Raw genomic sequence first — 261,255 nt, 5'->3', positions numbered from 1 at the left:
GGACTGCAAGGAGATCCAACCAGTCCATTCTAAAGGAGATCAGTCCTGGATGCTCTTTGGAAGGAGTGATGCTAAAGCTGAAACTCCAGTAATTTAGCCACCTCATGCGAAGAGTTGACTCATTGGAAAAGACCCTGATGCTGGGAGGGACTGGGGGCAGGAGGAGAAGGGGATGACAGAGGATGAGATGGCTGGATAGCATCACCGACTCGAAGGACGTGAGTTTGAATGCACTCTGGGAGTTCGTGATAGACAGGGAGGCCTGGCATGCTGTGATTCATGGGGTCGCAAAGAGTCGGACACGACTGAGCAACTGAACTGAACTGAACTGAGAGGGTGGATGCTAAGAACGTCTGCCAGTACCTGCGGTGCATGGGCACCCTCATCCTTCTGCCTCATCTGCCCACAGATCCCAAGCCTTGCATGACCAGAGGGCATCCTCTCACACCCCAGGCTCTGGTGCTGGAGGATATCACTCAGACCAAACATGGCCCAACTCCTGGTTTTGGTTCCAATAAGCTCTTAAGTCTGTGTGTGTGTGTGCTCAGTTGCTTAGTCGTGTCCGACTCTTTGGGACCCTATGGACTGTAGCCTGCCAGGCTCCTCTGTCTGCGGAATTTTCTAGGCGAGACTACTAGAGTGGGTTGCCATTTCCTTCTCCAGGAAATCTTCTCGGCCCAGAGATTGAACCTGAGTCTCTTGCATCTCCTGCATTGTCAAGCGCACTTCAGTTCTTTGACCAAAGGAGATGTGATTCCCAGGGTGATAGTGGCTTCCGTGTCCTGGGGTAGCCAGAAAACCTTCAAGGATGTCAAGGGGCTGTACTGAGAAGCCCTTCTGTTGGGCAAGGACAGGGTGAGCATCAGAAAGATATAATCAGGCTAACTTGAGATAAACCAGGTGTGAGACACAGCAAGGCACCGCAGACAGGATGCCTTGTGGGTCAAAACGTGCTTATGGCACTGGACAGGTCAGTGCAGGAGAAATGGCCCTCCTTGTGCCCAAGCCGGGCAGAAAATGAAGTTAAAAAAATGAGCACGGACATAAGATGCCTCTACATGCTGGCTGTAAGTTCCCTCTTTTCATTTTGTACTTAAAAAACAGAGTTTAGGGACTTCCCTGGTAATCCAGTGGTTAGGTTAGGACCTTGCACTTTTACTTCAGGGACCCGGGTTCGATTCCTGGTCAGGGAACTAAAATCCTGCAAGCCACATGGCACAGCCCCCAAACCCCACAAAACACAGAGTTTAGATCATCAGGAAATGACCATTCCAAACAGAACCCTCAATTTGCCTGATAACCAGACATAATACTTTTCGAAATAATCATTTTGTGTATGTTTTGCGAATCGTTTAAGTGTTCAGAGAAGTCAGCCATGTTTTCATTATAGTATGTAGTTGTATTAATAGTAACATCTCTATAGCTCAAGTGACTGAGTACAAATCTAACACTTACCAACTCTGTGACCTTGGGCAAGTGACTTCACCTCTCTGGGCTTCAGTCACCTCAGCTGCAAAATGGAACGAGTTAATTGCTCAGTCGTATCTGACTCTTTGCTACCCTGTGGACTGTAGTCCATCAGGCTCCTCTGTCCATGGAATTCTCCACGCAAGAATACTGGAGTGGGTAGACATTCCCTTCTCCAGGGGATCTTCCCGACTCAGGGATCGAACCCGGGTCTCCTGCATGGCAGGCAGATTCTTTACCATCTGAGCCACCATACTTACCTTCCTTGAAGGGCTGTTGTGAGGATTAATGAAGTAATATATGTAAGGCACGTCAAACAGTGCTTCAGGCATAATAAAGACAATATTCAGTGTTACCAATTTTTATCATCATTGTATTGGTAATTCATGTTTAAAATGTTAGGAGAAATTTAATTTGTCAAATTCCTAAATGTTAATTTGTGCTTGAGTGACTATCAGAGAGGTTGGTTGTTTATTTTTATTTGCCTTATTCATTTATTTTTTGACTACACTGTGTGGCTTGTGGGGTCTTAGTTCCCTGACCAGGGACTGAACCCAGGGCCACAGCAGTGAAAGTGCCAAGTCCTAACCATTGGCCCACCAGGGAATTCCCTTTTTTATTTTATTTATTCTATTTTTTGATTGTTTAAAGTGATGTCAATTATTTAGTAGATACAGAAGGTTAATAAACTGGACGCAAAACAAAGTTCAGGTAATAGTGAGGATTTCTCTCCATCAGTAAAGATTCTTAAAGGTTGAAGTTTCTAATAAACAACCTCTCCTCCCTGGAGGATCCCAGGGACAAGAGCCTGGTGGGCTGCCGTCTATGGGGTCGCACAGAGTCGGACACGACTGGAGTGACTTAGCATGAGCAGCCTCCCACAAGGCCTGTAAACTTGTCTGCAGTGACACCACCGATCCTCTAGGGGGCTCAGGCTGTTCCACGGGACACTCAACTTCTCAGGATCACTCCACTCCCACCCTGAGGCACAGGCCACTCTGGACTTCCTCCCTACTCTCCTTCCCCAACTTATTCCTTCCCCATAGCCCTGAAGGAGCTCAAGTCTATCCATGGAAATAACCAGACAAGCTTCTCTTGACCCTAGAGAGGTTGCTCTGTTGCTCTCCACGCCTTCAAACGCATAGTACTCTCCTCAATTCTCTCACCTCTCATTCTCTCCTCTGCCCAAGACAGCTCAGCTTCTCCTCTATCTCCCCTTTCCACTAATAACCTGCAAGCTGTCAAGTCTCATGAACACTGCCCAGCTTCCCAGCTGGGTTTCTTCATAGCATTTGACATGTGCAGCGTCTCCCTTCTTAGAGGTATCTGCTCTCACTTCCTCTCCTGTCTGTTGGATGGTTTCTGCTCTATCTTCTTGGCTGGCTCATCTTCCTCCTATCACCTCCCCCCATGTTGATGCTCCCCCAAGTTCATCTTTCTTGGGCTATCTTCTCGCTCCACTCTGCATGCTCTTGCAACTTGGCCCTCATCCAAGGTGAACTAGCTCAGCCAGTGACAACCCAGTCTACCCAGTGCTCAAGCTAGAAACCTGGAAATGACTGCAAAGCCTCCACCTTATTTGGCCAGTTACCAAGGAACTGCCCATTGACTTGTCTATAACTAATGACCTTTTAAAAACCCAACCTGGAGCCTGTCACTCCTTGCTAATGTTCAGAACTCATAGTTGGGGGTGGGGGAGAGAGGAGAGGGGATAGTTAGGGAATTGGGGATTGACATGTACACACTACTGTGTTTAAAATGGATAACCAACAAGGACTTACTCTATAGCAGAGGGAACTCTGCTCAATATTATGTAATAACCTAAATGGGGAAAGAATTTTTAAAAAGAGATATATGTATATGTAAAATGGAATCACTTTTCTGTACACTTGAGACTGTCACAACGTTGTTGACTAACTATACTTCAATAGAAAATAAAAAGTTTAAAAAAATCCCACTAATGTTCAGTAACTTCCCTAGTGGTCCAGAGGTTAAGACTCTGGGCTTTAGCTCCTGGGTTGGGAAACTAAGATCCTATATACCCTGTGGCTCAGCCAAAAAATATTTTTTTAAAATGCTAATGTTCAAATCCTGTAGCTCTGTATAACCTTGAGTTTCATTCTTCCTCTTCATTCTCTCCACTTATATACTAAACTACACGTAGATTCTATATGATTAGCACAGGCCATGGCACACAGTAGGTACTCAATAAATGTTTGTTGAATGTGCATGCTGAAAGGTGAAGATAAGAACATGGGAAATACATATACCATGCAGTTTCCAGTGGCCAAAGCTAGAATAATTTGAACAAAATAGAACAAATATCCATGAGTCCATATTGATATATTTAAGTAATTGCATAAATTAATAAGTGGAGCAGGAGACAAATTTCCCATGTGGAAGAATTACAAATAATGTATCAATATATTGATGATACTCCTCTCTCAAGGATGGGGAGCTTGACTCCCCTCACCCCACTTTTAAACCATTTTTAAAAGTTTTTATTGAACTGTTATTAATATGATACTGCTTCTGATTTGGTTTTTTGGCCCCTGAGGTGTGTGGGTCTTAGCTTCCTGACCAGGGATTGAACCTGCAGCCCTTGCACTGGAAGGTATATTCTTAATCACTGGACCAGGAAAGTCACATGACTCCCCCTGCTTTAAGTGTGGGCTGCACATAATGATTACTTAAAAAAAAAACAAAAAACCCTGCAAATTACAGTGGAATAACTTGACAAACACTAGCTCAGCCAGCAACAGAGTCAACATCATCAATCATAAATTATGTTGATATTATGTACACTTGAGATGATGGGATGAAAAAGGGACTCTGTGATCTTCCTCCTCAAAATTCATAACTGAGTCTAATCATGAGAGAAGTATCAGACAGACAACAGCATGATGGTTAATTCCATGTGTCAACTTGGTTAGTCCACAGTACTCAGTTATTCCATCAAACCACTAATCTAAACATCACTATGAAGGTATGGGATTAATATCTACAATGTGTTGGCTTTAAGGATATTCTGGATGGTTCTCATCCAATCAGCTGAAAGCCCATAAGAGAAAAACTACGGGTTCCTTGAGGAAGGAGAAATTCTGTGAACTGCAATGTCAGTGCCTGCCCTACAGATTTCAGACTTGTCTAACCAGCCCTCACAATTGACTAAGTCAATTCCTTGGCAATAAAACAGTAAATCAATCAATCAATCTTCTCTCTTTCTCTGTAAGTATTTATCTATAAATACATCTAGAAATACACAAATATATCTATGCTGCTGCTGCTAAGTCGCTTCAGTCGTGTCCAACTCTGTGCGACCCCATAGACGGCGGCCCACCAGGCTCCCCCGTCCCTGGGATTCTCCAGGCAAGAACACTGGAGTGGGTTGCCATTTCCTTCTCCAATGCATGAACGGGAAAAGTGAAAGTGAAGTCACTCAGTCGTGTCCGACTCTTCGCGAGCCCATGGTCTGCAGCCTACCAGGCTCCTCTGTCCATGGGATTTTCCAGGCAAGAGTACTGGAGTGGAGTGCATACAAATATCTATCTATATTTACATATATATGTCTGTCTATATATATATAGAGAGAGAAATGTTTATATATCTATATATGTCCACCTATTTGATCTACTGGTTCTCACAGGTTAAAGAAGAAACCATAAGGAAATTATACAATGTTTTGAAATGAATGAAAAAAAATTGTGGGATATGGCTAAAGCAATATTCACAGAAAAATTTATAGCCTTAATTGTATATATTAGAAAATAAGTATATAATGGACAATCTAAATTACCCATTTCTTTTTTAAAAATTACTTTAGATATTTATTGGGAATTAATCCTTGAGAGGAACCAGACTTACTCTTTCTTGTATCCTCAGCCTACTTCTTGGGGCTTTCTTTCCTTTTTTTTCTTTGCAGGATCTTAGTTCCCTGACAAGGAATCAAACCTGTGTCCCCTACAATGGGGATGCAGAGTCCTAATGACTGGACCAAGGAATTCCCTAAATTACCCATTTCTATAATTTAGCAGGAGCTTCCAAGTGGCACTAGTGGTAAAGAACCCACCTGCCATTGCAGGTTAGACATAACGGACATGCATTTGATCCCTGGATTGGGAAGATCCTCTGGTGGAGGGCATGGCAACCCACTCCAGTATTCTTGCCTGGAGAATTCCATTAACAGAGGAGCCTGGCAGGCTGCAGTCCATGTAGATGCACAGAGTCGTACACGGGGGAAGTGACTTAGCATGCACACATAACTCAGCAGAAAAACAAAATGAGTCCCTTAAAAGTAGAAAGAAGAAAAATAATAATAAAAATATATAAAATATAGAATGAAATATCAATAAAGGGAATCAATGAAGACAAATGTAGTTCTTTAAGTAGATTAATAAAATGTAGAAATCTCTAGTGTGATTTATCATGAAAGAAAAAGATCACATACTGCAAATATCAGAATGAAAAGAGTTTCATTACCAAATTTAGGGACATTTGAAAAAATGAGGATATCACAGATACATTTATCTTATACCAAAGAATTTAAAAGTTTCAATAAAACGAACAAAGTCCTAGAAAGTTATAATATCACAAACCAACTCAAGAAGAAATAAGGGAATTATATCTCATCATGATGGAATTATAGGGACTTGCTGTCTTGCAAGTGGAAACAGTGGCAGACTTTATTTATTTGGGCTCCAAAAATCATTGCAGATGGTGACTGTAGCCATGAAAGTAAAAGATGCTTACTCCTTGGAAGGAAAGTTATGACCAACCTAGACAGCATATTAAAAAGCAGAGACATTACTTTGCCAACAAAGGTCCATCTAGTCAAGGCTATGGTTTTTCCAGTGGTTATGTATGGATGTGAGAGTTGGACAGTGAAGAAAGCTGAGTGCCGAAGAATTGATACTTTTGAACTGTGGTGTTGGAGAAGACTCTTGAGAGTCCCTTGGACTGCAAGGAGATCCAACCAGTCCATCCTAAAGGAGATCAGTCCTGGGTGTTCACTGGAAGGACAGATGTTGAAGATGAAACTCCAATACTTTGGCCACCTGATGCGAAGAGCTGACTCATTTGAAAAGACCCTGATGCTGGGAAGGATTGAGGGCAGGAGGAGAAGGGGACAACAGAGGATGAGATGGTTGGATGGCATCACCGACTCAATGGACATGAGTTTGGGTAAACTCCAGGAGTTGGTGATGGACAAGGAGGCCTGGCGTGCTGCAGTCCATGGGGTCGCAAAGAGTTGGACACGACTGAACTGAACTGCCATTTTGCTTAAACAAGAAAACTAGATAAAATATTTGAAACAACTGTTGTAGACATTGGATGATAGGCAGTACAGGGCTGAGATATCTAAAAGAAAGGGAACAAGCAAAGTGAGCCCAATGATTGCCTCAAGTTCTGCCTGAAGGCACTCTCTAAACCACTGTGTCAGGAAGGGGTCCCAATGTCGGGAAGGGGTCCCAGTGTCAGGAAGGGGTCCCAAAGCAGTAGGTTTGCTGGATTGGGATGAGAGATCACAGCTTAAGGAGGCTGTAACACTTGGAATTTACAAAGTAGAATATTAAAGAAAAGGAAGCTGTGTAGAGAGAGAGCTCCAGTGACATGCATGAGTGTTCTTGAGAGAGTCTGAGTTAACTAAACCACTCATGTGAGGGTCAAACACTGCACATCTCAGAGAGTCGGACAAGCTGTGAGCTACAGGATTCCTGGAGCTTACACAAGGCTAGGATATAATCAAGTTTTGATCACCCAGAATGGAGAATATTCCTTAAAATATCCAGGTCATTCAGCAGAGACCCCAGAAAGTTAACACTTTAGTAGTTAATGAGAGCTGTTTCAGCTTTATTAAGTTTGGATTGTATATTGTCACCCTGTTTATTTAACTTATATGCAGAGTACATCATGAGAAATGCCAGGCTGGATGAATCACAAACTGAAATCAAGATTGCTGGGAGAAATATCAACAACCTCAGATATGCAGATGATACCACTCTAAAGGCAGAAAGTGAAGAGGAACTAAAGAGCCTCTTGATGAGGGTTAAAGTGAAGAGTGAAAAAGCTGGCTTGAAATTCAACATTTTAAAAACTAAGATCATGGTATTTGGTCCCATCACTTCATGGCAAATGGAAGGAGAAAAAGTGGAAGCAGTGACAGATTTTATTTTCTTGGGCTCCAAAATCACTGTGGACAGGGACTGCAGCCATGAAATTAAAAGATGCTTGCTCCTTGGAAGGAAAGCTACCAGGCATAAACCCAGGCATCTTGTTAAAAAACAGAGAGCTCACTTCTCTGACAAAGGTCTGTCTAGTCAAAGCTATGGTTTCACCAGTAGTCATGCATGGATGTGAGAGTTGTACCATAAAGAAAGCTGAGTGCCGAAGAATTGATGTTTTTGAATGGTGGTGCTGGAGAAGACTCTTGAGAGTCCTTGGACTGCAAGGAGATCAAACCAGTTAAACCTAAAGGAAATCAACCTTGAATATTCATTGGTTGGAAGGACTGAACTGAAGCTGAAACTCCAATAATTTGGCCGCCTGATGCAAAGAGCTGACTGATAGGCAAACACTCTGATGCTGAGAAAAATTGAAGGTAAAAGGAGAAGAGGGCAGCAGAGGATGAGATGGTTGGGTGGCATCACTGACTCAATGGGCATGAATTTGAGCAAACTCTGGGAGCTAGAGGAGGATAGAGAAGCCTGGCGTGCTGTAGTCCATGGGATCGCAGAGTCAGACATGACTTAGCGACTAAACAACAACAACAGCAAGTTTAGATCTTCCCTAACACCTTAAAAATAAACTTCAAATGAATTAAGTTGATCATGGATAATTTCGAGACTAGCCTATTAGAACAAAGTTCAGTATCTTGGAAAACAACAAAATGCAACACCTCAGTCCTTACAACAAATCATGGTCTGGGTAAAAATGTTTGCAATGCTTTTATCTGACAAAAGATCTGCATCTAGAATACATAAAGAACCCCTGCAATTCAATTATAAGAAGAGGCAAATTGGTCAATTAAAATGTTAATGAAAGACCTGGACACTTTGCAAAAGAAAATGCACAATGGGCTAATAAGCTCATGAAAAAAACATCTAATGATGGCTAATGCTGATATCTTTAGTCATCAGAGAATGCAAATTAAGTCCACAATGAGATACTACTACAGACCCACTTAATGGCTAAAAGTCAAAAAGACTGGTGGTCCAGTGGTTAGAGCTCAGCACTTTTACTGCTGTGGGTCCAGGTTCAATCATTTGTTGGGGAACTAAGATCTTACAACCCACATGGCATGGCCCCCCCCAAAAGATTGAGAACACAGAGCGTCAGAAAAGAGAGGGAACAATCTTACACATGTGTACATTGTACAAATGGAAAAATCACTTTGAAAAACAGTTTGGCGGTTTCTTAAAAATTAATCACGTCAATCATATACTTATCCTGTGATTTATTCACATGCTTTTGGTATTTATCTAAGAGAAATAAAATATATGTCTACAAAAATCTTTAATGAGAATTTTCATGGAAGTTTTTTCACAGTAGCCAAAAAGCTAGAAACAGCTCAAATATCTATCAATAAGGGACTGAATGGACAAACTGTGGTACATTTCTCATTGATAAAAATAAACAAATTACTTATACATACTACAGCATTAATGAATCTCAAAAAGTTTATACTTAAGGAAAAAAGCCAGTGCCAAAGAGTATTTATTATATGATTCCATCTGTAGAAAGTTCTAGAATAAGGAAAACAAGTCTATGGTCCTAGAAATCAAAGCAATGGTTGCTTCTGGTGATGGTGGGGATTGACTGGGAAGAGGCAGAGGAGAACTTCCTGGGAGCGATGGAAATGTTTTGTCTCCTAATTGGTGTGTGGGATACATGAGCACATGTATTTATTAAATCATTAAATGACAGTGATTAAAACTGAAACATTTTGCTGTATGTAAATTGCACTTCAATAAAGAAGAACCACACTGACATACTGAAATGACTAAAATTAAAAAGAATAATAAATAGAATGGATAAACAACAAAGTCCTACTGTATAGCACAGGGAGCTGTATTCAATTGCCTATGATAAACCATAATGGAAAAATGTATATATGTGTACAATTGAATCACTTGGCTGTACAGCAGAAATTAATACAACATTATAAATCAAATAGACTTCAATAAAATAAATTTTAAAAAGAGACTAAAAATACTGGATATTGGGGAGTGTGTGAAATAACTAGACCTCCCCTACATTGATGATGAGTATGTAAAATGGTACAACCACTTTGCAAGTCTGGGAGTTTCTTACAAATGTAAATATGTACTTCTCATGTGACCCGGTGTTTCCACTTCTAGGTATTTACCCAACTGGAATGAAAACACCTCATTACACAATACTTTATACAACACCATTTTTAGCAACTTATACTAGTAAGAAGAACTGAAAAAATCCTAAAGTCCAGCAACAAGTGAATGGACAACTAAATTGCAGTACATTTATATAATAGACTATCACATAGCACTAGGCGCTAGTGATAAAGAACCCACCAATACAGGAGACGTAAGAGATGCAGGTTCAATCCCTGGGTGGGGAAGATCCCCTGGAAGAGAGCATGGCATCCCACTCCAGTTTTCTTGCCTGGAGAATCCCATAGACAGAGGAGCCTCGTGGGCTAATGTCCATAGGGTCGCAAAGAGTCAGACGTGACTGAAGCAACTTAGCACACAAGTAATGAATTAACAACATAAATGACTTTCCAAAATGTTGTGCTGAGTATGAGAAGCCACACACAATGTAGCAAATCCATGATTCCTTTTAGATGAAATTCTAAAAAAGCCTAGTCTGCAGCAACAGGGAGTAGATAAATAGTTGCCTGGGGTCGGGGTTAGGCAGAGTGTTGACTAGGAAGAAGCACTGAAGAGACTTTCCCAGTGATGGAAATATTCCCTGCCTTAATGGTGGGTATATGTGTTGCTCAGAACTCATTGACTGGTCCAGTTAACCTAGGTCCATTTATTGTGTGTAAATTATACTTCAGTAATGCTGATTTTATAATGGAGAAATTAACTGACAAAAACCTTCTAGGATTGAAAAAGAATAGAATACCTACATAGTCTACAATCATAAAATAAATTGAATATGCAGTCAAAAATATTCCCACAAAGCAAATTCCATGATCAGAGAACTTCATCACTTAATTTAATCATATAATCAAGAAGGAAATACTTCCAAACAGTCACAAATGGCTCCAGATTATAGAAAATGTATCATTTAACATATTCTTAGTACCAAAGCCTGGCATGGAAGGTACAAGAAAGAAAAATAACAGGTCAGTCTTACTCATGAACATAAATTCAAAAGTCCTAAATGAATAAAGCATTAACAAACCAGTAATAAAAGAAAAAGGTAATACATCATGACCAAATGGGTTATCCCAGATATAGAGTTTAGTAACATTAGAAAAATCAATTAATCTAATCCTCCACATGAACAGGAATGAAGAATCAAAACCATATATTCATCTCAGAAACAAAGAAAGTATTTGATAATATTGCCACCCATTAATGATAAACATTTTGAGCAAATTAAGAATAGAAGGGAACTTCTATAACTTGATTAGAAATATTTATAAAAAGCCTATAGCAAACATCATATCTAAGATTGAAATCTTTCCCTCTGAGGTCAGAAACTGGACAAGGATGCTTGTTATTTGGTGAGAAAGAAAATACCTATTATTTGCAAAAAATCTGATCATGTAGCAAGAAAAATTGTTACAAATAAATTATTTCAATTTATAAAAATGCTCAATAAATTAAAAGAATAAACTTCAAAATTAATTGCACAAACAACCCAATTTAAAAATGGTCAAGGTACACGGATAGATATTTCTCCAAAGAAGATATACAAGTGGCCAATAAATATGAAAAGATCCTCAACATCATTAGGTATTAAGAAAACAGAAATCTGAACTACAATGAGATACCACTTCACACCTTCTAGGAGGCCTATTACGAAAATTGAAAGATAGTAAGTATTGGTGAGGCTGTAGAGAAATTGGAACCCTTGTATGTTACTGGGAATGCAAAATGGTTCAGCCACCGTGGAAACAGTTTGGCTGCTCCTCAAAAAGTTAAACATAGAATTACCATATGACACAGCAGTTCAAAAGAATTGAAAACAGGGACTCAAACAGATACTTGTACCCAAATGTTCATAGCAGCCTGATGAAGGGTGATGGAAATATTTTGGAAATAGATAGTGGCGATGGTTTGCATAACATTGTGAGTGTCATTAATGCCACTGAATTGTACACTGAAAAATAGTTAAAATGCAACTTTTATGTTATATATATATTTTAGCACAATAAAAAAACCCATCAACTGCTCATCTACCCCAGCAAGAATTCGAAAATGAAATTTTAACAAAGTACCTTTCAAAATAGCATAAAACTTATGAATAACCTAGAATAAACCTAACAAAGTATGTAGAAGACTTCTTTGAATAAAATGAGAAAATTTTATTGATAAATTTTTAAGGTGAACTAAGTAAAAAGAGAAATATACTATATCCAATGATTGGAAGACTCAGAATTATACAGATGTAAGTTTTATGCAAATTAAGCTATAGATTCAATATAATCACAATTCCAATATATATCCTATTAAGTTTAGTTTTTAATCCATAATTTTAAATTTGTCAGTCATACCTCAATAAAGCTTGTTTTTGTTGCACCAAAACACGAGGGAAACACAAGTGGCCAAGAAAAAAACAAGACACACTTAAAGAAGAATAAATAAGATGGCAGGACTCGCCCTACCATTCCTCAAGACTCATTATAAAGTTTTAATAAGTAAGACATTATAATTTGGTGCAAGGATAGACAAAGAGACCACTAAAGCAGAACACAGCCGAGAAACAGACCCACATATGCACAGATACTTGATTAGAGACAGAAAAGCAGTGGGGAAAGTACTTTAAAAAAAAATCATGAATGGAGCTGGATCAAACTGAAATTGGATCCCCACCTCACACCATACACAAAATGTACTCCAGGTAAATTACAGACTTTGAAGTAAAACAACACTACAAAACTCTTGTAAGATGATTTAAGAAAAAAATATCATAACCTCAAAATAAGAAAGACTTTTTAAAAAAAAAATTTATTTATTTGGTTGCATAGGGTTGCTGCAAGAGAGATTTTACTGCATCATGCAGGATCTTTCACTGTGGCCAGTGCCCCAGCTTAGCTGCATCCTTCGTGGCTGACTATAATCATTGTCATTCCACCTGGGATGTGGTAGTGCTTCTGATTTAATATCTTGGCAGGGGTAGGGGGTACTTTCTACTTGGTCTTTTCTACTTTGGTGGTTCTTGTTTCAGGAAACCAATACGGGAGTTCTGCTTTCTGCCAAGTACATCTATTTCAATTATATATTCAGGGACCAGGAAACTAACCACCAGGTAAGTCTGTGGGCCTATTGGACCCACTGTGGGAATGACTTTGCCAGGTCTCCTTTCATCACTTGGCCTCTGGATGCCCCTACTCTAATACATGTCCATGATGTCATTTTGATCCCCGTTATATCTGTCAGCTCAGATCCTGTACCCAAAAGCCTTGAAAGAGCTGAATCTTTTGCTAGTGTACAATTGCTCTGAGAAATGGCTTTGGAGGAGGAGTGAGATAATTACTATGAGATAAGCTTGTTGTGGAATTCCAAGGTTCTTCCTGAAGGGCACCGTCCTCCCCTTTGATTAACGGATTCTGTAGCCGAAAAAACGGCTAGGGTCTGGAAACTGGGTTATGGATTGTGATTTTTTCCTTCACAGTGGCTGACATCAGCCTTCTGTTTACACATTCTTGCTTTTTATATAAAAAAAAAATATTTATTTGGCTGCGCCAGGTCTCAGTTGAGGCACACGGGATCTGCAATCTTCACTGAGGCATGTGGAATCTTTAGTTAACGCATGCAAACTCTAAATTACGGCATGTGGAATTTAGTTGTTTGACCAGGGACTGAACCCAGGGCCCCTGCATTGGGAGCAAGGAGTCTTACCCACTGGACCACCATAGAAATCTCAACTTGTTTTTGGTTATATAAATCCAGAAATACCTTCATTGGCTGCCCACCTACCTAGGAAGACCATGGTCTTCCTTGTGAAGACCATTAGCGATCACAGTAGATTGCAGTTTTCCATTTTGGTCTTTTTGCACATATAATTACATCCACCTTGACTCAGATAACTGAGTGCCATCACCTGGCCTCTGTTCTGGGTTCCAGTCATACCCATTGACTTTATGAAGCCCTGTTCCATAGCCATGTCCGCTACTATCAACTTTGGCCTGCAGAGAATAGCCCCTACTGAGTGGCAAATGATGCCGGTGTCTTTCCAACAACTGGCACGTTTCTTTTGTTTTTTTGGTTAAATTTTATTATTGACTGCCCTGGGTCTTTGATGTGGCACACAGGCCCTTCATTACGGTGTGTGGGCTTTCTCTGGTTGCGGTGAGCAGGGGCTACTGTCTAGCTGCGGGGCGTGGGCTTCTCCTTGCAGTGGCTTTCCTTGTTTCGGAGCATGGGCTCTAGGCTCTTGGGCTTCAGTAGTTGCAGCACAAAGACTCAGTAGTTGTGGCGCGTGGGCTTAATTGCCCCACTGCATGTGGAATCTTCCTGGACCAGGGATTGAACCAGTGTACCCTGCATTGACAGGCAGATTCTTAACCACTGGACTGCTAGCAAAGTCCCAATAAAGCACGTGTCTTCTCACTTTATTTAAGGGAGTATCTTTGGGTCCTCATGAGGAACACAGGAAGCTGGAGGGTTCTCTGGTCTTATATAATGATAATAATTTCATTCTGGTGAGCTCATCTTTCTGAACCTTTTGACCTTTCCCCGGTGCTCTGTCAAGGAAATGCTAGCATCTCCACCTCATTTGCTGTAACACATGGTTTCCTCCAAACTTTGATGCTCTATCCCAGTAGCATATTGCAACTGGCTTCAAATGTCCTTTCTAGGGCTTTAAAATATTAAATGCTTAGTCATGGCAGAGTATCCCAGATCAATATAAACTCTCCACTCTCCAGCCTTTTATTCCACTCCCTGACTGTAGGCCAACACCCTCAAGAACTGTTCTCAAGCATGTTCTCCCAATTTGTGCTGCTACCTTAGCCAGAGCCTGCAGCACTTTTTGGTGAATAATCCCTCTCCCCCCTTAGTTAGGATAGTACTTCCCCACTTGTTCCACGTTGAGACTTGCCCACTAGGTCATGTCTCTAGAATCCTGGAGTGGGGTCAGGGCCAGAGCTTGAAGAGAACAAGTATCATCTTGTGAGGCATCTGCCTCAGGTAAGGACCTGGCATCTTATCTGGCAAGGAGACACTGCTCTCTTCCATCAAGGGAGAGAGGCCATGTCTACTGGCCCTATTGGTTCAGGATAATATGGGGGTTCTAGAACAGATGTTTCCATACCAGGCCTCAGCATCCCACTCCTTCCCTCCCTCCTGCTACTTCCGCAGCATTATGGGATTGATTTTCAGCGCACAGCAGCCACACGGGCTACAGATGAGCACTTCCTTGAGTGCTGCCGTAGGAGACTCCTGGGTTTTACACCGTATCCTGAGTTAATAGCCATTGTGAGTCTGTTGTGTTTTTTTCTTTTAGCAATTCGATGGCATTTACCAAAGAATGACTCCACAATCCTAATTCCCATCTCCCTCCCATATCACAATTACTAGAGATATGCACAGGTGGTGTGTCCCTGTATTCACCAGGGTGAGAGTTTTAGTAATCGTGCTGGTGCTCTGGGTATCAGCACCCTACTTACCCCAGCCACGGAATTCTTATTGTCATTTGGATGGTGAGTGATCCAATTCCAGAATCCCATGCAGGAGATCTGCTTCCTAGGATCACTTTAGATACCAACTAGGTTTGGCAGGGGAGGGAGGTCCCCCTAGGAATAAAACCTCAGTTGAAGATTTGAAGGCATGTACATTTTTTGAGATTTTTTTGGTTTTGTTTTGGCCACACCATGAGGCATGTAAAAAATTTAGTTAACCGATGAGGGATAGAACCCAAGCTCCCTGCAGTGGAAGTTCAGAGTCCTAACCACTAGACTATCAGGGAATTCCCATATTTGAGAACTGATGCTAGTGGTAAAGAACCCACCTGCCAATGCAGGAGAGGTAATATCCCTGGTTTGGGAAGATCTCCTGGAAGAGGGCATGGTAATCCACCCCAGTATTCTTGCCTGGAGAATCCCATGGACGGAGGAGCTTGGCGGGCTATGGTCCAGAAGGTTGCAAAGAGTCAGACACGACTAAAGTAACTTAGCATGCACACACATGAGGAACCACCTCCAAGTGAGAAAGTGACACAGAAAAGAGAAGAAGATTGATAAAGGCTGCACTGCTGCTGCTGCTGCTAAGTCGCTTCAGTCGTGTCCGACTCTGTGCGACCCCTTAGACGGCAGCCCGTGAGGCTCCCCCGTCCCTGGGATTCTCCAGGCAAGAACACTGGAGTGGGTTGCCATTTCCTTCTCCAATGCATGAAAGTGAAAAGTGAAAACGAAGTTGCTCAGTCGTGTCCAACTCTTTGCGACCCCATGGACTGCAGCCTACCAGGCTCCTCCGTCCATGGGATTTTCCAGGCAAGAGTACTGGAGCGGGGTGCCATTGCCTTCTCCGAAAGGCTGCACTATCAAGGAAATTAAGCTTGTGGGCTGGAAATGAGTCCTGCTGGGGACTCAGGAAGTCAGTAATGATGAAGCCTCAGGACTATCCCACCAGATGGCTGAGAGAACTGGGGTATTTATCCACCAGTCACCATCAGTTATTGCCTGAGGGTTGTTGAAGATTGGAGTAGAATTCCTCAGAATGTTCTGCCTGCATAGCGTCTGAGTAGTTCAGCTTCAGTGGCCAGAGAGAAGAGCCCTCGGGTAGCGTTGTAGTTTTCTGGCAGCTGGAAGTTTGCCCACTGTACCCCAGTGCTTAGGGAGTGTGGGAGGGATGCTGATAACATCTGCTATACCAAGGGGAGGAATCCTTTCACTAGATACAGCAATGGTTCTACTCAACTGACAGCAATCCAATTCTGAGGATCTTGATTCTTCACAAATGAAGTGGTCACCTGACATGGTTTAAAAAACAACAGCCGACTGAAGTGCCGGCTAAGGGTAAAGTGAAGATGAAATGAGCAGTAGAACAGGAAATTAAAGATATCAACTTCTAACCAGTTACAGAAATAAGGACTGTAGAAGCTATGGGTATTTTCTTGCTTGTTTGTTTTATATTATATACTCTATGTGCATATGTATATATGTATGTATATAATTTTTTTCCTTCCTTCCTTTGCTTTATCATCTTATAAAAAGATTGTTGTTGGTAGTGAGCTTTATTATTTAGTCTTTAGGTTCCTTTAGAGAAAAATGTAAGTTTCCCTGGTGGCTCAGTGGTAAAGAATCTACCTGCCGATGCAGGAGACGTGGGCTTGGTCCCTGGCCAGGAAGAGTCCCCTGGAGAAGGAATTGGCAACCCACTCCAGTATTCTTGCCTGGGAAATCCCATGGATATCGAAGCCTGGTAGGCTATAGTCCATGGGGTCTCAAAGGGGTCAGATGTAACAGCAACTGCTGCTGCTGCTGCTGCTAAGTCGCTTCAGTCGCGTCCGACTCTGTGCAACCCCACAGACGGCAGCCCACCAGGCTCCCCTGTCCCTGGGATTCTCCAGGCAAGAACACTGGAGTGGGTTGCCATTTCCTTCTCCAATGCATGAAAGTGAAAAGTGAAAGTGAAGAGGCTCAGTCGTGTCCAACTCTTAGCAACCCCATGGACTGCAGCCCACCAGGCTCCTCCATCCATGGGATTTGCCAGACAAGAGTACTGGAGTGGGGTGCCATTGCCTTCTCCGTAACAGCAACTAAACAACAACAAAAGAGAAAATGTGGCTGAACTCAGAAAGGTGTTACCATCACCCAGAGATGGATATTGTTACTGCAGAGACTTTGCAACTCCGCTTTGTGGGAGTTGAGGACAGACTCCCTGTGTTCGCTAGAGCACAGACTCCCTGTGCTCATTAGAGCACAGACCTTTGTACCAATGACAATTACATCTTTTTTTTTTTTTTTTTTTTGGACAATTACATCTTAATGGGCAAAGGCATGAAGTTGTTATTGTTCAAATATGTATAGAAAAGATGTGTGCACATGCTGAGCAGAAGGCTCCTGCTTTTTCTGTGCAGGTTATTTAGTTCTTGCTTTCCCTGGTGGCTCAGACAGTAAAGAGTCTGCCTGCAATGTGGGAGACCAGGGTTGCATCCCTGGGTTGGGAAGATCAAATTCCAGTAGATGTTCTTTCACGCATCTGATATATCTTGCAATTGAAAAGCAAAAGAACAAACATCATGATTGCCCCTGGCAATGAATCTGGAGGAAAGAAGACAAAGGTGAGGCGAGAGGGAAAAAGCAGAGAGGAAGGGCTGAAATGACTAAGTCTGAGCCCCCAGAAGCCAAGAATTGAGGCTGAGGTTGAGTGAACAGGAGATCTGTGCTGGAGTCAGGACCTTCTCCCCAGTCCCCAGGGAGTCAGACCAAGATTGGGAATTTCTACAGGTCTTCCATCTCTTCCTCCTCTCTTTGTGCTAATGGAGAGTCCCTGCCTGCTGGTCATTTTCAGATGTGGGTACCCATCTGGATCAATATGGAGACACTGACCAGCCACTATTGAGCAGCGTCAACCCAGAGAGTGGGCAGAGTTGGAGAATGGACATTCCTGAGGCCAGATGGAGAAACTGGGTGAAGCTCTTGTGATCAACACAGAAAGCCTTTCTGTGGGAGCTGGGGATTTCAGTGGTTGAAAGAGAACAGGCTAAATAGAGGAATAGAGGAATGCAGCATGTGGGAGCAGTGATGTGAGAGAGCAACGGGTAGTATGGAAGCCAGATTGTCCCTCTGTTTGTTTGCCCCACCTTCCCTAAAAGATGCAACCAGCACTGTAAATCAACTATATTTCAATTAAAAAAAACATGGAAAATGGATGCAACCAGCTTTTCTGGCCTTGAAGAGAGGGTTGATGGCACCTCGCAGCGGTTCTAGCAGCCAAGGGGTTAATCCTCAAACCAGCTGCCTCTGGGGTGGTGTGAGGAGGTAGGACTCAGAAGCAGTTCCTTGGCACCACTATGGGCATCAGCTCTACTGCTGGAAACCTCCACAGAGCCCAGGCCTTTAGCTGCCAGTCTACTCTCCACTCTGTCCCGAGGGGTTCCAGGCGCAGGGCTCCTACGGCTTATTCTGGATTCCCATCCCCCACCCTACAGCGGTGGACTCTGCCGGCTGGCGCAGACGAACCAAGCCCGGGGGCAGACAGATACGCAGTTTCCGACTGCTCCTTGGTCTCCAGGGTCTCTGAACGCAGACCCGGCCTGGCCTCGCTGGGAATGCCGATAGTCAGCGGGTGGGCGGAGGGGGCCGGGATAAAGGTGCGGAGAAACGAGAAGACATCTGAGATAGACACCACTAATCAGAGGTCAGAAACAAGGGAGTAGAGGCGTCGGGACGCAGAGACGCGAGACGTGGGGTCCTGGGCTCTGAGCCTGGAGGTGGAGGGCAAGCCAGAAGCCCCCTTTCTTCCTTCCCATCGCTGCCTCTTCCTGGGACCCTCTCGGCGCTCCCTGAGGCCCCTTCCTCCTCCCCTACCCGCCCCCCCCAAATCCTGCACCCTCTGCGGATTGGTCCCCGGCCTGCCGGGGGGCGGGGCTCGAGGGCTTTGACGTCACCGGCGGAGGGGGGCGGGCAGCTAGGGGAGGGGGTGACGGGCCCCGGCTCAGCACCTCGGAGAGTTCCCTCCCCGGCCTTGTTTTGCTTCGGAATCGCCGCCGGGGGAGGGAGCCAGGGGGCCGGGCAACACGCGCAGAGGCTGGAGGATGGCCGTGGAGGGGTCGATGTGCCCCGGCGGGCAGAGGGCCCAGCGGTGATCCGGCGGTGGGGGGGCCGGGGCGCCGGGCAGGGTGAGGGGCAGCTGGCGGCGGCAGCAGTGGCCACACATCTGGATGGAAGCGAGCTTTGTCCAGACCACCATGGCTCTGGGGTTGTCCTCCAAGAAAGCGTCTTCCCGCAATGTGGCCGTGGAGCGCAGGAACCTGATCACCGTGTGCAGGTGGGCACCGCCGGCGGGCGGGGGTGGGGTGGTCAAGGAGAGGCGATGGGGCCTGCTGGATGCGAGGATGCACAGCAGACGCGAAGAAAAGGGAAGCAGCACAGGGTTAAGAGGAGCACGCATCCGCTATCCTCAGACCCAGGCTTGGAGAGGGTCTGGAGGTCTGGTCCCTACCCTTCTAGGCCAGGCCAGGCCAGGCCCGTGCCCAGCCTGGGGCCTGGAGGGTGAGGGGTATTTAATTGGCACTGCAGCTTCCTGTGAGAACCAGGAAGTGACATTGTCTGTGAGGGGGAGGGGTGGGGAGGGCTGGCTCCCTTGTTGGGGGCGGGAGCTGGGTGGGCAGAGGAGAACTGATGGGAGAGGGGAATGAACGCCCTCCAAGCATGTCCTCACTCCCACCCCTTCCAACCTGGCCTCTGTGGGGTAGGGCTTTTCTGGGAGATTTCCCAATGCTCAAATCCTGGAGCAGAAGTGGTGCCCTCTTCAATCTCTGGGCAGTTGCAGCCCATGGCAGGGTCAACCGGGCATGTAGGTGAAGTCCCGGCATCCATCCAGTGAAGACACAGCACTGCCCCTGTGGTGGGAAGGAGTGAGGGCCTGATCACAGAAGCTAGGTTCTCCCGGGTTCAAGGGGAAGAGATTGGGAGGGCCGAGCCCTTGGTTCCCAAGGGTGGGGTTGTCGCAGTGTTAGGAAGACTTGCCCTCTTTCTTGGGTCCCAGAAAGTGAACCTTCCCACTCCCCAGCCCTGCAGTGGCTCACTCTCCCCGCCCTGAAGCCAGGAATGACCAGTCCTCACCCCCTACCTGCACGCATCTCCCCCTTGGAGCCCCCTGCCAGCTGCCTTCTCCACCTGCAATCTCTCCTCTGCCCCACGCCACCTCTGAGGGCTCAGCTGTCTTCCCTTGCCAGACCCACCTGCCTGCATACCAACCTTGGTCCTGCTCCTTCCCCCAGGGATCAGTGCCCACCTGATGCCCTGGGTCAGTCTCCTATAACTCTTCCAGGTTCCTGGGTGCACACTCAGCTCTACTACATCTGTCTCATACCATTATATCCCCAGTGCCTAGCATGGTGCTGTGCACACATGACCTCTGTAAAAATGCCTGGAACGTTAGAGAAGGAATGAGTGTGGCAGTGGCCCAGCCCAAATGCAGGCCTCTGCCTCCATGCTCACCTCCCAGGCCCTGCCAGTGTAAAACACAGACAGTCCTGGGTTCAGGCTCTTCTTCAGTTATTAGCTGTACCACCTTGCGGAAGTCTCCTAACCACTCTGAGCCTTGGGTGTCTCACCATCTCCATGGTAGATGTAACAGCCACACCAAGGAATGGTCATGACACGATGCATGTTGGAGCCTAGTACAGTTCCTGGCACATGAAAACAGCCTGTCCCGATGCCATCCTTCCTGTCCCTCTCATCTCTCTTTACCTCCGAGGTTCTTCTTCCTTCTCTTGCCTGCCAGGACAGCTGGGACTGTTGAAAGTGTAGGGAAGGGACAAACGCCCCTGGGCCTCAGCTGTAGAAGCAGATGTTCTGGGGGACTGGAAGTGGGGTTAGAGCTGGAATGTAAGAGACAGAGTTGGCAGGGGGGATTGGGAGCATGACAGAGGCTCAGAAAGCCCTCCGGCCCCTGCCGCCTCATCACAGTCACATGGTTTGCCTCCAGCTCCGGGAACAGTTCCCTTTAGCAGGCCGAGGGCTCCCCTGGGCCCTGGTTGCCCTGTCTCCATGGTAACCTGCAGCAGCCACTGCACCTCTGAGCAGGGAACACACCATGGGGCTCCCGGGGGCGATGACCAGCACCACAGCACCCCTGAGGACAGATGGCAGAGGGCTGCCATGCTGAAACCAGCCACAGGCCCCCACTGAGGTCTGACCCAAATGACCAGAAGACATCACAGGAGCAGGGCTGTATAATAAAGTCCAGATAATGCCCTAAACACAGACTCCTCTGGCTATGCCATTAATGGCCCAGTTCCTTACCACCCCTGCCCCATGGCTTGCTCACTCACCTTCTCCCAGACTTTTCCCAGAATTTGAACCAAAATTTGATGAGACAGGTACTATTATTCTTGTTTACACCTGGGGAATATGGGCTTGGAGAGGTTGAGTGACTTGTCCAAGGCCACAAAGGTACCACCAGGACACAGGATTTGAGCCCATCCAGGCTGCCTCCCTTGGTACAACCCCAGCACTGACCTGACTCTTATCTCAGGCCAGACCAACTCAAAGGAAGGGAGTGAGGTCTGTGGGCTTAGTTGTGCCATTGGCCTAGAGCCATGGAGGCCGGTGTTTGAGGGCTGGAGCACGGAGTGGAGGACAGAGTGTGGAGGAGGCAGGGGCTGCTTGGGGCCTCACTGATCCTGACATCCACCAGGAGGCCCCAGAAAGAGCAAGGGCATTGGGATCAGACATACCTGTTGACGCCTCACAAGCGGTGTGACTTTGAACAGATCAAGCAATCTCTTAGACCGTTCAGTTATCTTATCTGTAAAATCGGGGTGATGGTGATACTAAGAGGACCTTCCTCCCAAGGCTGTCAGGATAGATGAGATGACGCATACAGAGTATAGCGCTGGCACATTACAGGACTGGATGAGCTTAGAGAAAGAAGGATGGTTCCAAGCAGCCCCCATGTCCCTGGATACATCCCCCCTGCTGTACCACCCACAGAGGGGCCATGATGGGATGCTGGGAACCACGTCCTTATCCCTGCCCCACCCCGCTGCAGCGATGGCAGGTGGAGACTGCAGGCGTAGGGACTGCAGAGGGAGCCCAGGCTCTGGGTGGATTGGAGGGAGGGTGGGGGCTGCTGGGCTCCAGTCTCTCAGCCCCATTGGCTTCCCTTGGCTTCTTTCCTCTCTGAGAGGCCAGGTGTCCAGGCCCTCAAGCCCCCTTCTAGAGATGCTGCCAGTAACCCCTCCCACCCACTGTGATTGTCAGACCCGCACCCTGCACCTCCCCCGGCCCAGCTCTGCACTGCCTGGTTCTGGGCAGCTGGTGTGTGGGTGGCCGAGCTAGGAAGGAAAAGGGGGAAGGGGGGCATCCGTGTGCTGGGGGTCCACCTGGCCACCCATGCATGCCCACGCTCCATGTGCTTGGTGCAACTCACATGCTCTGGCACAGGTGACCCCACCCCCACCCCAGAAGGGACTGGAGACTGTTCTAGCAATGGCAGAAGGCAGCTCAGGACAGGGGCACAAAGCAGCTCCCACCTCCGAGCCAACCCCCACCCTTCTCTGACAGAGAGAATACAACTCCAAAGGGTGGGTGATCAGGAAGAGGCTCTGGGCTGGCCCCCTGGCTCTAGGTGCCTCATCCTTCTACCTGTTGTTTCATCCCCTCTCATACCTTGTTCCTGAAGCTTCCCTTCTCTGCCTGTCACCTCTCCCATCTGCCACCCTACTCACTCACATCACAGCCCCTCTCTGGTCACTACAGCCTCACTTGTCCCCCACCCTCTTTCCATCTGCCTCCCTACCACATCCATGCTCCTGGTGATCTCTTCTTATCCTGCCTTTTACCCCCATTACCCTGTCTTCTCACCTGACACCCCACTGCCCCTTCTCCCTCCCTCTCACCCAGGTTCTCCGTGAAAACCCTGCTGGAGAAGTACACAACGGAGCCCATCGATGACTCATCCGAGGAGTTTGTGAATTTTGCAGCCATCTTAGAGCAGATCCTCAGCCACCGTTTCAAAGGTGGGTCCAGGTTCCTGTTCCCTATTGCTCCCAGATACCCCCTTCTGATCTACTCTGTGGCTGTCTGAACCCCATCATTGACCCTGGTCCCAATTCTAGATCATGCACAGAAGCTCAAGCACAGAGCTGGGAAGGGGGGGCACAATACAAGGGGTACCCACAAGCCCCAGCAGTGAGCCTTGCATGTACATGCATGTGTGGGTATGTCTGTTTGGGGTAGGCGCGATGCACGTGCATGGCTGCTTTTATTTATGCATGTGGATGCCCCATTACATGAACCCTCTCCAAACTCCCTGGTCTTGCTGAGCCCACTCCCTGCCCTGGCTCAGCCTGTGCCCCAGCAGGTCCGGTGAGCTGGTTCAGCTCAGATGGGCAGCGAGGCTTTTGGGACTACATCCGCCTGGCCTGCAGCAAAGTGCCCAACAACTGTGTGAGCAGCATTGAGAACATGGAAAACATCAGTACTGCCCGGGCCAAGGTGAGGGGCCTGCAGCGGGCAGGAGGGCAGCTGCCCCCTCCTCTGGATATAGAGGGGCTGCTTGCTCCTTGGTCCTCGCCCCAGCCCACAGGCACTGGGGAGAAGGGCCACAGGAGGTCCAGACCCAGGGGCACACACATGGGTCCCTCTGGGGCAGCCAGTAAAAGTGAATGTGCTTTCCAGGGCCGGGCATGGATCCGGGTGGCCCTGATGGAGAAACGCATGTCGGAATACATCACCACAGCCCTGCGGGACACTCGGACCACCAGGTCAGACCCCCTCAATCAGTGTGGACCACAAATCTCAGGGTGTACATTCATTGCCTAAACACACTTGATCCTTAAGTTGCCACAGCAACCTTCAGTATCTGGACTACAACTACCAGCATGCACTGCTAGTTTCCCTCTCCCAGACCATCCACCCGTCAGCTGGGCCAGCCCTTCCCAGAACACACTTTCAGCACCACCTTCATCTCTTCCAAGTCAAATTCATTATCCCCCATGACCCCAGTGCTGGTCTCACACACACAGCTCTGGACAAGCCTCAACTATGTATTATTTTACTTGTTGGCCTCATTCCATGACCTACAGCACACAGCTCTACCTGCTCTGCAAACAGCAGCAGTACTGTACTTGCTACCCATGGACTACAGAGTTTCGGTCCATGCACTGTGGGTCTGCAGAGACATTGGGTCTGGGAGGCAGGGTCACAGGCAAGATGTGCCAAAGGGGAAAATGGGTACAGTGGGGACATGTGCTTTGCTACCCCCCCACGTGGTCACACCCAACCTGATGTTTTTAGCTGCACTGTATCTCTGGTGTGTCCTCACATTTCAGGATTCACATTATTTTTAAAAATCGACTGTATGCCAGAATACTTCCCTGGCAGCTCAGATTGTAGAGAATCTGCTTACAATGCAGGAAACCTGGGTTCTATTCCTGGGTCGCGAAGATCCCCTGGAGAAGGGAATGGCAACCCACTCCAGTATTCTTGCCTGGAAAATCCCATGGCCAGAGGAGCCTGGTAGGCTACAGTCCATGGGGTTGTAAAGAGTGGGACACGACTGAGAGACTAACACATCACTATATGCCAAGCGCTGTTTAGGAATTGTTTCCTGATTTTAAGGATCTGGATGACTCTGTACTTGGTGGAGAAGGGGTAGTTCAGAGGGATGGAGGTCGAATCTCCAGGGACACGCGTTTTAATAGGTGGGAGACACAGGCGCTATACCCAGTGGGCCCCAGCCTGAGGAGGAGACACAGTGAGGGGTGAGCAGGAAAAAAGACACCTCCTTCCTCCAGGCAAGGTTTGTGATAAACCAACAGGAGAAGCCCTGAGGTGTGGGGTTCCCTGGGAAGACTACATTGCGGGTACCTCCCTCCTCCCCACAGACGCTTCTACGACTCAGGAGCCATCATGATGCGGGAGGAAGCCACGGTTCTCACTGGGATGCTGATCGGACTGAGCGCCATAGACTTCAGGTGGGGTCTGGGTGGCGGTGGCGGTCGCCGTGACGGTGGGATTGGGGTTGTTTCTCTGCGAAAGTCCACACTCCCATCCTCTCATACCTGCCCCCTACCCTGTGGCTGCTCTGCCCCCAGCTTCTGCTTAAAGGGCGAAGTGCTGGACGGGAAGACCCCCGTGGTCATCGACTACACGCCCTACCTAAAGTTCACTCAGAGGTGAGCAGCCCGATTGTTACGGAGGTGGGTGGGTGCGGACAGACAACCGCCCTGAGGGGTGGGGATGGCGGCCAGGAGGCAAGCGGTCTTGGCATCATGCCGCCCCCCTCCCCGCCCCCCGCCCCCGGCCCAGGAGGCTTGTCGGTGTAACTGTGTAACCTTGGCTGTGTAACTGCTCCCTCCCTCAAGCTACGACTACTTGACGGACGAGGAGGAGCGGCACAGCGCCGAGAGCAGCACGAGCGAGGACAACTCGCCCGAGCACCCGTACCTGCCGCTCGTCACCGACGAGGACAGCTGGTACAGCAAGTGGCACAAGATGGAACAGAAGTTCCGCATTGTCTACGCGCAGAAGGTGCGCGGCGCGCGGTGTGGGCGGGGCGTGGGCGGGGCGAGCCCGGCAGAAGGCGGGGCGGGCGGCCGCGGGGACCCCCTTCTTTCGCCGCCCGGGCTGAGCCGGCGCCCCGCAGGGCTACCTGGAGGAGCTGGTGCGTCTGCGCGAGTCGCAGCTGAAGGACCTGGAGGCGGAGAACCGGCGGCTGCAACTGCAGCTGGAGGAGGCGGCGGCGCAGAACCAGCGGGAGAAGCGGGAGCTGGAAGGCGTGATCCTGGAGCTCCAGGAGCAGCTGTGAGTGCCGCCGTCGCGGCCCTGACTCCGGTTCCCCGCCACCCCGACCACATCGCCCCCGCTGACTCTAACATCACCTTTCCTGATACCATCCACCAACATCAGACCACTGAGCCCGATACCACCACCCTGAGATCCCCCTCCCCGGGCAACCTAGCTTTTTTCTCAACATTAAGACCCGCCCCACCCCCTCCCCCACCCCCGCCCCAAGCCGGCTCCCCACTTCCTCCTCAGCTACGCGACACCAGCTAGAATGGCCACTCAGCAGTACTCCTGGGATTCCGGCACTACAGGAGCCCCAGTATTACTCACAAGCATCTCTAATTAATAGTATTCAACGCCCTTCAACATGATTGCATCATTCCTTCTGTTCAACACATCTGAACAGCAGTGTAGGCCCACTGAGCATCATCAGGCACAGTGACCCCCAACCTCACTTCTACCCATCCTTCTAACAGTTCCTCTTTAAACGTTTTCATCAACCGGGGGCCTCCCAGCCTGATCTCCTGACACCCCATTACTCTTCATGATCCCTGCCCTGCTCTGCACCCACCTGCCCACCACCCTGACTCCACATCTCATTATTCCGCTAAACCTCAACATAAGTGCACTAATTCCTATCACCCCTGTGACCCCCCAGTACACTCCACTGACTCCCAGGATCTGCCCCACTGACTCTCAACATTCGCAATGTTTCTGCCACCCAGGTTTCAATCCTAGCCCCTTCCCGCACCTCTCTCTGAGCCCCTCTTCCCCACTTCTGCTCCCTCTTCCAGCCAGGCCTGACCCCCCCTCCCCATCCCAGGACAGGTCTGATCCCTGGTGACCACGCTCCCCTGGCCCAGGGTTCCAAGGACCTCACCACACGCCTGGTCAACCAATGGCCATCACTGGGCACACTCAGTGGGGCCGAGGGTGCCAACAACCCCAAGCTCTACCGGAGGTAAGCCCCAGCCAGACTCAGCCTGGGCTCAGTGCTGGTCCCGCCTCTCCTACAGAAGAGGGGCGCTAGGGGCTGTGGGCCTCTGTCCGCCCACCAGCTCTCTCTCTGCTTTGCCACAGACACAGTTTCATGAGCACGGAGCCCCTATCTGCTGAAGCCAGTCTAAGCTCGGACTCTCAGCGCCTGGGAGAGGGCAAGCGGGACGAGGAGCCCTGGGGCCCCATCGGTGAGCCCCCCAATTCAGCACCCAGTACCCACTCCAGAAGGGCTGAGGCCAGGCCTTGGGGCTTGTAGTCAGGCCCTAGCCATTTCCCTCATTCACTCCACCCTGCCTGGGAGCTTAGCACAGCAACTGAGAGCTTGGTTTGGGGTATCAGGCAGACCCTGGCACAAATCCCAGCCGTGCCTTCTCTGGTCATGGGAGCTTGGTCATTGAGTCCACCTTGCTGAGCCTTTCTTATCTGTAAAATGGGGGTGCTGATTAGAACAGTAACCAGTGTTGGCAAATGGTGAGGGCTCCATTACATCCTCAAAGGCCCCACAAAGGCCCTACAGATCCTTCGGGAGTTCTCTGCCTAACTATTTTGCTCTTATTTCCTGCGCTCTATGAACCAGTTGCCTGACCATTGTTTCCCCCTTCTCTTTGGCTGCCAGGAAGCTCAGAACCAAATTAGTGGCTCCCTTCAAGCGAATGTCCAGGACTTCAACGCATGCATTTTGTGTTGCCCTCCCTCCTTGGCTTCACCTGGCTTTCCCACCCTAGTTTCCCTGGTGCCTGGACCGCCTGTCTTTTCTTTCTAAAATCCACACTGCACTGGATGACCCTAGAACTTCTTTGAGACGAGGCAGGCTATGGACCGTGGAACCCCGCCACACTGTGTCTGTGATTGTCTGTGTGTCTGTCTCCCCACCAGACTGTGAGCTCCGTGAGGGCAGGGACCGTGTCTCGTCCGCTCTCTGTATCCCCCGCACTTGGAACCGAACAAGTGCTCACCACGTGTTTAATAAACGGACAAAGAGACGATGAACCCTCAGGGGGAGACAGAGACAGAAATTGACGATTACAATACAGTGTCTGTCCCCAGCTCTGTGCATGACAGCGCCAGGTGCTGTTCCCGGGCTTCACTGCAAAAGGCCAGCGCTCCAGGAATGAGGGTCTCCTGGCGGGTGACCCGAGGGCTGTCCCTTCGCTGCCTGCACCCGAGCACCGCCCACCACTCACTCGCGGAGGCCTCACCCGCCCTCTCTCCCCAGGGAAGGACCCCACGCCCTCCATGCTGGGCCTCTGCGGCTCCCTGGCCTCCATCCCCAGCTGCAAGTCCCTGGCGAGCTTCAAATCCAACGAGTGCCTGGTGAGCGACAGTCCCGAGGGCAGCCCGGCACTGAGCCCCAGCTGAGGAGCGGCGTGGGCAGCGCCAGCCCCACCTGCTGCCCTTCCTCAGAGCCTCCCCAACCCAGGCCACCCTCCAGAGAACGCTGCCCACTCAGCCAGGAGTCTCTCTGGAGACACCCTTTGCTTCTAGCCCAGTTCAGCTTCTTGCCCACGGAGGCCGGAGCTGCAGAGGGAGGCTGCTGGGGCCGAGAGGCAGGGGAACCAAGGCCACGGGGAGCCCTCAGGAAGCTGCTTCTTCCGGTGACCCCGATGCCTGGTTAGCTCCCAGCTGGACTCTCCTTCGCTCATCACCCAACCCTCCTCGGGCTGGCGACCCAGCCTCAGCAGCCCCATCTCCCATGCCTCTTCCGTCTGCCCCTGTGTATGCCCTGGAGTCACTCCTTTCTCAGCCCCCTGGCTGGGGGCGGGGGGCAGCTATGAGGGTATCAGGCAAATAAAAACCAGAGGACTGAGGGCGGCCTTGTCTGTGGAGGGGCTGGGACAGGGGGCCTGCTCCTGAGGTTGGCAGAATGTGGTGGAGTTAGTGCTGGGCCCACAACCAGGTGATGCTGGACCCGCTAAACCCTAGGAACAGACTGGTTGGAATGATTCAGGGAGCGGGTGGCTTTTGTTATGAAGTGTCTGAAATAGTAGGCCAGCCCAGGGAAACACCAAAATGTGTTAAGGGTCCCTTGGATAACTCATCTACCCCAGGCAGAGAAGATGTTGGACATCCTGGGCAGGGAGTTGGAGGTGGGGCAGAGATGGAGAAGGCAAGCCCTGGCAGGGCCCCATTTCCCATCCATAACCCTGAGCAATTCAGCTTTGGCCTACAGGTCCAGACTCTTCCATTAGGCCAAAGCCTGGCATTGAAGCCATCTTCCTTCCTGGGTTATCACTTAAGTGTGCCCTTGGGTAAAGGTCTCACCCCCACCAGTTCTCATAACATCGCAGGAGGGCTCCTCTACAGGGATGCCACCTGGTCAGCCAAAGCCAACGTCAAGGTCCCTTCCAGGCCTCTTCTGTGCAAATCGCTCACCAAGCCCTGTTTTCCCACCCACTCCAGACACCTCCTGCAGTCACAAGCACTGGAAATAAGTTTATCATCTTTAGACTCAACAAATTAACAGGGGTGGATGTAGACTACACCAGGCCCAGGGTTTTGTGGCTCCTAGAGACAAGCTTACTTACAGCAGACCCACAGGGAAATGAGGGGAGAAGTGAGCAGATTTGGTCTTGAACTTGAGGGGACAGAGTGATGATTCTCAGGGCCGGGGAATGGGGAACAGCAGGAAGCAGTTGGGGTTGGGGGGGTGCTCTGGGTGGGTGCAGAGGGGCATTCCCCTACCCCTGGGGCTGAGTGGGGAGGAAAGAGAAATGAGCCCCTCCCCTCAGTGCCAAAGGAAAAGGCACTTGGCTCAGTCTCCTCCTGCCCCACCCTGTCCATGGAAGAGGTAGGGTCCTTGTCCCCTCACTCCTTTCAAGGGCTCAGAAGCTGTTCCCTGTTGAGCCTCTGGAAGAAGTTTTTGCCGAACTCATAAGTGCTGATCATGATGGCGCAGGAAGGGGCGGCCTTGATGATCCTCGGGAGGAAGCCTGTGGGGGGAGGGGGGGGCTAGGGTCAGAGGTCGAGTCCCAGGGAGCACCAACTTCACCAGGGTGTGGACATATACACAAAGACGCCCACCTGCAAAGAGGCCCCTGGTGCCTGACTCGGCCAGGATCCTCCGTAGCAGCAGCCAAGTGGAGTCGGTGTGCGGGGGGATCACTGCAAATCCAGGCCCAGTAAGACCCCGCTGGGCACCCCCAACCCCGCCTGCCCTGCCCCACACTAGCCAGGGCTCCTCACCTCTCAGAGCCTCCACTGCTCCTAGCGCAACCTGGCGTTGAGTCTTCACCACGTCGAAGGGTAGAGTCAGGGTGGCCGCCACCTGGTGGGGTGGGGACAGGCTTGTCTCCATTCCCAGAACCCCCATCCCTTGCATCCAACCAGGGCCTCCTGGCCTTAGCTAGAATATCACTAGGGGAATGGAGTGAGCGTACCCCTGGACAGGCACGCAAAGATTCTTTTCCAGAACATCTCCAACAACCCTTTGGTCACTTCAAGGACACATCAATGGCCTCACTCCCAGCATGATCGACTCACCATCCCTGAGATGCCGCCAGCGACAAAGCTGATGCCCACGGAGGTCTGGTCCTTTGGCCTGAGCCTGCTCAGCCAGCTCTTCACCAGCTCATAGTTGAACCAGTACAGAGCTTGGGGGCATGGGGGTGCACTCGTTAGACACTGGGAGGGCAGTGGGGTAGGCGCAGACCTCCCATCTCCCACGGATCTACATCACAACTACTCCCTCTCAATTATGAAGCCTGCATGCTATGTGCCACTGGATTTCACAGGCCCTGGGCAGGAAGCGTCTCATGAAAACGTGGGGCCCACTTAACACGTGAGATGGATACTCATGGCTCAGAGAAGTTACATGACTTATAGATTAGTAGCAGCAAAACTGGGCTTTAGCTGTAGTCCTTCTAGGGCCCCTCCTCAACCCCTGCACTCCAGGTGCCTACCTGAGAAGGGCACATCCCGAAGGGCAGTGGGACCCCAGCCCAGCCAGAGTGAGCGCCAGCCACCCTGAGCCACAGCCGCTCGGACACAGGTGCCCAGCTCCCGGTATGATAGATGCTGAGCCTGCAGCTTTGTCCGCACCAGCTCTAGGGGGCTGATCACAGTCACGGTGCCCACTGCGGGGAATGGGAGGATGGGTCAGCTCACAGGTCCCAGTGGCAGCCCTCCCAGAGTCTGGGGGCCTTGAACATCCCCCCACCCCAAGGCTGGCATAGGTTGGGAGTTTGGACTGGGCTCCTGCACAGGGGGGTGGTCAAAGGGAGATGGCGGGCCCAGGGCTGTGCTCACGGCGGGCCAGTGCGCCAGCCACCATGGGAGCGTAGAGGTCAGAGGTCAGGGCTCGACCACACAGGAAGGCCTTGAGTTGGTCATAGGCGGTGAAGTAGACGGCAGTGGCTGGCACAGTCATCACCCTGGGGGTGTGTGTAGGTTAGCCAAGACTCTCCAAAGCTCCCAAACCTCCCAAGGTTCCCTGGCCCCACTCAGCCAGCCAACATTGGGAGTAAGAGGTCGGAATGGGGGGATCGGGGGAGGCAAGCTGCAGAACTGGGGTGCTCACAGGGTGGCTGGGAGGCCGCTCCACAGGGTCCTGGTACCCTCATGTCGCACAATCTTCACAAAAGCATCCTGGTCATGCAGACACCAGCCCAAAAGGAGGAAGGATGAAATGAACAAGGCTCGTGGCAGGGGTGGCCCAGGCTGGGCCCTCCCCTGACGCCCTCGCTTCTACCCAGGAGCCCTTCAGGCCTCCACACATGTAACTCCCTATTTGACTCCAAACAGACTCCTACTCGGGCTTCCCAGGTAGTGCTACTGGTAAGAATATGCCTGCCAATGAGGGAGACATAAGAGACATGGGTTCAAGCCCTGGGTTGGAAAGATAACCTCTTTCCTGGGCCAGGAAAGAGCAACCCACTCCAGTACTGGTGCCTGGAATATTCCATGGGCAGAGCAGCCTGGTGGGCTACAGTCGATGGGGTCTCAAAGAGTCAGACACGACTGAGCATGGAACAGGAGAGACTCCTAATCACCTTTCAAACCTCGTGAAGGCCCTGCCCCCTCAGGGGAGCGCGTCCCAAAATGAACTAGCCATCTCTACGTGCTTTAGGCTACCCACTGTTTTCTGGGTCTGCTGCCCTACCAATCTGTATCCCTCCGAATGCCCACAGACCCATCCAGGGGCACAGCTGCTCCTCACCATGGTACCAGTGAAGCGAGTGGGGTCCTGAAACCAGGTGGCACAGCGGGCACCATTTGGGCACAGGTAGAGGGGCTCTAGGACACCATTGCAGTACAGGAGGCACTTCCCTGTGGATCGGAGAGAGGAGGGTACTGGGGAAGGGGTGGGGGCGTCAGAAATACAGGGGCCTGGGACCTCACAGGGAGGTGGTGAGCTCCCATCCCTGGAGGAAGCCTGGGGTCCCTGGGTGGACATTCTAGTGTAGGACAGAGGGCTGGCTGATAAGATCTAGAAGTGTGTGCCAGTCCACAGCTGTGGGGCCCCCATGTGCCCTGAGAGACCGGGACACTCCCTTCCCTGAACCCTTACAGGCTCCCCATGGTGCGGGCACTCACATTTGGCATAGGAGAGGCTCCATAGTCTGGAGGGAGGCATTAGCTCTAAAACACAAGACGGTACCTCAAGTCAGAAGTGTCCCCCACCTGCCCCCAGGCACCCCATCCCTGGGGAACCCTGCACCCCCATTGGCTCCAAAGTCAGACACTCACCACTGGCCACTGAGGGGCGCTGAGACTGCAAGCGTACCTTCACCACATCCAGGGGGGTCACTAAGGGAGGAAGGCAGGACTGGAAGCTCCTTCAGGACCCCTCCCTGAGCCCTCATCCAGAGCCAAGTCACTTGTCAACGTCTGGTTGGCCCAAGCCCCCAGCTGCTCCCACCCCACCTTCCCAGGTCTTACTGAAGAGGGAGGTGACCACAGCCCCCGCGCCGGATGCCACCATTTGTTGGAGGGGGCTGATGCCCCCTGGGTCCTGGTCAGCCATCTTGTAGCTTCAGTTCTGAAAAGCAAGTGTCAACTGGAGCAAAAACCAGAGTCAGGAAGGGGAAGAAAGGAAGCAGGAGTGCCTGGGGACACTACAGGGACTCTCACCCCATTCACTCACTGAGTATGAGTTTCTCACAACCACTTTCTAAAGCAGTTATTCTCAGCTTCACTTTGTTCGGGGCGTGGGGGTGGGGAACATACTCAGAGAGGTGAGTTGACCGGGCCAAGGTCACACTGGGAGTAGTCAGCAAGGAAACTGGGAGAGTCACCCATCAGTTAATAGACAATAACGGCCCACCGCCATTCCCTCTCCCTCGCCACACCGGCATACTGTGATCCAGTTCAGTGCAGGTGCCCTGGCAGGCCTGGGGACCAACGATCAAAGCGCCTGAGCTGCCCCCAACTCCAGCGCCCAGGCCCGAGATGGGTGCATGCGAGCCTCGAGTCACACACACAGCGTGGAGAGGTGAGGCCGGGCGGCGAGGGAAAGGTAACAAATCTGAGGGCGGCGAAGGGTCCATCCCCTTTCCTGGGACTGAAGGTGAGGACTCCCAGACCTCCCCCACACCCGTCCTCTCGAGGCCCGAAGGGCTAGGCCCCGGGTCCGAAGGGTAAAGACAAAATTCTCTGCTTTCTCTTGCGAGCGGTGGCGGTGGCCTGGGGGTGGGGGTAGGCTAGGCCGAAAGTGCTTGAGGTAGGAATAGGACGACAAGATCGCTCTTCACGCCTCAGAGACATTCTGTTTCGACTCCTCGCGCAGGGAGCGCCGGGTGGGGCCGACTAGGTCGGCCCGCGACTCCCAGCCCCCCAGACCAGGCCCGCCCGGCTCAGGCTCCCTCGGACCCCTAGGAACCCAACTCCCGCCTCTGCCTCCCGCTTGGCCCTCAGCCTTGGTCCAGTCCCGCCCACCTGGCTCTAGGCCGGTGCTCGAGCGGCGCGGTGCCCGGGGCCGGGCGGACCCATAGCGGCTCCGCCGCCGGTGCAGGCTCCGCGCGCGCTCACTCGGCACCGAGGCCGACTCGGAAAGCGGCCGAGCTCGCCCCGCCCCCGGTTGGCCCTGTGAGGCCCCGCCCCCGGGCCGACCGACCGTTTGCCCGGAGTGGCCGTCCCGCCCACTCGCGGCCTCCTCCTAGTCCCGCGCTAACCTGAACCCGCGCGGCTGATGCCCAGTCCCGCCCGCGCGCCAAGGTCGAATGTCTCCACGCCGCGCTCGACCTGGCGGCAGGGCTGTACTCGACAACTTATTGTCCCAAACACCACCCCACCATTACCCCGGCAGAGCGCTGCTCCCGCAAACTTTCCAGACGAGCATGGGTAAAGCACTCCCCCCGTTTTCTTCATTCGCGGGCCGGAAGAGATTTGAATCAATTCTTCCACGATCGCTAGGGCGATCAGATAGTGATGGCAAACATCAACCCACCCGGCTCTTTTTTGAGGTTTTTACAACTTCATGACGACCGTATCAAACAGGGTCGTCCCCGTTTAACAGACAATCCACCGAGGTTGCAACGCCAAAACCACTTGGCAAACTGCGGGGTACCATGCGGGTGTGGGCGATGGAGTTAACGAGTAAGCAACTGAAGCCAGACAGGCTGGCCCGAGGAACGGCTGGCCCGGGAGCCCCTGGGAGATCTGGGTTTAACCTGGGCTTCGTCCCACCTCCTTGTGACCCTGGGCAAGTTACAACGCCGCTCCGGGCCTCGGATTTCTTCTTTGCACTGAGATAGGATCGAGTAGGGGGAAAGGGGACCGACATTTCTGTGTTGGTTACTCTCACAAAACCTATTTCTACGTCTCAACACTTTTAGAAATAGATTATTATTCGCCTTCCCCATTTTACGGAAGACGAAACTGAGGGTCAAAGTTAAGAACCCGGAATTCGAAGTGGACAAATACCAAACCCCTCCCCTCAAGTTGTCTCTCCGGGGTGACGTGAATTCACGGGTTGGAGTGAATCCTGTAACGACGTCTCCGATCCTGCTTCTCAGGAGACTCAGTTTTTCTCCCAGGCCAGCCCCGTTAGCCGAGACTCCACCAACTGCTTCGCCTTTAAAACTTTTCTTTCGCTTACTGATTATTTGTTTTAACAGAAAAACGAACACGGGCTATGAGCCTGCGCCTTTAAGAAGGGTAGGCCGTGACTCTGACGTCACTTGCTTCTCCGCCCCTCACCCCCAGAACGGTTTCTTCCCTGCCGAGAGTAACCCAGCCAGCCGGTGCACGCCGGATTAGCACGTGGATTCCGTGGGGCCAACCATGCGCTTTCCCTGAGAAAAGTCTTTGGTGCTCTCCGAGGCTAGGAAACCCGAAGTGGGGGCGGGGAGTGACCCACCGGTGAAGTGCTGTTGGTCTAAAGGGCCCCGAGGGAAGGCGCCATTCACATTCCCTTCTTATACCAAGTGAATTTTGAAACAACACAAAATTATTTTATCAGCTGTCAGGGAGAGAGCCCAGCCTCAGTTAAGGTCCTTTACCGCCTTAAAGACATGGCTTACAAACAGTTTCAAGCCATCAGCCAAGAGATATCTCTTCCCATTTTACAGAGGAGGAAACTGAAGTCCTTGTGTGTAATGACTCCTAGTGTGGAGTAGAATCCAGACTTCTCCCATGCACTCTTCCCATTTTACGGTGAGAAAATGAGGACCCTAGAGGTCAAGTTGCATCAAAATCACATGAATGTAAGAGCTTGAGTTCAAACTCCCACCTTCCTCTGTCCAGAGGACCTCCCACCGCAGCCCATTCTAGACCAGGGCTCTCTGCTCCCGGCAAAGGTTTACTCAGGCCTTAGGTCCCAAGAACTCTAAGATACAGCATGTGCAGGCCCGCACCACTTACCTGCCTCAAGATCAGAGTTCTGGGACGCCAGGACCTGGTTCCAGTCTGAGCTGCCTCCTGCAGCAGCTGTGGGACATCTAGCAAATATCTAGGGGTCTTTAAGCCATTTATAAAATGAGCTGATGGGGATAAAAATACCTGCACCTCCCAGGAATTTTGTATTTTATGAGTTAATAGCTCTAAAGTACATAGAGCCCTGTCTGGCACTTGGCAAGCAGTCAGTGACTGTTACTATTACTGTTGTTGTTTAGTTGCTAAGTCCTGTCTGACTCTTTGTAACCCCATGGATTGTAGCCTGCCAGGCTCCTCTGTCCATGGGATTTCCCAGGCAAGAATACTGGAGTGGGTTGCGATGTCCTTCTCCAAGGGATCTTCCCAACACAGGAATCAAACCTGGGTCTCCTGCATTAGCAGGTGAATTCTTTACCACTGAGCCAGCTGGGGAAAGCACTGTTATTATTCATTGTCCCCTCCCCCTTGGCACAGAAATTTCTGGAAAGGGTCTTTAGAGCAACCAGGGATTCTGATCCTACTTCTGCCTCTAAATGCAGACGCAGATAGTGATGACTCCTCACATGCCTTCTTCCCCAGAGCAACCAGGAATCAAACCTGGTGATCTCTGAGCCTCAGTTTCCTTCACAGTAGAAGGAGGGGCTTGCACTCCTTGCATTTCTGAGTTTCTTCTTACAAAAGGATGCCTTTGAGGTTTGTCACTACACTTCAGTTTCCTTGACTGAAAATAAAGATGAGGTCACCTGCCTGCTGATTTACAGACTCTTAGCTGAAGACAGGACTGTAAAAAGCTAAGTAAAGAGTTGACAAATAGTTCTGTGGCCCCACCCAGAGCTGAGCAGATCACAGCCCCTGCCATACCCTACAAGTAAATGCTTTGAGGCTGGGAAAACCTTGGGCACAGAAGGTCAGCACACTGGCAGCAGTGTGGGTAGCTGGGAGACGTTATCTACCACTGGAGCTGATGGAGGTGCCATCCAAGGGCAATCAGAGCAACTTCAAGGGTGGAGCCACAACTTGAGATGCTCATAACTGTGGGACCCTGGCTAGACTGGCCTGTCCTGAGAAGCAAGCCTAGAGTCCTGAGGAGGAGACGGCCACTGTCCTGGCTGACTCAGCCATGGTTCACACTGACCAGGCACCCAAAAGTCCTAGAGGCAGCATGTGGCCATCACCAGCCTCCTTGCCAGATGGAAAAAACAGATACTCCTTTCAACTGTAAAAGGGGAGAAAACAGTACCAGCGCCAGGGGTTATCTCAGGGACTGATGGGCAAGTCCTTGCCTGGCACTGGGGAAGGGATATAAACAGAAGATAGTTTATTGTGAGGCTCAGTTCTTCCAGGGCAAGCCCCAGCTTGCACCCCTAGGGCCTAGGAAGACATTTAGGGCCCTGAAGTAGGGCTCAGGTCCCTCCCATGGACTCTACCAGCACCTCTGAGTTTAGAGCCAGAACTGTTCCCACCAGAAGTACCTTGCTGGAGGCCAGTCCCCAGGCTGCTGGATCACAGAACCAGAGAAAAGAGATCCAAATTCTGGTGGTGGTGGCTTAGCTGCTAAGTTGTGTCTGACTCTTGTGACCCCATGGACTGTAGCCTGCCTGGCTCCTCTGCCGAATTCTAGGCCCCCAGCTAAATGCCAAGTCAGAGCTTTGATTGAGCCCAGTGGGCAGGGAGGGGTGGGGAAGTTAGTGTTGTATTGTGTGTTGTTTAGTCAAGCCCGACTCTTGCAACCCCGCAGACTGTAGCCCACCAGGCTCCTCTGTCCTTGGGATTTCCCAGGCAAGAATACTGGAGTGTGTTGACATTTCCTCCTCCAGGGACTCTTCCCGACCCAGGGATTGAACCCATGTCTCCTACATTGGCAGGAGGATTCTTTACTACTGAGCCACCAGGGAAGCCCGGGGGAGTTAGAGAGGACTTTATTATGACAACTGGAGAAAACTGAAGAAGGCCTGTATGGTCAATATTATTTTATCAACATTGAATTTCTTGAATGTGATAATCATACAGCAGGTTTGTAGGAGCATGCCCTTGTTCTCAGGAAATGTTCTTAGGAGTGCTGAGGGGTGAATATCTGCAACTTAGTCTCAAATGATTCAGCAAAAAGAAAGAAATAAGGCCAATGTAGCAGAGTGTGAGGAGAAGCCAATGGCACCCCACTCCAGTACTCTTGCCTGGAAAATCCCATGGACGGAGGAGCCTGGTAGGCTGCAGTCCATGGGGTCGCGAAGAGTCTGACACGACTGAAGTGACTTAGCAGCAGCAGCAACAAAATGTGAACAACTGTGGATCAAAGCAAAGGGTATATGCTGCTCACTGTACCGTTCTCAAAATTTTTCTGAAGTTTTAAAAGATTTCAAAATTAAAAGCTGGTGGGGAAAAGGATTTCTCCCTCTGAAATATATATGTATGGTATATGTGTATATGTATGTGTGTATATATATATATATATATATATATATATATATATATATATAGTGCTAGTGGTAAAGAACCCACCTGCCAATGCAGGTAAACATAAGAGACCTGGGTTCAATCCTGGGTTGGGAAGATCCGCTGGAGAAGGAAATGGCTTGCCTGAAGAATCCCATGGACAGAGGAGCCTGGCAGGCTGCAGTCCATAGCGTCGCAAAGAGTCAGATGTGACTGAAGGGACTTAGCACACATGTACAGAATCAGAAGGCAACGAAGCTGGAAATTCCCTGGAGGTCCAGAGGTTAGGACTCCGCTTTCACAGTGGAGGGCTTGGGTTCAATCCCTGTTCGTGGAACTGTGCATAAGAAAAAACAAAAAACATACAACAAAACTGTCTTTCATTTTTTGAAGGTTAAAAAAAAATAAGAAATAAATGTAATAGCTAGAATCAGCCCACCTGCAGAGAGGCCTCTATCTGACCCCCACCCCAGACCTCCCTGGCCTGAATAGGGGGACCTGGGTGTGGTCTGAGGGGGTGGCCTCTAGAGGGGAATAGTCCTGGCTAAGACTCTGTAGAATTGCCTTCCCCCATCCTGCCGGGAACTCGGACAGGCTCTCTGTACTCTGCTGGAGGAATGTGGATTAATCTACCTTGGAGGAGGGCAGTTTTGAGCCATAACTATCAAAATTCCACATACCCAAGCCTGGTGCTAAAGTCAAGAATCCGCCTGCCAATACAGGTTAGAAGATGAGGAAGATCCTCTGGAGAGCGGAATGGCAATCCACTCAAGTATTCTTGCCTGGAGAATCCCATGGACTCAGCCAGGCCACTTGTGAGCATTCCTCTGCTGATTGGCTTGCTGCTGTTCCCAGCAGGTTTCCTTGATCGTAGCCCTGTGTGTAACGGCAGAAAGCCGTGGAAGGGGACTGCCTGACAATATCTCCGTATAACAAACACCACCCTGAAAGGGATGCTGATATTCACCTCCGAGTGTAAAACAACCTCAAAGGTGTTAAATTGAAAAGCGGGCAGTTGTTCTCGATCGGAGCTCTACCGCCCCCTAGGGGAAGTTTGGGGAATTTAAGGGGCCGTCTCTGGTTTTCACAAGTTCCCGAAGCCCTGGCATTTTGATAGAGCGCGGGGCAGGGATGCTCAATGTCCTGTAAAGAATAGGCAGACTGACATAACAAGAATTTATCCCCATACACCTCTCAGCTTTCCTCGGTCTTTCTGGACAACCGCATACATTCTTCCCTCGGTGTTCATGGAGGACTGGTCCTAAGAGCCCCTGTAGATACTAAAATCCAGGGATGGTCGAATTCCTTATATAAAATGGCCTAGGAGAGTGAATACAGCCGGCCCTTTGTATCCGCGGGTTTCACCTCTGTGGATTCAAAAAATCTGTTGGTAATTATCTGACCTGGAAGCCAGCTCTATTTCACCCGTGCCATGAAGTGCTAAGTTGCTTCAGTTGTGTCCAACTCCATGCAACCTTATGAACTGTAGCCCACCAGGCTCCTCTGTCCATGAGATTCTCTAGGCAAGAATACTGGAGTTGATTGCCATTCCCTTCTCCAGGGGACCCTCCAGACCCAGGGATCGAATTGGTGTGTCTTACATCTAACCTTCATTGGCAGGCGGGTTCTTTACCATTAGCGCCACCTCACCCACATCTTCTTAAATGATTTTATAATATGTTGAATTTCCCAGGAATAAAACAATCATGCAGTCTTCAGGAAGACACGTCTTTGTCTCCGTTAGAACTTTACCGACGATCACTGACCATTCAGAATTTCTGGTCTGTTGGCCACCTGGCCGGTGTGAGCTGAGAAGCTGACACAATACTCCAGCCCAGTCTCCATTTCTGGTTCTCCATCACCAGAGATTCATGGGCATCTACAAATTTCTTTTCTTACATGGAGTCAAGCCTGAGCTTTCACGCACAGAAGATACATAATATTTTATTCTAAATTACTTTCTTTTATTTTTCCTCTCTATTACAGTTTGCATTTCATACAGATTTTTTAAATGTGAATAGGAAATATACTATCTGTACATTTCACTTCTGAAAATGTATTGCAGGAGATATAAAACTATATCACCAGAAGAAGACTTCGGATCTGACTCTGCTGAGAACCTCAGAAAGGACCAGGAGCTAACCAAGCGCCAGTAGTCCCGTGTAGTGTCATTGTCTCCTGGGAGCTGCAGGCTCTGCTTCTCACCGTGACCGAATCTGCCGGGAAAATGTCAGCCTTCAGAACAGGGTGGCCATGGTGCATGCAGGGCTGAGCCCATGTCTCATCAACCCAAACAGAGGAAGTGCTGTCCCAGCTGGGCCCAGACCAAAGGCCTGACCTGTGTTCCTCTCTCTCCCCTTGTCTCTCTTTGATTTTTTTTAGTGTTTGTCTTTTTCTCTCTTTAAAAATATTTGGGACTTCCCAGTGTTTAACATTCCACACTTCCAAGGCAGGGAGTGTTGGTTTGATTCCTGATTGGGGAACCAAGATCCCATATAGCTCAGAGTGCCACGAAAAAAAAAAAGAAAGTTTGAGTGTACTGTTGTAAGCCCTGGGATATAGCAGGGAACAAGGCATTTGGGGTCCCTGCTAATACTTCTAATACAGGAGACACACACAAACAAGTAAATAAGACAACTGCAGACCTGGAGGACATCTGCAATTTAGTGAAAGCACTGAAACACGTCATGTGATGGAGAGGCCCTGAGTTAGCCTAGAAAAAGGGAGAAGTAGGGGTCAGGGAACATGGAGATTAACCCATGGTGAAGGCCAAGGGAGAGCAGGGCAGGCTGGGTTGAAGGGGAGTGCTCAGATGACGGCTCAGATGTCATAGTGACTTACACTGAAAGAACAACTATGATGGTTACAAACATAGGCTCCGGACCAGACCTGGGTCCAGTTTCTGATTTCACCCCTTCCCAACTACAGAGCCCCAGGAAAGTTGCTTAACCTCTCTGAGTCTTTCTCCTTTCATCGTAAGATGAGAATGATAATTGTACCTCCCTCACAAGGCTGTGTTAAAGATTAAAGGAGAGCTTAGTATGGAACCTTACACAACCTGAGTCTCCATAAACATTAGCCAGAACTACTTTTTAAAAACAGGAAATCCAGTATACCAGTGACCATCCTAACATAAGAAATTGAATTATCATGTCCTCTGATGTGTATGTGAGCACAGATTTCTCTGCTAACTTGTTGGGGAAATTTGTCTCTTTTCTGGGCTTCGTTTTTGTCATTTTTGAAATGGAAACAATAATTCTCTCAGCCCTACTTCCCTTTCAGGACTGCTGAGAGGTTTAAGATGACAGATGAGGCGTGTGAAGGAGGTTTGTGACCCAGAAAGGGTGACCTGGGTTGAGGAGGGGGGAGTTCCCTCCTGTCCTGCCTCCTCTCTCTGTTCCTCCTCGGGCTCCTGGACATGACACTGACCTGACTTCTCTGAGTTTTCTGGGGAAGGCAGTTTTCCTTACTGAAGCCCTGGCCCTCTGCTTCAGAGGCAGATCATTAGATTAACAAGAGGAACCTCTTTGATGTCCTAAAAAGAATTCCTCCTCCCATTTAATGCGCCACTTTACAAGGTTTCTTTACATCTGTCATCCCATGTGAACCTCTCATGACTGTGTAAGAGAGCATGTGGGGGTTACTGTGCACCCATCTTACAGATGAGGAAACAATCTCAGAGGAGTGAAGTGGCCTGTCCAAGTGACTCAGAGCGGGTGTCTCCTGATGCCTAGGGGGACTGCCTGGAGAAGGGACAGAGAACTCAGGTGGGCTGGAAGGGCTTGGGGTGGGGGGAAGGACCTGGTTGAATTGGCGTCAGCATCCAGGAGAGCCTGGAGATGCGGGCAAGAGCTCTGAGGTCTGATCAGCTTGAACTCGGATACTGCCACCACTGTCCAGCAGCTGGCTGACCCTGGACAAGACCCCAGTGTCTCATACATCCGTGAGATGGAGCTAACACTCTGCGGTGTTGTTAGAAGGACTCAGTGAAGTGGCAGAGATGAGCCAGGCAAAACGTGGTCTTGATTCTTCCCTCCACTCCCCCCACCCAAGTTCATGAACATCCCAGCCCTAATTGTCAATGAGTCAGCTGTGCCCACAAGTTGTCCTTTCACTTCCGTGACCCAACCTGTCCACCTGCCCCCCTTGACAACAGCTAGGCGCCAAGTCTGGGAGTCCACAGGCAGTGAAGCAACCACTCAGGGCCACAGCTGCCCCTAGGGCATTCTCAAGTTCAGAAAAAGGCACCAGGTGGGGAAAGTTTCTCCCTGTACCCACAGGGAGGCATAACTCTGGCCAGACCACCATTGTGGCCCAGCCTTTCCCAAGCCTTCCAGGGGAGGGGTGGGGTGTCCTTAGATGTGGGTGCAGGGCAGTCACCCTGAAGGAGCTTCGGAAGGGTTTGGTGGAACCTTAGCCTCTGTCTTGGGTTTGGCTGGATGTTTTCTTTTTCACTTGAGTGGCGTCAGATTTTTACATTGTTGATTTTGTAATTTTTGTTTGTTTCTTGTTTGGGTCATGCTGAGCAGCTGATGGGATCATAGTTCCCTGACCAGGGATCGAACCTGGGCCCTCAGCAGTAAAAGCATGGAGTCCTAACCACTGGACCGCCAGGGAGTTCTGTGATTTTGTACATTTTATTTGGAAAACGAATTTTAGTGCTGAATAAATGTGCTTTAGTCAGAATTCTCTCAAGCATAGGAGTTGTGGAGAAGGAGATGACAGCTTATAAAGGACGACTGTGTGCTTGGCAATTTTCATACGTCTGTGAGCACGTTCCATTCTCCCGAAGCCCTGGCAGGTAATTATGATTACTCCATTTGATAGATGAAGGCATTTGGGGTCAAAGAAATAAGCCAAAGTCACCCAGCTGGCAAGAGGCTGAGCTGGAACTTGAGATCAACAGGCAAAGATGAGGTCCTGCTGCCCCAACCCCAGGCCACCGCCCATGTTTCCCGAAAAAGCTAATTCCCATCTCTGGCCCCGGGCACCTGCCTCTCCCGGACACCACTCTGGCTTCCTGGAGAGTCGCAGAGGTCAGTCCTTTCCTCAACCAGGAAGTTCTTCTCCAGGTCACCCCCCTGCTCTCAGCACATTAGAAACAAACTTTACCTGGGAAGGTGCCCTCCTCTCCCTCAGAAGCTGGGTGCTGACCCCACATCCTGATGGGAGAAGTCAGCCCAGCTCACCCTACCCCGTGTCTCTCTGTCTGGACCCTGTCCCTGAGGGGCTGATACTTCCTCTGCCCCCTCCATCCTGGTCTGGCTGAGAGATCCTGATGGTTTCAGCCTGAGGGATGCCCTTCTCAGGAGTCTGAAATGGACAAGGTGCAAAGAGCCCCTACTGGACAGGGTCCTGGACCCTGGGCCAAGAGGATGCCATGGGGTGCAGCCAGGCATGTGGGGGATCCAGGTGAATTTCTGGGAAGAAAGATACGTGGAAGGAGAGGGTGAGGTGGGCTGCAGGATGGCTGGGCAGCTGCCCATGCTAAAGTGTGTGTGTGTGGTGGGGGGGCGGGGCCTGAGAGGGTCCAAGGGGAAGTATCCCCGTTACAGTGGCAGCTTCGTGAACTGAGCATATTCATGGCTCAGGCCCCACGCTGAGGGCTCCTCGGACAATACCTCATCGGGAGGGAAGTGGTCGATGTCCTCAATGTACAGACCATGACGCTGAGGCAGAGAGGTTAAGCCAAGTCACACAGCTTATAAGAGGAAACGGGACTAGAAGAGAATGTCCTCGCTGGTTCTTCATTGCATCAAAAGGGGGTCTGGCGAGATGAGGGGCTCTTAGACCTGCACCTCAGCCCTCTGCTGCTGCTGAAGCTCCTTGAGTGACAGGCGCTCGAGCTGTGAACCCTGGGCCAGAGGATCCCTGACGCTCCCTCCATCCAGGGCCTCTGCAAAGCCAAGTAATTGACTTCCCATAGCTGCCTTCCTTTCCTGCTTCCTTCCCTTCTCTCCCTCTGTATCCCTACCCTGCATCCTGTGCCCCGAGAGCTGGATTTAAAGGTACCGTCCAGTATCAGCCTGCCTGCACAGAGGGGTGGTCCTACCCCTCCACCCCACCCCGGGGCCAGGTGGGGCAGCCACCACCCTGTGTAGACTCTGAATCTCCTACCTGACAGAGGGCAGGGCAATGCTTACTCACTGCCCAGATGAACACATTGAGGCCAAAGAAAAATTAAGAACTCATATACAAGCACACAGGGGAAAGTCACAGAAGCAACTGTTAGAGGATTTGAAAGTGGAAGTCTGGGGTGGGAAAAGAAAGGATAGCAATGCTGTTTCGTGTGGGGCCTTCCCTGGTGGTCTAGTGGTTAGGACTCCGAGCTTCCACTGCAGGGAGCCTGGGTCGGGGAACTAAGATCCTGCAGGTGTGTGGCACAGCCAAAAAAGAAAAAAGAGTGCTGCTTTGTGTTATAACTTGACTATAATTTATTTGCATGTTATACTTTGTTAAAAAATAGTCATGGATTAAAAAACAGCAAGGGAAGTGCCCTGCCCACTGGCACTGGGCAAGTTCAGGGCCTCTGCTCGGGCAGGAGTCCAGATCTGGCGCCTCTATTGCTAACTATCCCGCCACAGACTTGGGCCTGGGTGCTGGCCAGTTCCTGCCTCCCCTCCCCCACACCTACCCAGCTAGGCTGGAGGGCCAAGCTAAGCCCCACAGACACCAGTCAGGTGCCCCATGATGAGGGCTGGCGCCACAGGAACTGGGCAACAATTGCTCACCCTAAGGTGACTCAGGCAGGAAAGGGAAGGAAGGAGTAGGTGTGTGTGAGGCAGAGGCCATTTCTATGCCCTCACCCAGGCCTCACTGTTCAGGGCTGCCAGACTTAGGAAATAAAAACATAAGACTCCCAGTCAAATCTGTATTTCAGAAACACAAGGGATAAAATGATTTTTAGCCACAGCCCCACACAACTTGTGGGATCTCAGCTACCTGACCAAGGACTGAACCCAGAGAACTCCAAAGGAATAATTTTTAAGTGTAAGTATGTGTCAAATAAGGCTTCCCTGATGGCTCAGATGGTAAAGAATCTGCCAGTAATGTGGGAGACCTGGGTTCAATCCCTGGGTCAGGAAGATCCCCTGCAGAAGGGAATGGCAACCCATTCCAGTATTCTTGCCTGGAGAATCCCATGGGTAGAGGAGCCTGGTGAGCTACAGTCTGTGGTCTTGCAAAGAGTCAGACATGACTGAGCAGCTAACACACACACACGTGTCAAATATTGCATGGGACATACTTATGCTTAAAAAGTGTGTCTTTAATCTGAAATTCAAATTTAACAAGGCATCTGATGTTTTATTGCACAACTCAAGATCTTGGTGGGGGGCTTCCCTGGTGGCTCAGTGGTAAAGAACCTGCTTGCTAACGCAGGAGACGCAGGTTTGATCCCTGATCTGGGAATATCCCATATGGCTTGAGCAATTACAACAGTGCACCACAGATATGCAGCCTGTGCCCTGGAGCCCTGGAGCCGTAACTACTCAAGCCTGCATGCCCTAGAGCCCATATTCTGCAATAAGAGAAGCCACTGTAATGAGGAACCTACAGATGACAACTAAAGACTAGCCCCGGCTACCACAACTAGAGAAACGTCTGAGAAGTAACAAAGACTCAGCACAGCCAAAGATTAATAAATTAAATAAAAAAACAATCTTGCGGGGAAAGGCCCCTGCTCTGGGGCAGCTGTGAGGCAGAACTGGAAGTCTGAATGAAGAAAATCCTGAAGGGGTGATGGGCAGAATTGGAGAGAGGCTGAGAGTAGCAAAAGGAGGAAGAGAAAGGGATGCTGTCCGACCCTGTATCCAGACCACCACCTCTGAAAGCAGCCTTGGGGCTGAGCCAGAGGGACTTCTTAGCCAGAGTCGCATCCAGGCTTCTCTTTGTGTCTGATCACAGGGATCTCCTGTCCCTGTGGTGCCTCAGTCAAGGGCAGTGCTGGCATTCAAGGTGGGACTACAGCAGGAAGAACATATTTCTAACTTCTTAAGCAAGTAGGGGGTGGTGGGGAGGGAGAAGCCACAAAGGAAAAGATCGATTGCTAGATTTCAGATGACATAACAACACGACTTCTGACCACAAAAGACACCAAAAACAAAGATAAAAGACAAATGACAGACTGGGAAGAGATGTGTGCAACGCATATAACATCCAGATTATAAACGAAACTCCCGCAGTTCAGTGAGGAAAAGAGAAACACGGGAGAAAAACGAACAAAGCATAATGTGATGGTTAGTTTATTTATCTATTATTGAACTACAGTTGATGTACAATATCATGTAAGTTACAGATATCAGTTCAGTTCAGTCGCTCAGTTATGTCCGACTCTTTGCGACCCCATGAATCGCAGCACGCCGGACCTCCCTGTCCGTCACCAACTCCCGGAGTTCACTCAAACTCACGTCCATTGAGTCGGTGATGCCATCCAGTCATCTCATCCTCTGTTGTCCCCTTCTCCTCCTGCCCCCAGTCCCTCCCAGAATCAGGGTCTTTTCCAATGAGTCAACTCTTCGCATCAGGTGGCCAAAGTATTGGAGTTTCAGCCTCAGCATCAGTCCTTCCAATGAACACCCAGGACTGGTCTCAGACCCATGTTCAGAAATATTCGTTGTATAATTATTTGTAACCGCAAAAATTGGAAACACATAAAAGTCCACAGTGACACTGTTTAAGGGAATTCCTTGGTAGTCCAGTGGTTAAGACTCTGTGTTTCCATTGCAGGGAGTATGGGTTTGATCCCTGATTGGGAAACTAAGTTCCCATAAGCCACATGGCGTGGCCAAAAAAATAAAAAAGAGAAAGACTAGTTAAATAAACATGTAATGCCTATAGTGTGGAATACTTGGCAATTGTCAGAAAGAAACTGATAAATAAGTCAAAAGACATCTCATGTTCATGGGCAGGAAGACTTAATAACTTAATATTGTTAAGATGGTAATATACCCCAAATACAGTGCATTCTCTGTCAAAATCTCAGCTGTCTTTGTAGAAACAAATTCTAAAATCCACATAGAAATTCAGGAGGCTTAGAATAGCCAAGATAATCTTGAGAAAGAAGTTAGAGGACTCCTACTTCTCCTCATTTCAAAATTTGCTACAAAGCTATAGCAATTAAGACAGTGTAATACTGACCTTAAGGATGGACATATACCTCAATACAATAGAACTGATTGTCTAGAGTCCATTCCTCATATTTACAGCCAGTTTATTCTATCAAAATAAAAAATCAAAAGGCCTGACCAAAGGAGCCTGGGAGGAGTCAGGGAATAGGGCAAAAAGGGATGGACCTTTTGATATCAAATCTTTCTGTGACCCTGGAAATTTTTGCTTCTTCTCAGTCTACCCTATTCACAAAATAATGCTTCCTCCTTAAAAGCAAAAAGCAGAGGGAGAGAGATTCCTGACTTGGGAGGTTTAAGGACATGCGTGTTTGTTGAGGAATGTGGGAGAGATTTTTTTTTTCAGTCTTTGGGGGAACTACCCTCTCCACTGAAGTGGAGGTTCGCTGCATCCATTTTGACAAGACCTTTAGTAAAGATACTTTAAGTAAATATCTTATGTTTCTTTGCCACAGTAATCAAAGTAACTGCATATGATTAAAATTTTCCTAACTGCTCAGGCTCGTACCTTAACTATTAATTACCATTCTTTAAGACGGCAATAAGATCCATTGAGTTGACCAGGACTGTTTGTCCCTAAACTCAATGTCCCCAGGACATTTGGCTTCTAAGTTCTTCAGTCTGCTTTTTGTACTTTTTCCTATTGAATGCTTTTAATCCTTGCTAAACTGCAAGTGACTGCTTCTAAAAAACTTCAACGCATAAATCCCCTGATCTTTGGGTAATCCACCGATGCTGGGAAGTCAGGTGACAGCATTTATTAAAAGTATATAAAATAAAGGAGGCGCTGCATGAGGGACACTAGTGCTTTCATGGAGAACATTTGTGATCCTTCAGAGAGGGTTTCTTAGCCTCAGCACACCTGACATTTTGGGCAGAATAATCTTTGTTGTTCTTCCCTGGTGGCTTAGATGGTAAAGAATCTGCCTGCAATGCAGGAGATCTGGGTTCGATCCCTGGGTCGGGAAGATCTGCTGGAGAAGGGCATGGCAACCCACTCCAGTATTCTTGCCTGGAAAATCCCATGGACAGAGGAGCCTGGGGGGCTACAGTCCATGGGGTCACAAAGAGTCGGACACAACTGAGCAACTAACACTTTCAGTCCTTGTTGTGGGGGCCATCCTGTGCATTGTAGGCTGTTCAGAACATCCCTGTGTCCTGCCCACTAGATGCCAGTAGCATCTCCCCACAACTGTGACAATTTAGAATGTCTCCAAACACTGCCTAATGTCCCCAGTGGGCAAATCACTCTATTATGGATTTTGTGATATTTATTTCAGTCATTCTAGGTGTTTTTTTTTTTTCCTCTTTGTGTATTTTTTTTCTGGTTCCGTGTAGTCATGATTATAGGTTCATGTATTGATTTGCCAAACATTGCATGGTATTTGTGTATCTGTGCTTGCTGTGTCCATAGAAGCATATGGATACATGAGAATAAGCATAGAGTCACCAGTATACAGAACAGTCCTGATTCTCAGCAGGAGCCTTATCCGCCTTTTGGACCCTCTGCGGGCCCAGGCTGAGCACCGCTGTCACACCGTCCTTCAACTCCACCACTTCTTCCCTACACAGACTCCCACCACCCCTGAGTCTGCCTGTTTGTCCCCAACCCCAGCCTCACCCGCACCCCAAGCTCTCTGCTTAACCTACAGTGCTTCCCATCCACTTGGCAACCAAACACTGCCCTTCCTCCAAGTTACGGCATCAGGCTTCCTCTAGTATCTCCTGGTACATCTCCCATCACCCATCTCTGCCTGGGCCAGGCCCCCTAAAGGGCACCGAGCACTCTAGCTCCTGCTACTGGTGAATTTGTTCTGTGTAGTTTATTTTCTCTCCCTCACTGGCTTCCCTGGTGGCTAAGATGGTAAAGAATCTGCCTGCAATGTGCAAGACATGGGTTTGATCCCTGAGTTGAGAAGATCCCCTAGAGAAGGATCCCCTACCCACTCCAGTATTTTTTCCTGGAGAATTACATGGACAGAAGAGCCTAGAAAGCTACAGTCCATGGGGTCGCAAAAAGTCGGACACAACTGAGCGACTAACACTTTCACTTTGGGGCTTCCCTGGTGGCTCAGTGGTAAAGAATCTGCTTGCAGTGCAGGAGATGCAGGAGACTGCGGTTTCATCCCTGGAGAAGGGAATGGCAATCCACTCCTATATTCTTGCCTGGAAAATTCCATGGACAGAGGAGACTTGTGGGCTATATAGTTCATGGGGTCGCAGAGTCGGATACGACTGAGTACACACGCGCGCGCGCGCGCACATCAACAAGTCAGTTCCTGAAAGGTAGGGCTTGGCTGAAACTAAGGAGCTACTTCCGGTATGCACCCACACCCACAGTCAGCCCAGGCTGGTGCCACACACCCAGCAACTCCACAAGTCCACTCCACTGAACCTGGCATTCAATCCCTGCCCAAGGCTGCCCTTCCATCTGGTTTTCTAATGCTTTTCCCAATACCCGCTGGTCTAGCCCCTTCTCCAACCCCTCTCCACTTGCCACTTATAATCCTCCCAGACTCAGCTTCAAAAAGTGCCCTCAAGGTGGCACTTTTTTCCTGCTCAGATCTAACCTACTACCTCTTCTCTACACACACCTGAAGCACCTGGAACACGATTCTCCAACCCCCTCCCCATCCCCTGCTGTGAGCACCTTGAGGAAAGGGCCTGAGGTCTGTTTATCCTTGCCCTCACAACTCTCCTTCAGTCCCCTTTGGGGCCCGGCTGCCGAGCATTAAATCTGCATGGGATGAACAGAATAGAGACAGGATGCACAAATGTTCTAAATCCAAGAGACACCCCTTAAACGCTCTTGAACGCACCCATTAAGGGACAGATCTCTTGGCTCTCAATGTCCCCGAAAAGGAGCTGACCCTCGGGATGGGTTAACAGAAGGCAGCGGGCACCCGCAAGCAGGCTGAGCCGGCCCAGGGCGTCACATGATTCTCCAATCACATGATCCCTAGAAATGGGGGGTTGGGGAGAGAGAGGAAGGAGGGAGGGGAGTGAATTGAGTAGGAAAAGAAACACAGGATTCCAGGTTGGCCCCGCCTTTACGTCGACGAGTAGCCAATGGGAGCGCGACATTCCGGACACCTGACCAATGGAAATTGAGGTGGGTGGGCCATCGAGCCGAGTGGCCCAAGTGGATGAGCTGCCTGACTGCTGCTACCCAGCGATCGCGGACCCCGACGCAGGTAAGGAGGGTGGACTTCGCTTGCTCCTTCCCAGGGGCCCAGCCTGGGGGACGTGGGAGATGGGGCTCCTCTGGAGTTTCAGCGGGGATACAAAAAAAGATTCCCTTATAGAAACTCCGATGCATCGGAGGGAGTTTTATGGGTGATGGGAGTAAACAGTAATTGCAGTGACCCCCATTAGAAGGTGCTCTCTCTCTCCAGCACCCCTGGAAGCTGCAGCCCCTTCTCCCAAAGCTGAGATCACTCTGTTCTTGAGTCGACTCCGCCCCCGTCGGCAGGTGCTGGTAGTGGTGCTGGTGGGCAGTCCCCGCTGCGGCTGGCAGCAAGCGAGGCGCCCGCCCCGGCCCCGGAGCTCAGAGGGCTGGGAGTGGGGCTTGAGACCCTGGCCTCCTCAAAGACAGCAGGGACTCGGGAGTGGTGATTGAACCCCTGGGTCGTGTCTGACTCTCTCTAACTTCCTCTCGTGGGGCTAACTTCCGCCTCCCCCGGCCACTTTTTCCTGCTCTCTCCGCTCTTGGGTTGGCTCACCTTTTGGGAAATCTTTCTCCTGGCACTCGAAGTGGGGGGCTGCCACCTAGTGGAAGATGACGGAGCTGGGGGCTTGAAGAGGCTCCTCTCCTCCCTCTCTGTAGTGGCAGTGTCGGGTGGGGGTGAGAGGTCACCACTTGGAACCCTACTGAGATGAATTGGGTTCCCTCTTCCCCATTCTAGTCCGGAGTGTGTGTTTTTGCGCGTGTGCATACATGTGTATTCAGTAGAAGCGTACACTATTCCGAACCTCAGGATACCCAGGAAGAAGGATGTACCTAAATGAATCACTAGGGTGCTGAGTAGTCAGAGATGTGTGCAGACAGGCATTCCTTCTGGCCAGGGCAGCCCAGCGAGCCTACAGAGGGTTATGGTTGGACTCCTAAAAAGCAGGACGGCCAGCTCCCTTTCCAGGGAGCTGTGGGCATTGGGGAAGAGAGTGAAAGGGGCCAAGGTCCAGGACCAGTCTTCTTCAGCCTCACCTGTACAGGAGATAGGCTCCTGGGGATGGTCTTTGAGTTGGAGAGAGGGCAGTGAGGAAAGCCAGGTGAGGGAGAGAGGATGTGAGTGACCCTGTGTGTGCTATTCCCTGCCACACAAAGTGTGCAGTGTCCACACTGAGAACTGAGGCCTAAAAACATGAAGCAACTTCTGAGGCCTTCCTTCTAGCACTCATGTGCAGTATCCAGACAGCCCCTGTACCCCACATTTCTGTCTGGGTCCAGTCCACTTGCCCAGAGAAACATTTCTATCCCTCTTCTCTGCTTGGACACCAGGCCTCTATCCTCCTTGGGTTTGGGGTGTGGGGGGGGTCCATTCCCAGGCACTGTCCATGGTACCACTTGTGAACCCAGGTCCAATATACTCTGGAGCCATCAGAGCCTGTCATCTCTATGTCTTGATATATGACATGGGTGGGTTACTTCCTATCTCTGAGCCTCACTTTGGATGGTTGTTACAGAAAAAGAAAAGAAAATACATAGAATGTTGTCACTGGCTTCTAAAAGGTTCAGCACACATGACTGTTTTGGCCCCTCTAGACAGGGTAAGATCTCCTGGGCCTGCCCCATTGAACTAGCAGGGCTGGCTGAGCTTGGGGGAAGAGTTGTTCAGGAAGTGAAAGGCCACTCCCCTTCAGAGAATGAGGCTTGCTTCCTTCTGCTGATGCAGATGGCAGCCTGGTGGGCACACATTGGGCTCTCTACATGCAGCTGAGTTTCTGCTCCAGGATAGAGAGAGGTAGAGGGGAAGGGTGGTGGGTATGTTTGAAGATCCTGAAAGGGCCTGGTGTGGGGCTTCCCCGGCAGTCTGGTGGTTAAGACTCCGAGCTCCCAATGTAGGGGGCATGGGTTCAGTCCCTGATCAGGGAACTAAGAACCAACATGCTGCATGGGCATGGCCCCACAATTTTTTTAATTAAAAAAATTTTTAAAAAGAAAGGGCCTGGTGGTATTGGGGGCCCATGGAACACAGGTGCCCCAAAGGTTGACCAAGCCTGTGTGTCTCCTTTGGATGGGGAGGGGACAGTCAGCGGGCACGTGGTGGCTGGCCTTTGGGGAAGGCAGCCCAGACTCCGTCAACATCATACTTCCTTTTTCACAACTTTCTCAACCCCGTGGTTGATCATGTCATCATGTGACCTCCCCTCCCCTGCCAACAGGCCTTAGCAGAGGGCAGGTGTGAACACAGCACTGGGTAAGAAGGCAACTGGAGGGGCTGGCTCGGGAAGTGAAACCCTGGCTTTCCTTCAAGGGGAGACCTCATTTCTGTCTTCCTAGGGCAACTAATGTCTTTCCCACCCCCATGGAGGTGGCTTACGTCCCCACAGCTCAGGCCCACAAAACCCACAGGTCTTCCGGACTCTCACATACCCACATCTGCACACACTCAGCCACAGAGATTCAACTGTTAGGCCATGTATTGGGGACACAGATTCACACACGTACTCACGCCAGCATTCATGCTCATGGATATACACTCGCTGGTGCATGTGTGACCCCCGCACAGGACACACGTAGGAAGCTGAGCCTCAAGCCCTGCATCTTTCTTCCTGCCCGGACAGGCTGTTGTTATGGAGGCTCAGATGGTCCTGGGCCTTCGGCAGGGGGGAGTGACTGGTCCCAGAATCAAGGGTGACGTTGGCTTAAGCCAGTTGCCAAATGCCTCTTGGCACTTTGCAGGTGGACCATGTGGACTTTGGTGAGCTGGGTGGCCTTAGTGACAGGGCTGGTGGTTGGAACACAGTGCCCAGATGGTCAGCTCTGCCCTGTGGCCTGCTGCCTGGACCCAAATGGAGCCACCTACAGCTGCTGCAATCCCGTTCAGGTGAGTGCCCTATGGCCCAGGCAAAGAGCTGGCAGCCTGTGATCCGGCCTCTTGGATTGGCCATAGGAGCGGGCCGAGCTCAGGTCCTTCGATTTATCTCCTCGTCTCGCTTCCCAGGACCAGCGGCCGTCTGTGCTGAGCCAGCGTCTGGGCCGACCCTGCCAGGCTGATGGCCACTGTGCTCCTGGCTACTCCTGCATCCTCACTGTCTCGGGGACCTCCAGCTGCTGCCCGTTCCCAGAGGTGAGGGTGCCATTAGGTCTATGGAGAAGCTTGGGTCTGCATTTACACTTTTCCTGCACTCTCCCACCCTCCCAGGGAAATGGGCCTCGGTAACCAAGGCACTTCTGTGTCCCATAGGCTGTGTCATGTGGGGATGGCCGCCACTGTTGCCCCCGGGGCTTCCACTGCAACGCTGACGGGCGGTCCTGCTTCCAAAGATCAGGTGCGGCAGAGGTGGAGGTGGAGGGCAGGGAGGTGGGAGCAGAAGAATCTGGAGCATCCAGGAGCCCAGCCAGCAGAGTGACCTTGATTCCTGCCTTTGTGCCCTCATTTGTATGACATCTGTACTAAGCAACACCCCCCCACACACCCTGCTCTGGACAGAGGGGCGCGTAGGGGTCAGAAGAGAATGCAAGAACCCAGGCCCAGGACCAAGCACTGTGGGGGTGAGGACAGGCCAAGTTGAACTGTTTTTTGTTTTTTTTTTAAGATTTTTTTTGACATGGACCATTTTTAAAATCTTTATTTAATTTGTTATAATATTGTTTCTGATTTATATTATTTTGGTTTTGCTTGGTTTGAGGCATGTGGGATCTTAGCCCCCTGACCAGGGATCAACCCACACCCCCTGCATTGCAAGGTGAAGTCTTAACCACTGGACTCCAGGGAAGTCCCAAAAGCTGCACTGGTTTAATGCCTACCCAGTCAGTGGATGCCCTTGCCCTGAGGCATGTTGCTGGCACGAGGACTGGCTTGGGGGAGAGTGAGTTAAGAGAGCCGGGGGAGCCCTGAGCCCTAGTGCCAGCCCCTGAATCCTCCTGTAGCTGGGCTGGAAGGCACTGGCGCCAGCAGCTCCTTGAGTGATGGGGGGAATGACAGTCACTGACTGGGCGGAGTCCTGGGTCATCCCGTCTACAGATACCAAGCTCCTGGATGCCGTCCAGTGCCCCGACAAACAGTTCCAGTGCCCCAACTCCTCCACGTGCTGCACCATGCCTGATGGCTCCTGGGGATGCTGCCCCATGCCCCAGGTACAACTTTGGGAAGATGGAGGGTGGCGGGGGAAGGCAGTGTGGGCAGAGGAAGGGGTGGAGGGAGCAAAGACAGAGTCAGGGCCATCTCTTCTCAGGCTTCTTGCTGTGAAGACAAGATACACTGCTGCCCCCATGGCACATCCTGTGACCTGGCTCGTGGCCGCTGTCTCTCTGCCACAGGCACCCACCCCCTGGCTAAGAAGATGCCTGCACACAAGACTAAAAGTTCAGGTAAGGAGGTATGAGTCTGGGGTGAAGAGAGACCTTTTCTAACTCCTAGCTGGAGAGAGCTGGAGAGACTGTCCCCTCCACTCTGGCTGCCCCTCACCTTTCTTTCCCCTTCCAGTGATCTTATGCCCAGATGGACAGTCCCAGTGCCCCGATGGCTCTACCTGCTGCGAGCTGCCCACTGGAAAGTATGGCTGCTGCCCGATGCCCAATGTAAGTGAGGGGCTATAGTCAGCTGGACTGTGTGCCCGCAGTCACCTGGCCTGGACACCCACCTACCTACCCAGCAGTGACTCCAGGGGGTGGGGCTGGCTGGCTGGCAGCTGGGAGCCTGACTGCTCAGGACTCATGCCACCCCCTAGTGGTAGACTTGGGGAACTGCCTGCTGTCAGCCTGGCTGCTCCCTGCACCAGGGAGACTGGAAATCCCAAAGACCCTGCCCTCACCCAGGCCATTTGCTGCTCCGACCACCTGCACTGCTGCCCCCAGAACACTGTGTGTGACCTGACCCAGAGTAAGTGCCTCTCCAAGGAGAACACTACGGACCTCCTCACCAAGCTGCCCGCACACACAGGTACCAGGGGAGACCGCAGACCCCATTCTACCTACACCATGAGGAGTGAACAGATATGGGGGTGGGGACTGACTGCCACATGCATGGAGGGGCTGAAGCAGGGACAGTCCCCTTCCATCCACACTGGGCCTCGCCTTAGGATCACTTCCAGGGGTGGCCTGAGCCGTACCCTCCGTCCTCCGCATCTGGTTCTCACTGTGGAGCTGGCAGAGGGAGGGCACTCCCGAGGGTCCCCAGTGCCACTGCTGACCTGCCGCCTCACCTGTCTCACAGTGCAGGATGTCAAGTGCGACATGGAGGTGAGCTGCCCAGACGACTACACCTGCTGCCGCCTACAGTCCGGGGCCTGGGGCTGCTGCCCTTTTGTGCAGGTACCGAGGAGTTGGGAGTGGCCCGGGCTGAGCAGAGGGCGGCCACCAGCCAGTCCCCCCAGGCCCACCGTCCCCTCTCCCGCCACCTTAGGCCGTGTGCTGTGAGGACCATGTGCACTGCTGCCCGTCCGGGTTTAGGTGTGACACAGAGAAGGGTGTGTGTGAGCAGGGGACCCGCCGGGTGCCGTGGATGAAGAAAGCCCCAGCCCGCCTCAGCCTGCCGGACCCCGGAGCCGTGGAGGGGGATGTCGCCTGTGATAACGTCACCAGCTGTCCTTCTTCCACTACCTGCTGTCGACTCACGTCTGGGGAGTGGGGCTGCTGTCCTGCCCCAGAGGTGCCTGGGGAGGGGGCTGATTTGGGGGAGGGGGGCAGTGTCCTGGCCTGGGCACATGGCCAGGCTCCTGTTGCCTTGCTCTTCTACCTTCTGCCCAGCCCATGGGGGACCCCAGCTCAGTCACAGTCATGCCCAGCTGGAGGAGCCGAGCAGGAGAGGCAGGGTGGGAGCTGCAGGGGCTCAGGGCCCAGAGTAGCTGCCTAGACCACCCTTTTCTGCCATCTCCGCAGGCTGTCTGCTGCTCGGACCAGCAGCACTGCTGCCCGAAGGGCTACACGTGTGTGGCCAGAGGGCACTGTCAGAGGGGGAGACAGGTGGTGACCGGACTGGACAAAGTGCCTGCCCACAGGGCCTCCCCGTCCCACCCCAGAGACACGGGCTGTGACCAGCACACCAGCTGCCCGGTGGGGCAGACCTGCTGCCCGAGCCTGAGGGGGGCCTGGGCCTGCTGCCAGTTGCCGCATGTGAGTGCCCACCTGCCCACTCCTGGTCAGAATGGGGGCCCCGTCTCAGGTGGGAGGGAACATTGGGGGGGTGAGTGTGCGAGGCCCCTTTGTCCCCCGCAGGCCGTGTGCTGTGAGGACCGCCAGCACTGCTGCCCGGCTGGCTACACCTGCAACGTGAAGGCCCGATCCTGTGAGAAGGAGCTGGACCCTGCGCACCCTGCCCTCCGCCTGGCCAGCGGCCCTCCTGTGGGCGTGGGGAACGTGGAGTGTGGGGCGAGGCACTTCTGCCACGATAACCAGACCTGCTGCCCGGACAGCCAAGGGGGCTGGGCCTGCTGCCCCTACCGCCAGGTCAGTGCCACCCCCCACCCAGGGGCTGGGTAAGGGCCTGGGCCGGGTCCTGCCACATCCAACTCTCGCCCCCTACTCTGACCATCAAGGGCACCTGTTGTGGGGACAAGCGTCACTGCTGTCCCAGTGGCTTCCGCTGTGGAGCCAGGGGGACCAAGTGCTTACGTCGGGAGGCCCTGCGCTGGGACGCTCCTTGGAGGGACCCGACACCGAGACAGCTGCTGTGAGGAGGGCCTGAGGACTGAAGACACTTGGCAGCCCTCAGGACCCTGCTCAGAGGGTCCCCACTGCTCAGGCCTCCCCAGCACCTCTCCCCCACCACATTCTCCCAGACCCCCTTCTGAGTCCCCCATCACCCTGGGAGGTGGGGCCTCAATCTAAGGCCTCCCCTATGCCAAGGTGGTGGTGGGGGGGCTGTGGCAAAAGCCACGTTTCAAGCTGCCATCCCCTCCCCCAATTTCTGTCAACTCTGTGGCCAGGTGCTCTTCCTATCCACGGGTGTGCGTGCGTGCGTATGTGTGCGTGTGAGTGCGTGCTGCAATAAAGTTTGTACACTTTCTTAACAGTGTCTGATTTGGCCACTCTGCCTGCCCTCCCCCAGGAGGCCCCTGAGCCAGGGTCCCCATCCAGTGGCCACATTCCCCAACCCCAGACCACAGAAAGACACAGAGCAGTTCATCTCACGTTTTATATTTGCTGTTGCCCACAGTGATCCCATCACATTACTCCCTAGTCCCCGGAGCCGCCCCAGCCTCCAGTCCTGTGACATCGCAGCCCAGAGGTGGGCCAGTCAGCAAGCAGCACCCCCTCCCCTCCCAGGGGTCCGCTAGAACGCCCCCTCCCTTCCCGGCCCTCAGGCTAGCAGCTGAGGCCTCGTTGCCCCTCCTGCTTTCCCACGATAGAGCTTTCTATGTACAGCCACGTTTATACAGGCACTGCTTCCCCCCACCCAGCCCTCCTCCCCAGTACCTCCCATCGGGGGTCTGGTCCCCCCTCCCTCACCTCCCTCTCGGAGGCAGACACGGGTCCCTCCCAAAACATTACCCAGCACATACCACCGGACAGCTCCGCAGGGCCCCGGGCCCCTTTCCAGCCGGGCTGGGGGCTAAGGGCGAGGGCCCCCGCGGCCCCCCGGAGCGCGCACCCTGGGGGCGGGCCCGGGCGGAGGGGGCGGGGGCCGGCCCAGAGGCGGCGCCAGGCCGGGCGCTACTTGACGTTGAACACCATGAGCGGCCGCTCCTCCCGCCGCTGCCACGGGCTCTTCTTGTCGCCCGCTTCGTCGCCCACCTCCGCCCCCAGCTCGTCCTCCGGGCTGGTGAGCGAATCGCGCCGCAATTCGCTGGCGCTGCTGCGAGAACTGTCCCCGCGGCTGCGGCCCCTCCCCCGGGGTACCGTGGCCGCCCGGCCCTCGGGCGCAGCCACCTCGTCCAGCAGCGGCGTCAGCGAGTTGTCCTCCGGGGAGCAGAGGCCCGTGCGGCTCTCGCTGCTGCTCGGCTCCGTGTCCTCGCTGAGCGCCAGGCGCGGGGGCGCCGGCGGGGGCGGCGGGGGCGGCGGCGGGGCTGCGGCCGGGGCGCGTTCCCGCTCCTCCCGCAGGGGCCGCCGGCGCGCCGGCCGCGCCTCGTGCACGTCGACGCCCGAGTCCAGGCTGGCGTCCGTGCTGCGTCCGCCGCCGCCCGCCTGCAGGTCGATGTACGAGTGGCGCACTTGCGAGTTGGAGCGCCCGTCGAGGGACACGAACCAGGCGCGCGGGTGAGGCTTCACGCCCAGTTCCAGCAGCTTCTTCTCGGTCAGGGCCTGCAGCTCTCCGTTGAGCTGCGCCATCGTCGACTCGTTGAACAGCACCGGGATGGTGACCGAGCCGCTGACCGGCGCCGAGCGCCCACTCCCCCAGCCCTCGCCGCCACCACCCCCGCCGCCCTCGCCCCCCGCGCCCGAGTGGCCCGGCATCAGAGGGCGCTGGGGGTCGGGCTGGGGAAAAGGACGTGCGGGGCCGGGGGCCGCGCCCTCGGGCGGGGCCGACTCCTCGCCTGCCCCCGTTGCGCCCGCCTCGCTGCCTAGGCGCACGTAGTGCGCGGGGATCACCAGGGTGGGCATGACGTTGCGGTAGACGCTGTCCTTAAGGTGGTCGATGGAGCCACAGAAGATGAGCTGCCCAGCCTGGCTGAGCGACGGCGGCCGCGCCAGCTGGTCCACCGACTGCGACAGCAGGAAGTCGGGGGTCTTGCTCTCGGCCGCCCCCTTGTGGCCCAGGTAGTGCTCGAAGGGCGGCGGCGGCGAGGGCGGCTCCTGCAGAAAGGCCGGGGTCCCCGGGGGCCCCCGCCGGTACTCCTCCAGGCCTGGCTCCAGCCCGGCGGGACCGTCGACGGAGCGGGCGCCCTTGAGCCCGGCGCCCTCGCCCCCGCGGGCACCCGTAGGCTCGGCGGCCGGGCGACTGGCGGAGCGCGGCTTGGCACGGAAGAAGTCGTCCCGGGAGCCGGTCAAGTCCCGTGAGCTGGAGAAGGCGGAGTGGAGGGGCCCTGGAGGTGGAGCCTCGGGGTCTCCCGACGGCGCGGGCTCCAGGGATCCCCCACAGATGAGGTGGAGTTGGGACATCGAGGTGGCCTGGTCTCGTTTGTTACCGTCAGAGGGGCCGGAGAGCTGCAGCTTGCGATGCTGTTGCCTCGGCTTCAGGCAGCGCCTCCTGGAGACACGGGGGGCAGATCGGGGTGTCAGGAAAGGGTGCGGGTCCCTGACCCTGAAGTTGGAAGATGGGTTTGGGTATAGTTGGAGGGGTCCTAACAATGCCTGGGACTCAGGAGAGGATGGGGAGCCCAGGTGGGTCCTGGGAGAGGTTTGTGGACAGAGTTGGGAGTGTCTGCGGGAGGTCCAGCAGGCAGCGGTATCCATCTGGGTCCCACCTCGGGGTAAACCGCACTCCGTGGTTCATGGCAGGTGCAGTGAAAGCCAGAGAGGAACTTAGGCCAACCAGGGGCATGTGTGGCCTCAGGTCCCCTGGAAGTGGGGACTGGGGTGGTAGAAGCAGCTGTGGATGGTCTCTGGAGGGGCCTGGCCTGCAGCTCCTGCCTCCTTTCCCCCCAACTTCTCTGCAGCTCCTGCCTCCTCACCCCAACTTCTCTGAAGTCACCAGTCTTTCTGTCTTTACATATGCATGTGCATATGCATTGCCTTCTTGGCAGCACCTTAAGAATCCCAGTGGTGTTTTATGCATCTCTAGGGCCCCAACACCTAGCTCAAGACCAGGCATGGAGCAGGCCTCAGGCCATGGCTGGAATGAGGGGGCTTGGGCATCAGGAGGCAGTGGGAGGGGATCGGGGCACTCACCGACAGTAGTAGACAAGCAGACACAGCAGAATGAGTACGAGCAGGGCCAGGGCTGCCAGGATGGTGAGCAGGAAGATAGTGTGGTAGGTGCCGATGTCCTGGATGCCCGACGTGATGGTGACCAGCCCTATGCCAGGCGAGGGCTTAGCATTCCCAGGGGTGGCTGTCCCTCCTGCCGTTCAGAAGGAGTCCATTCTCCCCGCCTCCCCTTCTAACACCGCCCCCGGTCCCTGCTGCCCCCTCAACTCTTACCAGCCGTGGGGGAGGCCATGGCGGCTGCCCAGTACCCCAGCTGAGGGGAGACGAAGGTCCAGTAGAGCTGCTGGCCTTCCTTTCGGATCACACCTGTGCCGTTGCGTACCCACAGCCCTGGGAGAGGCAGGGCTTTCAGCATACTCAGTGTCCCCAACTTGAGTCCCACTTTTTTCCCCAAACTCCAGGCCCTGCACACACATCCCCCGCCAGGCACTCACCACTCTTGGGGTCGAACCTCCAGGCTGGAATGCTGGTGCCCACAGCGAGGGCACGAGGTTCCGAGGGCACTGGCAGGGATAGGTGAATGGGGCCTGAGAGCGGCACTTCTGTCCCGTTACCTGCCAGCAGGTGCACGCTCACAGCGGCCACGGGCATCAGCTCCAGCCAGGAGCCGTTGCCTGCAGGAAGGGGACACAAGGGCTGAGGGCTAAGTCCTGGTGGTGGTGGGGCATGGCAGGGGGAATCCCTTCCGTGGCTGGCACCCAGCATACCTGAGCTGGAGGCCTCCGTGCCCAGGAAGGCAGGGAAAGCCCGCATTTCCTGCTGGGTGCTGGCAGGTGTGAGTGAAGCCCAGAGCTGGCTGTAGGTAGAAGTAACGGGCAGGCGGGCAGCCCGGCGCTGGAACTGCACCCAGGGCTGGGAGCGGGCACCTGGAATGGAGAGAAGGGCTGCAGTGGCCTGGCCAGGGACAAGCTGCTCCAGAGACCAGAACAGAAAGCAAGTATCTGAGGCAGGGGTCCCCAACCTCCGGACCACGGACAGTACCTCCTTGTCAGATCAGCAGTGGTGTTAGATTAGGAAGAAAGTGCACAATAAAGGTATGCATTTGAATTATCCTGAAGTCACCCCCAAGCCTGGTCTGTGGAAAAGCTGACTCCCACAAACCATTCCTTGGTGCCAGAAACGTTGTGAACCACTGATCTAAGGAGAAGGGGAGCCAATGGGTCAGAACACGTGGGAAGGCCAGGGAGGGTGGTAACTTGGGGAGAGAACTGGGCAGGCTTAGAATGGTAACTTTGAAGGGGCAGGAACCTGAAATCTGCTCCAGTAACTACTAGACACACAGGGCTGTTAAGCACTTGACATGTAGCTAGTGGGACTGGGGAACTGCATTGATTTCTAACTCTAAGAAGTTTAATGAATTTTTAATTTATTCAAATTTAAATAGCTACATGTGGCTCCTGCATTTGACAACTTAGGTTTTGGGTGTGTGTCTGTCTGTCTGTCTTGAAGCAGAGGGAATGTATAAATAATATTCCAATATAATATGGTAATGGCTAACATTTACTAAGCTTTAAGATATGCTGGGCACTGTTCTAAGCAGGTTACTTACATTAACCCCTATAATTAGCACAACAGCCCCTGAGGTAGGCGCCTTTTATTATCAGCCCCATTTTAAAGATGCAGAATTAGAGGCAGGAAAGGTTCAGTAACTTCCCCAAGGTCACTGAAGCCTGATCGAAGCCCAGGCAGTTGGGTACCAGGGCCCCTCCCCTCACTCACCATTACATCCTGCCTCCCTCTTGAAATAGCAGGGTGCAAGGGGAGCTTGCCCTGCCCATCTTGGAAATAGTCTGTGGAGCCCTGCAGGGTGAGTAAGACTCAGGCAGGAAAAAAGTGGGAAGGAACTTCTCAGAGGACTGACAGGAGGAAGGCCTGGGGCATGAGGCGACTGGCTGGTTGGGGGAAGACAGGTGACTCGAGTGGGAGGCTAGCAAGGCAGCCAGCAGTGCACAGGCTCCTGGAGGGCGCTGCCAGCTTTGTGAAAGAGTCTAGGCTTTCTACGGAAAGCAGTGGGAGCCGTGGGAGGGCTTTCAGCTAGGGGGCAATGAAGGGTTCCTCTGGCATTTTAGAAACCTCCAAAGACATTTTAGAAGCCTCTGGTTCAGGATCAGAGAGGAGATGAGCAACCAAGAAGAGTAATGTAGGGACAAGGATTCAAGCTAAGAATATAAATTGGGGAAGGGAGGCACCCTGTTCAGAACCCACGTTGGCTCCCCAGTACTAGCCAGATGGAAGCTACCCTCTGCCTGGCTGCATCAACCAGTCTACACCAGGCACCCCTCCTGTACAGCCAGACCAGAGCACCCTTACAGTCCCTTTCTGCCCCTGCATCTATTTTTTGGGGGGAGGGGGCAGGGGGCGCTGTGCTGGGTCTTCTTGTGGCTCATGGGTTCTTCGTTTCAGCGTGTGGACTTTCTCTAGTTGCAGTATACAGGCTCTAGAGCACATGGGCTTAGTTGCCCCATGGCATGTGGAATCTTAGTTCCCAGACCAGGGATCGAACCCACATCCCCCGCATTGGAAGGTAGATTCCCAACCACTGGACCACCAGGGCAGTCCTTGCCCCTGAATCTCGATTCTGCTCCAGTGAAGGTGCCTTTGCTCCCTCTTCATGAGCCCACTTGCCCCACAGCTCCCTTCGCCAGATCCTCTCACCCTGCTGTTGTCCCACGTGGAGGTCCTCTCAGTATTGAACACAGCTGCCCTCCACTCCACGGCCCTGCCTGCTCTGTAGTTATTTCAGGGTTTGCAGCGTTCTGTCTTTCTGTTTGTCAGTGAACTCCACAAGGCGAGGAGCCAGTTAGCTCTTCCTCACCATTGTCCCCCAGCATGACACAGTACCTGGCACAGCACAGGGGCTGCAGCAAGTATCAACTGGGTGAGACCAAAAGTCTAGGGGTGGACAAGGTCCACTGCAGGATTGCTCCAGGCCTCGCACTTGATAGGTGTTCTGTGTCTGTGGATTGACCCTAGTATCGAACATAGTCGGGCACCCAGTAGGTGCACAAGAAGTGCTTGTAGATCCACTGAAGACAAGGTGGCAGGAAGTAGGAATTCTAATGGTAGAAGAGGGAGAACAGAAACCACGAGAAGCCCCCCAAACAGCAAGCATTTATTGACCACCTTCTGTGCCATTTTTTGCCTGCCTGATACCATTTAATCCTTAGCTCAATTTGACAACATAGATCCTATCAATATTCACATCTTACTGAGGAACTAACTGAGGTTCAGAGAGGTTAAGTGACTTGCCCAAGGGCACCCAGCCAAACTGTGGCAGAAGGGAGCACTCTGTACCCAGGTCAGGGAGTGGGTGGAGGGGAGGGGACTGGAGCAGGGAGAGTCTTACCAGGAGAGCCCAGCAGGATGTGCACCAGGTCCTCATAGAGGATGAGGGTGGCCGGCCGCTCAGGGAGCAGGTAGAGGCTGACTGACGCATACACTGCAGGAGGGGTGGCCTGTCAGCTTCAGAGAAAGCCCCCCTTCCCCAGGCCGGGCACTCCCACCATCTGAATCCCAGTGACTTCACCCTCTCTCAGCCCCTTCTGCGTACCCCAGCCCAGGCAGCAACTGCCAGAAAGCCTGCCCCTCCGCCCCCAAGAGCTATTTTGGGAAGGGGCTGATGGGGTCAGCTGCTCCCCCCGCCCCACTCCAGCTGCCCCTGCACTCACAGGGCAGCTTGTCAACACGCCAGGGCACAGAGTTGGTGAGGAAGCCAGGGCGGGCAGCAGTAACCAGCACCCAGGTGCCCAGGCGGTAGCTGAGGGGCAGTGTGGCCACGCCCTCTGAGTCCGTGGTGCCGGCCGCCAGCAGCATCCGGTTTCCAAACACATCCACTGAGGCCCGGGCCAGGGGCACCAGCTCCCCGCTCACATACACCTGCACCTTGATCAGGATCTCTGTGGGCAAGATCGGGTGAGGGGAGTAAGGAGGAGGGAGGGGGGATGAGAAGCCCAGGGGGGGAGCCTCAAGATCAGAAGAGGGAGCTGTGGTTGGGAGTGGCTTTGGGACCCAGGCTAGACAAGGTATTATGAGCCAACATATATAGAGCCCTCATGTAAACCTCACATTAGCCTGTGAGGTAGGCGGTACTATTAACATATTTCATCAAGTCTAACACATGCACATTTTGACATTTTAACATTCTGAACTCAGGCTGTGCCTAAGATTGATGATGTCATAATTCTAATCAGCATTTTTTTTTTTGCTGGCACATGAAATAATGGTGTATCTTACAGTCAGTGATTCATTAGACCCAATAAAATATGCTTGTAGCCCATTTTATAGCTAAGGAAACTGAGGCTCAAAGGGTTTAGATTCTTGCCCTACAGTTAAGTGGGAGATCTGGGATCCAAACCTGGGAGTCTGTCTCTAGACCCAGATCCTTAACCACTGGACTCTATGGGAGTGGTGTCAGGGAGAGGAGAGGGAAGGAGAGCTGAGAAAGGATGAATAACCGGCAAACCAGGGATCTGCAAGTGGAGCAGAGAGGAGAGTGGTCAAGAGTCAGTCATTTGGAAGGAAGGAAGAGGAGTTGGGGCAGAGTTTGGGTTCTCAAGAAAAAAATCAAGAAAGGGACACCAGCAGGCTAGCCATTCCCATCATTCAGCCTCTTCCCAGAATCCTGTGCATGAGCCTGTCTCCCTTCAGATTTAGGGACTCACACAACCCCTGAGCTCCAACAAGTACCCCCTGACCCCTCCCCCTCACAGGGACTGCCAGCCCCCTCCCAGCTGGTCAGCTACAGCCAGTCACCATGACAACGCCCTCATTCTTCCCAGGCGATGGGCAGTGAGCTGGGGCCCTGGCAAGGGGAAGGAGATCTGGGGGGCTGACACAGGCCCAAGGGTAACCAGTGTGGAGGGGGCTGGGAAGCGAAGTCTAAGTCTTTCTTTCCAGCCACTTGGCCCCTGGCCCCAGGATGGTCTGGCCAGGATGGGCCTGCAGGTGTCCTGAGCTCAGAGGAGCTGACAGAGGAGGGACCAGGCCAGAGTTGTTCTCATGGATTTGCAGCATCCTCTCTGACCCATAGCGCTAACTCCCCTTTCTACTCAGCGCAGTTCTTCCTCAAGAGCATCCTCACCCCTCTCTTGTTGCTAAGAATGGGAGTAGGTATCTTGCCTGAAAAGGTACAGAGGCCTCAGTGTGGCAGCCCCGGGGGAGTGGGCGAGGTGCTAGACACAAACCTACGAGAGTCCAGGTGCAGAAGGACGAGCCCGGAACTGCGGGCAGCAGGGCACGAGGAGGCCATGGGGCCTCCTGGTGGAGCCTGACACGCAACAGCGACAGGTGTCTCGTCTCAGGCTTTCAACCAACCCCAGGGCCAGCGCCACGCCTGCCCTTGGCATCCCGTCCAGCTGTTCGCCTGAGCCCACCTCCCTCTCGCCTCCCAGGCCAGAGCCCAACTCAGAGGGTGGGTGTGCATGCACTCGACCCTTTCCTGCTTTCTGGTTCTCCTGGGTACTGACAGCCTGTCCACACTCCCCCTCTCCCCACCACCACCCAGCAGGAATTCTGAGAAGCCAGAGGGGCCTGCAGGCTCCCCACCCCTGCCCCGGGCTAGGAGCAGCTGGATGGAGCAGCTGGGAAGAAGGGACCTGGGAGTCTGGAATATGGTCATTTGAAGGAATGCCTTGGGTTCAAGGGCCAGAGCCTCAGAAAAGGGGAGGGGTCCCAGGGAATAAGACAGGGGTGGGCAGGTAAGGCCTGAGGAGGCATCAGTGCCAAGCTGGGGAGGGGGTGGGCAGGTGCCTAGTAGAGTCCCCCTTTCTTCTCAACCTGGGCCCCAACCAGCAACCTGGGAGAACCCCCTCTTCTGGCTCATTTCCAGCCAATTCCCTGGGCTCCCTCCCTAGGCGTGCAGCTCTTGAGGAAGAGGCTTCCTGAAAAAACAGGGCCCCTTCCTACCTATCAAAGCCTCCACCCCTGCAGAGCGGAGGGGAGACTGAGGCCAGGGAGATCCTTCCCCATTCCTCCAAGCTTGACATTCCACCCAGGATCCGCCTGTCCAGGCTTCAGCCCTGCCCCATTCCAGGAGGAAATCCGACCCCCTCCCTTCATCCGGACCTTACTTCCCTCATCCAGACACCACCCACCCCCCTGCTTTTCCTGCCAGCTCCTTGATGGAAAGGCAGAGAGTAGAGAGCACCATGTCAGGCCGGGATGGGGCTCAGAGGCAGGAGTGGGGAGAACAGTGCCTGGGGTGGTGGGGTCAGGGGCTAGGAGGCAGGCGCAGGGCTGGGGTGGGGTGGACGCCCCTGAGAACCCTGGCATCGGTAGGGAGTCATGGTCTAGCCCTCCCGCCCTCTCCCGTGGCAGGAGCCAGCCCCGCCCCCACCTCACACTCCCACCTGGGCCCGTGAGACGCTGGGAGGGTCTCCTCCACTGCGATGGAGAGGTAAGAGGAGGAGGGGGTGAGCTGGGGGCGGGCTGGGACAGGAGTGGCTGGAGACTTGCTGAACGGGGACCCAGGCACCTGCCCTTCCAGCCGACACTGCCCACAGCCAGTTAGCCAGCTCAGCATGGCTCCTCCACCAACCACAGCCCTGCCATGCGCCTTGAGCTGGGAATCAACGTACCCCTTTTTCCAGACAGCCCCCCAACTGCAGCCCCTCCTCCATCACGGGCCAATCGGTGTTTCTTTGGTGCACCCCAAATTCTGAACCTGGGGGCCGGCGGGGGGCTGTCAGGCTCCAGGGCGAAGAACCCCATTCGAGCAGCCAATCCGCCCACCGTCTCACCCACTCCCCCTTCTCCCCTCCCCCCTTCAAACCCAGCTCCAGGCGCCCAACCCCCGTCCGGGCCCAGGGTGGCAGCCGCTGCCTGCGCCCCCAACCCAGCGGGGTTCGGGAGCGAGGAACCCGCTGGGGGCTGCGGAGCGGGCGCCCGCCCCAGCCCGCCCCTGGGCGGGTGTCTCCGATAGACAATGGCTCAGGCAGCAGCGCCTCGCGGACCAGGAGGGAGAAAAACAAGGCGGGAGGGGGCGGTGGCGCGGAGCCTGGGGACCCCGGCCCTCCCCATTGTGCCTCCCCGAGACCCCCGTCCGGCGGTCTCCCTCTCTCTCCCTCCTCTCCCCTGTAAGCGACGACCCCAGGTCGCCTAGCTCCCCCCACCCAAATCCAGGGAATAGAATACCCCTCAATTCACAAGCGCCGCGAAGAAGGGGCTGGCGGGCGGGTCCCGATCGGGGGTAGTGGGGGTACGCAGGCCCAGGATCAGTGCCCCTCCCGGCCAAGACTCACCCTGCGGGCTGGGGGGCTCCGGCGGCGACTTGCCGGGAGCCCGGGAGGCGCCGCCGAGCAGCAGCCCCAGGAGCGGCAGCAGCCGCGCGAGGACGCTGGGGCCACTCGGCGGCGGCATCGCGGGGCTCGGCCCGGCCCTAGCGGCCCATGGCTCCCGCCCGGCCCCGCTCGGCCGGCCCCGCTCAGCCCCAGCTCAGCGCCGCGCCGCGCGGCTCGGGCTCCCGCTCTGGCTGCGGTGGCAGCTCAGCGCGATTGTCTCCGCCCGGAGTCGCCGCCAGCGCCCCCTGCAGGCGGCGCCCCACCCCCGCGGGCCTCCGGGCGCCGCCCCCTCGATGCCCGCAGCCCACTCCGCAGCCCCCGCTGCGCGCCCAGATCCCTGGCTGCAAGGGAGTGTAGCGAATAGGGTCCGACCACTGGGGTTCTCGGAGTTCCAGAGCCCTCAAAATTGGGTGCAAAATTTGGGTAGGGAGAATTGCTGTTGCTTACAACAAAGAGTTGCTCATGAGTGTCTCCAAAAACTGTCAAGAACTGCGCAGTCCTCTCCGCACAAACAACCTGCGCGGTGCTGGGAAGGTAGGGCGCAGTCCCATGGGGGAATAACCCCGGTCCGGGGGTTCTTGTCTAGCTTCTTCCTCCTCTTGAGTTCTAAGCAAGTTCCTTAGCCTTCTGCTCCACAGCCTTCCTTTAAGATGAGAGTTGTGGTAATCTCTGCCTTGTAGGATTATTGTAAGGATTAAAAGAGATAATGATGTAAAGGGTGCTTTACTGGAGCGCAACAGATGTTGCTGTTGGCTCAGGGTGAGGTTCACCCTCGGGGTGAGGCTCACCACTGCCCAGTAGTATATCCATCCCTGGGCAAACCGAATGATTAGAACCGCACGTTTGAATCCCGCACTGGAAGCTTGCCCTGGCACCCACCAATCTCTCCTTCTTTCCAGTTTCTGGTCATCTTTATCATTCAACTTGGTCAAATCCTCATCTAATCTGCATCTCTCTTCTGGTTTTCTTTTGCTTGTCACCTTCTCTTTCTCACAATATGGTGCCCTGAAAGGGCCTGGACACTTAGGGTAAGGAACTCCCTGTCTCTCCAGAGGTCAAGCTTTTTTCCTGGTTAGGGGCCTCTTTTGGGTCTCCTGTCAAGGACACATAATTATGAGCTTGTGAACAAAACCACCTGATTGATTCTTTGTTTCCCTCCCTCTCTCTCTCATTCTCCCTTCCTTCCTCCCTCTATCCCTTTTTCTTTCTTTTTCACAAATTTCCATCTATTCATATTTCCCCCGTCTAATTCTTATGTAACCAATTTTTTTTTTCACAACCTCAACACAGGATTTAGCACTCATTCCTGGTGAATTTCATCTTGTTGGTTTCAACCCAACTTTACAATCTGTCAAGGCTGCCTTGAATCTGCTTCATCACCCATTGTATTGGAGCTGCCTCTCAGCCAGCAGCCATCTGCAGGGTGAAAGCAGCTTTGCTGCCTCCATTCACGGGACTCATGACAATACCAGGCATCCCGAGGATGGAGCTTTGGGATGCCCCCACAGAGATTGCCTCTGCTTTATCAAAATTGTTCAATTTTAAATCCGCATCTCTATCATCCAGGTCACATTTCTGTCTTGTTTATAAGGACAAATGCCAAATGCTTTGCTGGATCAAGATAAATTGTCTGGGGCCATCCAATTACAATGGCCACGGGAAGAGAGGGTTTGGCTGCTATTTAAGGATCACAGCTTAATATTTTCCTAAATGGTCACAGTCACCCATGAAGAAACCTGTTCTGGAACCTGCCATGCATGGATGTCAAATTGTTCTCTTTACATAATTTACCTTTTACCCCTTTGGGTAAAATCAAATGCCAGCAGCTCTTGTGTGGTAAGTCTGTTCATCAGTGGCTTCCCTCAACACTCAGCATCAAGTCCAAAGTTCTTCCCCATGGCTGCAAAGTGCTGCATGCCTGCCCCCACCCCTGACTTCATCTGGATTCCTCGCCTGCCTTCAGCCCAAGGGTCTCCTTTCTTTTGCTTGAATACATCAAGCCTGTTCCCACTTCAGTTCAGTCGCTCAGTTGTGTCTGACTCTTTGTGACCCCATGGACTGCAGCATTCCAGGCTTCCCTGTCCATCACCAACTCCCGGACCTTATGCAAACTCATGTCCATTGAATCGGTGATGCCATCTAACCATCTCATTCTCTGTTGTCTCCTTCTTCTGCCTTCAATCTTTCCCAGCATCAGGGTCTTTTCCAATGAATCAGTTCTTCACATCAGGTGGCCAAAGTATTGGGATTTCAGCTTCAGCATCAGTTCTTCCAATGAATATTCAGGATTGATTTCCTTAAAACTGACAGGTTTGATCTCCTTGCAGTCCCAGGGACTCTCAAGAGTCTTCTCCAACATCACAGTTCAAAAGCATCAATTCTTCCGTTCTAAGCTCTCTTTATGTTCCAACTCTCACATCCTTACATGACTACTGGAAAAACAACAGCTTTGACTAGACAGACCTTTGTTGACAAAGTAATGTCTCTGCTTTTTAATATGCTGTCTAGGTTGGTCATAGCTTTTCTTCCAAGGAGCAAGCGTCTTTTAATTTCATGGCTGCAATCACCATCTGCAGTGATTTTGGAGCCCCCGAAAATAAAGTCTCTCACTGTTTCCATTGTTTCCCCATCTATTCGCCATGAAGTGATGGGACCAGATGCCATGATCTTAGTTTTCTGAATGTTGAGTTTTAAGCCAACTTTTTCCCTCTCCTCTTTTACTTTCATCAAGAGGCTGTTTAGTTCTTCGCTTTCTGCCATAAGGGTAGTGTCATCCGCATATCTGAGGTTATTGATATTTCTCCCAGCCATCTTGACTCCAGCTTGTGCTTCATCCAGTCAGGTATTTTGCATAATGTATTCTGCATATAAGTAAAATAAGCAGAGTGACAATATACAGCCCTGACATGCTCCTTTCCCAATTTGGAACCAGTCTGTTGTTCGATGTCCAGTTCTAACTGTTGCTTCTTGACCTGCATACAGATTTCTCTGTATTACGGTAGACTGGTATTCCCATCTCTTTAAGAATTTTCTGCAGTTTGTTGTGATCCACACAGTCAAAGGCTTTGGCATAGTCAATAAGGCAGAAATAGATGTTTTTCTGGAACTCTCTTGCTTTTTTGATGATCCAGTGGATGTTGGCAATTTGATCTGTGGTTCCTCTGCCTTTTCTAAATCCAACTTGAACATCTGGAAGTTCATGGTTCATGTACTGTTGAAGCCTGGCTTGGAGAATTTTGAGCATCACTTTACTAGCATGTGAGATGAGTGCAATTGTGCGGTAGTTTCAGCATTCTTTGGCATTGCCTTTCTTTGGGATTGGGATGAAAACTGACCTTTTCCAGTCCTGTGGCCACTGCTGAGTTTTCCAAATTTGTAATATATTGAGTGCAGCACTTTTATAGCATCATCTTTTAGGATTTGAAATAGCTCAACTGGAATTTTATCACCTCCACTAGCTTTGTTCATAGTGATGCTTCCTAAAGCCCACTTGACTTCACATTCCAGGATGTCTGGCTCTAGGTGAGTGATCACACCATTGTGGTTATCTGGTTCATGAAGATTTTTTTGGTACAGTTCTGTGTATTCTTGCCACTTCTGCTTAAAATCTTCTGCTTCTGTTAGGTCCATACCATTTCTGTCCTTTATTGTACCCATTTTTGCATGATATGTTCCCTTGGTATCTCTAATTTTCTTGAAGAGATCTCTAGTCTTTCCCATTCTGTTGTTTTCCTCTATTTCTTTGCATTGATAACTGAGGATGGCTTTCTTATCTCTCTTTGCTATTCTTTGGAACTCTGAATTCAAATGGGTATATATTTCCTTTTCTCCTTTGCCTTTAGCTGCTCTTCTTTTTTCAGCTATTTGTGAGGCCTCCTCAGACAACCATTCTGCCTTTTTGCATTTCTTTTTCTTGGGAATGGTCTTGATCACTGCCTCCTGTACAATGTCACGAACCTCCGTCCATCATTCTTCAGGCACTCTATCAGATCTAATCCCTGAATCTTTTCATTCCTCTCTCTGCTTATCTCATCACAAGGGCTTTCCCTGACCACTTTCCCTAAAATGTCAGCCCTCTCCCAGCACCAATTATTCGATCACTGTCTCCTTATCTTTATTTTGACCTCCACTGATCATACATTAGTTTGTCCGTTCTTTCCTCCTGGTTGAATGTAAGTTCCATGAGCTTAGGGACTTTGTTTCATCCCTTGCTCCATCCTAGCACTGGAACAGGACTAGGCACATGGTAGCTGCTCCGTAAATATTTACTGAACTCATGAACCAACACATCTCTCAGCACTCCAGGAGGACCCCCCCACCACTACTCACTGGCTCCAGCCTCCACCGTGGGACAGCTGTGTTCCACTCCCAGCTCTCCTGCGAGCTCCCTGCCTGTGCCCTCATTCCAAACTGAAGACCCCTCCCCTTAGTGGGGAAGAAGGAACAGCAAGCAGCAGGGTAGCCAGAGAGCAATGCCTGCTCTTCTGTCCCTGCTGAAACTCTGCCTTCCTCAGACTGAGGGCTTACTCAGCCTCCCTCTGCCCCTTCTCACTCTGAACATCTTTTTTTTTTTTTTAAGATTTTTTTGGGGTATGGCTTCCCTGGTGGTCTAGTGATTAAGAATACCTCTGCCAGTGCAGGGGACATGGATTCCATCCCTGGTCAAGGAAGATCCCACATGTCTGGAAGCAACTAAGCCTGTGTGCCACAACTACTGAAGCCCAGCTCACTGCAAGGAAAAGCAGTCCCGGCTCCCGGCAACTAGAGAAAGCCCAGGTGTAGCAAGGAAGACCCAGAGCAGCCAAAAATAAAAAATAATAATAAATAAATCTTACAAAACATTTTTATATGGACCATTTTTTTTCTCTTTATAGAATGTTACAACATTGTTTCTGTTTTATGTTTTGATTTTTTGATCCCATCAGAAATCGAACCCACACGCCCTGCATTGGAAGGTGAGTCTTAACCACTGACCACCAAGGAAATCCCTGAATACAGCTTTAAGGACCTTTTTTTATGAGAGTGGAGACAGTGTATTACTTCCCCAACCCTCAACTCATCTTGGGGTTTATTTCCTCCAAAATCATGGAAAAAAAATATTTAAATTCACCCACCAGGGACTCAGCCTCCCTTTTCTGATGCGCCCAACCCCCCTCTCACCCAACCACCCTGAGACACCCCATCCTCCTCCAGTCTCACTTGGAGGCTCTGCCATCCCTTTTCCCTTGTTCCACTCTTTTGCTCCTGATACTCCCCAAAGACAGTAATTTGCACCCTAACCCTGGCAGAGACCTCTCTGCTCACACTTCTTCCAGTCCTAGATTCCTCAGCCCAAACATCACCTCAGGCCCCTCTCCTCTTCTGACCCCCAAGAAGAGGCAGCATGCTGTGGAGCTGGGTTCCAAGTTCTTTATTAGGCAGCAGAAGAGGGGGTGACTCAGCTCTGAAGGGAGGGAGAGGACATCAGGAGGCAGAGAGATGCTGGCCTAAGTAGATGACTCAGGGTCCATCTGATCTCCATCTCCACTATTAGAATGTCATCCTCCCAGCCTTGGGCAACCAGAGACGGGGCGGGGGCGGGGTGGGGGCACTCATTGGAGAAGGGACACAACATCACACCCAGCCTTGCTGCCAGGACAGAGATGTGTGGGCTCATCACTCCTCTTCATCATCTTCTTCTAAGGGTGGACGATTCCGCTTGAAGAAGCCAACCTAGGAGGTGCACAGGGGCCAGGAATGAGGTGTAAAGGTGAATTTTTCAGCCCCAGAGCAGCAATGGAGAATGTATGCTAGAAACCAGTCAGCCACAAGGTCCTCACCCTGGACCAACACAATCCCCACTATATGATCAAGTGGAGGCATTTCCCATTTAGAGATAATGCATGAAACAAAAAAAATTTTTAAATTTTGCTTTTCATTTCCTGAATTTTTCTTAAGTACTGATGATTATGTCTCTATATGACTCCAGCGTGTGATGGTATATATTTGATTATTATAAGTCTAATGTATGTTTTCCCTAAAAGCACTGTGGCTTTTTAGGGTTTGGACACTTGAGTGAGTTTGAGAACAGTGCAGGTGTTCTCCAGGGGTAGAGGAGGGAATGACCCACCAGGGACACATTGGAGCAGGAAGACCTGGGTCCTTCTAGGGGAGGGACAGAGCAGGGAGGAGGTGAAAATTCTCAGGGGTCAATGGATTCCAGAAGGCAAGACTCAGTCCCTGGGACTCCTGCTCTCAGGGGGAACGGGTCTAAAGGACTTAGGATTTCAGGTGCCACCTCTCCCAGGGACCTGTGCCCTGGAAGAGATCCTCTGGAAGGTGACATTCTAATAGTGGAAATAGAAATCAGATGGACCCTGGGTCATCTACTTGGGCCACCATCTCTCTCTGCCTCCCTGTGGGATTGCCTGCCCTCCTCACCTCCGACCCCCACCACCTCAGTTCTACCCTCCCCACACCACCACCACCGCCCCCCGCCCCCGCCCCGCCCACCACCACCTCAACCTTGCTTCATGCCTCACCTTCCACATGGCCAGGATCAGGAATGTGAGCAGCAGCAGGCCGCCCAGCACGCCTACCAGCACCCACCATATTGGAATCTCTCTCTCCTCCGAGACCCGAAGCAGCTGCGTCTGCACCTGAGGGGAGACCCGCGGGTCTCCTCAGTCAACGGGACACTTGCCTTTCCCAGAGACTCAGACTTGCGAGCCGGTGACCTGCGGCCAAGCCACCTCCTTGTCCCACCTCTCAGATCCAGGCAGTCCCGGCTGGGCAGGGACTCAGGGGAAGACCAATGGGAGACCCGCGGGACCCTTTCTGCCACCACCATTCCACACCCACCAGAGCTTCCCCGCTGGGCAGGCTGAGGGCAGGCACGGAGTAGGGAAAGGAGGAGACGTTGAACCAAGCGTGCGACTGCAGCACAAACTGATCCAGGGGCCTCTGTATGGGGTGGAGGTGAAAGGCGTTTACCCGAGGCCTGTTGGTTGCAGGAGTCCCGGCCTCGGACTCGGCTGTACGGGAGATCCGTCCGGGCCTAATTCTATCCACTCCAAATTAAATCCAGCCCTCACTCTCTCCCCGCCCTAAAGCCCCGCCTCCTCCCAAGCTCCGCCCCAAGTACATCAGGCCCCGCCTCTAGAAGGCCCCGCCCACCCGCATCCGGGTTCACCTCTTGGAGGATGGGCAGTGACAGCAAGGCCAGCACCGTGACCATGACCCGCTGCCCGCGTGCCATCTCCTGCAGCTCACACTGCACCACAGTACAGGGCGCCGAGTCGCAGCTCTGAGGGGACGAGTCGCAGCTCTGAGGGTCCCCAGCCCCTACTGATCCATTATCACCCCCATCATAGGACCCAAGTCAGAGGGGGATAGGGGGTCGAAGAGCTTGGGCCAGGCCTCCCTGTCGCGAAGGGCCTCAGATTCAAGCTTGGGACGTTATCTTTGAATGGGATTGCTTACACTGTCCCAGAGATACGGGGAAAGGGCAGGAAGAAGTGGGTCAATCGTATAGCGTTCAGTACTAAGCCTTATTGTAACCCTGCTTTGGCATTTATTCATTTTCTTTAATGTACTGGATACCTTGAAATATACAAGTGCTCCCCCCCACCCCCACCCCAGACACAAGGCGAGCACAATCCTTCATATTCACCTGGAGGTCCCTGTGAGACCAAGGTGACCCACACGAGGTCCCCACCACACCCTTCTCTCTCCTCTGCCTCCCATCCCCTCTGCCTCTGGGCCCCAGGGTGGCCCCAGCTGGAGACCACAGAGCCTGCTCACCACCAAGATTGGATCTTGGAGCCTTGAGGGCTGCTTCTCCTCCAGCAGGACGGCCTGTCTGCGATCCCGCTTGTGGTGGGCTGGGGAAGGGCTGGGGGTGGGCAGCCTCCATTCCAGCTGAGGAGGCAAAGAGGCCCTCAGGTCTCACGCTCTGCCCATCTGCCAGCCCTCCCACAGGGGCCCTAGTTGATGGCTAGGGATTCACGCAGGCTCTCACCTGGAGGGGGTTGGGAGAGGGCTCTGAGGCGCACTGAAGGCCTCCCTGTGGATGAATATCCAGGATGTAGAGCAGGTCTGAGGGCTGTGACTGGCTGGGGAGGTAGAGGTTGAGGCGGAGACCACTTACAGCACCAGGGCCATTGTTGTGGAGCTGGCAGGGTGGTGGCGGCAGGATGTTAGGAGGCTCAGCACCAAAACCAGCTCCTGGGACCCTCCTACCCCAGCCTGGGGCCCAGAGCCTCCTTCCTACCTCGTAGGTGTGCTCCACTTTGGGGCCCCAGCTGTCAGAGCTGTTCTGCCCATTGCCTTCTTCTGCAGCCACCACCAGGGAGGCTGGAAAGGAATTCCTGCAGAGGCCCGAGACCCCCAGAGTGAGCCTGGCCCCCTGACTTGCCTGTGGGGGTTTGCCCAGGACCTCCTGAGCCTCAGGGCTGTGCCTGCCAACTCCCTTTTGTTTCCCTGGCCTCTCACCCTCTCAACTCCACATGGGCCACTGCCCGGACTGGCACATCCAGCTCCACCATCTCACTATTTGGATTCTGGCTGTTCTTGCTGTAGGAAGGGGGCCGAGGAGAAACAGATCAGGGATACCAGCCCAGTGAACATTAGGACTCTCAGGGCGGGGGGCAGGGGAGGGAGGGCAGAATATCAGAGGGCTCAGGAAGAGCTAACTCCATAAACAGCACACCACTCTAAAGTTAGTTCCTCTAGGGCTCCAAAACTCAAGTCTCTGAGGAAGAAAGGAAACAGGGAAGTCTGAAGAACATGCCTCCTAGAGAACACTTCTGTGTGGCGGGCATCTGAGGGTCTCTGTGTGGGGATCAGACAGGGGGAGGGAGTGCCCCCCAGTCTAGTATACCTCCTGATCTGCAGCAGGAAGGACACCTGCTCCCCAGCCTCTTCCAGCTTCTCCACGCTCACCCACATTATGACTTCTATCTGAGACACGGGGAGGGCCAGAGTCACTGTCCAGATGCCCACTCTGAATGTGGCCTCCAGTCCTCGTCCTGAAGACCACTCAGAGAGGGAGTCACTCACCCAAGACCACACAGCCAGGGAGTGAGAGGACAAGGATTCCAGTCTGGAGCCATCTGACTTCAAACCCAGCCCCCGAAACCCAGCTGTCTATGAACCCCTGGTAGAGGAGACCCAGCACCCAGGCCTGAGTGGCCTCACCTGGGCGTTACTCTTCATGGGGTTGCCCAGCTCACACAGCACCACCTTGGTCTCATTCTCCTTCTTCTGGTTACAGATGAGTCTCTCAAACCCCTTCGGAGAAGCAGTTCCAAGAAAGAAGATGGTTACACAGCATCCCTTATATATTTAAGGTCCCTTGGAAAGTCAGGGTGGGGAGGATTCCAGGGTGGGATGGAGGGTTTCAAGGGGAGGTGGAATTCAAGGACTGTCACATTCCTGTTTATGTATTACTGTGTATTACTGTATGTATTACTATTCTTTTTAATGATTAAAAAAAATGAAAACCACAAAACATCACATGGAGGGTAACTGCATTGTTATAAACTGCATCAGTAAAATAAAAAATAAATACACACCTATGTAAGTATCCATTTCGAGAAAAAAGAACGCAAGGAAATCCAAATTTAACAGCACAGAAATTTAAGGGAAATCCAAAACCAAATCTAAACGGTGGCTCCTGTTAACAGTTATTTCCTGATTTTATAATCGAGTTCTTGAATTGTATGCCATTAGCAAATATTCCTCTTTCAAATTAGAGGGGTAAAAAAAATCGGAGCTCTTGAAGGAAAGCATAGACAAACGGGAGCTATCAGGTGGGAGATGAGAATCAAGGCTCCCACACTTCCCAGGTCCCCATGGACGCCCGGGTTGGGGCTCACCTCCATGTTGCTGACAGCCCGCATGTAGTGGGCGCCTGGGGGCAGGTACACAGCCAGCTCAGCCTCGTAGGCTCCCTCACCCTCATTGGCCGCATCCATTCGCAGCTCCAGCACGTTGTCGGCTCCAATTAGGAGTGGGGAGCCCTTCCTGTGGCGGTTGAGAAGGGAGTAAAGCCAAGGAGGCTGGGTCCAAGCCCAGGGGCTGGGATGAGGAGACAGAGTATCAGGATCCAGGTGAGGAGGGGCTGTCTCAGGGTAGACAGGGAGGGTTGGGGGGGCAGTGGGAGGTGTTGGGGGGCGGTGGGCGGTGTGGGGGGGCAGTGGGTGTTGGGGGGGCAGTGGGTGGTGTTGGGGGGCAGTGGGTGGTGTGGGGGGGCAGTGGGCGGTGTGGGGGGCAGTGGGCGGTGTTAGGGGGCAGTGGGCGGTGTGGGGGGCAGTGGGCGGTGTGGGGGGCAGGGGGCGGTCTTCTCACACGCGGGCGGTGAGCTGCAGCTGCGGCACACACAGGTCATCGTCCCCACAGTCCAGAATGATGCGGGTCTAGAGGGGACATCTCATGTGGGTGGGTAGGTTTGGGGGTCACAGTGGGTTTGGGGAGTTAGAAGGTTTGAGAAGAAAAGGTTGATGATGGTATCAGAGCTTTGGGGTTTGCCTCAGGGTTTGGGATGATGTCAGGGCTTTGATGATGCAAGGAAATCCATCAAACGTTAACAATGTTTCCTGTTAACATGTATTTCCAGATTTTATAACTCAGTTCTTGAATTGGATACCATCAGCAAATATCCCTCTTCCAAATTAAGGGAAAAAAAAAAAAACCACAGCTCTTAAAGGAAAGCACGGAGAAGTGCAAGCTCTCAGGTGGGAGATGAGCAGGTAGACATCAGGGTTTAAATGAGAGTTTAGAGGTGATGTCAACATCTGAGGTTTATATGAGGCTTTGGGGGTATTGAGATTTGGCAGTTTTCATTAGGGTTTAGAGTAACACCAGAGATTAGAGGTGACATCCAGGTTTGGATGTCTATTTGGATGTCAGTATGGACACCAACCCAAACCTTGACAATCTTGCAGGGGTCCTCCCCCTCCCCTGCCTGCACCTGCCCACCTCTACCTGTTCCTGGACGTGGGTGTCTCCGTGCAGCACGAGAGCAGGGGCTCCTCCATCCTTCTCCGGCGGCAGGGACACACTAAAGCTGAGCACGATAGGGCTTAGCTTGTCCCGGAAGTCGGCCTCATCCTAAGGAAGGGGGCAAGAGATGGGCTGTCTTGCTACCACGTACCCCACCTACCCTGTGTGTCCTGCTGACCACCCCTGCAGTGCCTGGCCCCATGCCCCGGGGCTGGATTAACAGGCTCTGCACACCCAGCCCTGCCCACCCCCAGCCTGGGCATACTCGGAGGAAGGCCGTGGCGGTGGAGCAGTTGGGGTTGTGTCTGCCTCTCAGATCCAGGTCCAGGATGGTGCCTGCCTGCTGAGAGTCCAGCAGTAGGACCCGCCGGCCCTGGCGGGGCTTCTGCCGGTCCAGCTGCAGCTCGGCATTCAGGTCTGGCCCAGGCAAGTGGGGCACGTCAGAGTCTCCCAGGCCAGCCTCCAGCGGAGCCCAGGCCCACCTGCCTCCTGTCCCCAGGGTGCCACTCACGCAGCTTCTCGGGAATGTTGTGCCCAGTGGCTCCCACACACATCTGGATGTTAAAGCTGCAGAGAGATGAATGGGGCTCAGGGACTAGGGTCACCCAGCTGAAGTCCTAGATCCTGCTTGGCCCACACCCTCCATTTCCTCACCAGCTCACTGGGGTCTTGGTCTGGGACAGGACACAAGTCTTCACAGCAGGGTTCAGTGAATCTTGCACCATCAGCTGGACAGTGACCATCACCACCGGCTGAGCCCTGGTGGGAATTGGGAGGCTTGACTTGGTGGCCCCTCCTGACCTAGTCTCTGATGGGGTGGGTTCTTCCCCATCCCACCCCTGGAGCCAGCGCTCACCTGTATACCGCGACCTTGCTAGCCCCGTAAGCTCCCACAAGCAGGTCTATAGACATTGTGGGAAGGAGGGGAGGTGTCAGAATGGTTAATTAGAGAGTTATGGGGTCTTCATCTAATTTTCTCAGGGGTTTCCCACACTACCTACCCCCATAGGAGGTTTGATCTTGCCCCCCAACCCACAGAGTTCTCAGTGGGGCACCAGGTCAGGTTCAAGCCCCTTGCTGTGTCTCTCAGTATCTCCAGCTAATGCCCAAGGGCCCTTCCTGTCTAGTTGGAGGCAGTCCAGGGGCACCTGGGTATCCGTTGTCATCGATATCTGTGGCACCTCGAAGGGAGAAACCAAAGCCAGAGCCTGTGGAGAAGGGGCTGTCTAGGACCTGGGAGGGGGATGGGTTAAGCCCCTCACTCTGACCCAGGTACACCAACACTTGGCCTTGACCGCTGGGACCCCCGTAGGGGGCGGCTACTGCAACATCTGGAAAGAACAACAGAAAGGGAGTAGCTATCTGTTATCCAGTCTCTCTAGGCCCTGTAACATTTTCCTGAGCTCTTTCTCTAGGCAGACCCCAGGGAACCAGGAGAGGAATGTGGGGGTCAAGGAGGCATCTGCCCCACTCTCCAGGAGTTTACACTGGGTGGGAGGAAGACCCATCAAGTCAGATCATTGTAAAAACAGTCTAACAGCCCTCACTATCTATTGAGGACAATATATTGTCATGATTTCTTTTCATCCTGAAAACTAGGCATTATTATTCCCATTTTAAAGGAGAAAATAGAGTCCCAGAAGATTAAGTAACCAACACCTGCTAAATATTTGCCCCCTCTTCAGCTGGGGCATGCCACTCCCACCATGTAAACCCAGGGTCACACCATGGGGTTGTCATCACTAATAACTTTAATGACAACTCTTGAAAATGTAATCATCATTAATAACAATCATTAATAATCTTATTAATCTATAAGAATTCTTTGCATGTGATGGCAATTAAGATCTTTGATATATATATATATATATAGTAACTGTCTTTCCCTTGCCTTCTGACTTCATGGTATGTTTCCTGTGCAGTTTTTTTCTTTTAAAGATCTACTGACTTTTCTGATAGACTCAACACAGTCTCGTCCAGTCACCTGATCTTTGGCTTCCCTATCTCTCCACCTATTTTCTAAACATTCAGTTACCCTTGCCATATCCTCAGCCATCCCGCCCCATTGCCAGTCCTGGCCAGATCCCACCACACTGGCCACCATGAATTCCTGACCTCCAGCCATCACTAGGGGCCTCCGTGTATGCCTAGCAGTCCCTCAGGGTTTTCTGCTCAGCACCTATTTCAAACCTTTTCTACTCAATCAAGCTCCCTGCCTCTCACTTCCTTCCCAAACAGAAGCAACCAAACTGTTGTGCTTTTTGCTCTTCTCCCCTCTTGACCCTAGAATAGTGTCCCTCCTACCCCTGCCACTAGGCTGAGCATCCCAGCCCTGCATCTCTCAGGCATTGCAGGGACCCACCTCCAGCTCACTCCCCGCCCCTATTTCCCCACAAGATCATTTTCCTCCACATTCCACCTACTCCATAGTCTTTACAATTAAAATAGCCTTCCTTTGATCCTCATCTCCTTTCAGTAATCACCTTTCTCTTTCTCCTTTCACAAACTGGTAGAAAGAGCAGTCTACTCTGGCTGTCATCAGATCTTCACGTTCATTCATACCTTGCACCATGCTAGTCCTGAATTGGTTCTTGTCACTGTCACCAATGACTTCCTTCTTGCTAAAGCCCAGGAATACTTCTCCAGCCCCATCTAATTGTATCTTTCAGCAGCATCTGGAGCCACTGACCCAGCTTCCTTCTGCTTCCAGCACTCTTCCTTTGAGTTCTGGGCCATCAGATCTCCTAGTTTCCCTCCTATCCCTCTGAACATCCCTCTGTCTCCTTTCTAGATCTACTTTCTCTGGGAGTCCCCTAAGTGCTCTTGCTCCCCAGGGCTCTCTCCTGGGCCTCTTCCCACACTGCAAGCTCCCAGGGCCCCATCGACCTTCCCCAATCCCCTATCTCCCATTCAGACCTCTGTGCTGGAAATGGAGGAAGTCACACCCAACTGTTCTCTGGATATGTCTGCCTAAGGCTCCCAAGCCTTTCATGATCAAAAAAGTCCAGGGAATTCCCTGGCGGTCCACTGGTTAGGACTCCATACTTTCACTGCCAGGGGTATGGGGTTCGATCCCTGATTGGGGAACTAAGATCCTGCAAGTTGTATAGCATGGCCAAAAAAAAAAAAAGAAAAAGACCAAACGAGAGCAGAGCTGAACTGCTGATCTCTCTCCAGGCCTGTGGCAAGACTTGAGTTTCAGGCAGTGAAGGGCACCACCACCCACCCAACTCCTCTCTCTTAGCCCCACCTGCAGTCACCCATCAAGTTCTAATAATCTAAGTAATAACTATCTAGAACTCACCCTCATCTCTAACTCTGCTGCCAAAGCCCACATCCCAGTGGTCACCATCTTTTGCCTGGACTAATGCAAACAAATCCCGACTGGTCTCCTTTAACTCTCTCCTGCTCAAAGCCCTTCTTGGCTCCCTCTGCCCTCAGGTCAAATTCACGATCTTTGCCATGGCATAAACCCCTTCTCTCTTCCCTTACCGTTGTACCCATCCCGGTTGAGGTCTCCCAGAGGTGCAATGGCTGAGCCAAATCGCCCATAGAGCTGTGTGCCAGTCAGCAGTAGGTTGGGGGCCCCCAGCATTCGGGCGCCTCGAGCCTGCAGGAACAAGTACACACGCCCCACCTCGGCCAGCTTGCGGTCAGCACGGCTCTCCATGTACAGTGGTGCACCCACCAAGAGGTCATGCCTCCTGCAGGCCCAATGGGTGGTTATGTGGGGATGGGCTACAGGGATGCTGTGGGCCTGAGCTCAGGCTTATCCATCCTTGTCCTCCCGCTCCCCTCAGTGGTCATGTGTGAGTGAGGGCTGGGAAAGGAAGAGACGGGAGACTGAGGGTAGTCAACACCTCTGGTAATTTGGGACCCAAGTGGGTAGGGGTGGGGGCGCCTGGCTTCTCACCCATCCCCATTGACGTCAGTGACGGCCACTGAGTGCCCAAAATATGAAGCCATCTGCAGGAAATGGGGCACTCCTTAATTTCTGTCCTCATACTCACACTTCGATCCCACCATGTCTCGTGGAATATTCCAGGGTCTCAATTCCCTTGCCTTGGCCACCCCCACCTGATCCTCACCTGCTCTCCATGCAGCTGGTGCAGCATCTGGTGGTACGAGTCCAAAATTTCCACCTGCTCAGAAAACATACAGGAGCATGTCACAGTTGACCTCACCACAGAAGGGCAGGAAGTTGGGGGGGCGGGGGGCGCGGTTCAGGCTGAAGAGTGAAATCAGTGAGGGGTGGACAGAGGGCACTCACCGCTCCCAGAGTCCAACTCCAGGTGGGGGCACCGAAGACATACTCTGGGGAGAGTCGGGCCCAGAAAGTGAGGTCTCTGGAACCCCCACCTGCCTCCCGCCTGCCCTTCCGAATCCCAGGGAGATTTCGATGCCGTCTTGGAAGTGCTCCTTTCCGGGCGGGACTCCCCAAACCCCACCCCTAAGTGAATTTCTTGCCTGTAGTGTTGGGATTTCCGTCGAAGTTGCCCACGGCCACGGAGTACCCTGAAGGCACAGTGCGAATTAGTCCTTCCGGGAGGGTGAAGCAGGGAAGGGGCCCGAGTGGGAAGGGAGGGGACTCAGAGACCACCCAGTTCAAACTCTGCATTGCGGAGACGGGGAAATCGAGGCCATCGAGAGGTCAAGACCTGCCCGAGGCCGCGAAGCGAATTCAGTGCGAGAAGTCGACGTGCTCGCCATTGGGAGCTGGGCGGTCTGCAGAGGGTAGGGAGAGGGAGCTGCCTGAGCAGAGTGGGGGCGCCTTAGTCCTGGAGCTGGCCAGCCAAAGTTGACAATGGGGCATTCCTGCAGGGGTAGGACCGGGCCGGCGGTGACACTTGAGTGCTAGGAAGCCTCGAAGGGAGGTGCCACGTTACCCCGGTAGCCATCGTAGTATTGTAAGTGACTCTGGTCGTAGGTGAACTGGGTGCGCACGTGCCACAAAAGGGTGCCTGGGCGGTAACTTGAGATGATATCGGCGATTGGAGCCCGCGCCAGGAGACCTAGGGCGCGTGGGACAGTTGGTATGGGCGCCCAGGAGTCTGGGGTCTGCCCGGGTCGAGAGAAGGGAGGGAGGTGTACGGATGGGCACGTACCTACGAAATAGTACCCGCCAGGAGCCCCAAGCACCAGCTCCCCAGCCTGAAATAGAAGTTCTGAAGGTGAGAGAGGGTCCTGTTTGGGGGGACACCCCCACGCCGTTAATGCTCCCTACTCGCCTGAGTGACTACCGAGCTGAAGCCGGCTTCGCAGTAACGCCTGTCGTCTCCTAGAGAAGGCAAAAAGGAAGGGTCAGCGAAGCCTGCTCTGGAGGGTGGCGCGGGGCCGGGAGGCGGGGTCAAACGAGGCCGGGGCCACAGGGTAATAAGGGGCGTGATTTACTATCGACACCCAGTGGGCAGAGCATGGGGGTGGAGTCAGGAACTGGGGCCTCTGGGCGACCCCAGACTGCAAGCAGGATTTGGGAGAGTTGGAGGACAGGAAAGATCGGGTGAAGGGGGCGGGGGTGGGGGGTGGGGAGCTAATGGATAACCGCCGCGAGTGGGCGGAGCCGAAACGGAGAGCGGAGCTCACTGAAATAATTTCTCTCGTAAAACTGGCTCATTTTGTTGGCCCGGCAGGGCGAGTACTCTGTGCGGTCGCCGTTTTGGAGCTGAGCCACGAAGCAGCCACCTACGGGCGTCTTCTGAGCCTCCTCCTCGTTCCTATCTAGGACGTTCCAGTGCTGCCAGGGGGCGCAGGCCTGAAGCAGAGCCAGAGGGGAGTGGGGAAGGGGCGGGACTCGGGTTCCTCCCTCCACGTGTCCCCACCCTCCGTCTGCTCCCTGATCCCGGTCCGGTAGCGCCCACCACAATGCTGTCTCTCCAACTAACGACCGACGCCCCGAGTCCTTGCCCAGCCTTGAAGGTTTGGAAAGTTTGGGTGCCTATGCTTCGCGTTTCATCATCTGGAGGGCACAAGAAGGGGGTAGGGTGCTGAAGCCCGGCTGTCCGCGCTCCTTGTAGCCCCTCCCTTTCTCTTGTGCGAGACTCACAGAGGTCGAAGGGCAGCGAGATGCACTGGCCGCCCTCGGCCTTCCAGGGGCACAGGAAAACGCCGCCGGTCTCCTCCTCTCTGCGGCCCAGGGTCCGTGGGGCGCCCACCACGACGGACACACTGTATAAGAAAGCTGGGTGAGCGCTCCGTGGATTCTGGGGTACCCCGTGCCCCAGTGCCTGTGCCGGGAGCACTCCTCGGAAGGGCGGTGTGCCTTGAGGGTCACTGGATCTTTTCTCAGTGAGACGACACAGACCATAGAAGCAAATCTTTTCATTTTACGGCCAGTGAAACTGACGCCCAGCGAGGAAAGTCACATACCCATCAGTAACCGCGGAAATTAAGGATAAAACTGAGAATATAACTTAGTAGATCTAGGTTCAAATGACAGCTCTACTGTATATAAAAGGTGGACAATACCAATCAATGCTGTCAGGAGAAGTAAATGAAATAAACGCATGAAAAACATTTATGCCAGTGCCAGCCAAATAATACATAACGAGGGCTCCAAAAATGCTGTAATTTTTTTTTCTTTTTAGTTTGCAGGATGTTTACTAAGAAGTGCCCATGAGACCAGTATCTGTGAAAAGGAGGAGAAAGAAGCAGGAGCAGGCAGGGGGCATTGAGTTGAGATTCAGACCGAATAATAGCCATGGGTCAATGTCCTGGGAACTTTGGAGCTAGAAAGATCCTCAGAACTGTCTGGAGTTGAGATGAGAGAGTCAGACCCTTAACCTCTCCCCTCCCTCCACATTCCTCATTGACTGCTTCCTGGGGCACATTTGGAAGTGGGGGAGATTTGAGGGAGGTGGCTCTCTTCAGCAGAGGCAACTCCCCAAGGTGCTGATACTTAAAGTTCATCTGCTATTGCTATGCTCTGAAGCTGGACCTTAGTGTCCATCGCAATAAGGAACTAGCTCAGGGTTGTTCCTATAGCGAGAAAGAGCCAGGACTCTAATTTTAGCAGTCTGAATTTGCAGCCTGATCAATCCCAACCAATAATGCTCTATTGCTTCTTTTCAAATATCAATCGTTTTGCTGGGTTGAGGGGATTGGAATAGAAAAACAAAGTGGGAGTAGACAGACAGTTTCACAATTCTGCAGGTCAACTTAAGACATGTGCTCCTTTCTGTATTTCAAGGGGATGAGGGTGGAGTGGGTCATAAAACTGACCCTTGAGGAAAAAATAAGGCATCAACATGGGTCTCCCCTTTGTCTTTGCTCTGCTCAGCTCCCCACTTGTGCCTCTCACTGACACCCCAGTATTCCTAACAAGAACTCAGCCCAAATAGACCCTGGAAATCACTTTGCTCAACCTCTATCACAAATGGGGAACTCAAGACCCACAGAAGCAGTGATGGTGGGGAAGTTTCCCAGGGCTCACCTCCCATTGCTGTTCTTGTAGAAGTCCAGTGAAAACCCAAAGTGGCTGCCATTAGGGCCTGTGTAGACGGTGAACTGCACTGAATCCAGGTTCAAGGCCCAGGTTGGAGGCACAGCACCAGGTCCCAAAAGCAGCTGCACCCACTCCAGAAGCCAGAGGGCACGAAGTAGACACAGAGCTCTGGCCATCTTCCTTCTCCCACAGCCTCCTAGGCAGTACTGGGTTAGTGGCTTCCTCTTTCAGTTCCACCACAGGAAGTCTTTCCTTATCAACCTGAAACCTACTTGCTGAGTAGTAGGCAGAGTCCTGGGCCATATGGTTTCTAGGGTTGCTGGGAAGAGAGTAAGTCCACCCTGGGGGTGGATGCTTATGGTTGAAAGCCAATTCTTCCCTTTTCTTGAACGTATTTTATCATCAAGTCCTGCTGGTTCTGCTCAACAATGTCTCTCAAATCTTCATTCCATTTCTGCTACCACCACGCTAGCCTAAACCACCACTGCTTCCTGCTTGGGATAGTGCAACATGCCTCCACTCTAGCCCAGTTCTACAGGTCCTCCTCCCCGTCCCCCACAGTTCCCTGCGCTGCCAAGGCACACTGTGACTTGGTCAGAAGTGGGGGAAGGAGTGAGGAAGCTCCTGGCCCCTGATAAGACCTGAGGCTGCTGTATCCTTAAAAGAATAAGGCACTTATCCACTTCCTCCTTCTGGGACCTTTGGCAGCTTCACTCAGTCATATTGGCACAACAGCTTCCTCACTCACCCTCCATCTGGGGCCAAGTCTTAATGTGGCCACAGCAATGTAGCCAGTGCTGGGGGAGGGGTGGTGAATGGATCCTGGCTGAAGGGAGGAGATGGGGATAAAGTGGAGTCATCCCAGGGTGTTCTGGCTCACAGGCTCTAAGATTTGCACCAGCTGTTCAGTTGAAGGCAGGTCAAACTCCTTCTTGGGTGACAGAGCTCTTGTCCAATCACTAAGACTTGATTTTAGTGGGGTCATTGCCTAGGGGATGCCTCCTCAATTCCTCGGGCTGGCACTCTGGGGTTAACACACAGGGGTGCGGCACTGATCACTCTGCTTAGTCACGGTCTGTTCACTGGATTTTGTCCACGGGCCCCTTGAGAATGAGGTTTCTTTCTGGTGCCCCAGGACCTAGCCAAGAGCCCATCACACTGTAGGCATTGCCGACAGACTGAACAGCAGCAGGCACTGAGGACTGGAAGATGCAAATGCAGGCTCACTCAGTGGAAAGAAAAGGAATAGTTTTGAGCAGAAAGGGCATTTTTTAACGGATGTTCAGAGGAAGAGGAGTGCCAAGCAAGTCTTACTGGCACACTGCATTGTCTTCCCAAAAAAGCAGGTTGTCAGGAAGGAAAATTTAAGAGATCTGCTGGGGTAAAGAACATAGTCACATTGCTTTTGCTCATATTTTCTTTTTAAATATTTTATTTATCTGGCTGCGTTGGGTCTTAGTTGCGTCATCTGGGATCTTTTCTTGCAGTGCACGGATTCTGTAGTTGCGGTGTGGGAACTGTTGCTCCTTGGCGTGTGGGATCTTAAGTTTCCCAACCAGGGATCGAACCCAAGTTCTCTGCATTGCAAGGTGGATTCCACTGGACTACCAGGGCTGTTACATTTTCTGATCAAACTTAACCATCATCTTATCCCACTCAACTCCCCAGGCCATTCTGGAATCCCTGCAGCACCGCCTTTGTCCTCATAATTCACCTCCTTTGAGCACACAGCTCAAAATCCTATCCCGTTCTAGGTTAGAAGCACCTTGAACTTTAGTCTGGGCCTCCTCCACTGCTGAATTCCCAGTGCCAAGCTCACAGCAGGCACGTAATACTTACCTTCCACCCTCCCAGTCCTCAGCTGAGTGGAACTGTATTACTGGTGTACCGTGTGTAGCCCCAAATTAACTCACACTTCACCAAGGTTTTTAATACATTCTCATTCTGTTGAAGACATTCAGTGGTAAGAGATACAAAGACAGTTGTCAAGGATCCTTAAAAAACTTAGTCCAGAGAGAGTTAAGACATGACATGAACACATATAACTGCAGCAGAATAGTAAATGCCTTGAAAAAGGTAGGGGTGATACCTAGCTGAAGTCATTTATATTATCAGCTTCTTCATAACAACCCTATGAATTAGCTACTATTATGTCCACTTTAGAAATGCTAAAACTGTGGCACGGGGTTTTAGGTAAATAGTCCAAGTGTACACAGAGTGGCGAAAACTGTGTGTCAAACACATTTGTGCTTGAACTCATGTTCTTAACCATTGTACTATATTGCCTTTTGTCAGAGAATGAAGGGGTTTTTCAACACAGGAAGTAACAGCAGAACAGAGGTCAGTTATAGAGAAAGGTAAGTAGTCAACACAGGAGAGGACTGGGGCATGAGGGTGGAATGAAGGCTGGAATCTCATCACTGCAGGTCCCTGAATGTCTGAGAAATCCGAACTTTAATCCACAGGAGATGGAGAATCAGATTTTTTAATTAATAAATCAGAGAATAAGATACATGATAAGTGGTGCTCCAATCAGAATTATACTAGCTGCCTATGGATAGAAGGGATTAGAAAAGGCAGGACTTAGTGGGAAGATCAGATGGATGGTGCCTACCATCCTCTCAGTTAAAGGTGATGAGGCCTGAACCAGGGTACTGGTGGCAGGAGCAAAGGAGGGCAGAGATTACACAATCAGCAACTGCCATGTGGTAGGGAGGTGTCAAAAGTAATTCAGAGCTATGCTGGCTGGCTGGCAGGATGGGTACTATCATTAACTCAAACAGGATCAGATTCGGGAAGGGACAGTTTTGGTATTCAATAAAGATTCTATTCCTTGTGGGAGTTCTGTTGGGGACACAGCTGGGTTGACAGTAGGCAGAGGAGGGCTGACACATTGCTCTCACTTTTCCATCCCATCAGCCTAAGTCTTTGAATCTCTCAATGAATGTTAAGCCTTCATGAAGTCAACAATTGCTGAACTACCATGGGTCTGGCAGTGAGCTAGGCAATGTGGAGGATATAGAGAAAAATCTTCATCTTTGATGTTTCCTTGCTAAATCCTGATGCATAATCCTGTTATTAATAGTATTTTGCTTTGCTTTTATCTTTCTTGAACACATAATCAAAATGTTACTGAAAGTGTTCAACTCCCTATATAAAACACTAGTCTAAGGGATTAAGAAAAAAAAAAAAAAAGTACAAGAATTGGTCCCTGCACTCTCAAGAGTTTACTATTTTACTGGGAAGCAGCGAGTACTAAATGAACCACAATTCTGAAAATCCAGTATATCCGAGTCAGGGAGGCCAGCCAGGAAAAGGGTGCAATAATTCAGACACGGGATAAGGTGATGGTACCCCTGGCAAACAAGAATGGAAAGGGTTGACACAAGGCCTGAATTAGTCACTGAGGGTGTAGAGGAGGAAGAACTTCCATGTTGTAGCCCAGGCGGCTGAGGTAGGTAGCAGAACCCTTGCTGTAATCAGGCAGACGCACAGACCTTCACATGGAGGATCTCTACAGGTCAGTCTGCCTCTTTGCTGACACCTTGCCTGCTCAGAACACCACTTTTTTTTGGCTGTGCCACAAGACTTGGGGGATCTTAGTTCCCTGACTAGGGACTGAACCCAAGCCATGGTGGTGAAAATGCAGAGTCCTAACCACCAGACCGCCAGGGAATTTCCACTTTTCATTTTCTAACATCCTTTACTTGGGGGCGGGGATTTTGCTATTTTAGAGAAATAGGCAGATCTGAGTTGAGCATCCAACTCAAGGTTCAAGTTGAATAGCTTCTCTTTTCAAGGGGAGAATACAACTGTGTAAGAGTAGGAAAATAGAAATAGACATTGTACTGTTCCTTCTTGAAAGGCTGAAGAAGAGAGGAAACTAATTCATCACTACAGGACTATGGTAAGCATTTGATGCACAATCTCCCCTGCCTTTTGCATACAGAAGAGTAGAGAATTTTATCTGTTCAGTAACAATTAGCACACCCTTCCTTTTACCAGGTAGCTCTCTAGCACTGTACTCATAGTCAAGGGTTGAGAATAATTCAGGACTGGTACTGGAGGACTCAGGACTCTGGCAGGGAAGGCCAGGCAGGTGACTCATTTCAATTGCCCTGAAGTCCACTCAAAAGCCCCCAAATCGGGATTTCCCTGGTAGTCGAGATTAAGATTCCATGCTTCCACTGTAGGGTGCACTGGTTCAATCCCTGGTCAGGAAAAGATCCTGCATGCCACCCAGTGCAGCCAAAAAGAAAAACAAATCTGGGAGTTGGTGGAAAGGAGATATACATTCCAAGACATCTACGTAAGACTGACAGAAACTTAACCATCACTTCCTCCCACAATATAACGTTTCACCTCTACTTGCACAGACTGAGCTTTGAGAAGCACAATCTAAACATCATAAACAGCTGGTTCATAAGAATCTATCCTTTGACCACTTCATACAAGATGTTATTTGTGACCCATAACTCCATCCCTTCCCCACTCAGTGGATGGGGCAACAATCACGACAGACTCTAAAGTTTCCACAAATCATTGGTTTATTAGAAAGTTCCTTTCCCTAATTTTACAGCGTATGTATCTCTATCATATGTGATAAAGTTAAATACAATCTGTTATGCTTGTAAGTAAGGATAGATTATTTTGTTTCTCCTTTTAGTTTTAAAATCACTACTGTGGAAATTAAAGGAAACTGCCCCCAGGAAGGTAGAGAGGCAGCCAGAGTATGGCTCAATCTACAAGCTAATAGGAAGCAGCACAAAAATGTTAATACTGTATTATTTAAATATTTACATGGGCTGAAAGCAAAGAAAAATGAGTCCCTTCACTTCAAACAGATGATTTCATTTTCCAGTGCTATTTATCAAAAAAGTGATGCTTCTGAATCAGATGAGGAGCATTAAACAGGTAGAAGGCTCAACAGAATCTGTTTGCCCAGCACTTGCTTGACATGAACTCAAAGCCTTTCTGTCTTGGAAATTGAAGAAGAAAGGCAGAACACGGAGCGCTGGCCCATGTACGTAGGGTTTTGTTTTTCCTGTCAGGTGACCACCCAACCAATTCTAGCCACAGGAGTAGGTAAGGAAATTCCCAACAGGGAAGTTCTAACTACATCAAAGACGAGATCTACAAGATGAACACCTTTGGGTCATTGTATTAATCAGTACTGAGAGCCAGGTGAAAGATAAGAAGAGGAGGAAGAGGAATTCAGGTGGTACTTCCTCTGCTAAGTGTCATGGGAGAAAAGAAAAAAGGAATCTTTACTGCCTAAACTAAGCTGGGTAGAGGCATGGAAACTATGAAGCAAAAAAATCTGCAGAATCTAAAAATGTGCTCACCTCAATAAGAGGAGGAAGACCGTCCCAACTCTACCACGCTCCAGTCTACTTCTACTTCAGTTTCTAGCCAACCCAAAAGGCACATTAAAAATTTTTGTCAGAGGGGGCTAAGTACTAGGAAGGCAAATGGACTGCCTGGGACAGGCACCCTGGAAACCCAGGAATCCCCAAGGACAAACACTTTGAATCTCACTGCTTCCAGAGAATAAAGCTCTTGAATCTCTCTGCTCCTCCGTGGGGCCCACCAGTTTCTCTGTATGAAACGGCAAACCACATAAGGGAGACTGTCAAAACTATTCCTCAACACCCCTAGCTGACTGCAGCCCGTTAGTTCGAAACTCCCAGTACTGGCGGCACCACTTACTGCAAATTAGGTCTCAGCAAAAAAAAAGTTAAGCAATATTCCTCTTTTTAACATTTTTATGGTTCATAACTTCAAAAAATACATGAACTTGATAAAATATACATGCTTAGTCATTTTTGCATCTAGCAGAAAACAAATACTTTATTTTTTGTTTTGTTTTCATTTGATAACCTTTTAAGTTTCTTAATTCAACTAGGGCAAACATATTTACACAAAGCCACCAGAACAAGGATCACTTAAAGAGCCGGATGTAAAAAATATTATTGCAGTATACTACAAATATGGAACCTTTTTTATATGAGCTACAAAAAGCAGCATTTACGTTTATAGAGTTCAGTGCAATTTTTTACATTAAAAAAAATCCTATAAATTAAGAAGGAAACATCAACATGACAGAAGAAAATACACCCTTCGGACACATGAGCTCCTCTCTGTTCCGCAGCTTCTATTCATGATACGATCTTCTTTTCTGGGATATGCAGATGTCTCTTCTGCGATGAAGGACACAAGGACAACAGTGCCAAACGTGTGGCTCTGTTTGTGTGGGAAGTGGATCAAATGACAGCCTGAGTGGCATCTGGTTCCAGGTCAGACTCCCTTTCCACCTCACTCGGGATAAATAAGGTCACCAAGGTCAAAGACACTGAGAAGGCAGGACCGGATGGACAACCCACCAACCAGAGAGGAGGAAAATGTTTTAAAATTTATACACAGAAGTGCAGAGGATAAAAAGTAGAGGGAGGAGGGGAGTATCTAAACTCGACAGTTTGGGGATGTTGCCAAAGAGGGGTGGGTAGCACTTACTGGTGTTCCCTAGCCTAGAAACACAGGAGAGGGAGGGACAAACAGAAAAGGAAAAAGGGAAAAAAAATCCCTGATAGTAAACCCAAAGCAAACCTCAAATCTAAAACCACCCCTGCAAGCCAAAACTCACTTCTTTGGCTGTCAGACACTGCCCATTCCAGCTTCTACTTGCTGGTATTAATGGCTCGACACATCAAAGGAAGATGCATGGGTCACCTTCCCTGGCCCTGTCTGGGCTCCTATCCCCTAACTCATGTGCCATGGCTGGGGGGGTGCTGCAGGTCCTGACCTGAGAAGATGGGGTGAAGTAGTGGGTGAAGGTGGAGGGCAGTGGCAGCTGCTGCAGCAGGCCGGGGAGCCAGCAGGGTAGGGTAGAGGGCAGCGTGTGGAACAGGGTGGAAGGTGAAGGGCCCGGGATGGATGGCTGAGGCAGGAATGATGTGGATGGGGTGGCTAGCCAGAAAGGTGGCGGGATGACCAGGGATGATGGAGTGAGTGAGGTGGGACAAGGAGATGGGGGTCAGGTGGGGCTGGGGGATATGATGCACTTGGGCTAGTGGCTGGGGGTGAGGGTGGGGGTGAATGCCAATGGCAGCGGCAGCTGCTGCGGCATGATGCTGTAGGATGGCATGCTGCACAGTTGTGATGGAGGTGGCAGAGGCCGTGGCCGGCTGCTGAATGTGGATAGGCTGCAAGGCTGGAGTGGCTGGGGCCAGGGCGGCCGAAGCGGGGAAGGCCTTCACCTGCTTGGCCAGAAGCTGCTGCTGGATGTGCTGCTGTGCGGCCTGCTGGAGCTTGCTGTACTTCTCCATCTCCTCGGGAGTGAAGGTGATGGGCTGGCTCTCCAGGGGGGCGAGGGATGCATCCTCCGCTCCATCAGCTGACTCAATACTGGGTTCCCCACTGGGCGGTGCGTAACCGGGGAAGGGCTCGAGGTCTGATGCTATAGGCAGCAAGCTGGGCTCCACGGGGCCTGGCTGACTGCCGCTATCCAGGGACTCAAGGGTATCCCCGTCGCTGGGGTCAGGGAGGTAGTTATGGGAGATGGATGGGTCCCCAGGATAGCAGTCAGAGTGCACTGGGGTGCCTAGCGGAGCCACAGGGTGATCAGCAGTAGCTTCTTCAGACTTTGGCTCTTCTGGGGGTGGGTCTGATAAGGGGCCAGCTGTTTCCTCTGAGGGGAACTGATGTCCAAATGGAGCATCACTATTCCCTGGAGGCCCTTCTTCTGTCTCTGACTGTTCTTGCTCTTCTCCCCTTTCTAAGCCAGACTCTTCACATTTCTTGGCATTGGGCTTTCGGGTAGCTGGGAGCTTCCCTATCAGAGGAAGGACAGGCTTGTTGCCAAGAGAAGGGGGGAGCTTGGGTCCAAAATAACCTTGTGGGGGGTCCTTGAGCTTGAGACCGGCTTTATTAGGGGTGGCCAGCACCTCCTCACTCACACTGGGTTTCCTCTCCACTTTCCTTGACTGAATCTTTTCCAGTAGCAGCTTGGCAGTGACAGAGTTCTTGTCTTCAGGGCTGCAGTCACCTTCCGACGCTCTTCCTGGGCCAACGCTACTGTTCTGGGAGGGTGGGCCTATTCCCTTACCATCATCTCCTCTGCCGTCTTCTTTCTTCTTCTCCCCAGGACCTTCTCCCCGGCCTGATCGGAAGTAATGGGGAGACTGGGAGCGGTAGATTTTAGAGCGAATGAAGTCTCGACGACCAGAACGCCTCTCTTCAGGGCTCTCGTGCCCCCACGATCCCTTCCTGGAGCCTGATCTCTGTGAAGGGCTGCGGGTGCTGCGGCTGCGGTCCCGGCTATAGCTCCGACTCCGCTGCCAGCTGTGGGCTGTGGTGCTGCGGCTTCTCCTTTTGCTCCGGCTGCGACTACAGCTGCTGCTGCGGCTACGGCCCCTGGATCTTGAGCGCTCTCTGGTATGACTCCGAGATCGGCTTCTGGACTGGCTGCCACTGAGGCTATAGTCATCATCAGAAGATGAGTATTTGTGCCGCTTGGACCGGTGCTTGGAGCTGGCGTAGTCTGAGTCATCAGAGTCATGGGAGCGCTTGGAGTGCCTTCGTGACCGGTCACTATAGTCACTATAGCTGTCATCAGAGTAACTGTGTTGTCTACTATAGCAGCTCTGGTCTGAAGAAGCATCTGAGCTACTGGAGTAAGAGCGCCGGGAGGAATGGCGAGAGGAATGGTGCCGGCCAGACCGTGAGCGGCTTCGGGAATGCTCACTGCCCGACTCTTCCTCTTCCTCCTCCTCCTCCTCCTCCTCCTCCTCACTGTACTGGGATGGAGACTTCTGGTGCAGCCGGCGTGATGATGCATCATCACTGTCCTCATCTCCACTACTGGGTCGACTTCGATGGCTGGATCGGCTGCTCCGCTTGGTGCCAGCTCTTCGCTGGCAGGATGACGCAGGAGGTTCACCCCTGTGTTTCCTCCCACCATGATCTTGGGCGCTCCCACTGCCTCCGCCTTCATCCTTCTTGCCGCTGCTCCCTTCTTCAGCTGGAAGGGATCTCCGCTGCGAATCATCCTGGGCTCGCCGCCGTCTTCTTGGTGGTGCAGGGCTACCACTACCAGGGGGTTCTGGTTTGGGCCCCCGTTCAGAATCTGCTGGGGCTGATGATTTATTCTTTTTTCGTTTTCGCTTCTTGCGCTTCTTAGACTTCTCCCCAGATTCTGCCTTAGAGCTTTTCTCTTCTGGGTCAGCCCTGTGTTTCCGTTTATGTTTGCTGGATTTTTTGTGCTTCTTTTTCTTTTTGTGTCGGTGGGACTTTCCAGATCGTTCTTTCTTGCTAGGAAGGCTTCTCCCTGTGTCTTCTGTCTCTGATCCATGGCTACCCCCAGGCTCCTGCTTATTTAGGCTGCTACAGGCAGCCCCTGAAGCAGGTGCATCGATTCTGCCTCCTGAAGAATGTTGAACACTCTCTTCCTCCTCCTGGCTTTTATGTAGCTCACTAGGATCAAGGCCTTGGAGATGGTCCTTTGAGGAGCCTCCTATGTCCTTTGGCTTTTCTGTCCCTTTTGCTCTGGCATCTTTGTTCCTTGAAAGCTTGAAGTCAAAATACAAAGGGTTACAACTGTACGAAATGGAGGGTTCTGCCTTCGTGAAAATTAACAGTTCTGATGGCCACTGGAGGGCAGTGCTTTCATCTTTGCTTAAAACCGGAAAGAAAGGACCGGTTGGATGTTTGGGTCCCTCCCGGCTTTCTCTCCCTGCTGGAGTAGCCTGAGAAGTTTCTTTAGGAGGGTCAGACTCACACATTTGGATCTCTGAATCCTTCTGACTCTGAATCTCTAAACTATGTTCACTTACATCCCCTCCTGAGGGCTTCTTTGTCTCAGCTTTGCTTCCAGGCTCTGAGGGCTCAGCCACACTGGTTTCCATCTGCTGTTCGGAGACTTCACTGACTGTCTTTTCTGGTCCTTGGCTTGCTGTCACCTTGATGCAGCCTTTAGGCTTGGGAGAACTACTTTTTTTGCTGTCTAGGGCATTCTTTGGGTGTGTACTATTATCACCTTCCATTTGTTCACTGGCTCTCATAAAGAGCAGAAAAGGAAAATTAGGTTTTACTTTGCAGTGTGCTGGGGGGATGTAGTGGTAATACTCTGGCTCTGTAGCCCCAGCTCCTTCTTCTCGCTTCATTCTTTTTAACTTAGATAACGTTGAGGCAAGGGACCCTCCGTCCTGAGGGTCTTCATCCTCTTTTTTACCATCGAGATTACTGCTACCATCAGAATCTCCCACCTTCTGCAGTCCTTGGTCTGCACCCTTTTCATCAGCTTTTGTTCCATCATCAGAGGTCCCTTCCTCTGCGTGGTCCTTGAAAACTGATGCTATTGATTCGAGTTTGACAGGAGCCTTCTTAGCAAAGGAAAATGACACTCCCAATTTTTGTAGTGGGGTCCCCAGATTATTCTTAATGCCAAAGCTGATACCTTGAGAAGCTGACCCAGGAGCCTGTGCCAGCCCAGTGGTATTAGTGATTTGTACTGCAGTGAATGGGCCTCCTTTATCTGTGGAGAATTCAGATCCCAGGCCACAAGTGGCAGTGGTACTTGTGCCACTGTTGGTTGCTGATTCATCCTTCTCATCATCTCCACCTTCTTCATCTACAGCCACTGTGGTTGGTCTGAACATGGGACCACTTCCAGGTGCACTATACAATGGTTTAAAAAAATGAAAAACAAACAAAAAAACAGGTTTAGGGGTACATTTCATACTATGTTATTTTTTTGGCCATGCCACAAAGCATGCAGGATCTTAGTTCCCTGAGGAGGGATCAAACCCATGCTCCCTGCAGTGGAGGCACAGAGTCTTAACCGTTGGACCACCAGGGAAGTCCCTCATACTTCTAAAACACTTCTCTCTTATGTTTGACCATTCATCACAGGCAGATCTTAAAGACACTGAATGGCGGTCCTTCCTCAGCCCTATGCTAACGAAAGGAACTTGCTCAGTAAGGTAAGGCAAAGTCTCATATTGCTAATCTACCAAGCTACATTCATAGGGATAGCCAGTTACTGCTGTTTCTTCCTAAGCTGTCTAAATACTGAGGTTTACCTCACAATTTGAATACACTATCATTACCATCTGGCACAGCCCACCTGTCTTGTATCTGCTCTCAATTTTTACTGTACCATCCTACCCATCATTACGCTACCAAACATATGGCTGAAAATTTATTCCCAAAGGTTGCATAGTTCACCCTTGAATGATATGGGTTTGCAGGTTTGAAATACAAGGGCCCACTTATACAGATTTTTTTTTAGTATATACATGTCACACAATTTGCAGCTGACTGAATCTTTGGATGTGGAACTGCAAATACAGAAGACTGACTATAAAGTTATACACAATTTCTGACTGTGTAGGTGTATGCGTTTGTGTGGGGACTGGAGTCATCAGCACCCCTCACCTCCACATTGTTCAAGGATCAATTGTACTTTGTACAGCTAAAAAACAAAACAAAACAAAAACACAACCCTCGATTTCCTCTCGCTTTCAAATTTCAGTTTTTTAAAATGTGCCTATTCCCTGAGTTGAACACAGTCAGAGACCTCCACTGTGCTGCTACTCTCTGATGGTCTGTGGTTAGGTTAGCATGTCTGTTACAGAAACGAAGAGTCTGTGTCTATCTCCTGGCACCATGTCCAAACATTTACTTTGGTTTTATGACATCTTCTGGGCACTCCATACAATGATCATGATTCTACCAAGTACTTTCTCAGCTTTGAAAACAGAAACACCAAGGAGCCTCAGAGCCAGTGTTTTAAACTCCTGTCACATCTGAAATTTTTACAGTGTGGGTTATACAGGTATCTCTTAAGCCAAACTCAAGACCTGAAGACAATTATTTGGATGAAATTCTCTTAATCTAAACCCTAACGACTAGTTGTCCTAAACTCAGGGACCAAATATATTCACAGATAATATGGTAACCCCTTTGCTATCTGAACTCTTGTTATTGGAAGATGGAACCCACCAGACTAGGGTAGCAAGAGATACTCTCACTGTGTCACAATATCCACCCCATGGCAAAGAAACCTTCAAACTGAAATAAAAAAGAATTTATTGTGACCTTTTGCTTACTCTTTGCCATGTAACTCCAATATACTATGGGGTCATGCATTACTCCTAGGATGATGAAATATACCTGATGATGGATCAAAACCTTCTTCTATCTTCCCAAGAGATTACTTGGTCATCTTTTAATTGTTTATTTCTTAAACAGTACTAATGCTGCACAGTTTGATAGAATAAATAAATAAAAAAGAACTAGAAGTCACCAATGAAGAAAAACATGTATTAAAATATGTCTGGAACTAAAAAGTGGTCTGGTATATATTTTTTAAGAAAGTATCCTTACAACAAGTCCAAGAGGAATGTATTTATTACATAAAGAACTGCTAAGAAGGAATCAGAATCAGTTTACAGGCATTGTAACTCATTATTAGAGGTCATGGGTTAATTCTGTTTCAAAACTTACACTATATGTGTTCTCTTCCTTCCTCCTTTTTCCAAAACACAAGAGAAGTTAATAAGTAAACAAGTACCCTAAAATCTAGAGAGGTCACGATCTTGAAAACTCTGGCCTCAACATTACTGTAAACTTTTAAAAGTCACATAGTTTTTCTTTCCACTGTAACCAGCTCCTCTTGTTCCTGGCCAGCCTTTAAAAATAAACAGAGGGACCTAAATCCTTCAGATTGAGGCACATACCTCATGAATTCTCAGATGCTAAAAGACTAGGTCCATCAAAGACTAGCTGCTTGGGAATGCAGCCCTAGGTGGGGCTAACGGGGGCTAATTCCACCTAAGGCTAAATACCAGCCCCATACTTATCATCAAGAACCATGAAGGAACATTAAAAACAATACTCAAGAAGGCAGGAATCTGTAGAGAAATAAATAGAATTTCCTAGGCTTTATTGCTTATTACTAACTAACAGAAGCAGAAGGTATTAAGAGGTGGCAAGAATACACAGAAGAACCGTACAAAAAAGATCTTTATGACCAAGATAATCACGATGGTATGATCACTCACCTAGAGCCAGACATCCTGGAATGTGAAGTCAAGTGGGCCTTAGAAAACATCACTATGAACAAAGCTAGTGGAGATGATGGAATTCCAGTTGAGCTATTTCAAATCCTGAAAGATGATGCTGTGAAAGTGCTGCACTCAATATGCCAGCAAATTTGGAAAACTCAGCAGTGGCCACAGGACTGGAAAAGGTCTGTTTTCATTCCAATCCCAAAGAAAGGCAATGCCAAAGAATGCTCAGACTACTACACAATTGCACTCATCTCACACGCTAGTAAAGTAATGCTCAAAATTCTCCAAGCCAGGCTTCAGCAATACGTGAACCATGAACTTCCAGATGTTCAAGCTGGTTTTAGAAAAGGCAGAGGAACCAGAGATCAAATTGCCAACATCCGCTGGATCATGGAAAAAGCAAGAGAGGTCCAGAAAAACATCTATTTCTGCCTTATTGACTATGCCAAAGCCTTTGACTGTGTGGATCACAATAAACTGTGGAAAATTCTGAATGAGATGGGAATACCAGACCACCTGACCTGCCTCTTGAGAAACCTATATGCAGGTCAGGAAGCAACAGTTAGAACTGGACATGGAACAACAGACTGGTTCCAAACAGGAAAAGGAGTGCATCAAGACTGTATACTGTCACCCTGCTTATTTAACTTATATGCAGAGTACATTATGAGAAATGCTGGGCTGGAAGAAGCACAAGCTGGAATCAAGATTGCCAGGAAAAATATCAATAACCTCAGATATGCAGATGACACCACCCTTATGGCAGAAAGTGAAGAGGAACGAAAAAGCCTCTTGATGAAAGTGAAAGAGGAGAGTGAAAAGGTTGGCTTAAAGCTCAACATTCAGAAAACGAAGATCATGGCATCTGGTCCCATCACTTCATGGAAAATAGATGGAGAAACAGTGGAAACAGTGTCAGACTTTATTTTTTGGGGGCTCCAAAATCACTGCAGATGGTGACTGCAGCCATGAAATTAAAAGACGCTTACTCCTTGGAAGGAAAGTTATGACCAACCTAGATAGCATATTGAAAAGCAGAGACATTACTTTGCCAACAAAGGTCCGTCTAGTCAAGGCTATGGTTTTTCCAGTGGTCATGTATGGATGTGAGAGTTGGACTGTGAAGAAAGCTGAGCGCCGAAAAATTGATGCTTTTGAACTGTGGTGTTGGAGAAGACTCTTGAGAGTCCCTTGGACTGCAGGGAGATCCAAACAGTCCATTCTGAAGGAGATCAGCCCTGGGATTTCTTTGGAAGGAATGATGCTAAAGCTGAAACTCCAGTACTTTGGCCACCTCATGTGAAGAGTTGACTCATTGGAAAAGACTCTGATGCTGGGAGGGGTTGGGGGCAGGAGGAAAAGGGGACGACAGAGGATGAGATGGCTGGATGGCATCACCAACTCGATGGACCTAAGTTTGAGTGAACTCCGGGAGTTGGTGATGGACAGGGAGGCCTGGCGTGCTGCGCGATTCATGGGGTTTCAAGGAGTCGGACACGACTGAGCGACTGAACTGAAGTGAACTGACTGAACTCTACACAGTTAAAACACTGAAATCTGCTCCAGTAGAATACTGTAAGGTATGTGCTTTTCTACATAAGAATAATATGGGAGGGGAATTCCCTGGTGCGGTTAGGACTTGGCGATTTCACTGCCGTGGCCCGGGGTTCAATCCCTGGTTGGGCACTGAGATCCTTCAAGCAGAGAGGCAAGGAAAGATGGAGAATGGGAATAATATTTGCATAATTTACTGATTTACTGAGGATCTTCTATGTGCTAGAATTCTTTTGTAAGCACTTTGATATAACAACTTAATGACTTCTCACAAGAACTGTAAGAATTAAGTTATTATCATTTCCATCTTACAGATAAGGAAACTGAGGCATAGAGCTTAGATAATTAAGGTCACACAGATCATAGGTTATGGCCTCAGGAGCATATATTCTTCTTCTTTTTTTTTAATTTGGCTGTGTTGGGTCTTAGTTGCAGCATGCAGGCTCAACTGCTCTGATCCATGTGGGATTTTAGTTCCCCTATTAGGGATCGAACCCACATCCCCTGCATTGCAAGGCAGATGGTCCCTTAACCACTGGACCATCAGGGAAGTTCCAGGAGTGCATATTCTTAATCAGTATATTATACTCCAAGTATAGATATTCTTTTAGCTTGAAAGAAGGATCTATTTAAAATTTAAGGATTATATGTCAATTATACCTTAATTTTTTAAGAAAAGGATTATTAAATTCTTAAATCTTAAAAATTATTAATTATTTGTAAGCCCTCAAGAGAGACAATGTCCTCACCATTCAGCTTGTTTTCTTTGCTCTGCCAACTCGTGGAGCCGCCGTAGGGCTTTCTCCTGTTTCTTCTCATCCTTGCGGGATCTTGAGGAGACATTTCGAGCAAACTCTCTCTGCTTGAGATCTTTCAATCTCTGAGGTAACAAAAGAAAGGAACAGGGAGTGGGTGATTTAGAATAACTTGGGGATCCTGAAAGCAAGGCCTTCAGAATTTTTATCCATAATCAATGGTTTTAGCATAGTGTAGAATATACATTGTTGTACTCTCTTACGGTAATTGAAAACACAATGGCTGATTACTCTGGGTAAAGCACCTGGAGTATCTGCATTCCTAATTAGGACAGCATACCATTTGCTTTATTGGCCAAAATTAAATAATTTCAGAAGCAACAAACAAATTTTAGAACACTAGGAGAAAAGAAAAGGGACTATTTAATCACCTGCTCTTTCAGGATGCAAAACTAGACAAATAGAATATGAGTTAAACTGTAATAACACAAGCCAAAGAGAACAGAAAGGGGTTAAGCCAGTACAGAAAATTACCCAGGTGTAAGATCTTAAAAAGCAATGTACAGCTTACATGGGAAGGTTATCTGAATCAGACTAACAAATAGAAAGCCTACTTTGCTTTCACCATTAAAAGGTGCTATTCTTTTCATCATGAACAGTTTTCCTGTGAATTAATCAAACCGTCTTTCTAATGCTTGCATGTTCAGAGCTCACCAGTCTGACCACTTTCATCTGGTCAGTCTGCTGAAATTAGAAAGTAATAGGTGTGGCTTTTCATTCCTTCATGGCCCCAAGAGGAACCACCAGGGAATGAGATGGGAGAATAGATAAGCCAAAGAATTTATTACTTAAAATCCTGATGAAAGAATGGGTCTTTTATTCTCAGAAGATACTATACATAATTATCCTTAAAACAAAAACAACAACCAGAAAATAACAACAGTGTTATGACACACTGATGACAAGAATCCAGACATGTCTATCTGCAGTGAAGACAGGACTAAAATTAGTTTCAACACACTAGATAATATAAAAGCAAACAAACCAAAACAAAACACATACATTAACCTATGCTTTTTACAACAGCATTGAGAAAAGGAATTTGACCCAATATAAAGTGGACATTGCTTTGTGGAAAGGCATGATGCTGAACAGACAGAGGAATTTTCTTATCTAATATTTATGAAATGTGTTTTGAGTATTTTTGAACTGGGAGAGGGAAAGGGTGGAAAGACACACACAGAAAAAGATATACAGCTAAAGACACTAGTAGAAAAACTCACTCTTGTGATCTGGGCTCCCAAATTAGAAGGATTTGCTTTCAATACATCAGCTGAAAATGTCACATCACAAAGAAAAAAAAAGTAAAAAATAAAACAAGAGTGGAAGAGAAAAAAAATAAAGCAAGCATTACTACACAAGCTCTCTTAGTGACTCTGCAAACTATTATACTGAACAATCAGGGTCAAAGCCATCAACTCTAAAACGTTTGAGGAGAGGGAAGCACCTGCACAAAACATGTATGTGTACATACACACAGACTGACACAGTAATAATCCCTTCTAGATACATGGAACTGTCTCCATTCCTTTAGGAAAAATGGTTACAGAACTTCAGGAGAGACCACTGCGGTCTACAAGTAGTTAAGTCTTATTTACCTTTATTTGGGGGATGTTCAAGTAACCGACGGCTGGCAAAATTGTTTTACTGAGGCTGGCTACTCAGAATTAAGCTTTTTATAAAAAACACTTCAAGATGAAGGAGCAACTATTTTAAATAAACATGAATTCCAAATTCCTCCTTCCAAGGAGAATGGGGCACGGAGAGTCTATCAGGTCTACTGAATGATTATTTTAGACCACAAACCTAGTTTTTTTCCTGACCCAAACACTTAACAGACTCTCTGGCCAAGATAAATAAAATGTCATATTTCTTCTCATTTCTACTGTTTTTTCTCCAGCCACCTCATAGGCCTGGAAAAATCTCCCCACACCCAGTCATTCCTTTCCCTCTTACACTTTTAGGAGTTATTTCCCAAACTAAAGGACCCTGTCTAAAAGAATGAGCATTTTATCAAAGTCTTGAGTCTCCAGGCCAAGTCAATGATTTCCAGTCATTCAGCAGCCACTTGGTACAAACTTGAAATTCAAGGGACAGACTATTTCCACATCATCCTGAACACATCCCATCTCAAATTCCCACCCACCACAATAATTAGAAGTAGGGAAGGAAGAAAATAGGATGATATCAATAAAACAAGTGCAAATCCCAATCCTATACAAGGTATAGGCAACACTCCTATATCACCTCTATAAACTCTATGTTCAAGTCTGCGGTTTTAAAAAGACAATTTGGAACCCTAGAATTTTAACTCAAATCTTAAAGACAAGACTTGGCAACTTTCCCAAACCCAAAATGTCTATTTGAGGTGTCTCTTAGATAAGGGTGTTCCGATGGTAAAAAATGGATTCCTAAACCCAAGTCTCTTCTTTCTATTCAAGGTCAAACTGAATTCCCCTCACAAAGTTTCTATTGATCTCTACGTAAGACGGGATTCTTTTTCTTTCTGAACTGTCTTACTAGCACTTTGTTACAGTGCTCACCTAGCAACCATCATTTTGTCTGGCTACTTATTCCTGTCTTTCAGAAGGGCAGTATGTATAAAATTTCAGTTTCACCTCTCTGAACTCAAAATCCCTCATTAGAAAAACAGGGCTATATAGCAATAGACTAACAAGATTAAGTGTCAAAATAAATACATGTAAAGCATTTTTTATGTCTAAACTGTTCAATTCTGCCCCTTCCCCTGTATTTGGGGCAGGAACTTTGGCTTATCTTTATAATCAACCCTGCATTGTTAAGGAGCAGCACTAAACCCACAGACTGCATCTGGTAAGTGGCTGGTGAATAATTTGGCTTAAAACACTGGATCCTTGATTTTCAACAATTTCTTTTTGTTATCATCCGTAGGAAAGTTTGATAAGAAATATTTTCCTATATTTACTAGAGACATATGCTAAGTCCCTTCAGTCGTGTTCAACTCTGTGCGACCCCATAGACGGCAGCCCAGCAGGCTTCCCTGTCCCTGGGATTCTCCAGGCAAGAACACTGGAGTGGGTTGCCATTTCCTTCTCCAGTGCATGAAAGTGAAAAGTTAAAGTGAAGTTGCTCAGTCGTGTCTGACCCTCAGCGACCCCATGGACTGCTGGCCTCCAGGCTCCTCCATCCACGGGATTTTCCAGGCAAGAGTACTGGAGTGGGGTGCCATTGCCTTCTCTGGCTAGAGACATAGTCAAGTTAAATAACATAATTTTCCTAGGTATTACTATTATATAGTAAGGAAGTCTTACTCTTTTTTTTGTCTGGACAAACTGCTTGGCATGTAGAAGGTTAAGTTCCCCAGTCAGGGTTTGAATCCAGGCACTGGCAGTGAAAGTGCCAAGTCCTAACCACTGCATTGCCAGGGAATTCTCATAAATCTCATTCTTTAGAGAACCAAAAGGTCAGAATTTTAAGCCCCTTAACTTCTGAACAGAATTGGACCAATGGCAAAAAAAGGTATTGACCAGAAACTTCTCAATTTTCAATCTAAAAAGTAATTTTTTATAAAGGTATAAGACCCTAATTCAGAGTCAGTTTTCCGAAGTTGCCTATTTTATTTCAAAAGGCTACCAAGCTTAGCTCATTTGTCACTGAATACCCACATGAAATTCTCCCTGTGACCTGTACTTTTACTTTCCACTTGAATTCTGAGGGGAACTCAACTTTAGATAACTTTTTCTAAACAAGAATAAAGGAGCAACATACCTGTCTGTCAAAGAAGACAGAGTTCCAGTAAGGAAACCAAAAAGTACAGATGTGTCATCAATCCAAAACTATTTTCAAAGGCTGAGCAAATTCCATACTGTACACACAAAGTCAAGTTAAAACCTTCAAACTAGCACACAGTCTAATGTGAATGGATCTAATTAATCATTTAGGTGACTCCAAAGCTACTATGTCCTATATATTATCTCTGAAAATTATAAAGTATAATTTCTGAAGAAAATTGCTAATAAATTTATGTATTTATTGAACTATTAATGTTTATTAATATAAATTTAAGCCATATAACACAATTTTAGCTGGAAAATATCTGATTCAAAGGAAAGGAGACCAAATCCCATTCATAATGAAAGGGTTTGAAGATCCTGTTTTTCTAAAAAATCAACAACAAATGTCCAAAAAAGTATATACACTTGCGGCAGGAAACATAATTTCTCATTGATTTCAATCACATGGTAGCTGGCATTTCCATTAAATTTCCCAAAAGACCAGTAGAGGGACGAACTTAACAAATAACCCAGCACTTAAAATATCCATCCACAGTTGGGCTAAAGACCACTTCAAATGTAAATGACATTTCCAGTTCTTAAAACCAGCTAAACCACAGTGTACTGGCAGAAAAATATCTGCTCCAGACACAAAATCCTGCTCTATCTTTCAACTCTGAACAATTAAACCAAGGAACTGAGAATCTGGTATATCTTACCAGGTTTTTAGTGCAGGTGATAAACTTGCCCTCGTTATTAATAATGTGGAGTGTCAACAGTAAGGAGTGGTGATGTATGTGAGCCAGGAATGAATGAGCCACAGACTTCTGCACACTGTTTTCCCTACCAACAAAAGATAGTAACGACCTCAATCTAATAAAATACTTTTTATATCTTTTGATGCTACACTTCTCTCTTGAACCACAACAAAATTTGATGCTAGAAGCTTATATTTGATTGAGTATACTTCACTAGGAATAAATCTATTATCTTTCTCAAGTATTTAAAATCTATTATTGCACTTTAAATAATAAAACCGTTATTTCCATGTGAAGAGAATTTCAGGCATTAGAAAATAGGCAGAGAGTATTTTCTATTGCCACTAAACATCCTATGTTCCAATATACATGCAATTCTAAAGAGAAACTGAATTCTATCTCTTTGGGGTCAGAAGATTATCTGTGATTTCTTTCTCTCACCAGACAGCAATCCCTCTCTCCAAGGAGACAGACTGCTCTTAGTCTTCCTTCATAACTAACCCTCCAACACACACACCTTATCTATGGTACAGGAGACTTCATGAACATAGATGGAAAATAGTGAGCAAAGCAGCAGTGGTTGTTTGTAACTCAATCTGTTTTTCTGCCCAAACATAATCCAGCCTTTTTTGAGCTTCAACTACTCCCTTTCCATTATGTCAACGATCCCACATACCCCTAAATCCATGGCTCTTCTCCCCACTGTTCCCAGCCTCTCTCCAATGACAAAACATTAATGAGGAATGTCTCTCCTCTCCCAAACCGGAGCAGTCATGCTGCAGTTACTTGGCCAATTCAAGATTCAGTGTGTGTGATGCCTCTGGATGAGCCAGTCCAGGAAATCACTGTGCAGTGAGGGAGGGAAAAGACCAGCAGAGAACACAGAGAGCCTCAGCAGTAAACCACTCAGGGAAAAAAGATTCAAGTTGAAGGGTTAAGGAAATCCAAGTTACTGGGCATTAGGTGTAAATTCCTCTTTTAGCACGTGCATATCAGTAAGTGATGAAAATGAGTTTTATTCAGTAACATAGAAACCCAAATGTTTTGTAACAGAAAACTAAAACTAATGCTGATTACAGATACTGAAAAAAGTCAGAGGGGAAAGAGATAAGTATACATTTTTTGGGGGCTAAGTAACTGTAATTCTAATTAGTCATTTATGGCAATACTTAATTTGTGCACAATTACTCTGAAACACAGTAACTTAATATCATTTGGTGAATGTCAAATTAATCTGTCATAAAATCACGGCATTATATTTATGTTCTGAAATTCAGCAAAAGCCTTAAAAGTATGGTATTAACAGCATCATGTATATACTACTTTAAGGTATTTTCCACACATCCATACCTAAACACACACACACATATCTATGTACATGAAGTCACCATCATCACTACTAAAAGTTAACTTTGATAATGAAGTTTTAAAAAATAATTCTATTAATATGTATTTCATATATCATAAAATTAATCCATTTAAAGTGTAAAATTTAGTGGGTTTATTAGTATATTTTCAGAGTTGTACCACCAGCAGCACTAATTTTAGAATATTTCCATTATCCCCAAAGGAAAACCCAACCACTAGCATTCATTCCTCACTGTCCCTTGCTACCCGATGTGTGGAAACCTAAACTGTATTACCCATAGATTTGCTTATTCTAAACTTCTCATATAAACAAAATCATACAATGTAAGGTTTTTTTGTGACTGGCTTCTTCCACTTAGCATAATATTTTCAAGATTCATGCATGCTGTATTTATCAGTAAGTCATTCTATTTTATTGCTGAATAACATTTCATTGTATGACTGCCACATCTTGTATATCCATCACTTAATGGATATTTCAGTTGTTTCCACTTTTTGGTCATGATGAATAGTGTTGCTGTAAACAAACCTGTACAAGTTTTCGTGTGGACGTATTTTTATTTCTCTTGAGTACATATTGGTCATATGGTAGCTTTATATTTAACATTCTGAGGAACTATCAACTGTTTTCCACAGTGGCTGCACCATTTTATTACCCCTCTAGCAGTGTAGAAAAGTTCTAATTTCTTCATATCTTTTCTAGCGCTTACTGTATTTCTTTCATTTTGGCAACCTAAGTAGGTGTGAAATGGTATACCATTGTGGTTTTGCAGATAACAAGTTTTAAGAATATCTATGTAATTCTCGAGATCATATCTGAAAACAAAGATTTGCCCTCTATGTAACATTTGAAGGAGCATAATTCAGAAGAGCTGCTTAGGCCCAAAGCAAATGAAACAGCAACATCCTAGTTCAGAGTTCTCTTTTCAGTAATATTGTTCATAAACTTATCATTCCTGAAGTTGCTTTAACTTTTCAGATTACAACAGAACATATAGCCTCATATGCCAGAATCTCCCATGGTGCATCACTGTGAAGAATGTATGTGTACAGGAGCAGAAAACCAGCTGAAAGCTACAGAATGTAAATAAGGCAGAATCACTTTTATTCACTTTGGAACTGAGTGCCAAAAGGAAGAACAGAGTTAGAAATACATACTAACAGTATTAAAATACAGGGTTTACCAGCAACCTTAGCGCCGAAAACGTCTGCTTAGGGTTACCCCTGATCACAAAAGCAGACAGCTTCCCTGAACAGACACAGAGTTTTCCAAGATTAACTATGCTGTGATAGCAGGGTTTAAGGAGTCTATTTTCAACAAAAGCAGAGGTGGTGGGTAAGATTTAACAGGTGAAAAGGCTCAAATCATGCTCAATTTTTGGGAGACTGGCCAAATGAAGTCACTCTTTTATTAACTAGAACAGTCCCAAAGAAAAGAGCATCCACAGCAATACAAAACACAACCAAACCTAAAATTTTCACCTCTCTGCTGTAGGTTATTAAATTACAACTACAATATGCTTAAGTTCTGAGATACATTCCTCTCTCATCACATTTGCTTTTGCTTCTCAGAGAAAAATCTCTTCAGAAGTGAACTGTGCTCTTTAAGTCAATATTTATAAAGCTTTGGCATTCATAAATACTTTATGATTTTCTTAACCTTTTTCACATTTTTACAATAATCAATTTATTATTTTTCTAATTTATAATTTTCTATCAACACTTCAAATATACAGCAGCTATGAAATATCTTCATGGTAGCTAATCTTAGTGGTTTCACTTAGAATGATCTTTTTCATTTTACTTTAGTCCAAGAATTATCTTTTCTCATCTTGCCTTTTTAGTTTTGTTTTTATTGATACTTTTCTGTGTCCCATCCACCGTGACCCCTGCACTAAATATAAGTTGCACTGAAAAAGGAATACAGTTACATTTCATATCTGCAGTGGTCTTGCCAGAGGTTCAACTGGCTTTGGTATGCTTACTGTCCTGATGTAGGAAGTGCCAAGCATAGAGGATTGAATGTATCTTGGCAAAAACTGGACCAGTAAGTAGTGAAATTTCAAGTGGAGAGTACACCAAACTTGAATGAAGCCCATGTGAAGTCCAAAAATGATCATTCCTTCCATCACCAATTTCTCAGAAAATACTTCAATTCAGAACCTATTTTATTTTTGAGAGATGAGGAAAACTCTGAACATTTCTGTTTTTTGGTACACATTACCAGGTGCTATAGTTAACTAAGAGCAAGCAATGCTGTCAGAAAGTCAACAGCTTAGACAAAGTTAATTTAAATCATGTAGTAGTTACAGATTCTACTCTGTATAGTTCAGAATACAGAAGTCACTAATACCTGTTACAGGCTTAAATGGTTTAGTAATTTAATTTAGTTCAGTCATTTACAAAGTCCAGGAAACCATTATTTTTACAGCTAAAACAGACCTTGGTATTTCTTTTTTTTTTTTTTTAAAGTAGAACAGTACAGGGGTTTTCGTACTGAAGCTATTTTAGCAGGAAGAAGAGGCAGGCTGAAAGCATTCTTTACTCTGATGGAGATATTGATTCTATGAACAAGTTCAAGCAATTTCTCAAGGTTGCTTTACAGTACCAGATTTTGATAACTGGATCGTACTACCACATGGTTTTGAAACTGCAAGGAAGTTACACAAACACTAACTAAGCAGGAACAAGCAGGCGTCTTTTCAATGTGCTACTTTCCTAGCATCAACTACAACCTGTGGAAGCTTGTGTGGAGGTGAGGGAAAGGTATAGTCCTGGGTCACAAACTCAAAAATGTTTATAGCGGGATTTGGCAGGTATCACAGGTTGATGTAAGAGAGAAGATGAAGTGGAAATCATATATATATAATTGGAGAAGGAGCACATGCGTTTCTAAAGAGAAGGTAAGCTTTCAGCTTTAGCCAACTGTTACGTTGATTATGTAGGCCCAATGTTCTCAGAAGCTTCAATTTTTCAAGATAAGTCAAAACCTGAATTATGTAACATCTCATTTAAAAATGTTGGGAATCAACTGAAATTAAAGGAGAAAAAACTACCACCACAAATACCAGACAAACACAGTTGATCCTTGAATAACATGGGTTTGAATTGTGCAGATCCACTGATATGTGGACTTTTTTCAATAGTAAATACTACAGTACTATAGGACAGGATTTTCTTCAATAGTAAATACTACAGTACAATAATAAATATTACAGTACTACAGATCTGGGGTTGGGTGAATCCACAGATATGGAACCATCCAAAGGGAGAGAAATTTCAGATATGAAGGGCCAACAACAAATCATACTCAGATTTTCGACTGAATGGAGGGTTGGCACCGCTAACCCTATGTTGTTCAAGGGTCAATTGTGCATGCATCTGGGGGAATTTGTGATCTCTAGTTTACGTACTGGAAGCTAGTGAGGAGGGCCCCTTAGTGGCACAAATAAAAGAGTAAGACTGGAAGAATCCTGAATGAGTAACAAGGCACTAAGAAAGCAAAACTAAAACATATCAGTGTTAAAATAATGCACCGACCACTGTGCTGCTACAAATTTACCTCTGGGAAAGAGACGATTCTTTGGAGTTTGGAATTTAAATCTTGCAAGGCTAAAGAAAATGGTTTCTACTGTATATCCATTAGCAGATATGTGTTTCTAAAACCTATGCAAAATAAAAAGGCACAGAGGTAGAGATGGAAAAATGTTTTGCTTCACAGTCAACTTTAACTTTTATAACTAAGCCAACAAAGGTAGAAGATGAATACTAACGTTTATTGAACACTCATGCATATGAAACTTATATAAAAATGAACCACAGATTGGATTACCTCTTAAGAAAAGGAAGGCTTACCCTTGGAGATCTCAAAATGTACAAAATTATCACTATTAAAGAGTGTTAAACTGCTAAAAACAGCCAAAATGTCTAATTAGGATTTTCATCTCTGAAAATCAAGCTGGGTCTTAATACTTGCGTATTAATGACTCTCTTCACAAGATATCTTAGAAAACTGAGAAAAACTAGTGCATAGTGAGATGTACATAGCACCAAGGAGGTGGGGAGGATTACAAAAATCACCACAAATGAAGGTGACCAAATAGATCCTTTTTGAGACATTGTGTGTGTGTGCACGCAAAATTGCTTCAGTCGTCTCTAACTCTTCACGACCCTATGGACTATAGCCCACAAGGCTCCTCTGCTCATGGGATTCTCCAGGCAAGAATACTGGAGTGGATAGCCATTCTTCTACAGAGGATCTTCCCAACCCAAGGATCAAACCCGTGTCTCTTATGTCTCCTGCATTGGCAGGCAGGTTCTTAACCGCTAGCGATTATTTGTGCTTAATAAAGATAAGGGCGTGTTCAGGATCCTACCTATACTAGGAAGTTTACCACTAACATATAGATTATTTCTCTGGAAAGTTTTAATGGTGTAACTTTGACAGAAGATGCAAACTAGGGATTACTAATATAGGGTTGAAAGTACTTACCTATTATCTCAGATTCATAATAATCCTGTGTGCCTGCCTGGAAGACAAGACAGGGTGTCTATGATTTTAGAGCATAAATTTGGAAAATGGTAGGTCCATTTGTATGGTAAGTTCATGTCCATCAAAGAGGAATGAAAAATAGGACCTATCTCCTCCTCTTAGGAGTTATTTAGCTGTTTTGTACCAAGATCAATTAAAGTCTCCTTCGAAATCCTAAAGGCAGGAAAAAGAACTATAATAACAAACTTAGACTGCATCTGTTCTTTGTTTTATACCTAAGATGGGTTTTTGATTAAGATGAAGAAATCAACTTACATACATTCATTAATCATACCAGCTAGATTTTTTTGCCAGACCAGGAATCACAGATATATTCTATATTAATGGATAAGGTAATTCAATATAAGACATCCTTAATTTTTTACTTTCATTTTGATGATACTCTAAAACAGAGTAATACATGAATATATCTGAGATCACTGAGATGAAAACAGTATAAATGTTTACAACATAACTAGGGGCTTAAAATGACAGAAACTGGTCTGTATCAAACAAAGGTCACACAGTATCATGGGTACTTGAAAGTTTTTCAATAGTTCTAAGAGAACAGAGTTTCTCAACCTCAGCACTACTGATCAATATTCTGGGCCAGATTCTTTGTTACAAGGAGCTTTTCTGTGAACTGTAGGATGTTTAGCAGCACCCTTAGACTCTACTCACTAGGTGCCATTAACACCATCTCTCTTGTTGTGATAATCAAAGATGTCTCCAGACATTGCCAAGTGTCCCCCGGGAGACAAAATCTCCCCAGGTGAAGAATCACAAAAGAAGAGAAAAGTGGTGAGAGAACTGAGTCCACACAAGGTGCACAAGAGAATAAATATGTGAAATTCAAATGAACCAGAGCTATAATAATTTTACTATTCTCAAACTGAGAGCACATCACTAAAAATCATCATCACTTTAACTGTTGTCAATGCGAATTTTATTAGTTTTGTAGTTATCTCAGATTTAATCTGCCAAACTGTTTTGCTCTGACAGAATTTTTTCCCGTTATATAAAGCAAGTCAACACATGATTCAAGTTTGAATCATACTTCCTCATTCATTTTTTTCTAAGAAAGGGAAGTCGAGAAACTTCTTATCAACTACAAATGTAATCTTTCTTAATGTTCTTTTGGTGTCTAAAGTTTCTTCTGGAGTCTTAATTTTTTAAAAAAAATTTATTTTATATTGGCGTATAGTTAATTTGTAATGCATTAGTTTTAAGTAAACAGCAAAATGATTTAGTTATACATATACATGTAACTATTCATTTATCAAATACAATTCTTAAAGAAATTTCTTAAAGAAATTCTCATGAGCCCAAAATAGTAGACATATATTTAGATGCTAAATGTCTTTGTTAACTCCAGAAAACAAAACAAAAACAAAAAACTCCCAAATTTGACTTACACACACACCGAAAAGCTGAGAAAAATTATTGGATACAATAATTTGGATGCAATAAATCGGATGCAACAGTCACTGTTACATTTGTCTTTCTTGATTCTTTGAAATAGTAAGGTAACTGCTAATATATCTTGTCCATATATATGCTCTCTAGTTTTCTCTTCCTTAGATCAAGCAGAGCTGACAATATATTAAAACAATGTCTAAAGTTGCATATAAAGTTGAAAAGTTGTCTTCCATACAACTCTATTAATGAAAGATTCTTAAATCTTAAACTGGTTAGGTGTGGTTAACTATGGAAAAGATTGCTGCAAAAAAGTGGAAGACCACAACTAGCTTATAAAGTATTCCTATGCTAGTAAAAGAAAACTTGGTCAAAGCTTGCCTTTTACGTGCACTGAAATGGTTGGTTGGAAGATGAAGCAAAGATTAGAAAAACGGTTCAAAATGTCTAGCTTATAAGAGCATTTCAGCAATGCTCATACATCTTACAAATTTATCAAATACAACCACTGTGCCCCCAAAGACCTGGCAAGTTTTGCTAAAGTCACCTACGATCAAATGTCTCAAAATTGTCCTACAGGTTTAAGGACTCATTTCCTTCTTCTAAAATTTCCCAAGGGAATTAATGCCACCTTCTTTATGCTGGTAACTAGTTAGGAATAATTTACTTTTCTAAATCAATGAATGGAAGAGAGAAAAAAGGCCATAAAGAAGGTGTAATTTGTTTTTCAGCAAGCTCTTCAACATGCAGCATCAGAATTTTTTGTTAAAGTTAAAATAGCATCTAACTTTATTTCTCTTTTCAAGATTTATCTATCTTCCAAGGTATACCAAGTAACAAAATGACTTACTGATAGGAAATACCCAACACAGCATGAATTCTTAGATAACAGAAGATGAAATGACCAAAGCCTGAGATAACTGTTCAAAGTTTAACAAGTTCAGGAACAGGGAGAACTGGAAAAAAGCTCCCAATGATCCTTAGCTGAATTATCAAACTAAATACAAATTTAGAAACCATTCAAAGCCAAAAATTTTATGCATGAAGCTCACAATTCTTCACTCTACAATCTTAGAAGGATGAGGTCTATGTCAGGACTTCTGTCACTGAAAAAAAATCAAGTCAGTCAGATGACCTCAGATAAAGACAGGCAGATAAAAGAAACCCCAGTCAACAAGTTTGGGGGAGTATTCTCATAGAGTTTAAAATTTATAACAACAAATAACGTATCTTTTTCTTTTTTAGAAATTAACTATTCCTCACCTGCTTGTGTGCATGATCATAGGAGTTGATATGGTTGTCAAATTCCTGGTGTTTCTGATACTGCTTATCACAGAGTTCACAGTAAAAGTTGGCTCTAAGGTCTTCCAGTGCTTTGGCAATGGCCTTCTCTTTGTCAACATAATCCTACAGGAACCACAAAATAAAACAAAAAAAATGAACTTGGCGAATGTTATTAAAAAGTAGTCTTATTGGAAGAGAGAAAAAGGGCTTTTCATAATATTTAATGGTACCAGTTAAAGTCAGATAGAACACAAGTAGCAATTTGGTAGGGTAACTAGTGTGTGGTTACACTAAGAGCTGTCTTCAAATAAACAAAAGTCCAAAGAACTTAATTTCACCTTCGCTTTTGGCAGCCTGGTGGACTAGATACTGTGGCATCCCCTACTCCTATTCCTGGCTAAAAGCCCCTTAACCAACCAGACGACATAAAACACAATTTTCACTGTATTGCAGGAACCATAGAAAGAAAAGTAAATCCCAAAAGGGGCAATCAAAGAAGAAAAAAAAAAACAAAACAAAATTTAAATCAGCTATGATCTGAAACTGAAATTAGGGCTGTGATAGGCAAGGGCTCGCCTTAGGACATATGGGTGACAACGGTGCTTGAGTTTTGAGCAAGGTGGTGCAGCTAAACCTGAGAAGCCTCACTAACAAGGAAAAGAGCCTGGAAGTGGGCTGGAAATTTCAGCATCTCTGGGTCTTGGCAGAAGGGATAAAAAATGTTCTCAGAACGCATCCTCAATTTTGGTCCCAAATTTTCCCCTAGATTAGGAACAGCAAAATAGGAGTTATAATCAAAGATTAGTACACACATAAGAGGAAATAAATCTATCAAAAGCAAGAGTCACAAAAAATAAGCAACAGATTTAAGCCTCCAAGAACTCAGATTTTGGAATATTCTATTATAGAATATAAAGTAATTATAAAATGTTTAAAATATAAAATGGAGTTACAAATATGAGCAAACAAAACACTATTATAAAAAACAACAAAACCAAAAAACTATGCAAATTGCAGAAAGAACCAAATGAGATTTTTACAACTGAAAAACCTAATTGCAAAAAAATTTTAAATGCATTAACTATTTAGGGGATAGGTTTAAAGACAGTCAAGAAACAGCTCAAAATAGATAAAGCAGGGGTGGTGAAAATGTTCTGGAATTAGACTGCAGCAATAGCTGCATGACCTTGTGGAATATACTAAAAAGCACTGAACTGTACAATTTAAAAGGATGAGTTTCATGGTAGGTTGCACTGACATAAAAGCTGAAAAATTTGCAGAAGTGATAAGACAGGATTTCACAGGTACACAAAGCACAAGGTAAACCACACAGGTTAAATAAAAAATAAGCACCTAATACATGCTAGTGAAACTGAAAGTTATGGGATTAAAGACAACGAAATCATAAAACTACCCAGAAAAAAATTAAGGATCACCCATAATCATACTGATAGCAGATTCAAAAGCAATTAAAAGATAGAAAATAGTATGCTTCAGTGTGAGAGAAAACATTTTCAACTGTATACCAAAAGAAAATTTTTTTAGAAATGATCAAGGCATTTCTAGATAAAAAGAGAATTTACCAAGAGATTCATTAAAAAGGACCTTCTTAAAGCAGAATTTTTGAAATCATAGATTGTGACCCACTAGTGGGTCATGACATTGATTTAGCAGACTGTTACAAATACAAATATGATGCTGTGGAAGTGCTGCACTCAATATGCTAAAAAATCTGGAAAACCAGCAGTGGCCACAGGACTGGAAAAGGTCAGTTTCCATCCTAATCCCAAGGAAAGGCAATGCCAAAGAATGTTCAAACTATCGCACAATTGCACTCATCTCACACACACCACTGAAGCAACTTAGCAGCAGCAGCACACACTAATAAAGTAATGGTCAAAATTCCCCAAGCCAGGCTTCAACAGTACGTGAACCATGAACTTCCAGATGTTCAAGCTGGATTCAGAAAAGGCAGAGGAACCAGAGATCAAATTGCCAACATCCACTGGATCATCGAAAAAGCAAGAGAGTTCCAGAAAAACATCTACTTCTGCTTTATTGACTATGCCAAAGCCTTTGACTGTGTGGATCACTTGGAACCAACTGTGGAAAATTCTGAAAGAGATGGGAATACCAGACCACCTGACCTGCCTCTTGAGAAATCTGAATGCAGGTCAGTAAGCAAGTTAGAACTGGACATGGAACAACAGACTGATCCCAAATTGGGAAAGGAGTACTTTAAGGCTGTACAGTGCCACCCTGCTTATTTAACTTATATGTAGAGTACATCATGAGAAATGCTGGGCTGGATGAAGCACAAGCTGGAATCAAGATTCCAAGAGAAATATCAATAACCTCAGATATGCAGATGACCCCACCCTTCTGGCAGAAAGTGAAGAAGAACTAAAGAGCCTCTTGATGAAAGTGAAAGAGGAGAGTGAAAAAGTTGGCTTAAAACTCAAAATTCAGAAAAGTAAGATTATGGCATCTGGTCCCATCAGTTTGTGGCAAACAGATGGGGAGACAATGGAAACAGTGACAGACTTCATTTTCCTGGGCTCAAAATCACTACAGATGTTGACTGCAGCCATGAAATTAAAAGACGCTTGCTCCTTGGAGGAAAAGCTATGACCAACCTAGACAGCATATTAAAAAGCAGAGACATTACTTTGCCAACAAAGGCCCATCTAGTCAAAGCAAAGGTTTTTCCAGTAGTCATGTATGGATGTGAGAGTTGGACTATAAAGAAAGCTGAGCGCCGAAGAATTGATGCTTTTGAGCTGTGGTGTTGGAGAAGACTCTTGAGAGTCCCTTGGACTGCAAGGAGATCCAACCAGTCCATCCGAAAGGAAATCAGCCCTGAATGTTCTTTGGAAGGACTGATGTTGAAGCTGAAACTCCAATACTTTGGCCACCTGATGCAAAGAACTGGCTCACTGGAAAACACCCTGATGCTGGGAAAGACTGAAAGTGGGAGGAAAAGGGGACGACAGAGGATGAAATGGTTGGATGGCATCACTGACTTGATGGACATGAGTTTGAGCAAGCTCCAGGAGTTGCTGATGGACAGGGAAGCCTGGTGTGCTGCAGTCCATGGGGTCACAAACAGTTGGACACAACTGAGTGACTGAACTGAACTTTAGACTTTGTTAAATTAAGCATTATTTGTATTAAAATTTCAAAGATCATTATTAGAAAGAGAGAAAGGAGAGTAAAAAAGTTGGCTTAAAGCTCAACATTCAGAAAACAAAGATCATGGCATCCAGTCCCCATCACTTCATGGCAAATAGATGGAGAAACAGTGGAAACAGTGGCAGACTTTATTTTCTTGGGCTCCAAAATCACTGCAGATGGTGACTGCAGCCATGAAATTAAAAGACGTTTACTCCTTGGAAGAAAAGTTATGACCAACCTAGACAGAGGATGAGATGGTTGGATGGCATCACCGACTCAATGGACATGAGTCTGAATAAACTCCGGGAGTTGGTGATGGACAGGGAGGCCTGGCGTGCTGCAGTCCATGGGGTCACAAAGAGTTGGACACGACTGAGTGACTGAACTGAACTGAGGAATACTAAAGGGGGGAAGATTAAGAAAACTTCAGTTTTATAAAGGTAATACAGGCCAACAAAACACAGAAAAATTAGGAATATAGAAAGTAAAAAGATCTAAGAAACAGACTTACAAGTAATCACAAGAAATGTAAATGCACTAAAATAAACTGTCAGAAAAATTTAACTACATGCTGATTAGAAGAGATATCCCTATGAGGACTTTGAAAGTTAAAGGACAGAAAAAGATATGCCAGGCAAATTACTAACCAAAAGAAGTTGGAATGACTATTAATGTTCAAGTTTTTAGACTTTATAGTAGAAAACTTTACTTGAGTTTGTGGCCAGCTATGGACTTAAACATAACAAGATTATTCTCCAAATAAGTGGCACTGGTAAGTTTGAAAAGCCAACACAGATATGCTGGTTTTACATTAGTCTTAATGAGGTTTTGGCTGAAAACTGTGGGGACTGGCAAAAAGAGGTGGTCTGGTTTGACTCAGCAGTTCCACTTAAAAAGAGATCAAAGCAAGTGGCTTAATTCATTTGCTATAAGGTAATACAGAAGAGTGAGAAGGGGAAAGGAATGGTAACATGATTGCTTTGCTAGCCTTTTATAGCAGAGTAGGTGCCATTACTCTCATGAGCAGCTCCTTCTAGTTAACAGACCTAAAGATAAATCTCATTGCAAAGGTTCTACAATCAGTTTTTTATTCAGTTTAGTATCTTTTGGACACTTTCAAAACATCTCTATCATCTAACATCTCTCTACAACTATTCAAGTTGAGCTACTTAATTAGTAAGCAAGAAAAGGTTGCTATGTTTTGTGTAAGGCCAGTACTAAACTAGTTTGAACAGACTAGTTAAGACTGAAACATGAATAATGTGGCACATTATGATTTTTTCCCCTCTTCAGTCCTTCTCACTAGTTTTCTCTAAGCTTCCTGGACTACTTCATGTTGTCTGGCTAAAAGCAATTTGTGGATATTCTTCCTTATCAGTGCTGGTTTCCCAGAAAGAAGTCAGAAAGGTCACTTGCCCAATTTTCCTTAAAATTAAGGTGAAGACATATGATCTACCATCTCTTCCTATGAAATGTATTTTACATAAGACTTTGATTCAAAAGTGAGCAGTACAAAGAAGTGCCAAGTGGAATCCATCTTCTAGCAATGGTGGCTGCAAAAGCATATTGATTACAAGAGATTATTGTATCTCAAGTCTTTCAATGGGAACCACATTCCTTCTTTCCTAAGTACTTTCTCTGAAATTTCTTTTAGATAGTCTTTTGCTAGCAAATGGATTTTTTTAATCTGAAAATTTATTTTTAATCTTTATTCTTAAAGATATTTTTGCTGGGTATACAATTATAGGTTGATGGTTGTTTGTTCTGAGCATATTCAACATTCCATTAGATTGCATCAATAACAGGACACTGTATTCTGATTTCCTTGTTACTGTAACAGTTCTTCAAAGACTGTCTTTTGTTTGATATTGTACAGTTTTATCAGGATGTATCTATGTGTACACTTTCTTTTTTATCTTGCTCCAGAGATTCATTAGGCTTCCCGAATATGTGAGTTGTGTCTTTCATCAAATTCTGGGATCTCTTCTTTGAACACTGCCTCTGCCATTTTTCTTTCATTCTGGAACTCTATCTAAACACATTAGTTTTACATTCTTTATCATATAACTCAATTTTTTTCATGTATTTTCCATTTCTCCTTTTCTTGCCCTCCCTCTCTCCACTTTTGCCACATTCTTCAGATGTGTTACAATTCAAAATTCAACTTTGTGTAAAATGCTATTAAATCTTCCCCTTAAGTCTCAGGCCCTTCCTTACTCATAATCTGAATTCCTTTTTAAAAAATTTTTTTAAACAAATCCACTTTATTTATTTTTCAATAAGTTTAAATCCTCAAAGGGTAACAGCATCACACAGATTCCGGATCCAATGGCCTTAGCAGGAAAGATGGTTTTGGAACTGGTATGAACCATGTCACTGTTTCCATGAGTGTAAATTATCCTTCCCCAGATTACTCTGGTTTTGTTAGGTTTTCCACCAGGAGTTAGTGAGTTGTTCTTTGCTTTGCACACATAAGCACATCTCTTGCCTAGATAGAATTCAGTTTCATCTCAAGCATATACACCTTCCATTTTTAGGAGAGTTGTGTGGTTCCCTCTGGTTCCATAGACCTTGCTTATAGACAGCAAAAATGGCCTCAGACCACAACCTTCCAGACATATTTGTTGTTTTAGAAGTCCTATTTCCAGCAAGCCTCCAGAGTCCAAGATGGTTGAAAGAGCCCGATTTATTCTTAAACATACTAAATATGCTTGTCTTACATGCTTTAATCTGTGCTTACAATTTTAGTATCTTAAATCTTAAAGAGGTCTGACCCGTCTCTTTTTTTCTTCATTCATTCTAGTCCATAGTGTCTAGTTTCTCAGTTGGATTTATGATCTGACTATGATCTCTTATTTGGGGGAGCTTTATTTAGGAGTTCTTTTTTTCATGTGTGTGACTAGCAAGATTTTAGTTCCCCATTCAGGGACTGAATCTGCGCTATAGCAGTGAAAGCGCCACTGCACCATCAGGTAAATTCCCTTTATAGGAGTTCTTTGAGGCCTAAGTTGTTCCAGAGAAGTTTGAATTTTCTTCTTCCCAAGGGCCTGAGATCATTTTATCATGTACTTCATTTGTTTTTAAAATGTCCCACTTTTTATTTTATGTCCCACTAAAAAAGAAAAAACTTCTCAGTCATTATCTCTACTTTTTCCTAATAGGATTTTAAAAATACTGCATTAAACTATTACCCCACTGATTTTAGATATTCTGTTCTGTTTGTTTGGGTTTTTTTTTTTTTTTTTAGTGTTTTCTTTCAATTTCAGTTTAGATGATTTCTATTGACTTGCCTTCAAATATATAGATTCTATCCTCTTCTGTGTTTAGTCTGCTGCTAAGTTCAATCTTCATCTCTGATACTGTATTTTCCCTTTCTCCCTGGGTGATTTAATCCATTTTCATGACAATAACATCATCGATATGCTACAAATCTCCCAGTCCAATATTTCTTGCTGAGACCAACAAAAGAATGCAGCTTTAAAGAAGAAAAGAAGTAGGGGAAGGGAAGGTGGGAAAACAGGGAAGACAAAATAAGATGGCAGATTTAAATCCAAATATACTTGAAATGACTTTATTACTAAATATTCCAATTAAGAAAGACTAGGAGGAAATAAGAAATTAGAAGATAAACAGACTAGATAAAACACCTCTAAATAATCCAATTAAATATTGATCACAAAAGTTAACAGAAAAAGGGTGAAAAAAGATGCATTCTCTATGAATTGAAGGGAACTTCCTCAATCTGATAAAGCCATCTATGAAAAACGTCAGCTAACATCACACTTAAAAGACTAAAAGCTTGCCCCTAAAATCAGAAGTGAGATATCTGTTCCCTTCTAAGACAGTTATCTGCTTTTGCCATTTCACTGCTAAATGAATTTAGCAAAGTTGTAGGATACAAGATAGGATACAAGATTAACATAAAAAATAACAATATCATAAAAAACTAGTGTGTGTGTGTGCCTAGTCACTCAGTCATGTCCACTCTTTGCGACCACATGGACTGTAGCCTGCCAGGCTCCTCTGTCCATGGGGATTCTCTAGGCAAGAACACTGGAGTAGGTTGCCATCCCCTCCTTCAGGGGATCTTCTCAACCCAGGAGCTGAACCCAGGTTTCCCACACTGCAGGCAGATTCTTTACCATCTTAGCCACCAGGGAAGCCCAAGAATACTGGAGTGGGTAGCCTATCCCTTCTCCAGGGGAACTTCCCAACCAAGGAATCAAACCAGGGTCTCCTGCATTGCAGGCAGATTCTTTACTAGCTGAGCATCTGGGAAGCCCAAAAAACCACAATACATAGGATTAAATTAACAAGAGAAATATAGAACTTAAACATTGAATTTGTATGGAAGCACAAAAGACCCCAAACAGCCAAAGCAATCTCTAGAAAGAAAAACAGCTGGAGGAATCAGAGTCCCTGAGTTCAGACTATACTACAAACTAGAGTAATCAAGACACTGTGGTACTGGCATAAAAACAGAAATATAGATCAATGATACAAGATAGAAAGCCCATAGATAAACCCAAGCACCTATAGTCACCTAATCTATGACAGAGGAGGCAAGATTATACAAGGGAGAAAAGACAGCCTCTTCAATAAGTGGTGCTGGGAAAACTGGATGACTCTAGGTAAAAGAATGAAATAAGAACACTATTTAACACCCTACACAAAATAAACTCAAAATGGATTAAAGACCTAAATGTAAGATCAGACACTATAAAACTCTTAGAGGAAAATACAAGCAAAACGTTATTTGACATAAACCACAGCAAGACCTTTTTGACTCACCTTCTAAAGCAATGAAATTTAAAATAAACAAATGGGATCTATTTAAACTTAAAAGTTTTTGCACGACAAAGGAAATCATAAACAAGACAAAAAGACAACCCACAGAACAGGAGAAAATATCTGCAAACGAAACAATGGACAAAGGATTGATTAATCTCCAAAATATACAAACAGCTCACGGAGCTCAATATCAATAAAACGAACAAACAATCCAATCAAAAAAATGGGTCAGTCAAAAACTTAAACAGATATCTCTCCAGGGGAGACACAGATGGCCAAAAGGCACATGAAAAGATGCTCAACATCATTAATTATTAGACAAATACAAATAAAAATTACAATGAAGTATCATCTCACACAGGTCAGAACGACCATCATCAAAAAATCTACAAACAATAAATGCTGGAGAGTGGAGAAAAGGGAACCCTATTACAGGTTGGTGGGAATGTAAATTGATATAGCCTCTGTGGAGAACGGTATGGAGGTTCCTTAAAAGACTAAAAACAGAACTACCATAGGACCCAGCAATTCCACTACTAGGCATATACCCTAAGAAAACCAAAATTCAAAGTGACACATGTTCACTGCAACCCTATTTACAAAAACCAGGAAACAACCTAAATGTCCAATGATGGATGAATGGATAAAGAGGTGGTACATATATACAACTGAATATTGCTCAGCCATAAAAAAGAACAAAATTTGGTCATTTGTAGAGATGTGGATGGACCTACAGTCTGTCATACTGAGTGAAGCTAGTCAGAAAGAGAAAAACATCATATTTTAGTGCATACATGTGGAATGTAAAGCAATTATACTTCAATTTAAAACACCCCAAACCAATCTATAGAATCAACATAATCTTATCAAGAGTCCCAGGTGGGGGATTTCCCTGGCAGTCGAGTGGTTAAGACTGTGCTTCCGGACTTCCCTGATGGTCCAGCAGTTAAGAATCCGCCTGCCAATGCAGGGGGTGTGGGTTCAATCCCTGGTCCAGGAAGATCCCACATGCTACGGAGCAACTGGGCCCATGAGCCAGTGCTACAACTATTGGAGCCACTGGGTCCCAGAGCCCGTGCTCTGAAACGGAGAAGCCACCACAATGAGAAGCCCACACACTGCAACCAGGGAAAGCCTGTGCACATCAATGAAGACCCAGCACAGCCATAAATAAACACATAATAAAAATTTTTTTTAATTAAAAAAAAAAAAGAAAAAAAGACTTTGTGCTTCCAATGCAGGGGGCACGGGTTCAATCCACGGTCAGGGAACTAAGATGCCAGATGCTGCAAGGTACAGCCAAAAACAGAATAAGTAAAAAGATTTAATAAACAAATAATGAAAGAACTGCAACTGCCTTCTTTGTAGAAATTGACAAGCTCATTCTAAAATGCACACAGAACTGTAAGGGACCAAGAACAGCCAAAACAATCCTAAAAATGAGTAAATTAGAAAGGCTCACACTTCTCAACTGCAAAACTTGCTACAAAGCAACAGTAATAAAGACAGTGTGTTTCTCCAAAGGCATGTAGATTAATGGAATATAATTGAGAGGAAAAAACCCACACATTTATGGTCAACTGATTTTTGATGAGGTGCCAAGGCCATTCAATGGGGAAAAAATAGTCTTTTCAACAAATAATGCTGGGACAACTGTGTAGGCACAGGCAAAAGACTGAATTTGGACCCCTTTCTGTTAATTTTGACATGCAAAAATTATTTTAAAATATACCAAAGACCCAAAGCTGTAAGAGCTAAAACTATAAAACTCTTAGAAGGAAACATAGGTGTAACTTTTCATGGTCTTGGATTAAGCAATGGGTTCTTAAATATGATATCAAAAACGCAAGCAACCAAAGAAACAAAGATAAAATGGACTTCACCAAAATTTAAAACTATGAGCAACAAAGGACATTATCAAGTGAAACGACAATAAAAAAAAAAAGGAAGAAAATACCTGCAAATCATACATCTGACAAAGGTTCTTACAACACAATAAAATGAAAATTAATAAAACACAGTCAAAAGACAGACCTCCCTGTAGTCCAATGGTTAATAATCCTCCTGCCAAAGCAGGCAACACAGATTTGATCCGTGGTCTGGGCAGATTCCACATACCATGGGGCAACTAAGCCTGTGTGGCACAACTACTGAAGCCCACACACCCTAGAGCTGCTGCTCCACAACAAGAGAAGCCACCACAATGAGAAGCCCTTTCATCACAACTACAGAGTAGCCCCCACTCATACCCAGCACAGCCAAAAATAAAACAAATTAAAATTTTTTTAATTTTAAGAAATACAGTATTATTTTTTAAAAATGCTCAAAAGATCTGAATAGACATTTCTCAAAAAAACATCATTTAAAGGTCAATAAGCACATGAAAAGGTGCTCAACCAAAACCACAAGAAGATACTGCTACTTCATACCTACTACAGTAACTATAATAAAAAAGAAAATTAGTGTTAAGAATGTGGAGAAATTCTAACTCTCACAAAGTACTGGTGGGAATGCAAAATGGTACAACCATTTGTGGAAAAGAGTGGTGGTTCCTTCAAAAGTTAAACACTGACTGACCATTTAACCAGCAATTTCATTCCTAGGTATACACAAAAGAGAATTGAAAAATACATTCACACAAAAACTTGCACAAGATGTTCAGAGCAGGATTATCACAATAGCCAAAAATTGGAAACAACTCATATGGCCATTAATTGATGAATAAACAAACTGTAGTATACTCATACAATGCAATATTATTCAGTCCTAAAAACGGATGAAGTTTTGATACATACTATTTACATGGATGAACTTGGGAAACATTATGCTAAGTAAAAGAAGTCAGATACAAAAAGCCACATATTGAATGATTTATTAATAATTTACATGAAATGATCAGAATAGGCAGATCTATAGTGACAAACAGTGGCTGCCAGGGGAGGGAGACGCGGTGGGGTGGGGGAAGGAGGAGGAGTGACTGCTGACAAGTACACGGTTTCTTCTGGGAGTAAAGTAAATGTTCTAGAATTAATGGTGATGGTTGTACAACACTGTGAATATGCTGAGTTACTAAACTATATATTACATATGGGTGAACAGCAGCAAAAAAAAAAATCTACCTGAAAAAACATAACTGAATGATAAACACGAAATTCAGAATAGTGCTTACCTCAGGAAGAGGAAGGAAATGGGACGGGATCATAAAGTTATTGATAACGTTCTTTTTCTTAAATAGAGCAGAGTGTTAAACACAAGTGTCTATAGTTGCTTTTTATATCTTTTACATATTTGCTAAATATCTTATCAATATTGATGCTAAGGGTATCAAAATAGGACAGCATTTTTCCCCCCCATTAAAAGTGTGGTAGAGCTATTTGGCTTTAAAACTATGTACAACTTTCACACACACACACAAAGAATAGAAGGCATTGAGTGTAGACTATTTTTTCAAAAATAGTAGCTGCAGTGACTAAGAGTCAATAGAGTGAAGTTTACTTTGGTTTTAGTGGTTCCTTTCCCCTAAGAATGTGTGAGTATGTTTACTGGTGATAGGAAATGTATGAGTGAGTTTGCCAGCACAAGAAAAAAGATGCAAACTTCTTGATAAGACAGAGAGGATTAGGATCCAGAATTCAGATGTAGGTAGGAAGTTCATTTGACAAACCATGAAACCAGGGAAAAACATTTAAGGATGGGAACAGATAGACCAAAGTTTGATGGCAGATTTATAGATAGAAGAAGGCACTCTCATTTGATAGTCTAAATGGTCTCTACGCTTCCTACTACGAGTAAGAAAAGATGCAAGAAGGACAAGGGTAGCTGAGGGAAGGTAAGAGCTTGAGGATCAATGTTTGAGAATGACAGCTGGACAGACTAAGAGGAAGATAACACATGAAAGGATTCCTTGACAGTTCTGAGAGTCCACTGAGTTGGCACCAGTCCCAGACTACACTACTGCAATGATGTAGAAATGAAGGATGCAAGTATTTGTACTGAGTGGAGATAGGTTCTTGGTAAGCAGGCATGACAAAAAGGACTGGGAAGAAAGGAAGTTGGAATTGAAGTGTTGAGAGAAGGAAAAAGCTCAATCTGTGGTGTTCAAGACCTATAAATTAAGGAGTGGCTAAGTTAGTAAAGTCAAGGTTCCAAGGTCATGTGAAGGTGAAGAACAAATATGAAATAAAGGAGTGAAACATCAAGAAATGGAGAGGATTTTAGGAGCTGTATAATTCACAGTTGATAAGATTTCTGAGTAAAAAAAAAATCTGATCAATAAAATGAGAATAAGTAATTCCTGTTCTATCTCCACAAAGAGTTCAAAAGTGAAATAATTTCTTAGTCAGGAGAGAAAGGGTCTCAAAATATAATATATAATTTAATGAGGTTGTGTACTACTCAGATATTTCATGTATTCGTTACTTGATAACTTTTACTTGAAAAACAATAAAAATGCATTCTCTAAAATGTTTATATTCCTGACAGTGTATCAAATGAGATGACAATCAAAACTGCAAACTACACAAGGAAACAAATCACTGTGAGAAAGTCAGAAGCAGCAAATTACAAAAACATTTATGAAGTACTATAGATAATAGAGACTTGAAAGAAATTATAAAATAAGAAAATTTAGAATGTTTTAAGAAAAAAAAGACAGAAATAGTAACCAAAAGGCCGTTTTGCTTTCCAAAAAATTGGCAATTTTGGGGGAAAAGAATCAAAAAGATATTTTAAGAGGCACTGATTTTCAATACAGTTGTTTTTAAATAAGTCATTGAAATATAATAAAACTATAAATATTAATTTTAGAATATACATGGTAGGTATATAAGTACTAAGTATACAGATCTTTCAATTTTCCTGTATGCTCAACAATTTTCATTATAAAGTATCACTGAAATAAAAGTAAGTAAATGATAAATTAGGTACAACTAGAAGAGAAAATCCTCTATACTATCTTCTAAACTCTATGTTTTTCCCTTTTAGATTTAAATCTTTAATCCACCTGTAGTTGATTACTGTACAGTATGAGAGTACAGTCTCCTCCAACAATACAAGAGAAGACTCTACACATGGACATCATCAGATGGCCAAAACCAAAATCAGACTGATTATATTCTTTGCAGCCAAAGATGGAGAAGCTTTATACAGTCAACAAAAACAAGACTGGGAGCTAACTGTGGCTCAGATCATGAATTCCTTATTGCCAAATTCAGACTTAAATTGACCATTCAGGTATGACCTGAATCACATCCCTTGATTATACAGTGGAAGTGAGAAATAGATTCAAGGGATTAGATCTGATAGAGTGCCTCAAGAACTATGGACAAAGGTTCGTGACACTGTACAGGAGACAGTGAGCAAGACCATCCCCAAGAAAAAGAAATGCAAAAAAGCAAAATGGCTGTCTGGGGAGGCCTTACAAATAGCTGAGAAAAGAAGTGAAGCAAAAAACAAAGGAGAAAAGCAAAGATATACCCATCTGAATGCAGAGTTCCAAAGAATAGCAAGGAGAGATAGGAAAGCCTTCCTCAGTGATCAGTGCAAAGAAATAGAGGAAAACAATAGAATGGGAAAGACTAGAGATCTCTTCAAGAAAATTAAAGATACCAAGGGAACACTTCATGCAAAGATGGACACAATAAAGGACAGAAATGGTATGGACCTAACAGAAGCAGAAGATATTAAGAAGTGGCAAAAATGTACAGAAGAACTATACAACAAAGATCTTCATGACCCAGATAATCACAATAGTATGATTACTCACCTAGAGCCAGACATCCTGGAACACAAAGTCAAGTAGGCCTTAGGAAGCATTACTACGAACAAAGCTAACGGAGGTGATGGAATTCCAGTTGAGCTATTTCAAATCCTGAAAGATGATGCTGTGAAAGTGCTGCACTCAATATGCCAGCAAATTTGGAAAACTCAGCAGTGGCCATACTGGAAAAGGTCAGTTTTCATCCTAATCCCAAAGAAAGGCAATGCCAAAGAATGTTCAAACTATTGCACAATTGCATTCATCTCACATGCTAGTAAAGTAATGCTCAAAATTCTCCAAGCCAGGCTTCAACAGTACGTGAACCATGAACTTCCAGATGTTCAAGCTGGATTCAGAAAAGGCAGAGGAACCAGAGATCAAATTGCCAACATCCGCTAGATCATCGAAAAAGCAAGAGAGTTCCAGAAAAACACCTACTTCTGCTTTATTGACTATGCCAAAGCCTTTGACTGTGTGGATCACTTGGAACCAACTGTGGAAAATTCTGAATGAGATGGGAATACCAGACCACCTGACCTGCCTCTTGAGAAATCTGAATGCAGGTCAGTAAGCAAGTTAGAACTGGACATGGAACAACAGACTGATCCCAAATTGGGAAAGGAGTACTTTAAGGCTGTACAGTGCCACCCTGCTTATTTAACTTATATGTAGAGTACATCATGAGAAATGCTGGGCTGGATGAAGCACAAGCTGGAATCAAGATTCCAAGAGAAATATCAATAACCTCAGATATGCAGATGACCCCACCCTTCTGGCAGAAAGTGAAGAAGAACTAAAGAGCCTCTTGATGAAAGTGAAAGAGGAGAGTGAAAAAGTTGGCTTAAAACTCAAAATTCAGAAAAGTAAGATTATGGCATCTGGTCCCATCAGTTTGTGGCAAACAGATGGGGAGACAATGGAAACAGTGACAGACTTCATTTTCCTGGGCTCAAAATCACTACAGATGTTGACTGCAGCCATGAAATTAAAAGACGCTTGCTCCTTGGAGGAAAAGCTATGACCAACCTAGACAGCATATTAAAAAGCAGAGACATTACTTTGCCAACAAAGGCCCATCTAGTCAAAGCAAAGGTTTTTCCAGTAGTCATGTATGGATGTGAGAGTTGGACTATAAAGAAAGCTGAGCGCCGAAGAATTGATGCTTTTGAGCTGTGGTGTTGGAGAAGACTCTTGAGAGTCCCTTGGACTGCAAGGAGATCCAACCAGTCCATCCGAAAGGAAATCAGCCCTGAATGTTCTTTGGAAGGACTGATGTTGAAGCTGAAACTCCAATACTTTGGCCACCTGATGCAAAGAACTGATTCACTGGAGAAGACCCTGATGCTGGGAAGGATTGAGGGCGGGAGTGGAAGAGGACAGAGGATGATATGGTTGGATGGCATCATCAACTCAATGGATATGAGTTTGAGTAAACCCCAGGAGTTGGTGATGGACAGGGAGGCCTGGCATGCTGCTGTCCATGGGGTCACAAAGAGTCGAACACGACTGAGCAACTGAACTGAACTGAACTGATGGGGGTAGAAGTTCAAAGTCACTATTTCCCATATGGATAGCCAACTGTCTCAGAATCATTTACTAAAAAATTCATTCTTTTCCCCACTTATTTGCAATATCACCTTTCTCTTATCAAGTGGTCAAATATGTAAGGGTCTGCATCTGGGCTCTCTTTTCTGTTCCATTGGCCTATTCCTGTGCCAATAACATACCTTAATTACTGTAGCTTTCTATCTTATACTTTTAAGAATGCTTTGACTATTCTTGGGCCTTTGCACTTCCATATAAATTTTGGAATCAGCTATCAAATTCCATACAAAATTTTGTTGGGATTTCTATCTGACTGATTTGAATATATAGGAAGATTGAAGGAAAACAAATGCCCTTACGATATTGGATCTTTTAATTCATGACCATAATAAAAAAAATCTCATTTTTAAAATTTATTGTTCTTTAATGCCTCATTGAAAATAATGCTTCACAATTTTTCTCTTAAGTCTCCCACATCTCATTAGATCTATACTCAAATGCTTCATACACTTGTTTGCTATTACAATTGATGTCATTTTGTTATCTCCAGCTTCTAATTCTCTGTTGTTGATATACAGATGCCACCCCTTGGTGGCTCAGATGGTAAAGAATCTGCTTTCAATGCAGGAGACCCAGGTTCAATCCCTGGGTCGGAAAGATCCCCTGGAGAAGGAAATGGCTACCCACTCCAGTACTCTTGCCTGGAGAACCCCATGGACAGAGGAGCCTGGCAGGCTACAGTCTGTATGCAAATTTAAATTAGATTTTGTATCAAGCATCCCGCTAAACTCTGTTATTTGTAACTCTTCTGTAAATTCTCTTGGATATCTCTGAACAAAATCATAGCTACAAATAAAAGACCGTTGTCTCTCCCTTTCATCTTATATCTTTGTTTCTACCTGTCTGCCTTACTGCCTTGCTACTTAAGACTTCGAACACAATATTTAATAAAAACAATAACTCAGGCATCCTTGTCATGTTTCCCTATCTCAAAAGGAAACTTTTCAACTTTTCAATATTAAGTATGATGTCTCCTGTACAGTTTTTATAGGCATTTCATCTGGTTAAAAAAGGTCCTTTTTTGGTCAGGTGGACAAGATCATGAATGAATGATCTATTAAGATGATCACATAATTTTTTCTCTTTAGTCATGTAACATGGTTGACTATATAAACTGATTTTAACATTAAATCAATCTTGCATTCCTGGGATAACTTAGTTATGGTATATCCTAAATTAGTTCTCGTATTTTAAGATTTGCATCTGTAACCTATGTGCAGGGCAGGGAGAGAAACTCAAACACAGAGAACAGACTTATGGACACAGTGGAGGAAGGAGAGGGTGGGACGAGTTGAGAGTAACACTGAAATATATACATTCAGTCCAGTTCAGTTTAGCTGCTCAGTCGTGTCCGACTCTTTGTGACCCCACGGACTGCAGCACGCCAGGCTTCCCTGTCCATCACCAACTCCCAGAGTTTGCTCAAATTCATGTCCATTGAGTCGGTGACGCCATCCAACCATCTCACCCTCTGTCGTCCCCTTCTCTTCCTGCCTTCAATCCTTCCCGGCATCAGGGTCTTTTCAAATCAGTCAGCTCTTCACATCAGGTGGCCAAAGTATTGGAGTTTAAGCTTCAACATCAGTCCTTCCAATGAACAGTCAGGACTGATTTCCTTTAGGATATACATTACCATGTGTAAAACAGATAGCTAATGGGAAGCTGCTGTATAGCACAGGGAGCTTAGTCTAGGGCTTTGTGACAAACCAGAGGGGTGTCAGATGGGGTGAGAGGTAGGATGGAGGTTCAAGAGGGAGGGGACATATGTATACCTATGGCTGATTCATGCTGATGTATGGTAGAAACCAATCAACACTGTAAAGCAATTATCCTCCGATTAAAAAATAAGTTTAAAAAAAGAAAAAATTTTTAAAAAATCTGCATTTGTGTTATATGTCATTATAATTAACTGTCCTTGTCAGGATTTATCTTCAAGACGGTACTTTCTGTTGTTTTTTATAGCCACTAAGTCATGTCTGACTCTTTTGTAATCCCCATGGGCTACAGCCTGTTAGGCTCCTTCTGTCCATGGGATTGCCCAAGCAAGAATACTGGAGTAAGTTGCCATTTCTTTCTCCAGGGGATCTATGGTACTAGTCTCTTTCATTAAATGAGCTAGGATTTTTTCTTCATTTTCAATTCCCTGAAGATCAGGAATAGCTGCTGTGCAAGGCTGAAGTTATTTCTTCTATGATTTTTGATAGAACTCAGTAGTGAAGTTATTTGGGCTGTATGGAAAGATTTTTCACTACATATTTAACTTATATAATTTATACACATTATAAGATTACTGAGGTTTTCCATTTCTATTCAAGTCTATTTTAGGAAGTTATATATTTTAAGAATTTGTCTACTTAAAACTATCTTTACATTCAAAGCATAGTTATCCATACTATTTTTATCTTTTACTGCCTGCCACATCTACAATGATATCCTCTCTTTTCATTATTGATACTGGTTTTCTATGATCTTTTCTTTCTTAATATCACAAGTATGTCAAAGAACAAACTTTTGGATCTGTTGTATATTTGTTTTCTATTTCATTCTTTTTTTGTTCTTATCATTATCTTCATTACTTTTTTTTTTTTTAACATTCTTTGTGTTTATTTTGCTATTCTTTTGCTAACTTCCCAAGAGAAACGTTTACTTCATTTATTTCTTGCCTTTCTTTTTTTCTAAGGTAAGCATTTAAGGACATGTATTTGCTATAAAATATAATATTGCTTTAGCTTACCTTACAAATTTTGATGTGTAACATTTCTATCTTTCAGTCCAAAATATTTTTCAATTACTATTGTGATTTCTGCTTCTACTGGCAGGTTAAATAAAAATGTGTATCTTAATTTTGAAAGGTTTTAAAAAACTTTTAAAAAAGCTAATTGTTTTGTGGCTTGATAACTTGATTTTCCAGGTGGCACTAGTGGTAAAGAATCCGCCTGCCAACGCAAGAGACACAAGAGAGGCTGGTTTGATCCCTGGGTCTGGAAGATCACCTAGAGGAGGAAATGGCACCCCACTCCAGTATTCCTGACTGCAAAATTCCATGAAAGGAGCCTGGAGGGCTACAGTCTGTGGGGCCGCAAAGTGTTGGACATGACGGAGAAACTAAGCACACACACACACAAAATTTGATTTCAGTTCTCTGAAATTTGTTTGTACTTTATGACACACCAAACATGGTAGAAAAAAATTTTTTGTTTAAATAAATGTTTTATATACATTTTAAAATTGCTATTTTCAAAGTGATTGGATACACAGCTCTATAAAAGCATTAGGTGAAATTTGTTAAATGTGTTGTTCCAAGCTTCCAAACATCCTTGCAGATATTTCTTTCCTCTACTTTTATCAATTACTGAGAGATATATATTAAAATCTCCCATTACTGTGGTAGATTTAACAATTCTACTTGCAGTTCTGTCAGTTTTCGCTTTATACATTTTTTTTTAATGGTAGAACAGGTTTTTAAAAATGAATCCCTTTACTTTCTGCTCACCTTAAATACCAAGACCAAAATCAGTTTCTTTATGATAGTTTTCACTAAATCTGTTTCTTATCTTCAAATTTACCTATTTCATAGTAGAGATTGAACTTACTGAAACGTCTTAAAAAGCAAGTACGTTGGTCTTTTTTTTCCCAAGAGAAAAACAATCAGAAATTTATTGTTAAGAAAAAAAAAAAAAAGAAATTTATTACCAGGGCATCATGCATACACATCCGAGTAGTCAGTGATGGCTAACTCAAAAGGGGTGGTTAAAACTTGAGCTTATATGCATCTTAACAAAATAACAATAACTTTTTAGAGAAGTGACAAGACAAAGGAAAAGGACTTTAAGTTTCTAGAGCAGCAAATGGGGGAACTAATGGAAGATAAGAGTTAGTTAGTAAAGGTTTGCTTCCCTGTTGGTGCTAAGTCGTAAAGAACCTGCCTGCTAATGCAGGAGACATGAGATGCAGGTTCAATCCCTGGGTCGGGAAGATCCCCTGGAAGAAGAAGTGGCAACATACTCCAGTATCTTTGCCTGGAGAATGCCAAAGACGGAGGAGTCTAGCAGGTTACAGTCCACGGGGTTGCACAGAGTAGGACATGACTGAAGCGACTGAGCACAAAGCACGATAAAGGTTTGCTATGTAGACCTCTCTGGTGCCCATCTCTGGGCTAATCTTAGGGTCTAGAGTTGTCTCTGGTGATTAATTTCTGTCCTCCTGGTAGAGAAGGGAAGGGGGATGCCCCTGGTGAGTCATTTTGAAAGCTAACTTATATTCTACGCTACAGTTTTCTATTACTCTCAGCTTAAAAAGGAAGCTACTAAAGTTCTCCATTGTTATTCTTTAAACACCTCATCCATTGTAAAAAAGGAAAAAATGGCTTATCAATAGTATCAAGCTCTCAAAGGACTCATCAGTTCTTACTATTATTACCTAATGTATTCCAGACACTAATGTAATCTCCACAACAGACATACAAAGTGGTTGTTATTATTATCTCTAAAGTTTAACAGAAGCAATAAATAACAGAAACCTGAGGACTAAGACTAATCAATACCAAATGGCAAACAAATATTGTTGTCCAAGGATTGTTTTCACCAAAATGAATATCTCAATGTGAAAGCCCCACATGCAAGAATGGTTTCATTTAAGTACCTTGTACTTCTGCCTCAGTTCTTCCGTGTCTTCTTTTTCTACTTCTAGGACACGGCGCCGTTCGGTAGCATCTTCAGCATAATCAAGCTTAACAAAAATAGATACAATTAGACTTAATTGCCCTAGTACTCCCATCAAGCCATAAAAAAGTCATTTACACAACTACAGTACTATATGAAAATATGTAATTTGCTCAACTACCTCTTGCTTTACTGTCACACTACAGAGAAAAAAAAACATGCAAAATAGTTCATTAATCCTTTCATGCTGGTGGTTCCCAACAGGCATAGTTGATAACAGATTTTACTTCAATGTTCAATGACAAAGAATTAGCAGTAAATGGAGCATAATATTTCAAGCAATGAAAAGAAGGTATCACAGATGAGAGCAGTACACAGCTCTATCGTTGTTCAGTCACTAAGTACTGTCCAACTCTTTGCAACCCCAAGAATTGCAGCAAGCCAGGCCTCCTTATCCTTCACTATCTCCCGGAGTTTGCTCAAACTCATGTCCATTGAGTTGATGATGTCATCCAACCATTTCATCCTCTGTCACCCCCTTCTCCCTTTGCCCTCAATCTTTCTCAGCATTAGGATCTTTTCCAATGAGTTGGCTCTTCACATTAGGTAGCCAAAGTATTGGAGCTTCAGCATCAGTCCTTCCAATGAATATTCAGGGTTGATATCCTTTAGGATTGGCTGGTTTGATCTCCGTGCTGTTCAAGGGACTCTCAAGAGTCCAGTACCACAGTTGGAAAGCATCGATTCTTCAGCGTGCAGCCTTCTTCATGGTCCAACTCTCACATCTGTACGTGACTACAGGAAAAACTATAGCTTTGACTACATGAACCTTTGTTGGCAAAGTGATGTCTCTTCTTTTTAATATGCTGTTTAGGTTTGTCATAGCTTTCCTTTCAAGGAGCAAGCATCTCTTAACTTCATGGCTGCAGTCACCGTCCGATGAAAATAAAATCTGCTGCTGTTTCCATTTTTACCCCGTCTATTTGCCATGAAGTGATAGGACTGGATGCCATGATCTTAGTTTTTTGAACGTGAGTTTTAAGCCAGCTTTTTCACTCTCCTCTTTCACCTTCATCAAAAGGCTCTTTAGTTCCTCTTCGCTTTCTGCCCTTAGAGTGGTATCATCTGCATATCTGAGGTTGTTGACACAGCTCTGTAGGGGCAAAGCTTCTACCACAACAAATATTTTAAGATTTGAGCTACAGAGCCTACTGAAATGAGCATAAGGGCCTGGGTTTAAGTCTGATCTTATCTTGTGGCATAATGTTGGGGCAATCACTCAACTTCTTTGTAAAAGGGGCATTATTTGCCACCTACCTACCTCAAAGAGAGCACTAAATGAGAATATAAAATAAGTTTTTTAATTTTCCCTCAAAAATATTAATATTACACCTGAATTTTGGAATTAGTATCCATTTTAAATACCCCATAAAACAAGTCAACCAATGAGATCAATTTACCTCCATTTCCATGCGACCCATGCCCATGACATCATATTTGACGACGATTGGAATGGGATCTGTTCTCCCTGTAACAGGAACATATAATCAAGGTGAGATGTAAGGCTAAGCCAACAGCTCGCTTTACACATTGGGTTTGGGTGGTTAGAGATCTTGCCTTGGAGTGCAGAGACCAGAAAGCTACAGTGAACCAAACACAAGCCATTCTCACAGCTTACAACCAAACCTACCTCTCCAGTTTAAGCCCAACTAACCACCTTGGCTGACCTTCCAGTTGGGGATGATTCCAGATTACTAAAGCAAAATTAAATAAGTAATGCAAAGCATTCCTAAGCAATGGCACCAGCAAGTTTAAAATCAAGAACACTAGAAATTCCTTTTTAAAAAGGCTCCCAAATAACTTTCCATCAAGAATCACTTCACTCTTACTGTTCACTGACATTTTCCCACACACACTTTTAAAACTGGTAATAAATATGTCAACTGACAGGTTTAAATCGGAAGAGCACAGTTTCAAACATGACACAGGAAAATTCAATAACTGCAACTCAGCGTGTTTAATATTTCTTTGTATTCAAAACATGCTTTACAATTAAATGAAGGGGTGAAAATAATTAAAAGGAACGCAACAGTTAGTTGCCCTGAGGAAAGAATAGTTTTACTTTTAAACTGGTGCTCTAAGGTCCCATTTTTCCAGAGTGGATTTAACACTGACTATGGCAATCAGTAAGCTGTGAAAAGGACTAGTTGCGAAGAAAATTGACTTTAAACTAATTGATCTATGCTGGAGATTTTTTAAAATGTATATTTAATCCACTCATAACCAGCCAAACAAAGCAAAATGGGGCAGACAAGCACTTTACTACCACAGCTGTTTTACATCACAACTTGCGCTGTTTATTGTGATGTAAGCCCACTGAAAAGAGGACTTACCTTATCCGTTGTATACCTTTAGTGAAAAAACACAATGTTTACTTCCCTCATCATTTCACTCAGGCTGGTGTAAACAATTGTTTTTTAAATTAATTTATTTTTTTGTTGTTGTTATACACACATATATATTATACCTTTGGGCTAAAAGTTGAGTTTTGTCAGGCTAAATCTGAGATATGACCAAAACTGAATTTGGGGGGTTAAAAAAAAGGCAAAAAATGCCATGCCCATGACTAGGATTTGTCTCGGAGGGGAAAAAAGCTGTTTCCAAAGTGACCAGCAACCACTTGAATCTAGTTGCTCTGTATTTGTGGGATTGATTTTTGTTTCAAAAAGAAATGAAAAACAAATTCAGAAGTTTAATTACTTATCACCAATCTCCCATTATTGCTTTTAAACAATAAGAAGCTAATCAAGAATAATTATCACATGAAAAAAAAATTTAAGTAAATAAAGAACATCTCACACCAGAAAAAGAGAACAAAGTTGTAAAACAGCCTTATTTTAGATACTATCAAAAACTGCCAGTTAAACAAAATAAAAATGTGTTACTACCTTCTGCCCAATGGTATAATAAATAAGCAGTGACTGCAATCTTTAGCAAAAGGACCAAATTAAGACAGGTTATAAAAATGACTTCCTAGGTGCAATATCACTTTCATAACGTCTCAATCAGGGATTTACTGGTTAAAAACAAATGGTCCAATGAAAGAATTGGAAAGAAATGTCAAAGTTATTTTTTTGTTTTGATATCTTTTTTGATCTGTCAGAATTTGCTTTGTTAAGAATCAAGAAAATTTTGGTAGAAATTCATTACCTCTGTAAACCCCTGTTATAAACTCTGCATTAGTACTTTTGCCTTCTAGGGCAGTCAAAGTTTGTTTTAATTCATTTATAAATTGCAGTAGCAAGTGCTAGTGCCCATTATATTGTGGGGAAATCAAGTTTTTACAGTATTAGAATTTAATGTTTTAACTGATTTTTTTTTTTTGGCAATTCTAACACAAACAGATACATCCCTTCTTAACGTTACCCTTTCATGAACAAGGATCAGACAAGTTGCATAAGGAAAGGAAAGGAAAATGAAAAAGACCAAGCAGAAGGATGAAGGCTACAACAGAGAAAGTAAGCCTAACATATTGGTGCACTGATGACAAAGGAGTAATTCAGTCTGAAAATAAAAAATTACCACTGCTAAGTTTACCATCACCACAACAAGTCCAGGATCATAATGCTGTAAAAAAGAAACACCATTTGTTAGGCAGAAACCATTAGGGTAGGAAACAGGCCTTCTAGCAGGCAGACAGGCTGGGGTAAAGTAACAAATTGGGCTTTGTCCCTCCCCCAATTTCAGCTGGGGACGCAGGAAGGTCACTATGTGCTACCGCAGTTGTTTTCATACCGGTTGGATCAGGGTGTAAGATTTTTGTACTGCTACTTGAGAACAAACATGAACAACCTCTTCTACAAAAATGCAGGGGTTGGGGGGAAGGTGGGAGAAAGTGCGAGAACTATCTCTCGCTTCCAGTCTCTCATTTAACTACTCATTCTGTTCAAATCGGTACTCAAGGCCCGAGGTGGGACTTGTTCCTTAAGGAAATAACATCAAAGACAGATCATCAAGTGATTATCAAGTCATTGGCTGCACTAAAAGAACTCTAAGAGGACTGTCTCATAGAGGGGATCATCAAGACCTCACTATAATAAATAAAAGGTCTGGAAAATAACCTTAGATTGTCAGTGCTTGGAAAACATGCACATTTGAGTTCTGTCATGAATGAATACAACTTTTGTGGTAGACTTCCTCAGAACTTTGTTTCCTTTTAATCAAGTCTTCCCAAGTCCACCAACAGCTTTCTTTCTGCATATAATAAAGCCAAACTTTGAAGAACACCAGGAACTCCAGAGAAATTGGCATCAAAAGACCTGTCACATTTACAATTAGTCCACTCAGAGAAAACAGTCTGGCTTTAAAAACAATCTGAAGGTAAAATTGCTGCCTCCGCTAAGTGGTAATTTTTTTCCATTATTAGAAGTTCCAGACCAAGGAAAAATCCCACTGGGAAAAGACACTGAAGAATACATACATGAAGAGGCTGCAGTATTTAAAAACAAAAAAACAAAAAAAACCCCTCATTTATTCATTTGTGATCAATGACAAATCCTATCATAAAGGAATACCTGAGTAACAACCCATAGTGATGACTTTTCAATGGTAAATAGCAAAAGAATGTTTGCTAATATAATAATCCCCTAGAAAACTCAACTTCTTTTTAATACAAATTGAACTAAATCCAGTTTCTCTTATTTCTTGGCTTCTCTTAACAGGGACAAGTATTTCTTAAAATTCATTAAAATAAGAACATTTTGTTGTTTATTTCATTTCAAAGGAGGCAACTTCAACCAGAAAATAAATACTTTCCTTAAGAAGAAACTGTCCTCTTCAGCCAAAGATCTATATATAGATACTCTGACTGTGATCTAGCTGACTGGACAAGGGTGGGAAAAAAACATACTACTTATAGAAAATTCTACTATCAATGTATTCATGTGAGGAGAAAAAATTGATATTCATATTTTCTAAATAAAAACTAAATATATATATATATATAGACACACACACAAGTATTAAATCATTATGCTGTATACCTGAAACCAAAATAATATTCTATATCAACTGTACCTCAATAAAAATTTTTTTAAAGAGATGGAAAAAACTTTTAATGAGGTTTCACTGACCAACTGGTACTGTATACTCTATATTTTAGAAGATAGGCTTACTTCTACAATGACACATGTGCTAAAATACTCATGTACACATCTCTTGCTAAAATGTAAAGGTATTATAACTTATCTTAACTCAAGAGAGAATAAGGTCAAATATGAAAACTCACTGATTGCTTATAGCCACAGTTTCTGAGAATGAGCCTTTCCATTAACCAGTTTCGATTTTGAAACACTTTAGGATACTCCAATCTACAAAACTGGCCCAAAGAACTGGACTGTAGAGAAATTATTTTTTTTTTAAACAAACACTATTTTTAAACAAATCCCAGGAAAAGAACAACTGGGGAGAAAATATCGAAGAACCATAACCTGGTAAACAGCACATTTCAGAAACAGAAGACACATGACTTCTCCATAGAAACAAATTAGAAATGAAGAAGCTTCCAAAGTGATTAAAACAGTTTTTGGATAGTCAGCAGATTAAGATAACACTACAATTTACCTCTGCTGTCTGTTCCTTTGCTGAGATTCATCCAACAACAAATAATTATTGAGTTGCTTCTACATACCAAGCACTACTGGAAGGCTTTGGGCATATTTTTGTGATAGTAATTAAAACAAAGTCCTATAGCCCATGAATTATCTATAATTAGGCAAAATAATCTTACCAATATAAACTTCTGGCATGAGGAGTAGAAAATAACATTTATGGACCCAATGCATGTATGGTTCAAAAAGCTTTAATGTCTAACATCTTTCAAAGAAGTCTAAAACTGTTTTTAAAGACTGACCCTAATAAGGCAGAAGTAAATATAAAAGCCATCACAAAAGTCACAAATTTTACTTCCAAAAGGCCACTAAGTTGATAAAAGTCAAGAATCTGACCTGACATCTTAAATTTATTTAGTTTAAGCAACTCATATATGTGAAAATCAAGAATAATACAAAATTAGGATGGTGACTATTCTCTGATTTGTAAAATTACTCAAAATAAGGCTCTATAGTAAGCTATAGTGAAGTCGCTCAGTCGTGTCCAACTCTTTGCAACCCCATGGACTATAGCCTACCAGGCTCCTCTGTCCATGGGATTTTCCAGGCAATAGTACTGGAGTGGATTGCCATTTCCTTCTCCAAGGGATCTTCCCAACCCAGGGATCGAACCCAGGTCTCCCACGATGTAGACAGACGCTTTACCATCTGAGCCACCAGTGAAGTCATTATGTTAGTGTGTTTAAATATAATTTCATTCATTTAAAAAAACAGTGATTACATACAACTTTCAGAAATACTTCCTGGGTAAAAAGTGGTATATATATTTCCAAACCAAAGCTTTACTTCTACAAATTTCTCCTTAAAATAACAGTCTTCAGTAGCATAAAAATAATGATTATTTTCAGCATCGTTTAGATATCTTTTTCTTAGTAAACATCAAGTATATTAATTATACCCTATGGCTTTTAAGTTTTGTGTTTGTGTTTTGTTTTTTTTTTTTAAAGAATTCCTACTCAAAATAGAATCCAAAGTCTCTAGTGCTACAAAAACTAACTATATTCTTGCCACAGACTGTTTAATGATCTATACAACAACCAGGTTATTCTGATTTTCAGGCACAGGTTTTTTTTTTTTTTTTTTTTAAGGGCACAGAAGTTTAAAAAACTATGACCTAAAAATCCTTCCATCTTCCCAAAGAATCAGAGCTACTTTCTAGAACAAAATAGTTCAATTTTAATCATGTAATCTAATATATTAAGAAAAGGTTAGTTTTGTTTTGTTTCTCTTGGTTAAGCATACATATATTTATTTCATTGTCAGCTGACAGGGCCTCAAAACAACCCCCTGGTGGCTCAGTGGTAAAGAATCTGCCTGCCAATGCAGGAGATGTAAGTTTGATCCCTGGGTCAGGAAGATCCTCTGGAGAAGGAAATGGCAACCCACTCCAGTATTCTTGCCTGGAAAATCCCATGGACAGAGAAGCTTGGTGGGCTACAGTCCATGGGGTCACAAAAGAGACACCACTTAGTGGCTAAACGTACACAGTATAGAGTAGCTAGTCCTATGGTATTGTAATATCCAACGATCCAATGTTTTCTTAGAGTTGTATTCACTTACTATTAAGTTATTCCATAACTACACTGAGAATTCCTTAATATTCCAAGATCATTCTTAAACCCCAAAATGTTTTCCAGCTCCATTTAAACTGCTCTTCCTTAATCCTACACCTCAAACCCTCAACTCACCTTTATTTTCTTTCTTTATTTTTCTAGGTAGTCCCTAAAAAGGTGGCTACAAAATCTCAGTTCTCTAGTAAAAGGTAACTTCTAAACACTTGTGTCACTCTGGACAACTAGTGCACCAGTCTCTGCAGCCTCTCCAGCAAAATGGAGACATTATCTCCACTTTCGGGACTGGCATGTAGATCAAAACAGACAATAGAAGATGCTTTGTAAACCCTAACATTTCACCATGATGCTGCTAAACACTGTTGTCTTAAGGCCTCAGAAAATTAAAAAATCAATTTGTTCATTTCCAAAACTGGCATTTTAAAATACCTTAAAATTAAAAATACTCTAAGAAGCTGTGATAGATTCTAATGTTCTACCAACAACCTGGGGATAATGAAACAGTCCTATTTACTGAAGGAGAAAATTATCATCTACCCCCAAATCCTTCCCATATTATCATTCCATTAACAAGAGTGACTACTGAGTTTGAAAAGGTTACACAAATATTAAATCTAAGCCAAATGAATGAAGTATACTTTAGCAAGACTTTCTCCAAATTAAAACAGATCACCTAAGAAATTTATCAGGTACATGTATCAGGTACAAACAATTTTCTTAGGTAAATTATACCTAAACAAAACAGAAAAACTTAAACACTGTCAAAATGCTTACTATTTTACTGTCACCTGAGAAATACACTAACACCTATGTATGTGTACTGAACAGTAAGTTATTAATCCACTGTATGCCAAATTTGTAATAGATGAAGTCTACAAGGAATGTAGAAGTAAATTGAGAAAGTAAAAAAAATTGAAATTACTGAAAAATCTCCCTTATTTCCTCTGGCGTCTCTTCTAAAAAGCCCAGAGATCCTAGGTTATCCATAGAAATTTTCTTTTCCAGTTCTAAAGTCTATGATTCCATACAACTTTGAAGGCATTTCTGTCTCCTCTTAGTTTCAACTTTTCAAATATTGGCTAACCAGTGAAATTTTATATTTTCAACTGTTTCCACCTGATTGGAAACGCTACTCTAATTACAATAAAATCATGATGATTATATACTAATATTATATATTGGTATATTTTATATACTAATTTTATATATTGCTAATTTTAAGTTTCTTGGACATGCCACTCTCGTAAGAAGTACGAGAAACCAGTTTCCATGCAAACCAGTTTCATTTTAATCATGCAAACTAATCTAGGGCACGAAGTCCATAAATAATAATGTAGGAAACAGTATAAATCAGGATAAAGATAAGATTATAAGAAAAATAAATAGCATTATACTAAATCAGACTAAAAATCACTAATCTATTTTGGATGAGCAAAAGAACCAACTGTCTACCCCGACTTGCCACAGTGAAGGTAACATTCTCAGAAGCTTATTTTATTCATATGATCTAAAGCAAATTACTTGGGGAGCTTATTTAAAATGTAATTTCCTGAACCCCACTGCAGACCTGCTGAGTTGTACTGGTTGGGAATCTACATTTTTAACAAGCACCCAAAGTGATTCTGCTGCTCACTAAAGCTTGAGAATCACCAATCTAATGGTAAAAGTACTAGAGTAGAGGTCAGAAGATTTGTTATAAACACAGCTACTATCCTCAGCAGTTTGACTATGGATAAACACTTAGGTTTCTCAATCTGTTTGTTTTTTTTTTCCTCAATCTGTTTAAAGTGGCATTATCTCCCAACCTACTATTGGGAGAGGAAAATGAGATAAGATACAGGTATAAAGCTTATATGCCATCATGTTTAATTCCCCAAACAGTTCTGAAATCTTTTAAAGATTTGAGCATACTGAGGAAAGGTCACACCACTAACTGATTGCAGAGCTTGAATTTAAACCCAGGTCAAATTTCAAGTGAGATCATAAAGTAGTAGTAACCTGTGAATCAAATATAGGCCTTGCATATGTTTGTTTATCTCAGATTACTTTAAACTTTGAGCCAACATTTTTCAATTACTAAGTTTCACCAGAATATCTGGATTTCTGGTTTTGTTTTTTAAATTCAGGTCTGGCAACACATGAGACTATATTCCTACACAGTAACAATGAGCAGGAGCTAGCTGAATGGCAGTTACTCCTCTCCAGACATGGCACAACTCACACTACTTCCTACTTACTGTCTCAAGTTCAGTGGGCTTCAACTGTGTATGTTACCACCTGGCCCCAACAGGCATCGGAGCTTCCAAGTCCTACTTTTGAGACTGTCCTCTGCTCTTTCCTTCTAAGCTCCAGCTAGATTTTCTCTGTAACTCATTTGGTTACAGAATTATCTACGTCACAGATTTCAAAAGACTTAGTAAGACAGAAAAGGCTGAATTTAGAACTAATAAACCACATTTATACATGTAAGATGATATTATTTTGTCCCCTTTTCTAAATGTACAATCCATTACTTCAAATTTTGGTAGCCATTTTTAATAAATATTTTCATTTTTAGCTTTTTTCTTTATCAAAATATATATCTCACAAATCATACTTATAAACTTTGTGTTCTTATCATGTTTATATCTGGTCCTCCTTTTAAATACCAGTGGTTCTTATGGATGAATGATTCCATGCATCAACTAACTAACAAGTATAGTTGGGCAGATGCTAATATAGTTGTTTGCTTCCTTATTCTCACAATGAGATCTTTCACTTATTAAATCCTTCAAGAAATAAGTTAAAATTCTAAGTTATGTTTTTCAATTCTCTATTAAGCCCCCACTGTACCTTTAACTTCACAATTACAGTATTATATTGCACTAGATTTATTTGTTACAGTTGTGTCTATATTAGACATAAGCCTCAGGAGACAAGAGCTATATCTTATTCATTCCTTAACTCTTAAGACTTAGTACAGATCTGGCACATTCTACAGATTCAGTAACTATATGCAGAATAAAAAAACATATTGAAAAGCAACAACAGAAAACACATAAATGCCTGTAATTGTTATCACTTAGGAGTTTACAGTCTAACAAGAGTTAAGTAAGTAAGTGAAGTAGCTCAGTAGTGTCCGACTCTTTGCGACCCCATGGATTGTAGCCTACCAGGCTTCTCCGTCCATGGGATTCTCCAGGCAAGAATACTGGAGTGGGTTACCATTTCCTTCTCCAGGGGATCTTCCTGACCCAGGGATCGAACCCAGGTCTCCCACATTGGAGGCAGACGCTTTAACCTCTGAGCCACCAGGGAAGATGGCTCACGAGAGTTAAGAGACACATAAATACAAATTATTCAAGGTAGAATGTTAAAAACACCACAAGAGAAATACAAAGTGTAAGAAAAAATAAAGGAGGAAATTATAGTACGAGACAAGAAATTACAGTATTCTCTTTACCTTTGGAGATCAATTATCTATCACTCCTAAAAATGTGGCCAAGGTTCTTAATACTCAATCTAGCCTACAGTTTCCAGTGAATTTACAGAAATTTATATTCATCATCAAGAACATAAATGACCACTTCACGTGCTCTAAGAAAAAATACCACATTCAAAGCTACCTACATTTTTTTCAACCAGAGTAATTATTGTACATTTCAATTATGCAGTACTTTATTTCTCACCACCATCACATTTCTCCAGAAGACAGAAGTTAAGCCACCACACAGCATTTAAGTACATTATAGATAGCATACTGATTAAAAGCATAGGTTTTTGGCAACATGATTCTACTACCTATCTGCTGTAAGATTTTGGGCAAAGAAGTGCTTAAAATGTCAATCTCCTCATCTGTAAAAAAAAGAGTAACTACCCCAGAGAGGACTTAAATTAGACTATACATGTGCAAGCACTTTGTAAACACTTAAAACACTAGCTATTATTAAGGATTAACACTAAACCCAGTGAACAAAGGCTTGCTAGCCAGACACATGCATGAATCAACTGTATATTATGCTTCATAGTTGATTTATCATCCTTCATAACTACACTTTCCTTTCCAGTTCCACTGCTATCATTTTATTCTATGCCCTTATCAACTCATACCTAGACAACTTTCTAAATGGTTTTACATCTTCAGTCATACTTTGGCAATATTCGTACTTAACTTCTACCACCAATGTGCTAATTGGTATAATGGAAAGAAATAGATCACAAATCAAGAGAACTAGGGGCTGCCTTTCAACATTCTGGAACCCTAAACCTACATTTCTTCATTTGTAAAATGAATTTCTGATTAAATTAGCTTTAATATTTCTATCTGCTAGATAAGTCTATACCTCTCTTCTAATAAAAAACTGCCTTTGTTTACAAAATAAAGTTTCAAATTGGAGCAGCCTTCTACACTCAGTGTGGTAGTTAGTTAGCAGCATGGGTTTTGGAGTCAGAAAGACCAAGGTTTGAATTTTGATATTGTCATTTACTGACGGTTTATTCTTAAGCAACTTGCTCAACTTCTTTAAGCCTCAGTTTTTCCTCTGCAAAGCTGGAATAACATAGTCTTGCTTTAAGAATTGTATGTGTTAAATAGACAGACAACGGAAGAAGCTGCTATATGGGGACAGAGAACTCAACCCGGTGCTCTGTGACAAACTAGAGGGGTGGGATGAGGTAGGGAGTGGGAGGAGATTCAGGAGGGAGGGGACATACATGGACTTGCGGCTGATTTATGTTGTTGTATGGCAGAAGCCAACATAACACTGTAAAGCAATTATCTTCCAATTAAAAATTAAAAAAAAAATAATTAGATGAGGTTTTAGTTAAGATAATACTAGATTTGTGCCTATCTGAACCAAATTCCCATTACTGCTTTCTAGTTATGGTTTCTCAACTGCTCTTGGACACCCAGAACCCTGCTTCAACCAAATAATTATGGTTTTTTCCATCCTTTTATATGTCAAAGTTCATTTTAAAAATATATATTTTGATAAGTTCTTCTGCTTTTAAAGTGTGACATTCACTGCCGAATGGACACTTTCTGCTCTAGCCAGCTACACCTTCTCTTCACCAACTGTAATCACCTTGTATACATCAGTGTCTCTTTCTTTGGTAATACCTATTCCTCCCTCCTTAAGACTTCATTGTGAGGTCTTCCCTAGTCATTTATCCTTAAAGAGTTTACTGTTAAGGTTTCTTCCACTTATCTCCTAAAATAAATGGCAAACTTATGAGAGTAAGGGTAGTATCTCACAATGTCATGTATACTGTTGATTATGGTCTCTTGAAAACAAGTATTTAATAGAAGTGCAACTATTTTAATGTAATTCTTCACCAGTGAGTGCTTCATTTAAAGTAATCTGCCTTGAGGATGTCCAAACTGCTTCTATAACCGGTCTACTCTTTTCTTAGTAAAAAAGTATCTGATCTAAATTTAGAAAAATTTGCTACTTCCTTTCTAATTATTTTGCATGAACTTGGTATATATTTAATGTCTTCTGATTAAATAACACTTTAACATATATTTAATGTCTGTCTATAAATGCAACAATCTCTATACTGAGAAACAAGTAGTCTATACAGCATCTAAGTTCACTATTTCCCCTTCTCATCTCCCCCAATCCCTTTTCATTTCTCAGTTCAGTTCAGTCACTCAGTCGTGTCCGACTCTTTGCGACCCCATGAATCTCAGCACGCCAGGCCTCCCTGTCTGTCTATCACCAACTCCCGGAGTTCACTCAAACTCATGTCCATCAAGTCAGTGATGCCATCCAGCCATCTCATCCTCTCTCGTCCCCTTCTCCTCCTGCCCCCAATCCCTCCCAGCATCAGGGTCTTTTCCAGTGAGTCAACTCTTCGCATGAGGTGGCCAAAGTATTGGAGTTTCAGCTTTAGCATCAGTCCTTTCAATGAACACCCAGGAGTGATCTCCCTTAGGATGGACTGGTTGGATGTCCTTGCAGTCCAAGGGACTCTCAAGAGTCTTCTCCAACACCACAGTTGAAAAGCATCAATTCTTCTGCACTCAGCTTTCTTCACAGTTCAACTCTCACATCCATACATGACCACTGGAAAAACCACAGCCTTGACTAGATGGACCTTTGTTGGCAAAGTAATATCTCTGCTTTTTAATATGCTATCTAGGTTGGTAATCGAGAAGGCAATGGCACCCACTCCAGTACTCTTGCCTGGAAAATCCCATGGATGGAGGAGCCGGTAGGCTGCAGTCCATGGGGTCGCTAAGAGTCAGGCACGACTGAGCGACTTCACTTTCACTTTTCACTTTCATGCAATGGAGAAGGAAATGGCAGCCCACTCCAATGTTCTTGCCTGGAGAATTCCAGGGACGGCAGAGCCTGGTGTGTTGCCATCTATGGGGTTGCACAGAGTTGGACACGACTGAAGTGACTTAGCAGCAGCAGCAGCAGGTTGGTAAGAACTCTAGCTCTAAAATCTAGACTTTTTAACTACAGACTGTCAATTCTAAATTTTGTTTACTAACTGGATTCAACTGGATTCATTTGTTTATATTAACTAAATCCCATTAAGATAGTCAGGGGTTATATATAATCTGTTATCTTACTAAATTTGATACCTGAATTACTAAAATTATGCTTACCTTTGGAAACGCATAAAGACCGCACAGCTCATTTAATTACCTAGGAACAAAGATCATTATAGCTACCAGGCTCCTTCAGCTAGACCAGCAACAAGTATAAATAAGCCTTTCTGACAATCCATACTGACATGCAGAATGTTTAGATTCTAGATGTGGCACATAATCCATGAAAACAAATTTCAAAGGGAAACTAAGGAAGAAGGACAACTCCTCAGCTTTTTACAAATATCCTATCCAGAACATTTATCTGTGTCATCATAGTATTAAAGAAAACCTATTTTTCCCCAACCAAAGAATGATTTTTCTTAGAAGTTAGTGTGGTTTTAAAAATCAATATTCTAACTTAACAATAAAGTCCAAATTTTAACACTACATATTTCTACTGTATGGGATTCAAATCTAGTTTTTCTTTAATCATAAAATGTATTAATATAAGCACTGTTGGGGCTTAGCTAATGCAGGGTTTATCCAACTATATTTACCATTTGTTTGCTAACTGAAACTAGAGTGGGAGGAGGGATACATACATAAAACCAAAGAAACACTAAAGAAACCAACTCTACTCTGCTTGGATTCTGTCTACTCTGAGTCTTTTTCAAAACAATTTTCTTTCTACATTTTTTAGTAGTAATAGTATATCATATCAAATTTTAAAAGGATACAGTAAAAAGCAACTCACTTTCCCTTCACAGTCTGCCTTAACAATGACTTTTCTCTGCTGCCGCTCGCTTCAGTCGTGTCTGACTCTGTGCAACCCCATAGATGGCCTCCCATCAGGCTCTCCCGTCCCTGGGATTCCCCAGGCAAGAACACTGGAGTGGGTTACCATTTCCTTCTCCAATGCATGAAAGTGAAAGTGAAGTCGCTCAGTTGCAACCCCATGGACTGCAGCCCACCAGGCTCTTCCGTCCATGGATTTTCCAGGCAAGACTTTTCTCTGCACAGTCAAGCAAATAAGAAACAAATATACGCACAAACCCTACAGAATGTACCCTTTTAATGTTTCACAGTGAAATGCTTCAGTTCATCTCTCTTGACATATTTTCCAGCCAACAATTTCATACAATAAAATTTTTATGCTTCAATCTCAAAAATCTAATTCAACATTTTTAAGAAAAAGATATGTGAGAAACCTAGAGATATAATACATTTCATATACAACTTGTAGGACTTTGGGAAAGCTGCTTAAGTATCAACAAAAGCTATGGACATGTTACAACAGAGAAAGCAACTGTTAAGAACCACAGAAATTATTTGGTAATCAGGAAAAAATGTATACTTTATATCTTAATTTTTTTTTTTAATCAATAAACAGGCAGCTATGTTTTAAAAGCTGGTTAGCTGCTGGGTTGATGTGTATTCCATTTAAAATAATGGAAAATAGAAACACACTGTTTTATGTGCCACTAAGAAATTTTAAAAGCTGCCATTATAATTTTAATGCCATTAATAAGGTACATCTAATTTTACCTTTATTAAAATATGAAAAAATGACTTAGGATCAAGGAAATATGGTAGACTATTTCCAATCTTTTATCACAGTGATATAATGAATAACTTCAATCATACATTATTTTGCGCATTTCATGAATAAGTTAAAGATAGAAACCGAACTGTTGGATCTAAAAGGATACATGCATTTTAATCTTTAAGTAATTCAAATTGTTCTCTATCGTGGTTTTATCCGTTTACAGTCTCACTGGCTATAATGTAAGAACCTATTTTCCCCAAATCTGACCAGGCTAGTCTTTTTTAAAGCCTTTTCCAAGCCAACAAGTAAAAAATCATACCTCATAGTTTAATATGCATTATCTCTGAGAAGAAATGAGAATATTTTCATATGCCTAAAGGTCATCTGCAATACTTTTCTGTAAACAGTATTCATAGCATTTCCCCCTTTCTATTTAGATTACAAGTATTTCACATACCAATAAATACATAAAGAAATCTGTCCTTGGTCTACAATGAGATATTACAGATATTTCCCCCAGTTTGTTTAGCTGTTGTTCTTTTACTTTACTATGATGAAATATAGTCAAATTTATCCTTCTTTTAAGGATTTCTGGGTTTGGAGTTGAACTTAAAGTTCTCCTTATTATAAGATTATCTTTAATAATTATCCTATTGTTCATTTTAACAATTTTATTTTTTACATTTAATTATTTTAGTCATCTGTAATATGTTTTGGGGTAAGGTGGGGATCCAACTTCTTTTTTTAGGTTACTATACAGTTTGTCCCAACCCCACTGCTTAGTGACTGAGGCTTTTTTAGATGTAACTAAGAGCTCAGAATTACTGAAACAAAGAGCAAAATTAGGGACTTGTGACCCTAAAACATACACAGCATTAAAAGCACAGAACTGGGAATCAAATATCTAGCACATATTCAGTTCAGTTCAGTTGCTCAGTCATGTCCGATTCTTTGCAACCCCATTGACTAACACACCAAGCTTCCCTGTCCATCACCAACTCCTGGAGCTTGCTCAAACTCATGTCCACAGAGTTGGTGATGCCATCCAAACAGTAATAGCACATATTAGTATCTTAGCGGAGAAGGCAATGGCACCCCACTCCAGTACTCTTGCCTGGAAAATCCCATGGACAGAGGAGCCTGGTAGGCTGCAGTCCATGGGGTCACGAAGAGTCAGACACGACTGAGTGACTTCCCTTTCACTTTTCACTTTCATGCACTGGAGAAGGAAACGGCAACCCACTCCAGTGTTCTTGCCTGGAGAATCCCAAGGACGGAGGAGCCTGGTGGGCTGCAGTCCATGGGGTCGCGAAGAGTCGGACATGACTGAGCGACTTCTCTTTCACTTTTCACTTTCCTGCACTGGAGAAGGAAATGGCAACCCACTCCAGTGTTCTTGCCTGGAGAATCCCAGGGACAGCAGAGCCTGGTAGGCTGCCGTCTATGAGGTCGCACAGAGTCGAACACGACTGAAGCGACTTAGCAGCAGCAGCAGCAGTATCTTAGCTGCTGCTGCTACTGCTACTACTGTTACAAAATCTGGGAAATAGAGAGTAGCAAGATAGAGGCTTCTCTGTGATTTTTATGATACTTAGGTTTTTGATGAATACCTAAAGATTAACTCAAATTCAGTTAAAATACTTAAACATACACCATACAATTGAGGTGTTAATAACAATTAGCATTTACATAGTGTTTTGCAGTTTGCATAAAGTAACTTCACTTAATTACTTTACCCTCATAATCACTGCGAGAATATAGGCAGAGATTTTAATCCTCATTTATTGCTGAAACAAATAATTCAACTTGTCCCTTTACTTAAAGTAAGTGGCAGAGCCAAATTCAAACCTAAATCCTAAGTTTCCAAATGCTGCTCACATTGCTTCATACCCTAAACCAAGTGCTTCTAAACAAAAATAAAAGAGAATCCCTACTCTCAAGGAACTTAAAGCAATTTGTCAATTAAGTATTCAATTGATCACATACTAAAAAATATAAAACACGGTCCCTGGCCTCAAAAAACCTTCAAAAGCGTACCGTAAGTTTAAAAAGCAAGACTTAGAGGACTGGAAAATAAACCTGAAGAGCAGGAACAATCTTATTTACTTTGCCCATGACTTACATTATTTACAGCTGGTATAACTAGAATACATTATTATCTCATAGCTGAGCTAATGCTGATTGACTGTCACTGAGTGAACCCTCTAAATATGGAATATGAAATATATCATACCTCTTCATTTGTCTTTGTGACCAAAAAAATCAGCCACATCATCAAACAGCTCTTAGACAATATAACAAAGAAAGTTTAGGAACCACCTCTGGGCTACATCTACTTACCTATTTCATAGCAAAATAAAGATTTTGAGCTACATTCCATTCCATTTCAAAGCTGCCAGAAGGTCATAAAACAATTTCAAGAACCAAATCCAATTCAACAGCCACAAAATACAACTATCATTTGCTGTTGTTTATTCCAAATTAAACATACCCTCTGCCTCCATTAAAAAACACACACACAATCGTTCATAATATTTCTCATCAGCAGGCCTTTCTTTATTGTTGTTTCCTTCAGGTATCTTGCCAACAACCTTTTCTACAAGTCTTTGATTTTTTTAATACTAACAATCACTTATCTGCCACATATAAATTTTAACTTTTGAATATTTTAATAAACACTGTGATGTGTGCTACATCGCTTCAGTCGTGTCCAACTGTGCGACCCCATGGACTGAAGCCCTCCAGGCTCCTCTGTCCATGGGATTCTCCAGGCAAGAATACCGGTGTGGGATGCCATTCCCTTCTCTAGGGGATCTTCCCGAAAGGGATGAAACTGGTGTGTCTTATGTCTAACCTGCATTGGCAGGCGGGTTCGTTTACCACTAGCACTACTGCTGCTGCTGCTGCTGCTAAGTCGCTTCAGTCGTGTCCGACTCTGTGCGACCCCAGAGACGGCAGCCCACCAGGCTCTGCTGTCCCTGGGATTCTCCAGGCAAGAACACTGCAGTCGGTTGCCATTTCCTTCTCCAATGCATAAAAATGAAAAGTGAAAGTGAAGTAGTATCCGACTCTTCGCGACTCCATGGACTGCAGCCTACCAGGATTCTCCGTCCACGGGATTTTCCAGGCAAGAGTACTGGAGTGGGTTGCCATTGCCTTCTCCGAGCACCACTAGGGAAGCCCTAATAAATATTAGGGGAGAACAAAAGGTAAATAAGGGAAATTCAAGTAAAAATTAAACCCACCTAACAAAGTTGAATTTTCTATCGTGCCACAAAGAATTCTGTTTCAGAGTTAGCATGCCCTATTCTCCAACCTATCCAGTGACAAGTTATATACATACACTGCAGCCCCAAAGACTAGCACTCTGTAAAGTCTCACAGGGCTTTCAATAAATTTTAAATGTTAACAAAATCTCTAAAAGATCAGGCTTAAATTCAGTGGATGACTGCATGTTAAAAAATGTTAGAGCCTAAAATCAAACAAAAGCAACTAAAAGTGGACAATAAACAAGTAAATGCAAAGAACTTACAAAGCCATGAATCTAGAAATTATTTGCAGTGATTAGTCTATGCAGTAGTAAGAAGGCATTATGATTTTCTGCAGAGCAACAGGGCTTTCTTTATTCAGTGGTTATTTGTAGCAAAGGTTTGGTACAATGAAAAAAATTTGTCATGAATTATCTAAATATGTCATAAATGTGGCTATATTCTAGTCAAACGATGTGGGCATTACACAAAGAGCTATGTAAGAGAAATCAATTCAATGCCTGGACAATGTTGAATGTGACACTAAAAAAATAAAAGAGCCATTTCCAAGACAATTAAAGTGAAAGTGAAAGTGAAGTTGTCAGTCGTGTCCGACTCTTTGTGACCCCATGGACTGTAGCCTACCAGTTTCTTCCATCCATGGGATTTTCCAGGCAAGAGTACTAGATTGGGTTGCCATTTCCTTCTCCAGAGGATCTTCCTGACCCAGGGATAGAACCTGGGTCTCCCGCATTGTAGGCAGACACTTTATGTCTGAGCCATCAGGGAAATCCATTTTGTTGGCAGGAGAATAAGGTCTCATTCTTTTTGAAGGGTAGAGACCGTACTAGCCATTCAAGACACATGGGCTTTGAACAACAATGTGAATTTAGTAAACACTACTGAAATGTACACTTAAAAATGGTTAAGATGGCAATTTTATGTTATGTGGGCTTTGCCACAATTAAAAGAAAAAAAGGAAGGGCTTCAAATTTCTCTTTTATTTTAAATAAATAATGGATTGATGAGTTATTGAGTGCTTATTACATGCCAATCACCACAGAGATGAAATGTGAAATATGGATAAAATCTGATTTCTCTTTTCAAGGAGTTCAAAGTTTAAAGACACCCAAATTTGAAAGTATTCTTAAAATGAAACAATAATTTTCCATCACCCAAAAATAGTTAAGTACCCGTTTACCTAATCTTTTTTTAAATTTTACTTTATTTTTAACTGGAGGATAATTACTCTACAATATTGTGATGGTTTCTGCCATACATCAACATGAATCAGCCATAGGTATATATACGTCCCTCCCCTCCTAAACCGCCCTCCTACTTCCCTCCCCATCCCACCTCTTTAGACCATCACAGAGCACCTTTCTAAACTCGCTTGCTATACGTCTCTCTCACTCTTTTTCTCTGCCAGTTTTAGTTGTACTTTGAAGTCTCCGATGCTTACAATGGAAAACTCTGGGATTCAAACAGATTCGCTAGCCCCCTACGTAATGTCCCCAAATTCTACTCCCCTCTGTACCTGAACAAAAACAGTAACAATCAACAATGCTCCTGGGAATCTCTGAATAGGAAGAGAGGTTTCAAATAGTAGGGGAAAAGATCAAATAAAATCTTCAGACCTTATTCTGAACTATCACCTCCATTCAACCCAACCCAACATTTAACTGTGCAAACCACTGGGACTAAACCTACCAAGAAGTCATTTCTACTTTAGTCCTGATGACCCTTTCTCTTTTCTGGTCTCTTAGAAAATCTATGGTCTATGCCATACAAATTGCTCTCAGTTGTTGAGTATTCTTTATACTGTGTACAATGAGTTCTTGCACCACTGGAAAACAAGTTTAGTGGTGATCAAATCTTTCTACCTCCCCCAAAGGATAGGTTAATGCTTAGTAATAAATATTCATTTGAAATATATTTTTGAGCATTTCTCATGTTCACCACTGAATAGAATTTGTGGATGTATACTTTTAAAAGCAAAGGCTTTAAAGACTGAAACATCCTGTTTCATGCCCCGTCCTATTATGGCCCTTAACACAGACATTTGAACTGATTAGACTGCCCACTCATATTATGGAAATTCATTTCCCAAATTCAAAAAATTAGTCAACAGTAGTGCACCTCTCCCCAAATATCCCTTTATACAATGAGACCCTTCATGACCAAATGTAGAAGTACAATGATTTCCATCATTTCTGAGGTACTGTTCACATCTGCAGAGAACAGCAGCCCTTGAATACGACAGAGCTAATAAGTAAATGGAGTTGGTTGACTGGTTTTCAACTAGTAAGAACTCAGAAGCAGAAATGTTAGCAGTGTTTGTTATCCAAATGATTAGTACAGTTAAAAGAAAAAATTACATACAATGTAAACTTTAAACCATACATTTCCCAGAGACTGACCTGAACTTAAGAAATGGCCTCTCAGAGAACCCTAGGAAATCTGTTTCAATTTTATGTTTCATATAGGTTAATTATTCTACTATTGCATGGATTCTGATTAGAGACAAAGAACCAGGGCAATCACCAGCTTCAGGAAGAATTCAGGAGGGCAAAAATTAAACTCTGCTGTTGAAATTAATCCTCTTAAAAATACAGCAGCCATAATACATCACTAAGTGATACAAAGAAAGTACATTCTGATACTACGTATTTCATTTACTTTACCCAACCATCACTTCCACCAAAAGAAATTTAAAACAGACTGAGCCATACATAGAATGTTTCCTGAAAGTATTCACGACACAGCAGCTTACTCTTGCAAATTATTAGCTTAATAGTGATTTCAAATACAGTTATAGGAAAAACAGACTACTCTACGGGATAAAAGGCAGTGGGAGAAAGCCCAAAAACTTTTTCAAGAAAGACAAAAAATATATTCAGGCATAAGATCTGCATCAGAAACATTTTTTCTTTCTTTTTTCTTGGTATATTTAAAAAACTTACCCTGAAGAGATTTTCCCAATCCCTGGCCCAGCTTCCACCCATGTTTCTGGAGTAAGCGATGTCCAATATTATCCTGACAGACAGAACAGAGAGACAAACCAAAAATATTCCAATAATATATTCTTCCCTTCCTAGTGATATTTAACAGGTGATGAACAAGAGATAATTCTACATATATGCATGCAAAATAGGTGCTAATAGGGGAAATGTGCCCAATAAAGGGGGCATTAATGTAAAAAGAAATACTGGCTAGTATTTTATACAGGAAGACCAAAGAGGGTAAGGGTCCTTTCTGATGGTGTGTTGGGCAATTTTTATATACAACACTTTTAAAAAGAGAAAAAAGGGAAGGGGAAAGGGGGAAGAATACACTTATGAAGTTTAAAACTAACATTAAAAAGCATAAAATCAAAGTACTTATACAATCATATCCACCACCTAGACAGCACCACTTTAAGAGCTTTTTTTTTAATAAAGAAAATCTACATTGTATTTAGTTATTTTGCTTATGTGTCAGGCTTTCATGATACAAAGTAAGTTGTAAGTGTAAGACTGCCCCACCACTAGAAATGAAAACACAATCAGAGCAAAATCCAGGCTAGACTTGATTGGTTTTTTAATACATATATATAAAATATAAATATTTAACTAGCATGCAGCCAATATTAAACTGAAAAAACAGTGAGGTTAGTAAAACGAGAAATTAAATTGATTAAACAGAAAAATAAAATGAGCTCAAGCACAGACTGAGTGATGCATTTCAACATGTAATCTAACAAAAATGCTAAAATGTTAGAATGAAACAGGCCTAGCAATAAGTTAACAGTAAAGAACCATTAGTGCATGTAGGGGAAAAAAACCAATATACATAATGTCTCATCTTCCTAGGAGCACAGTGGAAAAGATCCTTCAATGTAAATCACATGTAAAGACACTAGAAACAACAATTAAATGTCAGCTTTTGCGTAAGGTTTCAAGATCTTAGAAACCTCTGCAGACCTTTGTCCAATTCTTTGCTTTTTACAAATATAGAGAGAACACTAAAATACTCATTTAACTGTATCTGATAAAATGTTACTTATCAAAAGGAAAACATTTAAAAATTGTAAACAGAAAGTGTTCTGTATGCATTAAAATGTAATTTATAATATTAATTGGGTATCACCACTTGAAAATAATCTCGTATTTCCTAAAATCAAATTATGAAGTCAACTAAACCATAAATCTCTGAATTAAAAACAAACATCTCCTATTAAATTGACTTTTATCTTCCAGCTACATATTCAATGGTAAAATGCTCTGGAATTACAGGAAAAAATATGCTACTATTATCTGATAGTAAGTTACAAGAAGAAGATTAGGTCTCTTCAATGCTCTGTTTAAAAAAAAAAAAAGGTCAACTTCCTTCTATGAGTTTATGACAGGATGCCAACTAGAAAACTGGACTGAGCAGCTTATTACTTTATTGATTAGAGGAACAAAGATCAGGATACTTGAAAAAATGGGGCAAATGATAATGAAAACTATTTCTATAACAAAACATGCAATTACTTTAAACATACATATACACAGTCATTACTGTACACAAAAGGTCACTAGACATTATTTTTTGCTAGAAATTGAGAGAATGAATAAATACTATGGTTATATGTAATCCCAGTACTGAATGCCTATATATAAATAACTTTATTGTTAAAAAAAAAAACAAAAAACTTTTGTAAGTCTTAACACAACTAATTTTAGCAGAAAATGAAGATAAAGAGAGAGGCCTTTATAGTACTACTGTGGAAATACACTTACCTGCACATAAAATCCTTGTTTTATACCATAATTCCTACAACTAAATTAACTACAGAAAGGACAAGGATAGCAGAATGACTCTAAGATAATGTAGCTGAATAAAGTATTGTTTAATCTCTTAATAGGCTAATTTTATAACTAGGCACAGATTTAGGGTATTAAAACCATGCTGACAAAAACTGTTGTCCCTTTTTTTAAATTAAGAAAACTCTATCTTTTGGCTAAGTGGAGATGAGACATTATGCTGACCGTGTTATATTATGAATGCACTAAAATAAACAGACAGATGAAGCAGTATGCTATTTCCAAAAGCAGTGCAAGTGGAGTGAAAGCATTTCCATACGAACCTGGCTTTAAAAACTGGGCTGTCAAAAGAACAGTTAAATGTAACACAAAGTAAGAAACTGTCCAATCACTAATGGTCGTTTTTTTTTTTTTTTTTTTTTGTCTTGTTTTCAATTCACTGCTTGCAATTAATGTATTTATTAAAGAAGAGTGAAAGCATAAGTAAATTCACGAGTCAAGACCAGCTGAGAGATTCAAGAGCAGCGTGTTGTGACTGACAACAGTGAAAGGAAAAGCAAATGTTAAAGGGAGAGGGAGAAAAAAGAAAAATTTAGGGTTATACACATTAGCATCACTTTTACAAAACCACTCAAGATGGCTGTCACCTTCTCAAAAAAAGCTATTGATACAAAATGGCAGTGATACTTCTCTTCTAAATCTTTAAACGAAAACTGTTCTTTAATTAAATCTACTTCCCTGGTGGCCCAGACAGTAAAGCATCTGCCTACAATGCGGGAGGCCCGGGTTTAATCCCTGGGTTGGGAAGATCTCCTGGAGAAGGAAATGGCAACTCACTCCAGTATTCTTGCCTGGAAAATCCCATGGACGGAGGAAACTGGTAGGCTGTAGTCCATGGGGTCGCAGAGAGTCGGACACGACCAAGTGACTTCATTTTCTTTCACTTTCCCCAAGTATGAACAGGGAATGAAATGTCAGGGGTTATGTATTAATATTATTAATATGCCACTCTATGACCTTGCAATTATAACAAAAAGCAACAAAAATAATAGGCATATCTCCCAGAAAGTCTTCTACTCAGCAACCTCTGAGATTAAGTGAATGACTATTACGGAAAATCTGAGCCTTTCCTATCATTTCAGACTATCTGTTTTTGGAGAAAAAAATGGCAGTTCTGCAACTCTGCAGAAAGGACTAGTATTCACTATGGTCCCTTTTCCTACCAAAAGAAAAAAGTTTTATAAAGACTAGTGAAAAATCCAGTAGGCTTAAGGATGATGGGTAACACAAGAAAGGCATGTCAAAATATCTCATAACAAAGTACTAATAGAACAAAGCAGACTTGTCTAATTTGAAGTGATCAAACTGTTCACTGAACTTTCACTGTGAAAGAGCAAGGAATTCAGTGGCCAACTGGTGATAATCATTACTCTCTCTGGTTAGAGTGTCAATCATTTCTATGAACGTCATTTATAACAGTAAACTGCAGTAATCTGTAGCCTCAACTGGTAATCTAGACATAACAAGGGCATTGAGCACTATTTAACTTCTGAAATAACAGTTTATTATTTTGGTTACTACAAAAGTGACTAAAAAAGCTTCATTTTTTATTTTTAAGCAAAATAAATAATTTGAAGTTTAGTTATAATCTTACAGAACTGAAAATAAATTTTTTTAACACAGCCTGGTTTGTGACTGACAAAGGGGCATGTATAGTGATAGGCTGTTTATAATTTAAATACACATGGAAGAAATGCAGGGAAATACTAATTTTAAACAATTAATAAAGCAACTAACTTTGCCCAAGGGAGGTACGCAAAAGGGTGGTTTTCCAGATCATTCATAAAGAGTTCCCACAACCTATTTGTTGTTGTTTGGCTGTCCCACACAGCCTGTGGGGTGTCAGTACCCTGATGAGGGATTGAACCTGGGTTCTTGGCAGTTAAAGTGCAGAGGTCCTAACCACTGGACTGCCAGGGAATTCCTCCCATGACCTATTCATTACTCTCTGTCCTTAAGACTCCAAAAATGGTGGCAATGTGGCATTTTATTTGGTTAGGAATGAAGTTCTTAATTCTGGTTAAACTATGAAGCTGAGCTAAAAACTCAAAACTTTTTTCATCTAGATTACCTAAACAGGCCTTTATGGTTTTTCTATTTCTAAACTCAAATGTAAATTAAAGTGCTATATTTTAATCCTCTGTACTAAATGTGCAAGAAAGGAGGATATAATTTTTAAATGGGAACATCAATAATAGCAAGAAATGTGTATTAGAAACAACTACCAATATGCTAAAAACACAATACCAGCCAAAACACAAAAACAAAAAACCATCTCATTATTGTTTCAGCCATTCCTCAACAATTTTATTAATTAAATACCAAGTAGAAAACTTTCTCAGGAACTTCTCTCTGCTCCCTGAAGCTGTATACCATCAAAGAAACAATAACCATTTGGGAAACAGCCCCACCAATCTGTATAATGGGAGTCTGCCAAACCCCACCAATCTGTATAATAGGAGTCTGCCAAAATATAGACTAAAGTTCACTTCATTGTGTGGGGCTGATTTCTAAGTTTTTTAATAATAGGAAATAGAATACCAAGTCTCAAGAGAAAACTATACTATAATTATGGCAGTGACTAGATGAATACTAATTCCACACTGAATTTTCTTTTAGTTGACAGCCACATTCAATTTACACCATTTAGCTCAGTTTCAACAGTGACAAAAATGGCAAATCTCTTGAGTGGATTGTAAGCTTTGCTGATTGTGTATTAAAGACTCTATAAGCAAAAACCAAGTGCTACTAGGTGAACCCATGCAAACAACAAGTTGTAAAAATTCCCCAACAAAAAAATCTATAGCTCACTACAGATGACACAATGAAGACTAGAGAGAAAAGCCATATAGTAATGCTACACCATTCAGCTCCAAGAAGCACATTATTTATAGTGCAGTCCACATATGGTCACTGCTAAATATCAAATCAGCAGTCTTATAGAGTTACAGTTTGGAACTAGTGGAGTCCACAGATCTAAACAGATATGCAACATGACAAAACCCACTTATACATATACTTCTAAATCCTTAGATATGCAAAGTAAACATCAGCAACTGGAATTTGAAAACTTAATTTTTTTAAACCTGCTCAGTCAACCTGACAACTATAAAGACAGAATTTTAATCAGTCAGGTAGAACAAAGACCAAGTACTGGCTGACGGGCAGTTTCACTTCCAACTGCAACAATGACAACATATTTTAAGTCTATGGCGCAGGGATTTGCCTTTTGTACAGCTTAGAATCACTCTCCCATCTGATTTCTCATCTTCTTTCTATGGTAAAGATCACAACGAACCATATACCTTAAGTCAGATCAACCAATTTTTGGATCTATGGTGGAATCCTAGACTGGGTTATGGTTTTAAGATTTTGGTTTTTAAACGCTTTATTTTTCAGTATAAAGTGAAAATCATAATCATAGGTGGGACCTAAAAATCTCATAAAGTAGCTACATTAAAACATAAATTTTAAAAAGTTTTTTGTAATAAGAGCAAAATGTTAATACTTCCCACCTTCTCCTTAATTCAGATAAACAAGTTATCTGGCAATTCTTTAATAATTTTCTTGGAACAGTGTTTTATTATTGACCAGAAACTTCACTGAAAGATATCTGGTTGGTTGAAATAAACCAGGGAAAATAAAAATTTATACCAAAGATAATGAACTATTTCATTAATGCTGGATTTTGATGTATTTTCAACATTTCCAGATTGAAACTGAAATACCTGTATCATCTCAGGAACAAATCTAAGCTTCAGGAGTTTATCAAAATCATAATGTATTATTACATCTTTGTATCTCATTTCCTATCTTGCTGGTTTGCAACACATTTACCCTATTACAAAACAAAAAGACCTTAATCCTATACTCACAATAACCCCTCACACGGGCATATTCTTGGCACAAACCTGTGCAGAGACTTCCTCGGTTACCAGCTGCTGCAGATTACCTTCGTTTAAAAAAAAAAAATGACTAGACCTTTAGCTCCTGCAATGATCTGTAGACTCCCAAAGCTGCATATTTCCAGCCACTTTTGAGTTGCATGCTGTAGCAAAACAGTCAGCACCTCTCAATAGATATTGCTGCAGAGAAAGATTTTAATTCAGCAGAGACTCTTTCTGTGTGTTAGAAGCAACCTCTATTTCCCCCTAAGAAGAAGATAGCTCAATAGCTCAACAAGATAGCCAGCCAGCCAGACATGTAACTAATATACACTTACTTGGTGGGCATTCCTAAGGTGATAGGGCTCTTGGAGGTTACTACACTATCTATTTTTATGCCAATCGTTTTAGGACTTTCTTTTAAAACTTTAAATTTACCCCCAAATGACTGGGGAACAGAAATAAAATCCTTCTCTTTTTGCCCCACTTCTATCTAACACCACGTTGGCTATGAAGCACCTTACTATTACTACCTAAACTACTACATCACAAATAATCCATGTTTTAATGTGTTTCAGGAGTAAATTTTCATTAGAAGTACAATTTACTACTATACATCTCTGAACATATACTTATTCATAAAAAATTAAACATCTGGTCCAAGGATACTTGCTATTTTTAGTGGAGAAGATAATACTATTTAATAAATAAGGCATATATCAATTCCACTCCTACTCACTGAGATTACTCAGTCAGACTGCCTTATGATAGTGTTCTTTCTATGATATATGCTGGGAAAATTCCTGGACATCGTGAGAGGAAAAAGAGCACTAGTCCCACATGCCGAAGGAATGAACTTTCCAAAAACCTTTAAATGCAGTCCTAAAAGAAGGCTTTTAAAATGTTAAATATCATTTAATTTCATGCTTTTATTAAAACTTTCTTGAGTAAAGTAATAATGAATACTAGGCCGCAAATTTAGTCCAGCTAAATTTCCTGCTACTGTTGAGTCAGAGTACCCACTGAATTATAGCTTGTATAATATTAATCAACTTTGTACCTTGCAGAATATGGCACCTGGGCCTTTCTTTTGACAACTATCTATTCTTAAACTTTGACCCAAAGAAACATTTAAATGATATGGAAAAGTTATTTTCCAAGTATAAAATACTGACCTAGCTAGCCCATATATTTCACTGTAAAACTCCACCTTGTGATAATTCCCAAGACGATAGTAAAATAAGACAAAACTTCAAATATTTTTTAACTCATCAAAGTGGGCCTGGCATTTCATCCTTAAGTCAAAACACAAGACTGGGCTTTCAGCACAACATCAGATGTGAATTCTCCCTCTGCAGCATTATCACATGCGTCATCAATTACTGCCATGCCTAAGTCTAGCATCATGCCAGCACATTAAGACAGAAGGTACTATATGCAGTGTTCACTGGACCAGAAGAACAGAAATAAGAAGGGGAGGTGGGGAGAAAGAAACCCTAGAGAAGAAATTAAAAAAAGGCAGACCGTGCAATACAAACCAGATCATGGCTGCTTAGCTAATATGGGCCAACTGCTGTGGAAGAAAAATGTCGAACACCCCAAGTTGTGTAAATTTCTGTAAACATCTAAACACACACACAAACACACACAACACCAACCTAGTTAGGAACATAAATATATGTTGATCCTTTACTATGCTACAGCTATGAAAATAAAAGCTAAAGTTAAAATATCTGTATTCTCTAAATTGCCTTATTTTCCTGAGGGAGGAGGAGAAGCTAGTATTTCTTAAAGGGAGAAGGGGGAACGTCTTGACTGTTATAGAGACTCTCTCTCTGGTGACTTTCCATTCTAGTTAATCAATAACTCTGAAACCCTTACTAAATACATACACTTAAGAACAAATATTAAATACTGACAATACTGACAAATTTAGACATTTTAACAATGGACTGTGTAATCTGAAAATAAAGGGCTTTTCAAAAAAAAAATAATGTTCAAAAATTAAAGAGTCAGGAAAATAAATCTACTTGTTCTGTTGCATTGTATCAATATTTAAAATTAAGTCATGTGAATAGATACAATCAACTTTCGACAAAAACCAGACATCTCTTAAACCACAGAAACCAAAGTGACCATGTCTCACAAGAGTCTGGTAAATAAAAATATTAGCCCCTAACCATTCCTAATGGAACATTTCACACATGATTGTGTTGCCAGGAAAGGTGAAGTTTTTTAAAGGATCAAAATACATTTTACTCCTTTATTCAATTTACAAAAACTTCAACTAAACTTAAACTTATTATCTTTAACAGAGTATGGGCCAAAAATGATATTTTTCCATCAAAATTCTAAAGTGTTTCTAGATTTTTTTCACTGATTTCCTAACATATTAAATATTAGATTACAACTCAAACTCTACTTGATTACTGTAGGGCATGCAAGAAAACAGCTCTAAACTGTACTCTAAGTTAATTAATAAGTTTAACTTCATTCACATCAAGTGTCACACGAACACTACCTAACTAACTATCTATGACCCCAAATTAAGCACTGATCTTACCGATTCTATAGGCTTGTCAAGGGATGCTTGTTCAATTTCCAAATGTCCTTCTTCATATTGATCAAAGTGATTACCCTGAAAAAACAAGACTACAGTTATTTTTCTAAAAGCAAATGCCAAAATTATTAGTAAAACTAATCAAACTAGGGGTTATCTTTAATTTTTCATTCTTTTTGAATAAACAACCAAAACTGTCACAAATTCAGGCTTTCTTAAATCTGTAAACACAATTTATGAGAAGTCTAGATCTAGTAATATGAACTTTTCTTATGATAAACATTGAAATTGCTAACTAAAACATTAACCATCATTTGGGATAGCAGCTCTTTCTTAGACTGACTATATTAGGAAGACGGCAGAATCTTAAAAACAAAGGGCTGTATTGTGTTTTACTTTTCCAAAACAATCTTGTGCTATAGCAAACAAACCCTGACAGCAGAATGCAAATAAAATCTGTATTACAACACTATTCAATGTTGCTAACACTGCCTTTCACTAAAACTGCTAAAATAGACAACTTTAAATCATCAACTTCCAACTCCAAAGCTTCAAGGAGTTCAGAAACACAATCTCTTGACACAGTATCCTAAATACAGCTATTCCTCAAATGATCTGCCAAAAGACACAAGCATGCCCGCATAACGCTATATTTGACCATAATCAAGGAAGCTGTCACTACAACTAGAATAAGTCAAAACAGCTCAACTGAGGTGGGAACAGACAACTAGGAAGTTCTCTGTTTTTTTCTTCTGCTCCATGAGAAAAGGAAGAGTTCATAATTTAGCTTTAAATCAGAATATCAATTTTTCAGTTTCTTTCTTGTTATAAAGTTACAAGTATCAAATCTGGGTCTCCTGCACTACAGGCAGATTATTTTACCATCCCAAATACAGCTATTCTCAAATGATCTTACAAAGTAAGAGCATGAGGAGTTGTGAGCCCTAAATTTATTTAAGCCAAGAAGACTAAAGATTTCGGTCTAGCCTAAATTTAATTCCGGTATGGAGTGGTAGGACAACCTGGATGTTAACCTAACCAAAAATTACTTTGCTCTCTCAAAGTAAAATTTTAGTTGAACGAATACAGCTTAATTATAGCAAGCTCTGACATGTAATTTGCCACACTATATGGTAAACATTAAGTTACTTATTTTCGCAACCAGACTGTGAAGTCCTTAAGGACAAGAATGGGGTCTTGTAGTGACGAAAAAGTTCTGGAACTAGACAATGGTAACAATGGTTGTATAACACTGGTAATGTATTTAACGTCACTGGACTATGCACTTTAATTAAAATGAAAAATGCTATGTTATTTGTTTTTACCAGGTTAAAGATAATAAAACTGTATGGTAGAGTCTATCCAAAAGAAGAAAGGAGCAATAGGATAGGAGTGGGGTTTCCAAAGATAAAAGCTAATCTCAAAAATAGAACAGGATTTAAGAGCAGAGGGGCTCAGACAGTAAAAGGATCTGCCTGCAGTGAAGGAGACTTGGTTTCCACTCCTGGGTTGGAAAGATCCCCTGGAGAAGGAAATGGTAACCCACTCCATTATTCTTGACTGGCGAATCCCATGGACAGAGGAGCCTGGCAGGCTACATACAGTCCATGGGCTCACAAAGAGTCGGACATGACTAAGCAACTAACACTACAACTCTCCCTTCCCAGAATAATGAAAAAACAACCATCAACAAATAATATTAAAAAAATAGCCATTAATCCTGAAAGTCTGTCTTAATCTCCAATATTTCATCCAATGATCTCTTTAAAGTAACACCTGCCTCTTGGCATTTAACTTCTATTCTAGCATTTAAAAGTTTAATAGTTGGGGTTTCCCTGGTGGTTCAGTGGTAAAGAATCCACCTGCCAATGCAGAAGACATGGGTCTGATCCCTCATCTGGGAAGATCTCACATGCTGCAGAGCAACTAAGCCTAGGAAACACAACCACTGAGCCCACTGCTACAACTACTAAAGCCCACACACAGCAACTAGAGAAAACCTTGTGCAGCAACAAAGACCCAGCACAGCCAAAAATAAATAAATTTATGTTTTAAGTTTAACAGTTACTTAAAAGTTGTTAACTGCAAAGTACATCTAAATTCCTAAATAATAAATACTCGGATAAATTAGATTAACCCAAATCTCACAGTATAGGACACCAAAGTGAAAGTGATAGTCACTCAGTCATGTCAGACTCTTTGCAACCCGATGGACTATACAGTCCATGGAATTCTCCAGGCCAGAATACTGGAGTGGGTAGCCTTTCCCTTCTCCAGGTGATCTTCCCAACCCAGGGATTGAACCCAGGTCTCCCACATTGCAGGCAGATTCTTTACCAGTTTAGCCACAAGGCAAGCCCACAGGACACCAATGTCTGGCCAAATTTCATTATTCTCTTTTACTCTATCAGTCAGTCAGTTCAGTCGCTCATCTGTGTCCGACTCTTCGTAACCCCATAGACTGCAGCACGCCAGGCCTCCCTGTCCATCACCAACTCCCAGAATTCACTCAAACTCATGTTCGCGTCAGTTCTTTTACTCTATAGCTTGATATAATTTAATTATAAAAGAATAATTTCAAACTACCAACAATAATTGGCTACTATTTTTTAAAGCAGCTAAACCTTTATTTAACTTAGGACAATTGATTAATTGATCTTCAACAAAGGTTCAAAAACAATTAGAGAAATAAGTATTTTCCATATATGGTGCTAGAACTAGGTACTCATATGTAAAAAAGTCTCAATCTACACTGCACACCATAATAAAAATATAACTCAGAAAATGTATCACAGACCTAATAGCAGACCTTGAGTGAGACAAGGATTTAAGATACAATCCCAAAAGCACAACTTATGAAAGAAAAAATTGAAAAATTGAATTGAGAGAAAATATTCACAAACCTTAAAAGATTTGTATCCAGAATATATAAAGAAGTCACAAAACACAATATTAAGAAAACCTAGCTCTAAAGTAGGCAAAAGTTGGCTGGCAGGAATGTAAAATGGTACAGCCACTTAAGAAAATAGTTTGGCAGTTTCTTATACACTTATACACACATTTATCCAAATAACCCATCAATATTGTCACTAGGTATTCACACAAGTAAAACGAAAAACCTATGTTCACACAAAACCTGCCTGTGAATGTTTGGAAATTACTCAAATGTCCCTCAACTGGGAAAGGAATGTAAAAACTATAGTACACCCATACATGGACAAATATTCAGCAATAAAAGGAACAAACTACTCATATAAGCAACATCTGTATGAATTTCAAACACATTATGCTAAGTAAAAGAGGTCATGCTGAAGAAGCTACCCAATTCTATTTATATAGCATTCTGAAAAAAGCAAAACTAGAGGAAAACACCAACTAGTGGTTTTTTCAGCCCCCTAAAAACTGCTTGATTCTAGAAGTTAACTCAGAAACCTGTTTAAGAGACAAGAGATGAGACAGAGGCCATTTTTAACTGCACATGTTTTTTTCTTTTGAATTTTATACTTAACTACCCAAAACTCAAATATCCTAATAGAAATCACAATCACTTTGTATTTTATCTCTGAATATTTAAAATGAAAGCTGTATGTATTTTTGAATCAGTATCACTTTAAAATAAATTTTAAAATATTTCCCCAGAAATTTTAAATGGTGTTGATTCAAAAATACAGTTATGTATTATGCTGTGTTACTTTGGGAGTTTTTCCCCAGAAGTAAAAGGTACTAGGGGGGAACACTGAGAGAAGAGTATCACATTTTCCACAGCTATTACATATTTAAAATGCAGATGATACTGTAGCATTTCTCTTTCGTTTTAAAAAGTAGAGACCTATGTCCAAGAAGGGAAGAGTTTAATTCTATTTTATTAATGCAACAATTAGGGAGTCATTTAAAAGTTTTAAAACTATGTGGAAGTATGTTAATTTGAAGTTAAATGGAAGGGGAAAACTCAGAAAGGTTGTGTGAGACTATGTGGACAAAAATAAAACAAGCAATGTTATGTAAATATGACAGGAGCTGGTAAGTATTTCTGGGGAAAAAAAACAAAACTAACCAACATCTAAAGTTTAGTTTTTTAAGTATCTGCTGACTTTAATGATAGAACTTGAATTTAAACAGCCTGAAAAGAAATATCCTACAAATTATCATAACTAACTTAGGGAATTGAGAGAGATCACTTTTCAATATTTTGAGTATCTGATTTGCCATAATAAACCAAACAATTAGTGTCCTGTTTTTATTACTATCTTGTATTTGGCCTCATACAAATCATGTTATAGTTTTCATCCATTCTGTACTCATCTGCAAAATGAACTTGAACTAGACACTCATGTCATTTCTTGGCCTAAAATTCTATGAATTTGCAGATTTAAAGTGAATTAAAAGTATCCTACAAGGGAAAAAAACCCCTGACATTTAAAATTTGCCACTACAAAAACCTAATTACTATCAAAAGTAAAATGTTAACCAAAAAGCTAATAATCCCTAGTGGTGAAGCATAGAACATTTTTCATCTACACCGAAATAAACATAATGACATGAAAATCAAGTAAAAGCAAGCAATAAATAAGCTACGTGACCCTGGGCTTGCTGTTGACTTTTCAGATACAATACCAAAAGGCACAGGACTTCCCAGGTGGCACTAGTGGTAAGGAGCCCGCCTGCCAATGCAGGAGACGCGGGTTTGATCCCTGGGTCGGGAAGAGTCTCTGGAGGAGGAAATGGCAACCCACTCCAGTATTCCTGGAGAATCAATCCCATAGACAGAGGAGCCTGGCACGCTATGGTCCACAGGGTCACAAAGAGTCAGACACGAAGGAAGTGACTTAGCACAGCACAGCACACAAAAGGCATGATGCATAAAAAAAAATAACTGCTAAGGACTTTAATAAAATGTAAAACGTCTGCTCTGTGAAAGTCACTGTCAAGAGGATAAGAGGACAAGCCACAAATCAGGAGAAAATATTGCAAAAAAGCACATCGGACAAAGAGCTGTTATCTAAAATATACAAAGAACTCAAACAATAAGAAAAAAACAACTAAAAAATGGGCAAAAGATCTAAACTGACACTTCACCAAAGAAAATATACATGTAACAAATACTATATGGAAAGATGCTCAACAACTTATTTCATTAGAGAACTGCAAGTTAAAATGAAATGCCACTACATATGAGAATGGCTAACATCCAAGATACTGACAACATCAAATGCTAGCAAGGATGTGGGAGCAACAGGAATTCTCACTCACTGCTGGTGGGAAAACAAAATACAAAAGACAGTTTGGCAGTTTCTTACAATACTAAACATACTCTTACCATACCATCCAGCAATTGCATTCCTTGGTATTTATCCAGATGAGTTTAAAATTTACATCAAACAAAACCCTGTACATGACAGTTACCGTAGTTTTTATTCACAACTGCTAGAATTTGGAAACAACCAAGATGTTGAAGAGATGAACAGATTAACTGACCATGATACATCTATGCAACAAAGTATTTTTCACCACTAAAAAGATGAGCTATCAAGTCAGAGAAAGACACAGAGGAGTCCTGAAAACATATTACTAAGTGAGAGATGCCAATCTGAAAAGATAACATATTTTGACTCCAAGTAAGTAACACTCTGGAAGAAGCAATACAATGGAAACAGTTACGGGTACACACACATACAGTGTGTGGCTGTCAGGGGCTTAAAGGGAAAAAAGGGATAAACAGATGGAACACAGATTTTTAGGACAGTGAAACTACTCTATATGATACTGTAATGGTGGATACATGTCATTATACTACATACATCAACACTACAGAACTACATCAACAGTGAACCCTAAGATATACTAGGACCTTGGGTGATAATTAGGTGTCAATGCTGGTTCACCTCTTGTAACAAATGTACCACTCTGGTGGGAATTGTTGATTACAGCTGATGTGAAGGAGGGAATGGATATATGGAAACTGAATGTTGAGCCTAATTTAAAACTGACTTAAAAAATAAAATCTATGTATTTTTTAAAAAGTAAACAACAAAAAAGTTAATAATCTGAGTAAACCCATAGTCAAAATTTCCAAGGCATTTCTTCAAAATAGTATGTTCATTTTAAAACTTGACTACAAAATTGTAAAATTGATAACAATGATTATCTCAAAGAAATGAAATAAAGTAGCACTTTCTTTCACTTTTTCCTATTACAATGTAGCCTGAACTTTTAACAATATCTACTTTTACATTTGTATTACTTGCTCTGTTTTAGTGGAGGTTTTTTCCCTGATTTTTGCTTTTTAATTGCTTTATTAACTTAACATTTTTCCACGCAAATGGGTGAAACTATACTGTTGACAGAAACTTAGATTGGGTACCAAGGCAATGTCCAATTAGAAGCTGGTAACATCTGACACATGGGAAATTACAAAAGGTTTACAGCAAATGGATCAGTAAAGGCATATCAGGAAAATGCAAGGGAAAAGAATAATAGTATTAATCTCATGGAAAATGGCAGGAGTCAAGGCATAAGGCAAAATTCATCATGATGGTCATGGTGATTAGAGACATTAATACAGAAATAAATGTCCCGTACTAATGAAAGATGTTAATAAGGGGGAAACAGGCACAGAGTATATGAGAGGTGTGGTGTATAAAAAAACTCTGTGCTACCTTAGCAAACTTTCTGTAAATCTAAAACTGTTCTAAAATAAAAGGTTTATTTTTATAAGTTTTGGGAAGGATCAATACCATTCCACAGACACAGACATGTATAGCTTTCTTTAGCTTTATAAAATCCTTTAGAAACCTTACCCACTAAGCTCATGATATACTCAATACAGGATCTGGGAAACAGTTGAATTTAGGGGATTTTTTTTTTAATCATTTCTATTTTACAAACAAGAGAACTGATATATGAACTGATACAGAGATTGTCACAAATTCACAAAGGCTTCTGATTCTTAGTCCCATATTCCTACCACTGTATTCTACTATACAAAACCCAAAGATTAAAAAAACAATAACCTTGCCTCCATAATTCTGAAATAATATTCTCTATAGAAAGCAGAATAGTCAAAACTTAGTTAGCGATATGTAAAACAGATAATAACCTGCTGTACAGATGGATGGATATACAGCATAGGGAACTCTATTCAATACTTTGTAATGGCCTATATGGGAAAAGAATCTTAAAAAAAAAAAAACGGTGGAGATATATATATATAGATATAGATATATAGATATATAACTGGCTCACTTTACTGTACATTTGAAACCAGCAACACTGTAAATCAACTATCAGTTCACTTCAGTTGCTCAGTCGTGTCCGACTCTTTGTGACCCCATGAATCGCAGCACACCAGGCCTCCCTGTCCATCACCAACTGCCGGAGTTCACTCCGACTCATGTCCATTGAGTCAGTGACGCCATCCAGCCATTTCATCCTCTGTCATCCCCTTCTCCTCCTGCCCCCAATCCCTCCCAGCATCAGATCCTTTTCCAATGAGTCAACTCTTTGCATGAGGTGGCCAAAGTACTGGAGTTTCAGCTTTAGCATCATTCCTTCCAAAGAAATCCCAGGGCTGATCTTCAGAATGGACTGGTTGGATCTCCTTGCGGTCCAAGAGACTCTCAAGAGTCTTCTCCAACACCATAGTTCAAAGGCATCAATTCTTCAGCGCTCAGCCTTCTTCACAGTCCAACTCTCACATCCATACATGACCACAGGGAAAACCATAGCCTTGACTAGACGGACCTTTGTTGGCAAAGTAATGTCTCTGCTTTTGAATATGCTATCTAGGTTGGTCGTAACTTTCCTTCCAAGGAGTAAGCATCTTTTAATTTCATGGCCACAGTCACCATCTGCAGTGATTTTGGAGCCCCCCAAAATAAAAGTCTGACCCTGTTTCCACTGTTTCCCCATCTATTTCCCATGAAGTCATGGGACCAGATGCCATGATCTTCGTTTTCTGAATGTTGAGCTTTAAGCCAACATTTTCACTCTCCACTTTCACTTTCATCAAGAGGCTTTTTAGTTCCTCTTCATTTTCTGCCATAAGGGTGGTGTCATCTGCATATCTGAGGTTATTGATATTTTTCCTGGCAATCTTGATTCCAGCTTGTGCTTCTTCCAGCTTAGCGTTTCTCATGATATACTCTGCATATAAGTTAAATAAACAGGGTAACAATATACAGCCTTGACATACTCCTTTTCCTATTTGGAACCAGTCTGTTGTTCCACGTCCAGTTCTAACTGTTGCTTCCTGACCTGCATACAGGTTTCTCAAGAGGTAGGTCAGGTGGTCTGGTATTCCCATCTCTTTCAGAATTTTCCACAGTTTACTGTGATGCACATAGTCAAAGGCTTTGGCATAGTCAATAAAGCAGAAATAGATGTTTTTCTGGAACTCTCTTCTCCAATAAATTTTTTAAAATTTAGTTATCATAGAATACATGGAAAGACTGAAGATGTATTACAAATGAGAGAAGACAACCAAGAAACAGCTAAATGTAAACAATGTGGAAACCTGGATGGGATCCTGGAACAGAAAAAGGACATCAGTGGAAAAACTGGTAAAATTCAAATAAGGTCTATGATTTAGTTAATATTATCTTACCAATGATAATTTCTTAGTCTTGATAATTATGTTATGGCTATTATACAAATATTGTAGCAGAAGAACTTGAGTGAGTAGTATACCAAAACCCTCTACACTATTTTGGGGACTACTCTGTAAGTCTAAAATTAGTTAAAAATAAAAACAAAAAGCAAAAACCTTTCAGTTATTATTATTATTGAAAGCATATTATGAGAAAAAAATCAAAGAGCTAAAAACTGTACTTTTGGAAAGGTAGAATAGAAACTGCTTGTATATATTAAGTAACTCTGAAAGAATCCACGTATAATTAAACAGTGGTTGTCTTTGAGAAGAAGTGATTTAACTTTTCACTCTGAATCCTTCTGTCTCTTCTGAATGTTGTACTAGAAAAGCAAAATGAAGGATGGAATATAAGAAGTGATTTCAAACTCCCAGGGCACAAACTATAGTAGCAGTAGCAGTGATGATGATGATAATATTTCTTGGCTTTCTCCCCCACAAAAGTTTTTTCCAAGTCATTCTGATAAATTTAGTAAGATTGTTCTTTCCAAAAATAATCAGCAAGGCATCTGATTATCTGCTGGCCTCAACAGGGATTTGAAGAGAAGTAATTTTTTCTGCTTTACCCTGTTTCCAAAACCACATTTAGATCTCTGAAATCCCATTAGAGCTAGGATGACTGTATCATACAAACCAGGGCATAGACAGAGGAAGAGGGTGTGCTAATCCTAATTACCCCTGGACAAGAGGTATAAACAGTCATCCTGGTGAAAATTCACAGATCCTGTGATTATTAAGGCATTCTTAAAATTTGATTTCAATGATCACTGTTTTGAACAGTTATTTCATTGTCCAAATCAATTCTTCCTTTTCAAATATTACCTGCTTTTAGAGTGAAATATAGCTTTTCATTTATGCTGATCAGAAATATAAGTTCAAAAAGATTAGACATACACATAATGTGTCTAAGATTTTTAAATGCACACCCACATATACATACTGCCAGCTGACTTTCTTTTAACTGCCTCTTCTTTCAAAAAAGGATCAACTTGGGGTAGGTCTTAACTACAAATGAATAGAACCTGACCGACCTGCATATTACTGAAGTACACGGTAGCTTTAGTTCCTTACAGGTCAAGGATTCTGCTCCCAAGCACAGGACAAATGTGGAAATTTTCTATTACAAATTTAGCTGCAGTGATCATTTCAATATAAATAGAGACTAAGGTTGCCCTAAATTTATCCATATAAATGAATCTTGTTATTTGCTAACCAGTGCTGATTTTGAAATCTACATGATCCCACAGCTTTTCCAGTAATTAACTATATGGTAATTAATACAGAAAATGAGAAATAAAGAAAAGTGTGGAACCATTCTTTAAGGATCACAACCAACAACCCATAATTTCAAATAGCAAAACAAAGTATTTAAGACCTCGAAGAGGTGAGCCTCTTCCATCTTCTTATAGTTATTAAAATTCCATACCATTTCTAAAAAAAATTTTTTTGATGAAAAGTATTACTCATAGTAAAAGTTGGCAGATCCAAAGTTTCCAATTTGAATCAAATCCATTATTAACAGGAGGATTATACAGACCGAAAATTTAAATCCTGTCTGGCTTTCCTATCTAGACTAGGTATGAGCCAAGTTTAAAGTTTTATCTTTGTCAGCTTTATTGTACCACTCATGCAAACCCATCTTAGCCCCTGTCTCTAGCTATTAAGCTACCTGTTATACATGTTCCTGTCTCGGCTCCAAATCTCTGCAATCAAAATTTATTTTTTCTACTGTATTTACCATTATCCCCTTAGAGACTGTCTAAAGTCACAAAGTAGATATATTAATCGTAACCCTACATCACAACTCAAATAATATATTTGTTTATAATTTGGAGTTTCTAAATTCAAAACATATAATGATGCTGATTTCACCTGCCATGGATTAAAAATGGTTTTGTTTAGTGTATAAAGCCATACAGAACAGCTTCATATTTCACCTATGAACAAAACTTGTTCTCCTCTGACAACAAATAATGAGAATTCATCTCTGTCTCCCTCTCCCTTACCCCTGCCAAATAAACTAATTCTAGTATGGTCTCAAATCAGAAAGAAAACATCTCAGGATGAAAAACATATCCAAAAAGTAATGGACATTTGGGGAATCCCTTACTGATCCAGTGGTCAGGACTCTGAGCTTCCACTGCTGAGGGCCCAGGTTCAATCACTGGTCGGGGAACTAAGATCCCACAAGCTACATGGCTTGGCCATAAAAATAAAGAAATGAACATCCTGGGGGATTACTGATATCATTTTACTAGTATAATAAAAATATATTTAAATTTAGAAACACCACTGTGGTCAATTCCTCAAAAACCCAAGTTCTTCACTATTGTTTTCATCATCATACAGTCTGATTTCCAATGACTTTCAGTACATTACTGTAAAGCCAAAGATTTCTGAAGTCAGACACCAGAAATCAAAGCAGTCTGCTGGGGGTGGGGGTGGGGGTGGGGGTGTGTGTCTGCTAGGGGTGTGTGTGTGTCTGCTAGGGGGGTGTGTGTGTGTGTGTGTGTCTGCTAGGGTGTGTGTGTGTGTGTGTGTGCGTGCACGTGTGCTTACTCACTCAGTTTTGTCCAATTATGGGTGTATGTGTGTTTTTGCCCACATGCGCACTTACTCACTCAGTTGGGACCCTGGGCTGTAGCCCGCCTGGCTCCTCTATTCATGGGCTTTTTCAGGCAAGAATATACTGGACAGAGTTGCCATTTTCCTCCTCCAGGGGATCTTCCCAACCCAGGGATTGAACTTGTGTCTCTTCTGTCTCCTGCACTGCAGGCAGATTCTTTACCCGCTGAGCCATCTATAACCTTAGGCAGATTACCAAACCACTCGCTGGGCTTAGGCCTGTTTCCCCAGCTATCAAGTCCAGATGATGACACTACTGTATTACTGCACAGGCTTTGAGATTTAAAGAGTTAAAAAAAAGTAATAAATTATTATTTTAAGACATTGTTGAGGCCAGTCAGTAACCCAGAAATATAAATCCACTTACTAAATTTAATTCTATGTAATTTGGTAGGAGAGATAATTGGCTAAGCAATCTCAGTAAGTATCTAAGAATTTGAAAACACACTACACTGAGTCAAGGGTATGAGCATATCACACCCTTGTCTAAAAATACATGTACATCTGTTTGACATATCAAATTTTCTGGATAATTGGACTTCAGACCAAGAAAGGACTGGTTTCCAAAAACTCACTACACTGAAAAATTAGTATCTTTTAAAAACCCCACAGGAGAAATACACCTTTTTCAGAAATGCAGGCAAAATCAGCAAACAATTTCTGAGGTGTTCAAAAAGATATGGAGACAGTAGTTAAGAAGTCCTATGGGATCCACATCAATGCTTATTATTTCTTTCACCACTCGCTGGTACGATAAATGTCTATTTAGACATGTGACAAAAATTCTGCACTATTCCACAGAATAACAATGTGTATATACAATATGTCACACAAAAGAAAACTCACAACTAAGATTGCTATCATTAATATATACAATATAAAGTGAGATTACAACTCTCCATAAGACAACCTCCATTCCTGAAATATCGTTCAGTTGGCTTTATAGGATATCACAGAACTAACAGTTCAACTTAGATAATCCACAACACAGCAGAAGTTGATCCCCCAAGTTGGACATAATCCTCAGACTCTACATAGTCTTTCCTTCCTACATATGTGCCTCTGCTGCTAAGTCACTTCAGTCGTGTCCAACTCTGTGCGACCCCATAGACAACAGCCCACCAGGCTCTCCCGTCCCTGGGATTCTCCAGGCAAGAACACTGGAGTGGGTTGCCATTTCTTTCTCCAATGCATGAAAGTGAAAAGTGAAAGTGAAAAGTGAGAGTGAAGTTGCTCAGTTGTGCCAGACTCTTAGTGACCCCATGGACTGCAGCCCACCAGGCTCCTCTGTCCATGGAATTTTCCAGGCAAAAGAGTACTGGAGTGGGGTGCCATTGCCTTCTCTGTATGTGCCTCTACTTAACCATTAATTCAAATATCTGAGCAACTTGTAGGTGCCAGACCCTGAACCAATTCTAGAAAAATGAACAAGAAAGAATCTGCATTCAAGGAGTTCTACATCCAGGGAGATGAGGTAATTATAAGCATTATAATATAATAAAATAATAAGTATCATAAAGTATACACTAGGAGAGATAAAAACAATACAGTGGTTAAAGGCTGAGACTAGTCCAAACTACTTGAAAGCTATCTCTTCGACTCACTAGCTGTGTGAAGTGGGTAAGTTTTTCATTTGTAAAACGGAGATAAAAATAGAATCCACCTAACTGGGAGATTGTACGAGATAATAAGCATAACATAGTGCCCAACAGAGAGCACTCTGTACTGTTAGCTGCTACTATTACTAATAAAAGTGCTGTTACTGAAATATGACCAAAGAAAATAAGCAACTAACTGCCTAGGGAAGATGTCAGAGACACAACAAATTGAGTCTTGAAGAATGAGTGGTAAGAATTTCAGACAGGTAGGAGGACATGCAAAAACAAAACAACAAAAAAGCCTAGCAGGTCCAGATAAAAACAGAAACTACAGGATGGCAAGACAATGACAGGGCAAGAAAAGAAACACATCTGTTACAATGGCACCAGATGCTTAACAGTCTCAAAAGCCAAATTAGTGCATTTGGATTTTATTCTTGAAACGATCAGGAACGACAGGAAAAGTCATATTTTAGGAGAGAACAAGGTTCAAATCTGAGTTTACTGTGTGGCCTCAATTTCTGTTTTCTCTTCTGTAAAGTGAAGGATACTACCACCTCGCTTGGATGGTTACTTAGATAAATATCTCCAAAATGCCTTGGCACAAAGCCTGTCATTTAATACTATTCAACAAACAGTAGCTGATAGTTTCATCACTAGATTCCACAGCAGTCAACTTCTGATGCTATAATGGTCATGGATACATTTTGACACCTTATTTTGACAGTATCCAGTAGAAGTACCACTCTTCTCTGCCATCTACTCTTCTACTGGAATAAATGAAAAAAAATAGACTGATTTTTAAAAACCTTTTCTTATCCTTTTTTATATTTTATGATGCTGTGCCAACAAACAGGAACTCAATAAATGACTGGGAAATGGAATGGAATTTTTGGTAAACCTATATAACAGCAAAAAGGCAGGCAAGAAGTCATAAACGACCAATTAAGCTTATAAAGGTAAGATACTCCGGGGGGGGGGGGGGGGGCATTAATGATAAGCATACCAACTATTTCCAACCAGTTAGTTAACTGGTAGAAAATGCTGTGAAGTATTAAAGAGAAACAATGCTTTGTATAATGTAGACCATACCAACACTCATCACCTCAAAGGGGCTATAAGTCACAGCATAAAGAATGCTATAAAAGAAATGAGAAGATTAAAGTTCAAAACTCAGGTCTGTACTAGACAAGTTTCCTCATCTATAATAGACTTACTACCTACTCTATTTACCTTGTTGAGTTACTGGGAGAATTAGACAAGACTGTATACAAGGGCACTTATTAAACTGTCATGACAGTATGCAACTACACAATATTACCATTCTAATATCCAGGTTAGAAGAGTTTACAACATCCTGGTGCCTCAGTTTCCAAACTTCCTTTCCTAAAATGATCCTGACGTCCATTCTACTGTAGCCATTTCACTCTCATGGTCATTACAATTTCAACTCCTCCATTATCTCTATTTCAAACACTGTGCTCTCCAGCCACAACCTTCTGTCTTTCCAACTCCTCTAGAACCTCCACTCCAAGAATCCTTCAACCTCATCAGAACCTACGACCCAATGATCCAACTTTCTCTACCCTTAACCCTCGAAGTCCTCACTTGTCTCTCTGTCAAGCTTAAAATCACATAGCCCACTACTGTAATCATTCCCTTGTATACACCTTCTACTCTACTCCCTTGCCCCCATTCACATTAATTCCGGTTAATGGAGACCGGTCATCACAGCTTTAACAGTATGTGTAGCACATCTAACACAACTCTATCTAAATCAGTCTTCCTACGTCTTTTCCTCTGCTTAACACCTTAAATAGCTAGTGCATGCCTGCTTACAGCATTAAAACTTTTGTAGCCCTAGCTTTTCCTTTTCCCGTTCCCAATGGTTTATTCATTGTCCTTAAAAAAAAAAAAAAAACACCCCACAACCAACTCTGCTAGTTTTACCTCTACATTTTTACCCTGGCTATTTTCTCCAGCTGAATGCCTCCCAATCTTTTCCTTTGCAAGGATGCAAACCCATCTTTCAAGACTCAGTTTAAATGTTTCATAAAGGCACACTTAATCATCCCACTTTAAGGGTTCTCTTTCTCCCTTAGGGTTTTGCATTTATTTACTGTAATACTATTTATCTGATAATCATGTTAGTCTTGTGTATAATACATACTGTTTTTACTTTTGGTATCTCTCCAGCTATAACAATAGCTCCCTGAAAAACACCACTTCTTAATCAACTCCCCCAAAGACATAATCATATATACTATTCCTAAAACAAACACTTCAAATATTGTTTTAACAACTTATCAAAAAATTAACTTATATTCTAAAAAATATTTCTGAAGTAAATATACCTTTTTGTATCTCTTGCGCAGATGAATCCCTAAAGTAGTATTAATTAGATTTTCAACTACTTTTGTCCCTTTTATACTCCATAATTTTACTCATAGGAACAAGATAAGTTATTGACACTACAGCAACCACAAGCATCAACTTTAGTTTCTTCTATAGTCAAGACCTAAAGTATCAAATTAATTTATTGATTTTATCAGTACTGCCTATAAAGGGTGAAAAATTAAGCCCCTCTCTCTCATCAACTCTGGAAAAATAATATTAAATGAATCATGAGATATGAATACTGACTTTTCCAACATTCATTATTTAAAATGTCAGATACAGAACATGATCAATCACTTTTCTCTATAACAACTTTAAACCTGGAGAGCTATTTTCTATTCCAGTTTTAATAAACAGAGACATAAACTGAAATCCCCCCTTGAAATCAACATATTTACTTTAGCAAGGATCACAAAAATAATTGGAAACTCATGAGAGAAGAGTAAATGTAATATTACAAAGGTAACTTTCTGGCCACTTGAGTGACACAAAATACAAGATTTACCTTACTCTAACATTGTTGGTAAAAAGAAGAATTCAGGCAAATAACAGGAAACTCTGTTTGGGGCCCAAATGTTAATTTTTTACTCACTATAGCACATACTAAAACATTATGTGCTATTAACTTGTGTACAATGCCAAAGTAACTTTAGCTATATTTTTTTCTCCCAAACATTCCTAAATTAGATATAAAATACTAAGTGTATGTTAAATCTCAAAGAAATCATTTTGTATAGGCATAACAATACAGTATATTCAGCTTGGGCATATTTAATTTTTTGCACTGATTAATACAACATGTATTAAGCACATTTGGTTAGACTTCCACAGTTAAATGGACAATTCACTTTTTATAACTGGAAAATCATTACAACATCTTCTGGTATTCACTGCAATATCAAATCAATGATTCACTGCAATATCAAATCAATGCCTTCTTTCAGTATTTGTGGTGGTCATTTGTAATGCCTTTGGTAACTGCCATGAGTCAGCTTTCACTTAATACTAAATGGCAATGTTAATATGAAGAGAGAATGCCAGACATATAAGTATCAAGTAGTTTCAAGGAAGGAATTTTAACAGAATTCAAGAACTGGATGTCTACCTCAAGCTGGAATTCATTTTCATTAATAAAACATTAGAAACTTATTAAGTCACAAGAGCAAAGACGAAACCTCTACATGGAGGGGTTCAAGATTTCATGAACTTTTGCTTTTTTTCCGAAAATGGTAATCTTGACCACATCAAGAAAACAAACCGTCCTTTATTCATTTTATCATGTTATCCAAATAGATTGAATTGATATGGAAATTATCCCAGAGATGAAGCAGCACAATCGAGGTAACCAGTTATATATGCTTTTAAAATTTTTTTAAGTCACAAATGTTAGTTCTGGTTATTTAACTTATAAATAGACCTGAGAAAATGTAATAAAAATATCTCTCGCAGTACTTTAATGAGAAGTTTGTGACACATACAAAATAAACGGAAGGACTACAACAGAACATTTATTTTTCCATAACTTTATTGGCACTCAGCCTAATGATATATTTATCTAGATATTTTTCTTCTTGGTCTTCCATACCTACTTTAAAATGAAATAAGTAAGGCTGCCATCAAATGAAGCCCTATGATCACAGTTCTTGCCAACCCCATCCTCCCTTCAAGGAAGGTTGTAATAAATGTCTTTCTCTCTGATGTTATTTCTTAATATGTCTCATGTTTTTAAATGCCTTTTGCCTTAAATATATACCCTGTACCCTTGAAATCACAACCAGGGAGACTTCCTTTATGTTGCCCTTACTTTGGTCACTCTTAATCCCTTGAGAATATACTAACCAGTAATGGTGCATTTGCTAATAACCATACCAATGCATGGTGAGTATATTGAAGTTTGTACAGCCTTGATTCCAGGCCTTTCCACCTATCATCATGTGTACGGGAATTGAAACAGTAATGATTTTGCGTAAGTTTCAATATCCTAAGCAAAGTTGACAATGATTTTCACAGCAGTGGTATCTTTCAGATGATAGGAAACAGAGGTTAGAACATTTGCCCATGGGTGATCTCTGGCATGTCTGCATTAGAATGCCAACTGTATTACACAGTCCCACATAGAAAATATATTAATATACTTCTATGACCTAAATATTTTAAAACTGTAAACCTCCTGACAATGGTCTCACTTAAGAATTATCTGAAGGTCACATCTTGGTGTCACATATGAAACACAAAAAACATACTACATAAAAGTAATATAGCTTATTGCTGTGTACCACTATGATTACTATATACGTTACAGAAAGTTCTTGGGTAATTTCTACACTTTTATTATGACCTTTAAGATAGTTGTTTTTTTCATTACTTTATCACCTACTGATCTATTACTGTAGCTCCTTTTCATTAGAAATCTCAAGCAGAATGCATTCAGAACAAGAGGAAATGAGAAGCTACTTGAAATCACCAGTCCTCTGCAAGCACACAAGCTGAGGAGCATTTCCTCACTAACATTCAGCTGCATCATCATTAATAGCTGCGCAACCACTAAATGCTAAGCAGTGTGTATATATACCTCATTGCTGTACATCACAGTACAAAAAATACTTTATTTAGTGAACTTGGAATTCAAAGTGTTGAAAATATATCTACATTTGTAAATTATACCATGCTATTTTCCACTAGTTTCTGTAACGTTTCAATCTGTGAACAAATATGCCTTAATCTGGTAAATGTAGGCAGAAGTCATGTCTCATTCAGAAATTGAGGTCAGATTCTTAAAAAAGTAGTTAAAACTCTTAAAACATTTAGAAAATAAATACATCAGCCCAAACCACAAAGATTTCCAAAGATAAAACACCACTTAAAGGGGGTATTTTTAAATAATGTCAGAACTAAGACAAGAGTTAACAATATATCCTCTATGACAAAGGGTAACATCACTGTCAGAAGCCTTCCTAGAAGCCCTTGGGAGACCAACAAGAAACAGATCTGGACAAAATGCAACAGAGTAGAAACTGTAATTGTATCACCTCTCTGAAAGCTCATTTATTCTTTGTGACCTATAAGTTTATCCTCCATATTTGATGACTCAGTTACAGTTATAGAAAATATACAATTGCCAGTAAAGTTATTGGTCATGAGCACAGGTTCAAAGTCAAAAGCAGGAGTCTAAATCCTGGTTCTGCCATTACCAGCTGCGGATACTTGGCCAAGTTATTTAACTATCTGTACCTGAGCTGCCTCATTTGACAGTAAGAGTAACACTATGCACCTCATAGAGTTATTGGAAGATTAAGAGACAACATATGTAAAATCCACAGAACAGTACCTGTTTATTATTAAAATGAAGTTATCAAATGCTTTCAAACATATCCCTGATAATAATGATTACTCTTTATATTCATTAAGTGCTTCAAGTAATATGCCAATTAGGCTCCTCTCTATATTATATAAAACACCTTTGAAACTTTAAGTGTTCACAAAATCTAATAGTGAAAAAAAAAAAAATCTAATAGTGAAGCCTCCTCTGACTCCATACTAAATTCAAGAGACAACCCTTAAACTCGCCAAAATTTGCACCTAATGGTAAACTGGTAAAGAGTGAAATTCTACAATTCTAAATTCCCTTGCCAAATTAAAGGCAAAGAAAATGATAGTCATCTTGAACTTACCAGAGAAGGTGCACAGAAAAATTTCCACTGCTAGAAGATCTGTTTAAAGAAACAGGATCATGTACTGTATCTGGAAACCTACTTTGGATTTGTTTTCAAGTGTACTCAGTAGCTTCACCTCATTTATCACTTAAAGCCTTAAAAGGCCAAGTTAATTTTGAATAACCTGACCTTGAACAATGTTTCAGATAAGCTATATGCAGGAGCTTTCTAGGGCATTTTCTCTCCAATAACTTTAAATCAAATGACATAAAAAATAAATAAATAAATCAAATGACATCATTAATAAAAATTCACCTACATTTTCCCCTTTATTGAAACACTCAGAAAAAATAGTACTTAAAATATTTTAAAATGAATGATTAAAAAAAATGTTAGCACAATAATTTACAGAAGTTCTAACATCCTGTAATTGTCTAATAGGTTTTCATTACTAATATCCTATTTACCCCTAATGCTGGGACATCTGAATCTTAAAAACCAACATTTACCTGGCTGACACAATACAGCAGAAATTGGCTATACCAATATAGAAGCAGTAGGTAAAACATATGTAGTTATCTTCAAAGGCCTACCAAGCAACCAAAAGCATATCGTATATACACAACTAAAGCATGAGAAGAGAAAGTCATTTAACTTGAAAAAGAAGCTTTCCTCAATTTATTCAGGTGACTGCATTCATTTTCTGTTCTCCAGTTTTCAAATCTTTTAAGGTCCTAAAAATCCTGCCTGTTCAACACTGCTGAAATCCTGTGGTTAATTAACATTTTCCCACAAAACTTATTTGGCCGTATTATCTATTTTCAATTTTAAGTGACCTTCAAATTCTCTCTGAAAAGCACTAGAAGATTTTAATTATCAACATGTCTCCTTAAAAACTACCAATAAAACCCCCACATCTTGCAGCCTACTCTTATTTTATGGTGCTCCCTAAAAAACAAACAAAAAACCTCACCTTTCCCAAGGATCAAATAGCTAATAAGAACTGCTTTAAACTTCCCAGGACCTGCATTCCAGCCTTAAACACCTTGAGATCCTGTATTGTGCTGCAGCTATTCAGCAGGCACATGATCACAAGATTTTTCAGCAGCCTTAGGTCTTCCACTGTTGCAAAACTTCTCTTCAGCGTTCTAGCTGCTAGATTGTTACATTGTTGCCTTCACTGCTTTACCTGTTTAGTTACCAACCCAAACATCCGGCGGAATTCAAACCCTTCAAACTACCTTCCTAAACCTACCTAGAGTATTCCCATGTAACTTGGAGAAAGAGCTGCAGCGGGATAATAACTTGAGTTCGGACGTTCACCCCTTGAACCAAACTGCTGTTGCCAGGGTCTGCGGCAGTAATGCAGGGGTTTGTTTGAGACTAATGACGTCTTTTACCCTAGAAATAGCCCATCTCTACTAAATCCCTTTTAGTCGCTGAGATTTCTGCGTTAACAATGCTCAACAGGAAGGTACTCGAAACAGTCGAAGGACGTGTTGTTCTAATTTGGTCTTAATATTTTCCTCAATCATGCTGGCCACGGCAAGGACATTTTTCCATACAACGTTTGCAACTGAAGAAAAGAAAAATCAAGCTGTTGGTAGCAGTCACCACCCGGATGTAAAGTCCATTATCAAGAAGCTTTCTACAAATCTCTTAAGGTAGCATTTGGGGCTAAGCTTACATCGACCATCCTCCTGTAACTTACTGTTTTGCAAGCCCATTTAACAACGTAATGACAACAGCAACATTTACGCTCTGGGAAATCTCAATGTTTGACTAACCATGGAGGTGTCTGATAACTAAAGCCCCCTTTTTCCGGGTGAGGAAATGGAAAAATAGACAATGAAAGTGATTTGTTACAGTGAGCAAGGAGGGAGAAGGATCCCATGAAGAGCCGTGCGAGCAAAATCCAGGGGTTTAGGAGCCCCAGTCTCAGCAACACTCGCCCCAAAACCTCCCACCCCACCCCACCCCCGCTTTCTCCTGGGAGCCAACCCAGCGCCCGCACACGCTGGGCACACCCGAGGGCAGCACAGCCACCCCACCCAGCAGCCAGGCTGGGGCTCCCAAACCCGCAGACCAAACAGGACGAGGCCGCAAACCCAGCGGCCCGAGTTAAAGACCTAAGATACAGAGTGAGAGAAGATGCGGCCTCGCCTCAAACCCGGAGGCCCCTAGAGGAATCGGAGGCGGGAGAAAAGGGAGCAGGTTCGGAAGCCACAGCAGAGCCCCGAGCTAAAGAAAACTGGGAGTGGGGGATGTGGAGGCTCTGGTTCGGCCAGCGCCTTCCCCGGACCTCGGCGACGCCCGTGTTTACCTGAAAGTCTCGGTCCTCGTTGAAGCGGGAGAAGCGGTCCGCCATTTTGCCGCCTTCACTCCTCTCAGGACGACGCTCTCCGGTTCGCTCCTTCCCTCCCGCGACACCCGCCCCCTCGCTCTCCTTCTGTGTTCCCCGCCTCCTCCCACGCCCACCCGCGCGCGCAGGCGAGGGAGGGAGGAAGCGAGAATGCGTATCCCGACCACTGCCCCGATGGCGCAGGCGCCTTTCCGTCCTGGAGGCGGAACCTTCCCTGGCGTCTCGGTTTCGCGCGCGACCCAAAGCGACCCCGGCGCCGCGCGTGCGTACTCGCGCTAGAGGGCCGCAAGCGCTTCCGGAGAGAAAGGTCACGAGGGGGCGCTGAGCGCCTGGATCCGGATGTTTTTCTTCAGCTCGTTTCTGTTAGTGGGTTCTCTTTTTGTCCGCTTGTTTGCCTGAATACACAGAAGCCCACCTTCTGCTTTCTTCACCAAATAACAGCATAATGTATTGGCCGAAAGCGCAGATTTTGGAGCCAGACTTCTTAGTTTAGAATCCTTGTTTACCTTGAAGATTAATCGTCGAACGAGACAGGAAATATCCCTTCTCTCACAAGGCCTATATTCCAGTGGGGAAAATGAGATAAATAATTACATAATTTTAAAAGTTAACGAGTGCTAGGGTAAAAAAACCAAACAAACAGGGTGATGAGAGAGAGCAACGACCTCCGAAACGACCTTTGATCCAAGAAGCAGCAAAGGGCATGCTGCTTTGGGACCGAGAGAACCTTTAGACCCAAAGAGCCAAAGACTGCTAATAACATGGCATTTTCAAGCGATCACTTGAGAGTATTTCTCAAGAGATGACAGTTGATCCAAATAAACTACAGCTCTCTGGACTTAAGTTTCCTTTTTAAAAATAAGGAAATTAGGGTGCTCGGGGCTGGTGCACTGGGATGACCCAGAGGGATGGGACAGGGAGGGAGGTGGGAGGGTGGTTAGGATGGGGAACACATGTACACCCGTGGCTGATTCATGGCTGCTGCTGCTGCTAGGTCATGTCAGTCGTGTCCAACTCTGTGCGACCCCATAGACAGCGGCCCACCAGGCTCTCCCGTCCCTGGGATTCTCCAGGCAAGAACACGGGAGTGGGTTGCCATTTCCTTCTCCAATGCAGGAAAGTGAAAAGTGAAAGTGACACTTAGCGACCCCATGGACTGCAGCCTACCAGGCTCCCCCGTCCATGGGATTTTCCAGGCAAGAGTACTGGAGTGGGTGATTCATGGCAATGTATGGCAAAACCACTACAATATTGTGAAGTAATTAGCCTCCAATTGAATAAATTTATTTAAAAAATAAGGAAATCGAATTTGGTAATCTCTACTGCCCCTGCCCAGCACTGACTTTGTATGGTTTATGAATCAGATTTTTCCATCCTTTGAACTTCCTGAGCACCACACATAGCCCTCCAGCCCCCTTAGCCAAAATACATAAAACAGGAGAGGTGGCAGGACTTTTAAAAGAAGAGTGTGATGTGCTAAGTCGCTTTAGTTTTGTCCATCTCTGTGCAACCCTATGGACTGTAGCCTGCCAAGCTACTATGCCCATGAGATTCTCCAGGCAAGAATACAGGAGTGGGTTGCCAGTACCCTCCTGCAGGGGATCTTCCCAACCCAGGGACAGAACCCCTGCATCTCTAACTTCTCTTGCATTGGCAGGTGGGGTCTTTACCACTAGTGCCACCTTGAAAAGAGTAGTTGACAGAAATCACACGTTGGAAAAATGGCTCTTACCCTACCCTGAGAGAGTCAAATGAAATGTTTTGAGAACGTGTGTATCTTCTATTCCCTTGTTATTAAACTCTGCCTCACGTTACCCCCAGTCCAAGCAGAATACAATGCTAAGCAGTGAAAAGAGCTCCCTATTTAAGGAGAGGCAGAACACACAGAATTGAAACATTATAAAGAAAGAGACTTGAGGGTAAATAGGGTAGATTGAATTCCATGCAGTCACAAGACACATTTACCTCTTCTCCCTCTGCCAACCCCACTGAAATGACACTTAAAAGGATGAGAAGGGCATAAGCTCCCATGAACAAACAGATCTGAAGAAGGGACAATAGCAAATAAGTGATGTGATGTCAACAACATTTGGAAGCTGGAGAGCATAGATAAATGTAAATGGCTTTAGCAGAATGGAGAAACAAAGTCTTGGAGTAGAGAAGCCAGGAAACAAATTGATTGAGGCTAAGGTGTAGCAGAGAAGCTCAAGAACTGGAATTGCCAGGTACCACTGAAGGTGAGGGTGTAAATGGGGTTAAAAACAAGAGGACTGGTTACAAAGCAGTTCAGGGAGCAGTTAGACTGTAAATCCCTTTCCCACCCAGGTAACAACTGGAGAGCTCGTCTCTGAAAAGACTGAACCAGTGAGGCTTCATGTGATAGCAAAAGAGGGAGATATGCTGAAAATGGGAAGTTTTGGTAGATGGCAACATTCTGATCACAGAGTTGGGCTTCTCCCAGTGAGAGACTATACCATCTGTAGGCTGGAACAACAACAACAAAAAAAACACAACCTAAAAGTTAAGAGTTAATGCTTTATTCTGGCTTCCCTGGTGGCTCAGAGGGTAAAGAATCTGCCTGCAATGCGGGAGATGTGGGTTCAATCCCTGGGTTGGGAAGATCCCCTGGAGGAGGGCATGGCAACCCACTCCAGTATTCTTGCCTGGAGAATCCCGATGGACAGAGGAGCCTCCAGGCTACAGTCCATGGTCTATGGTCTATGGTCACAAACAGTCGGACACAACTGAGCAACTAAGCACAGCATGTTTTATTCAGCAGATATTCTGAGGACTTCAAGCCTGGGAGATAGGACTCTCAGGTCACTCTAAGGAACTTCTCTGAAGAGGGGGGGAAGGGAGGAGCCAGAATCTATAGAAGTTTTTGCAGTAAAGACCAGGTAGTCAGGACATCAAAAGATTACTATTAATTAAAGAAAACCAGATACCTCAAGTTAAAGAATTTAGCACTTTTCTATGTATGGGAAGATGCAAGAGTCTGGGCTCAGTGATAATGCACCTCAGCTCTCTGGTGCCGGTATCCTGTGCTTTCTCATCCTGAGTTTCCTGAGGGTGAACCCTTGGGCATGGCTGCAGCCATGGACATTCTGTTACAACCTGAATTCCCTTAGGGCTCACTGTTCAGATCAGATCAGATCAGTTGCTCAGTCGTGTCTGACGCTTTGCAACCCCATGAATTGCAGCACACCAGGCGTCCCTGTCCATCACCAACTGCCGGAGTTCACTCAGACTCATGTCCATTGAGTCAGTGATGCCATCCAGCCATCTCATCCTCTGTCATCCCTTTCTCCTCTTGCCCCCAATCCCTCCCAGCATCAGAGTCTTTTCCAATGAGTCAACTCTTTGCATGAGGTGGCCAAAGTACTGGAGTTTCAGCTTTAGCATCATTCCTTCCAAAGAAATCCCAGGGCTGATCTCCTTCAGAATGGACTGGTTGGATCTCCTTGCAGTCCAAGGGACTCTCAAGAGTCTTCTCCAACACCACAGTTCAAAAGCATCAATTCTTCGGTGCTCAGCCTTCTTCACAGTCCAACTCTCACATCCATACGTGACCACAGGGAAAACCATAGCCTTGACTAGACGAACCTTTGTTGGCAAAGTAATGTCTCTGCTTTTGAATATGCTATTTAGGTTGGTCATAACTTTCCTTCCAAAGAGTAAGCATCTTTTAATATCATGGCTGCAGTCACCATCTGTAGTGATTTTAGCCCAGAAAAATAAAGTGTGACACTGTTTCCACTGTTTCCCCATCTATTTCACATGAAGTCATGGGACCGGATGCCATGATCTTCGTTTTCTGAATGTTGAGCTTTAAGCCAACTTTTTCACTCTCCACTTTCACTTTCATCAGGAGGCTTTTTAGTTCCTCTTCACTTTCTGCCATAAGGATGGTGTCATCTGCATGTCTGAGGTTATTGATATTTCTCCCGGCAATCTTGATTCCAGCTTGTGTTTCTTCCAGTCCAGAGTTTCTCATGATGTACTCTGCATATAAGTTAAATAAACAGGGTAACAATATACAGCCTTGACGAACTCCTTTTCCTATTTGGAACCAGTCTGTTGTTCCATGTCCAATTCTAACTGTTGCTTCCTGACCTGCATACAAATTTCTCAAGAGGCAGATCAGGTGGTCTGGTATTCCCATCTCTTGAAGAATTTTCCACAGTTTACTGTGATCCACACAGTCAAAGGCTTTGGCATAGTCAATAAAGCAGAAATAGATGCTTTTCTGGAACTCTCTTGCTTTTTCCATGATCCAGCGGATGTTGGCAATTTGATCTCTGGTTCCTCTGCATTTTCTAAAATCAGCTTGAACATCAGGAAGTTCACGGTTCACATATTGCTGAAGCCTGGCTTGGAGAATTTTGAGCATTACTTTACTAGCATGTGAGATGAGTGCAATTGTGTGGTAGTTTGAGCATTCTTTGGCATTGCCTTTCTTTGGGATTGGAATGAAAACTGACCTTTTCCAGTCCTGTGGCCACTGCTGAGTTTTCCAAATTTGCTGGCATATTGAGTGCAGCACTTTCACAGCATCATCTTTCAGGATTTGGAATAGCTCCACTGGAATTCCATCACCTCCACTAGCTTTGTTCATAGTGATGCTTTCTAAGGCCCACTTGACTTCACATTCCAGGATGTCTGGCTCTAGGTCAGTGATCACACCATCGTGATTATCTTGGTCGTGAAGATCTTTTTTGTACAGTTCTTCTGTGTATTCTTGCGATCTCTTCTTAATATCTTCTGATTCTGTTAGGTCTATACCATTTCTGTCCTTTATCGAGCTCATCTTTGCATGAAATGTTCCTTTGGTATCTCTGATTTTCTTGAAGAGATCCCTAGTCTTTCCCATTCTGTTGTTTTCCTCTATTTCTTTGCATTGATCGCTGAAGAAGGCTTTCTTATCTCTCCTTGCTATTCTTTGGAACTCTGCATTCAGATGTTTATATCTTTCCTTTTTTCCTTTGCTTTTCGCTTCTCTTCTTTTCACAGCTATTTGTAAGGTCTCCCCAGACAGCCATTTTGCTTTTTTGCATTTCTTTTCCATGGAGATGGTCTTGATCCCTGTCTCCTGTACAATGTCACGAACCTCATTCCAGAGTTCATCAGGCACTCTATCTATCAGATCTAGGTCCTTAAATCTATTTCTCACTTCCACTGTATAATCATAAGGGATTTGATTTAGGTCATACCTGAATGGTCTAGTGGCTTTCCCTACTTTCTTCAGTTTAAGTCTGAATTTGGCAATAAGGAGTTCATGGTCTGAGCCACAGTCAGCTCCCGGTCTTGTTTTTGCTGACTGTATAGAGTTTCTCCATCTTTGGCTGCAAAGAATATAATCAATCTGATTTCGGTGTTGACCATCTGGTGATGTCCATGTGTAGAGTCTTCTCTTGTGTTGTTGGAAGAGGGTGTTTGTTATGACCAGTGCATTTTCTTGGCAAAACTCTATTAGTCTTTGCCCTGCTTCATTCTGTATTCCAAGGCCAAATTTGCCTGTTACTCCAGGTGTTTCTTGACTTCCTACTTTTGCATTCCAGTCCCCTATAATGAAAAGGACATCTTTTTTGGGTGTTAGTTCTAAAAGGTCTTATAGGTCTTCATAGAACCGTTCAACTTCAGCTTCTTCAGCGTTACTGGTTGGGGCATAGACTTGGATTACTGTGATATTGAATGGTTTGCCTTGGAAACAAACAGAGATCATTCTGTCGTTTTTGAGATTGCATCCAAGTACTGCATTTCTGACTCTTTTGTTGACCATGATAGCCACTCCATTTCTTCTGAGGGATTCCTGCCCGTAGTAGTAGATATAATGGTCATCTGAGTTAAATTCACCCATTCCAGTCCATTTCAGTTTGCTGATTCCTAGAATGTCAACATTCACTCTTGCCAACTCTTGTTTGACCACTTCCAATTTGCCTTGATTCATGGACCTGACATTCCAGGTTCCTATGCAATATTGCTGTTTACAGCACCGGACCTTGCTTGTATCACCAGTCACATCCACAGCTGGGTATTGTTTTTGCTTTGGCTCCATCCCTTCATTCTTTCTGGAGTTATTTCTCCACTGATCTGCAGTAGCATATTGGGCACCTACTGACCTGGGGAGTTCCTCTTCCAGTATCCTATCATTTTGCCTTTTCATACTGTTCATGGGGTTCTCAAGGCAAGAATACTGAAGCGGTTAGGGAGGTTATAATGTGGACTTGATGGATGCAACATCCTTTGTTTACTGTACATCTCTTCCTGTTGGGATCCTTGTTCATATTGTGAATGTTGTGAATATTGTGAATGTTGCCTGCCATATTAGGTAAAAGATAATGCAGCCGTCAAGCCACTACATCCCCCCTGGGTGGGCCTGAAGGGATTTAGAAAAGACAGAGGAACCAGAAGTCAAATTGCCAACATCCATTGGATTGTAGAGAAAGCAAGAGAATTCTAGAAAAACATCTATTTCTGCTTCAGTGACTATGCTAAAGCCTTTGACTCTGTGGATCACAACAAACTGTGGAAAATACTTAAAGAGATGGGAATACCAGACCACATTATCTGTCTCCTGAGAAAACTGTATGCAGGTCAAGAAGCAACAATTAGAACCCGACATGGAACAATGGGCTGGTTCAAAATTGAGAAAAGAGTTCATCAAGGCTGTATATTGTCACCCTGCTTATTTAACTTATATGCAGAGTACATCATATGAAATGCCAGGCTGGATGAATCTGAAGCTGGAATCAAGATTGTAAGGAGAAATATCATCAACCTCAGATATGCAGATGATACCACTTTAACAGAAGAAAACAAAGAGGAACTAAAGAGCCTCTTGATGAGGGTGAAAGAAGAGAGTGAAAAAGCTGGCTTAAAACTCAACATTCAAAAAACTAAGATCATGGCATGCGGTCCCATTACTTCATGGCAAATGGATGGGGGAAAAATGGAAACAGTGACAGACTTTATTTTCTTGGACCCCAAAATCACTGTGGATGGAGACTGCAGCCATGAACTTAAAAGATGCTTGCTTCTTGGGAAAAAAACTATGACAAATCTAGACAACTTGTTAAAAAGCAGAGACATCACTTTGCTGACAAAAGTCCATATAGTCAAAGCTATGGTTTTTCCAGTAGTCATGTACTGATGTGAGAGTTGAACCATAAAAAAGGTTGAGTGCTGAAGAATTGATGCTTTCAAATTGTGGTGCTGGAGACTGCACCCTTGGACTACCAGGAGATCAAACCAGTCAGTTCTAAAGAAAGTCAACCCTGAATATTCATTGGAAGGACTGATGCTGAAACTGAAGCTCCAGTATTTGGCCACCTGATACAAAGAGCCGACTCATTGGAAAAGACCATGATGCTGGAAAGAATGAGAGCAGGAGGAGGAGGGGGTGACAGGATGAGATGGTTGGATGGCATCGTTGACACAATGGACATGAGTCTGAGCAAACTCTGAGAGACAGTGAAGGACAGGGAAGTCTGGCATGCTGCAGTCCACAGGGTTGCAAAGACTCAGGCATGACTTAGCCATGACAATAACATGACAATAACAACAACCCTTCATTAATTTTCACACATTTAATCTCGAAATCATCTAAATAGCTGATAACATAAATATCAGCACCAAAATTGCAACTAGCTGTTGAATAACCATCAACAGAAGGATGCTGGAACCTACCAAAAAAAGATATCCCACATCCAAAGACAGGGAGGAAGCTGCAGCAAGATGGTAGGAGGGGCACAATCACAATAAAATCAAACTCCTTACCCACTGGGTGGGTGGCCCACAAACTGGAGAACAATAATACCAAAGAAGTTGTGAAGGTTCTGAACCCCACACAGGCTTCCCAGCCTGGGGATCTGACAAAGGGCCTGGAAATCCCCAAGGACTCTGACCTTGAAGGTCAGCAGGATTTGATTATAGGACTTCCACAGGACTCTGGATAACAGAGACTCCAGTCTTGGAGTGCACAAATGAAATCTTGTGTACGCCAAGACCCAGAGGAAAGGAGTAGTGACCTCACAGGAGACTGAACCAAAACTACCTACTAGTGTTGGAGGGTCTCCTGTGGAGGTGAGGGTTGGCAGGGGCTCACCACAGGGACAGTGGCACTGGCAGCAGCAGTCCTGGAAGGCCCCTTTTGGCATAAGCCCTCTTGGAGGTTGCCTTTAACTCTACTATAGAACCTGTAGACCCCAGGGCTGGGTTGCCTCAGGCCAAACAATAGGGAGGGAGTGCCACCCTACCCATCAGCAGATAATTGGATTAAAGCAAGGCCTTGCCCACCAGAGCAAAACCTAGGTTTCCCACTCCCAGTCCCTCCAATCAGGAAGCTTACACGAGCCTCTTAGCTTCCTCCTTTAGAGGGCAGAGAGAAGAAGCAAGAAGAACCACAATCCCACAGCTAGAACAAAAACCACATTACAGAAAGTTAATCGAGATGAAAAAGCAGAAAGTTATGACCCAGATGAAGGGACAAGGTAAAACCTCTGAAAAACAACTAAATGAAGTGGAGATAGGCAACCTTTCAGAAAAAGAATTTAGAATAATGATAGTGAAGATGATCCAGGATCTTGGGAAAACAATGGAGAAGATGCAAGAAATGTTTACCAAAGACCTATAAGAAAGAAAGAACAAATAGAGATGAATAATACACTAGAAGGAATCAATAGCAGAATAATAGAAGTAGAAGAACAGATAAATGACCTGGAGGAAAGAATGGTAGAAATCACTGCTGCAGAACAGAATACAGAAAAAAGAATGAAAAAAAAAAGGAAGACAGCCTAAGAGACCTCTGGGACAACATTAAACACACCAAAAATCTCCCAGAAGGAGGAGGAGAGAGAGAAAGGACCTGAGAAAATATTTGAAGAGATAATAACTGAAAACTTCCCTAACATGGGAAAGGAAATAGTCAATCAAGTCCAGGAAGCACAGAGAGTTCCAGGCAGGATAAATGCAAGGAGGAACCCCCCAAGATACACAGTAATAAAACTGACAAAAATTAAAGACAAAGATAAAATATAAAAAGCAACAAGGGAAAAACGACAAATAACCAGGGAACTCCCATCAGGTTATCAGCTGATTTCTCAACAGAAACTCAACAAGCCAGAAGAGAATGGCATGATCTACTTAAAGTGATGAAAGGGAAGAACCTACAGCCAAGGGTACTCTACCCAGCAAGACTCTCATTCAGATTTGATGGAGAAATCAAAAGCTTTCCAGACAAGCAAAAGTTAAGAGAATTCAGCACCACCAAACCAGCTTTACAACAAATGCCAAAGGAACTTCTCTAGGCAGGAAACACAAGACAAAGAAAAGACCAACAGAAAACAAACCCAAAACAATTAAGAAAATGGTAACAGGACCATCAGTTCATTCGCTCAGTAGTATACAACTCTTTGTGACCCCATGGACTGCAGCATGCCAGGCCTCCCTGTCCATCACCAACTCCCAGACCTTACACAAACTCATGTCCATTGAATCAGTGATGCCATCCAACCATCTCATCCTCTGTCATCTCCTTCTCCTCCCACTTTCAATCTTTCCCAGAATCAGGGTCTTTTCAAATGATTCAGTTTTTCGCATGAGGTGGCCAAAGTATTGGAGTTTCAGCTTCAACATTAGTCCTTCCAGTGAACACTCAGGACTGATCTCCTTTAGGATGGACTGGTTGGATCTCCTTGCAGTCCAAGGGACTCTCAAGAGTCTTCTCCAACCCCACAGTTCAAAAGCATCAATTCTTCGGTGCTCAGCTTTCTTTATAGTCCAACTCTCACATCCATACATGACTACTGGAAAAATCATAGCCTTGACTAGATGGACCTTTGTTGGCAAAGTAATGTCTCTGCTTTTTAATTTGCTGTCTAGGTTGGTCATAACTTTCCTTCCAAGGAGTAAGGGTCTTTTAATTTCATGGCTGCAATCACCATCTGCAGTGATTTTGGAGCCCCCCCAAAATAAAGTCTGACACTGTTTCCACTGTTTCCCCATCTATCTGCCATGAAGTGATGGGACAGGATGCCATGATCTTAGTTTTCTGAATGTTGAGCTTTAAGCCAACTTTTTCACTCTCCTCTTTCACTTTCATCAAGAGGCTCTTTAGTTTTTCACTTTCTGCCATAAGGGTGGTATCATCTGCATATCTGAGGTTATTGATATTTCTCCCAGAAATCTTGATTCCAGCTTGTGCTTCATCCAGCCCAGCGTTTCTCATGATGTACTCTGCATATAAGTTAAATAAGCAGGGTGACAATATACAGCCTTGACGTACTCCTTTCCCAGTTTGGAACCAGTCTGTTGTTTCATGTCCAGTTCTAACTGTTGCTTCCTGACCTGCATACAGATTTCTCAAGAGGCAGGTGGTGGTCTGGGCAGGTGATCTGGTATTCCCATCTCTTTCAGAATTTTCCAGTTTACTGTGATGCACATAGTCAAAGGCTTTGGCATAGTCAATAAAGCAGAAATAGATGTTTTTCTGGAACTCTCTCTTGCTTTTTCGATGATCCAACGGATGTTTGGAATTTGATCTCTGGTTCCTCTGCCTTTTCTAAAACCAGCTTGAACATCTGGAAGGTCACAAGCCTGGCTTGGGGAATTTACATATTGATAATTACCTTAAATGTAAATTGATTAAATGCACCAACCAAAAGACATAGACTAGCTGGGTGAATGAAAACATGTGCATGTATGCACTTCCACTTACTACATCACTCTGCTTGATGCCCTCAAACTGTATGTAATTATTTTATATTGTTAGGTTAATCATGTTCCCATTATGGCTTGCAACTGTAATTATCTTTTTTTAGGGGGGCGGTTCTGGCTATTGATTGTGAAAACTGACAAACATCTTTTACTATTGTGATTATGTAACTATTACTCACTTAATACCATGTATCATGATTGGTCAACAGAAAAATAATAGAACTCTATATCAACAAAGGAAGTGAAAGTCGTTCAGTCATGCTCGATTCTTTGCGACCCCATGGACTGTAACCTGCCAGGCTCCTTTGTTCATGGAATTCTCCTGGCAAGAATACTGCCGCCGCCGCTGCCAAGTCGCTTCAGTCATGTCCGACTCTGTGCGACCTCATGGACTGCAGCCTACCAGGCTTCTCCGTCCATGGGATTCTCCAGGCAAGAATACTGCAGTGGGTAGCTGTTCCCTTCTCCAGGGGATCTTCCCAATCCAGGGCTTTAACCCAGGTCTCCTGCATTGCAGGCAGATTCTTTACTGTCTGAGCCACCAGGGAAGCCCAAGAACACAGAAGTGGTTTGCCATGCCCACCTCCAGGGGATCTTCCTGACCCAGGGATCGAACCTGTGTCTCTCACATCTCCTGCATTGGTAGGCAGGGTCTTTACCACTAGCACCATCTGGGAAACCCCTATAGCACCAAAACTAGGATCGAATAGAAAAACCTGTAATCACTTTTGAAAATCCGGATGCATATCAGAATTACCTTGAAATTTTTTGGAAAATACATATGCTGTTATTGCTCTTTTCTCCAGAGTTCTAGATATGTTTCTAATGAGCAGCCATGTTTAAAAACAACTGGACTGGATGATGATCGTTTACTTTTATCTAGCGTGTTCCGCTTTTTCTGTTTCATATTCAGTGCTCCCATTTCATTTAGTTTGTTTTCCATTTCTCCATCTCTTCTTTTTTTTAAAAATTCTTTCTCAATGGCATTGAAACATGTAAAATATCATGTATGAAACGAATTGCCAGTCCAGGTTCGATGCACGATACTGGATGCTTGGGGCTGGTGCACTGGGATGACCCAGAGGGATGGAATGGGGAGGGAGGAGGGAGGAGGGTTCAGGATGGGGAACACATGTATACCTGTGGTGGATTCATTTTGATATTTGGCAAAACTACAATTATGTAAAGTTTAAAAATAAAATAAAATAAAATAAAAATTCTTTCTCAAGCCTTTATCAAGCATAATACAAAGTTTTGTGTACAAATATATAAATAGTATGCATATTATATATCTTAGAAAAGTTATGAATTTTTGCCAAACTAAAAAGTTATGATATTTTGACTCCACTTGTTTGACTTAGCATGAGTAGAATGCTAGATTTTTAATTTTAAAAATAGATATGTCGGACTTCCCTGGTGGTCCAGAGGTTGAGAGTCTGCCTGCCAATGCAGGGGTCACAGGTTCGATCCCTGGTCTGGGAAGATTCCACATGCTGCAGGGCAACTGAGCCCATGCGCCACAACTTCTGAGCCTGTGCTCTAGAGCCTGGGAGCCACAGTTACTGAGCCCACATGCTGCTATACGGAAACCCGTGCTCCCTAGAGCCTGTACTCCCCAACAAGAGAAGCCACTGCAATGAGAAGCCCAAGCGCCGCAGCTAGAGAGCAGCCCACTCGCAGCAATGAAGACCCAATGCAGCCAAAATAAATAAGTAAATAAAAATAAATAAAATATTAAAAAAAAAAAAAAAAATAGATATGCCATAAGCAACAAAGATTTACTGTGTAGCACAGGGGAACTATAGTCAATATCTTGTAATAACTTATAATGGAAAATAATCTGAAAAATTATATATGTGTATATGTATAACTGAATCATCTTGCTGTACACCTGAAACCTTGTAAGTCAACTATACTTAATAATATATACATATTATAAAATTTTAAAATTGAAAAAAAAAAAACTCCTCATTGGGTAGATGAAAAGGCAAGGCTCAGAAAGGTCAAATCATTTGTTCTTGGTCACACAGCTAATTAGATTCAAACACAGTTTGTTCATCCCTGCTCACTCAGAGGAAAGATAGCAACTTAAGTGTGAGACTTAGGATAGAATTAAGGCAATGGGAGAAAAAGAGCCTATGGTATTCGCAATACCCAAAGGATAAAAAGAAAACACTGGGGGCTTCCCTGATGGCTCAGTGGTAAAGAATCCACCTGCCAATGCAGGAGACACAGGATCAATCCCTGATCCAGGAAGATCCCACATGTTGCAGAGCAACTAAGCTAGTGCATTACAACTATTGAGCCTGTGCTCTAGAGTCTTGGAATCACAATTACTTAGGCTCATGAACCCTAGAGCCTGTGCTCCATAACAAGAGAAGCCATCGCAATGAGAAGCCCGGGCATCACAACTAGAGTGGCCCCCTGCTCTCCACAACCAGAGAAAAGCCTGTGCAGCAACACAGACCCAGCACAGTCAAAAATATAGAAATAAATAAAATTATATATATATATATAAAGAAAGAAACACTGCTGGCCATTGGATTCCCCCATGGTAGGTGGTCAATGCTAGACCAGCTTCCTGGACTGTGTTAGCGTATTCATTCCTTTATTCATCAAATATTTATCCTGTACCTAGTCTGAAGTAGCCCTGCTCTAGCTGCTGGAGATACAGAGCTGAGCACAGCGAGAAAGGTCCTTCATTGACCTTATATTCTGGTCATGGGGAGAAGGTGGGGAGAGACAGACAATACTCAAGTAAACAAATGAGATCATTGCAGATATGGCCAGGTGCTGGGAAGAAAATTATACCCAGTGATGTGATAGAGAAGAACTGGATGAGCCTACTTTAAATTCAGTGACAATCAGGTGACACCTCTGATGAGGTGATATTTGAGCTGAGAGCTGGCTATTATAAACTGGGGCAGACAGTTCCAGACAGAGACAGGGCCAGTCACACAAGGATCTGTACTCAGAAGGGCTCTTTGCTTGGTTTAATACTCTGCTAACACATCTTGAAATTCTTAACAATTTTTAAATAAGGGGCCCACATTTTCATTTTTCACTTGAGCTCTTATTTTACACTCAGAAATGAATTGTCCAAGGAGACACACATGCTGATAAAGCAAAAGACTATTGGGAAGAGGCTCCCAGGCAGAGAGCAGAAACGTAAGGGAACCCAGGTGAACTGCTCTGCCACATGGCTCACAGTCTCAGGTTTTATGGTAATGGGGTTAGTTTCTGGGTTCTCTGTGGCCAGTCATCTTGCTTGGTCCATATTGGTCTGACTCAGGGTCCTTCCTGGTGGTGCACATATCTCTCAGCCAAGATGGGTTCCAGCACAAAGGAGTCTGGGAGGTTGGTAGAACAATATTATGAACTCCCTCCTTTGGGCCCCTCCCAAGTCCTCCTGGTTAATTTTGGGTGGCAGCACTATGTTACTTACGTGAAGTGAAAGAGTCGCTTAGTCATGTCTGACTCTTTGTGACCCCATGGACTGTAGCCTGCCAGGCTCCTCTGTCCAAGGGATTTTGCAGGCAAGAATATTGGAGTGGGTTGCCATTCCCTTCCCAGAGGATCTTCCCAACCCAGGGATCAAACCCACATCTCCTGCACTGCAGGTAGATTCTTTACTGCCTGAGCCACCAGGGAAGGAGAAACCTCCTATTGTGAGACAACTCATGCAAGTGGTTATCATTAAGCCTGGCTAAGGCAGTGGTTTCAGTCAAGGGTCCTCTAATAGAAAGGGAAGCAGGGACTGTCTTACCTAGGAGGACCTCTAAGTCATGGCAAGAAGCTGGAGCTCCACACCGGGCGGGGTCTTTGGCAGATCTAGAGGAAAAAAGCAATGTGACCCTATTAACATTTTCAAGAGCTCCGTCATTGCCTATAAGGAGTATGGATTGTAAGGGGGCAAGAATGGACATGGGAAGAACAGAAATGCATCTACTGCAGTAAATTCCATGAGAGATGATAAATGGTGATGACCTGGACTAAGGTGGCAGTTGCCGTCCATGAGGTTGTAAAGAGTCAGACACGACTGAGCGACTGACAGAACAATAGATATGGAGAGAAAGTAACTTAAGGTACATTTTGAAGAAGGATTTGGTAAGATAATGGATTGCTGCTGCTGCTAAGTCACTTCATTCGTGTCCAACTCTGCGCGACCCCATAGACGGCAGCCCACCAGGCTCTGCTGTCCCTGGGATTCTCCAGGCAAGAACACTGGAGTGGGTTGCCATTTCCTTCTCCGATGCATGAAACTGAAAAGTGAAAGTGAAGGCACTCAGTCATGTCTGACTCTTAGCGACCCCATGGACTGCAGCCCACCAAGGCTCCTCCATCCATGGGATTTTCCAGGCAAGAGTACTGGAGTAGGGTGCCATTGCCTTCTCCGAATATAATGGATTAGATGTTGCTAATAAGAAAAGGAGAGAATCAAGAATGGCTTCCAGGTTTCTGGTATGAATAACCAATGGAATGTGGAGTCATTTGCTGAGATTGGGAAGGTTGGGTGGGTGGCAGACAAATTTAGAAGGTATAAAGAGTTGCATTTTGGATGTGATAAGCCTGAGATGTCTCTGAAAATTAAAATGGAGATGAAAAGAAATTGTCCATGTGGATCTTGAGTTTAGAGGAGATTCTCAAAATGGGGTCAGAATAACACAAGAGTGCTGCTTAAAATGCAGATTATGGTGTCCCCTGTCTCCAGTTCTGCCAAATCTGAACACCACCTCCACCCCCCAAAACATGATTCCGATGAACATGAAAATCTGAAGCCTGCTACTCTAAGAGATTCTATGAGGTCAGAGGCCACAGCATCTACTTCCTTTCTGCAGATTCTTCAGGCTGAGCAATGAACCAGGCACTTAGGGAGACTTACTGAATATTTAACCTTCAGCTGACCTGTGTGACCTGTGTGCTGGGAAAGATTGAAGGCAGGAGGAGAAGGGGACAGCAGAGGATGAGATGGTTGGATGGCATCACCGATTCAATGGACATGAGTTTGAGTAAACTTCTGGAATTGATGATGGATAGGGAGGCCTGGCATGCTGCAGTCCATGGGGTCACAAAGAGTCTGAACTGAGCGACTGAACTGAGCAAATGAACTGAACTGTGATAATAATGGCCCATGACCCCCAAACTTTGTGGGAGACAAACGTGATTTAGATATAATTCTTAATGTTCCCAGGCCAGGTGTAGGGATAGGAATGAGTTTGTAAGGGGTACTGTGTGGGTTCAAAGGAAAAGTCAACTCTTGGTTGTTACTTTGTTTTGTTTTTTGGGTTTGGGGTTTTTTTGGTGCTGAAATCTGGGAATGTCACCTCCTTTTGATAGGAGAAGACAGAACATGATGAATGTCTGAAATAGATATTTTCCAATTTTATTCTTGTCAAATGTGTTTATTTTTTCCACATATCATCATAAATAATTTAATCTACACATACAAGTGTAATCTTCCCCCAAATTTTTAAAGCAGTCTTCTTCTTAAAAAAATAACGTGGTTTTCCCTCTCCTACTTCCCTGACCAGCTAATCCATATCTACAACCCCAGTTTGTATTCACTCTTTTTTTTTTTTTTTTTTTTTGCCACACTGCACTGTTTGTGGGATCTTAGTTCCCTAGCCAGAGACTGAACCCTGGTCCATGGCATTGAAAGCACTGACTCCTAACCATAGGACCTCCAGGGAATTCCATGTATTCATTCATTAAAAAAAAACACACTCATATAATTGTATACTCACACACATATATACACATATATGTGAAATATTTTTGTTGTTAGTCTTAAAAATACATGTTCACATTATTCACACTTTCCTGCATCTTGCTTTTCTTATTCAACCATTCCTCATGAGGATTGCTCCAAGACAATTGGTGCAGCTCTCATTCTTTTTAAAAACCGCATAATATTCCATTGTCATCCTTTATTCAACCACTCACTGATGGATGTTCACTGTTTCCGGTGTCTTTGTTATTAATGCTACACTGAGCATCTTTGTACACTTTCATACACTTATCCCTGTGTAGTGGTGGTTTCATTTCCATCAGATAAATTCACAAGAGTGGGGTTGCTCAGTTAAAGAGTAGAAGGGTTTTAAATTTTAATAGATATTGTCAGGTTACTTTTCAGAGAGGTGGCACCACCTCCTTCCCTCAACAATACCCAACAACATCCTAGAATCCACCTTTCTCCATATTCCTTCCAGAAAGTGGTGACTTGGCATCCTTTAATTTTGGTCAGTCTGGTGGGTATAAAGTGACATGTTATTTTGCTATCTGATTTTCCATTTCTCTATCTACTTACGAATTTCAAGTAATTCTTCCATGAATTTCAATGGCTCGGCGGGTAAAGAATCTGCCTGCAATGCAGGAGTTGCAGGTTTGATCTCTGGTTGGAAATATCCCCTGGAGAAAGAAATAGCAACCCACTCCAGTATTCCTGGCTGAAAAATCCCATGGACGGGGAGCCTGGCAGACTATAGTCCAAAGGGTCGCAAAGAATCGGACATGACTGAGCAGGAGCATGACCTTGCCATTTTTCTATGGGGTTGTCTTGAATTTGTAAGAATTTTCTGTATGGTAGAGCTGTTAACCTATGATTTCCCAACTGCATCGCACATTTAGAAAAAAATCTCTTGTTAATCTAAACAACTGTGTTTATGGTCTATTTTTCCATCCAAAAATAGAACTTTTTTCAGTTTTAGTGAAAGTTGTGTCTGACTCTTTGTGAGTCTGTGGACCCCATGGACTATACAGTCCATGGAATTCTCCAGGCCAGAATACAGGAGTGGGTAGTTGTTCCCTTCTCCAGGGGATCTTCCTGACCCAGGAATCGAACTGGGGTCTCCTGCATTGCAGGTGGATTCTTTACCAGCTGAGCTACCAGGGCAGCCCTTTTTCAGCTTTATTGAGATATAACTGACATATAACATTGTATAAGTTTAAGGTGTACATCATGATCATTTGATAGATGTGTATATTGCAAAATGATTTTTTTAACGTATATAGTTCTGTTACAGCTTTGGGGTTTTTAGTGTTGGTTAAGATTTTCTCATCCTTACATTGTACATGTAGGCTTCTAGATTTTCATACAAGATTTTATGAAATTATTTCAAGATACAATTGACATACAATATTAAGGTGTACAAAGTATTGGTTTGATACCTTTACACATAGCGATATGATCACTACAGTAGTGTTAGCTAAAACCTCCATCATATTTATCATTTCATTTTTTTGTGTGTTGAGAACAGTTAAGATTTAGTCTCAGCATTTTTGAAGTTTATAATATAGTATTATTTTATATAATCACTATGTTGTGAATTAGATCTCCAGAACTTCTCTATCCACTAGTTGTAAAATAAGTCACTTTTTTACATTTAAAAATTTTAATGCATCTAAAGTTGTTTTTTGTATTTGGTGTAAGATAAAGCTCTAGTTTTATTTTCTTTCATTTGGAAAGCCTGCTTTTACAAAATCATTTTCATTTTTTTCCCCTGGTTAACTTAACAACCCTCTGTGTTATATCTTAGAAACCGATGTTTGTGTGTGTTAGTCGTTCAGTCCTGTCAGACTCTTTGTGACCCCATGGACTGTAGCCCAACAGGCTCCTCTGTCCTGGAATTCTCCAGGCAAGAATACTGGAGTGGGTTGCCAGTCCCTTCTCCAGGGGATCTTCCCAAAACAGGGATCGAACCTGGGTAGTCGGACTTATTTCTGGATTCTCTATTCTGTTCTGATCTGTTTATCCATTCCCATACCAATACTATGTCGATTTAACTCTGGGGGCTTCATAGTCTGTAAGGCAAGACCTCTTTCATTCTGTTCCTTTTCATAGTTTTCTTGGCACTCATTATCATCTGTAAAGTTTAAGATCATTGTAATCAATTAAAACAATTTTTTTTGAACGTAGAATGGTTAATACAGTGGATCGAAAGAGTGAGCGTTTGAGAAGACAGCCAGGGCAAAATTAAGTAGGGGAAAAAAACAACACTGGACAGGAGACGGGAATTTGGTAGGGATTGCCGTAGCTCGAAGCCTTAGGGGAGAGGAGACAGGGAGAGGGTTGGAGGAAAACTTGTTTACTGTATTCTGTTTTGGGCACCGGGGACTAAAAGGAGGTCCAACTTGGGACAGTCACATTCCTTCATGTTCGGATCTGTCCTAGCCCCACCCGGAAGTCCGCGAACAGCCGCAGAGCTGCAATGAGAATGTGTGTGCTGCCACCTACTGTCGACTGGAGGCAGTGCGGACGAGCCTCCTCAGAGGAGACTCACGGAGATCTCAGACTAGACCAGGAAGGTCCAGACCAGAAACAATCTTTCCCAGAAGCCTTCAGCTCTGGGCAGAAGATCCACTCTGTGTGTGTGTGTGTGTGTGTGTGTGGCGGAGAGGGGAGGAGTTCTTAGCCTGCACCTCCAGATGTCTAGTCAGGCCCAGAAACGGCTTCAAACTTCCTGAACTCGAATCTCCCCCATCCCCAAATCTTCTGATTTGCTAGGATTTGGAGCCACTGGTAGGGTCTTTTCCTGCCTTCCCTGAGATGATCATCTAGTGGGGGAGATAATAAGTCATTCCCCAAATTGTTTGATAAGTGAATCATGCAAGACAAGTCCGAGGGTGCTGCCGCTGAATGGGGTACGGTCAGTTCTAGTTCTGCGGTAGAAAAGTTCTAAAGGGCAGAAAGGGAAAGGGCTGGTGGAAGGGAGCCAGTCCTCAGAGAATGGCTCCAATCTGGGGCAGCAGGGAAGGGAGAATATATGACAAACAGGAGGAACGAGGATAAAGGACTTCCATTTCCAGTAATAATGGGCTACTGTTAGACAAACCTTCCCAGTGAAAACAACTGCAAATGCTGCGTAAAAGATTTTTTAAATCTCCTCAACGATATCACAGATATTGGACAAAAGAGTCAATGAATTTCCAGGTGAAGCCTAAGGTGAAGTGGGATCCCAGAAAGGCATTGGAAGATGGAGCAGAAGAAATTATGCAGAATGTGGAAAAGAGGGGCAAAAAGAGAAAGGAGACTGACAGACATGGAGGATAAATTTTAAAGTCAATCATAGATTAATCAGAGTTCTAGAAGAAAAAGACAAGACAGTGTGGCAAGGATAAGATTTGAAAGATAATGACTACAAATTTTCCAGTATTGATAAGGCATCAATCCACAAGTTCTAGGAGTCCAAATACCCAAACAGGACACATAAAACAGAACCTGCATGTAGATACATCACAATGAAACTTCAGAATGACAAATCTAGAAAGAAAACCTTCAAAGTAGTCTTCCTCAACCCAATAATGGAATCCAGAAGACAGTGGAATGAATGATACCTTGAACATGCTGGAAGAAAGTAACTTCTGACCTAGAGTTCAACCATGAATTTTCAAAGAAAACTAGTGAAACTAAGAAAGTTTGCTACCAGCAGAGCCTCACTGAAGGAAATTCTAAAGGTTGCAATTCAAGCAGAAGGAGAGGGATGCCAAAGGGAAGGTCTAAGATGCAGGAAGGAATGAAGACTTGTATACAAAAGCAGAAACAACCCAAACATCTATCAACAGATGAAAGGATAAACAGAAGTGGAACTTCCATCGATGGAATATCATTCAGTCATGAAAAGGAATAAGGTATTGACATATGTTATGATGCATAGGAACCTGGAATTTCAGGTCCATGAATCAAGGCAAATTTGAAGTGATCAAACAAGAGATGGCAAGTGAATGTCGACATTCTAGGAATCAGCAAACTGAAATGGACTGGAATGGGTGAATTTAACTCAGATGACCGTTATATCTAGTACTGCGGGCAGGAATCCCTCAGAAGAAATGGAGTAGCCATCATGGTCAACAAAAGAGTCCGAAATGCAGTACTTGGATGCAATCTCAAAAACGACAGAATGATCTCTGTTTGTTTCCAAGGCAAACCATTCAATATCACAGTAATCCAAGTCTATGCCCCAACCAGTAACGCTGAAGAAGCTGAAGTTGAACGGTTCTATGAAGACCTACAAGACCTTTTAGAACTAACACCCAAAAAAGACGTCCTTTTCATTATAGGGGACTGGAATGCAAAAGTAGGAAGTCAAGAAACACCTAGAGTAACAGGCAAATTTGGCCTTGGAATACAGAATGAAGCAGGGCAAAGACTAATAGAGTTTTGCCAAGAAAATGCACTGGTCATAACAAACACCCTCTTCCAACAACACAAGAGAAGACTCTACACATGGACATCACCAGATGGTCAACACCGAAATCAGATTGATTATATTCTTTGCAGCCAAAGATGGAGAAACTCTATACAGTCAGCAAAAACAAGACCGGGAGCTGACTGTGGCTCAGACCATGAACTCCTTATTGCCAAATTCAGACTTAAACTGAAGAAAGTAGGGAAAGCCACTAGACCATTCAGGTATGACCTAAATCAAATCCCTTATGATTATACAGTGGAAGTGAGAAATAGATTTAAGGGCCTAGATCTGATAGATAGAGTGCCTGATGAACTCTGGAATGAGGTTCGTGACATTGTACAGAAGACAGGGATCAAGACCATCTCCATGGAAAAAAAATGCAAAAAGGCAAAATGGCTGTCTGGGGAGACCTTACAAATAGCTGTGAAAAGAAGAGAAGCGAAAAGCAAAGGAAAAAAGGAAAGATATAAACATCTGAATGCAGAGTTCCAAAGAATAGCAAGGAGAGATAAGAAAGCCTTCTTCAGCGATCAATGCAAAGAAATAGAGGAAAACAACAGAATGGGGAAGACTAGGGATCTCTTCAAGAAAATCAGAGATACCAAAGGAATATTTCATGCAAAGATGGGCTCAATAAAGGACAGAAATGGTATGCTGCTGCTGCTAAGTCGTTTCAGTCGTGTCCGACTCTGTGCGACCCCATAGACAGCAGCCCATCAGGCTGCCCTGTCCCCGGGATTCTCCAGGCAAGAACACTGGAGTGGGTTGCCATTTCCTTCTCCAATGCATGAAAGTGAAGAGTGAAAGTGAAGTCGCTCAGTCGTGTCTGACTCTTAGTGACCCCATGGATTGCAGCCCACCAGGCTCCTCCGTCCATAGGATATTCCAGGCAAGAGTACTGGAGTGGGGTGCCATTGCCTTCTCCGAGAAATGGTATGGACCTAACAGAAGCAGAAGATATTAAGAAGAGATCGCAAGAATACACAGAAGAACTGTACAAAAAAGATCTTCACGACCAAGATAATCACGATGGTGTGATCACTGACCTAGAGCCAGACATCCTGGAATGTGAAGTCAAGTGGGCCTTAGAAAGCATCACTATGAACAAAGCTAGTGGAGGTGATGGAATTCCAGTGGAGCTATTCCAAATCCTGAAAGATGATGCTGTGAAAGTGCTGCACTCAATATGCCAGCAAATTTGGAAAACTCAGCAGTGGCCACAGGACTGGAAAAGGTCAGTTTTCATTCCAATCCCAAAGAAAGGCAATGCCAAAGAATGCTCAAACTACCACACAATTGCACTCATCTCACACGCTAGTCAAGTAATGCTCAAAATTCTCCAAGCCAGGCTTCAGCAATATGTGAACCGTGAACTTCCTGATGTTCAAGCTGATTTTAGAAAATGCAGAGGAACCAGAGATCAAATTGCCAACATCCGCTGGATCATGGAAAAAGCAAGAGAGTTCCAGAAAAACATCTATTTCTGCTTTATTGACTATGCCAAAGCCTTTGACTGTGTGGATCACAGTAAACTGTGGAAAATTCTTCAAGAGATGGGAATACCAGACCACCTGATCTGCCTCTTGAGAAATTTGTATGCAGGTCAGGAAGCAACAGTTAGCACTGGACATGGAACAACAGACTGGTTCCAAATAGGAAAAGGAGTTCGTCAAGGCTGTATATTGTCACCCTGTTTATTTAACTTATATGCAGAGTACATCATGAGAAACGCTGGACTGGAAGAAACACAAGCTGGAATCAAGATTGCCAGGAGAAATATCAATAACCTCAGATATGCAGATGATACCACCCTTATGGCAGAAAGTGAAGAGGAACTAAAAAGCCTCTTGATGAAAGTGAAAGTGGAGAGTGAAAAAGTTGGCTTAAAGCTCAACATACAGAAAACGAAGATCATGGCATCCGGTCCCATGACTTCATGGGAAATAGATGGGGAAACAGTGGAAACAGTGTCAGATTTTATTTTCCTGGGCTCCAAAATCACTGCAGATGGTGACTGCAGCCATGAAATTAAGAGACGGTTACTCCTTGGAAGGAAAGTTATGACCAACCTAGATAGCATATTCAAAAGCAGAGACATTACTTTGCCAACAAAGGTTCGTCTAGTCAAGGCTATGGTTTTCCCTGTGGTCATGTATGGATGTGAGAGTTGGACTGTGAAGAAGGCTGAGCGCTGAAGAATTGATGCTTTTGAACTGTGGTGTTGGAGAAGACTCTTGAGAGTCCCTTGGACTGCAAGGTGATCCAACCAGTCCATTCTGAAGGAGATCAGCCCTGGGATTTCTTTGGAAGGAATGATGCTAAAGCTGAAACTCCAGTACTTTGGCCACCTCATGTGAATAGTTGACTCATTGGAAAAGACTCTGATGCTGGGAGGGATTGGGGGCAAGAGGAGAAGGGGAGACAGAGGATGAGATGGCTGGATGGCGTCACCGACTCGATGGACATGAGTCTGAGTGAACTCCAGGAGTTGGTGATGGACAGGGAGGCCTGGTGTGCTGCGATTCATGGGGTCGCGAAGAGTTGGACACGACTGAGCGACTGATCTGATCTGATGATACATATGAATCTTTAAAACATTAAGTTAAATAAAATAAGCCAGACACAAAAGGTCACATACTGAGTGATCCTGTTTATATGAAATATCCAAAATGGGGAAGTCCATAAAGACAGAAGGTAGATTAGTGGTTGCCCAGACTCGGGTAAGAAAGTATGGGGATGACTACTAATGAGTACAGGATTTATTTTTGGGGATGATAAAATGTTATGAAAGTGTCTAGTGGTGATGATTGTACAATCTTGTGACTGTATTAAAAACCACTGAATTGTACACTTACAATGATGAACTCTATCTCAATTCAAAGAAATTTTTTAAGAAGTGAAAAGATCTGAACACAAATCTAAATAAGTATTGATGATATAAATAATAATAATAATAATGTCCAGTGAGGTTAAAGAAGAGAATTAAAATGTACAACATAAATGATAAATTACGTTAAAGAGTTCTTTGGTCAAGGAGAAAGCAAGTAAATATATTGATTAGCTTTAGACTTTGATGCACAGTGTAGTGTTTGGGGTACAGGCCAAAACAATATGCCCTCTATGTAATTATATAATTTGTAGAATCATCAATAAAGGAATAGAAACAAAGGCATGGAAATGGCAATCAGGCCTGGTGTAGCCAACTGGGGATCCATCTATTCGCAATAACACTGGCTGCCTGGGACTCCTGTTACTGGTTGGAGCGGACAGAGATTACAGGAATCACAAGGAGGACCTGAAGGGTTGCCTGATTTACTGCTCTCTTTCACGTGACCAAGTATGCGGTGGTTCATCCTAGGTTCCAGGCATGGTGCTGAGCGGCGCTGGGGCCACAGTGGTGCCTGAACTCAGTTTTCAGGGAACTGTAGGTCCCGGAGAGGAAGCTGGAGTTGTGAACCAGAGCCCAGCTGCAGAGAGACTGGTAGGTCAGAGCAAGGAGCTCACCACTGATGCCAGGGGCAGTGGAAAGTCATTGACAGGTTTTTGGAAGTGGATGAGGTGATCATGCCAGCTGGGGTGCAGAATGACCTGGGAGGAGATGTGAGGGGAACCATACTAGAGATCTCACTGAGAGACGGGGAGAATGGAGTGCGTAGGGCAAATGTGGGAGAGTAAATGGAGAGGACTGGGGGGAGGCGGGGAGAAGAGTCCAGGAAACTGAGAGGCAGAGGTCCAGGGACTTCCCGGGCTCCTCAAAGTGCTGGTGGCTGAGCCAAGGCTGAGACTGCACCAGAGTCTCTTCACCACAATGTAGCATGTAGCATTAGAGACACGCTAACAACCATGTGGAAATACGGGCCCATGAGAATCAGACGGTCAGAAGCCAGGAAACCCAGATTTGACATCCTCAGCCTGCGAGTGACCGTTGAACCTACAAGAGGCCGAGTTGTCTGGGGAAAGAGCATGAGGGAAAGATGAGAAGCACAGCACACAGCTGGGCTAGCTCGTGGGCGTGAAATTAGCAGAGAGCAGGGGAGGGGGCTTCCAGCATAGCCCTTAACAGACCCCAGGCTTTACCACTGTGGGATCCAAGGCCTCTCCCTAGCCTCTGCTTCTGTGGTGGACAGACTCTAAGATGCCCCCACCTCCTGGGGTTTATGTTCTTCTGCGATCCCTTTTCCTTGCTTGTGGGAGGATCCCTCTAGTTGGTTCTAGTTTTGTAGAATCTGGCAGAGGGGATGGGATGTCAGGCCCATGATTGGTTACATTTATATATGATTTATATATGACTCCTTGCTAGACAGCTCACTGGACAGAAGCTGCTTGCTTGTTGGGGAAGCAAGAGACCACGGGAGGCGTGATGGCAAGTGTCACGTGTCAGCTTGGCCAGGCTCTAGTACCCCGTTATTCAATCCCATCCACTTATCTAGATGTTTCTGTGGAAGTAATTTGTAGATGTGGTGAATACTACAGTTGACTCTAAGTAAAGGAGATTGTTCCTGGTAACGTGGGTGTGCGCCGCATCCTAAGTCGCCTCAGTCGTGTCTGACTCTTTGCGACCCCATGGACTGTAGCCCACCAGGCTCCTCTGTCCTTGGGATTCACCAGGCAAGAATACTGGAGTCGGTTGGCACGCCCTCCTCCAGGGGATCTTCCCCACCCAGGGATGGAACCTGCATCTCTTAGGTCTCCTGCATTGGCAGGCAAGTTCTTTACCGCTAGTGCCACCTGGCCTCATCCAATCAATCAAAAGGCTTTAAGAACAAAACTGGGGAGTTTCCTGGCAGTCCAGTGGGTTAGAACTCTGGGCTTACCCTGCAGGGGACAAAGGTTCCATCCCTGGTCAGGGAACTTGCAAGCTGTGCCAAACAAGAAAAAAGAAGAAGAATAACAAAACTGAAGGTTCTCTGAGGAATAAAGAAGTTCTGCCTTAAGACTGCAGCTTTAGCTCCTGCCTGCCTGTTTCTACCCTGCTGATCTGCCCTGTGAATTTCATACTTGCCAGCCCCCTTTTGGATGTAAGCTAACTTCTTGGAATAAATATCTTTATACCCACTGGTGCTAGGTATAAAGCACATCCTACTGGTGCTTTTTCTCTGGAGGACACTGACTGATAGATTGGGAAACCCCTTGTGGAAAGGAACTACCTTCAGCCAACAACAGACAAGAAACTGAGATGGTCAGTATACCCTGGAGGAAATGAATTTTGCCAAAAACCTGATGGAATTTGGAAACAGAGTCTTCTCCAGTCAAACCTCCAGATAGGAACACAGTCCCGCTGACACCTTGACCGCAGCCTCATGAGACCTTGAGCAGAGGCCCATCCACTAAACCATGCCTCGACTTCTTTTTTGCTGTGCTGCATAGCATGTGGGATTAGTTCCCCGATCAGAAATCAAACCCTCAGACTTCTGATATGTGTTGTTTTAAGCCACGAGGTTTGTGACAATTTGTCATGTAGCGATAGAAAACTAATACACTTCCCCATCTGTAAAAGAGGGGAGATTATAGTAGTCATCTCATTGAGCCATTATGGAGCTTCAATGAGATAAACCAACAGCATGCTTGGCACAGGGCCTGGCATGTATTTAGCACACAACAAATCAATAAATGTTAGGCCTGATTTTTCAACATCAGTTTGCAGTGCTCAGAGACTCAGAGACAAACTCAGAAGGTTCAGATTCATGCAGCACACAGACTTATCATATCTCATGAAAGGGGGAAAGCAGTCCTGAGCATTTAAGAGAAGCAGTAGGTAGCATGGGGCTTCCAGGTGACTCAGTGGGTAGAGACTCTGCCTGCAATGCAGGAAACAAAGGAGCCTCGGGTTCAATCCCTGGGTCAGGAAGATCCCTTAGAGGAGGGCATGGCATCCCACTCCAGTATTATTGCCTGTAAAATCCCATGGACAGAGGAGCCTGGAGGGCTACTCCAAAGCATTAGGAGGTGAAATTATACACTTATCTACACTGACTGAGCAAAGAAAGATGATCCAATAGACAATTACACCTTGGGGGATGCTCATTTTGCTTAAGCTTCCTATATTCTTGTCAATTCTGTTTGTGTGGTTGCCTCAATGGTGTCTGGGGATCAGGAAGGACCCTATCCAGCAGAGAACTTTCCCCTCCCTTTATCCCTGGTAAAGAACCTGCCTGCCAATGCAGGAGACGCGGGTTTGATCCCTGAGTCGGGAAGATCCCTTGGAGAAGGAAATGGCAACCCACTCCAGTACTCTTGCTTGGGAAATCCCAAGGACAGAAGAGCTTGGTGGGCTGTAGTTCATAGCACACGACCTGACTGAACAGCAACGCCTTATTTCCAGCACTTCACACGGCTACCGCTGCCCCAGGTCCCCGTGTCCAGCAGAGGGCGCTAGGGCCTCAAAATGCAACCAGCAGACGCTTCCGTTTCCTAGGAAGCCTGCAGCCAGGGAGGGAGAGTACCTGACCGGGGTAGGCCAGACTCCAGTCAGACCCTTTGTCCCAACTAGTCCCTTTCACCGCGCACTGGGCAAACTCTCTGGCACCCACCACCAGCTGGTTTTCCAGACTTCACGCTGCTCCTTGGAGCGTTTACTCAAGGCTGCAGCCCTCCAGACCTCCCCTTGTTTGAACCCCTGAAGCTTCACTTCAGCAGTGAATCATCCCAGCCCTGTTACTGTTTTCAAATTCCATGACAGCACAGCCATAAACCTTGGTCTGGGCCTCGAAGGAGCCTTCTGCCAGCCACCCACAGCCTTGTCCTTTTCCATCCTATTCCAGCTTCTCGAGAAAAAACTCACTCACCCCACCCAGCTTACTTTTGCCTCAAGCTGCTGCAAGGCAAAGGACTATTTTTTTTTTTTTTTTTCATTCTGTCTTTTGGCTTCACAATTGTTTGGGGCCAAAGTTAGCCTCCTCCAGAAATGAAGATGTCTAATCTTTATAGAGCAACTACTACTGTGCCAGATATTGTTCTGCTCCTGCTGCTGCTGCTAAGTCGCTTCAGTGTTGTCCAACCCTGGGCGACCCCATAGACGGCAGCCAACCAGGCTCCCCTGTCTCTGGGATTCTCCAGGCAAGAACACTGGAGAAGGTTGCCATTTCCTTCTCCAGTGCATGAAAGTGAAAAGTGAAAGGGAAGTCGCTCAGTCGTGTCCGACTCTTAGCGACTCCATGGACTGCAGACTACCAGGCTCCTCCATCCATGGGATTTTCCAGGCAAGAGTAGTGGAGGGGGGTGCCATTGCCTTCTCCGGATATTGTTCTAACCACTTCATATAATCCTATGAGGCTTGTTAGACCCATTCTACAGATGAGACAGTTGAGGCACAGCATGGTTCAGGGGCATATCTAAGATCATACAGCTAATAGCTGAGCTGGTAGTCAAAGCCTGGAAGTCTATTTCAGACAACCAGTCTTCTTAAACAAGATGCTGTCTGAACCTTTAGCATAGACCTGGGGCTCCATCCCTGATTTCTATAACTGTGCTATCCAATATGGATATCCAGTATGGTAACCACTAGCCATGTGACTACTGAGCAAATCTAAATTGAGAGGTGCTGTGAGTGTTAAATACACACTGAATTCCAAAGACTTAGCTTGAAATACATATGTATATAATATATAGCAATAATAATTTTAATATTGATTGCATGTGGAAATGATATTTTGAATCTTTTGAGCTAAATAAAATCTATTATCAAAACTAATTTCACCTGTTTCCTTTTACTCTTTTTAATGTGACTACTAGAACTTTTTATTTTTTAGTAATTTTTTAAAGAACTTTTTAAATGGCATAGGTGGCTCACCTTTTATCTCCGTGGGAAACAAAAGAGCTCTAGGAACTCTCACCTCGGTGGAAAGACAGACAGGCTCTCAGTTCTAAAATAAGGGAAAACACGGCTTGTGTTATGGCAAGGGAAAACAAGGTGGTGTGAAAGGAGCCCAGGGCCGCTTTCACCGTGGAGGTAGCTTTGAGCAGACTTCCCAAGATCCTGGAGAGAGGACAGGTGGGGACAGCAAAGGCCAAAGCAGCCAAGCAGCCGGAACAGCAAGTAAGACAGGGAAGCTGGGGCAGCTCATGCTCCGGGGATAAGTAGTGGAAGCCAAGGCCAGGAGACCTCAGACTGCGGGGGGGCTTTGACTGTGAGGCCAAAGGCTCTAGGCAGGACGGAGCTCCAGACACTGAAAGTTGGGGAGGGCCTGGAGGGGCGGGGGAAATTGCCAGTGCGAGGCTCCAGGGTAGACGGGAGAGAGGGCGGGGCAGTGAGTGTCAGGCCCCGCCCCCTTCCTCCTCCCAGCTTTCTCTCCGCTTCCCAGGTCGCCCCTCCTCCAGCTCCTGGAGGGGCGTGCGGGAGAACAGACTCCTCCGAGGAGTTTAGCTGTGGGAGGATGGCTCTTGAGGAGCATTTCCTGCCTTTGGCTCACAACTACTTCCTGCCCAGAGCTCCAAACCCTTGACCCCCATTAAATCCCTTCCTCCCAGGGGAGGTGGGTGGCCACGAGGGCCTCCTGGGTTTCGCAGATCCCGAGACCAGCACCTCCGCCGCAGAAGGAGGCAGGATCCCAGGTGTCCAGAGGCCCAACCTCCCCGGACCCTTCTGAGGACCTGGAGTCCAGGCCTCGCAGTGAAATTCCCCGAGGACAGATTTTGGAGGCGAGAGCCGACCCTGCCTCTCTGCCCTGGGGTGAAGATCTCGCTTTCCTTCCTTTGGGCCTGTTTACCCCTGTGCGCCCCTCAGCTCTGGGTGGGAACTCACATCCCTTCTTCATCTATAGGGCAGGTTTTCTTCCCCAACAGAGGACAGGGCTTTGTAAAAGGGGGGGTGTGTGCAAATTCCACAGGAAACAGTGCTAAGTGATTCCTTCCCTAGAACCATCTGGGGCCTCCATTTGCAATTTCCTTCCTTGTTCTGCTGTGAGGCTTCTCAGTTCAGTCGTTCAGTCATGTCCAACTCTTTGCAACCCCATGGACTGCAGCATGCCAGGCTTCCCTGTCCTTCACTATCTCCTGGAGTTTGCACAAACTCATGTCCATTGAGTTGGTGATGTCATCCAACCATCTCATCCTCTATTGTCCACTTCTCCTCCTGCCTTCAATCTTTCCCAGCATCAGGGTCTTTTCCAATGAGTCAGTTCTTCACATCAGGTGGCCAAAGTATTGCAGCTTCAGCATCAGTCCTTCCAATGAATATTTAGGACTGATTTCCTTTAGGGTGGACTGGTTGGATCTCCTCACAGTCCGAGGGACTCTCAAGAATTTTCTCCAACACAACAGTTCAAAAGGATCAGTTCTTCAGCACTCAGCTTTCTTTATGGTCCAACTCTTACATCCATACATGACTACTGGAAAAACCATAGCTTTGACTAGACGGACCTTTGGTGGCAAAGTAATGTCTCTGCTTTTTAATATGCTGACTAGGTTGGTCATAGCTTTTCTTCTAAGGAGATTTCCTTCTTTTAATTTCATGGCTGCAGTCACCTAGGCTCCTAGGTCATGAGGTCATGAGGCTCCTAGGATGTGAGTTTTGAGAGCCCACTGAAGGTTGGTAACAGGGGTGGGATCTTCCTTACTTCCCAAGCCTAAACCATGCCTCCCCCGCAACATACACACCCTGAGGTGGGTAGTGTAGTATCAATACTTAAAACAGGGAGCCAAGCTGTGCTGTGCTCAGTCGCTCAGTTGTGGCATACTTTTTGCAACTCCATGGACTGTAGCCCACCAGGCTCCTGTGTCCTTGGGATTTTCCAGGTAAGACTATTGGAGTGGGTTGCCATTTCCTCCTCCAGGGGAGGGGGCCACCCAAAACCACCCAGCTCATCTCAGCTCAACTATGAATCCCCTGCTCTACTTCCAAGTCATTCTTGTCCTATTCCCTTCATAAATCCTGAGGACCCCAGTGCCAACAAGCATCCCCAACTCCTCCCACAAAGCTGTGAGGCGGCGAGCTGAGATGACCCCAGGGGAGCCCTTGTCGCTGCACCTTGCTCTGTCCCTCGATGGCCAGCTGAACCATTATGCTGGACATTTTCTTCTACCTCTCTTTAAAATCAGGGCGAACTCCCTTAAAGGATGGGATCTTCTCTTCCGGGGATGCTCAGTCGCGGTCCAAGGGGAAAGGAAGGCGGTGGGTGCAGGGAGGCCGCACTAGCGATAGGGTACAAACTCCCGGCCGGCTCCAGAGCCCCTACTGTATCCAGGCTGCCCCCTGGCGGCGACAGAAAAACCTACTACCAGAGACTTGGACCGAAGGGAGGAGAGGACCAAGGACGAAACAACTAAAGGAGTAAGGGGCTTGGACCCCGCCCCTCAACTCACCCCCACCCTCCGCGGGGACCAGACGCCAAGAAACGGATCTGTGTGAGCCTAAGAACTGATGCTGAAGCTGAAACTCCAATACTTTGGCCACCTGATGTGAAGAACCGACTCCTTGGAAAAGACCCTGATGCCGGGAAAGATTGAAGGTGGGAGGAGAAGGGGACGACAGAGGATGAGATAGTTGGATGGCATCACCCACGCGATGGACATGAGTTTGAGCAGGCTCCGGGAGTTGATAATGGACAGGGAAGCCTGGCGTGCTGCAGTCCGTGGGGTCGCAAAGAGTCGGACACGACCTAGCGACTGAACTGAACTGAAAAAGGGCTCTGGGATCCGATCTCACCTTTTTCATTTCCCTAGCGGCAGCACCCTCCCACTGCTTGAATCAGGGCTCTAGGCCCCCAGCCCTACACTGAGCCTCGGTGAATGAAGGGGGAACCCAAACTGCAGCATCTCGGCGGGGATGGCGGGGGTGGGGGGGCGGGCAGCCAACGGAAAAGAGGCGAGTGTCCGACTTTCTCTGAGACCGAACCTCCGCCTCCCTCATCACCCGGTGCTTGAACTGCCGCTCACCCTCTTTCCCGTCCTCAGATCTCTAAAAACTTCCTTCCGTCTCTCTGCTCCTCCAGGTCCAAAAACTAAGCCTGCTACGGAGAGGGGGCGGCAAGTGGGAAGAGAGGAAGGAAGAAGAGGCAGTGCAGTGTGGGTTAAGGAAGGGTCCTCTCCACCCCCGCCCCACCCCGAACCAAGCCGCCCCTGGCTTGGCACTTCTAGGTGCTTCCTTGTTTGGAGAACTCCAAGGAAGTCGACGGACTAGCGGGAGAGCTGGCGGGTGGAGCGGTGAGGAGAGGGTGGAGGGAGAGAGGAGAGAGGAGGGGGAAGAGGAGCCCAGGCAGGGAGGCTAGGGTTTGCGAGGTAAGGGGGCTCGTCCCCCTCAGCCCCGTGGGTTGCAAAGAATTGCTAATTGCAACTAAACGAGACCTCGGTGTGGGGGAAGGGGCAGTCTCCCGGCTGTCAGGGGCTACCGTCTCTTTGAGTGCCCGGGTAAGGCCAGGCCAGTCTGCTCTTCTCATGTAAAGCAGCTTTTTGTCTGGGGGAGCCAGGGCTGGGGCCAGGGGCTGGGGAAGGGGCCCAAGCCGTTAGCAAGCTTCTTGTTCCCCAGAAAGGGAGAAGGGTGCCGAGGCCTCCTTGGAATGAGGACACCCCCCTCCTGCTCCACTCTCAAGCTTTCTGCGGTGAGGCTTGGTGGGGTGCTGCCCAGCAGGAGGGGGTGGGCCTGGGATCCCAGCACCCCCCCTTAGAGGGCTGTGGGAAAAAACTGAGCACAAAGAAGGGGGCTGGCCCAGCCGAGTTGGGAGACAGGGCAGCTCTGATCCAGGGATGCCCTGAGCTTGAAGTACCCATGGCTGGAGCCCCTTGTCCCCAGAGAATGGCCCCAGTGGCCACGTGTACCTTCTCTGACTTCCTCAACCACTTTGCCAACCCTTCAACCCTTCTGCACCATGGGGAAGCGTCTTGAGATCCAAGCCTGCTTCCTGTCTGAGCCCAACCTGAAAGGAGAAGGAATAAAACCTGGAGAGAAATCCTCTAAGCATAGGAACAGAGGAATAAAGCTTCCAGGCCCTGGGGCCATTTAACCTCTTAAAGACCCAAGAGTCTTGCCTTCTAATTTGGATGCTCCATTATATAAGCTTCTATAAACCTGGATAAGAAATTGCATAATGTTATTGAGCCTCACTTTTCTCATCTGTGAAACAGGGGGCAATAATATCATGCTCTAAATGTCCTTGTAAAGATGGAAAGAGATGGAAAGCACCCCATGGGGCGGTCTCTATTCTCCATGTTATCTCCCCTCTTAGGAAACACTCATCATTTTATACACACACTCCAGGGATAAAGAAGTTTTGATGTGTGCGTACATGCTAAGTCGCTTCTGTTGTGTCCAGCTCTTTGCGACCCCATGGACTGTAGCCCACCAGGCCCCTCTGTACATGGGATTCTCTGGGCAAGAATACCGGAGTGGGTGGCAATGCCCTTCTCCAGGTGATCTTCCCGACCTAGGGATCGAACCCACATCTTTTATGAATCCTGCATTGGCAGGCGGGTTCTTTACCACTAGAACCACCTGGGAAGCCCAAAGGTGTCTTGGAACCTCACGTTTAAATTTTCCAGACTGCCTGTGTCAGCTCTTGACAATACACAAAGTGGAACAGATTTTTTTCTCCACAGTTGACTGGTCATGAAACTGAAATTCAGCGGGACAGTCTGATCTCCTGAGTCCTTCACCACTTGCTCACCCCACTCCACAGTGTGGCCTCAAGAGATATTATCTCACAGATGAGACCACAGAGCTGAGGGCCAGAGTGAAGCCAGTCCCCACGGCACAGTCCGGGCACCAGCCAGGGTTTCTCAGTCAGACACTTTGTCTTGGTGGCCACCTAGACTCTTCCCCTAAATCAATGTCTGTGTGGCAACTTCAGGACCAGTTGAGTCCCCTTCATTTTATTCCATATCGGGGGTCCCTGGGAAGCAGAGGGGGCCATCTATGGGTAGGAAGGGTTGTTCGTTCCCCCTCCATCCTGGGAGCCTCTGAGACGATTTTTTTCCTCTGAGAGGTAGCAGGGAGACCCAGCGATTTCCTTTGTCAAAGAGCAGGGTCTATCAGCTCTGTCTCTTCTCCCTTTTCTTCCTAGAAGTTGGTTAGTTCACTCAGGAGTGTCTCCTTCCCCCTTCTGTTACAGGGACCCCATGGTATCTCCTCAATACTATGTGTCACCCTGACTGGGCCCCCACCCTCCCCGCCCCTTGTCCAGGTGGAGCGCGCTGACCCTCGCCTGCCAGACACCCAGGGGCTCCTGATCCCAGAGGGCCTTGGGCCAAGGGGCTCTGGCTTTGGGCCAGTGCCTTTCTTACTGCCTGGCTCCCTCCCGACAGGCCCCTAATCCATCTCACCCAGCAGGAAGCCCTTAAGCTGCCTTTTCAGCGGTCTTCCCCAGCCCGCTGTGGGCTCCGTGCCTTTCTATATACCACCCTTGGCAGGAGCTGTGTTATACAAGCCGGAGAGAGCGGCCCCTGCAAAGAGGTCATCGTGCCTAAGGCAGCTTCCAGCTTCAGCAGCCTGTCCTCTCTGGTCACCTCCCCAGGGTTTCCCCCACTAATGCCCTGCCTGGGCATCTGTGGCCACTGACAGCCCTGGCTAACTCACATCCAAGCCCTAGGCTGGATCCAGGTGGAGGGAGGGGGGAGGGATTCCCAGGGGACAGCGGGCAGAAGGCCAGGGGCTGGGGAAGTGTGGCGGGCAGGAGGGGGCCTCTCTGGCGCGGTGCCTTTGGTCCTTTTGGCTGGTCTGTCCAGCTTTCCTGATTCCAGCCCCTGCCCTCCGACTCCTCAAAGCTCATTTGCAGCTGTCTCAGACTCAGCTGGACAGCCCAGACTGAGGACTGGGAGCGTCTGGCTCCTGGAGGGGTGACCAAACAAGATGCTCCCTGGCCCACCACACCCCAGTGTCCAGAGAGACAGAGAACGCTGGAGGTGGGGTGGGAGGGGGAGAGACTGGATTCTTTCTCTCCTCATATATTTGGGTGACTGCTTGCACTCCTGGGTTGGAGACCTTACAGCTAGGGCCAGGCTTGATTCAAACGCCCAATCTCATGGTCCCTGCCAGTATACTCTTCCCAGTTCTGATTTGGGGTTTGAAAAAAATTTGGCTTTTGTATGGCCTAGTCCCTACCCTCCCCTCAATCCTTCCCCCACCCCATCCCCCTCCAGGAAAAAGGTCCCCCCACTGAGGCCCCATCTCCAAGCCCAGCGTAGCCCAAACCCCATCCCAGCCTCTCAGTCCCGGTCTCCCGCTCCAGGAAGCCAGTCTCTAGCTGCCTTGGAGTGGTTGGAGGAGAGTTGGGGGTGCCTCCGGGAGGTCTGTTTGTAGTTCAGATTCTTTTCATTCCAGGCTCAGCAGGCTCTCTCTAAGGAAAGGGCCTGGGATGGGGCGGGGGAATCCTTAGGGCACCAGCTGCAGGGTAGGAAAGCTTCCTGGAGAGAGGAGGGAAGTGGGTTTTCTCCTCCCAATGACCCCCACCCTCTAGGTAGAGCCTTCCTCTCCCAGTTCTATCCTTGGTGTTACACCTCCCCCTCCTGCAAAGGCACCCTCAACAGGAAGGCCCTTACCAACAAATGGAGGTATTTAGAGGGCTCAGGCGAGGTCCTGATCGCTTTCTTTGCTTTCTAATGAGTCAGCTTCTCTCCTTTTGGGACGCTTAGAGGAGTGGAGGAGGGTGTCAAAAGACAGCTGCCTGGAATGACTGGGTCAGCCTCAGCTTCAAAGAGGCCTTGTCTCCCTGTCCCCCAAAATGAAGTCCTCTGTAGATTTTTACTTTAGCCCAACATTAACATATTTGTTCGTCTAGGTTGCCAGTTCTCAGACTACAGAATCCCTCAAGGGTTAATCGGAGTGACCCAGCCATGGAGCAAAGCCTCCTGAACTCCTCAGGGCTTATTAGAAGTCTGACACCTGCTCCAGTTTCCCTGGAAGCCTCCCTTCCAGCTGCCTTTACCTGATTGAGGGAGAGGAGAAAATATAACTCCTAATGACTTATACCGAGTGTCCACTAAGGAATGTTACAGCTCACTTACCACTTCATCTAATCCTCCCAACCCTCAGAGAGAGAAGGTTAATATCCCATATTGTAGATGAAGAGACTGAGCTTCAGAGTGTGAGTGACCCATGTCAGGGGATGTAGCAAGGAAGTGGAGCCAAGATTTAAACCCCTCTTCCGCTGTGGAGGCCTATGCTGGGCTCCAACACACTGCCTTGTTAGGAGGTCCAAGTTGGGTACTTGTGTTCAGGCCTCTGAGTGACCTCTGCTTGACATTCTGCTTCCAGGTTACAGAGTCAAGTGTCCCTTCCCAAAGCAATTGTTCCTGCAAGTCCATTTTATCATTCAGTCCTCAGTTCAAAGGGAATAAGGTTTATTGTACCCATTTTACAGATAGGGAAACTGATACTCCAAAGCAAAGTGAGTCACAGAAAGTTGGAGAGCTAGGAAGTAGGTCAGCTGTGGCCTATTAAGGCCAGGGCCTGAGCATTTAGATTTCCTGGGTCCACTTCATGAGTTCTCACCATTATGTCAAATTTGTTGTTTATCCCTTCCAAGATTAGGGACAAGAACATGTTTGTAATTAAATATGTCTTCAAGGAACTGGATAATCTTGTCAAAAATGAGACTGGAAACCCAGACCTGGTTTGCTCACTTCTCTTCCTCAGAACTTAGCTTTTCCCCTTCTGAAGTATAGGTTCCAGAATGGGGCAAGGTGGTCAGGGTAAGGGAGCTGGACTGAGGCATCCAGAGCAGGATGCTTGAATTTCTAGGCTACTCAACCCAAGAAGTGCTTCAGGCTCTGTCCTGCTTATAGAGGGCATTGATTCCTTAACAAAAGTTTACTGAGCACCTACTATATAAGCATAGGGTGTGTATAAAAACTAAGACACAACCTGTGCCCTCAAGAGATGATCTTCTTGAGAGTGGATGCTAGTTAGACACCATAAGTAACACATACTAAATGCTCTAATTCATGGGTAAAGTCAGGATTCAGTGCAAGAAATGAACACCATTCTAAGTGCTTTATGCAGAAGGATATTTAATACTGGTGATATGGACTGAATTGTGTCCCCCTGAAATTCACATACCTAAGCTCTACCCTTCAATGTGAATATTTTTGGAAAGAGGGTTTTTTAGGAAGTAATTAAGATTAAATGAGATCATAAAAGTGGAGTCCTAATCTGATAGGATTGGTGACTTTATGAGAAGAGGGAGGGACTTCCCTGGTGGTCGCCTAAGATTCCATGCTCCAATTCAGGGGGCCTGGGTTTGATCCTTGGACAGGGAACTAGATCCCACATTCCACTTCTTAAGAGTTTGCATGCTGCATCTAAAGATCCTGCATGCTGCAACGAAGATCAAAGATCCGTCCTGCCACAACTAAGATCCAATGCAGCCAAATAAATAAAAATAATACATAATTTTTTTAAAAAAGACAAGAAGATTTTTTTCTCTCTTCTACAGGTATGTGCCAAGGAAAGCCATGTGAGCACACAGCAAGAAGACACCATCTGCAAGCCAGGAAGAGAGCCCTCACCAAAACCCAACTGTGCTGGCTCCCTGATCTCAGACTTCCAGCCTCCAGAAGGGAAACAATAAATTCCTATTTTTTAAGCCGTTTGCTCTATGGCATTTTGTTACGGTGGCCAAAGCAGACTAAGATGACAGGGAATTAGAGCTTGCAAAATTGTGAGAGGGACGGGAGGAGCAGACTTTCTAATGTAGCCATAGAAATGAGCCTCCAATAGGAGCAGTCTCCTCTGCCAGAATTAGGTAAGGAGAATCACGATGAAGCTGCCACTGGAACTGAGGTCACAGATACACCTCTATAGCCTCAGGGCCCCATAGGAATAGATGCCAGGCTGCTACTGTCATCAAGAGACTGAATGAGGTGTTGTTGCTGGAAAAAAACCAATCTCTAGGACTTTGCCAGCAGAAATAGCTAGAGCAGCAAGAACATGGCCTTATCACCTTATCTCCCTTCCACGTTCCAAGTCTTGAATGAATGCATTTTGCATCCAGAAGTCTAGCTGCAAGGGAGGCTCAGGGTTTTGGCTTTCCAACCTCTGCAGTATAGGAAGGTACCTAGAAGAAGGTGAGAATGGATGCTAAGGGCCAGTCCATCTTGTCCACAATGGGGCAAGTGCGGGAGAAATTACTGCTGGAAAGATACTTCAGGGTCAGATTTTGAAAGGTGATTGAATGGGTCTGCCATTTGCCATGGGGGACAGAGCAAGCCTGGGCAGCTGCCAAGATTAACCAGGGCTCTGAAAGCTAATTGATTGGTCTGGAAAACAGAGAGCTCTAGAGCATGCATAAGAATCAATTGGGAGGAATTCCTTGGGGGTCCATTGGTTAGGACTCTGTGCTCTCACTGCCAAGGGCCCAGAATTCAATCCCTGGTTAGGGAACTAAAATTCCACAATCACTTGGGGATTATAATTAGGAGGGCCCAGGAATCTGTATTTCTAATAGGCAGATCCTGCCTGGGCGCCCTTCTCCCATTGACTCTAATGGGTCCATCCTATAGAGTCCTATGAGCTCTAAAAAGTTTCGATTTGTGGGGGCCACACGCTGAACTGGACTTCCCTGATCGCTCAGACGGTAAAGAATCTGCCTGCAATGCAGGAGACCCAGGTTTGATTCCTGGTTTGGGAAGATCCCCTGGAGAAGAGAATGGCTACCCACTCCAGTATTCTTGCCTGGGAAATCCATGGACAGAGGAGCCTCGCGGGCTACAGTCCACAGGGTCACAAAGACTCGGACATACTGAGCGACTATCACTTTCTTTTTCCTCTTCTTCCTGAGAGTTAGCCCTGAATTTTGGATGCTTGAACCCTGAAAAATACCAATGATGTGAGTGTGCAGGGGACTGAGTCCAGGGATCTAACCCCCCACCCCTTGGAGATTCCCTGGCAGTCCAGTGGTTAGGGCTCCATGCTTCCACTTCAGGGGGCAGGGGTTTGATCCCTGGTTGGGGAACTTAAGATCCCACAGGCCCATAGCACAGACCAAACAAAACGAAACAAAACCAACCCCTCTCCCCAACTGAGGAGGACCAGGTAGTCAGTCAAAAACCTGCACAAACATTTCCTGGGATTGTGACTTACTTTGATCTCTACTTCCATCTGGAAGTGGTGTCTAGGACTCCTGGGACCCTATTCCCATTGCAGAGGCTCCTTTAGAGAGCTCTTACACCTCAAGGAATTTAAGGACCTGACAGAAGAAGAGCAAAGTGAAAAGGAGGGGTGAGGAGGGGAGGAGGGAGGTGGCACTACCATCTAGAATGGCCTTGAGTCTCCCCTCAAACCCAGGGGTGTCCACAGCCCACGCTGGGCTTCAACACAAACGAATTCACTCCAGTAGATTTTCCTTTTCTTTTTCTAGTTCTTACTTTCCACTCCAGGCCCCCAAACCCCGCCCTGTTCCGAGGGAAAGGCCACAACAGATGAAGCAGCGGTGGCCTCCTCCTGTCAGCACCCCCAGCCCCACATCTCTGGGGAGGGAGGTCAACTCAAGCCAGAGCAGGGCTGAGTCTGTGAGGCCAGGCTGCCTGGACTGAGGGGCTTTCCTCCTTCCTGGGGGTCCCCTCCCACACCCAGCTCCTTTAGAAGCATCTGCAGCCCTGCTCAGCCAGGGTCCCCGGGGATGGGGGGCGGCCTTGCTCCTCCCGGCTGGTTCTTCTAGGACAGAAACAGGCTTTCAGGCTCGGGGAGGGAGTCAGGCCTCCTCATCCCCCAAGTTATCACCACAAAGCAAAGTCCAGGGAAGGAGGGGGAGGGACAGGCCTGGGGCTGGGGTGTGGGTTGGAGAGCCAGGTCCTTGCTAGTAAATCAATGTTGGTTTCCCAGATGGAGCTGCAGCCGCTTTGATTTCTCAAGTTGCCCCCCCCCTCCCCCCCTGCTCCCCTCACCCCCAGCTCCATGGTTTCAATTCCTCCCTGAAAAGCAGTGGGGCCTCCTTTCAAACCAGCCCAGCTCCTCCAACTCCCAACAACAGCTTAAGTTACAGGAAAGAGAAAGGGGAGGGGGGCGAGGTGGCCCAGCCTGGAGGAGAAGGAGAGAAATTCTGGGAGAAGGGAAGGGGACAAGGGAGAGAAGGAAGAAGAAAGAAAGGAAGAAAGAAAAAGTGAGGGGAGAGCAAGTTAGGAGACGGGGTGCCGTCCTAGGAAAGGAAAGGTATGCTCTGCAGGCCCAGGAGGGGAGCCCCCAACCCAGAAGCAATTTTGTCTCAGTTCTCCTTCCCCAGTGAGCACCCCCATAGTCATCCCCTCTGAGGGCCCCTCCGCATCTACAAGTCAATGATTCAGGCTCCCCCATTCCGCTCCTCTTGACATTCAGTTCTAGAAGTCTCCAGGAGAAAACTTATCTGTCTCATTCAGTCCCAGGGACACTTATTTCCTGGGCCAAGAAGGCAGAGTCACCCCCAAGAACCTCGCTAACCAAACTCAGCACTGCTTTTTTTCAGCTTGTTTTTTCCCCTGTCTGCTCTTAGCAGCCCACACGGTGCTTTTGCTTGGCCGAGGCCTGGGCTAATTAAAGTCCTTAATTAATACATCATCTGTTATATCTGTTTAATCCTTTTATGGCCCATTTTGCCATCCAGAGAGCTTGGGGGAAGAGTGCTGGAGAGATAAAGGGGATAAGAGCTATACTCTGCCAATTCTCCACCCGCCTCTGTCCCCAGAGCTGAGCAGCCTGGGAACTTGGCAGGGGGGAGGCTGAAGTGCACTGAAGGTGATCTACAAGTGGGGGTTCCAGGAGTCCTAGACCTCCTGATTATTCTGTGCCTGAAGGGCTGGTTCTCTGAGAACTAAATGGAGGATGGAGTTCAGGGAGAGGGAATTTGGTATCTCACCGGAAGGTGGATTCTAGGCTCAGGGAAGAAAAGGAAGATACTGGAAGAGCAGAGGAATACCTTGTAAGTTGAAGATGAGGGTAGCCAAGTAGAGTCTCTGAAGACTCAAATCTGTTTTTCACCAGGCATCCAGAACCTACCCCACTGAGAACAGAGTATTTTTTAAAAATATTTATTGGGCTACACTGGGTCTTAGTTCCAGCCTCAGGATCTTCACTGTGCATTCTCAGGGCTCAGCCTCTGAGAATGAGCCCTCATTCTCAGGGCTCAGCCTCAGTCCTCCCCCTCCTGAATGGATACACACACCCCTTCCCTTCAGGGTGGAGGGACCTCAGTGCTTCTGAAGGGAAAGAATACTGACCTAATGACCGGGGTTGAGGAAACAAAGGGAGGACTCCTAACCCTGCTAGGTGGGACGATTTCTCTGTAAGCAAGGAGACAGGGACACACGCAATTTCCAGGACTCTTCTTGGCAAAATGAAAGGTCAGAAGGAATTCCCTGACAGTCCAGTGGTTAGGATTCTGCGCTTTCACTGCTGAGGGCCCAGGTTCAATCCCTGGTCACGAAACTAAGATCCCATAAGCCTGGCTGTGTTGTAAGAGTGGGCAGACCCCTCCTCCCCACCCAGCCACCCAGGTTTCCTTAGCTGGGAGAAGTTCCCTGTGCTCTCAGTATCCCTGTGGTGTGTTGGCTATTGTTGACTGGCTCCAGCACACGAGCCTTTCACCTTGTCCAGGAGGCACCTAGTAAGGACAGCTGTGATAATCCCAAAGTATTATTTTCACAGCCTCCTACATCTGGCCCAAAGGTAAAATCAGTAGATTTTCTTTCTTTTTTTTTTAATAATCCCCTCATGCAGATGAGGCAGTTGATGCTAAGGAAGGAAAATGTCTTGCCTGAGGTCACTCAATGAGCCCCAGAGCAGGCTTCTTTCCTCTCGACCAGCTATTTATTCTGCTCTCCTGTCGACTTGAGACTTCTGCTCCCATTGAATGGAGTGGGTGGCATCTTTCCAGTGGGCACTCAACAATTATCCTAGATACCAGATTTGTAAGCCAAGAGATAATTGACAGTAGTGTCCCAGGGTTTGGGGCAGAAGTCGCAGCAGCATTGGAAGCAACGTGGGCTTCCAGTCTATTGCGGAAGCCCCAGACCAACCAGAAATATTTCTCAGGAAGGAAAATCAGCCCAATTTTCTGCAGACCATCACCCCTTAGACTTTAAGTCCCTGAACCTGCAGCCTAGGTCTCTGCAGACTTAGTCTACCTTGCCTATAGTAGATGCTCAATAATTTGTTGGATTAAAATAATAGCTATTACTTACCAAGCTTTTTGCCTAGCATTAGGTCAAGCAAGGGCCATTATCTATCTCATTTCAGTCTCACAACTGAAACAATGTAAATAAAAAAATTCTGACTTGAGGCTCTCAAGACCCAGGAAAAACAAGCCAGGCACATTCTTCTGTTGACTAGAATGTCTCCTGGCCCCACTGCTCCTTCTCTGTCTCCCTCTTCCACAGCCCATGGTCCTTAAATGCTGATGCCCCCAAAACTTGAGTCTTCCCATTCAATCCCCTTTCCCTAGGTGATCTTAGCTGCTCTCATAGCTTGAGCTATAGCTAAAGGTACTAGATCTAAATCCATCAAGAGCTCCTTCCAAGCCCCTGGGTTAGAATGTGTGGGTGTGCTCAGTCACTTCAGTCATATCTGATTCTTTGCGACCCCATGGACTGTAGCCCACCAGGCTCCTCTGTCCATGGGATTTTCCAGGCAAGAATACTGGAGTGGGTTGCCATCTCCTTCTCCAGGGGATCTTCCCAACCCAGGAATTGAACCTCAGTCTCTTGCTTCTCCAGCATTGGCAGGCAGATTATTTACCATTGCACGACCTGGAAAGCCCTGTGTTAGAATAGTCACCTTCTATTGAACATACAATCTTCTTTTGAACATAATATAGGCTTGACCTGGCTTGACTATGCTCATTATCTTCCTGTCCCTGCATTTCCTATCCTGGTTAATGACATCAGGTCATCTAAATCAGAATCATTGGTTGGGCTCCTCCCTCACTCTCTTTTCATCTATACTGCCTCAGCTCAGTTCACGCTTTCAGCATCTCTTGCCTGATCTCTTATGATCTATTGCTAACTAGAATCTCTGACTTAGCTGACTCAAATCATGCTCCATCTAACTGTCCAAATATACCATCTAAAACTTTAGAGGGAAAAAACATTTTGCTTCCCTAAATATGCCAGTGCATCTCTATCTCCAGGAGTCCAGATTGTGTGCACAGTATCTCAGGTCTTGCCTTATTTAAAACCTCCTCTGCTGCTACTCTCCCAGGTGTACATGGGTCTCTAACAGGACAAAAGTACTTGTACACTTGTGCCCCCTGCCCAGTCCATCCATTTCACCACATTACACCCTTGCACGTGCTATTCCCTCTGTCTGAAATGCCTATCCCTACCTTGAGATTATAAGGTCATATTTCTACGTCTAGCACCTAACACTTCGTCTGCAAGGCCCTGAAGGTGTGACACCTGCTGACCTCCCTTTGTTTCATCCTGTTTAACTCCTCACTCCAACCACAGAGGCCTCCTAGCGCCACCGCCTTTCCCTTTGTAGCACTGAATCCTGTGGTCATTTTACATTCATTTAAGTGACTTTGATGATTGTGAATCTCTCTCACAACTTCCCACTCCTCTGCCCTCTCCAATTCAAATTCCCTTCCCAATTATGCTTCCCACTATATAAGTTGCTATATTATCACATTTTATACATGGTAATGTATATATATCATTCTTCCCTGGTGGCTCAGACAGTAAAGAGTCTGCCTGCAATGCGGAGACCTGGTTTAGATCCCTGGGTTAGGAAGATCCCCTGGAGAAGGGAATGGCTACCCACTCCAATATTCTGGCCTGGAGAACCCCATGACCAGAGAAGTCTGGCGGGCTACAGTCCGTGGGGTCACAAACAGTCACTCAGGACACGACTGAGTGACTTTCACTTTCACTAATGTGTACATTACAACGCTACTCTCAGTTCTTCCCACCCTCTCCTTCCCCTGCTGTGTCCACAAGTCTAGTTCTCTATGTCTGTGTCTCTATTCTTGCCTTGCAAAATAGGCTCATCAGTAGCATTTTCCTAGATTTCATATATATATATGTGTTAATATACGATATCTGTTTTTCTTCTTTCGACTTATTTTACTCTTAATGACAAGCTCTAGGTTCAACCACCTCAATTCAACTCTTCAAGGGCAGGGATGCTGCCGTTTTTCTCTGTCTTGGCCACAACCTCTACCACAGTGGTTTAAAATCGGAAAACTCAGTAAAAGTGTGATGCATACAGAAAGGTTGATTGTATGAATGAATGTCTTTCATTTCTTTTTTCTTTTTGCAGCTTCAGCTCCCACTTTGCCTTGGGGGTGGAAGGGATAACTGTCACTCAAGCCTGGCCCTAGGGTAGGAAAACAGGTTTGTCATGGAAGGAAATTGAAGATGCTGCATTTCTATTGGAGATTTACTCTCAATTTCCTATCAGACTGTGAGCTCTTCCTGAGTGGAGTGGAGGAGTGTGCCTTACTAATTTTTTTTTTCACTGTTCAGCTCAGAGGCTTGGTACCGGCTCTAGATGTCCTAGGGGTAGAGTAAGAGGGGAGATTTGAAGGCACAGCACCTTGGGCTTAGTTTGGGCCCCACAGGGCAAGACAGCACAATTTTCCCATCCCTAGACTGCTCTGGGGTGAAGGTGGACTTGTGGGTGAAATGAAAATAAAACAGAAGAGCTAAGGCATAGCCTCCCTGATTTTGAAGGAACTCTTTCTTCCGAAAGCTGTGAAAAGTCAACCTCTCCAGGAAATGATAAGGCCAATTTTCATGTTGTAAAGAACCTGAAAATCCGTACTTCATTCAACCAAGGAGGGGAAAAAAATTGAATCCTATCAAACCTGGATCCATTGTTTGTATCTATGACTGAGAATTTTCTTTCCTTTTTCCTAATTTCTCCTTTTTTTTTTCCTTTTAGGTTTCTTTTTGTTGTTGTTTGGTTTTTTGTCTTGTTTTTAAAGCAATCCTTTTCTAGATTGAATTAGGAAACAACTCGCCAGGCTGGGAGGATTTGGACCATATAGAGAAGAGAAGGAGATTTTCTAAACTCAAGTTTCTTTCCTCTTTTTAAGTACCTCCCTCCCCTAACTGAGAAACAATAGAAATAATTGATCCATCATCCAACACCAGGCCCAGGAGATTTACATGCAAATTCCCCCTCTCCGCCCCAGAACTCCCTCCCCACCAAACTTAAAATCCAAGAATGAAGAAAAAAGAAGAAAACCTTTCTAAACCAACCGGAACCCTGCTGGCCACTGCCTTCCACCCCCTAGTCAGGTGAGAGAAGTGTGTGTGTGGTGTGTGTGTGTGTGTGTGTGTGTGTGTGTTGCAGGGGGGGGGGGGCGCAATTCAACCACCACAACCCCCAGCCTCCTTCCTCGCCACACACACCACCCCTTTCTGGTGTGGAATCACTTAAGATTTGGGTAAAACTCCCCTCTCTCCCAGGAGACCATATCTGGAAGCTTTTAGGGGGCGGAGGCAGAGGTGGAGAGAGAGGAGGAAAATTCCCCCAAACGGCCTAAAAGAGCCATCTCTTCCCTGAAAACTGCTCGTCATCCCCCACCCCCCACCATTAACCTCCGATTAAGACCTCCTCGTTATGGCAACTAAACTTTACTTTGCATAATTAAGATTTGCCTCGGAAGAAAGGGGAGGGAGAAGCCGCAGCTCTAGGCCATTCTCCTTCATCTCACTCCCTCCCACCCCCGCCCCAACCCTCCGGCTCAGGGCCTCCGAGTTCCTGAGTTTTCTCACTTTGAGGTGCCACCGAACACAAAGAACCATAATGGGCTCCTTTGTGCTCGCTACGGGGCAATTACGCCCCGGAGTCCAGGCCCCTTTAAGAGCCTCTTAAAGAGACAAGCTCTCATTTTTCAGAGGGTTATTTAAGAGTGCATGTAGAGGGAGAAGCGAGGCAAACTCCTAGAGGTCTACATATAGGGCGACGTGAAACTTTTGTCTGGATGCCATGAAAATGGGCTGAGAGAAGCGTCTTTGTAAACTGTTAGCTTAATTAAAAAAAAAAAACTCTCCCTTAAACAATATTTTTTTTCAAATTTGAGATTTTTTTTTTTTACTTGTTCTGAAAAATTGGACTGAAATAAGTGGGGTTCGAGGAGCAGGCGCGGAGGCACGGATTTAAAGAGGCTCTACCCCTAGAGCTCCGTGGCCCCGGGAAGAAGAGTGATCCAGGGCTGAGTGACGCGGGCCTCCGCAGTTCTGAGGAACGTGTGTCTCCGAATCTCGCCGCCGAGACTCCAGAGAAATCCCGTGTTGGGCAAAAAGCCCTTAATATAATAATAGCTTGTCTCTTTAAAAAGCAAAAGGAGGGGGGGAAAGTTTTGTTGGCATCTGGTTTCTGATCTCATTATGTTGTGGTTGACCAATCCAGCCCTCGGGGCTGGTCCTCGGGTTTAAATCTCATTGGCCGAGAGAACATTTTGGGATGGTGCTTAGAGCTCGACGGGGCGGTTTCAAGGATCCCTTTTTTGGGGGGCTGAGGAGAGGGCGGGGCCGCCGGCGGGGGCCCCCTTGAAACCGACTAATTGGGATCGGAGAGGCCGAGGTGAGGGCTGGAGGAAGGCACAAAGGAGTCGCTGGGCGGAGAAGGGAGGGGAGAGGCGAGAGGAGGAGGAAGAGGAGGAGAGAGGGCAAGCCGCGCGCGGTGTCTCCAGCGGCTCAGTCCGACCTCGGCGAGCTAGCGGGCAGGCGCGCCGCCCCCCTCCCCCGCCCGGCCTCCCCAACTCGGCAGCCGCGAGCAAAGTTTGCAAAGAGGAGCGGGAGGCGGCGGTCGCGGCGAGGAGGCGGCGGGGAAGGCGCGCGGTCTCCGGGCTGGGGGCGGGGGCGGGGGGGCGCCCGGGAGCCGAGTGGGGGGCGGCGGCCAGCATGCGGCCCCGCAGCGCCCTGCCCCGCCTGTTGCTGCCGCTGCTGCTACTGCCCGCCGCCGGGCCGGCCCAATTCCACGGAGAGAAGGGCATATCCATCCCGGACCACGGCTTCTGCCAGCCCATCTCCATCCCGTTGTGCACGGACATCGCCTACAACCAGACCATCATGCCCAACCTTCTGGGCCACACGAACCAAGAGGACGCCGGACTGGAGGTGCACCAGTTCTACCCGTTGGTAAAGGTGCAGTGCTCGCCCGAACTGCGCTTCTTCCTGTGCTCGATGTACGCACCCGTGTGCACCGTGCTGGAGCAGGCCATACCGCCGTGCCGCTCCATCTGCGAGCGCGCGCGCCAGGGCTGCGAGGCGCTCATGAACAAGTTCGGTTTCCAGTGGCCGGAGCGCCTGCGCTGCGAGCACTTCCCTCGCCACGGCGCGGAGCAGATCTGCGTGGGCCAGAACCACTCGGAGGACGGCGCGCCAGCGCTTCTTACCACCGCGCCGCCGCCCGGCCTGCAGCCGGGTGCGGGGGGCACCCCGGGCGGCCCGGGTGGCGGCGGCTCGCCCCCGCGCTATGCCACGCTGGAGCACCCGTTCCACTGTCCGCGCGTCCTCAAGGTGCCGTCCTATCTCAGCTACAAGTTCCTGGGCGAGCGCGACTGCGCGGCTCCCTGTGAGCCGGCGCGGCCGGATGGCTCCATGTTCTTCTCACAGGAGGAGACGCGCTTTGCGCGCCTCTGGATCCTCACCTGGTCCGTGCTGTGCTGCGCCTCCACCTTCTTCACCGTCACCACGTACCTGGTGGACATGCAGCGCTTCCGCTACCCCGAGCGGCCCATCATCTTTCTGTCCGGCTGCTACACTATGGTGTCGGTGGCCTACATCGCGGGTTTCGTGCTCCAGGAGCGCGTGGTGTGTAACGAGCGCTTCTCCGAGGACGGCTACCGCACGGTGGTGCAGGGCACCAAGAAGGAGGGCTGCACCATCCTCTTCATGATGCTCTACTTCTTCAGCATGGCCAGTTCCATCTGGTGGGTCATCTTGTCGCTCACCTGGTTCCTGGCGGCTGGCATGAAGTGGGGCCACGAGGCCATCGAGGCCAACTCGCAGTACTTTCACCTGGCCGCGTGGGCCGTGCCCGCCGTCAAGACCATCACGATCCTGGCTATGGGCCAGATCGACGGCGACCTGCTGAGCGGCGTGTGCTTCGTGGGCCTCAATAGCCTGGACCCGTTGCGGGGCTTCGTGCTGGCGCCGCTCTTCGTGTACCTGTTCATAGGCACGTCCTTCCTCCTGGCCGGCTTCGTGTCCCTCTTCCGCATCCGTACCATCATGAAACACGACGGTACCAAGACGGAGAAGCTGGAGCGGCTGATGGTGCGCATCGGCGTCTTCTCGGTGCTCTACACGGTGCCAGCCACCATCGTCATCGCCTGCTACTTCTACGAGCAGGCCTTCCGAGAGCACTGGGAGCGCTCGTGGGTGAGCCAGCACTGCAAGAGCCTGGCCATCCCGTGCCCGGCGCACTACACGCCGCGCATGTCTCCCGACTTCACCGTCTACATGATCAAATACCTCATGACGCTCATCGTGGGCATCACGTCGGGCTTCTGGATCTGGTCCGGCAAGACGCTGCACTCGTGGAGGAAGTTCTACACCCGTCTCACCAACAGCCGGCACGGCGAGACCACCGTGTGAGCCCGGCGCTTGTGCGCCGCGTCCCCGGCCGGGCCCGCACCGCGCGCTCACCGCCCGCGGGGAGGGGGTGGGGCGGGCGCTCCTACAGACTCCTTATTTTATTTTTTTAAATAAAGAACAATCGAAACCATTTCTTTTTTAGGTCGCTTTTTAAAGAAAACTCTGCCCAACAGCCCCACCAGGTTTGTAATTAAAACTGTAAATAGTCTTTGTAAATTTAATTATATATTTTGTATTTAAAAGAAAAAAAGGGGGGGAGGGCGAGGGCGCCAGGGCCTGAGGAGTAGGGGGTGGGGGGTCTGAGGGGTTCTCTCCTTTCTTCAGGGCCCTTTCAAACACCATCCCTGGTTTGACAGGGCCGGGCCTGCTGGAAGAGGTGTTGGCTCTGAGGAGTTGGCACATTCAACTTCTCAAGCCAAATTTGTGAGCTTTCTCACTGACGCTGGGCCTATGGAAGCTGTTGGATAGTTTTGAACAAGACTTGGATTTATTTTGATTTCCCATTCCCCCTTTCTCTCCTCACTTGTGCTGTCTCCTTCACTCAGTCTTTGGAAACCTCCCAACGGAGATGAAGACGTGGAGGGGGAAAAAAAAATCTAACCCGAACCGACGGGTGGGGTGGTGGGGAGAGGGCGGAGATCGAGTGAGGAATGGCCTCCACACACCCCCATCCCAGGCCCACCCCCCTGCTGGCAGGAAGATCTTTCTCTTCTGACTTTTCTTCTTTTCAACTGGCTGCCGGGAGCTCTTGGAGTGGGCAGAAAGTGCTTTGTGATGTGTGTTTTGAAACAACCCCCCACCCCCACCCCACTAAGTTGAGTACGGATCCTGACTGCCTCCATTTTTAGGGGGAGCATCATCAAGTTTTCAGATGTAGAGGTCTGGAGATACCTTGCATCTCTGTCCTTTCCCCTGCTGTCTACTCCACGCCTGCTCTTTCCCCCACGCCTGCTCTTTGCCCAACGCCCGCTCTTTCCCCCACTCCCGCCCCCAACTGAATGTCTCCTCTGGCATCCAGGTTAGCCGTTTGTGGGTGGTTTGTGTGGTCCGTGTGGGTTTTTGTTTTTGTTTGTTTGTTTGTTTGTTTTTCAAAAAGCAATAAAATGGGTTGGGTTGGAGGGAGGGAACGGATGGACGGGCTGGTGGGATTTTTAGTTTTTCTTTGACAAAAGACTGGTTTCTTTTCAAACTTGCCCAGAAAAGGGAGGGGAGGGGAGAAGTGGGTATCTTTGCTTTGGACACAGGCTCTGGGCAGGCTCTTTGTGACTGTGGGGATGGGGTTGAGTGTTTACATGACATTCTCTATCACAAGATTGATAGAATGTTTATAACAGATGTTTTCTGTCTTCCCCTTATACCCCCCCAAATAAAAGTCAAGACTTTTCTTAAAGTATCATTCATGCTGGTATGAGAACTGCAGTTTCCAATACACATCATTTCCCTCAACCAAATATTTGAAGTATTTTAGAATTTTAATTCCAATGGATTGATTTGAAGACCAAGGGGTGGGGTGAAACAAGTTTGCCCCCATAACTCAACTTTTCACCATCTCCTGTGTCTTGATAATAGTGCAAATTAAAAGCTAATAATCATCATAATAAAGTGCATTTAATTATCTTCTAGAGATCTAGCCCTTTAATTGTATTTAACAGGGTTGTAACATTTTATTAGTTTAACCAAACCACACCTCCTCCTTCCATCTCCCCCTGACCTGGTTGGTTGGGGCTAGGATGGAGAAGAGGTTCCCAGTTCCCATCTTGCTTTTTTAGCTAAATGGTGGTAGGGAAAATGGTGCCTTAACACCCTTTGTTGGCAGTCTTTGGGACAAGGGAGAAAGTAAGTTAGAACCCCTAGTTCGAAGTGTTGGCGTGTGTTAGTTTATGTTGGGGGAGGGGATCTGGAAATGTTTGATGGTAATTGAACACGTATGTGGGGCTTTGTTTGGAATTGAATGAAGCCTGGGGATTTCAGAAAACCCCCCTTCCCAAAATATATAACCCTCCCCTAGATGATTTGTAGCAGTGGCCCATGTTATAAGTTAAAACTAGACGTTTCTCAAATGATGATATGTGTGAAGTTCCAATGGGGAGTTACCTTCCACTATCAAAGAAGCAGGCCAGGGAGGTGGCACCACCCTGTAGCTCCATTTGTTGCAAGATTCTAAAGGAACCCCACAAAGGCTGCAGGAAAGAGTTAAATTACAAACAAATTGTGAGCGCCTCTCCCGGAAAGAATGGCCAAAGCTTGCGAAAGGGGGGATGGGGGGAGGGTGGTTTCCAGTGGCTGAGCTGGAGCCCAGTGGGAAGAGGAGTGCTGGTCTTTGCTGAAGATTTGGGAAAAGCCTCCTCTGCCTCCCAGACCCCAGACCCCTGTACCCTGGGTACACTTGTCGGTGGGCCCTCATGCTGAGGGCAGGAGGGGATGGTAGACTAGCAATAATTACCTTTTTCTTTCCGGAGCCCGGTGGGAGGGAGTGAATTTTGGTAAAGATCCTTCTCAACCCTCCTCCCTCAAAGTCTGCCAACGGAGGGAAAAGAACCTGAGAAAACTGGAAAAATAGGTTTTACAGCTAGGGAGAGGATAGATAATAAGATAATTGCCTCGCTAGGAAAGGATATCTCTCTTAGATGCCCTCCCCTTCTCCAGAGGGGTAGCCGAAGACTGAATTACCTTAGGGAAAGTGGGGAACTTTCTCTCTGGCTGCTCTCCTTGGTCTAATGAAACAACTCTTACAGTAAGGGTGTAGAGCAGGGGTCCCCAACCTCCAGGATCTAATGCCTGATGGTTTGAGGTGGAGCTGCTGGAATAATAATAGAAATAAAGTGCACCATAAATCTCTTGTGCTCAGATCATCCCCAAACCATCCCCCACCCCACCCTGGTCCATGGAAAACTTGTCTTCCATGAAAACTGTTCCCTGGTGCCACAAAGCTTGGGGACTGCTGGTGTACAGGATTTAGGGGACAAAGTGCCATGGAGAAGAGACCCATAAGTGAACCGCTTGAGCTCACTGCCACTGCTGGAGAAGGATCTGTCTCCAGTCCCTAGCTGGGAAAACCTAGTTAAACTCATGAGCCCCAGGTCTGCTTTAGCAGATTTCTGGGTCGCCCTCAACCCCTTGTGAGTGGGTTGGTATTGCCCTCCCTCTGGAAGAGGGCAGCTTTGTCTGGTGGAGGATCAAGGGCCAAGTAAGAAAGCCCTTCACCTGAGGCCCCCAGGCCTGGGCAGGTGTCAGACCACAGAGGCTTTTTACCTGCCCTCCTTCCCGCACCCCTCCCACAAAGCAGCAACTGTGCTTGGTCCTCCAGCTCCCCTGCTTCACTGATGAGACTCCCCCCATCACAGACTCCCCTCCTAAAGACGATTCCTTTCCCTGCAAATTCTTTGTCCTTTAAAGTGCCCCAGAAAAGAACACTTAAGGTTTTCCAAGACAAAATTCTTCTGAACATCCTCAGAGAGTGAGGATCAGTGGAATCTGTAATTTAGATCATTCCAAAAAGTTCTCCAAGAGGGTGTTGAGATCCTAGACTTGAGCTGGATTCTGGAATTGGGAAGATGCTGTCCCAGGGTGCCCTGGGGAACATGTCTGGGGGAGCAGAGCCCAAGTTCCTACCATTTCCAAGGCATTGTCCCTTTGGTAAACTCATTACTCACTGTAGTAGGTCCCTTCCTTCTCCGGACATAGTCTCCTCACCTTGAAATAAATCTTAAACTTCCGCTGACTCCTCTGAGAAACTGCAGTATCTTTGGACATTCTCCTGGTAAAAAATGGCCAGACTTTGGTGAAAACAATTTTGCATGTATCAATAACCTCAGATATGCAGATGACACCACCCTTATGGCAGAAAGTGAAGAGGAACTAAAAATCCTCTTGATGAAAGTGAAAGAGGAGAGTGAAAAAGTTGGCTTAAAGCTCAACATTCAGAAAATGAAGATCATGGCATCTGGTCCCATCACTTCGTGGCCAATAGATGGGGAAACAGTGGAAACAGTGTCAGACTTTATTTTTCTGGGCTCCAAAATCACTGCAGATGGTAATTGCAGTCATAAAATTAAAAGACACTTACTCCTTGGAAGGAAAGTTATGACCAACCTAGAGAGCATATTGAAAAGCAGAGATATTACTTTGCCAAAAAAGGTCCATCTAGTCAAGGCTATGGTTTTTCCAGTAGTCATGTATGGATGTGAGAGTTGGACTGTGAAGAAAGGTGAGCGCCGAAGAATTGATGCTTTTGAACTGTGTTGTTGGAAAAGACTCTTGAGAGTCCCTTGGACTGCAAGGAGATCCAACCAGTCCATCCTAAAGGAGAGCAGTCCTGGGTGCTCATTGGAAGGATTGATGTTGAAGCTGAAACTCCAATACTTTGGCCACCTCATGCGAAGAGTTGACTCATTGGAAAAGACCTTGATGCTGGGAGGGATTGGGGCCAGGAGGAGAAGGGGACGACAGAGGATGAGATGGCTGGATGGCATCACTGATTCGATGGACATGAGTTTGAGTGAACTCCAGGAGTTGGTGATGGACAGGGAGGTCTGGCGTGCTGTGATTCATGGGGTCACAAAGAGTCGGACATGACTGAGCAACTGAACTGAACTGATAGACGGTGTATGGTCTGTCTATCTGTGCACGTCTCCTCCCCCATCTTGCCCCCAAGCTGATTTTTCAATCCCTGGTTAGACATTATCCAGTCTTTATCACTGGGGCAGCCTTCACATCAGACCCCAGTGTCCCCATTTCCATCTGTAATTCCCTCTGCTATGGAAAAGGGGGGCTCTGGACGGCAAACCATCAGATCTACAAAACCAGGAACACCCCCAAGCCAGATTATTCTCTAGATCCTGTCTCTCCTGCAGGTATCAAGATGAAGCACAATGTAATAAACATATAAGACTTTTATAGTTGAGGGAGAAAAGGAGAAAGAGACAGATGTGTATAGGGAGTTACAGGCGTTGGCACGACACAGTGCCAGCTGTGAGCCCTTGTGGATGTCTCCTAACCTCTGAGACTCAGTCCTCATCTGTTAAAAAGGTGATAGTACCTGTCTGGCAAGGTCGTGGTGAAGATTGGGTCAGATGATGCATGTAAAGAGCTAACATTGTAGAAGCTCGATAAATTGTGGCAATCTTCTATACTTAGGATAAATTCCTAAAAATGGAATCACTGGATCAAAGGACGTGCATCTCTTGAGGGCTTTTGGACTCACAGTTACAGGTAGTTTTAACAAAATAGAATGATTTCCTGTGCTCCCACTTGCTCTACCTGACTTGGGGTGCCTGCTCACGATCTAGGGGATCCCCACGGTGGAGGTGGGCAGCAGTTTTCTCCCTCTCTCTTCTCTGATTAGGACAGAAATGTCTTACCCGCCTGAGTGAGCAGGGCACACACACGCGCCGGCTCTCTCTCTGGACGGCTTTGAAGCTGGCTAATTAGGGTTAGGGCTGTCACAGCTGGCTTCCCCGGCGCCTCCCCCCTTCCCTCTGTTCAGCCCTGTCCCCAGCCTCACAGCCTGAGAGCCCCTCCCCAGCTGCCTGGCCTTCCCCTGTAAGCTTGTGGCTGGTCCAGGCCACCTGGGAAGGCCCTGGGATTCAGGGCTGGGAAGGACCAAAGTGACAGCAACCAAGAAAGGACAAGACAGGACCTGGGACATGGAACAAGATCACAGGCCACTGATTGGGTTTAGAGAGGACTGCCGATGGCCTGGGACCGTCCTATTCTTTAGCCTGGAGAGGAGCCGGCCTGGGCTGGGGGCTGAGCCCTGGGCCCTTTGTTTGAAAGCCAAGTTTTCTGAAGGCTCCAGCCTCCCAACCTGGCCCTTATAATTAGCCCCAATCAGAGTGTTTATGTCGGTGCCTCGTGCGGAACTCAGAGCCCCGTGATTTCATTCCAGACCTTGGGGGGAGAGAGGAAGGGAGGGGAGGGGATGGGGTTTGTGTGGGGGTGAGCCAAAAGGAGGATAGGGGTAGGAAGTAATGAGAAGGAGACTTGGGGTGAGGGACAGAGAAGGAGGTCCTGGAGAGGGGAGGACCTCTACCCTCCCATCTGACCATTGCAGGCATCAGGACCCCTCCCAGGGTAGTTGGCGCCCTAGCATCCTGACCCTGGGCCAGGCCCGCACGCCTCTGGGCAGGCTCTGTGGGTGGGTGGGCTTGTGCCAATCGGAAATGGCTTGGATATAATTAACCCAGCTAATCACCAACCTCAGCCTGGTGGGAGGGGAGGGTACAGCCCAGAGCCTTGGCTCCCCCAGGGAGCTCCGGTCTCCCTACTCTCCTTCCTCTGACTGTGGCCTGGAGTGTGCCAGGCTCTGCGGTTGATGGGGATGGTGGAGTTAGAGGGTGGGCCGCAAAAGGATGTAGGAAGGAAGAATACTTAATTCTCATCTCTGGCCTTACCTGGCATGTGACTGACAGGAGGGCATGTACCTGAGGTGGCCACAGCAGTGGTGGTTGGGGAGTGGGGGTGACAGTAGGAATCCTGGACAAGAGGGAGAGAGGATGCCTGGCCACTGCTCCAGGTGGCCCTGGATGTATCCCAGAATCAATTAGCTTCTCCCTCCAGGTCTAGGCCTCCCAGGGAACTCTGGTATGAGATGTGGCTTGTAGGCAATTAAGTGTACTGGGCTTCGTGTCCTGTGGGGTGGGGAGTAGGCAGAGTTCCTTTTTTTTAATATTAAAAAAAATAATTTTATTTATTTATTTTTGGTTGTGCTTGGTCTTTGTTGCTGCATGGATTTTTCTCTAGTTACGGCAAGGGGGGGGTGCCACTTTAGATGCAGTGAGCTGGGCTTCTCATTGCGATGGCTTCTTTTGTTGTAGAGCATGGACTCTAGGCATATGGGCTTCAGTAGTTGCAGTCCCAGGGCTCTAGGGCACAGGCTTAACAATTTTGATGCACAGACTTAGTTGCTCCAAGGCATGTGGGATCTTCCCGGATCAGGGATTGAACTTGTGTCTACTACATTAGCAGGTGGATTCTTTACCACTGAGCCACCAGTGAAGCCCTTTCTAAAACATTTTTATTTATTTATTTGGCTGCGCCAGGTCTTATTTGCGACATTCAGGATCTTTAGTTGTGGCACGTGGATCCCTGACCAAGGATTGAACCCCGGCCCTCTGCGTTGGGAGTACAGAGTCTTAACCAATGGACCACCAGGGAAGTCCTGGGATCTGAGCTTCTAACTCCCTTGCTTACAATCGTATTAGGCCTCCGAGGAATGTCCCAGCTCCTGCCCTGAGCACATACAGGTTTCCAAGATGTGGGTCTGGTTGCTATATCTCCAGTCTTATGTCCACTCATTCTTCCCTACACTCTCATATTGCCAGCCTCCAGAGCCTTCATGTCCTCAGACCAGTCGTGCTCTGCCACTTTGCACATGCCGTTTCTGTGACACAAGTGCTCTTCCCTTCCCCTACCCTGGATATTATGAACTCCAAGAGCCTCAGAACTTACCTGAGGTCGGGGGCCCTCCTGCCGAGAGCCAGATTCCAGGCCAGTCCTGTCCCCACACTATGCTCTCATCTGTCACAGCATAACACGTTACTGTTACTTGTCTTCTTTCTTGACTGTGACCTCCTTGAGAGAGAGTCTGTGTTTGGTCTTTTATCTCTGTATCCCTGAGCCTAGGAATATGCCTGGCACATGGTAAGTGCCCAAGATCACAGGTTCTGGAGCCAGACTACGTGGGCTTGAATCCTGCCTCAGCCCCTTGCGAGCTGTCGACCTTAGGCAAGTCAATTAACCTCTCTGTGTATTATCTGTAAATGAGGATAGTGGTTATATTTACCATTCAAGACTGGTTGGAGAATTAAACAAACTAATTCAAGTAAAAGGCTTAAAATAGTGCTTGGCACATAGTAAGTGCTTAATCAATGCTAGTTAAGCTTATTCATCCTGTGTTGACTCAGTAGATGTGTATTTAGTGGTTACCAGGAGCCAGGCACTTGCTAAGTTCTAGAATGCACACGTGCAGTCCTTGCCCATATGTAGCCTACCATCCAGTTTCTTGAATCAAAGAATGGATAAGTATTAGGTGTTGTACTTGTGAGTTTGGTTGTTACATGTCTTGTTAAACAAGCTCACTATATAATTGTTTGAAAATGTGTGCAGGCTCAAATATGGGATCACAATGAATCTACTTGATGTGTGTAAAACAAGCAATGCAGTTGGGGACAATCCCTTAATAACCTGACATATGTAATCTGGTGTTAGGAGCACATGGGAAAGCTTGCCCAGGACAGAGGGTCCTAGAAGCCTTCTGCTCAATCTTCAGTGCTAATGAGAATGTTTAAAAAATATTTTTTCTCCAAGAAGAGTAATTACTTATAGAAATATACAATGAACACATCAAAATTTCATTTAACTCCTTAGTTAGTGAAGGTGAGACATTCAGACTAGAATCCAAAGAACAGAACAAATGTAGGCCATCAAGAAATAAATTCACTTAATGCAAAACTGAGCAGCTTCCAATGGGCAACAGTAAGTTGTAACACAGACACAGTTTGCATGGACAAAAATCTTTTCCCTTACTACCAGTCGTCTTGAGCTGTAAAATAACCGAACGATAATAAAACTCAGAGATAATCTTCAAGGACATACAGCAATATTTTTGACCACTTCAAAGTCTTTGTTTGCTTTGATAAGAAGTTCTGAACTCAGATACCTCAAGATAACCAGTGCCACCACCCCTTCCAATCAATGAGCCATAGTGCCAGTAGGGAGCCCAGCTCCATCCAAAGAGAGCTGGAAATCGCCCAGCCATCCCCAGGCTGGCACAGCCCTCGTCCACCTTTTCTTCTCCACCTTGATGTCTTTAGCTCTTCTCTCTCCCTTGACTTCCTCTTTCCCACTCGCACCACTCACAGCCCCTCTAATTGTGCAGCCACTCCATTCATCCTTCCATGTAGTAGTCATCATTTATTGAATACTTTCTATATGCAAGACACTGTGCTAAGCTCAATACAATCATAATAGCATTTAAGGTTCAAAAGAACTATGAAATGAGTGCTATCTTTACCTCCAATTATAGACAGCGTATTAAAGTACCTGAGATTCATGGAATCAGCTATTCTGAGAACATCAAGCTAGTCAGAGCAGAGCAAAGGGAATCAGACTCTTAACCACAATACCAGAAATAGCAAATAGAGTTACTTATCTAATTGGTAGTGGCTACCAATTAACAACTCCAGGTAGCGGCTACCTGGTGTACCATGTTGAGATGGATTCTGAGGCATCCTCTTGGTTCAGTGGGTGATAGTGCTGGGATCTACTAGTGATGTCTGTCATGGTCTCAGAATCAGGGAATGTAAAGGTTAGCAAGCATGCCAGATGCTTGTCAGGCTGGTTTTATACTATACTGCCTCTTATATCATCTCCTAAATAAATAAATAAATAAATAAATAATATGTGTATATATATATATATATATATTTTTTTTTTATTTTTTTTTTTACCTTGCTGATGACAGCCTCTTCCTTTGAGGCCTAAGCCCTGAGCCCTCCCTCAGTGTCTGGATCTCAGTGCCACTTTTCAAGGTCTTGGCTACTCAAAGTGTGATTCCATCTGCTTTCTTCCCTGCCCTCCCTAGCCTCCCCGCAAGCTGAGCAGTCCCATCACCTAGGAGCTTGTTAGAAAAGAGGAATCTTGGGTCTGACCTCATACCTACTGAATTGGAAGCTGCATTTTAATAAGATTCCCAGGGGATTTGTCTGCACATTCAAGTATGAGGAGCACTGCTCCAAGAGACCTCTTTACTCAAAGTCTTCGTTTGCTTTGATAAGAAGTTCTTTACCTGCCCCCACCTTAGTAGCTAGAATAAACTTCTAGAAAGGTGTTGGCTCAGGTACAGTTCTTATTCCCCATGGACCCTAATACTTAACCCAGAAAAACCAAGTGTGTTTATGGACAATTTCTTTATTTTTTTATAAATACTATACTTTAGCAAACCAATGCTTTCTTTATTATTTATTTATTGGCTGCAGGGCATGTGGGATTTTAGTTCCCTGACCAGGAATTGAACCTGTACCTCCTGCAGTGGAAGCATGGAGTCTCAACCACTGGACCACCAGGCAAGTCCCTGGATTATTTCAACTGAGGTATAAAGACTTTAGAGCCATGGCAGCGGCTCAGCAGTAAAGAATCTGCCTACCGATGCAGGAGATGTGGGAGGTGCAGGTTCAATTCCTGGATCGAGAATATTCCCTGCAGTAGGAAATGGCTACCCACTCCGGTATTCTTGTCAAGAAAATCCCATTGACAGAGAACCTAGTGGGCTATAGTCTATAGGGTTGCAAAGAGTTGGACACAACAGAGCAATTGAACACGCACACACATACAAAGACTTTAAGACATCGTCCCTTACTTTTGAAAAACCTTGCAGGCTTCTCTGGTTCTTCCCACTGGGGATGTGGGTGCCCTTGGGTCTGCAGTTCAGCACCATGTCCTTTTCTGTTTTCTGAGATTCTGCAGAGTCTGTCTGAGGCCTCAAGAATCCAGCCTAAACTTTCCCCTCAAAGCTTTGAGACCTTTTCCCCTTCTCACAGGGACCCGAGGAGTTGGGTTGGAGTTGGATGGACTGCACAGAGACATGCAGAAGTGGTTGCTGAATCTGAGAGCAATAGCTGCTCATTCAGTCATTGGTTCAATCAGTGTTGTTAAGAACTGTTCTGTGCCAGACACTGGGGACGCAGCAGTGAATAGACCATTGGTCTCTGCTCTTGAGGAAAGTGGACATGTAAGCAGGTAATTGCAATGGCATGTGATACAAAAAGCAGACCCTGGCATCGTCAGGAAAAAGACAAGGGTATTCTGTGCAGAGGGAACAACATGGGCAAAGCTATGGAAGAACATGGCCTGATCAGGGAACAGGGAGGAGAGAGGGCCCGGGACATAGGCTGAATGTGGAGGAGAGTGGCAGGGCCCATCTAAGTAAGGATTTGGGCTGATCCCCAGCAAAATGTAAATCTCACGGTGGCTTGGCCCTGTAGCACATGTCTGAGCCATTTCTGCTTGCTCTCAATACCAGATCTCATTTCTTTACCACAGAAGCCGATTAGAATCAGGAGACACTTATACACACACACACACACACACACACACACACCATTTTTAAATTTTTTATTTATTTATTTGGCTGTGCCAGGTCTCTTAGTTGCAGCCCATGGGGTCTTTGATCCAGCCTGTGGGATCAAGTTTCCTGGTCAGGGATTGAACCTGTGCTCCCTGCATTGGCAGTGTGGAGTCTTAGCCATTGGACCATCAGTTCAGTTCAGTTCAGTCACTCAGTCGTGTTCAACTCTTTGCGACCCCATGAACTGCAGCATGCCAGGCCTCCCTGTCCATCACCAACTCCTGGAGTCCACCCAAACCCATGTCCATTGAGTCAGTGATGCCATCCAACCATCTCATCCTTTGTCCTCCCCTTCTCCTCCTGCCCTCAATCTTTCCCAGAATCAGGGTCTCAAGTGAGTCAGCTCTTTGCATCAGGTGGCCAAAGTATTGGAGTTTCAGCTTCAGCATCAGTCCTTCCAATGAACACCCAGGACTGATCTCCTTTAGGATGGACTGATTGTATCTCCTTGAAGTCCAAGGGACTCTCAAGAGTCTTCTCCAACACCACAGTTCAAAAGCATCAATTTTTCAGCGCTCAGCTTTCTTCACAGTCCAACTCTCACATCCATACATGACCACTGGAAAAAACATAGCCTTGACTAGACGGACCTTTGTTGGCAAAGTAATGTCTCTGCTTTTTAATATGCTATCTAGGTTGGTCATAATTTTACTTCCAAGGAGCAAGCAAGCGCCTTTTAATTTCATGGCTGCAATCATATCTGCAGTGATTTTGGAGCCCAGAAAAATAAAGTCAGCCACAGTTTCCACTGTTTCCCCATCTATTTGCCATGAAGTGATGGGACCAGATGCCATGATCTTAGACCATCAGGGAGGTCCCTAACAGAGCATGTTAGGGCCAAATGGTAGTGGATTTAGGACCTATGCCCTTCCTCCCATCAATGACTGGCTCCATTCCTACCAGTATCCCCTTTCCACACAAGTAGGAGCAAGAATGGGATTCCCTGGTGGCTCTGCTGGTAAAGAATCCTCCTACAGTTCGGGAAACCTGGGTTTAACCCCTGGGTTGGGAAGATCCCCTGGAGAAGGGAAAGGCCACCCATTCCAGCATTCTGGCCTGGAGAATTTTATGGACTGTATAGTCCATGAGGTTGCAAAGAATCATACATAACTGAGTGCTTTTACTTTCAGGAGCAAAAATGGTCAGGGAAAGAACTTTATGGCAGGACTTTGGGTCTCATCAGGCTTCCCTCGTGGGGGAAGTAAAGTGTCTGCCTGCAATGCGGGAGACCCAGGTTCAATCCCTGGGTCAGAAAGATCACCTGGAGAAGGAAATGGCAACCCACTCCAGTACTTTGCCTGGAAAATTCCATGGACAGAGGAGCTTGGTGTGCTACAGTCCATGGGGTTGCAAAGAGTCGGACACGACTGAGCGACTTCACTTTCTTTCACTTTTGGGTCTCATCTAGAGATGGGGGTGGGCTTGGCTACATGTATGGACCGATCTGACTATGTGACTGTGCCTCTGTGTGTGTGTGTTTGCATGTAAATGTGTCAGTGTACACATGTACACCTCTGGGGTTGGGCAGGAATTCATTCAAAATCTCAGGAGATATCATTCCAATTCCTTGCCGGAGAAAGGGACATAGACGGTTCCATTGATGCCCCTCTGGCATTTACAGGGGAAATTTCTTTGAGGCTTGAAAAATGAAGTGGCTTTAATACATCATTTCAAATTATTTGATACTCCTCCTAATGAGAGGTGAGGTCTGTGTCTCCTCACTTTGCATCTGGCCTACTTGGACCAATGGAGTATGATGGAAGTGATGCTCTGTGACATCCAAGTCTGGGTCAGGAGAGCTCAAGTAGTTTCAACCATGTGCGTTGGAACCCCTTGAGAGGCCTGAGCTACCATAAGAAATCAGACTGGCCTGAGGCCACCATGCTAGTGAGGCCGCCCGTAGATGTTCTGCTTAATAGTTCTAACTGAGGGACTTTCCTGATAGTACAGTGGATTAGAATCTTCCTGCCAATGCAGAGGACAAGGGTTCAATCCTTGGTCTGGGAAGATTTGACATGCCTCAGAGCAACTAAGCACATGCACCACAACTACTGAGCCTGTGCTCTAGAGCCTGGGAGCCACAACTACTGAAGCCCACACACCCTAGATCCCATGCTCTGCAACAAGAGAAGCCACTGTAATGAGAAGCTGGTACAGTGAGAAGCCTGTGCACCACAGGGAAGAGCAGCCTCCACTCGCCACAACTAGAGAAAACCTGCATGCAGCTATGAAGATCTAGCACAAGCAAAAATAAATAAGTAAATAAATTATAAAAAAAACTATTCTAGCTGAGCCCAGACATGTGGGTGAAACCATCTTGAATCCTCCAGACCAGCCTATCTTCTAGCTGAATATCAAGTATCCTCAATGATGCCTTGTGGAACAGAAGAATCACCCAGCCAAGCCCTGCCCAAATTCCTAATCCATTAAATGGTGAGATATAATAAAATGATTGTGGTTTTAAGCTACTAAGTTTTGGGGTACTTTGCTATACAGCAATAGATAACTGAAACAAGTGGAAATAATAATTAAGTTTATTAAATACGTACTATGCGTCTGGCACTGCTCTAAGTATTTGACATGTATTAACTCATTGATTTCTAAGAAGAGGATTCCTAACTCAAGGGAATAGCTCGTAAGTGGGATCACTTAGAATTGAACCCAGGTTAAAAAAAAAAACAACCCAGGTAATTAGCAAGGTAATGCTCAAAATCTTTCAAGCTAGGCTTCAGCAGTATGGGAACCAAGAACTTCCAGAGGTACAAGCTGGATTTAGAAAAGGCAGAGGAACCAGAGATGTAATTTCCAACATCCACTGGATCATAGAAACAATGAGGGAATTCCAGAAAAACATCTACTTCTGCTTCATTGACTACGCTAAAGCCTTTTTCACAACAAACTGTTGAAAATTCTTAAAGTGATAGGATTACTAGACTACCTTACCTATCTCCTGAGAAATCTGTATGCAGGTCAAGAAGCAACAGTTATAACTGGACACAGAACAATGGACTGGTTCAAAATTGGGAAAGGAATACAATAAGTCTGTATATTGTCATCCTGCACATTTAACTTATATTCAGAGTACATCATGTGAGGTGCCAGGCTAAATGAACCCCAAGCTGTAATCAAGATTTCCAGGAGAAATATCAACAACCTCAGACATGTAGATAATATCATTCTAATGGCAGAAAGAAAAGAGGAACTAAAGAGCCTCCTGAAGAGGGTGAAAGAGGAGAGTAAAAAAGCTGGCTTAAAACTCAACATTGAAAAACTAAGATCATGGCATCTAGTCCCATCACTTCATGGCAAAAAGATGGGGGAGAAATGGAAGCAGTGACAGATTTTGTTTTCTTGGGCAATCCAAAATCACTGTGGATTGTGACAAAATTAAAAGACACTTACTCCTTGGAAGAAAAGCTATGACAAACCTAGACAGCATATTAAAAAGCAGAGACACTTTGCTGACAAAGGTTCATATAGTCAAAATATTTTTCCAGTAGTCATGTACAGATCTGATAGCTGGACCATAAAGAAGGCTAAGCACCAAAGAACTGATGCTTTTGAAATGTGGTGCTTGAGAAGACTGTTGAGAATTTTTTGGATAGCAAGGAGATCAAACCAGTCAATCCTTAATGAAATCAACCCTGAATATTCATTGAAAAGACTGATGCTGATGCCCCAATACTTTGGCTACCTGATGTGAAGAGCCAACTCACTAGAAAAGACCCTGATGCTGGAAACAATTGAGGGCAAGGGGAGGCGGGGGGAATGAGATGGTTGGATGCCATCACCAGCTCAATGAACATGAGTTTTAGCAAACTCTGGGAGATGGTGAAGGACAGAGAAGGCTGGCGGGCTACAGTCCATAGGGTCACACAGAGTCGGACACGACTGACGCCACTTAGCGTGCACAAAGATCCCGTGACTGAACTCCTTTATTTTACAGATAAAGAAGGGAATACCATTAAATTCACCCTTATAAAGCATATAAATCAATGGTTTTAGTTTCTTCATAGAGCTGTACAACCATCAGCACTATCTCATTTTAGAACATGTTCATCACCCTGCAAAAAAGAAACCTTGTATCTATTAGCAGTCACTCCCTAATTCCACTCTCTCCTCAGAGAGTCCACTAACCTACCTTCCATCTCTATAGTGTGCACCTATTCGGGATGTTTCATATGAATGATATACAACATGATGCCTTTTGTGTCTGGCTTCTTTCACATAGTATCTTTTCAAGGTTCATCCATGCTGACTTGTGTATCTGTACTTCATTTCTTTTTATTGCCCAATAATATTCTATTGTATGAACATGCCACAGTTTATCTATTTAAAAAATGAAGCAGTAGGAGAATTAAAAGAAGAACCCCAGGGGACTTCCCTGGTGGTCCAGGGGTTAAGAATTTGCCTTGCAATGTAGGGAACACGGGTTCAATCCCTAGTTGGGGAACTAGATCCCATAAATGGTGCTTTAGTCACTAAGTCATGTCTGACTCTTGCAACACCGTGGACTATAGCCTGCCAGGCTCCTCAATCCATGGGATTCTCTAGGCAAGAGTACTGGAGTGGGTTGCCATTTCCTTCTCCAGGGGATCTTCCTGACCCAGGAATCGAACCTGGGTCTCTTGCATTGCAGGCAGAAGATGCTTACTCCTTGGAAGAAAAGTTATGACCAACCTAGATAGCATATTGAAAAGCAGAGACATTACTTTGCCAACAAAGGTCCGTCTAGTCAAGGCTATGGTTTTCCAGTGGTCATGCATGGATGTGAGAGTTGGACTGTGAAGAAAGCTGAGCACCGAAGAATTGATGCTTTTGAACTGTGGTGTTGGAGAAGACTCTTGAGAGTCCCTTGGACTGCAAGGAGATCCAGCCAGTCCATTCTAAAGGAGATCAGTCCTGGGTGTTCTTTGAAAGGAATGATGCTGAAGCTGAAACTCCAATACTTTGGCCACCTCATGTGAAGAGTTGACTCATTGGAAAAGACCCTGATGCTGGGAGGGATTGGGGGCAGGAGGAGAAGGGGACGACAGAGGATGAGATGGCTGGATAGCATCACTGACTCGATGGACATGAGTCTGAGTGAACTCCGGGAGTTGGTGATGGACAGAGAGGCCTGGCATGCTGTGCTTCATGAGTCGGACACGACTGAGTGACTGAGCTGAACTAAGCTACGAGCATAGCCCAAAGATCCCATAAGCCATGGAGCAACTAAGCCTGTGTGCTGCGTCCACTGAAGCCTACCTGCCACAACTAGAGAGCCTGTGTGCCACAAGGAAAGATCCTGCGTGATACAATGAAGGTCCCACATGCAATGACTAAGACTTGATGCAGTCAATTAAATAAATATTTAAAAAAAAGAAGAACCCTGGGACCCGGAAGTCTCTTTGTGCCAAGTCAGGACCAGATCCCAAGTTTGCTGACTCTCAAGTTTATGGAAAAAACAGAATGGAACATTCTTCTATCTCTAAACCCCCTTCCTGGAAGAGAAGCGGGGATGAATTGAGAGAGTAGCATTGAAACATATACATTACCATATGTAAAATTAGATAGCCAGTGGAAATTTGCTGTATGACACGGGAGCCCAAATCTGGTGCCCTGTGACAACCTAGAGGGGTGGGATGGGGTAGGAGGTGGTAGCGAGTTTCAAGAGGGAGGAGACATATCTATGGCTGATTCATGTTGATATATAACAGGAGTTGCGAGTGGTAAAAAACCCACTTGCCAATGCAGGAAACATGAGAGATACAGGTTTGATCCCTAGGTCTGGAAGATCCCCGGGAGGAAGACATAGCAACCCACTCCAGTATTCTTGCCTGGAGAAGCTCATGGACAGAGGAGCTTGGAGGGCTACAGTCCATGGAGTTGCAAAGAGCTGGATATGACTGAAACAATTTAGCTCGCACGCGTGGCAGAAACCAACACAATATTGCAAAGCAATTATCCCTCCAATTAAATAAATAAGTTTAAATGAAAAACCCTTTCCTTTTGGACCATAGTAACTGCCTCTTGTCCCAGGGTCACCTTACCAAAAATCTTGGTTTCAACCTCTGCCATTGACTGTAGATGTGCAAAAATCTAGCTCCTTCTCAGGACTTCTGGGTGCACACATACACTTTTGTCAGAGGAAGGTAAAATTTATATTGATACTATCTCAGTGATTGGGAATTTTTTTCTCAAAGGCATTAACCTGGCTCTAGGTCCTGCACTAAGGAATTTCTCTTGTCCTCTTTTTTCTCATTCTTCCCTCATGTCATCTAAAGTGGAAAAACTCTATGACCGCACATGGTGAGCAACTTCTAAGTTAGTTCCATTGATGCCTGCTTCCTGGGGTTCCTTTCCTTGTGTAATCTCCTTCCAAAGGGAACTAGGGCCTGCTCACCTCCAAGTGAGTGAACTTGAAAGCAGATTCTCGTCCCCCAGCCCTGCCCCAGTCAAGTTTTTAATAAGACCACAGCCTCAGCTGGCATCTTAAGTGCCACCCCATGATGTTGCACCAAAGTCACCCACCTAAGCTGTGCCCAACTTTGTGACCACAGAAACTGCAAGAGAATACACGCTTGTTGTTTTTTATTTGAAACTTTATTTTTTAACTGTGCCTCTGGTATGTGAGATCTCAGTTCCCTGACTAGGGATAGAACCTTTGCCCCTTGCATTGGAAGCACAGAGTTTTAACCACTGAACTGCCAGTGAAGTTCCTGCTTGTTGTTAACTACTAAGTTTGGGGTGATTATCTACATAGCAATAGATAATACACTACATGTTGAAAAAACTCGCGGGTACAAATAACATATATGTTAAGTAAGAGAATTCTTTCCTCAATCCACCCATCCATTCCTTCACTCTTTCTTTCAACTTGCTTTGCCGCTAGGGACATGAAAGTGAATGATACCATTTCTGCTCCTAAGGAAATTCCAGCCTAATGGGAGATGCAATCTTGTAAATGAATTATTGAAGTTCTAGTGAGAAATACTGATAGGTTCAAGTTACCTGGACAACACAAAAGAGGAAGAAAATAATTCTGCCTGGAGACATGAATAAAGCTTCATAGGAACATTTGATTTGGGTTTTGAAGAATGAGTAAGAGCTTGCCAGACAGGCAATGGGAGGAAGGGCATTCCAGATAGCAAGAGCTATAGGTACATAGACTGAAAGGCAAAAAAAGTCCAGTATGTTTGAGGACTCACAGGTCATCCCATGCAGCTAGACCTTGGACCACTAGGTGACAAGGGGACGCTGACCAGGCAGATAGGGGGCTTGGTACCAGCCTTGGTACCTTTTTGGCTTTTGTCCTATAGAAACTGAAGAACAGGTGGAGGTTTTAAGCCAATGCATGTTGTGATCAGATTTGTGTTTTAGAAAGAGAATTCTGAAAGATATGGAAGATGGTTGGAGAGAGGATGCTGAAGTCAGAGAGGTCAAGTAAGATGGTGATTCTAATCCAAGGGGGGGTCTCCCTTGTAGCTCAGTTGGTAAAGAACCTGCCTGCAGTGCAGGAGACCCAGGTTCAATCCCTGGGTCAGGAAGATCCCCTGGAGAAGGAAATGGCAACCCATGTCAGTATCCTTGCCTGGAAAATCCCATGGACAGAGGAACCTGGTGAGCTGCAGCCCATGGAGTCACAGAGTTGGGTAGACTGAGCGACTAACACTTCTAATCCAAGGGAAAGGTGATGAGACATAGACCAAGCATTGTCTGTCAAATCAAGAGGAAGGTGAAGAAGAAAGGAGCAAGGAACTGAAGGTGGTTTCTACCTGGGATGATAAGACATTTAGCATTGAAAAGAATAAAGATAACACTGGGAGAGTGGAGAATCTTTTAGTCAGGATCGGGTATCTATAGATTATGCTGCAGTAACAAGTAACCTGAAAATCTCACTGACTTAACAAAATAATGGTCTCTTGTTTTCTCACTCATTTTACAGATCCACGTGGTCAGCAGGGTCTCTACTCCATGCAATCATTCAGAGACCGAAGCTAGCAGGGGCTCCACCATCTTGTAGCTACAGCATCTGGAACTCATGGCTTCTTCAGACACCTCTTCAGTTACATGGCAAGAGAAGAGAGAGATACTAGAAAATCATGTATGGGTTTCTTTTACTACTCCAGGTCTCACATTTAATTTGCCAGAACCAGTCTTGTGGCCTGTCCTAACTATAAAGAGTTGGAAAGTGTAGGGGAGCATATGGGATACCTGGTGAGCATGATTATCTCAGCCACGTGGAGATAATGAACTCAGTTTTGAACAGATTTACTTTTTAAAAGATATTTATTTATTTACCTACTTATTTGGCTGTGCCAGGTCCTATTTGTGGCACTCAGTATCCTCAGTTGCACCATGCAGGATGTAGTTCTCTGACTAGGGATCAAACCCGAGCCCCCTGCAGTCGGAGTTTTGAGTCCTAGCCACTGGTCAACCAGGTAAGTCCCTGAACACCATTAACTTTAAGGAAGAGATATCCAGTAGGCAATTGGAAATGTGATTCTGATGCTCAAACAAGAGTTGGGAGCTTGAGCTGTAGGTTTGAGCTTACTAGGGTTGTCCCTGCCTTCTAGAAAGCTTACATTCTAGACAGAAACAGAAACATACAAAAATAGCTGTATCTGTAAGAAGTCAAGTTACATGCTATCTGGCTATGAACAAATAGCCATGAAACGAAAGATGGAGGAGGAATGAATTCCGTGATGGTGAGTAGAAGTCTCTTAAGCAAACAGCAATGATCGCTGACCTCTCAGTAAACTGACAGACCTAGGAAGGTAAGGAGTTTGTGGAAGCCGCATAGTACGGTGGATTCCGGGAGAAGGATCACAAGACAAAGGAGATAAGCATAGAAGGGCAAGGAGTGGAAGTGAAGTGAAGTCGCTCAGTCGTGTCCGACTCTTTGCGACCCCATGGACTGTAGCCTACTGGGTTCCTCCGTCCATGGGATTTTCCAGGCACGAGTACTGGAGTGGGTTGCCATCGCCTTCTCCAGAGGATCTTCCGGACCCAAGGATCGAACCCAGGTCTCCTGCAGTGTAGGCAGACGCTTTACCATCTGAGCCACAAGAGAAGCTCTGCATGGAGTGGACAGATAGTGAAATATTTCAAAGCCAACTCAAGGAGCCCAGGCTCTATGCTGTAGTTACAGAATAACAGGAAGGCTCTGGGAGCAGGCAGGTTGATGTGTAAAGAAAAGTTTTTGCATTACTGTTCTCCTTTTAGTATAAACCAGCTCCCTTTCTCACTTACATGCACACATGTATACACTGCCCACCCCACCACACCTTTTCTGCCCAGATCCCACTTCTATATCTTAGTCCTAGATTATAACTGATTCCTCACTGTTACCAGCTAGGCAGTTTACCTGAATTTCTGGCCAGATAATTCCTTCCTTCCTTCCATCCTTCCTTCCTTTCTTATTGAGATATAACAGAGTAAAATGCATAAATTGCATTTTAATTTTAAGTGGAGATTAATGAATTTTTACATGTGTCTACACTCATGTAAACACAACTTAAATCAAGATGTAGGACATTTTCCTCCTGCCATGTTCCAGTGAGTCCTGGTCTAGAGATAACCACTATTCTGACTTCTATCCAGAATGTCTAGAAATGGGATCATATAATATGCTGTCTTTTGTATCTAATGTCTATGAGATCCATCCTTATGGGGGGCTCCTGACCACATTCTGAACCACTCCAGCTTTTAAACCCACTTGCCTTTCTTCTCTTCCACTTCCCTCCTTTTCTTTCTTCCTCCCTTCCTTTTCCACTTCCACCAATGTGTAGTATTATAAGTACCTTTGGTACACGTGATCAGGAAACAACAGTGAGCAAGGCAGACTTGGTTCCTGCCCTATTGGAAGCATGTGCCTTAGTAGGAAGGACAAAGTGAAGTGCCAGATCATTACAATACAGTACAGCATGATGAGCACAGTGCTTGTCAAGTCCAGGGCACCATGTATATTCATAGAATAGGCATCCAACCCCAACTTTAGGGACCACAGAAGACTTCCTTGGTCTTCTGTGACAGAGGAAACCTCTAATGAGGCCTGAAGGATGATTAGAGTGTTGTGAACAGTCACCTGTGTAAAAGCTACAAAGCAAGAGAAAAAATGGTGCTTTCAAGGAACTACAGGAAGTTCAAAGTACTCGTTTTGCTTGGCTGGAGCACAGAGTGCAAAGTGGGTGATAAGGCTGCAAACCAGGTGGTGCAGATCATGAAGGGCTTTCTAAGCTCCATTAAGAAGTCCAAATTTTATATGGGAGCCCTGGGCCATCACTGAGGGTCTTTCATTAGAATAGTGAATGAGGGCTTGGTTTATTTTATCTATTATTAAATTTGATTTTGATTGTGAATCATTTTTTTTTTTCTATTACAACATCATGATTTATTAAAGCATAGCATTCTGTACAACAAAGGGCCTTAACAGGTGTCTGTTCTCAGCCAAATCTCTCTATAAGTTAGTTTCTCTTAATCAAAAACATGTTACACTTTAAATTAGTAATTTAACTGATGAGGAAGTTACCATAATACCTAGTTTAACATTGAACAAATCTAACCACCTCTTGGACATTAATGTACAATCCTGACATAGAATTTGATTTAAAACTTCTCAAAATAAATTCATTAAAGCAAGTTCCCTGTGAAAATATGTAAGAATGAAAGCTAGCATAATAGCAGGTGCAGTCTTTACATTTTATTAACCATAGAAGATACTTTTTTAACGAGTCTAATAGAGACATTAACTGTGCAAAAGCTGATGAGATTTACAGTCTTAAATACAAGCACCAACACAGAAAGGATATTGTGTCAGTTCAGTTCAGTTCAGTCGCTCAGTCGTGTCCGACTCTTTGTGACCCCATGAATCGCAGCATGCCAGGACCCCCTGTCCATCACCAACTCTTGGCGTTCACCCAAACTCATGTCCATTGAGTTGGTGATGCCATCCAGCCATCTCATCCTGTCGTCCCCTTCTCCTCCTGCCCCCAATTCCTCCCAGCATCAGAGTCTTTTCCAATAAGTCAACTCTTCACTTGAGGTGGCCAAAGTGCTGGAGTTTCAGCTTTAGCATCGGTCCTTCCAATCAACACCCAGGACTGATCTCCTTTAGAATGGACTGGTTGCATCTCCTTGCAGTCCAAGGGACTCACTCTCAAGAGTCTTCTCCAACACCACAGCTCAAAAGCATCAATTCTTTGATGCTCAGCTTTCTTCACAGTCCAACTTTCATATCCATACATGACAACTGGAAGAACCATAGCCTTGACTAGATGGACCTTTGTTGGCAAAGTAATGTCTCTGCTTTTGAATATGCTATCTACGTTGGTCATAACTTTGCTTCCAAGGAGTAAGCGCCTTTTAATTTCATGGCTGCAGTCACCATCTGCAGTGATTTTGGAGCCCCCCAAAATAAAGTCTGACACTGTTTCCCCATCTATTTCCTATGAAGTGATGGGACCAGATACCATGATCTTAGTTTTCTGAATGGTGAGCTTTAAGCCAACTTTTTCACTCTCCTCTTTCACTTTCATCAAGAGGCTTTCTAGTTCCTCTCCCTTTCTGCCTTAAGGGTGATGTTATCTGCATATCTAAAACTCTACTAATTCTACACTTAAGAGGATCATTTCTTTATGTAAGCACAATCTCATTTATGAATTATACATGATATGTAGTTTAGGATCCATCTACATACATTATGCTTATAACTGCGTGCTGCTGCTGCTAAGTCGCTTCAGTCGTGTCCGACTCTGTGCGACCCCATGGACTGCAGCCTACCAGGTTCCTCCGTCCATGGGATTTTCCAGGCAAGAGTACTGGAGTGGGTTGCCATTGCCTTCTCCGTGAATCATTTTTTAAAAGGTATTTTAGTTTTTAGTTTTAGGGTAGGTATACACATGGTAAAAAGGCCACATAATGTATAGAAATGCAACAGATTTCTGTATATTAATTTTGTATCTGCTGCTTTACTCAATTCATTGATGAGTAATTTTTTGGTGACATCTTTAGGATGTTCTCTGTATAGTATCATGTAATCTACAAACAGTGAGTTTTACTTCTTCCTTTTCAGTTTGGATTCATTTTATTTATTTTTCTTATCTGATTGCTGTGGCTAGGATTTCCAATACTACGTTAAATAAAAGTGGTAAGAGTAGGCATCTTGGTCTTAATCTTGCTTTTAGAGAAAATGCCAAAAGGGCATATAATGAAGCACGGGTCTCCCTAGCTCTCCTGTCCCAGACTTGCCCTGCTCCCCATAGATGTGGCTTTTAGAATGATTGTTCTGGCTGCAGTGTGCTAAGCAACACAGCAAAAGTGAAAACAGGAGAATTTTTAGGAAGCTATTGAGCATTCCAGGTAAGAGAGGATGATAGCAACCATGGGAATGATTAGAGAGACTCTGAGGAAGCAAAAACAACAGAACGTAGGCATTGATTAGACATGGGATATGAAAGAGGGAGGGGTTAAAGATGACATGTCAGGGAGGAGGAGAATGCCCTTCAGTGAGTCAAGGGGGAACCAAAGGGGGTACAGGGAATGTGGCAGATAGTCTGCAAAATGGCCACCAGAAATGCCTTTCCTGTACTTTCATCTGTGTTTCTTTCTCCTGAATCTGAGTGGCCTTGTGACTTTCTTTGACCAACAGGATGTAGCAAAACTGATGCCCTGACAGTTCAGGTCTAAGTCTTAAAAAGGCTTGGCACAGCTTCCTCTTTTGCTTTCTTGGAAGCTGGTCACCATGTCAAAAAGTCCAAATACCCTGCAGAACAGAGAAAGGTTACATAGAAAGAGAGGGAGAGAGACACCCTTTGGAGGATGAGAAACAATGAAAAGAAAGAGGGAGGTCCAGCCCGCCTGCATGTCTTCCAGCCACAGCAAGCCCAGGCTTCAGTCAATACCGCGTGGAGCCAAGATGAGCTGTCCACACCAAATCCTGCCCAAATTGCAGAGTTGTGGGCAAATAAAAGATTGCTCTTGTTTTAAGCCAGTCAATTTTGGGGTGTATTGCTACTCAATAGACAGTTGAAAGAGGTAGAAAGGGGTGGGAGAGAGAGAGAATATGAGTTCTTACCTGTTCTTCTTGCTATTGTTGTTCAGTTGCTAAGCCATGTCTAAATCTTTGCAACCCCTGGACTGCAACATGCCAAACTATCTCCCAGAGTTTACTTAGATTCATATTCATTGAATTGGTGATCCCATTCAACTATCTCATCCTCTGCCGTCCCCTTTTTCTTTTGCCTTCAATCCTTCCAAAGCATCAGAGCCTTTTCCAATAAGTTGGCTGTCTACATCAGGTGGCCAAAGTATTGGAGCTTCAGCTTCAACACCAGTCCTTCCAAGGAGAATTTAGGGTTGATTTCCTTTAGGAGTAACTGGTTTGATCTCCTTGTAGTCTAGGGGACTCTCAGGAGTCTTCTCTAGCACCATAGTTTGAAAGCATCAATTCTTCAGTGCTCAGCCTTCCTTATGGTCCAGCTTTCACATCTGTACATAACTACTGGACAAACCATAGCTTTGACTATATGGACCTTTGTCACCAAAGTGATGTCACTGCTTTTTAATATGCTGTCTAGTTTTGTCATAGCTTTCCTTCCAAGGAAGCAAGCGTCTTCCAAGGAGCTCCTTTTTCCAAGGAGCAAGCGTCTTTTAATTTCATGGCTGCAGTCAGTGTCTGCAGTGATTCTAGAGCCCAAGATAACAAAATCTGTCACTGCTTCCACTTTTTCCCCTTCAATTTGCCACGAACTAATGGGACTGGATACCATGATCTTAGTTTTTTGAATGTTGAATTTTAAGTTAGCTTTATTCACTCTCCTCTTTCACCCTCATCAAAAGGCTCTTTAGTTCCTCTTCACTTTCTGCCATTAGAGTGATTTCATCTGTATATCTGAGGTTGTTGATATTTCTCCCAACAATCTTGATTCCAGTTTGTGATTCATCCAGCCCAGCATTTCGCATGATGTACTCTGCATAAGTTAAATAAGCAGGGTGACAATATACAGTCTTGTCATACCCCTTTCCCAATTTTGAACCAATTTTGAACCTCTATCTTAGAGTTTCATTACCATAGTCAGCCGCTTCCTTCTTTTCATTGTTAAAATCCCCAATATCTCTGCTAGTTTACCTGCAGCTTCATAGTCTGGAGACTTGATCTAGGAGGTTCAGGTGTCCTGGACTCTTGTTTCTCCCCTGTCCACACCAAGAGCTCTGACACCCATTGTGGATTGATAACTGTTTCCTTAAGTCAGCCTAGGATTGGTTCCAACTCCACCTTTGATTTGAGGGAAGGAATTTTTTTCTGATATCATACCCCTGGGGGAAATGTGATTTCTTTGTATTCTTCATTTTCTACTGCAGGCCTGAATACAAAGTGGCTGTTCTCTCAATGCTAAATTGAATGGCTAATGAGGTTTAGTAGGAGAGCATCCTGTGTGTACATGTGTGTTAGTTGCTCAGTTGTGTCTGACTCTTTGCCATGCCATGGACTGTAGCCCACCAGTTTCCTCTGTCCATGGAATTCTCCAGGCAAGAATACTGGAGTGGGTTGATACACCCTTCTCTAGGGGATATTCCTGACCCAGGTATCAAACCCAAGTCTCCTGCATTGCAGGCAGATTCTTTACCATCTGAGCCACCAGGGAAGCCTGGAGAGCATCCAAAATGAGGTCCAATTCCTGAGTTTCGGTCCCCAACTTAAACTCTCCAGTTTCTCTTTTCATACCAGGAGGAAGGTCTCATCTCTCTCTCTCCATCTCAGGAAGGAGCTGGAGGTGGAGATGAGTAAGGAAGAGTTAAATGGCTCATATACTGTCCCCTCTCTGCCTCCAAGAAGACATTTCTTCCTTGTGGCAGGGGCTACAAGGAAGCAGGTGATGTGATGTGGGCAGGTGATTGATGGGGACAAAGACCTGAGAGGTCTGTCTGCATTCTTCAGCAGGGGCTGGGTGAGGAGGGCCTATGTGTTTGCTGCATGTCCATGACTGACCGCAGGCTTTCTGTCTCAGTGACCCTCTTCTCTTCTAACACAGGACTGCCACCAAGAACTCAGCCTGCTGGGAGAGTGTCTGCCATTATCTGCCTCCCTGTCTAGTGGATTAGATGTGTTTAGTGGTTCCCGGGGCAGGGACTACCCCCTTCCTCTGAATTGCCCCTCCTGTGGATCCTCCATGAGGTCCCTGTTGATTCTTCTCTGTGGCCTGCCTAGACCCCATTTCTCCAAGCCCCATGGAGATGGAGCTTCTTTCCTGTGCCCCTAAACTCAGCTCTAGTCACCACGGAATCTAAGCAGGGACTCAGAAGAGAACAGTCCAACCTTCTCATATTCAAGATAAGGAAACAAAGTCCCAGCTCAGGGAAGTCACTTGTCCAAAATTTCCAGCTGGTTCATGGAAGAGCTGAGGCCAGAAGCCAAATTTCTAAGCTCCCAAGCTGGTGCTCTTGGCCTCCAGCTCTGCTGTCTCTGAGTTCCCTTTTCTTTTTAAAACATGTGCAATTGAGGGTCTCATGACACCGAGCTGTTTTTTTAAAAAATACATATATAATTATTTACTTGACTGCACCAGGTCTTAGTTGTGGCATGTGGGATCGTCATTGCTGGCATGTGAACTCTTAGTTGCAATATGTGGGATCTAGTTCCTTGACCAAGGATGGAACCTAGGCCCCCTGCATTGGGGATGTGAAGTCTTAGCCATTAAGTCTCTCCCCTTTCTCTTTACCGTTCTCTCTTCTCTGCTTCTCTCCAGCCCATGGCCCAGGGTAAGGGCACTTCCCCCAGGGGAGGGTTGGCCAGCAGGCAGTCTTTCCTAATCAGTGAGGAACTCACAAAGCCCACTTCTGCACACCGAGAGGTGGACGTGCACAGGCACACGCACTCCTCCACCTGCAAACACCGTCAAGTGGTGCCACTTAACACAGCTGTTCACGCACTGTGCACACCCAGAAAGGCACACATCTGTCTTCACGGGGGTCGCCTGTGCTCTCTGCAGTCACCGCCCCATGCACACAAACCCTA

At 45.1% G+C, this 261,255-nt stretch overlaps 7 protein-coding genes and 1 long non-coding RNA gene across 17 annotated transcripts; 4 read left to right on the top strand and 4 right to left on the bottom strand.

The window, feature by feature from the left end:
* The first annotated feature begins 19,494 nt into the window (after positions 1–19,494).
* Positions 19,495–28,569, top strand: RUNDC3A (RUN domain containing 3A). Of its 3 annotated transcripts, none has more exons than XM_055575709.1 (11): positions 19,495–19,616; positions 23,201–23,316; positions 23,646–23,794; positions 23,978–24,063; positions 25,186–25,275; positions 25,396–25,476; positions 25,666–25,831; positions 25,947–26,104; positions 26,910–27,047; positions 27,167–27,273; positions 28,302–28,569. In XM_055575709.1, exons 1-11 carry the CDS (start codon positions 19,510–19,512, stop codon positions 28,442–28,444), a joined length of 1,341 nt encoding a protein of 446 aa, XP_055431684.1. In that variant the 5' UTR covers positions 19,495–19,509; the 3' UTR covers positions 28,445–28,569. The 3 variants fall into 3 exon arrangements, with proteins under 3 accessions (XP_055431684.1, XP_055431683.1, XP_055431682.1); XM_055575708.1 differs by lacking the exon at positions 28,302–28,569 and adding an exon at positions 27,702–28,064 and having other exon boundaries at positions 19,510–19,616; positions 23,661–23,794; XM_055575707.1 differs by lacking the exon at positions 28,302–28,569 and adding an exon at positions 27,702–28,064 and having other exon boundaries at positions 19,510–19,616.
* A 936-nt stretch (positions 28,570–29,505) lies between these two features.
* SLC25A39 (solute carrier family 25 member 39) lies at positions 29,506–34,112 on the bottom strand. 3 transcript variants are annotated; one of them, XM_055575710.1, is made up of 12 exons: positions 33,959–34,112; positions 32,963–33,062; positions 32,771–32,830; positions 32,618–32,662; positions 32,241–32,374; positions 31,602–31,669; positions 31,331–31,455; positions 30,985–31,158; positions 30,566–30,675; positions 30,269–30,350; positions 30,107–30,187; positions 29,506–30,015 (listed from the first exon to the last, which is right to left on the bottom strand). In XM_055575710.1, the coding sequence occupies exons 2-12, from the start codon at positions 33,045–33,047 to the stop codon at positions 29,900–29,902; spliced, it is 1,080 nt and encodes a 359-aa protein (XP_055431685.1). In that variant the 5' UTR covers positions 33,048–33,062; positions 33,959–34,112; the 3' UTR covers positions 29,506–29,899. The 3 variants fall into 3 exon arrangements, with proteins under 3 accessions (XP_055431685.1, XP_055431686.1, XP_055431687.1); XM_055575711.1 differs by having other exon boundaries at positions 32,241–32,350; XM_055575712.1 differs by lacking the exon at positions 30,107–30,187.
* A 16,416-nt stretch (positions 34,113–50,528) lies between these two features.
* Positions 50,529–57,617, top strand: GRN (granulin precursor). Its single transcript, XM_055579878.1, has 13 exons — positions 50,529–50,648; positions 53,357–53,501; positions 53,619–53,744; positions 53,862–53,946; positions 54,642–54,754; positions 54,853–54,988; positions 55,104–55,198; positions 55,436–55,559; positions 55,833–55,930; positions 56,022–56,267; positions 56,498–56,731; positions 56,834–57,064; positions 57,154–57,617. Exons 2-13 carry the CDS (start codon positions 53,364–53,366, stop codon positions 57,289–57,291), a joined length of 1,764 nt encoding a protein of 587 aa, XP_055435853.1. The 5' UTR covers positions 50,529–50,648; positions 53,357–53,363; the 3' UTR covers positions 57,292–57,617.
* A 126-nt stretch (positions 57,618–57,743) lies between these two features.
* FAM171A2 (family with sequence similarity 171 member A2) lies at positions 57,744–67,898 on the bottom strand. 2 transcript variants are annotated; one of them, XM_055579876.1, is made up of 8 exons: positions 67,663–67,898; positions 64,093–64,320; positions 63,771–63,863; positions 61,132–61,290; positions 60,859–61,038; positions 60,638–60,754; positions 60,386–60,557; positions 57,744–59,744 (listed from the first exon to the last, which is right to left on the bottom strand). In XM_055579876.1, exons 1-8 carry the CDS (start codon positions 67,778–67,780, stop codon positions 58,271–58,273), a joined length of 2,541 nt encoding a protein of 846 aa, XP_055435851.1. In that variant the 5' UTR covers positions 67,781–67,898; the 3' UTR covers positions 57,744–58,270. The 2 variants fall into 2 exon arrangements, with proteins under 2 accessions (XP_055435851.1, XP_055435852.1); XM_055579877.1 differs by having other exon boundaries at positions 60,386–60,512.
* A 5,198-nt stretch (positions 67,899–73,096) lies between these two features.
* Positions 73,097–87,481, bottom strand: ITGA2B (integrin subunit alpha 2b). The gene is made up of 30 exons (XM_055575706.1): positions 86,114–87,481; positions 84,728–84,849; positions 84,543–84,640; positions 84,268–84,436; positions 83,913–83,962; positions 83,790–83,835; positions 83,571–83,696; positions 83,152–83,199; positions 82,955–82,998; positions 82,773–82,826; positions 82,598–82,650; positions 82,177–82,388; positions 79,833–80,015; positions 79,541–79,586; positions 79,339–79,443; positions 79,196–79,251; positions 78,950–79,101; positions 78,667–78,792; positions 78,031–78,098; positions 77,559–77,706; positions 76,879–76,971; positions 76,562–76,641; positions 76,174–76,254; positions 75,953–76,049; positions 75,701–75,853; positions 75,484–75,600; positions 74,873–74,986; positions 74,542–74,643; positions 74,223–74,339; positions 73,097–73,413 (listed from the first exon to the last, which is right to left on the bottom strand). Exons 1-30 carry the CDS (start codon positions 86,299–86,301, stop codon positions 73,357–73,359), a joined length of 3,105 nt encoding a protein of 1,034 aa, XP_055431681.1. The 5' UTR covers positions 86,302–87,481; the 3' UTR covers positions 73,097–73,356.
* A 3,173-nt stretch (positions 87,482–90,654) lies between these two features.
* On the bottom strand, positions 90,655–185,996 carry GPATCH8 (G-patch domain containing 8). Of its 5 annotated transcripts, XM_055575703.1 has the most exons (11): positions 185,751–185,815; positions 164,514–164,588; positions 163,489–163,523; positions 158,330–158,347; positions 156,183–156,255; positions 138,245–138,289; positions 136,123–136,190; positions 134,643–134,729; positions 114,653–114,796; positions 101,499–101,629; positions 90,655–96,799 (listed from the first exon to the last, which is right to left on the bottom strand). In XM_055575703.1, the coding sequence occupies exons 7-11, from the start codon at positions 136,147–136,149 to the stop codon at positions 92,890–92,892; spliced, it is 4,299 nt and encodes a 1,432-aa protein (XP_055431678.1). In that variant the 5' UTR covers positions 136,150–136,190; positions 138,245–138,289; positions 156,183–156,255; positions 158,330–158,347; positions 163,489–163,523; positions 164,514–164,588; positions 185,751–185,815; the 3' UTR covers positions 90,655–92,889. The 5 variants fall into 5 exon arrangements, with proteins under 5 accessions (XP_055431678.1, XP_055431676.1, XP_055431679.1 ...); XM_055575701.1 differs by lacking the exon at positions 138,245–138,289; XM_055575704.1 differs by lacking the exons at positions 163,489–163,523; positions 185,751–185,815 and having other exon boundaries at positions 164,514–164,594.
* Positions 185,997–215,043: 29,047 nt separating this feature from the next.
* Positions 215,044–223,211, top strand: LOC129651183 (uncharacterized). Its single transcript, XR_008714063.1, has 3 exons — positions 215,044–215,357; positions 216,725–217,134; positions 223,051–223,211. It is a non-coding gene; the product is annotated as an uncharacterized LOC129651183 (long non-coding RNA).
* A 9,003-nt stretch (positions 223,212–232,214) lies between these two features.
* On the top strand, positions 232,215–234,263 carry FZD2 (frizzled class receptor 2). Its single transcript, XM_055579875.1, has one exon. The coding sequence runs from the start codon at positions 232,436–232,438 to the stop codon at positions 234,131–234,133; it is 1,698 nt and encodes a 565-aa protein (XP_055435850.1). The 5' UTR covers positions 232,215–232,435; the 3' UTR covers positions 234,134–234,263.
* Positions 234,264–261,255: the final 26,992 nt, after the last annotated feature.

Source organism: Bubalus kerabau, chromosome 4, assembly GCF_029407905.1.
Source record: "Bubalus kerabau isolate K-KA32 ecotype Philippines breed swamp buffalo chromosome 4, PCC_UOA_SB_1v2, whole genome shotgun sequence".
NCBI classification, from domain to species: domain Eukaryota; kingdom Metazoa; phylum Chordata; class Mammalia; order Artiodactyla; family Bovidae; genus Bubalus; species Bubalus kerabau.
The sequence above is the reverse complement of the archived record's forward strand: the minus strand, read 5'-3'. Positions and strand labels throughout refer to the sequence as shown.

Bases quoted from the DNA above. Each gene is read 5' to 3' on its own strand.
- RUNDC3A (XM_055575709.1), top strand. From the start codon at position 19,510: ATGGAAGCGAGCTTTGTCCAGACCACCATGGCTCTGGGGTTGTCCTCC. The intron at 24,064-25,185 runs GTCAGACCCCCT...TCCTCCCCACAG, and splicing joins CGGGACACTCGGACCACCAG to ACGCTTCTACGACTCAGGAG. The intron at 25,832-25,946 runs GTGCGCGGCGCG...GGCGCCCCGCAG, and splicing joins GCATTGTCTACGCGCAGAAG to GGCTACCTGGAGGAGCTGGT.
- FAM171A2 (XM_055579876.1), bottom strand. From the start codon at position 67,780: ATGCCGCCGCCGAGTGGCCCCAGCGTCCTCGCGCGGCTGCTGCCGCTC. The intron at 61,291-63,770 runs GTAAGACTCTCC...TCTCCATTCCAG, and splicing joins CATCCTGCTGGGCTCTCCTG to GTGCCCGCTCCCAGCCCTGG. The intron at 61,039-61,131 runs GTATGCTGGGTG...CCCTTCCTGCAG, and splicing joins CACGGAGGCCTCCAGCTCAG to GCAACGGCTCCTGGCTGGAG.
- SLC25A39 (XM_055575710.1), bottom strand. From the start codon at position 33,047: ATGGCTGACCAGGACCCAGGGGGCATCAGCCCCCTCCAACAAATGGTG. The intron at 31,456-31,601 runs GTGAGCACCCCA...ACACACCCCCAG, and splicing joins AGCGGCCTCCCAGCCACCCT to GGTGATGACTGTGCCAGCCA. The intron at 31,159-31,330 runs GTGAGCACAGCC...CATTCCCCGCAG, and splicing joins GGCTGGCGCACTGGCCCGCC to TGGGCACCGTGACTGTGATC.
- GPATCH8 (XM_055575700.1), bottom strand. From the start codon at position 185,795: ATGGCGGACCGCTTCTCCCGCTTCAACGAGGACCGAGACTTTCAG. The intron at 114,797-134,642 runs GTACTTAAATGA...TGGTTCCTGTAG, and splicing joins AACTGAGGCAGAAGTACAAG to GATTATGTTGACAAAGAGAA. The intron at 101,630-114,652 runs GTGAGGAATAGT...TTGTTACCTCAG, and splicing joins ATGATCATGCACACAAGCAG to AGATTGAAAGATCTCAAGCA.
- GRN (XM_055579878.1), top strand. From the start codon at position 53,364: ATGTGGACTTTGGTGAGCTGGGTGGCCTTAGTGACAGGGCTGGTGGTT. The intron at 53,745-53,861 runs GTGAGGGTGCCA...TGTGTCCCATAG, and splicing joins GCTGCTGCCCGTTCCCAGAG to GCTGTGTCATGTGGGGATGG. The intron at 55,560-55,832 runs GTACCAGGGGAG...CCTGTCTCACAG, and splicing joins CAAGCTGCCCGCACACACAG to TGCAGGATGTCAAGTGCGAC.
- FZD2 (XM_055579875.1), top strand. From the start codon at position 232,436: ATGCGGCCCCGCAGCGCCCTGCCCCGCCTGTTGCTGCCGCTGCTGCTA.
- ITGA2B (XM_055575706.1), bottom strand. From the start codon at position 86,301: ATGGCCAGAGCTCTGTGTCTACTTCGTGCCCTCTGGCTTCTGGAGTGG. The intron at 79,587-79,832 runs GTGCCCCTGGAC...CAATGTCTATAG, and splicing joins CGATGACAACGGATACCCAG to ACCTGCTTGTGGGAGCTTAC. The intron at 73,414-74,222 runs GTGAGGCATGAA...TGCACCTCCTAG, and splicing joins TGATCCTGGCCATGTGGAAG to GTTGGCTTCTTCAAGCGGAA.